Source organism: Bactrocera dorsalis, chromosome 4 (genome assembly GCF_023373825.1).
Source record: "Bactrocera dorsalis isolate Fly_Bdor chromosome 4, ASM2337382v1, whole genome shotgun sequence".
Taxonomy (NCBI): Eukaryota; Metazoa; Arthropoda; class Insecta; order Diptera; family Tephritidae; genus Bactrocera; species Bactrocera dorsalis.
Window position 1 is genome coordinate 40,695,243 of NC_064306.1, and position 283,081 is coordinate 40,978,323.

At 35.5% G+C, this 283,081-nt stretch overlaps 9 protein-coding genes across 30 annotated transcripts; 4 read left to right on the top strand and 5 right to left on the bottom strand.

Moving 5' to 3' along the window:
* Positions 1 to 8,767: 8,767 nt before the first annotated feature.
* On the bottom strand, positions 8,768 to 53,283 carry LOC105233607 (protein retinal degeneration B). Of its 14 annotated transcripts, XM_049455488.1 has the most exons (18): positions 40,416 to 41,253; positions 25,867 to 26,175; positions 25,557 to 25,701; positions 25,237 to 25,428; positions 22,866 to 23,288; positions 22,530 to 22,792; positions 21,295 to 21,324; positions 21,079 to 21,154; positions 20,726 to 21,016; positions 20,001 to 20,657; positions 19,774 to 19,941; positions 19,573 to 19,710; positions 19,251 to 19,399; positions 18,245 to 19,063; positions 18,010 to 18,182; positions 14,853 to 15,022; positions 12,434 to 13,287; positions 8,768 to 8,922 (listed from the first exon to the last, which is right to left on the bottom strand). In XM_049455488.1, the coding sequence occupies exons 2-16, from the start codon at positions 25,942 to 25,944 to the stop codon at positions 14,992 to 14,994; spliced, it is 3,633 nt and encodes a 1,210-aa protein (XP_049311445.1). In that variant the 5' UTR covers positions 25,945 to 26,175; positions 40,416 to 41,253; the 3' UTR covers positions 8,768 to 8,922; positions 12,434 to 13,287; positions 14,853 to 14,991. The 14 variants fall into 14 exon arrangements, with proteins under 14 accessions (XP_049311445.1, XP_049311436.1, XP_049311438.1 ...); XM_049455479.1 differs by lacking the exons at positions 14,853 to 15,022; positions 40,416 to 41,253 and adding an exon at positions 53,047 to 53,283; XM_049455481.1 differs by lacking the exons at positions 14,853 to 15,022; positions 40,416 to 41,253 and adding an exon at positions 53,028 to 53,283.
* Positions 53,284 to 57,187: 3,904 nt separating this feature from the next.
* LOC105233606 (integrin alpha-PS2) lies at positions 57,188 to 145,022 on the bottom strand. 6 transcript variants are annotated; one of them, XM_011215727.4, is made up of 14 exons: positions 144,897 to 145,022; positions 128,533 to 129,041; positions 102,997 to 103,121; positions 91,214 to 91,311; positions 79,122 to 79,248; positions 70,107 to 70,168; positions 69,727 to 69,775; positions 66,601 to 66,675; positions 62,611 to 62,999; positions 61,646 to 62,529; positions 61,244 to 61,487; positions 61,001 to 61,170; positions 58,833 to 60,933; positions 57,188 to 58,735 (listed from the first exon to the last, which is right to left on the bottom strand). In XM_011215727.4, exons 2-14 carry the CDS (start codon positions 128,850 to 128,852, stop codon positions 58,646 to 58,648), a joined length of 4,734 nt encoding a protein of 1,577 aa, XP_011214029.3. In that variant the 5' UTR covers positions 128,853 to 129,041; positions 144,897 to 145,022; the 3' UTR covers positions 57,188 to 58,645. The 6 variants fall into 6 exon arrangements, with proteins under 6 accessions (XP_011214029.3, XP_049311431.1, XP_049311430.1 ...); XM_049455474.1 differs by having other exon boundaries at positions 144,918 to 144,975; XM_049455473.1 differs by having other exon boundaries at positions 144,783 to 144,930.
* On the top strand, positions 122,332 to 123,615 carry LOC125778362 (piggyBac transposable element-derived protein 4-like). The gene is made up of 2 exons (XM_049455515.1): positions 122,332 to 122,726; positions 122,810 to 123,615. The coding sequence occupies exons 1-2, from the start codon at positions 122,348 to 122,350 to the stop codon at positions 123,553 to 123,555; spliced, it is 1,125 nt and encodes a 374-aa protein (XP_049311472.1). The 5' UTR covers positions 122,332 to 122,347; the 3' UTR covers positions 123,556 to 123,615.
* An 8,706-nt stretch (positions 145,023 to 153,728) lies between the features above and the next one.
* On the bottom strand, positions 153,729 to 158,977 carry LOC105233605 (uncharacterized). 2 transcript variants are annotated; one of them, XM_011215725.4, is made up of 9 exons: positions 158,043 to 158,977; positions 157,489 to 157,979; positions 157,299 to 157,396; positions 157,119 to 157,241; positions 156,600 to 157,037; positions 155,958 to 156,540; positions 155,749 to 155,892; positions 155,476 to 155,677; positions 153,729 to 155,412 (listed from the first exon to the last, which is right to left on the bottom strand). In XM_011215725.4, exons 1-9 carry the CDS (start codon positions 158,643 to 158,645, stop codon positions 154,792 to 154,794), a joined length of 3,303 nt encoding a protein of 1,100 aa, XP_011214027.2. In that variant the 5' UTR covers positions 158,646 to 158,977; the 3' UTR covers positions 153,729 to 154,791. The 2 variants fall into 2 exon arrangements, with proteins under 2 accessions (XP_011214027.2, XP_011214028.2); XM_011215726.4 differs by lacking the exon at positions 157,119 to 157,241.
* Positions 158,978 to 159,721: 744 nt separating this feature from the next.
* On the bottom strand, positions 159,722 to 168,855 carry LOC105233604 (uncharacterized). Its single transcript, XM_049455503.1, has 6 exons — positions 167,608 to 168,855; positions 164,255 to 164,564; positions 163,187 to 163,890; positions 162,772 to 163,120; positions 162,488 to 162,708; positions 159,722 to 160,041 (listed from the first exon to the last, which is right to left on the bottom strand). Exons 1-6 carry the CDS (start codon positions 167,731 to 167,733, stop codon positions 159,955 to 159,957), a joined length of 1,797 nt encoding a protein of 598 aa, XP_049311460.1. The 5' UTR covers positions 167,734 to 168,855; the 3' UTR covers positions 159,722 to 159,954.
* An 8,442-nt stretch (positions 168,856 to 177,297) lies between these two features.
* On the top strand, positions 177,298 to 179,801 carry LOC105233603 (uncharacterized). 3 transcript variants are annotated; one of them, XM_049455506.1, is made up of 4 exons: positions 177,298 to 177,435; positions 177,503 to 177,602; positions 177,675 to 178,010; positions 178,125 to 179,801. In XM_049455506.1, the coding sequence occupies exons 1-4, from the start codon at positions 177,388 to 177,390 to the stop codon at positions 179,105 to 179,107; spliced, it is 1,467 nt and encodes a 488-aa protein (XP_049311463.1). In that variant the 5' UTR covers positions 177,298 to 177,387; the 3' UTR covers positions 179,108 to 179,801. The 3 variants fall into 3 exon arrangements, with proteins under 3 accessions (XP_049311463.1, XP_049311461.1, XP_049311462.1); XM_049455504.1 differs by having other exon boundaries at positions 177,675 to 179,801; XM_049455505.1 differs by having other exon boundaries at positions 177,678 to 179,801.
* LOC105233602 (mucin-5AC) lies at positions 179,725 to 186,916 on the top strand. Its single transcript, XM_049455756.1, has 2 exons — positions 179,725 to 182,871; positions 185,256 to 186,916. Exons 1-2 carry the CDS (start codon positions 179,728 to 179,730, stop codon positions 186,792 to 186,794), a joined length of 4,683 nt encoding a protein of 1,560 aa, XP_049311713.1. The 5' UTR covers positions 179,725 to 179,727; the 3' UTR covers positions 186,795 to 186,916.
* Positions 186,917 to 195,847: 8,931 nt separating this feature from the next.
* Positions 195,848 to 244,996, top strand: LOC105233601 (uncharacterized). Its single transcript, XM_011215720.4, has 4 exons — positions 195,848 to 196,509; positions 238,568 to 241,595; positions 243,579 to 243,694; positions 243,933 to 244,996. Exons 1-4 carry the CDS (start codon positions 196,507 to 196,509, stop codon positions 244,065 to 244,067), a joined length of 3,282 nt encoding a protein of 1,093 aa, XP_011214022.2. The 5' UTR covers positions 195,848 to 196,506; the 3' UTR covers positions 244,068 to 244,996.
* Positions 244,997 to 247,666: 2,670 nt separating this feature from the next.
* Positions 247,667 to 274,858, bottom strand: LOC105233600 (uncharacterized). Its single transcript, XM_049455757.1, has 12 exons — positions 274,707 to 274,858; positions 274,512 to 274,638; positions 274,299 to 274,442; positions 272,894 to 274,237; positions 272,693 to 272,834; positions 254,063 to 254,121; positions 253,159 to 253,394; positions 252,414 to 252,540; positions 250,279 to 250,422; positions 249,079 to 250,188; positions 248,684 to 248,905; positions 247,667 to 248,555 (listed from the first exon to the last, which is right to left on the bottom strand). Exons 1-12 carry the CDS (start codon positions 274,812 to 274,814, stop codon positions 248,407 to 248,409), a joined length of 3,912 nt encoding a protein of 1,303 aa, XP_049311714.1. The 5' UTR covers positions 274,815 to 274,858; the 3' UTR covers positions 247,667 to 248,406.
* Positions 274,859 to 283,081: the final 8,223 nt, after the last annotated feature.

Consider the following 283,081-nt stretch of genomic DNA (forward strand, 5'->3'; position numbering starts at 1 on the left):
TTAGAGGTGGAAGACAGCGAATATAATATTTATTTATTTATTCTCATCGGTTATATTAGGAGCGCGCCTAAGTTATCGCTATTTTTCTTATGAAAATGTAATTTTATTGTAGGAAAATTATTAAAAATGAATTATTCGAAGAATAGCTTGGATGCTAGTCTCAACTTTTTTAATATTTATGGTAAAACCACAGTGCCATTACTGTCAAACTGTTCATCTTGTACTGCTTTCCAAGAATTAAGCTTCTGAGCCAGACCATATTCCATCGAACTGTGCCCACACAATAAGGTGACGTTTGAATTTAAACTGCGCGCGTCGAAAGATTTAGATAATTATTTTTTTTTAAGTTGGTAGTACTGTCAGTCACATTTATGTCAAGTTCCATGTCAAAATATTCATTAGTGTTTGAGATACGTGTCGTTTTGTGAGCTGCTAAAAGTGAGTTTTTTGTTTTTTGCGATGTCGAAATTTGTTGAGCAAAGAATTTGCATTAAATTTTGTTTACGAAAACAATTTTCTGCTGCGGATACGTTGAGGATGGTGCAGAAAGCCATGAGGCTATGTCTAAAAAAATTGTTTACAAGTGGTATAGTGAGTTCCAAGCTGGCCGTGAACGTGTCGAAGACGAAAAGCGTCCAGGGCAACCATCAACCTCAACCGACGAAGCTCACGTTCAACAAATCAAAGATTTGGTTCAAAAACAATTAGAGACCTTGCTGATGAAGTGGCATATCGAAAGGCTCAGTCAATACCATTTTGAAGGATGTTTTAAGCTTCAAGCGCGTCAAATCTCGACTGGTACTGAAAACATTGATTTTTTTGGAAAAAAGGCGTCGCGTTGAAGTGTGTGAAACGATGCTTTCCGACTACCAGGGTGTCATGAAATGCATTATAACTGGCGCTGAGACTTGGATCTACGCTTACGACCCCGAAAAAACCGATCAATCGAGCGAATATCGCGCCAAAAGAGAGCCAAGACCAAAAAATCGCGCCAAAGTCGCTCAAAAATCAAGGTCGTATTGACTGTTTTCTTCGATTATCGTGGTGTTGTGCATTATGAATTCCTTCCAACCGGTCAAACAGTCAACAAGGAATATTGTTTGAACGTTATGCGTCGTTTGCGTCACGCTCTCCGCTAAAAAGGCCGAAATTGTGGAAAGACAATTCTTTGTTTTTACACCACGATAATGCACCATCCCATACTGCCCTCGTAATTCGTGATCATTTCGCCAAAAACTCAACCATATTGTTTCGCAACCACCGTGTTCACCTGATCTGGCGCCGTGCGACTTCTGGCTGTTCACCAAGCTCAAAAGACCGCTCCGAGAACACCGTTTTTATACGACAGAGAAGAATCAAGCCGCAGCGAAAACGGAACTGAAGGCCATCCCGGAAAGTGACTACAACCAGTGTTTCGAAGATTGGAAAATCCATTGGCATATCTTATCGAAATTAGGGGATTACTTTGAAGGGGACGAAATTGATTTGGAAGAATAACAAGATATTTCCAATAAATACTAAATTATCTTTTGGCACAGTAGTATATCATATAAATCCAATTTGAGTTATCAAGGTTGATTTTAAAATAAGTATTTGAAAAGCACGAAGTAGCGTATAATAACGAAACTTAGTTAGCCCATGAGCTGTAATATGACATAAGTTAACAAGACACCAAATTTTATTGTAATCCATTAATTTGTTCGAATAATGTATATTGAATTCTTACGCAACATTTTTATACTCTCGCAACATGTTGCTCTAGAATAAATATAATATTGTATAATATATAGCAGAGAACATATGCAGAGAACATATGGCGCATGTTGCGAGAGTATAAAAACGTATCCTCATAATATTTTACATTTTAGTACAGCTAACATTTGCGCCTTCACTGTTTATTAACATTCTCTGATAAAACTATGTTATTGCCCACGTATTTTACGAATTCTGCTATCATACACAATGTAAACAGTTTGAGTGTCAATGTAAACAGGCCGCATTCACAAAAACAGCTGTTAAATTAATTTTGCGTAAAATTTACTTCCGGAATAATTAAAATAAACTACGGCAATGAGTTCAATTAGCTTTGAAATTCATTGAAATAATGAAAATAAAATATATTATATTTATTAAGAAAGGGTTAAGTAATTAAGAAACACAAATATGTGGGTAAAACTATCAAAGTTTTGCGTTAAAACGTTTCAATAGCTACTATAGGGTTGCGTTTGCATTGATTTCTTTACATTATTGTAAAAAAAGCGATTGCGGATTCTCACAAAAAGTTTTGCTTTGACTTTAGAAAACTGCAGTTAAGCCAATTTTGCTATATGTTGTATTCTTCTGATGGTGGACGCTCGGTAAACCCGCCCACACACCTCTCAGAGACATGTGGGTGGCTTTTTCACTGCTGGATGTTTGAAGGGGAAGGTTGTAAAGGTAATCTACTGTAGGGAGCTCACAATCAACTCTTGTTTCAGACATTGATGTGGCAGCAGATGTACAGGGTTTTCCAATAAGAGTGATAAGATTTAAAAAAAAAAGTTAATGTGAATTACTATACAATCTATACAATTATGTTTTGAATATAACATCATCCAAATAGCTTACAGGAGGAACGAATTCGATGTACCCAATTTTCGAGTACTTTTCCACTAAATCATGTCGTATGTCTTGAATAATGTTCAATATTGATTTTTAATGCTTGAAGTGAAACTTTAAAAAACTTATCAAGAAGTAGTCTAATAGTGTTAAATTACGACTTCTCGGAGGTCATTAAATATCACAATTTCTGAAAATAATCGAATCTCCAAAATTTTACTCCCGGCTTGTTGGAACGAGATGTTGTCAAAAACAACTTCTTACAATTGCAGACATAAAAATTGATTAGTAGGGACCGATAACTCCAATTTAATTTAATATTTAATAATTTATGTGAATGTAATGGTTGCTCATAAATAATTTGTGAATTTCCTTCGTATCAGAACTGTTTATTTACTGCATCACTCAGATGAAAGAGAATCTCATCCGAGAAGATGATTTTCTTAAAGAAATCGTTATCGTTTTCAACTTGTTCCAAGCCAAAATCAACAAATTCAATACAATGGTTTCAGTCTTTGAGTGAAAACAATTTTATACGTATGCAAGCCCAAATCCTTTCTTTAAAGCCGTGCCTGTAGTTTTAGATAAATTGTTTTCTTCAGCAACACTTGCCTGAACAGCAGCAATATTTTCATTACTTCGAGCAGTCCTCTCCTATTGGCACTTAAGTTTTGTAAAGAAAACAGCGAAAATTCAAAAGACGATGAAACCAAAATACATTTATGAGTTTAGCGCGGGCTGAGCAAAGCATTGGTCAGCACTTGTGAGGTTGCGAAATCCTTCTGGCTCAGAGTGGAACGTAAAAGGTCCATGGAACAGCTCTTAAGATCGCTGCAATGATAGCCGTCTTAAGCACACATTCGCCCATTGACACTCATGCGATGAAGCTAAAGATTTTGTAGAAAGCAACTAGTCATAGTTGCTATAAGGGAACTGAGGTGGAAACATTTAAACATTGGCCCAACCACTTTAAGTATTTATTGGAGTGATTGACACTCTTTTGATTTCATTTAATAAAACTTACCTTTACCTATAAAAAATTCAAAGAGACCACATTTCTTCACATTTCCTTTTATTTTGATTTATTGTATTCTTTTCACCACAAATATCCGTTTACAATGTAAATTTTACAATACACAATAGATAACAAAAAGATAAACATAGTAGCATTTTTTCAAATTTTACACACAATTACAGCTTTTTTCATCTATGTAGGTATGTGTGTATGTTTGTATATAATAATGGTAATTCTAGTAGCAAATTTACGCGGGACACAGTATGCTTTGTTTTTGGGGTTTCAAACCGAAAGTTGCTCGGGCAGCAATGGCCACAAATTCGAATACAGCTATGTACATACAAATGTAATTAACATATGTAAATTAACAGCTCAGTGTTTGTTTGGAAACTGTAACAGTTAACCGTTTTATGTATTTTGGTAGCTATGCAGCTCATACAAATATTCTAGATTGCATGATTTTTTTTTGGTTTTTACTTGAATTTCATTTAATTTGCTAAATTTTTTTATTTATTGTTGTTTTTGTTTTTTTTTTTGTTTAGCACTTGTATTTTTGGTTTTCTGCAGCCGTTTTTTTTTATTGATTTGAATGTCTATGTGTATACGTTTGCTTGTATGTTTGTGGGTGTGTTTTGTATGCTTCGGCTTATTTCAAAATATGTTTTGAATCTTTCTATTTATACTAGTTGGTTGTTTCTTTTTTTGCTTCTCACTTTGCTTTGAGTATATTTCCATGAAAATATATGTTTGTATGTAAGTTTGCTGGTTATGCTTGTGAATAAATATACAGCTATTTTTCGCACCTTTATCATCCAAATATCATTTATTTTTGTATGTATGTACTTTGTATGCTTGTAAATATTCACTTTTGTATAATTTTTGTAAATATACTTCAACAGCTTTTCTTAAACTTAACAACTCTCTTCTATTTCATATTCACTTGTATGTATATTTGTTCTTGTTTTTGTATTTCCTTGCAAATTCATGTGTACATCGCTGATAGCGCATCTTTAGAAACTGCAAGCTGCACCAGCCTCAGTTAGCTAACAACTGTCAAATGTGCCTTGCAAAATAAGCCATATACATACATACATATAATTATTAATTAAACTTTTTTTGGTTTAATGAAAATAATATATTATGCATTTTTTAATGTTGTTTGCATCTGGCCACGTTGGCTATTTTAATTTTTTTTTATACCCTCGCAACAAAGTTGCTAAAGAGAGTATTATAGTTTTGTTTTTTGCTAAATTTGAGTCAATCTGGCCACTGAAGAATCTGGTTTCGCAACATTTCAATGCTTGACAAAAAATTAACTGTTTCCACTACGTTAGCCTGCCAACTTTCGAAAAAAAATATTTAATTAAATAAATTAAGTATTCATTAAAGTTAACTGCCGATTGCTTCACGTGAACTTTATTGAGATGATAGAAAATTTTAAATAAATATTTTCTTGTGGCCTTATGCTCCTATGTATGATACTGAATTGTTTAGTTGGACATATTTTTGCAGTTTCTGCGAAAATTTACCATAGTAATGTATTTTTTTTTTAACATTAGAAAAATCAAGAGCTTATCTTTTTTGAAATGTTCATAAAAAATTTTCAGGTTTTCCGTTTAACTTCTTACATGAGACTCATATTTCTCCTGGCAATCGAGATTAACTATTTTTAACCCTTAAAATTCAACCGTCCCCTATTTTTCTCAATATCATTTAGATAAATTAGAAAGTTTGTCAAGATGAAATGATTTTGCTCAAAAGATTTCGGCTAGTATCCGAAAACATATATGAGCAACATTGGGAAATCCATGCATTGTCTATACGACGATCTCGACAGAAGCATGGTAAAGAAAAACAAAACCCGATGGAACGAACTACTTGAGTGCAAAACTGCAAAAGTCATGTAAAAAACGGTAGATCAGAAGTGCACAAAATTCCTACTGGCACTCGATAGAAGGGACTGTAGGAATATGATAGGAATACTAACTGGTCACTGTCTGGTGGCGACACACACCCGCAGGATGGGGCTGACAGATCGAGAAAACCGCAGGAAATGTTTAGAGCAGGACACTAGGGAAACAATGGAGCATCTCTTGTGCACTTCTCCCGCATTGACAAGACTACACCGTAAGCATCTGGGGTCCCCACGGTATAATACACTGGAGGAGGTATCGATAGTGAGGCCGCAGAGTCTGTTAAAACTATTAATACTATCATCAAGCGCAAGCACCCTAAATGACGACTACTTCTTTTGGACCTATCAACTGAACTCAATCTGGTATCGCAAAGGACCAAAACCGGTCTATGCATGGCTCACCTAGCCTACCAGATTAACCTAACCTAATATCATAATTTATAAGAAAAATAGAGAATGGAACCAAAAAATAATAATGTTTCGAACGTACTTATATTGTTCTGTTTTGAGCCCTTGCCCTGATTTTCAAAAGGAGTTTGTGATCTTAAGCTTTGGCCGCTAGAGGGCATATAAGGTTAAAAAAATACCTGATTCTTCAAGTTAGATTTTTACATGAAAAATCCTATTTTTATATGATCATTTAACTAGATTTTTATATCAATTAACAGCCATAGCACCCTGCTAAAACCAAATACTTGAATAGAAAAAAAAAACAAATAAAATAGTTAAAACCAATCGAATAAAAGGTTCTATTAAATCGTTGCCTACATTTGCGCGCGCAGAAATCAAATATGAACAAGTAAGGAAGGGCTAAGTTCGGGTGTAACCGAACATTTTATACTCTCGCATGATAAAGTGATAATCGAGAGTTCATTATCCGTCATTTACCTATCATCATTGGTTCCTAATGTATATATTATACAGAGAAGGCATCAGATAGAATTCAAAATAGCGTTATATTGGAAAAAGGCGTGGTTGCAAACCGATTCCGTACATGTTATCAGGGTGTTAAGAAAATATTATATACCGAATTTTATTGAAATCGGTAGAGTAGTTCCTGAGATATGGTTTTTGGTCCATAAGTGGGCGACGCCACGCCCATTTTCAATTGTTAAGAAAAATCTGGGTGCAACTTCCTTCTGCCATTTCTTTCGTAAAATTTAGTGTTTCTAGCGTTTTTTGTTAGTCGGTTAACGCGCTTTTAGTGATTTTCAACATAACCTTTGTATGGGAGGTGGGCGTGGTTATTATCCGATTTCTTCCATTTTTGAACTGTATATGAAAATACCTGAAGGAAACGACTCTGTAGAGTTTGGTTGACATAACTATAGTAGTTTCCGAGATATGTACAAAAAACTTAGTAGGGGGCGGGGCCACGCCCACTTTTCCAAAAAAATTACGTCCAAATATGCCCCTCCGTATCTTTATTAATGGCTTAGTTATGACACTTTATAGGTTTTCGGTTCCTCCATTTTGTGGGCGTGGCAGTGGGCCGATTTTACCCATCTTCGAGCTTAACCTTCTTATGGAGCCAAGAAATACGTGTACCAAGTTTCATCATGATATCTCAATTTTTACTCAAGTTACAGCTTGCACGGACGGACGGACAGACAGACATCCGGATTTCACCTCTACTCGTCACCCTGATCACTTTGGTATATATAACCCTATATCTGACTCTTTTAGTTTTATGACTTACATACAACCGTTATGTGAACAAAACTATAATACTCTCTTTAGCAACTTTGTTGCGAGAGTATAAAAACAAAAGCAAGAAAAATATCCTAAACAAACCAAAACGTATAGTTTCCAAACCTATTGGCTAAAATGTAACGCTCATTGTTTTTTAAACGAAAAGTGTTACCTTTTATATTGATATATAGGAGATGTTACTAGTAACCGTTACAAACTGTCTCCGCACATATTATATAGTATACCTACTTGCTCTCTCATTAAAAACCTTTTATAAGCTCACATAAAGTTTATTAAACTCAAAAGCTGTTAATATGCATATGTATTTGTGGTTGAGTTGAGTGAAATATTTCTGCTCATTTCAATTTGGCATAGTCTACTTTTAGGCAGCTTAAAAATTCACCTGAGAACTTATATCGTAACGATTCAAGAGCGATGCGCATGAAAATAACAAAAGACGCGAGAAAATTTTCGAAATTTTCGCTTTCAAAATGAGTGAAGTTGATTTCTTTAGTATGTCTGACTAACACTTACCGCTAAAAATCTACGTACAACAAATTTGTCACCATATTTCCAATATTTTTTACTTGTTGAAACACACACATAAATGCAAAATGCTTTTCGAACGCTATCACGATGAAAGAGAGATCTAATAGTAACATGCTTTTAAGTCATAAAGAATTTTTTCGCTAAATTTTAATTGAATTATGTATGTTTGTATTGGTTTTTGAAAAAAATATTTTCTTTGTTTTTGTGAGTTTTAAATGTGTACTTTGCTTTAAAGAGCGGCAATTTCACAAATCTAGCAAAACAGCCTGTTTTATTTTTAATTTGCTTTTTATATATTTTTTTCTTTACTTTTTGATTAAATACATATGAGCTGTTAGTTTTCGATAAATGGAAGTTTTCAAAGACATTTCAAGCATTTCTTTGCAGTTTTTTTTGTAATGAAAATATTTAGTTTACATATTTCATTTCATTTTTTAGTTTGCAACAAAGTATATATGTATGTAAGTATGTGTGTATAATAAAATAGCGCTTAGATTGTTTATGCTTTTTTATTTTTTTAGATATTTTTTAGCGTAATTTGTTTCACAGTTTAGTTTTCGCATATAAATTTATATGTTTTTGTATTTGTTCTTAGTTTTTGTTTTATTTTTTCTTTAGAAATATCCAATTAAATTTAGATTTAAGTATGTACTTAGTTAATTTGAGTGACTTTATTTATATATATAGTCTAATAAATACAATTTGAACTTTGTTCTTTGTCATATGTTTATGTGTATGTATGTATACTGCATGAAGGTATGTGAGTATGCACGAGTATGTATGTGTTTTCTTACTAATACTACATTTCAGTTACATATATGTATGAGTTTATGTAAATATGTTCTCTTTTATGCATATTTGTTTTTTTTCTTCTTATTTTTCATTAAAATTAATAACTTTAATTTCTCAAAAATACTTTCTGAAGCATTAAACATACTTATTTAGTTGCTATATTTGTTCTTCTTTTTGTTCTTTATGCTTGAATAATTTGTTCAAAATTTTGTTTATTTTTTTTTTTTTTGTTTAAATCCATTTAACATACATACATTTATTATTTAGGTAGATTGAAACACCATCATACAACAGGAGGAAACAGTCTTTCTAGCCAGGTACCTATAAGATGCAAATACAAAGTAGTCTTTCAATGCATTTTCTGAAATAAAACAATTCAGTTATAATATTGTGTTTGTGGAATAAGATCGCTTAAAATAAATTTTATAGTGTAATGGATATAATTTTTTTTAAAAAACTGGAATATTTTTTCATGAAAATAATGTACTTCAACGACGTTTTGGGATCACTGGTAGCCTTTTCGATGTTCTTAGTTCTCATATAGAAAACACTATCTTAACACTTGCTTTTCATGATATTTCAAAATGGTTGCACACTGCATAAATAACCAATAAGGATAACCAATGGAGACCGAGTTTTTACTAACTCAAAATCAACTAAATATACGCTCGTACTCGCATTTAATTACATATAAGAGTGGGTAAAAAACCGAGTATATTTTTCTCGCTTGGTACTCTGAATGATAAGTTCCTAGACATCTCTACAAAAATCTCTCGAATTATGAGCTCTTAAATGTAGCCGGAAGGTTCTCGGTCTAACAGTTCTATATTTTTGTCTTATTATCCGATAGAAAAATACATATCTCTTCTTTAACTACTTGAAAAAGTATCTCGTTTCCTAATTTTGATAGCAATTGAATGCCGAAAAATGGACGTTCGTAATTTTTGGATTAAGTTAAGCGTTTACGAGATATCCATCGTCAAAAATCAACGAAAAAAATATATATATTTGTAAGAAAAAAAAAAAATAATAAAGCTAAAATTTCTAAAGAGGTCATTAAAACTTCGATTTTTTGGAAATTTCGAATTCTTTTTGTTTTACTCTCAATTGTATGAGTAATATTTCAAATAGTGCCAGGATTTCTCTTTAAAAATATCTTGTGATAAATAGGTACCCCGAAATTGTAATTGAGATTCACAAAATAAAATTTAAGATAAAGTGTATTTGCTAAGTTGGTGGGACTGCCCTTAATTATTATACCAAATATGAGCGCAATCTATCAAACAAGGATAAAAATATCGAAACAAGAATTTGTCCCAAATTTTGTATTTGTAATCAAATTTCGTGGAATCATTGCGAATGTTGGAAAAGGCTTGCGGTAATACAGTTTTATCAAAAATGCAACCCCACGAGTGGTACAAATTCTTCAAACATGGTCGAGAGATCGTTGAAGGCATGCATAATTCTGGATTACCTTCGACCTCTTCAACTGTTGACAATAATAAAAAAAAAGCTGAAGGATATGGTCCTTGAAAATTGTCAGGCCACTATTTTGGAGATGGCAAGAGAGTTTGACATCTCTCATAAATCCGTTCGAATGATTTTTATGGATATTTTGGATATGAAACACGTTTCTTTCAACTCGTCCCAATAAAGCTGAATTTTTTTCAAAAGAAACGGGTCTCTTTGGACATGACTGATCGTACGAATTCCGATCCCAGATTCATAGAGAGCATTATAACCACCGACGAGACATGAGATTATGAGTTTGACATACAAACAAGTCAACAATCATTGGATTTGAGGGGAAAAAACGAGCCGCTCAAAAATCAAGGAAATGCTCATTGTTTTTTTTCAATGTTCGTGGATTAGCGCATCATGAATTTCTTCGGAAACGAAAGACGCTCAATAAGATACTATTAAGTACTATTTGATCGTGTTGAGGCGTTTGCGTGAGAACATCCGTCGAAAACGGCAGGTATTGTGGAAGAACAAATCATAGACTTTACAAGATGATAATGCACCATCGAATCGAGTTTCAGTCAAGCGAAGAGATGAAACAAAATTCGCAGAAAAATGGAAACTGGAAGAATCGTTGGCAAAAGTGTATTACATCTGGTGGGGATTACTTTGAAGGCGTCAAAATAAATTTTGATGAATAATTTAACATTTTGTGTTTTATTTATTATTTCCGGGTACTTTTTTGTCACATTGTAATAAACTTTTTCATCGGGATTGGAATACAAAAGCTTCGATAACTTTTCCATAATCCATAATGTTCCTTATCTACATTCTTTTCAGCAAAAATATATATTTTTTAAGTTTTCTACAGTGATTATTCCTTTAAAGATGATAAAAAATGATCTCAAACGGATATAATAATAAATAATAATTTTTGCCATAGCCAACTGACCTCGCTTACTTATCTTTTAGAGTTCATATTGAAATAAGTAAAATGTTGAAGAACGAAGTTATACAAGTATGTCGAATTTTGAATATATTTCGTTTGTTATCACGAATAAGGGATTATATTATTATAAAAAGAAAAAAGGATGTCTTAAAAATTATTAAATATAAAAAATCCGATTAATTTCGTATCCCATGCTCCACATTTTAAGTTATAATCATATAATTGCATACTACAAAATTATTGAATATTCAAAAATATTACAAAAAAAAAAAATTTTTCAAAATTATTCATAATATTTTTTTTTCTTTTTCAGATTATTCTAAAGGTAAGTGCAGATACTGCAGACACTGTATTTATTCAAAATGTTCTTTAAACCTTTACCTGAATAGACTCGAGAAATACGGTCCTATAATGCTAATCATTTATATTATAATTTTGTTTTTCATATTCAACCATTTAAACAAGGCATACGTCCTGGCTGTTGACGTATACATATGTAGTAGATCGTAGGAACCTTGTATATTGCTATAAGTTCCCTATATTTTCTCTTTTTAGCCAAATCTCTCAGAATATTTATTTATTTCTCGAATGTCTGGTTAAGTTCTTGCAATTTGAATGCTTATCTTAAGTTAAATCGAATAGTCTCGAATATATCTATGAGCCGTGTATATAAACTGGCTGACTACGTACGCTTTGAACTCCAAAATCCTGGAATTGACATAAATGTTTTGAAAAATGGAATACAATTTAGGAAATTTTGAAAATTTTAAGTCGCGATTAAACCAAGCAAGGCTGCTAAGAAGATTTTTCTGTCTAAATTATCACATATCCATAAAAAAATACTATTATAGATGAATACAGGTAATGATGCCGGCTTCCCAGACAAAAATTCGATATTGTAAAAAATTGTACGCCTCTGATCATTATAAAATACATCGAAACAAATTGCATCAAAACTTCAAACATAAAACAAATATTTTCGAAATGGCTAGAAGGAATTATAACTGTTTCAAAAATGTTTTTCTCATCACCTATACAAACAGCCGATCCGATACGACCAAATTAAAAAATCTTTTAAATAAGATCGTATCTCCAAAACTTATATCCGAATCAATTTAAAAATTTTGGAGAAAAATCTCAAACTTATGTATATTCAAACTCACAAGTAGATATAAACACTTAAAACACTTCCAGATCAGGTGTTTCCATGTCTTTAAAATCTCCTGATATTGACAGAAAATAGGTTCCCCAAAGTTTTTATCGTATAAATATTGGTTATATTATCATTCATGATGTTATGATGACTATCTAAGCTAACTCTTCTAATAATCGTCTTCATCGACTTTTCTCACTTTACTTACGTTTTGAAAATAAGATAGCGATCCGAGTTTTAAATTATAAAGTACATATAAAAAGTATTTTTTTTTTTGTAAAATAATAATTTAAAATATAGTCTACTTACCTCGTGACACATTAGGCGTGATTTCCTAAATATTTTCTAAACATTTCTTTGCATTATTTGCATTCGTTACGCTTTTAGTTCTAGTAGCAATGCTCTACTAAGTAATCGCAAATGAGTGGGTGGGTTAGTGTACAGTGCGGTACTCCCTTACGCTTCATCACAATTTAACTCTAAGCTTCTGCACACTAAGTGAAGCCTTTCTTTTCATAATATATACTATATTTTTGGTATATATATAATATATTATATATATGTATGCTGTAGTTGTATAGGTATGAATAGTAGATAGTTAAACTTTATTCTATTTTTGCTGATGATTCTTTCACATCCTTTCGCTCTCCATAAATATATATATATGCATGTATAGTGGTGAGTACTAAATGAGCACTAAACTGGAGCGCTGACTAAGCCTAAGCTCTATGCTCTTCGCGTTTGTGGAGGGGAGGAAATACTCGTACTAGTTTCATTATGTCTAAGCTAAATGCCGCTAAAGCGTTTCTGGTTAGACGTATGACATGCGTGCGGGCGGAAATATAGAGGCGTCCTTATTGGAAAGCACGAGCGCGCGAATTTTCTAACATTTCATTTCTTCTCTTATTGTTATTGTTTTCTTTTGCTTTCACTTGGCAGCCAGGAATGTTGGACGTTATTCTATGCAATTTCGATTATTTTAGTATACAATTTCGCCTTGTACTGCTAGTTGCGTTCGCACATGCGCAATATTGGAAGTCTTTTGAAGCTCGCTTTATTCTTTTTCGTTTTTCTGGTTTCATGCTTTCTTTTAGTGTAGATTCAAATAGGTTTTCCGCTTAAGGTAGCCACTGCGTATGGGTGACGATAGTCCGGTTTCGTTGCTATTGTTGTTGTAATTTGTTATTATTGTTGTTATAGTCGGTAAAAACACAGTGTTGCATTGATTTTGATGATTTATGCAGGCGATGGGGTAGTTACATATTGGTTATGCATATGCAGAGTGATGAATAGGTAGATAGCACGAAAGATAAATTAAAAAAAAAACAAGAATCCATTGAATATAAAAGCTTAAATGGCAGTAAGTGGTGGATTATAGAGCTATAGATGAAATACACATAAGTCTAGATCTTGCCAATTAAACATAAAGTAGTAAAGTTTCGGTTAAGTTAAAAATATGTTTTTTTTTGCACAACAACAATTTTGCTAATTTGAAACTGCTAATTTGTGAATGATTTTCATCATAATTACATTTTGTTTATGTTTAAATTTTTAGTTTTTTTTGTAAAATTAATTTTGTATTTTAGTTAATATTTCGTTTTTTAAATTTATTTATTTTAAATTATATTGGGATTTATATTTTATTTATAGATTTATGAATTTTTTTTTTATATTTTTGTGTTTAATTATTACTTTATTTACTTTTTTAATTTCTGTTAATTAATTTAATTTTTAAAATTAATTGCTTAAGTTTTTATTTTATTCTAAAGTACGAATTTAATACTTTCAAACGAAATGCTTTAATTTTTTTAAATAATTATTATTTTTTTTAATTCTCAAAAATTAAACTATTTTTTATGTAAATTTTTTTTGAAATATGTTTCTTATATTAAATTTTTTTAATAATTTTTATTAAGTATTTTAATTACGTTAATTTTATTTTATATGGTTATAAATTGAATTAATCGATTTTTGATTTATTTCTTGAGTTCGTGCTTTCAAACTAAAAACTTTAATTTTTTAAATAATTATTATTTTTTTTAATGTTTGTTAATTAGTTTAAATTTTGTAGGAATATTTTTTTTTAATTTCTGAATTTAATTTTTAACTAAAATTTTATTTTTAATTAATTATTAATTGTATTTAATTTTTGTTAATTAGCTTAATTTTTTTATATAATTTTTATTAATTTTGTTTTATATTTCTTGAATGTATAGCTTTCGAACTGAAACGTCTAAATTAAAAAAAATATATATTAAATATTTTTAATTGGTTTAATTATCTTTTATATGATTTTTAATTTAATTATTAAAAGTTTGTTTTATGTATTGAATTCGTGCTTTCAAACTAAAAACTTTAATTTTTCATATTAATTTTTGTTAATTAACCTATTTTTTTATGTATACTTTTTTACTTTAATTTATTTTATATATTTCTTGAATACTTGCTTTCGAACTAAAAGCTCCAAATTAAAAAAAAAAAAGTATTAAATATTTTTAATTAGTTTAATTTTCTTTTATATGATTTTTCATTCAATTATTATATTATTTTTATTTTTTGAATACATGCTTTCAAACTAATTTTTTTTAATTATTAATTTCTTTTTAATTATTATTATTTTTTAATTTTTGTTAATTAGTTGGAAATTTTTTTAATTTTGTTTAGTGTTTCTTTTAACCTGCTATCGAACTAAAAACTTTTTTTCAAGCGCAAAAAAGCCAACATTTACCATTTTATTGTGTTTTGATTAATTTGCTTGTTGCTTTGTTTGGTTTTTTTGTTAATTTGTTTTGTTAGTACTTTGGAAATTCCATTTCGCAAACTATTGTTTGTTGGTGAATGCGTGATTGAGGTGTGTCATACGCAGTTTACATTAAAGCATCCGCTTGCTCATGCAGCCTAAATACACAAGAAACAGCACACGCATAGTTTGAGGTTAGGATGGACATGGTGTGGTTTAAGAGGTGATTGTGGGTGAAAGGCAAATAAAAGCGAAGTGAGAAATTGTGTAATTTCAATAAAAAATAAAATTTCATCGTACAAAATTGTAAATTAAATGAATTCCATAATTGTTTTGGTGATAATAATGTTGTTGGTGGTTATTTGTATTCGATTTTTTATCAATTTTTGTTTTTTGATGGAGTTTTGGTGGTAAAAGCGTTTGCAGTGTCCATTTCAAACACATTTGGTATCAGGCAAACGAAAGTCAATGATCAGAAATGAAATCCAAAGAGAAACAATATAAAAAAGAAACATTTCATAAATTCAAATTCGATAATAGTTTTCATTTGCATGGGTTAATTATTAGTAAATACATCATATATATATATACATGTAATTAATTACTACATATATAACAGTAAATCTAGATATGTGTTGGTGTATTATTGATACTAAAGGTTTATATTATTCCATACAATAACTGTGTATTTTTATTAATGAATATTTTTAGTTATAATATTTTTTAAAATAAAGCAAATAAATTCATCAAACTCGCTCGGTTAGTAATTTGTAATATGCGTGTGTATATATAATACAGTTACATCGATATTATCAGCATAGCGCGCAAATTCAGACATCAATGCACTTATATATATGTATGTATGCAGGTTAGTAGCTTAAACGCTTATGTTTTAGTTTCATTCGTCTGCGATTTGCTCATAAGGGATGCTGTTCAACCGAATGTAATCGTTAAAAATAAAAAGAGAAATGAAATTAATTTGTGTTAATTTGTAATTTTGCTCTTTCAAAAAACAACCAAACAAAATCAGTTAAAAACTGAAGTATTAATTAAGTTTGTTTTCAATAATAAAAGACCAAATAAATGAAAAAGTTCAAACGAAAACACAACGCAATGCAACCAACATACAAATTATGCATTTTACATACTTACTCGCATACAAATTTACTAATGCACATCTACATACATACACATATTTTAATGCATACACCTGTGCGCGTATTAACGGTACAACTAGTGATGTGATTTGTGTACGATTCGGCATGGTCACAACGAAATTTAAGCTCTAATGCGTGGAATACAAGTCAAATTAGCGCCACGGTGCGTATGAGTAACATTTAAATTGCCGACTGACTGTAGATACCAGTTACAATTATAAAATAAATTTAATGAATATGTGTTGGAAATGTAATGCTTTGGGCGTCAAGAATAAAAAAAAAAACCGGAATTGTCGAAAATGTCGCAGAAATGTTTTTTTGGGGGGGAAGGTCTTCATTATCACAAATTCAAGTAATTGAGTGCCACAAAACGCTCTGTGAATATCGTTAAGTCATCGAAAACTTGTCTCATTTGAGCCGTCTTGTGCTTGTGGTATTGCCGTCAAAGAAATAGCAGAAAATCTCAACATCTCTTACGTATTTGTTCAATACATTTTTGTTAATGTTTTTGTTATGAAGATTGTCAATGCTCATACCAAACGACCAGAATCTTTCGCAGAAAATTACGTGAAGTAAAAGTTAGGTTAGGTTAGGTTAGTCTGGTAGGCCAATAAGCCACGCATATACAAGCTTATTCCTTTGCCAGTCCAAGAGGGGTAGTCATTGTTTAGAGTGCTTCCGCTTGTCGCGAATTTTAGCAGACTCTGCGGTCTCACTGTCGATATCTCCTGCAGTATATCATACTGTGGGGACCCCAGATGCTTACAGCGTAGTCTTGCCAATACAGTACAAGTGCACAAGAGATGCTCTATTGTTTCTCTGGTGCTCTGCTCTAAGCATTTCCCACAGTCTTCTCGATCTAGACGTGAAGTAAAGGTTGCAAATGAAGTACTTGACAACGAAGCTGAGGACCCTACATGGATCAAACTCATCATTATTCTTGACGAGACGAAGGTTTTGAATATGACGTCATAAATATCGAACACTGTAGCGAATGGCGCTCCAAAAATGAGCCGAAACCGAAAAACCCGAAATTCGCTGAAGGCACGGAAGGCCATCCCACCCTTAAGTGCCACGCTTTTATTAGCGCAGTAGCCTATTTTAAAGTCGATAACGAAGATAACAATACATGAAATTAAATGTTTTTATCAGTCCATGGTAGAATAGGTTAGGTTATGTTAGACGGCTGATCTAAAGAGATCGCTCGTGGACTGCCACATGTAGTCCTTTGTGAAGCCATAGAAAAGTAGAATTAAACTGTGTGAAAATTTCAGAGTTTTCAGAAACGTGTTCTTTTAAAAACCCAGATTCTCTGAGTCTGAAAGCAACTTTCGCAGCCATATTCCTTTCCAAAATATCTATTGGAACCATGCGCAAGATGGCGTTAAGTGCCGCTCTCGAGTGTGAAAGTGAAAGTTTTTCTAGAGCCCTCTACCAGATAAAGACTCCATAGAACATAACGAGCTTGACTATGGTGTCGTAAAGCCAAAGGACCACTTTCGGTGAGAGACCTTTTGCCAATGGCTGCTCTAGAGCAGTATAAGGCAATCAATGCCGCTTTTCATCTCTCATCGATATTCGGCTTCCGTGAAAGCTTCTTATCCAGGATGACCCCTAGATATTTCACTGTATTCGTTTACAGTTGACAGATTCCAGCGAAAGAAAACGTTAGGCAACATAGCGACGAGTAACCTTAGTATTGGGAAAGCTTCAAATACCTTAAATATATAATCTTTAGATCTGCAATAAAACATACATCAATTTTATTTTAATAACCGGAACTTCATCTTTTAAAAATCAAAAACAAGTTCGTTGTGACCACGCGAATGTCCACCATTAATGAAAGCTGAACTGATCCACAATAATTAATCTACCGATATCTTTATGAATATACATACATATATACAACTATTTTGTGTCACAATACGAGTATTCACTATGACAATACGACACATAACACAAACCGATACACATTCACATAAACATACCTTCTACGCCGTGGATTCGAGGCCTGTCCGGGCAAATTGAAGCAACCGCGTGGAATCACCATGCGTGCATTACCTTTGGCGGGACGCGAGCCGCCCACCACTTGCAGACCGGCTAAATGAGCGGCATAACCATCGCTCAAAACCGTGGCGTTCGATTGCAATTTTTTGCTAACCTGCAAATACCCAAACACAATAAAATGATATTCCGCACAAAATGCTCGCCATTTACACATACTTTGCCCACAATGAAAATCTGCTCGGAACGCAAGCCCACATTCGCATACACAGTTATGTCTTTGCTACTACCATAGGCAGCCACAATTGAGATTCCATGATTTTGCACTAAATTATTCAAGTAAGTTGTCTTGTGACCCAGCGGATCGGTTAGTAAACCGTCGGCGAAAGAGATCAGACCATGAGGGAAATTATGCTGGCTCAACCAGGATACGACACGTTGTTGTTGCATGTCTGGGCGGCCCGTAATGTAGATCAGCAAATAGCCCAACTCTTGCCAATGGCGACAGACATCAACTGCGCCAGCGCGTACCTTCGGATCACGCCCCGTCACCGACATGGACGCCGTAAAGGAACCATCAATACTAAAGACCACACATTCGGTCATTGGTGGCACTATGGCGACATAACAATCAACCGATGTGTGATCGCCACGTACGATCATTTTCACCGGATATATACCATAGCCAAGCGATACTTGTTCGGGTATGGTATATGAGATGCGACCATTCTTATCGGTCAACTCGGTGGCAAGGAATGTCCATTCGCCGGCTGGTGGATCTTTCATTAAATGAATATCGACTTTTTCGCCATGCAGCGTGATCATATCCAGCGGTCCATACATGAAACGTGCATTGAGACGTTGTTCGCGACCCTCCAATACAATAACATCGTTGGCACGATGATTGGCCGCTACATTTTTCAGCTTTACCGAAGTACGTTTCTTCATCCATTTCTCTCGTGGCTGACTGGGATGGAAGGTGACTGTGTCTTTGTCGTCTGCAGAGCCGACAAATGGAATGCCATCAAATTTGCCAATCTGTAAAGGATAATAGTGGATTAGGATGTGATGGATATCGTCATCATAGAGCGAGTAAATTTTACGATCAGTATCATTGGCTTGATTAGACGAGGTCAACGATCATTCCAACATATTTTTATAGTAAAAGGTAGAGGTCCACGAAGTTAGGTACTTGTATAATTGTGTACAAAAAATTCAAACTCACCTGACGCAAGACGAACGCTATGACATCTGCGCTCTCCCAATAACTCGCGTGAAATAGATGTGGCAAGGCATGAGCGGGGAAATTACTCAAACCCTCTGGGCAATACAAGGCGTAGTCTAAGCGTTTTGTGCCCCACCATTTCATTTGAACTGCAAATAAATTCGATAATTATGGCCAAATGCGAAGTATGAAACATTTTTCATGTTAAGATACCAAACAAGCCCTTCAGTAAGCAATAAATAAGGAACGCTACTAATATTACAAAATCAAGTTTTAATAGATGTTTTCGAGGTTTCCAAACTGGTTTGCACAAGCAACTTACGTGAGTGGATTGTACTTAGCGATACATTTTCAATGAGACCAGAAATAGTACTTTGCATTGAGGCATCCGACAGTCGTCTGTTGCCCAAAATATTGTTGGCTTCACTGAAATGTTGTGGATGGGATTGGATGACCTCCACTGATTGGGAAAAACGTTAAAAAAGTTAAACTTGAAATGACTAACAATATATTTAAAACTCACATAAGTGATACGGCTGCCCATTTCCTAGGGGATACTTGGCATAACGCGGCACATTCACTGGCGCCAACATGGAAAACCTAGCGCTGAGCAATGGTTCCAAACGGGAAGCAATCGGATCGGTAGGATGGAATAGATTGTACACTTGATTACAGTTCGGCCGTGCCAGTGCTGTGGAAAATAGAACGCTTACAATAGTGTTTCATTTCGTAAGACTTTGCGTCACTTACCCGCCTTGGCATCATGCAGTTTACGCGATGCCAATACAATGGAGAGCGGTGAACCGAACATAAAGAAATCACCAACTTCGAAATCCAATTTGTTGCCACGCGAATCGCTCGAAGAGGAGCGACGACGTCGCGGTGAAGGTGCGACCAACAGCCGCTTAGCATCCAAATCGGAATCGTTGAAACGTTCATCGTCATCGGTACGCGATGAGCGGCTACCACCACCATCCGAACCATTGCTACGGCAAAGCGCCTCATAGGCCAACAGTGAACCCATCGAATCACCCAGCATTACCACTTGACCGGCGAAACCGTGACCCTCCTCGGACTTGATGAACTCATGATAGACTATATTGGCTGCAGTCACTGTCTTATTAACGGTATCCTGAAATTCTGGCGAGGCCACAGAAAGCAATGGTATGGCGCCTATAGGTACATCAGCTATATTTGGTATATCAATAGCCGACGGTGAGGCATCGAACGAGTATGGACTAAGACTAGAAAGTATGCCCAAAGCATCGGTGCAGATGGAAGGACATGGCACCATTTTGATGGTAACATGACTCAGCAGACTAGGATAGTGTTGACGCATAACGCCCTCGAAAGCGCCACGAAATGTGGTAATGTCTGACTTCTTGCCGGTCAGCTCGCTGGTGGCGTCTAAAACCATTAAGTACCACAAATTAATTTACAATTGTGATCATTTGCAAACCGATGAATTTACTCACCCAAAACGCTGCCCGCGTGCACCACAAGTATTAGTATGGTGGTGGAACAGGAAGGTGTGCCTGGCGAACCTGGCGGCGATGCATCATGACTACGATCTATGCTAGCCGAAGAGCGCAGCTGTCGCTTATTGCCACGCTCCGAGGCGACGCGCATTAGGAAGTCTTGATTGAAAATACTGTCTTCTTGACTGTCTTTATATACAATGCCACTACTTGGCGGCGGGCTGTCGTCACCCTCACCGAGTAATTCAAGTGAGCTCCACTTGGCGAGCGAGTTGGTCTCGTTGGTATCTGAAAAACGGAAACAGCTCTTAGATTGGGAAGGAGTTTGTGTAGCTTTTAGTAATACATACCAACACAATCAAAGAACTCTTCATCAGAATTGGACTTGGTGTCCACTTCCAGTCGTTCCATACGCCAATTTGCAACCTGCAAGTGTTGTTTATTGATGAATAAAAGTATATTTAGAGCATTAATCAAATCTAGACTTAGTTTTATTTGGAACTAGAAATTTGAAAGTAAACTTTTAGTGAACACCCTAATCAAATAAATTGTCATACGAAACTTACGTTTTTGTGTAGAATATTCTTAGCATGCGGCTTTAAGAAGATTTGATTTTTGTAAAATATTAAATAAAACAATTAAAATAAATAACTGTAAAGTAAATAGTAAGAAAAAATTGTAAAATGAAAGCAAGCGCGATTTGGTGTTTGAAGATCTTGAAAATGGCTTAGTCGGCAGAAAAAAACGAGCGCTCGTTGACCACTGCGTATCAAACTAACTGATCTTCAACTAAACGATACTGTTATTGTTATTGTAACGGTTACCTAATCCTCGTTAGGGTGGTAAGTATTAGATAAGTTGTCATCGAGGTCCAACGGTAGGTTCACGAAACTAGCTGTTTCGACGTACCATACGGAGAGGGTGTCAGATGTGTAGAGTTAGCAGGGCATGCAGGGAGGTGCTTAGTGTCATGCGGGGACCCGTTGCACGCTAAACATAAGTTTGATAATATCAGGGTCGATTCTGGTTAAGCAGGAGCTTAACCTGCAACAATATCCAGAACGAAACTGCGCAAGTGTCACTCTCAATGCTCGTAGCAACTCGAGCTCTTCTTCAGCAATAAATGGTGGTTTAACTCCAAGTATGCCATTCACTGAGAGGTAGACGATAGAGGTGTTAATGGCTCCACTGTGAATTTCGGTTGTTGCGTCCGAAGTCTGGTTGGTATATTGTTTTATGAAGTCGACGTAGTTGAGAAAGGACCTCTTGATATTCTTAGGAGGCGATTAAGCTAGAAGCAGGTGACTGCTTGGAGTTAGAAGCTAACTGCAGGAAGTTAAAAGCTACTCGCTACCTGGTGCCTCGTGTTTAAAGCAACGGACGAGGGAGAGTATCTAAAAATTGAATTTCTACAGTAGAGATGTCAATTGTCGAGGAGATATCGTCATAAGCCCTAAGAAAAAACGATTAACCTTTTACCTAAAAGTATGATCTTATTGGATGCTGCTCTACCTACTGCTAAGTTTTAAGGGGCTACATTATAGATTTTGAAGACTTTTAATAAGCTCGATTAAATATTTCGTTAATCTAAAATAATAATAAAAAATTTCCTGGAAGAATTTTCAATTTTTGGAAACCGAGTTTCAAAATTTTCAAATCACCATACGCACAGTTAAAAGCACGATATAAAAACTTGATCACATAAAGCACATATAGACAATTAGACATACACATTGCAAATATTGAAGAGCACAGAAAACACAGAAAGAAACCAAAATTTCCAGAAAGAAACACAACACACCTGTAAATCAAAGCTATGTGCCGAACCAACCGGTGAGTGTAGCGCGCCTTTCGAACCGAATTTCGATTTTGTCATTTGTATACTCTGCGAGCGTGAGCGCGCGCTCACTTCCTGAGCCGCCTCCTCTTCATCCTCATCCGAGGTACCTTCAGCGCTTGGCGGCTCTTGGGTAACAATCGGTGGTGGCGCGCCACTAGACTTTCGACGCTCACTGCCCGTGCTGCCCGTAATCGGTCGGCCATGCAAGTCCGCAACGCTGTCAGCTAAAAGTAAACGAGACAAAGTTTAGTACTCTTAATTAGATTAAAAACTTATTCAACTTCTTCACGCGCTTACCATCTTCCACATCACTTTCGCTATCTTCACCACCACCCATTTTCTTCGCCAGCGCCAATTGTGTTTGTCGCTCAATCTCACGTATATCTTCAATTGTCAGGCCGTACCATTCATCCTGCCAGGCCCACGCCTGCCGATGTGCACGCAACATTGTTTTCCGCAATGCCACATCGTGTATGAATTTCTCTAGCTTGGTTTGCATGCCCCAATACCGAAATTCCACGCGGCAAATTTTGTAGGCGCACATAAGCGACATATTGCGTGCGGTGGGTTGCTTTTTGCCCTTAACTTCGCGCCAATACTCCTCTAGCCATTCCTCGCCCAACGGACCACGTCCTGTCTTATCAGATACAAAGAGCTTAGGATCCTCCTCCTTTACATAATCACCGCCATATAGTTGATCCTTCACTATATCGATGACGTCTGTGGAAGTTGAAAAAAAGAATATAAGTATATGTACATATGTAGAGATCTGAGAGCGAGTTAAATTGTTTTTGGTCAAATGTTTCATAGTGAAACTATCTCGAAGCAAGCTTTGTGTAAAGTAATGTAACTAATGAAGATTATTGTTATCATCGCATGGAACTAATCGAGCTTTTACCAAGGAGGTTTGGGAGATACAGAAGGTTAGTGTTATTAGTAGCTGAACTTAGGGTTATTAGGAGCACTAAATGAAATCTATTAATTTGCTGAGCTCCGTAGAGCTATCCATTGCTTTCTTCTTGATCTCATTACATCCAGTTGTAATTGGCTACTAAGCGCCAGTCTGTAAGTCCGAACACATTATTTTCTATGGCTTCACAAAGGACTACTAACCTCACCTAATCTAACATCCAGTTCTCTTAAAATGTATCTGAATAAAAAATGTATCTGTTTGATATTTTTTCAAACCATCTTGCTTACTTAATACGATATAAAGTTTTACAAAGTATTATAGCAGGTGTATTTTTTATAATCATTCAAAACTAAGGTCGATTTTTTTATTGATAGTGATAATAATGTCCGGAACATTTCTCTTGGTTTTAAATAACTTTAGTCAAAGTATTTACGAAATACCATGAAACATTACTTTTTAAGATTTCGAATCTTAGTTCATACAGCATGTAGTTTGAATCCCACTCTAGTCGACCTTTAATACCAAGTATTTCAACGGTAATAAGGGATCTTAAATTGTACTTTAGTTATTTAACTTATTTCTTCAACTGAAAGATGTTAGTCGTAATTTTAAGTCATTCCGAATATTAGAGGTCATAGAGTTGGAATCTATATATCACGAAAAATATGTCCAGAACCGACAGGTATTAAATTTTCCGATATATGGAACCTTTATAGGTTTCTCACAATTTCCAAAATTATTCTTACTAAAAGATCCTGTACATTTATAAATTAGGTTATTCCTCCCCTGAATCTGTACTACTTCAATGCTGCTTTCGTCTTACGTAGGTTGCCTTTTATATTTCTGGATTATGAAAAAAAAAAAAAATTTTATCATCGAAAATCGCTTTATTGTTTTTCAAAATATTCTCCACTAAGATCTATGTACTCTTGTATGTGTTTGAACCAATTTCTGAAGCACTTTTGCTACTCAGAGTGAGATATCTCAAAAAAATGTATTTTGAACGCATCAGACGCATTTTCAGGTGTTGAAAAACATTGGCCTCTTAGTTTCTTACGAACGGAGAAGTCATTTGGTACCATGTCTGCACTATCCGGAGAATGACTCATCAAACCGATATTTAGAGTGCTCAGAAATGCAGTTGTCTCAATCGTTGTTTGAGAGCTCGCATTGTCGTGGTGAAGAGTGATCCGTCTTAGGTGTTTGGGTTTCCTGATTTCTCGACTGAAAAATGAATGATTATGTACCACTAAGAATTTACTGTTCTGTATTGTTCCAGTGGTATGATTGAGATATAGCTAGTGTTAAAAAAAAAAACAGGTAGCCATTTGCTTGAAAATGCTTCGTGCGTGAACAGTTTTTGCTGGATTTGACTCATCTTGAAACACCCATGCAATTGACTGATCTTTGCTTTCGCGCGCATACGAGTAAATCCACGTTTCATCATCTCTCATGATTTCAAAGACGTATTTGGAAGCATAGCTGTTATATTCTTTTAACATTTCACCCGACCAACCGACACGAGTCTTTTTTTTAGCTTTCCAAAAACCAAGGCATCCAATGTGAACCAATTTTTTTACAGTCAGATGTCTATGCAACATTGAAGGAGTAATGCTTCTTGCTGATTTATGTTTGAATAAGCGCTAGTAATCTCTACCAACCCCTCCCCTAACATTAACCACCCAAATACTAACCCTCGATACTTAATTAAGTGCAAATTCGTATATTTCTCTATTTAGTTTTATCATCACTTACCTACAATACGATTTCGCAAATCACTGCCGCTCAGTTTGAACACATTATCCTGATAACCGTTATCCGGAAAATAATACGTTTCAATATCGAGCGAGAATTTCTCCACAAACGGACAGGTGTAGCGCGTGCGTGTATATGGATAGGCATTCCACGCCTCCTCCTCCACCGTCAAAGCGCTCTTCGGCAACAAACCTGCACGACGAAATCAAACGTTCCATAATTCAGCATGAATATAAGAAAAGCGCCCCAGTAAATGGGTAATTAGTGGTGGCACTCATTACATTTAATTGAATAGTTCACTTAATTGCCATTTAACTCACTTTTTATCCAACCGGGTAGATGACTGCCAACATGATAGATTTTCTTCGTATACTGTCCATTGCCGCCGGGACCGTCTTTGTAGGGTTCATTAATGATAATTTCAACACCGCTGCCCTCGCCATGACTCTCCTCGCGACTTTTTTTCTATCGATACAAAGCAAAGTGTACAATAAGAAATATGGCATGGCAGAATGTATAATTGAATGAAATAAAATGATTTATAATCGCTGTTTTAGTGTTTTGATTGGCTTCACCGCTGTTAGCGGTCGTTAAAGTCGCACAACACGCGCACACCACTCGCTCACTTACCGCTATCATATACAGCTGTGCGATGCGATATTCCTCCACCGTTAACGGCAAGGGTATGCGGTATTCTTTTATTAACATTTTGCTTTGCTGCTTCGGCTCGACGCGCCTCAAAGGGTGAACTCATATAACAGGCAATATTTTCGGACGTCCTGTTGGATGTTGGTCTAAATATAGCTTTTAATTGACTTGGTTGGGTTTTATTGCCAATACAGTGTGTTTGCACACATTATTTGCGAGCTGTTGCGCCTAAAAGTAGATCCATGCTTTCCCCTTTCTTTTTGTTGCTTTTCAAAGGGTTGACGTATAACTCTGTAAAAATGGAAAATATTTTGATTAGTATTTTGTTATGTTAGTTATTACCTTGTAAATCAATGAGACATGTGGATAAATGTATAGATGGTTTTTGCTTATATGCTAGAAATATAGATAAAAGGCTGATTTGGATACAAATTAATCTTTATTCGCCTGTATTTACTTCATTAAGAAGATAAAGATAGCAAATCTATATTTTTGTAACTTTCCTTCTAAAGAGTTCTTAGTTTTCAGGCAAAAGTTGAAATTTTGCGATCAAAGCATGACATTATTTTAGAAAATTGTAAATTATGATTGCGGATTTTTTTGAATTTTCCGTGAAAAATGAGTATAGTAAAGTATATAAAGATTGAACCATTTTGAACTTCCTAGTTTTTTTTTAAGAAAAATCACCGATACTTCAAATACAATGGGGATTCTTTGGCATCTATTTATTGATGATTATCCCTTTCAAATGCTGGCCGCAGCTGCATCTCAGATGGTCCATCCGTTGAGTCCAATTTTTGATGACTACGTCGAGCATTTGGCTTGAAAACGTGGGATCTTTTTAGAACTTTTCAAGAGCCCATAGATCGAAGCTATAGCTCTTGAAAAGGTCGGATTCAGTTCTTGCATAAGATTCATTATGTACCTTTTCAAATCTCGACGAAAAATGTGCCAAGTCATCGAATCATGTGACATCGAATCGACTCTCCACGGTCTTCGTGTGTACACTCAGCTACGGCTGCTATGTTTTCTTCACTGCATGCTCGAGTTGTCTTATTCAATAATGGATGCTGGGTCTCAAGATGGTGTTGCGAATAGGTCGATTAAATTGATCATAAGTTAAGCGAAGCGCGTGAAAAACATTCTTTACAAAATGTGAATCATAATAAAGTTGAAATATTTGGAAACGTTGTTCGGGCGTAAGTGTTTTCATGACAAAATGCCAACCAATACTGAACAAAAATAACTCGACAGCTTGACACAACTCACGCGTGATCTGTCAAAAAAATGCTATAGAAAAAAGTACCTCTACTTAAATTATCCGTTAGTTTTTATACGATTAGAAAGTGGATATTTCAAGCATGATTATATTTTGACGTGAGAGTTTTTCTTTCATCATATTTTAAATAAAAAATTAAGGTTTCTTTAGACATAAGAAGAAAATTTTCACAAAATTTCGTGAAACAAATTTTTTATACAACAGAAATTTTAATATTTGAAATTTTCTCATAAATTTTGAGGTCATGTGAAAAAGGTGTGAACATAAAAGTTTTAGATTTTCTCATTATCTACGACTTTGTCGTATGATGATTTTCTGCAAGACTCGTAGCTTTGCCGGAAATCGTGCTAATCCGAGTTAACCTTCAAATTCAACCATACTTCCCTCCTTCCATACCCCGACCTTAGATCGCCCTCAAATTAATTTTCCTTCATTTTCATTATTTTATATTTCATTTTCAATGGGTTTATCGTTCCATGATTTTTTGGGTTTTCAAAAGGTATTCACCATAGGCTAATATTTTTCATTCATAAAATACCTTTCAAAGATATTATAGTATAGATGTAAATTAATATTCGCTTTTCGATTTCAAAATACAAGTTTTCAAACATCTCAAAATTTTGTAAAAGATAAATATGTATGTACATATGTATGTATGTCGTTCTAATATGGAACTTGTTTCAGTAAACACTAAATAAACAATTAAACGCTATTAATTTCGAGAATGCATTTGCATAAGTAAGTGTCAAAATTTCCATTTTCCAAGAAATTTGTTTGTTGCACAAATGCCACACATTAACATAGAAAATATAAACAAGTTTAATGTAAGCAATCACAAAGAAAAATCACCGAAAAGCAAAATGAAATACAATTCAGTACTGATGCCAATGCAAATGTCGTTACCGGAAGCCTTTATTTCCAGAAATATAGAAAAAAAATAATAATAGTGGGTGAAAGATTTAGCTCACAAAAATTTCGAGTAATGATAGCTAATACTTCTGCTTTCAAAACTAAAGTAATGATTTTTTTCTATAAGAAATATGGAAGCTAAAGTCTATGAGATCTTAAACACGTTATCTATATATTTTGAAGGGACTGAAATGTGGAGAAGAAGGGCAAGTATCGGATTATAACAAGTATACTCCGATGATCCAATCAAAGTATATACAACAAGCCAATAGACTCAAGAGATACTCGCCATTTAACTACTAAATAGTCAGGCAGTTTTCCAATATTTATTATTATAAAAACGTTTACGCATCATAGACCAAAGTGAAGGTCTACGCTACATGTTCGGAGCGCAAGGCGAAAAACAAAACCAATCAGTTTGACGAGCATTTAGGAGCACATTTTCAGTTTGTCTATAAATTTGCATTATTTTCTGCAATGGTGTGAAGTAAATATTGGGTGAATTAAAGCAGAAACGTTTCTGAATAATGACTATTTCGTATTTAGTATGATATATATGCATGTGTGTGTGTATGTACGTAACTCAAAGTGAAATATTTGTTTGGATTCACATCACTTTTATTTGAGGAAGTACATATGTATCTATTTTATGGCAGACTACAAATTTTATAGCAATTTATGGCAAATATATACAATTTGGAGGATGCACATAAACCAGAAAAATAGAATTTTTTGATGGCTTAAGAATAAATATTATATGTTGACGCCCTATGTATTTGTGACGCATATAAGTTTTGGCGCATAGTGGGGTCTATATTTTGTGATTTAAAAACATTTTTAAGGTTCTGAAAAAATTCTTTTTAATTTAAAAGAGCTCACTCTTTGCCTCCATCGTAAGCAAAAAAATTAAACGTAATTTCTTCATTAACCGAATGTGTACCTTGGGTCCAGTATACATATAAATAATCAGCGTGACAAACTGAATCGACTTAGCCATGTTCGTCTCTCTGTCGGTTTGCCTGTCCGTCTGTCTATATATACGCCAACTATCGATCTAAAAGTTAGCACACACCTTTTCAATCCTAGAATCTGCTCATCTGTTGGAACCGCCAACATCGTAGCTGTCATACAAAGTGAACTACCAGAATCAACTGCTTGTAAGAAATTCAATCTGACAAAATATCTTCAAAAATTTTGTATGGAATATGACCCTAGTAATATGACCTTGTGTAAAGAGACCGGAATTATGGGCCGACAACTCTTGGTTTTGCACTATGATAATGCATCGTCCAATATTGCATCGGTTCTTCGTAAGCTTTTCACCAAATTTTGAAGCAATATCATGCCGCAACCACCGCATTTACCTGATTTAGCTACATGTGACTTCTGGCAATTCATCAAACTCAAACAATCGCTCCGTGGGAAACTTTTTTGAGTAAATTGAAGCCATTAGACGTGAATCGCTACGCGCATTGAAAGCTATTCCGAAACTGTTTCGATGATTTTAAAACACGTTGGCACAAGTGTATTAAGACCAAGGGGAATTAGTTTGAGGGGGCATAGATTGTGAAGAATAAATTAAGCAATTTAAAATTATGAACTAAGTCTTAGTCTTTCTCATAGCAGTATACCGATTTCTTCCGAACCGATGGTAATTTCAAAATAAAGTAAATATTATTTTCTTAAATAAATGTTGAATGCCACGCTTTTGAGAACGTATAAATCACATTGCAAGTTTTAAACAGTCATTGAACGGGTGCTTGAACACATTTCACTTTTTGTCTATAAGTTGATATTCATTGCTTTTTTTAAGATTTTATTCCTATAACCTCACACACATTACACTAAAAGCATTTGCACAACAAAACAATATTAATAAACAAACAATTAAGTAGTAGTAATAGCGCACATCAAGTAAAAAGCAAAAAGATATTTGTATGAAATATTACTCTCGCTTAAGAGCAGTATTGTGTTGCCAAAATTTGTTGGCAAAACTGTCAATTAATCACCGACGAACACAGAAAAAACGGCAAAACGAAAAAGATTATTACTGTTTTTATAATTTCGCACTCAATGGAGCAAATAATTCAAAATAATCACAGAAAAATCGCATATACATACATATCGTCAACTAAAGTACAAAATAACGCAACATCAATTTTCATAAGTTTTCAAAAGGTGGAAAAAATATTAAAAAAAGACTCATACATATAAAAAGGAAATTTGATTTTTGTATATAAGTTGGTTATATCTGAGAACGTAAGCTTGAAATTGTACGATATTACATATAAAATATGAAGTGGTGAATCGTAATCAAGCAAAACACTCAATTTTGAAATTTTTTTTGATACATTGGTTTGTAGTTTAGGCCTAAAATGCAAAACAACGTATTATCCAAAAAGTTTAAATTGTGGTTTTTATCGCTTGCGATTCACTACATCATATTATATATGTAATATCGGAAAATTTCAAGCTTCCGTTCTCAGATATAACCAATATATAACCACTTAATAACCAAAACCCAAATTGACTTTCAATATGACTGGTTTTATTTTATTTTTCCTTTGCATGTAAACTTATTAAAAGTGAAGTTACGTTATTTTGCATTTTTAGTAACGATATGTATACATACATATACATATGTAAGAAAATACATTTATGAGTATTTGTATATATAAGCAATTCTAATCAATAAAAAACTGTAGAGCACATCTCATAAATTGAAAAAAAATCGGAAAAATAACAAAAGCAGCAACAATATCCATTAAAATATCTTATGTGCAGATATTTCTTTTTTCTACATTTTAATTGCTTCAATTGCGTTCTGTTTGAACGCTGCTGCCTTTCATTGAAGAAATACTATTAAATTTTTCACAATCTAAAAAAATACTGATGTTTATAAAATTAAATGTAGGAAATTTTCTGCTAATTTAAACTGTTTTTACCTTCCTTGAAAATGACCCTTATAACTAAAAAAAGCTTAGATTTCTTTATTTTAGGAATATGTTTTTCACATTTGCATCTGCTCATACTACAAATATACAAACGTATAGGTAAATATGTGCGTTCATAAAAATTCAGTGCCATGCAATTCACAAGAAATCGCTTGTGGTTAGCATTTGAATAATTAATTAATTAGATTAGTGTGTAAAGAGAATACCTTTACGATATTATAAAATCACACGCTACAAGCTAGAGGCCACAAATCGTAATAACAATGACAAAGTGTGATGTAATATACATATATACATACATCTAAGCGTTTTTTATGAGTACGCATATCTAAAAAGTACGATATCATTGAGAAGACTGGTAATTTTTTCACCTAATTGTCCCAATTTGTACGGTACTGTATCTAACTCAACTGGTTCGGCACTAGTTTCGGCAAAATATTGTCTTCATCTTACTTTTCGAATATCGAAAAATATAAATTCTTTATATAATTTCATATTTTGCACTCACGCTAACTAGTACTGTCCCTAACTGAACTGGTTCTTCACTAGTTTCGCGAAAATATAGATTTCATTTAACTTTTCGAATATCGAAAAATGTGAATTTATTGTATATTTTCATATTTTGCACTCACGCTAACTAGTACTGTACCAAAGTGAACTAGTTATACACTAGTTTCGCGAAAATATTGATTTCATTTAACTTTTCGTATATCAAAAAATATCAAATTATTATATATTTTCATATTTTGCACTCAAGCTAACTAGTACTGTCCCTAACTGAACTAGTTCACCACTAGTTACACAACAATTACATTTTTTACAATGTGTGCTACAGCAAAGCAGCAAGAAAGTGGAAAATCAGCAAAGACGGAAGCAAATAAGTGGGTGTTGACATGATACGACATTTATTTACACACAAGAATTTGTATATAATCCACACACATATGTTTTAAATACATAACTGTACATACATATATTTGCCCACCGCCCATATAAATATACCTCGATTCCAAGCTACCGCTATTGACTATTGCCTATGTATTAAGACATTGCCACTTGGAATGTCTTCCTACACATGTCGCCCCATTTAATATTTATGTACCAGCATATTTACATAGACCGAATTACACACGTGCATGTAGGTAATCTTGTGTACTTTGTTTTAAACTCAATATCACATTTCAGTGGGGAGCCCACTCGGCAATGAGCTTATCCACTTTAGCACTCGCTTTGACCATCAAGCGCTTTATGAGATAATTGCTCAGCCTAGTTGTTGTATTAATGTATGTATGTATTAGGCATATTATGCCACACTTGGTTAAGGTAATACTGCAGGGATAAAGTCCATTTAATTTTAATGCATTGTGAGTACAAATATTTATTTTTGCGTCATCGCAAATCTGAACGTTATATAATATAAGAAAAATGCCGCTGTTAATCGCAGATAATAAGCGACTTAAGTTCGAAATAATCGTGTTATTTAGGTAACTGAGCGCTGCTGCACTCTGTGCAGGATTAGTAAGAAGTAATTTTTTAGAGACCATTTTATGGATATTTTACGTCATGCGAATGAGATTTAAGTTGGTTTTATTATCTATAGGTTTTCACATTTTATCACTTATAGTACTTCAGAAAATCAGTGAAAAAATGTTTTTTTTTAGTAGAAATTTTTATGTATAACAATCAGTCCTTCATCCCACTTTGCTATTAAATATTAAATATTATTAAAATATTTACTTTAACATCACTTAGATCTTAATTGAGTTTACAGGAACTTAACTTTTCCTCTAATAAAATGAAAATAGTACTTTGCGTAAAAGTTACCTCATTGTAACTTCGTCAGTGTGCCACGCGGCGTATGAGTAATATTCACAATTCATTTGCGTTTGCTAATAGCTGTAAAACGTCCACACACCTTTGTATGTATGTACATACATATGTCATTAAAACGAATAATATTTGTTTTAAATATTGTTTTAGAAATTAAAATTGAGAGGGTAAATACGAACATTAATCGAATAGCAAATAAGTAGTACAAATTCTCTTCTAATGTCCATAGATCACTTTAAAAGCACTTAATAATATTACACTGGGGTAAAGTCAATTTTTTCTGGATATTAGACTAAAGCATTTTTCCAAAAGCGGGATTGAGTCATAAGTAAAAAGTAATCTTTCAGTTTTTCGAAGTTAACTTCAAAATATTTTTCTTGGAATTTCGAAATTGAGCATATAAGTAAATCGTTAAACAATTTATTACTTAATTTATTGGTCAGATGCTCTAAAAGCTCAAAATCGGATCTTCGAAAAAAAAAATAAAAAGGAAGATTGATTCATAAGGAAAAAGTAATCTTTCAGTTGTTCGATATTAGACCAAACCATTTTTCCAAAAGCGAGACTGAGCTTTTAGGAAAAACGTAATCTCTAAATTTTTCGAAGTTAACTTCGAAAGTCGAAATATTTTACTTCGAATTTCGAAATTGAGCCTATTAATATCATTGTTAAAAAATATATTACTAAGTTCATTGGTCAGATGCTCTAAGAGCTCAAAATCGGATTTCGAAAAAAATTAAAATTTTATATCTCAATATCTCTTGTCCGAATTTGAAAAGGTGTTTGCAAAATTTTATATACAAACTGTCACGGAATTGTAAGTCAAAATGAGTACATTTTCTATGCATTAATATATGAACCAAACTACTCACATTCCACCCAAATACATTCATAATTTGAAACTACAATTTGCACAATATAATGAATAAGTGTCTTCTCCACTGCAAACCATTGAAATCATAGCGAAATCACCGAATAACCACCACGAGGTACTTCTTATGTTACAAACCTTGAAATTCGGTCATGACTTCTCATAGTCACATTACTGGAATTAATTAGTACGCAGGATTTATCAAATTATTAGTAATATATAAGCTCTTCTGAGGCTACAACATGTAGTCGTCTAATGAAACTATACTACTGACTCTGAAAAACGGAATTGGATACATTTATATAAATTTTGGTGTTCTTTATTTCCCAAGCTACTTTATTGATTTTTGTTTGAGTTATTGCTCAAAACAAATTATCCAATGTACATAAAGAAGCTGTTTATTTTTAATTTAAACCTAGGGAGAGAATTGCTGGGTTCCAATCCTTTGGTTGATGGTTTTCAACTTCTCTGACTCTGATTCTTGCAAGTTGTAAGAATATAAAATGTTTGGTTTCACCCGAGCTTAGCCCATTTGTATTCTTGTTTATTCTATTTGTATGCAGTGTCTTCCCACATATTATGATCATTCCAGTATTCTCTTTCACTTATTAACAATAGAAAGGGAACCTAAAGATATCGAATCGCGATTACTGGTTTTCATTAGTGTAAAAAAGCTCAAGTGAGATGTGTTAGCTTCATCTTTTTCCCAAATGTCAACAGTTGGTGACAGAAAGAGAAGTGGTCGTTCTCGTGTGGTTCGAGCAGTTTCAGTCCTAAAAGCTGTTCGCGAACGCATTCGCAGAAATCTTCTAAGCAACCAGAAAATTATGCTAGAGGGAATGAAGATATTGGCCATCATCTAACAACGAGCTTGAAGCAAATTAGACTCAACAGATGCAATCAACTTCTTTAGTTTCGCTTAACGTGCTCAATGGGGTCACTATCCAGTCGCTTTAATAGTTTGATGGTAAACCTCACGTAAAGACGTTACTCCTCTTCACTCCTATGAAAAAGGGATTAAAACTGGATCAAAAGTGTACCAGTAAGATATTTACATAAGAAGATATTATAAAACAGTAAAAAAAAAATTTTTCTTCCATATGATCATTGAATTTTTCAGAAAGATTTCAATCCAGCACACAAAGCAAAAACCGCACAGCAGTTTCTTAAAAGCAATTTTAGTCCATTTTTTCATTTATTGGACTATGGCATGAGGTTAGCACAAGTAATTTTATGAAGAGGACGTATACGCTTGGCTCTTCTTTGTTTCATTAATTCAATCAATATACCACTCCCTCCTTTAAAGTCAAAGTTATAAATAGTTTAATATTTTTCTTTGATAAGTAAAGTACTTTTGTACATACATATGTCCAATAATCACAGAGATTCTAACTATTTTATTAAATTCCTCTCAGCTAGACTATATAAAATAAATGAATAAAAAGTTGGCATAAAAATAAGAGCTAAATTCTGAATGCTGCGCCAAAAATTTACATGAGATTTAGCTAACATACATGTAGCAGGAGAAGGCTAAGCCTATTTACATACGTATAGTACATATAATATATAATTTATGGATTATTGTGTATGTGAAAGCTTGAGTGCGCCTGCAGATATTAGTCACTCATCGCAGGATCAGCAAGATAGCTAGTGTGCTTGTTGACATACGCGTTTACAAACACATACATGCGTTGGAATGTATGTATGCGTAAATTTTCAAATAAGCAAATTGGCATGTACCCTGCTATTGACTAAGAATATGCCACAACTTTTGAGGCATTGTTTTAATCCACTTATAACGGCACTCACTGTATAATCTACGTGTGTGCGCTTAGATACGCATGTGTGTGCATATGTATATATATTTTTATATGTATGTATGTTTGTCTTACTTTCATGGCACTATCCATTTTGGCCGACATGCGAGTGCACAATTACATAAGTTCCGCAAGAAATACATATACGAATATATGTGGCAGTGGCAAGTAGATAGTTAGTGGCGTGAGCTTATGTGACAAGTTGTCGTTGCTGTTGTTAGTTATAATGCACAAGTGTGTCAAATATGCTACAAAATGTCAACCACAAAAACCGCACGTATCACTTTCTTATTGTTGTTGCTTTGTTTTCCATTTAGAGCGAAAGAGGTGAGTGCCACTAAGGGCTGTGTTGCAGGTTTATGCCGTTTTTTCGGAAGTTCGTGCATTTCTGCCATGCACATTGTGTGTCAGCCACTGCATGCATTACTCTATATATACACATTCATATATATAAATATATATGTATGTATGTGTGTGTGGCTCTTGTGGGGGAAATCAATATTTAATGAGGTCGCAAGACCATAAACAAATTAAATGCAATAAGTGCTTAACAGGCTGTTGCCTGACTGACAGAAAAGGTGTGAGCTGCTGCTTGCTTCACTGCCACTGCGCATGTGTGTGTGTGTGTGTGGCAGTGTACTAGTGTGCCCTCAGTGTTTATTTTCCTGTGCGCTAGTGAGGCGCCAACACACACAATGCTCAGCATTAAATGAACGCCTGCAGACAATTGCTCACTTTTGCAGCATGAACTTTCCGGGCAGCGGCGCGGTGTATTGCGGTGCTGTCGTTGCTCTGCTCTACTGCCTTTTGTCTTAGAACAATAAGCGCAAGTAGGCGTGGACGTGAGACGGTGGCGCATTGTTTCATATTTAGTAACATCCCTTCATTAATACTCATTCACAAGTGCACATTATCTATGTTCGTATGCTTGTACATACATATGTATGTATGCGCGTATGTAACTTTTGAGTTCATGTACATCTAAGCGCACTCGTCAGCAAGAACTATAACAATGTGGCTGCCACCTGCTGCCACCAACTTGTCGTATTCTATGGTTTTTTTGTTTATAAGTATGTGTGAACGTAAAACTTAATGAGTATTGTTATGAAATGTAAGTGCATTAGGGTGGTACTCTCCTTCTCACAGTTTAATGACAGAAAGTTATGAGCAATTTTTTAGAGAAATTGTTTTGGACATGTTAAATGTATAACAAGAGTATTAAAACATAAATAGTATATGTAACAAATACTGTTTTTATTAAATGGATATTAATTTTATGATAAACAGTTTTTCTGCCTAGTGTCTCCATGAAAATATCTTGCATAATAAAAAGGTTGTATTTACAATAAATTGTTTTTGATCCATCAGTTAGTATGAGAGCTAAATTCTGAAGTGGTCCGATATCGATGACGGCACAAATAAGCAGCTCCTTTGGAAGAAAAGGACGTGTGCACAATTTCAAATCAATAACTCAACACTATTTCGCGTATACTATACTATATAGACAAACGGACATGGCTAAATCAACTCAGGTCGTCTCGTTGATAATTTAAATGCATGTATTTATTCAGTTTCAAATAATTTCAGTAGAGCTAAACACATATTAATTTTAAAGAAATCAAAAAATTTTGCCTACATTTCGGCGTACTGTTAAGCAATATGCAAGGAAGTGCTATTATTGTACCCTACATTTCGGTGCTTAAAAGTTAAGGATTGCCTTCGAAAGAATAGAGTATTTTCCTTTTTACAATGCCTGTCAAACTGCTTTAAAATCTCTCATCATAGACACCTGAACAACGTTTACAAATCGTTAATCTTTATTACGAAAATTCACTTTCGTAAAGAATGCGTTTCAGGCGATTCGCTCAACTTATGATCATCATACTCGGCATACTGAGAGTACTATTCGCAACACCATCTTGAGATCCCGCATTCATTATTGGATAAATTTGACCGAATAGACCACTTTCAGCACGCAGTGAAGAAAATATAGTAGTAGGATCTGAGAGTGGTGAGTCGAATCGGCGCTGTTTGCAGCAACTCAGATTGAAGTATGGAACAACTTGACGCATTTTACGTTGAGATCTTAAATTAAAAGCATACAAAATACAGCTTGTGCAAGAACTGAATCCGCTCGACCTTCCTAAGCTACATCGCTTCGCTCTATGGGCTTTTGAAAAATTCCAAGAAGGTCCGATGTTTTCGAACCAAATTTTATTCGGCGATGAGGCCCATTTCTGGGTCAATGGGTATGTGAAAAAGCAAAGTTACCGCATTTGGGATGAAGAGCAACATGAAGAGATTCAAGAGCAACCATTTCATTAATAGGGGAGGCTGCTTTAGAAACTTCAAAAAATCGATTTTTTTTGCTTAAATCTTTTTAAAAATTATATGAGAATAAGTCCTGAAAACTCTAGAAGCTAGATGGGAAGCAGTGGCCGATCGTCTACGAGCGCTTGGGAAGAGAGCGAAAACTTTGTATCGCGGTTTGGTTTTTCATTTTGACGATTTTTCTTAATTGGCGGGCAGGATAGAACAAAAACTAAACGTCGTATGGAATTAGGAAAAAGTTTATGATCTTTGGCATTACATTATCTTCTATTTAAACTAAAACAAAAATAAGAAAAGTCAAGTTTGAACATGTTTTTAAACAACATAAAGTAAAAATTTTTTGTTCAAGAACCCCTTTTTTAAATTAAAAAAAAAAATTTTTAGAATTTTACGCTATTTTTGAAATTTTCTTAGCTTAACTAGAAGATAAAATATGAATAATTTTGAATTGTTTTGTTTCCGATAGAAATTGCGACCTGCATCCTGCCCGACGTAAGGCAAATGCACATGTATAGCGCAGTTGCTTCCCAAAGGCAGAATAAAAAAACATTTCGTAAACAAAAAATTTTTTGATGATATTTAAATATACTTATGTATAACTAAAAACCCCAAAATTTATCTCTAACCAATTGCTAAATCCTCAAAAAATCGATCTTCTGAAGCCTCTACAGCAGGGCCCCCTTACAAAAAATACACTGTTTGATGGGGTTTGTAGACTTAGCCGCGGTCGCATTTAAAAGAAACAATCTTCAATTAATAAATCCTAAAGAATGTTCTTTCGAATGTTAATAAACATTTTCCATTAAATTTGAAGTTTCTGTGTTTTTCTTAAAAAAAGTGGAAATGAAAAATATATTAAACATAAAATTGAATGCTGAAAATTTTACATTAACTTTTATGGTTTATATGTGGCAATCAAAATATCGCACTTCGACAATTATAGTGATGTTCTTTTTGATATTATTACAATCAAACAAACGAAGTGAATCGTCATACGGTGAGGAAAGATCTAATGACGTTTTCTTTGAAAGCGACTATTTTCGATACCAGATATTTTCCCTAGAGTCAAGATATTTTAACCACAATCTCGAATAAAACTGCCATTTAAAACGGAAGTAATGAGGTGGTCTCACCTCGCCCTCCACTAAACAACATTCCATCATTTGCAATAGATGAAACCACTTAAGGTGTTCAGCGGACAATTTCCAGTGAGAATCCTTAGTATAACTGGCCTTACATATTACGTTTGTGAGCACCAATACGGGTTCTAACGCACATATGGGATCCCCTAGTTGGGTTCAATGATTTTCAAGAATTCGAAGAGAAGACTGGTATACCAATTGTAGACCACCAACTACTGAAAATTTAACTGTATCGTAAAGCGTAGAGTAATTTGAAGTGATTTACCCTTGGATCAAAATGTTCGCATATTTTCAAACAACCCTAATGCAACGGCACAATTTGTTGGCTCTTGCGTTAATAGTCGCTTATACGCTCCTTCATTTATATTTTTTACGACAGAAATTGTACTTTATGTGCATTTTGTTCTACTTTTACATTCAAGTAGTTCTCGTTTGAATATTATTAGCATAAATTGTAAATTTCGTTTTTATTATTTAAACGTCGGCAGGTTTTTGCTAATAGCAAAAAATTAAAATTAAATTCATTCAGCAAAGTTGGCTTGCCAAAATTCCGACTAGTAAATTAAATGCCTACACACACACGCGCATTTATGGCAGCACACGCAACTAAAATAACTGTAACAGTATCTAAGTGTGTAAGCACATTGTGTGGACTTATGAATACACCTCCGTTATTTGCAGGATCTACGCCTACAAAGGCGCCCTCTCTAACTCGCCATGGCAATGCCACCGCAAATATTTGCCTCGTTTTTATTGTTGTTGTACTTGTTTGTGTTTTTGTTTGTTTAATAAATTTATTTTCATATTTTGCTGCGCTGCAGGATATTTCTACACACGCAACAACTAAAAATAAAATTGTCACAACACAAACGCTAACGGGACTTAAGGGAATACACGTCTCTATTGCTGTATTTGTGTATGGCTGTGTGTGTGTGTGACAGGTATGAATTGCTGCTCAACATAATTTTGTATCGGTATTCCCGATAGGCGCGTAGTAAATCAGAAATTTTCGGCTGTTATGAGCGTGTACGCGTGTGTATTTGTGTATGTAGGTACATATGCACCAGTGCTTTTGCTCATTCTCATTTTTGCAAACATATGTCAACACTCAGCTTTGTTGCTGCTTTTTGTGTTTTCAATGAAAATGAAATTTACTGGATATATTTTGTCTCGATTTTTTTTTCGCTTGGGAATAATTTGACAATATTTAAAAGGAAAAAAATAATTTTTGACGAAATTTTAAAATATTTAAATAAGAAAAAATTATTTTTGATCATCAGCACTCATTTCACATAATATTGCTAGCAAAATAATGACTGCAATTTACAATAAAAAAACACAAATTGCTCAAATTCCAACCCGCAAACATTCTTAACAGTAAAATTGCTCTCGAATTACGTCTTTGAATTCCTTGACTTTCTCGACAGCCACTGCTGCTGTTGCTGTTGCTGCTGCCTTTTTGCTGTTGTGCGTGGGCGCAGGCACCTTTCTTCAGCTCCGCTTTGGCTGCAGAAATCTGAAGGACATTTTGCGTATACACTTTCAGTTTGTTTATTGACAATTTGTACTTGAATAATGTGGCAGCACTCACTTTATATTTTTATCTATTTCATACACTTTTATTACATTTAATATATATTCTTTATTGTATTTATTTTTTCAAATATTTTTCATTTCCACTTTTTATGAAAACACATACTTTATTACACCACTAACTTTTGCGTGCGCTTAGAAGTGTGTATAATTTTAATATCTCTAACTTTTCATATACTATATAAACTCTTTGTAACCACTGGCGTCAATTTTTCCGCTTTTCTTCACCAAATATTATTTCTCCTTATTTGTTTTTACTTTTTAATATAATTTGCTATTTTTTCATATTTCACTGCCACTTCTACTGCAATTTTCGTCTCTATTCCGTTTCACAAAAGTGACACAAATGACCCAAAGCGTTGTCTAACAGCTTGGCATTTGAGTGGATTCATATATGCAGCGCGCACGCACACCTACACACACAGTGTAAGTCACAAACACACACACACTCCTTCAAACGCACGTACGCAACATTTGTTTGTATGCGTGTGCGTACTTTGCAAACGCGCCTCGGCAGCAACCGTTCTATTAGCCACAATAACTGACTTCTATGGCTGCTGCTGTTGCTTTGCCTGTTACTGTTGGTTTCAACGACTGGACACGGACCGTTTCTGCTGGCGACTGCTTGCTTTTGGCCGAGTGTTGTTTGCTTTTAATCTTCACGACATTGGCGGTAAAAGCTTTTCGCAGGCAATGTGGCATGGGTTGCCAAGCGTTTGCAGCGTAGTGTTGTGGGCGAAGGATATTTGTATTTACGATATTTATTGCGGGTATTTCTAAAGATCTCTAATAAAATAAATGCTAACTTTAGATGCATAGAAGCTATAATACAACTTATAAAATATTTTGTATGACAGCTATATGCTATAGTGGTACGATTTAAACAAATTTTTCGAAGATTGGCATTGCCTTGAATAATAATCCATACAAAATTTTTTAGAAGGTAACTTGTCCAATAAAAAAGTTTTCTCAGCAAGGACTTGCGTTTGATCAGTCAGCTTGTAAGGCAGCTATATGCTATAATGTTCCGATGTGAATAATTTCTTCGGCGATTTTACCGTTCTCTTGAATTATAATTCATGCCCAATTTCGTAGAGATATCTTTTCAAATAAAAAAGTTTTCCATAAAAGGACTTAAGTCTGAACAGTCAGTTTGTGTGGCAGCTATATGCTATAATGGTCCGATTTGAAAAGTTTCTTCGCAAATTATAGTGTTACTTTGTATACTAGTCCATGCCAAATTTTGTTAAGATATCTGGCCAAATAAAAAAGTTTTCCTTACAAGGACTTGAGTTTGATTAGTCAGTTTGTATGGCAGCTATGTGCAATTGTGATCAGATTCGAATATTTTGTTCGAAAATGATAGTGTTGCTTTGTATTAGATGTCCATGCCAAATTTCGTGAAGATATCTTGTAAAATAAAAAAATTTTCCGTACAGGAACTTGAGTTTGATCGGACAGTTTGTACGGTAGATATAAGATATACTGGTCCTATAGTGGCAGTTCCAACAAATAAATAACCTTTTGCGATAAATAGTATGTGTGCAAAATTTCAGATTGATAACCCAAAAACTAGGGGTATAGTTCGCGCATATACAAACAGACTAATCCTGACTAAATCGACGCAACGAGACATAAGAGATAAAATTGATTGCAATTCAAAAACTGAAGAGTTTTACGTCTAACGAAAAAATATATTATTATGTCTCCATCTGGCAATCTTAAAATATATATAGTATGCTGAACAATTAAACGAAAATCTAATAATTCGAAAGCCTTTGAGGAAATTTTCCGCTGGAAAATACACAAAACTAATTTAAGTAAAAGTACGAACCTTAAAAAATGGTGAATATTGTTTTATTAAGGCGACATAGGCACGGAAACTCTTACAAGTAAAACCGTACCGTAAAATGGCAACTCTATCCACAACCACGTCAACTGCGCAGGAGCAAACAATTAGCCGAGAGAGTCCATAACTCATGCATATACGCGTATTCAGGAAAGCTTTTCATATTTTTTCAGTCACAGCTGTGTCAGTTCTCTCACACCTCCTCTACAAAACTTTACGTTTTTTCTCATTTCCACTCTCATTGTTGGCGTTCTTTGTAGTTTCCACGCTTTCTGTTTCACTGATAGTAAACATAATTGGCGGCTACGTCACTGATTGTCGTTTCCACTGCTTGCACTCGTTTACTAAATAACAAAGGCGAGAATTGAGCACAGCTATGACGTCACGAACACGAATGAACTAACGAACGTCCTTAGACTTAATCAATGACGTCACGGCATTCGAGTACCTACGTGCGCTCTTGCTGTAATTGTGTTAGCTGCTGTTTTTTGTTGCAGATGATGCTGTTTAACAATTTTAGTATATTTAGTATATACATATATATGTATGAATATGGTAGGAGGAGGAGAAGCTGTGGAGCACTTCAGCCGTTTGCACTCGTTTGGCCGTGAAATGAAAAAGTCAACAAAATGTGCGCCAATTTGCGCTTTCAAGAATCGCAAGCAAGTGTTGAAAGAAAAAGTCAGCAGAAAATGATGACAGGCAGCACGGAAACGTCAACAGTGAACCAAATGTGTGGACAACCTACGTGATAAATATACATACGTATTTTTAAATTTTTATTCAATTTTAAGCCCCTCGGCAGTATGTAGAAAAGTAATTTCGAAATTGTAATTCCGCTAATTGCATTGCAGCTTGGGAGAAAGTGAGTAAGGGAGAAAGATATTTGCGTTTAATTACAAAAACTGAAATGGTGAAATGAATTTCATTTCAGTTGTGAAATTTGAGATGAAATAACATAGCTCTGTATAGAAAGTTCATTAAAAAGAATGAAAAAATATTATCATTGTTGCCCTTTACATATGTATACGTGTACAAAGATTCCTTACAAGAACTTATTTTTGATCGGACAATTTGTATGCTATCATATATGTAGCCATTGTGGTCCGATATAAAATTATTTCTTCCAAAATGTTTGGATGATAAACTATGTCAAGTGCGTGAAGATTTCTCCTTCACTAAAAAAGTTTCCTTAAAAGGACATGATTTTGATCAGTTTATATAGCAGCTTAGTATATAGCTATAGTGGATCAATATGGGTCCTTCCGATAAATAATAACCTTCTGAGGAAGAAAAAAGTGTGTGCAAAATTTCTGTTCGATATCTGAAAAATAGAGGCACTAGTTCACTAGGTCAATTGAAACCATAGCGAAACACATTTTATTGGGAAAATTCGTTTTTTATTATTCAACATAGTTCCCTTCGAGAGTGAATATAGCGACCCTCTAACTTTTCAATACCATTTTGTAGTAAGATTTGTCTTTTGCTTCAAAATAGGCCTCAATTTCGGAGATCACCTCTTTATTCGATGAAAATTTCTTTCCAGCAAGCATTCCTTTGAGATCTGAAAAATAGTCGCTGAAGCCCAGATCTGGAGAATACGGTGGATGCAGTAGCAGTTCGAAGCACATTTCATGGATTTTTTTCATCGTTTTCACTAACTTGTGACATGCTGCATTGTCTTGGTAAAACGGCACATTCTTTTTCTTCAAATGCGACGGTTTTTCGGCGAATTCGTTTTTCAAGCGGTTTAATAAGGCTATTTAATACTAGTTGCATTTGATGATTTTTCCCTTTTCAAGGTAGCCAATATAAAATATTCCATACGCATCCCAATATACAGACGCCATTACCTAGCCAGCTGGCTCTTGCGTTTTTTCATGCTTTGGTGCGGTTCATCGTGAATAGTCCACTCGAATGTCTGTCGATTGGGCTTCGGAGTGAATTGGTGAAGCCATGTTTCATCCAATGTCACATATCGTCACCAAAACTCGGGTTTATTACGTGTGAGCATCTTCAAACGCTGCTCATTGTTTTTGGTCAAAAGTGAGCTCGCGCGGCAGCCACTGTGCACAGAGCTTTCTCACACCCAATTATTTGTGAATGATATCATGTACACGTTGAGTTTATATCTCTAGAGTGCTTACTATCTCGAGCAACTTTAATTAAAAATTATTTTTCCGTCTTCGGTGCTCATTTCACCACGTCTAAAATTAACATAACAATCCTTAATGTTTGATTTTCTTGGAATAGTGTCCGGAAACCCGTCATCAAACAAAATTTATGCTCTAACTGTATTTTTTCCTTCAAAAATCAATATTTTATCAAAGCGGGAAATTCATTAACGGTGATTTTTCAATTGACGGTCTTCGAAGTTTCCTTCTGGATGGCGCAAACTTCGCGGCAAACATCAGCTTTACGAACTTTATATAAAAGGCCTTAAAGCTAAACATTTGAGATATGTATGTACATTGTGTTCCCGAAATTACAAGTATAAAAAAAGCAAAATAATTAGTTATTCCTCAAACTTCATGTTGTCGCCTTCAAAATAATCCCTACGAGATGTAATACGCTTAGGCCAACGATTTTTCCAATCCTCGAAATAACTCTCGTAAGCACTTTTTGGGATGACCTCCACTACCTTCAGCGAATTTGGCTGATCTCTTCGATTGACTGAAAACGGGTTTTCACGGAACGTCAATTTCAGTTTGGGAATATGTAAGAAAAAGTCACATGGAGCCAAATCTGGTCAATACGATGGTTAATCTATGGGTGATTAAACTCAGACACAATAGTGGTCCGATGTGATGGTCTCCCTCGGGAATAAATTCATAATGCACCAAACTACGAGTATTGAAAAAACAATGAGCATCACCTTGATTTTTGAACGGCTGAACGGCACGATCAAGTATGTCCAAAGAATTCTGTTTATGGTACTCTTTTTGAAAAAAAAATCAGTTTTGTCGAGACGAGTCGCGCAAGAACACCTTTCATACCCAAAATATCCACGAAAATTATTCCAACGGACTGGCGAGAGAAGTCGAGCTCTTTTGCCATCTCTCTAACACTTTCCTGACAATTTTTAAGCACCATATCCTTAACTTATTTAATATTTTCAGTTGAAGATGTCGAAGATCGTCCAGAATGGGGCATGTTTTTAACGATCTCTCGACCGTCTCGAGTCGGAGACTTGTGTTTTTGATAAAATTAAATCACCGTAAGCATTTTCCAACATTCACAACTATTCCGTACACGAAATTTGGTTAGAAGTACACAATTTGAGAGAAATTCTTAATTCGATCATTTTACTCATTATAAAAATCGAAACGCACAACTAAAGTTTACCCACTTCAGCAGCTACTGGTTGACCAACTGGTTGACAGATCGCGCTCATATTTGGTATAGCAAGTAAGAACAATTCTACCAACTTAACGAAAAAACTTAGCATTTTTTTAAATATCTCAAACCGTGTGAATTTATTTACAATTTCCGGGTGCTTTTCTAATTTATGAATTTATGAACAGTTCGTTCAAAATATGCAATTACATTCATCAAGTCGTTAGAAATCCCTTACTTTATCTACGCCTTTAAAGACAGAATGAAATATTTTTTAAGATTTTTTAGATTGGTAGAACATATTGGCTTAAACTAAAATCAGTTAACTTTTGTTTTCGTTACAAAACGAAGTCTTGACCCAGCACAATTCTAATATAAATGTCACAAGAAATTCCAATGTAATTTACTGCCCAGTGACTAAAGAAAGAGCTTCTGATTTATTATGGTTGTAAAACAATGAACGAAGTCCATTCAATACCATTGAATGAACGAGCAATTAAACAGTAATCATTATTTATCGGTAAATAATTTCAAATTGTTGGCTACCGTTCGAACTGTAAATAACGTTTAGTGACTCGCTCTCATATACGCTCTTGCCATAGGTAGTATTTTGTACTCACTATCACAAATTTTGATCGCAAAGCGAACACTCCACTTTATTATTATTATTTTATTTGTTGTAGTTTTAGTTTTTGTTTTTGTTTTTTCTTCGTATTGTACATATTATCTGCAAGCAAAAACAAAACATTTAATACTGAACTAAGCTGAGGCCTTGGTCAATCGCAATCGATTTAATGCAACAGGAAATGTGCACACATACAAACATAAAGACAAACAAAAAAAGTCATTTTCATTTTCCGTGCCAGTATGAAAGGCGCCAATGGGAAAATCCAACGGAAAAAGCGCAGAAACAAAAGAGCTTAGCTGGCAGAGACAATCATTTTACAGTTCTATTCAATGGATATAAAGTGCATGCGAACTTTGTTCAGCTAGGAAATGGATTTGAACTTTAACATTTGCAGTGCGCAAGTTTGTATCTTTATGATACAAAAACAATATTGCTGCAATCAAAGCGTTTGTCGTGCGATTAAAGTTGGGGCAAAGTGTTAAAGTCAAATTGAATTGCAAGAATATTTAAAACAGTTTATAAATAAATTATAGATCTATTTTTAATTAGAAAAATGCACTATGCAAATTTCATCCTTGAATACATATAAAAAAATTTTTCTACCTTGGGTTTTAATTTAATTTGTTGAAGGATAGTTTTTAAAGTTTATCAGTATGTCAGTAAGTATAATATTATCCACTAAAACAACTACTGAAGCACTCGCAAAGACATGTTAAGAGCTAAATACTAAAATTCCTACACTAGTAATCAACATCAGTTGCACTAAGTTCTCATCGCCCTGACAATGTCGTCCCGTGAACAACAAACCTTAGGAACTTTCTCCGCGAGAAAGGAGAGATAATAATGATTAACTAAGTAAGGAGTAGCGACCTATAGATGCAGGTTTCACTATTTCACACCGCGGTTTTTTTTTTCAAAAGGACGCAACAAAAGTAGACCGATAGGCACAGCAAACGACGCTTTATTTTTTCCCGCTCTTTTGTCACTTCTCTACAGTAAGGTTTGCCAATTCATAGTGGAAAGATATACAGCCCAACAACTAGTAAAAATTATTAAAATTTAGTACCGAAATTCGGAGTCAGTGGCCTTAATTTTAAGAGCGCTACGTCCAATTTATTTTTCCGCGCCAGTGAGACAAAAAAGTGTACGTAGCCTCGAGAATACTGCTGCCGCTAACGCATCAATTGAGGAAGACCCAAATCAAACTCTCACATGTCGTTCTCAAGCGTTGATCATCTCTGTGACATCGTTGTGGCGAATTTCGCGTAAAGATGGATTTCTTGAATTGGGTTAACCAACAGCTTAAAAATAATCCGGATTTTCATCGAAAAATCATCTTTAGCGATGAGGCTGAATGGCTTCTTCAGTAAGCAAAATATGCTTTATTGGTCAGGCAGCAATCCACACGTACTCACGAGTAATCATTGCATCCCGAAAAAATTGCTGGTTGGTGCGGCGGTATCATTGGGCCCTTTTTCTTCCGTGATGATCAAGACGGGCACGTTACTGTGAATGGGATGGGCTCAATGATAACCCAGTATTTTTGTCCGGAATTGGATGATATGGACTTGAACAATATGTGTTTCCCACAGAAGCCACTCAAAGAATGTCACAATTGATTTTTTAAAAACCAAGTTTGATGAACGTAATATCTCACGAAATGGCCCAGTTAATTGACCGCCTCGGACGTGTCTACGTCAAGTCTATGAATATCGAACGTGAAATTGCATTCTGCAAACGTGATGCAAAAGAAATCGAGCTCCATACATAATGGCATCAAATGTACTTTCAGTAGCGCCCTTATTGGAAACCCCTTTACATTAGTATGTCCACGACACTTTAGTGCTTTGTGTGAAACTGGCGAACGATATGAAACATATTTGCGCTGACAACAGGAAGAGCGTCAACTCAGCTGACGTTTGAAATTTGCAAACAAGTGGATTATCTAAGCAGACTTATAGGGAACTGCATGATAACAAAGAAACATCAAGTGCGGCTACCTTGCAGCAATAATACCCTTCACAGGTGCATTTCTTGTTTGCTTAAAAGGTATGCAAAAGATTTGTTCTGAGAGTCCTTGGCCGGATAAAAATCCGGGTTCCGGTTACATAGACCCGACTGTCGCGGGAACGGAATTTATAGCGATTTTGATCGGTCATTTTGTATGGCAGCTCTATGCTATAGTGTGCCAATTTGACCAGTTTGTTCGAGGATATTAGCGTTACCTTGGAAAATGATCTATACCAAATTTAGTGAAAATATCTTGCCGAAAAAAAAAGTTTTCCATATAAGAACTTGGTTTTAATCGACCAGTTTATATGACAGCTTTGTAGGTACATACATATATGCTATAGGAGTTCCATATAGGCGTTGCCAATTAATAAGTGCTCCCTGAAGAGAAGTAAATACGAGTATGTGGGAAATTTCACATAGATACCTCTAAAACTAGTGGACTAGTTATTGTATGTTTAGGCAGACACACGGACATGGCTAAATTGACTCTGCTCGTCGCGCTGATCATTTATACATATAAATATTTATATAAATATGAATATATTTTTATAGCGTGTCCAACGATTTCCTCGGGGCAAACTCAATGCACTCTGTTCAGGGTATAAATAAATATGTATGCAAATACGATTATGTAAATACATAAGTACATATGTATATGTATATGTGAGAATTAAATTTTTATTTGCTGTGTTCTCACAAAGCAAACAGTTACTTAATCGACTATTTTTTGTTTGTAAAGTAAACATTTTAATTTTTACAAGTTGAGCGCGGTCTTGTTAACGAGTTGCTTTTCTCATAGTTGTTGAGTTGGTCGAAGATCACGGTTGCAACATCGAAATGACCTTGCGCTCCACGCGCAATTCAACAGTGCGATTTGCAGATGATGTGTGTATATTTTGTGCGTTTCTCCCTATATACATATGCATGTACATACATACATATGAACATATATACATATGTATTTATTTATCAGCTCCACTACTGCTCCACTTTATTTGATGTAAGCCATAAATGCAAAAAAATTTGGAACATAAGAGAGCGCCGCTTTGATAGTGCGCCACGCGCCAGCTGTTGAGCGCTTGTGTGCCTCTCCCTCTCTTTCTCTCTTACATTGAAGAATTTGATTTAATTGTGCGCCACAGGTAACCAGACGTCAGCAAACAAAATAAATTTCAATTATAAGCAAACAAAACGAAAGTCGTAAATTGTTAACACAAATATAAATAATAATACCTCTGTGGTTGTATTTACACACATATTTATCCGTATGAACATAAATATATGCTAATAAGTTATTTGTTCCTCTTCTTAATTCATTGAATTTTTGCTATCCTTTGTTTACCTCACACAATTTGTTTAAAGCTATTCATGTTTTTAATTATTTATAACTTTTGTGTTTTCTTTGTTTATACGCCTTTATACATGCACATATCGCACATACACTTAATCTTGGCATGTGACTAATAAAAAAATCAGCGAGATAGCATGGCGAAGAGTTTGCCTAGCTCGCGTTTATCACCCCTTTCCTTCCTTGTCTACAAATAAGTATGTTTTTTGTTTATAAAATTGATTTGATTATCGCAAATTATGGTTGACTTAGAAAAGTTCATTGAGCTTTTAACGTTTCCGAGATAATTACAAAAATTCAGAGCGTCTACAAAGAAATTATTCAAATTGTTTTGCATTGTAAATTATTGATGTTTATCAAAGATTATGGTTTTGTGATAAGAAGCGGCAAATAGCCGATAAGTTTTGATAAACTATTAGAAAGCTTATGAGTCTTCTCTAGACATTGTAATATACTGATATGTATTTGACAATACCACAACTAATTGATTTTGTTTTCTAATACCTGCTGATAAGTTGATAGATAGTAGATCTGTCTGTAGAATAAAGCCAAACAAAATCGAAGCCACGTATAATACCATATATGATAGCGCAGCAAATAATAGTAAAATAGTGGGAAATCTAATTAAACATTTTAGATTTCATCGAATTTTTAACATAAGAAAAATATTTTTTGAATTCCTTAGAGTCTTGCTAAGCATACTGTTCCATAGATAGATAGATAGTAAAATTGAAGCTCTGCACTGCGACCTATGGTCCGTGATGTCCTCCCCTATATCACATATGGCCAAAAAGGTCCAGCGTCCTGAACAATTCCAAGACCCTTCTGGGCAGTTCAGCCTTCCTATACACTTTTACACTAAAAGCGATTTAACCTCATACGCTGAGTGGATAGTGGAACCCTTCCGTAGTATAGCGATACGCTGTTTGCGATAGTTTCGGTGGAGATTGATTTCTGCACGCTAACTTATAGCAAAGACTTCTGCTTGAAAGATGCTCGGAAAACGTCCCATTGGTATGGATAGTTTAGTATACGATCCCACAATGTCTGTTTCAGAGCCTTCCGGTGTTTTCACGGTATAGTATGTCTAACGTGGAATCATTCAATTCCACCTTACTACCGAGAGTAACTCTCAACTTCTTTGTAAAGTTAACCTTCTTCGTAACGGCGTCTCTTGGAAGAAGGACCAGTGGTGTATCTTTCTCTAGGGCCTTCATTTGTTGAAACGGCATTATCTTTCCTTTGCCGAAACCCTCTGCTGTCATTAGCAGTATGGTATGTTTCGCCACCTGTTTGATCACTATATGTAGCGGTGTGAGCTCCAGCATGATTTCGAGTGCTGCGGTTGGGCAAGTGCGCATTGCGCCTGAAGCGCAGACACAGAAGAGTCATTGCAGCTTCGATAGTTGAAGACCTACCGAAGACTGCGTTGCCTTGGATGCCTTAGCAACCGCTCCATAAGTGATAATAGACCTTACGATCATGATGTACAGCCATCTTGTGATAACTGGCTTGCAGCCCCAGGACCATATCATGAGTGCCTTGGTGGCTTTGGACAGTGTTAAATTTACTTGAGTTATTATTAAATAATATTTGATTTTTTTCTCTGCAACGAATTTTTATAACTGTTTATACCCTGATTAGGGTATATTAAGTTTACCTCGAAGTTTGTAACCTTTAGACTTCAAAAACCCCATTAAAAATATTTATAAATGGTCAACGTCATGAGCTGAGTCTATGTAGCCATGTTTGCCTATATTTATGGTATAATTTTCCTCAATTTTAGAGACGTCGATCTTTTTAAGAAGCTACTCATTTATCGGAAACGCGAATATCGAACCACTATAAGATGTAGTTGGCATACCGACTGATCGTTCAAAATCAGGTCTTTGTAAAATTTTTTCATTTGACAAATTTTCGTCTTCATATGGGGTACAGCTTATTTTCTAGGGAAACGCAGCTATCTGTGAACAAGTTCTTCCGACAGAACCATTTTACAGGTAGCATATAGCTGCCAACCGAAACTGAAAATTTGGCTCAGCTTATTGTCGACAGCCACCCCACAATCTGTTCATATCTGATCTCTTCTATACGTTAGCATATATGTAGGTAGCTAGCATACCAAATAACCGACCAAAACAAAGATAAAGATCTTTTTGCCTTGTAACAGTAACATTAATTTGACTTGAAGATCGGTTATATCAAAGAACATGGCTTGAAACAACTACTAAAACTTATTCCGTTGATAACAAACCGTTTTCAGATTTACTTGTAATACATAAAGATGCTATATGAAATGCCCCTCTTACAGCTTCAGTGCAGCCGAAGTTCAATTGTTTCCTTACTTTATATAGTTTAATGTCTTAAAATTTAATAACACTTTTTTAACTTACGAAATCTTTATAAAGTTTTTTCTTTTACAAATATTTAAATTAAATATCGGCTTGTTTTAATATTTTTTTTTTATTTCTTCTTGAATACAAAAGCTTACGTGATCAAACCTTTTTTCAGGCAATATTAAGAAAACATTGGTTAGATCTTTTTTTTAATTTTTATTCACAAAAACTTCGTTTTTATAACCGTTTTTTTCACTTTCAATGCGAACGCATGCATCTGGTCACCTTACTTTAGCACTTACGCACAGCTGAGACACTGCTCTCCATACAACAAAAAGCTACAGAACATAAAAGCATATCCGCGAGTTGGCGGAGCGTAAATTTTATATTATTTGCCTTTTTCGTATTTTTCACTTTTTTCACAAACTTTTACACGCAACTCTGATTTCAGACCTTTTTATAGCGAAAACATGAAACTTTCTTTAATAAATCATCTCAGTTGTTTCACACTTGAGCGCAAAATAATGCAGTACGCCGTTTACATCGTGTGAATAATCGATTCACAGCAGCTTCATACAATTGCACAAACACACAAATACAAATGACAGCAACAGATACACAGTCACCGACACAATGGCAACAACAGCAGCTGCTACAAACTCGGTATGCCCAGGCAAATTTTGCAGGGACAAGTAGGCGCATACGTCGGAAAATTTTCTTCACTAATAAAGCGTCCACTTAAAAAATAAATATTTGCTCGACATAATCACATAACGGTAGTCAAACACTTAGACTTTGCAGAGCAAAGATTGAGATACTAATAAATAATATTAGAATAGCGAAAATTTGCATTGAATAACACAGGCTACACGCAGACCTTCGCACAAACTTAATTAGATTTAAGTACCTTGACTGCTGGTTATTACCGTTGTTGCTGCAACTGCAAAACTAAATGCAACACAGTCGCGATTACACCAACCGCCAGCAATAAACAATTTAATTCTATTTATTTGGCATACACTTGTGTGCATGTATGTATATTATAGTATATTTCCAGCGCTCCCGCTTTTGCAATTATTTAGCGTCGCGCACTTGGGAAGCGTTTCTGCACACAATTTCTATTTCAACCGCCCTTGGCGAGCTCCGCACGCAAACTGTATTTGCTCGGCGCTGCAACAAAAAGCATACGCTCGACTGGCGCTCCAGTGGCGCACGTTTAGCTCATTTTGCATCTCTTGCCGGGAGCATTCGTATTCGTAGCTGATAAAACCATACGAATTCGGGTGGAACCCATTTGGACCGCTTGGATCTCATCACGAATGTAAATAGACAACCAATTTGGTCACTTCTCTAAACAAACGCCAATGGGGAGCACATGTACTCAGCAATAAGAGTGTGAGCACTGGTGAGACCGGAGAGTGACAAGCTGTGTGGATTTGCACAACGTGCCGGTTAGCATTGGACTGTACGTTGGTAGGTTGGTAGGGCTCTCGGTTGGCAAGGTGGTGTGGGGCATTTGTAAACAAATGATTGCAGGAAAGATGTTGCTATTTACAACAAATACAAATACGTACATATATACTTGCATGTATATTGTTGGTTTTTGGGAAGCATAAATATATATAGTACATACTTATAAATGGTATGCATATATGCACAAATTCTTTATATTCTTTTGTTTTTAATTTAAATATTGACTAGAACTCAGTGGGAAGAATTCGATGTCTTATTAACCTGTTGAATGCATTTCTTTCGATATCCTTAGAGGAGTATTATCATTCTGGTATTGAGAGGCCTACATACCCCGAAATAATTCGTACTACTTTTTAAAACCAAATTATCTGAAAAAATTGCGAAAATTTGAGTTTTAGTATGATTTATAATAACAGGTGTTTCAATAGCGTCGGTTTGTGATGTCATTGAAACTTTTTATTCCCCTGAAAGTACTTTCGTCACAATTGCATAACGAAAAAATTACGGTTTGGTGCGGTTTATGGGCAGGCGGGGTCATTAGACCTTACTTCTTCCGCGATGATCAAGACTGGCACATTATTGTGAATGAGAATCGCTTTCCCTCAATGATAACCGAATGTTTTTGACCCGAATTGGATGATTTGGACCTAATATGCACCTTTTGTTTGATATCTTCTTGATATTTTGAAACCAATTTCATAATTTTATTCCATAAAAACTCTCATCCGTATTGGCAAAAACTGGAACAGTCGATTTTCACAAGTTTCTCTTCTCTGCGTAGACAGGAAATGGTAGCAACCATTAGATGCAAGGTCCTGACTAGAAGATGAATGCATTAAAACTTTCTCCGCAAAGCTTCTGTAGAATTACTATGAATATGTGTAGCCTGGCGTTGTCTTCGTGGAATTCAAATATTATCTTAAGTGGTTAGGTGTGTTTCAAAGGTACAAACAAAAGTATTTTTACGATTTTTTTAATATAAAAAATCATTTATTTTAAAAATATAATACATATCAATGGTATATATTTGAACAATGTCTCCTGAAATTTTGATATAAAAAAGTTGAAAATTGAGACGCTGAGACCTCATATCCCTGGGGATCTCGCAAAAAAATGCTTTCGCCGTGGCCAGCATAATTTATTATTGGTTCATCTAAAATTAAAAAAAAGAAACAAAAATATTCCGTTAAAACATATACGAAACTCGTGTTTAAACGAAGAAATAAAAAAATTAAAATTTTCATTTATCATTCATGTATGGCCAAAGATTGCATTTTTCAGAGGTTGCCGACGTCTTTTGCCTCTTGATACTATCGTAGACGGCCCACTTTTCATCATCGGCATACATCCATTTCAGAAATACTTATATCGATTTTGCTGCGATTCAGCAGCTACTCGCAGGTGGAAATCAGATGCATGAAGTTATTTGTGTCAATGCATAAAGCCTCTTTTTATACTGATAGCTATATTTAAAAATTTGTAATTTTCCGATTTATGGGTTCCTAGAAAAATTTGTACAATATTCACAAAAGAATTCCAGGCTACTGATCATTTCGATTTTTTTTAACTTTATCATTTGCCGTATTTGTGGACCTGCAAATATCCCCTCTTCAATTTTTGCTTCGTTGAGTTTGAAAAATTTTTCTTTGACATATACAAAGCCACTGTCATCTCTAGGCATAGCTTTTGAACCATTTTTTATCAGGCCGAGTTGTATGTGCAATGGTGGTAAAAAAAATTGGCCCACCAAAGGATCGTTTTTTAAATTTCTGTGACCTAGAGTGAAGTATTTATGGTTATACCACAATTTCTTTGTATATTCGCAAAGGAAACAGCAAAATTTTGTGTAACCAAGCTGTGGTCCAAGCAAAAGTGTAATGTCTTTAAAATCATCACAAATTTTCCAAGCGTGTTTATTGTATTCAATTTTTTTAAGAAGAAATCGAATATTTTTGAAAGTCTCTTCAAGTCAGAACCGGCACTGAATGAAGTTTATTTCTTTTACGCAACGCCACTCTTTTCAAACTAGTTTTTAAGCAATCGCCAATGATCATATTCAAATATCGAAACAGGAACTTTTTACAATAGACTAGCACATCAGCTTTAGAAATGTAAGGTTTTATTTTTTCGTCAATATGTGAAGTTGACGATTCATAATTTGGGTAAATTCTTCAAATCTAATCGGCAAACTATTAAATTGTTTAAATCATTTTGTGTCAATAATTTTCCTTCTGAAGTTGATTTGGAGGCTTTGGTGCTGCGAGTTTGGATCTATGTAGGATGAGTCTGATGGCTGAAGCCAAGTTTGCAAACTCGTTAGTGTGTTTGGATTTCATTGTAATGTCTTTAGTTTAAGTCAAACCAAAATACCAATCACTTACATGATCCTTTGGTTCGGCCCAAATCATTGTTATAGTAGTCTCACATCCGTTACACAACATTTTTGTTGAACCCAGGACTTATCTTGATTGAATAGTTTAAATAAAATTATTCTATTAATGAATTAATATTAATTAAATTCGGACACAATCGTGGCTCGATACCATGGTGCATTATCATCGTGTGAAATCCATTAATTGTTCATCCACAATTCTGGCCGTTTTCGACGGCTGTTCTCACGCAAACGCCTCAATACAGCCAAATAAAACTCCCTATTGTTCTTCCGGAACAAAGTTATGATACACCAAACTATGAATATCAAAGAAAGCAATGACCGTCACCTTGATTTTTGAGCAGCTTTGGTGTGGTTGTATGGTTTCAGCTCTTTTTTGCCTTCATTCCGATGATTGTTGACTTGTTTGTTTGTTTGTCAAGCCCATAAACCCATGTCTCGTCGGCAGTTATAATGTTTTGTATAAATATTCATTAAAATCATGCGAGTGGACTTGCGAGTGATGTTGAGATCTCTTGCCAACTCTCTAAAACTTGCCTAACTAACTGTATTAACATTTCCTTAAATTGAAGAAGTCGAAAGTCGTTCAGAACGAGGTATGTTTTCAACGACCTTTCGGCCGTCTGTGAATGTTTCGTACTACTCGTATTCGAAAGTTTATGTTTTTGATAAAACTGAATCGCCATTAGCCTCTTTCAATATTCGCAACGATTCCTCACACGAAATTTGGTTATAAATACAAAATTTGTTCGATATTTGTATCCATTGTAAAAATCGCAACGAACTACTGAGGTGTACTGACCTAAGCAGCTGCTGTAAATACACTCGTTTGACAGATCACTCTAATATTTGTCATAATAATTAAGGGCAGTCCTTCCAACACAGTAAAATACATTTTTTTGAAATAGCAATTACCCGGGTAATTCAATTACAATTGCTTTTTTGTTAATGAGGATGGATCGACATAAACTAAAATCATAAAATGTTTGTGTGACAAAAACAGTATTCCCAGTGTTATTAACCACTCCAATTATTTGCAATAAATAGATAATTAGACACATTAACTAAAAGATGTTTCACTGACGTTGTAGCATGAAAACAGCTGACAAGCGCGTCCTCTGGTCGCCATGGATAAATTCAACTAAATATCTAACTTTTTTCTGTGAATATTTGAATATAAAATATTTCAAATGAAAATGCGATTTTTTACACAAAAATATTTTTTTTTTATTAATTTAAATTATTCTTACGCTGCGTTTATTTATAAACTTAAAAAAATATAAATCTGCAATTGATAAGTACAGTTAATAAATTAATTAAGCCAGCTAATAAAAAGAAAACTTAAAATAAAATGTAAGCAAATATATTAGTTTTAAATTATATAAATAATAATGCTTAGTATCAAAATCAGCTTTTTCATTAAATTTCTTAATGCTGCATAATAGTAAACCTGCACTCGTCAGCCGAAGCCGAATCGTTATTTCATCGGCTTATTGGTTGTCGGTGATGCTAAATAAAGCAAGAGATTCGGTAGAACTAACAATATTTAATTTTTTTTTATTATAAATACATTTATTTTATACACTTTTTCAGCTTGTATTGTACATAAATTTCTATTGTTGTTGTGATTTTCTTGTAGAAAAGGCAGTGCTTTCAATTTAAGCCCAATAAAATTATGCTTACAGTTTCACATTGTATTTACAAATAACATTTATGGGTTAGTAGACATTAAAAAATTAATTAAATATTAAAAAATATTAAATATTAAAAAAAAAATATTTAATTATTAACATAATTAGTTAAATTATTTCTTTCAAATTCGCATTTCGTGTTTTCGTTTTTCATATTTTTTTTTTTTACCTTAGCTTTTAACAGTACCATACGCACCCTAACACACTTATAGTTCCACACATACGCACACTCAAACACACTTTTAATTATTATTAATAGTTTTTTTCTTGTTTTTGCTTTAATTATTGGCCTTGGCCCTTATTAAAATTAATATTAGCACTTTTCGCTTTACAACAACATGAAATAACTAGTTTTCGTTTAGTACGCTCTCTGTTTTTTATCATATACAAGGCAACATTAGAGTATTACTTATGTATTAACAGTATTTTCAATTTCTTTGTTTAATTAATATTATATTTTTACAATTTAAACATTAAAATCTCCGATAAAAATGTTAAAAGCACATTTTTGTCGCGCTTGCGCTCTCTTCAACTCGCCTGACCGCAAGCTTAGTCATTAGCTTTCGCTTACGTGCCGGCAAGCGGAAAATGCAACAATAAATTTCGTGACTAGCAAAGATAGTATGGTAGCTTTTTTAAAAAATTATATTTAAAAATTAATTATAAAAAAGGGTTAAATAGCAAATAATTTTACACGGAGCCGAGTAGAAGTGGAAGCCAAATATGTCGCTTTCGTTTGGCTTTGTTTTGGTTAGTTACTGCGAAAGATCGCACACAACGCACACAATGCGGCTGAGCAAGCACCGTCGTTTTCGCCGCAAACAAACGCGTAAGAGTTCACGCGCACAACAACAATTAATCTCAATGCAAAACCGCCTTGAAATGTCGGATAAAGGTCAAAAAGTGATATGCATTTTTAGGTGTTTACTTTTGGTGGGGTTTCGGCCCATTTTATGGACTCGGTAGCGCTCACAGATGCTCGTCACCGTGATAACCGTTACGTAGTGGCTGCCGCTCCATAGAGTGATCACGTGGGCGATTGCGATTGAAGAAGCCGCACTGGAAAAGAGAATTCAAAGAAATTATAATTAAATAAAACTCGTAAAAAGTGGTTTTTGTAAAATAGCAACAAACTAATCATGACACCACTACTAACCTTATACAGTAAATATATCAACAACAACAGAATGAGCGCACCGGCGCACGCCGCCAACACCACCACCCACAGTGGCACCACATCCGGCACTGGTATGGGTTCCGGCTCGGCTTTGTAAAATATTTCATGCGTCTTTATGATCGGCACCTTCGGCTCGCCAATATATGGCAAACGCGTCACATTCGCCGCGGCCATCGTGGAGACATTCAACGGTAAATTACCGGCTAATTTCTCCATTGTCTTTGCCACCGTACGCATGCGTATAGCCACCCATACGCCCTCATCCTTGGCCAGATTCTTGGCGACGCAACGTAGCGTCTGACATTTTGCCGCCTTGCAGGGTGATACCCAATCGATCTGCGTCAGTTCGTCGGCCTCTGCGGCTAGTTGTGAACCCGATGAGAAAGATGATTGCGAAGCTGATGAGGACGACGACGATGATGACGACGAAGATGATTCCTTGTGGCTACCACCGGTGGAGGAGTAAGAGCTCGACGACTGTGACTGTTGATAGGCTGCACTACGCTGTTGTTGTTGTTGTCCCTGCGTTGCGGGAGAATTTCTCACGTTTACTTGGCGTTGACCCGCTGATTGTTGAATAGCTTCTTCATCATAATAGTCTTCGTTCTCCATGCCATAGTAAGGTTTATTGCCAGCTGGCGAACGTACGCGACGTGTGTAGGTTTGTTGATAGCCATAAGAGGTGCCGCCGTTATCACCGAATTGTCCATCGTGTTGACGCAGTTCGTTGTCGACATTATCACGATGCATTGTGCCCAAATCCAAAACACCCGCTTGGAAGCCCTGACCATTTGTGTTGACTTTGTCGTAGTTGCTGCCACCAACGGCGCCTCCAAAGTTATTAAAATTGTTGTTGTTGCTATTATAAGTGGCCGATGATGAGACTGAGCCGCGGCGCGCATCATAAGGCTGATATGCTTTTTGTTGGTACTGCTGCTGCTGTTGTTGTTGCTGTCTCAGTTGATTTGGTCGGTAAGCGCCACCCGATGAGCCTTGGTAGTTGGCGTACATTGATTGCTCTGGTTGACTACTACCACCCGGTCCAGCCATTTGTATGTGACCTTGTGTGCTCTGCGCGCCACCGTAATTGCCATGAATATTATCAGCACCAAAACGACCCGCTTGTTGGTAGTTCGCTGAATGCTGTTGACCTTGTGTGCTCTGCGCGTCCCCATAATTACCATGAATATTATCAGCAGCAAAACCACCCGCTTGCTGGTAGTTTCCTGCATGCTGTTGGTGTCCCTGATTCAAAGGTTGGGCATAGTATTGTCCAGCACGATCCAGACTAGTTGAGTATTCGGTGCTGCTCTCCACAACATACGGACGTCCGCTGGCATCGTAACTTGTGGTCGTGTTCTTTGTGCGTACAATAACAGTGGGACCATGCGCGCCAGCACCACTGCCACCACCAGAGGAAGAAGATGATGTGGACCATTGATATGAGCTACCGGTGCCAGTACCAGCACCACCACCATAACCAGCGCCTGCACCACCGAAACTCGATTGCGAGCTCGACACGGCGGCTTCGTGCGCACGTTGTATATGTGTAGCCGAAGCATCGCCAGTACCCTCTTGTTCGTCCTCCTTCTCAAGACGTCTCCTCTCCTCTGCGCTTAGCTCCTTGGTACCGCGGCCTATAGTTACAGCTGTACCAGCAGCGCTGGCTCCTTCAGCCGTCTCGACACCGCTGTAAATTGTTGAGCCAGAACCAGACGCAGAGCTCGAGGCGCTACTGCTACTCACATCGGTGGAGAAAATAACGCCACGCTCTCGCAGATACGATTTGTACATCAAGTTATTATCCAATTTCAAGCGTAGCGGATTGACACCCAAATGCGGGTCACATACAATATTGCCGTGTGTTTCCGGTTGATTCAACATGTACATCAAGAGATCACCGCCCATAGTTTCATTGGGATAATGTATGAGTATAACAGCTTCCTCGATGTAAGATGGTCCATTATTGCGTATATTATAGAGATGTACAACTTGTGGACCCAAATCCTCCTCTTTGGTAGCATTTTCGATGGCCAAATAGTCGGATGCTTTGTAGAGTTGGAAATCGGGCAGTGAGGCGCTAAAGCAAAGAATAGCAATTACAACTTATTCTCGTGCACTTACCATAGATAGTAATGTAGACTTACCCTTCTATATCCAAATCGGTTTCCACCCAAATGTCAATGTTTTTAATTACAACATTATCGCGTTGATTTCCATCGATTTCGGCATTGGTCGAATTGGCCTCCATGTAGAAGTGATAGCTGGGAGACATGCCGAAAGTCTGCGATGGCAACATGATCACATTGAATTTCGCCTATAATGAAGATAATAATTTAGTTAGAAACTGTACTATATCCTGATTTTATTAAGAAAGCTAAAGAACTCACAAATTTCTTCTCCTGCAACGGATTGCCAAGATCACATTTTAGCGTGTAGTTGTTCGTTTCGGAAGGTGCCGAACACGTTATGGGCGTATCACCCTTCTCGACCAAATTTTCAATCTTGATAAAGTCCAAATCCTTTGGCATGACCATGTAGAAAGCAGACTCGAAAGCATCTTCATTACGATTCGTGACTGTTACTTCAACAATTAGAGGCTTGTGTGAGCCATGTAGGTATTTGTCGACGGTCCTATCATAAATGTAATAAAAAAGATATTCTTATTAAACGGGGTAAGACCGAAGGAAGATATTTCAAATAACATTTCACGACGTCTGCCGATAATTCAACTTCAGACCTATTCATAAGACACTCTCTATATTTTCAAAGTTACGTATGTAAATACTTACACAATATCCAACTGTAGATCGGGTATACAGATATTATCCAAACCGCAATTCTTTTGTATATTGATGGCATCACGCAAAATGATCTCGCGATTCTGATCAATCACGGGTTCGAGCAAATCACGTTTACGCCTAATTACGGGAGCCAAGGGACGTCTGCTGCGCAGATCATAGCGCATCTCAACTTCCAGGGGTGTTAGCTTGTCCTGCACATTATCCACTAGATAAACAGTCTCATTCCGACAATAAGTTCTACCATATTGTAAACTAATCGACAAGTTACGTATATTCTTGCCTTCATCGAGCAGGAAGAACATACGCGGCTTCTTCGGTTTCTTGGCATCCAATACCCAGGACACATCAAAATCTAGGTTACGTGGCAAATATTCGCCCGTATAACTCCAACAGGTCATAATTTCCGTGCATGGCACACGTTTACCGTCACGCACTGTCTGACATTTACGATCATCCAAACTGATCAATTTCGATTGGTTGACAAAAGACGTCATCGCATTGACCGCCGCCACAGGACGTGACTTGAAAATGAATACTTTGTCGGAGGCGTAAGCACCCACCGCCAAATCGGGATATGTATTGCCATCCATATCAAGTCCACCGGAAAGTGAAAAACCAAATGTGTGTGGATATGGTGCGCCCTCAACAATATCCTCCGATTTGATAATCTGCGATGGTTTCAACAATGGACCATTCGGTGAACCATGGAAGATGTAAACGACACCACGACCTTCAGGTCCATCATAGGGTGCACCCACAGCGAAATCACCATAACCATCACGATTGATATCACCGAGCGTGGTGAGCGCCAAGCCGAAACGGCCTTTCGTATTGTAACCTTCGCGTATATGCTCGATTGGCCAACGTGGACCCTGGAAGTGAAGGCAAATTTATGTATACAGTTAGTTTCTACTTCCACTTCATCATCTGCTTTTTCAAATATCACTACTCACACTTTCCATCTGCAAGAAGACATACACACGCCCCACATCGTATTTACCCTCCACATTTCCCGGCTCGCTATACATCGGCGCGCCGATGATTAAATCGTCCAAACCATTGCCATCAACATCGCACGCAGCAAGCGCATAGCCGAAGTATTCGCCAATCTGATGGCCAGTGAAATTGAATATGTTTGTCATATTCCAATGATTCACGACAACTTTGCCGAGCAAACCGGCACCACGTGGCATTCCGATCGCTATGTCCTCAAACCGATCGTCATTGAAATTGCCAGTGGTCATTGAGTAGCCCAAGTAGGAGTCATCGTCTTGTGAGCTACTCTCGGCCGTTGAGTACACTTGATTTTCCGGACGTGTTACGTCATACGAATATGTTTGACCTATTAAATAACGGTTATTTAGTACATTTTTTTCTTGTGTTGCTCGTTTTATATAATCAACTAATTTATTTACAAAGTATCATATATTTCTTTGTAAGTTCTCAAAGCGTTTAGTAAAAGCGTTCAGTTGCTGGTGAAACTTGTGAAGATTAAATATACCGTTATGATGTGCTTCGATGTGTGTGTTTGTAGCTCTGCTACTTTGGTTAGTCGGCCGAAATTGGTAGTTAAGTAGAAAAGTTAGGTCATAGTCACCAAACTAACTGTATTTACGTATAATAATATAACGTTACTAATATATTATAATTATGATAATGTACTATGTTATAAATTATTTGATGAATTTAGTTTATGGGTTCACAAATGTTGATTTTAATTATGCTTAGATGAGTTTTTTTCGCTAGATATGTTATGAATGAATTAGACTAGTATTTATGGTATATTATATTATATTTCTACGTAAAAATATAAAAGTGATTAATTTAATTTAAATTGTGATTATTTTATAAAATGAAAAATATTATTTTATTTTTTATGTTCTCTTCCTTTAAATATGTAAAAATATTTATATAGCCGTCTAATGAATTAATTTTCATAATCAAAAATTAATATTTGAACATATTTAATAATTGGTCGCACAGTAGAAAGGGCGGGAAATGTTAAGGCTCTCGAGCCTAGAATAAAAAACGAGTTGTTCGTCAAGTTTTAATTGTCAATTCTTAATAGTTCTCTCGGCTACGAAAAATGCTTCTGATGACGACGATTTGATGTGTTCTTAAACAATTTATGAACTTCGTTACAGCTTCATTAAAAAAAACGGAGAAGAGAAGAAACCGCTTTTTAAAATGAATTCGCTAAATTTGAGGATCGCTTAAACATAACCCATTAAAATGTCTTTGCGTTTCAATAACTAACCGAGAAAATAGTCATCACCGATTTAAATGGGAGAAAGGCATCTGAATTTTAACTGTTTCTCTCTGCTCTGGTTTTTTGTAATATGATATTTTATTGATATCTCTCAACGATATAACATTGTTCGTTTTGAAACATACTGAGAAATATTCCACTTTGAACCAACAATAATTCAGAGTATATGCTTACGGGGATACATAAGTTTACGGGATTCTGAAAATCGACTTTTTTATTTTAATTCTACAACACCTTTAGAATATTGTCCTGAATTTTCGAGTTGATCCAAGTCATAGTTTCGGAGATATAGCCCTGAGAACTTGTGCGCTGGAGGCTAGCTCTAGTGCGCCTTCTTCACACGCGTTTTTCGCGAAACTCAGATTTCGCAGTCGGTTGGCAAGATTTCTCGAGAACTGTAAAAATGTTTGCCAAAAATCATGTTTTTAGTTTCAAGCAATCAATGTGGGTATTTCGGAAGAACTATAACTCAAGACTAGTTTTATAAATATTGCCATTTACTTTAAGGGGGTATTCTGGTCTAGGATTGTGAAAAAATCTATTAGTTTTGCATATTTTGAAAGTTTAGACTTTCAAAAATATGACCCGGAACGATTTTTTAAAATTCGACTTATTTTCGGAGACGTAGCCGATTTTGTGACGTGGCGTTCGTGTTGACTAGAATTGTCTCCTAAACTTAAACGCGTTTTACTCGAAATTACTTTTTTTCAGGTGGTTGACATGATATCTTAAGTTCTACTAAACCGATTCCTTTGAAATTTGGTATATGTATATCTTCTTTATACAATTCTCTATCGTGTCTGACTTTGATTTCCAAAAAGTTTGATTTGAAGTATTTTTAAAAAAATTCGAAAAGGTCGAAAAAATCGGGTTAAAATTTTTTTTCAAGTCCGGCATTTTGTTATTTTTTTTTTTTTTTGAAAATGGTCAACCCGATAACGACATCCTTACCTAAGGTAGAATCTTCTTGTTTTTTGTGTTTTAGAACTGTACAAGGGTTGAAATCACGTCAACCAGGACGCACGGTTTTTTTTTTATATTTTTAAAAATGTCAATAAACACATATAAAAAATGGATAGTAAAAATGTTTTCATTTTTTTATCTTAGTTTAAAAAATGCCTAAAATTCATGCGTCTAGACCAGAATACCCCCTTAAGAGATCATGTTCATATCGACGATGGAAATACTAGTAAAATTTTTAATTTTTGACAATCGGCGGCTTCCAAACAGAATGTTTGTTTTGTGAAAAAATGTACACTTAAGAGAGGTAATCGAAATTCTTATTATAAATCGTATTCTTTCAAACGATACCTGACAAATATAGCTAAGAAGGTTTTGAAAACAGCGTACAGAGCAAGCAAAAGTTTTGGATAATCGGCTCAACTAAGTTAAAAACTTCGATTAATACGGTCTTAACTCTGAAACCAATTACTGGATCAGTTTTAAATTTTCGGAGAATACTCGTATTCTTCAATATGTAGATTAAATATCTTATCATATATGTATATATAAACGATTTTTTGACGTCACAAGTGGATATAACACTTAACTGAAAACCACTTTAACAAATAGCCCCTTGATAAGTATTTATAATTTAGCACATCAAGTATTTCTTAATGATTGGATGTTTACGTATAGAACCGAGACAAAATATCTATGAATATGAATTGAAAATATAGTCAATCTATAAAATAAATTCAGAAGACTTTTATGCAAAACGACAAAAATAATTAAAAAAAAACATAAAACATAACCATATGAGGTTTCCCCATAATAATCAATAATCCTCAAATGGAAGAAAACAGTGCACACGACGATGATGATCCGCTAACACGTGGTATATGGTAAATGTTCTCAAGCAAGAAACAACGCAAAGATGAAGTGATTAATGATTTATTGCAAGCTTTCTGGCGCAGCGTGCTCAATTGCAACCCTGGTTTTTACACAAAAGTTCTGCCAACTCTTAAATTAAAAACACCAAATGCCAAACTAGTAAATATGTAGAATTTAAGTTAAAAATTTAGCTTAAAAAATTTAAATTATTTTTAAAAATATTTTTTCTAAAGCACTTAAACCGAAATTATATGTGAAGGGAAAGTATGAAATTTAGAATTTTGAGTTAGTATCGATACCGACAACCAACAATAATGCTAATATGGAGCCACAGAACCCTTGCGTTCAAGTCATTAATATGTATACAGGGTGGTTTGTTCTATATATTAGAGATATACATTTGTATGTGTGATTGGTTACAAGGCAGACGAGAAGACAATTACAGCAACAGCAACAGCAACAGCAATGACAACAACAAAAAAGCAGTGAGCAATATTACGCAGCGTTTTTTATTGCAATTACATAAGCCCATTTACATATACAGTTACACTTTTACCGCCTTTATACAGGGTGTCTCATTATGTAATATAATCTGAAGTCTTTTGAGACTATGTATGAAGTTAAATGATGTAAAACTCTTTTGTTTATAAGAAAAGCGATAAAAAGAATTTAGAAGAAGCAAAGGCCACTTAATTAACCAAATATTATTTTTGTTGTTATTGAAAAGTATGAGTTTTTTTGGTTCTTTTTTGCATTTAATTTATTTTAGTGTTTCGATTATGCTTTTCCTTATAGAATTTATTCTGAGTTTTAGCGTTTGCTTTATGCATAGTTTCTTTACCTCCGGTGCCGAAGGGCTGATAAAATGGCGGCTTATATGGAAAGGTTGCATCTGGTGATATTGAGTAGGCTTGTCCTGTTTTTGAGTTGTTTTTGTTTATTTATTTTATTTTTTTTATGGTTTTATTTTTATATTTTTTTTTTTTGTAAGTTTTCGATTTATACATATTTGGTAATTTTAAATTTTATTGTAATAATATTTTAAATTAATTTTTTTATTAAATTTTTTTTTATGTAGTTGGTTGTTTTATTTGTTCGATTGGTTGGTTGAAGCACAACAACGAAACAACAACAATTCGCAAAACACAAGATTGTTATAGAGTTACAGTTATAAGTTGGGTTTGGTTGATATTTTTGTTTTTTTTTTTTGCATAGTTTTGTGTTTTTTATTTCATATTTTTTGTAGGAAAAGGTGCAGAATCGGGCGGTAAACGAGAAGAAAAATAAATAACGGCAATAAAATAAATTAATTAATAGTGTACAAAATTTGATAAAAAGGTAGATACATTTAACAACAAATTATTTAGTAGCAAATATTTGCAAGGAATACTTTGGCAAAGCTTATTTGCGATACTAGGGAGTTGAAATCTGATTTCTAAATGTTGAAGCTAAGCAACTTATTCACTATTTTCTTTTGATAAAATTATTGAGAAATATTTGCTAAAAAGATTTATAGCAGTTTTTGCCATAATTTTATCCTTTGCAAATATTTGTGGCAAAATATTTTTTTAATTTTAGTTTAAATACACATAAATTATTTAAAGTGAAGCCAATATAACATTGAGAATATTTTTAAAATTTCTTTTGTTAAAAAAATTTTTGAGTCGTTAATCATACAAATTATATATGTACATACATCTAAATATATATATATATTATACAATATAATTTTAATTAATAATGTTTTGCAGTTTAAAGAGTCCATATTCGAATAACCCCTAAGTGTTTTAAATATACTCTTAGATAAATACAAATTAGACGTAAGTTTCATAAACTTATTTAAATAATTTATACTAAAAATTACATATTAATATATAGCGTTTCAAAAAGCTTTCACTTTTCATAAAAGCTGATAAAAACTTTCATAGAACTTAAGAAAAAAGAAAAGGCTTTCACTTTACATAAAGGTTCCTATCAGCTTTTATGTAAAATGAATTTATTGTTTCAAGCTCCGTAAAAGCTATCCTATTTCTATCAGCTTTTATCTTAATTTTTTCAAATTTTTTCGAAGCTTTTAAATATGAAAGCTCATACTCATGCACATCTGTACCCAGCACGGAAAATTATCTCTATTTCAATATTTTTCTTTTCCAGAGATTTTGGCATTATTAATATATTTCACGCGTTTTCTGACAAAATGCTTCCAAAGCTTTCACGTAGCTTTTTAATACCTAATCACGCGATAAGTGGATTTTCAATTATATGCTCTTAGTGCATAATATACATAACTCAATCTGCTAATTTTTTACAGTTTCTCTTCTCTTACTTGTGCATAATCAGTTCCAAGCACGCTAAAATATTTTTATGTTAATATTCCTGACATTATACTGTCAAAGCTTTCACGAAGCTTCTTAATACCTAATCACGCGATAAACGAGTTTTCAATCATATGCTCTTAATGCACATTATACATGGCTCAATTTGCTAATTTCTTACAATTCCTTCGGAGCTTTTAATTATGAAAGCTCATACTCGTGCATAATCAGTTCCAAGAACGGTGAAATATTTTTATTTCAATATTTAGCTTTTCTAGAGACTCTGCCATTATTTAGATAAATTGATAAAAATTTCACATGTTTCCGGGTATTATGCTGTCAAAGCATTCACGTAGCTTTTTAATGCCTAATCACGTGACATACGGGTTTCAATTATATGCCCTTAGCACACAATAAACATGACTCAATTCGCTGCTTTCACTTATTCTTACGTTGTAAGTTTAAAAGTGCTTATTTTTCGTGAAAGCTCTCAAAGCTCGCGCCCCGAAACTTTCATTTTAATATTTTTGCTTAGTTTTAAATTTATTTATAACATATAATTAATATAAAATTATACCATAAAATCACTTATGCATGCAAGTTTATGATTTTTAGAAAACTCATATATTTATTTATAAAATCGTTTCCCCCAGTGTATATTTTTACATACTTAGTTACATGGACTTTTGAAACTATGTTTTACTTGTCGAAGTTTTGTCCCTGTTGTTGCACGACGGTACGACGATTATAAGAAGAAAACAACAATAACAACAATAAATACACATGCATTACTAAAACAGCAGGATCACGATAATCGCGTTTTATGCCACAAATTATGCGCTCACGTGATGCGATGCCGCATATAACATATTCGTATAAATGCTCGCACAAATATGGGCAGAAGGAAAAATCGAACTACAACAAAAATAAATTCAATTTCCAGTGTTTTAAGTTTTTCGTTTGTTGCTTTTTACTTCCCCCAGCGGACGCATGCGCACTTAGCTTCTAAGACCGCTTTGAGGCATACAAATACATACATAAATGCATACATTTACAAAGTTTACACCAACAGATACTTAGATACGTAGGAAATACCTGGTTGCGTTTAGTTTTCACAAGCAATCACAAGAAATACTTAAAATCAATTCTAACCACAAATTATTTTTACGAATATTTAAGTAACAACTACTGAACATTTAGTTTTAACAGTAATATTATAGAATATTTATGAGTTTATATATGGTATGTTTAGAATAACCCGTTCTATGGCTTAGACTACGTTTTTACTTTTGGTGTATATGTACTCATCTACTAAATATTTCTATTTGTTTGTCAGTTTAATTTTGTGTGGGTCTGCAGTTTTGGATTTGTATTTAGGTATAATTTTGTTGGAGTTGGTTTTCTAAGGTAAAAATTAAGCTGATACGAAATATATGGTTTCTAAATTATTCGATAAGCTAAACAACTTTTTTATGTGACAAATTTTTTTTTGTAAAATTAATTTTCTTATGGAAAAATTTTTGCGCATTCCACTTTATATTTACTTACTAGTCATACATTAATAATATTCAATACCTTTAAGTATTCAAATTAACTACTTGAAAAACATATAATTAAAATACTGCAGCTACTATTTTTAACAAACTTCTTACCTTGCCAGTACCAACTGCCGGGCGCACCAATGTACAAACGATCACCGCGCTAAAATTGTCAATAAAATGCGGTTATTATTTAAATAGAAATGTTTAAGATTATGCAATATTGTATTATGAAAATAATAATAATTTTGAAAACATTTTCGAAACATAAAATTAAGATCAAATGGTAAAAAGTAAAAGAAATTCATAGAAAAATTAATGATAAAATATCAAAAGTTAAAGAAAAAACTAATTAAAGATCAGAGGTCGGTGAGACGTAGGAGAGGGTCGTAGTTGAATTTTTAAAGATTTAAAACGATTTTATTAATTTTTCACTGCAACTTATAGTCATACAATAGATATAAATATTTATTGAGAAACAATTGAATACTCACAGTGCTTGCTGCCGCACTAAAGCCAGCCTGACAAGAGCCTTGTCGATGGTAACCCCAGTTGTCTGGAAACAAATGACAATAAAATAATTTTAATATTCACAGTATACGCTAATAATATTATATAATGGATTAAATTTTTAAATATGAATATAGGAAGTAAATAATAATTATAATAATCCTCTTTGGAGTTTCAAATGGTCAATCCTGTGGCAATATCTCATCCTAACCCAATGCAAAGCAATGACATTCTTGCACATATCTTCTTTCACGCTGTTAAATGGTCTTAAGATGTATTTGTATGTACACTTGTACATTTGTATGTCCGAGAAATAACAAAAATATTTGTCATGAACCAAAAGCGCAGGAAATGCATAAAAGAGTTGCTTGAAATGCCAAATAACCAAATAAGGATAATTATTCCTGACGGAATTGAAAGCTGACAAGCTGACACAGGCAATAGGAAGACCGAAGACCGACTGCGTTGCAATAAAATGTTTTTGTACAGATATACGTACATACATACAAATATATATGTACATACATATATATACATACTTAAATTTATATATAATTATTCAGTTTGTATTGAGAAGCTTGTACAGAAAACGCCCTGTCGGCAAACTAAATTCTTTTCAATAACATAAGTTGAACAAGACGGCAGAAATGTTACTGGAAGTGAAGAAGACTACTGTCAGTGCTTAGCCCATTCCTTATAACATACTAGTAAATTTTTCAGGACAAAAAAGTGGATGCCGACCATTCTACGTATTCTCATTAGAATATTAGAATAAAAAATATTTTAAATATTAGTGTAACTAAGAGTGGGGTTAGGTTATGGTACAACTGTTAGATTTCAGTCATTTGGACTTACTTTTCTTTCTCAGCAACCTAACCTACCATAATATTAAAAATTGTATTTGGCAGACATTTATTTTATGAAGATCGGTTGAACAGTTCTCGAGAAATCTTGTCAAACGACTTCGAAAACACAGTTTCGAGAAAAACGCATTTAAAGACGGCGCACTTAGCCTAGCTAGCCTCGAGCGCACAAGTTCTCAAAGTTGTATCTCAGAAACTATTAATCGCATCAAATTGAAAACTTAGGACAATATTCTAGAGGTATTGTAGAATTTAAATTTTTTTGAAATCCGAAAACCTATGTAACCCCTTAATTCGGATCAGAAGTAGAAAAACAGAAGAATACACGAAAACCAAACAAAAATTTATATAAAAATAGGTGATATTTTCCGATTCTCACCTTTCTAAATAACTATTTTCGTTTTTATCCGCAAATACCTCGAAGAAGTCAAATCTCAACCGTTCACAACGAGTTACTTCGATAACAAAAGAGGCAATAATAAAAATTATCAGTTTTCGGGGAAATTTATAGAAGAATGTTTCTGATTTCAACTTTTCATAGCATACATTTAGGCTGTCACGTTTCAATTTGTGTCGGGTAATTTCAATGCAGGAAATGCCCTACAGGGCACAAACCTGCGTAGTAAAAATGAGAGAGGCACCTGAGGTGAAGGCGATTACGATTGCAAAAGTTTGCCAACACCTTTGCGCCGATTGCAGCAACATTCAAAGTAAGAAACTCAAACAGAGAAAAAACGAACAACCGAACAGTGGCAAAAGCAACAACGCAACAAAGTTGACAAAATGCTGCAAGCAGCAACAATAGCGGTGTATTGGCACAGCATTTGCAGTCGCGGCGGCAGTGGCAATGATCGTGCGTCGCCTTTTATTTACGCGATTTCACAGTGCGCCTTGTTGTTGCTATTGTTGCACGCGTTGTGTTTGGCCCGTCAGAATGTTTGCACAACATTGTGCTGGCTATTGTGCCACACCGCGTGCGCGCGTCTGCGCGAAAGATCAAATTAAACGATAACAATTTGTCGCCGAAGTGTTTCAATTTAAACGTTCACCAGCCAGAACCAAAGGCACAGAGCGGCACCGAAGACGGCGTGTGTAATAAAAAATCACAAGTTTTTGTTTGAATACAAGGAGTGCCTATTTAAGGAGCAGACCTTCTGTGCGCCTCCCCGCACTCCACCAACTCTGATGCCTCACTCCCGCCTTGTGTTGTTTGTGCTTGACTTTGCTGGCTTTCCTCGCCGCCTTGATGCTTTGTGTTGAGCGACCGCTAAGGTGGCTTGTGGCTACTGCTTTTAAGTGTTTATTGTTATTGTTGTTGCTGTTTTTGCTTTGTGTAGCGCGCTTTGTGTGCATGCAACGCGATCGGACGTTTGTGCACGTGGTACACGATGCGAACTAGCGTAACCTGGACGCGTAAGCATTCTCATTCCCTGTCTTCCAGGCAATGCTACACTGCTTGCCGTATACATATGTCTGTATGTATGGTTATGTGCGTTCTTTGCGCTCACACATTATTTGTGTTATTATAGTTTTACTGTTGTTTGTTGTTCTTATTGCCGTACCTTGTGCTGCAGTCGCATATAACTTTCCACCATTCAAGAAGGTAATTCAAGTAATTCTCATAATAAAATCGCCCCCGTGTAGAATTTCAATTAGCTTTGTTGTCGAGCATTTTCTTTCACTTTTTCCTCCGCACCGTGGCAACATTTCAAGTCACCAAGTTGTTGTCGCTGTTGTTGTTCTTGAGTTGTTGTCACTGTGTTGTAGTACGTTGTTGATTGTTGCCATTGCTGTTGTTTTTGTGATGTTTTTTTCGTGCTGACTTTTTTCGCTAGCCTTGCCTTCAAAGATTCTTTGTAACTATTAGTATGGCATTTGGTGCGTTAAGTTGGTATTTATTGCTCTGAGAAACTTCGGAATGTTCACCAGGTCCATTGCCGTAGTTGGTGGATGTTAAAGATGCACTGCTCTTGGGCTCTTGATGCATGTCATTGTGGCAATACATTTCAGTATTATGTATTAGAAGTGCACGGAGAAATTTTCAGTTTTAAAATTTTACTTCTTAAATAACAACAAATTTTTTTTGTCAAAATTTTCGTAAAACTTCTTCATTTATGGGAACATATTCTGGTGTGCTTAATTTTTATACTAAAACAGGCAAAAAGCTTTCCATCGATCCGATTTTTGCATGGGTTGATATTTTGAAATAGATCTCCAATAGATCTTCAGTATTTAATTTCAAAAATATATGGATATCTTATCTTTTCCATTGGCATGAAAAAGCTAAAGATTGTTCTCTTAAAGGTATCAGTCACAATAGTTGCCTGAATTCGACATGCTTTGGATGGCGAATCGAACAAAGAACTTGTATAAATAAGGAAAAGTGGCATAAGTTATCGGATAACATAACAAACTACTTAATGGAATAGCCGCGTACTTTTCCGTATTTGATTGAAATGTATAATAATATGTTTTCGAAAATAATTTTTTAGTGGAGACCACAACCGAAAAATACCTTAACGAGTAAAAGTGCTGAATCGAAAACACTTCACACTAGAAGACTGTGTTGAAACCTAAGACTGAAAGCAGAAAACAAATACCAGCGGATATTTCTTTATTTATCAAATTTTATTGACCACTGTAAGCTTAATGTTTGAAGTTTGTGCCTAATACCTAGAGGTTCACTGTTTCAAAATCTGGTAGGGAGGAAAATGTAAAATTAAACGTATGCTGTAAACGTCGGCTCTTGGTAACATTTTAACAAAACAATTATTTACAGCATGTTATCTTATGGAAAAAGCTTTTCATGAAATTTATCACGCGTTTTGAAGTGGTATGAACTGCTGGAAGCTTGAATTGTCTGATAAAATTGTAAAAAATATATATTTTTCTGCTTTTTTGCTTACACCAAGATATATACGATTTGATACTATTAAACTCTCAGCTCACAATTAAAAGACCTTACGTTCAAAAAATTGAGGACAGTCTTCATATTTTTCGCAGTGTATCAAATATGTGAAATGCTGTTTGAATTGACTTCTTATTACCATTGAAGTAATTTGGTCTTAAATGTGTTAAATTCCATGCAATTTTCCTAAAGAGAGTCTTATTTAAATGTAAGTCTACTTTAACGTCTGTTTTAAGTCTGTAGCAAATCTATTTTAATGGGTATAATTTTTTTAACCTTTTTCGCATTGTACTCTGAAAAATAGGTTTATAGACACCTCTAATAAAGTCTCTCCAAGTACGAAAAAGTCTCAGTTATAATGGGAATGTGTTCTGCCTTCCAGTTTTCTATTAGTTTCTTATTATCATTACTAGTTCATCGTAAATCTAACCGCTTAGAAAATATTAAATGTTGAAGGGAAGGATATGGTACTTGAAAATTGGTAAACAATTATTAGGGAGATGCCACGAAAGCTGCACATTTCTCGCGAGTCCGTTCGAATGACTTCGATGGATATTTTAGGTATGAAACGTGTTCTTATTCGACTCGTTGAGATAAAACTGAATGTTTTTCATAGAGAGTCCCATAAACAGACCTTTTTTGGACATGTTTGATTGTGTGAATTCCGGTCCCACATTCATAAAATGCATTATAACTGCCGATGAGATATGAGTTTATGAATTTGACATGCAAACAAGACAGAAATCAATGGAATGGAGGAAAAAACAAAGCCGCTGAGAACTCAAGGTGATGCTCATTGTTTTTTTTTTTTTCGATAATCGTAGTTTGGTGCATCATGAATTTGTTCCGTTGAGACAGACGGTTAATAAGGAGTTCTATGTGTTTTATTCTTATGCTTAACTTTAAATTTCTTTGACATAGAATTTGGAAAAACAATTTACATTTGTATTCGTAATTATTTCTATATTGATAAATATTTATATGGAGAAAATTATATCATGCCACCTCCTTTAAATTATACGATATCAAATTACTCCCTTAACCACAAAATTGAAATCAATTTAAAATATGTTAAAGCCACACATTTAACCCGTCAAAAAGTGACAGCAAAAAGGAAATCCTCAAAAGCGGCTCAAAAAAGTCAAATTCCTATAATAAATACTTGAGAAAGTAAATTCGATACACTTGCAGGCTTCTTCCCGCCGAATTCACCACATTTGCTTAACGTCCTTTGTTGAGTAGTACTGATTATAATGTGAACACATTTGGCACTTCATACACATTCTTTTGTATATACCATATATATGTATGTATATATAATCTGGCAAATACTCATGAAGACATACATACATATGTATACATATTCTTCTATACACCCATGAAGGTACAAATTGTTTGGGAATCCCTTCAAATTGCTGGTGAATTCGGGGTGAATATTACCATAATTAAATGCTATAAAAACTGTGTAATCAAATACCTTGTAAGTGTCATGTAACGGCATTCTAAAAATATATAACAAATCGACTGCTACCGAAATACTCGAATCATAGTGTTATGTTGAGTCTGTGTGTATATTTAACCCTATAAGTGCCGCGGAAAGCCGCGTGTCATTGATAAAAAAAAAACTTTGTGGATTAAAGCGCATATTTTTAGAAATCTAGCCAGTGCTCATAAATAAAAGACTAAATTACTGAGACGTGCGTGAAACGGAAATTACAAAAAGAGTTGTTGTTGTTGGTTGTTGCAGACAACGACATTGCACTTGACAGCTGTGGAACGTCTAGCGCGTGAGGGTTTGTGGGATTATTTTAAAAATAGATGCAGATTTACATGCCAAGCACTGAAATATAATGTAGGAGTATGCGAGTTGAGGATAACCATATGAGTATAAAAGTCAAAATATTGTTTCATATTATAAATATTATAAAATAGTATTTATTTTTTTTTTGTTGATAGTCCTAAACTAACATGAATGCTATTGTAGTATTATAATAATATTAATACTACCATAGACTTTCTTTATACAGGGTTCAGCTTCCAAAAATCGAAGCAAAATTTTGAAACTTATTGAAAATCTCGGTTTCCCCGAAAGAATCGAGTAAAAGTTAGACAGGAATATGTATCAATATATAATGTACTTAAATTGTATTTTGTCAAATAGTTTTAAAAAATGTTTAATATTTGTAAAACAGCCTTTCTCTTTTTCCCTCCTAATTGATTTCTTCGAGTACTTGTTCAAACAACTAAATTTCACTGAAAAGGCATTAGCTGGCATATGATTTAGCAAATGCAAAAATCTCAATATAAATATGTACATTCATCTTTTGAATGCTCCTTTCTAAGAAAATTAATTTGTTAGGGCACTTGGTTTGAAGAGTGGCATGCGGAATGTTTGACTTTGGCTTATTTGCTAAAAAAATTTCCACGAATTTTCCGTTGACAAACCACAACGAAATACTAATAGTAATTGCCTGCACTTTTATGGTCTTCTTAAAATGAAGAAAATTACAAAATGTTGTTAGAAAGTAAATATGTTTTGTGCTGGAAAATATTATGTTTCGGTACATATTTACATATGTATATGCTAGTATATATATATAAGTACATATATATGTCTTGATGTTTATATAAATTTGCATGGGAAGCACAAATTTTACATTTTGAATACTTAACAACACGTTCAACATGCGCTACAAAACTCTAGTTTAATGATAATTTCGTTGTTTAGCTGAAATGCTATTCAGTTTATGAAAACAAGGATTTGCTTTTAAATACTCTTAAGTAGGGGGCAATAGATGTGGTGGTTGCCATACAACGGTTGTAAATACATTTACAGAGTTCCAGGTTATAAGGGCATTCCTGGAAATTAAATAGTTGATTGCCAAAAGTGTCATCTAGCTGGCTACCACACCGGTACAGGAAATACGCAATTCGCTAAAAACGATACAGAATACTATTTCTCAAAGGCTGACAGACAGATCAGGGTGAGATGAAATACCTTAGGGACATACAAGATAGCCAAAATCAAATAAGGGCACCGAGGGACACAAGAATGCTTTTTGCTCTTACTGTCTCGAAGAGGCTGCACGACGGTTTTTAGCTTAGCGACAGATGACAAGTTACTGGCTTCACATATTTGCCGAAGTAGCGATGACATATGTATGCAGAAATTTCAGGTAAGTAGACATGAGAGAAACGCTGAAACAATTTCTCTGCTTCTGTTCAGACTTATCTAGAACTCGGCTTAGGAGCCTAGAAGTTGCATAATTCAAGGGATTAGTTGAAATACTCTAAAAACTATTTGTTTTAGTTAATAGAAATACGACCCTATAATTTAGAATTATAATAGTCAATGTCGTACTCACGATAATCAAGACTGTTGAATTTTTGCAGAAATTGAAGTACCGTGAAGTTGATAATAAATAGTTAAAAACGTAAAGGTTTAAATTGAGTGGCATTATAATAGCCCTTGAATCGAAGTGAACTATGTATTCCTCTTTAGAGTATAATCATTTATTCATAATTTTTTATTCAGAATTTAGGCTAAGAGTAAAGTTTTGTACTCAAGTTTCGCCAGAAAGCGCAGCCACTTTTCTGAAATAGTTATTAAGGAGTTACATGGGTTTACGGGTTTCCAAAACTCGATTTTTTTATTATCTTCATTAAATTCTACAGCACCTCTAGAATATTGTCCGAAATTTTCAAGTTGGTCCGAATAATAGTTTCGGAGGCGTCTTCTCGAAACCTGTGTTTTTGAAGTCGGTCGGCAAGATTTCTTAAGAACTCCTCAACCGATCTTCATGAAATTTTTCACTAGTCTTTGGGATGCAAGTATTAAAGACTTGGATGAAGGCTTTTTGCTCGATTACAACTTTTTGAAAAAAAAACTGTTCCGAAATTTTCAGTGAGATTTTAATTTTTTTGTAAAAATGTCTGCCAAAAATTCAGTTTTCAGATTTTTCCTTCCGCCAAGTTCTAAGTTAAGTTTTTAACTAAAACACGTATTTTTCACTTCAGATAATCCTCTAAGGAGTTATTCTGCCAACGCGGGTGCATCTTTTTTCCGAGGTGTCACCGGAAATATTGAGGTTAAACTAATTAAAAAATTTTAGAATTTCTTTGTTAATAACGTATGTTTGTAAGAATAAAAAATTCTAATAAAATATTTATTTTTTTATATGAGAAAAATTGGTGAAAAAAGGCTGTTTTTCCCTAAGGAGCCCATTTAAACACCAAACACTATTTTTTCAGGAAGAACTAGAGTCTTATTCGCTCTTACTATTTTCTAATAAGAGGTAAAATAATATACATATACAAATGCCTGAGGATTTCTGAAAATCCGAAGAGGAAAAATGCTTTGCACAATTGTCGATATTGCTGTTGAAAATCAAGCTCACTGTAAGAGAACATTCTCTTCATTTCTCTTATGTCTTGATTACTTAGTTTTCTGTAAATTATGATTATTATTTTATTAACAGTTTGGGATTTTTCGCTCAGTTTGAGGCTCTTTCACGCCAACATCGTGTTAACTAGTCAAAAAGTACATACATTTCGGTCTTCATAATATTTCTTTGAATTTTCATATATACGAAACCAAAGAGCATAGTAGAAAAATATCAATCAACGTTCAAAATACCTCAAGACCATTTTTCTAATACCTCGTTTCACTTTGGCTTATACGATGCGTGCTCAAAAAGTAACAGGAATTTTCGTTTTTTTGACACTGTTCGATAATAAGGACTTATGCCAGCACTTCTTCCAATCGTCGAAACACTTCTTAAAATCGATTTTTACGATAGTCTTTAGCTCCTTGATTGAGTTTCATCTATCTTGTAAAAAGACTCACTTTTAAAATTCTCTTTACTTTTGAAAATAGGAAAAAGTGACACAGTGTCATGACTGGCAAATTTGGAAGTTGGAAAATCGTTACAGTATTGTTTTCAGCCAAATATTCATGAACAAGCAACAAAGTATAATTGGAACTAATAAACCCGGGCAATTTAAATTTCACCGCGTTCGATTATCCGAATGTGTCACAGTTTTATTTCTCTATTTTGGCTGCCAAATTCTGTCACCTGTGTGCACATAATTCAACTCTTATTCTGCATAACAATAAAATTAAATTATGAGATATGTATGCATATATTTATATATGTATGAAAATCGGATTAAAACAAACTTCCATCCAATATTTATGCCCATATAATAATAATATTTCTCATACTCACTTGTGCGACAGGGTGAGACTTCATTGAAATGCGTCAAATTCCTGGATGTAAAGCACGTACCGACTGGGTCATAACGCAGTGACTTATTCGGTGTCATTGTGTGGAAGACGTAGCGTGGAGCACAAGCCTTCAAGAAAAAAAATAAAAATAACGAGCAGTTAAAAAGTATGCAAGAGAATATAAAATAAAATAAAAAGTAAAAAAATTAATGCGCGAGTTAAATTTAATTTCCATACATAAATAAACGCTGATGCAAATCAAATAAATAACGGTGAAAACAAAGAATAAATGTGGGAAACCTCACTTTAGCCCAGACAGCAACCCCACAGCAGCATCTAACTCACTTGAGACGCTGCTGGTTCGCTTAGAAATGAATTTTTTTGGAATTTTTTTTTAAGATTCTCACTAAAACGTCACTATTTGTTTGCGTCTGCGCATTAAATTGTTTGCGCATTTGTTTACTTATGTGCATATTGGGTGAATGCAATTACTTTTACAAATTTATACAATACGCGTCGGAGTACTTATACCAAAAAGAGTTGAAATGCACAAATGCTTGGCTTACGCGGCGTACGCATCCGCGCCTTATATGGGCCACAGGCGAAAAAATGGGCGAAAATAAAAGCAAAACACTGCAGCATATTTGCACAAAAGGCCCGAGGCAAAGCTTAAGCACTTATGCGTGCACACATGCGCACACTTAAGCATGCAAACATTACTACATACATATATATATGTGGATATGTGCCCAGTGGCGGGGGATTACCTATGCGCCTCATCTGCTGCGGCGCGCATACTCGAGTGGAGCAGGGTTTTCGGCCTCACGGTCGCGGCACACACGTGAGAAGCATTTGCGCTTTTATTGTTTGTCCACTGCTCACTTATGTGCGCGGCGCGGCGTGGCGTGCTAGCACGGGCTGCCGGTGAGCTTGTCTCCTGACTATTACCTTGGCGGCTGGCGGTTGAGTGGTGTCTATCCGCTGCATTTCACCGCCGGCTTTGTGCTGGCTTGTAGCTGAATTTTAAGCACTTCACGTCTGAAAATATTTGGCAAAGCATATATGCATATATTCCATGCTGTGCTATGCCTTGCAGTTGTCTGTCTGAAATTTTGTTGCTGAACATTTTTTTTTCCTTTTTGCTGCTCCTGTTGTTTGTTAGACGCTAAAGTGTTGGTGGACATCGCCGTCGTGTTGCGCGCACACGTTGAATGCATTAAAGCACAAACAGAATTTTTTATTTGCCAAAAAAAAAACAAACGAACAATAACTGAAATAGAACAGTCCGTTCAGTCCATTGAAAAGACTTTGATCGGTGGACAAAAGCGTTGATGGGCAGCGCACGGTGGGGCTGTGGTGAAGATTTTGCAACGAAGAGTGAATAAAGAGGGCAGATTATATGGGGCGGTTAACGAGAGATTATACTAAAGTTTTGCTTGTCAATTCGATTATATAGAGATAATATGTATAGAGTATAAGGTCATATGAAAACGCTAAAAAGTATACTACAATTTTATATACTTTGGCTGCTACAAAGCAAACACAAGCGAACATCAACATATATATGGAATATAGCGTAACATATTTCTTCCCACAATAGATATATATTTCATTCTGCTGTCCTCTAATTTTTTACGATAGGAATACCAAGATCTTTATAAAAGTTTTCATTACGCATGTACCATGGCGAACACACGATTGTTCTAAGTACTTTTGACTGGAACCTTTATACAATATTACCATATGTATATCAATATTAGTTGCACAGGTCGTACCCACAGTTGCATGCCATATATCCAAATCGGTTTTATGACCGCATTGTGTAAAAGCACTTTATTGTCCAGGCTAAGCTTAGAGTTTTTATTTAAAACCCAAATTATATCTGTAGCTCTTATCTTCATGCAAGTTATTTTACTAGAGATATGTTTTCACCACGAAAGCTCTCTATCTAGGTGAATACCAACATGCTTACACGTTTGTTCATTCACATTTATACGCCAGTTGGCTAGCCATTCTTCGAAAGAACTTAAATGCTCCGCTAATATTCTAGGAGCTATAATATCGCGGCTCATTAAAGCTATGTCCTCCGCAAAGTTTGAAGTCAATACATTATAAGCTATTGGAAAATCTGCTGTATATACACACTGCACTGTGGTACACCAGCTCTCATCTGTCGTTCATCAGATATGAAAACTCCTAATTTAACCATAATTTATTTATTATTTAAATAAGACTCCAATGTTTTATACAATCCAAACGTATAATTTTTTTTTAATCTTATGTAAAAGGTCTTCGTGCCACACCTTATCAAACGCCTGAGCAACGTCTGAGGAAAGGTGACATCTTTGACAGTAGCATTTTTTCAAATGTTTTAGAAAGGCTGATTGGTCTGTATGAAGACGGTTGTGTTAGGCCTTTCCGAGGTTTATCTACTAGAACAATCTGCGGCTTTTTCTATGAAATTGGATAGTATCCAAAACTAAGAATTGCATTGAAGAATAAAGACAATACCTCTACAGCATTATTTGGTAATTCCATTAACATTTTTGGGGTAATATTTCATGTCCTGGCGACTTTTTTGGATTGAGTTCTGTTATGAGTCTAATAATTTGTGTTGGGTAAGATTGACAGCTTAAAGTTTTTCTTTTCTGAGTAAAATTTTTCTGTAATTCTCGTCTTGAACCCCTTTTTTGATTTACATACAAGATTTTCTATTTCTCTATTACAGACCAAGCTTACAGTTATTGTCTGGTGTTGCTAAGGCAGCAGCTTTAGTTATTGCATCATTGAGTTCTCTTATTCGTTCATCTTCATTTCTTCCTGTTTTTATTTTGTACTCAGTATTACCCAGTCCGTTTTATAAGATGTTTAGCCCACGAATATGGGTTATAAAAATTACGAATATTTTGCTTAAAACTCAAGTTTTTTTTTTGTTAAAAATAGTAATTTTTTTTAGACTTTAGGTCTTTGGACAGTATCTTCTAAAAGACATTTTTTTAGGTTTCATCGAAGATCTTGTGTAATTGGAAAAAACTTGACTTTTTTCTGCAAAAATTTTAATGTGAATTTTCAAAATGTTCTCTAAAAATTTTGAAACAATAAATGCGGTAGTTTGTTTTCTAACTTCAAAAAATTGCCTTTATCACACTTGGTGCGTCCGTTTTGTTCTAATTCAATCCAACATCAAAAATTCTTAAATTATATATTATTATATTAAATATATTATTAAAAAATTGTTTTTATTTTTATAAATTATTATTCAAAAATCATAAATTTATTCCCATTATTAAATAGCTTTATTTCTTTATCTTCCAGGAAAGTGTTGTCAAAGTGAAGTGTGTTAATGTAAATTAAAGTCTCGGAAAACTATATTCAAATTTGTGTATTTATATAGGTGAGTACATCATTTACAATATCTTCTTAAACTTTCTTTCATTATTCATTCTTCGTTCATAAAATTTCATAAATCTGGGTAATTAGGAGCTATTTCAAAGAAATTTTCGAAGTGAAAAACGAACACTCTTTTTATTAAGATATAAAATAATCATCTTTGAATATATAGTATTTATTTTTTACTAGCCCAAATTGAGAAATGTAGCTACTGATGAAAACCTTCAAAAACATAATTTACGAAAGTGATTTTTAGATCATGGAAGCTCGAGTATGAAGTTAAAAAGGATTCTGAAAGACTTAAATAAAGAAAAAATTTATTGAAATTCAATAATCTGGTAGAAATTATTTAAATTCGTTTTATTATTAAAACTCAATGGAAAATAGTTTATTTATAATTTTTTCTTCAAAGCATATTTCTGAAATTTTTAACATTTTTTTAAGGGGTTACATTGGTTTTCTCTGGTGTAAAACAGGCTTTTTGCAATAAATTTTTCCTCATATAAAAATTTAAATATTTTATTAGAATTTTTTTGCTGTTACAGACACAAACTATTAACAAAGAAATTCTGAAATTTTTGGAAAAAATATTTTTAACTCGGCCAGTGCAACGCCATTTCCGGTGACCACACGAAAAAAATAGATGCAGGAAAACTCCTTACGGGGTCGCCTAAAGTAAAAAACAAACGTGTTTTAGTTAGAACCTTAACTTAGAACTTGGATGAACGAAAAAAATTAAAACTGGACTTTTGGCAAACATTTTGTAAAAAAAAAATTAAAATTTCGGTGAAAATTCGAGGATTTTTTTTTTTTGCAAATAGTTATAATGAAAAAATGAATCTTTCGTCCAAGTCTTTAGGAATTGTATACCAAAAACCTGTGTAAAATTTCATGAAGATCGGTTAGGTAGTTCTCGAGAAATCTTGTCAACCGACTTCAAAACCACAGTTTCGAGAAAATCGGCGTACAAGTTCTCAAGGCTGTATCTCCAAAACTATTACTCGAATCAACTAAAGATGGTATAATTTAATGAGACAATAAAAAAAATCGATTTTTTGTAACATGCAAACACATATAACCCTTTAATTTTCAAAAATAATTGGCTAATGGTATGATTTGATGTTAAAATGGATCAATCAGCTGATGCAATTAATTCTTGTGAATCCGAGCCTGATCCGGCTAATGGGATTTAATAGTGAGGGCTCTGTATTCAATACAGTCCATTAGCAAATTGTTGTGCTAATATACAAAAAATGGTATTTAAATAGCTTAAAGAAAAACTAAAATTACTAGAGCTTGTCTTAAACTAAGGCTTGAAATTTAGCCTAAAAGTATGCAGTGAATTAAAGATAGGAAATTGTGAGTTCTTTCAATATTTACATTATTGCAACAATTTCTACATACTCTTTACAAATTGAAACACTGTGCTCTTGACCCTCAAACATGAGCATATACATACTTGTATGTATGGATATATGTCTGTCTATGTTTATACGCTTTTCATAGAAGTTCGCCAAACTATGAGAATAAGTTGTTTGCCAGACACCACCACACACACTCGCTATGAACAAAAATGCATATGAAAATAAAACAAAAACAACAAAAACTTATGTAAGAGCACAAAAGATAGCTGAAGTTATTTGCGCTTTGCTAAAACCTCTTCTGTCCTTTCGACATCTTTTTTTATAACCAAGAAGCTTAAGTCATATTGACCATTTGTGGCATGAAAAGGTTAAGGCAGTAGGGCATAATTGTGCACACATTCAAGCACACACACTTACATATGCTGTTGCATAAATGCCGCAAACTTTATGCACCGTGATATATACATGTATATATATTTATATATCTGTGCAGTTGTCGCTTGGCAGCTAAGGCTATTGTCAGCGCGCAAAAAACGTCCGCAGTGCTAAAGATGAAGACTTACGAGTCCATAACAATGTGGACAGCCGCGCAGCCGTAAAAGAACACGAGCATGGGTATAATATGTACCTTTTAAATGTGCGCATGCGCGCATAAAAGCACAACAGCGCAGGCGGCCATCAACTGCACAGTCCACAGAAAAGGCAAAGCAAGCCAAAGCAAGTCGAGTGGAAGATATATTGTACCGATTTGACCAATGGATTAAATATGTATATATGTATGGCGCAGATAAAGCAAAATACTGCGAAAGCAAATAAAACAATAAAATAATAACAGCAATAATAATAATAACAGTGGAGACAATCGCAATAAAAAATCAGCATAATTCGTTGGCGATGTCAGCGATTGTGTTGCTGTTGTTGTGCGATCGTTTTTGATTTCGTTCTGAATTATTTATTTATTTAGTTTGCTCGTAATGTGCTTCTTCTTCTTTTTGTGCTTCGCTAAACGATATTAAATACTACGAAACGTCAACAGTGGAAATCGTGATTTTTTGACTATTCAAGGGAACAATGGACAAAATTGAGCGTATTAAAAATAGATGCAGAGAATGAAATGCTTGTTTAGTTGTTGTATTACATTTAGCTTAAGATTTGTCTTCGTACACGGGAGGATAATAATATAATATGTGTTGTCTTAGGTGTTGAAAATGGTATTTTTAATAAGGATTATGAAGATTAAAGTGGTGTCATATGCTCTGGTTTTCATTGAAAAAAGTACCATCTCACAAAATCGTAAAATCTTTACATCGTTTAGTTTTAAAATTTACTTTAAAAGGACTTTACAAATCCCAATCCATCCATTGACTCTAATTGTCGATGACTCGTTTGAGCATTTCGACTGGTAACTGGCAAATGATACACATGATGTTCTGCTCCAAGTCCGGAATCGAAGCGGGATTGTCCGCATAGACTTTAGACTTTACATATCCCCACAGGAAAAAGTCTAACGGTGTGATATCACACGATCTTGGTAGTCAATTGACCGGCTCAAGACGTGAAATTATCTGCTCACCGAAGTGTTCTCTCAATAAATTCATTGATTGATGCGGAAGTGGCGCAGTCGGCATTGACAGTTACGTTTTCACCGGCACCAGCACTCACGCGTGGTCTGTCAAAAAAAGACTATTGAAAAAGTATTTCTACTTGGATCACCCGTTAGTTTTGTTATACCACGCCGTTGATTCCAAAATAATTATGTATTACTTTGAAAAATGCAAATCTCTTTTAGAATTAATATCAAGATCGGATGCAGAAAAAGATCCCAATCATGAGCCTTTAGCTTCAGGTCTCCCCTATTGAGTTGTGTTTTAATTTTTATCGAAGAAATTTTGGCATAAGAACTCACACAAAAACTCTCCACCATAGACTGATATCTATGAGCCAGATTTATGCTAACAAAAAAATATAGTTTTCCGTAAACAACTCGCTCCAATTTATAGTATTTTGCTTGCTTGTTAACTTTTGACCAAATTCAAGCGTAGTGGGTCAATATTAATATAGATTTCTAATTTAACACTGTCCAAAGCCACCAAGTCACTCATGATACGCAGTTTTGCTAAGGTGGCTGTATTTAATGATCAGCTTCTTAGGAATCTAAAGAAACGCAGTCTTCGGGAGGCCTTCAACTATCGAAGCTGCATAGGCTCGTCTGTGTCTGCGCTTCAGTGGCAGTGCGCACTTGCCCAATCGCAGCACTTGAAGTCATGCTGGAGCTCACACTGCTGTATCTAGTAATCAAACAGGTAGCGAAACATACCATGCTGCTCTTGCAAGCAGAGGGTTTTGGCAAAAGGAAGATAATATCGTCTCAACAAATGAAGGCCCTAAAGGAAGACACACCACTGGTTCCTCTTCCAAGGGACGGCGTTACGATGGGGATTAACTTTACAAAGAAGTTCAGAGTCACTCTCCGCAGTAAGGTGGACTGAGACGATTCCACGCTCCACTATCCAGTGGTACACTGAAGGCTCGAAAACCCCGGAAAGTATTAGATATCAGCGTTTGAGGCTAAGTCGCTTTTAGAGGAGGAGTGTGTAGGAAGGCTGAACCGCCTATCAGTGAGCAACCGGGTTCATCTAATATGGTTGCCGAGGCATAAAGGGGTGGCCTTTGTGACTATATGTGATATAGGAGATGGCAAAATAGACCATAGGTCGTAGAGAAAAGCGGCAATTTTCCTATCTATATAACTAGACTTAGTCATTTTCAACTGAATATAACAAAGTTTTATATACTCAAAATTTGTTCTTGTTTAAAAGTTGGAGAATGAAACTGGTTACCAACTTGATCAGTATGATGAGCTCAGACGACTTAATCATATTCGCCTATGTGTATATACGCGCACTAGACCCTGAGTTTTTGAGGTATTGATTCAATTTCGTACACGTCCCTTTCCACAAGAAGCTGCTTATTTTCCGGAATAACCGATATCGGTCAACTATAGCATATAGCTGCCATACAAACTGAATGATCGGAATAAAGTGCTTGTATGAAAAACTTCTTCATTTGACGAATTACGGTATTATTATATCAGCGAAAAAATTGTTCAGACCAGACCACTCGATCATATAGCTACCATACAAACCAAGTTTGGTATAAGAACTTTTTTATTTGTAAAGGGCATTTTTCATGATTTCATTGCCAACGAAGTTAATGTTTTTTCTTGTTTCTTAAACCACTTGGCGAAGGCACGCTCAACTCAGATAAAATTTTCTTCAAGATTTTTAACAACTTAACGCAGATCTAAAATTTGTTTACTAAAAATATTAAAATTTTCAAAAATAATATTCTTCTAGTATTTATGTATAACGCTTTCTGAAATTACGCCGGTTCAAATCTTAAAACCAATGCCTTTAGATTTTCTAATTAACATTTAATTGAACAACATCAAAGCTGTTTACGATACACCGCCTGACTATCTATTTACCTTCAACCATAGTAACAGACACAGAGACACATAAAAGTGGAATATAGTGCGCCTGACCCAAATAAGACATCCACATTGACTTTCAGGCTATAGAATTGCACTAGTGACCCTGCTACAAAAATGTTGCAACTCAGCGAAACTGACCTAGAGCCATCAAAAAACTAAATGAGCAAACATTATTAGGCGTTCCCGTAATGTGAGTGTGTGTGTGAAGGCGCTAATAACCACCCTCACATACATACATCTACCGTACGTATATTGAAATTGACTGCCAACCTATAAACCTTAACGAAATTGAATCGATTTCGCGCTGTCAATAAAATTTTGAAGGCCACGCATCTCGCAACACACCTTTGGCCATTTAAAGCCACCATTAATAGTTAAGCATCGGCGGCAATAAAAGCATGCAACGCGGTAGGTCATCATCATCACCTGACACAGCAAGTTGCTTCCTCCGACCATATAGCGTGTGGCGGAAGCATAAACACGCGTTGCAAGTTCTCGCCATACCTTTAGTGCGGAGGCGATCAACTCGGCCAATGGATATAAAAAAAATGCCACTAAAATCAAAGTTAATTGGTGATTACACAGAGAACAAATAAAAGCAGAATATTCAATAGACAAGCACACACACACACTGTCATCGGTCAAAGCAGGTCAACTCACTACAAGGCGCCAATAAATTTTCGGCTCGCACATAAACTACTCCTTCGTTGATGACTGTACAATTAAAAAGCGTTTAAGCTTTCTGCCATACTGTGAATTGAGTTGAGGGCAAAAATGTTACAAGTGCGAGAGTGTGTGTGTGCGTGTGAGTAGTTGAGAAATCAAGTAATCAAGAAATCAATGCGGCAGTTGGCACACCTTAATCTGACACGAGGCATCTACTAAACGTCAATTGTGTGCCTTAATTTGTGGCTTTTCCGACCGAGGCGGGCATTAAGATTGCGGCAAGCCAAACAAAAAGTCCAACAACAAGAAAAGCAGAAAAACCAACAAAAACATTATCAACTGTGTAGCATGTGGAAAACTGTACTATAGAATTTATAATGCAACGCAGCGAACCGCATTGAGAATATTGAAATCGAATATCAAAACAGTAAGAAGTTGCAACAAGGCGACTGTTGCAACTGTGGTAGGTAAGCGTTGATTGGGCAATCAGTGTCTTGTTGTGGCAATGGCATACACCGAATATTTTTGTTTTCAGTTTTCAAAAGCAAATTCTGAAACTCTTGAGAGATCAGTATACACATAGATATAAGAGAGATGAGAAAATTGGAGATGGTTAAATTGATACGGAGGAGATATAGATCGGGAAAGGCAATTAGAAAGAAATATTGGGTGGAGTATAGACAGTATTCGTAAGAGAAATAGAGGCATAGATAGAACAATAGATGGATAGAGAGAGGAATTTTCTTCTTCCTTACTAGCGTAGACACCGCTTACGAAGTTATAGCCTAGTTAACAATAGCGCGCCAGGTCCTTCTCCAACTGATCTTTCCAAAAAAGTGGAGGTCTGCCTCTTCCTCTGCTTCCATTGGCGGATACTGAAGCGAAACGCTTCAAAGCTGGAGTGTTTTCTTCCATCCGTGCTACATGACCTAACCGTCGCTCTTGATTCGCTGAACTATGTGAAAGTCGTCGTATATCTTGTACAGCGACTGCTGTATTCACCGTTATCAATGCTGAATGGACCATAAACCTTCCGCAAAACTTTTCTGTTGAACACTCTAAAGGTCGACTCATCCGATGATGTTAGTATAGAAAACATTTTTATTTGACGACATATCTTCACAAAACATTGTGAACGGATTGTTCTCCACGACAACGGTATAATCTCTGAAAAAATTGGTCAGATCGGAACACTGTAGCATATAACTGCCATATACACACAGATACAGATCGATCAAAATCCAGTCCTTGTATGAAAAATTATTATTTAACAAGATACAGGGTTTGTTCGGTAAGTCTTTCTAAACTTTCAAAATATACTCCTTTTGCGTCAATTCAGCGCTGCCAGCGCGATTTTCAATTATTAAAGGCGTCACGGGAGCCATTCTCTGGAATAGCCTTAAAAGTCGTGTTTCATGCTGTTTGGATCCCCTATGTCGTCTCAAAATGCTTGCCTTTCATGGGCCTTTTCAGGCAAGGAAACAAAAAAAGTCCGGGGGACCACATCTGGACTGTAGGGCGGCTGCGGAAGCGTTGGGATGCTGGCCTTGGTTAAACTGCTTTTCACAAGAAAGGCGGTGTGAGGCAGACTGATGCCGTGGTTCAACTTCCAATCGGCTGTGATGTCTTGTCGGACCCAATTGACTCTTCGTTTGAGTCTCTTGAGGATTTTCACGTAAAACTTAGCATTGACGGTTTGCCTAGGAGGAACAAATTCATGGTGGACGATGCATTTCGTGTCAAAAAAGACAATAAGCATCGTTTTCACTTGGGATTTGCTATTCTTCCGATCTTCATTAGCGACCTCTCCCGGGCCAAAAATTTAAGTTTTTACTTGTTTTAATGAATTTATTAAAATAATTTTATTTTTTTATATTTTATTTATCTTGATTTTTTTGGTGCCTGTATTCTTATATTAAATTTTATTTTGTTTTTTTTTGTTATTTTGTTAATAATCTCATAATTACACATATTTCTTATGTCAATATTATATTTAAGGCCCACCTTTGCTTGTTCTACTGATTTCTGCTGAATTTTCGGAAACTCACATTTTATTCCAGCACTCGCCCACCCGCGAAGCTTACTAATACTACTTGTAAACAAACATGAAAAGCAATCTATAGATATGTAAATGCAGAGGTAATACCTAGAAACATACATTCATACAAACATACTGACATATCATGTCGCCCGCCCGCGCTAAGTGGCTTCCGCGCTCTACTCACGCTCGCTTACAACACAAAAACTAATATAAATACATAAAAATACTTTCATATGTATGTATATTTATTAGCCGCCCACCCACTTGTTACAGGTTGATTGGCTTTGCGTCGCCCACTTGTGCCCCTACGTTGGCCAACTTCGTACACGACGTGATTTTCGTGCTTCAGCTTCATAGATTTCGCTCAAGCTGTCACCGATGCAGACATAACAGTGTTTTCGGGGTTTATTGACAGCGCTGATAATGGCCAACATTTACGCCAGTCACAAGCGATATATAGACATAGAGTGAGGAACGGTAAATAACTGCATTAGCACACATGTCACATCGCGACCACAATTTGTCGAAACTAGTTCAGCAGTTTTTTGTCGGGCCGGTAGACTGCGGTCGGAGACACACACACACATACATGCACGCATAAGCATATATGAATATATGAATTCGGCTTAGCTCGTTTATGGCATAAAAAAGTAAGTCGGCATGACTAATCTTCGCCCATACACAAGCAGCGGATCTGTCAGCGCTTTTGTCTGCCCCAAAACGCTTACGCTGCTTGCTGCTCGTGTTAAGCAATGCTCCCGCGTTTTAGCCGCATTATTGTTGTTGTATTGAAAATGAAAGTGCTCATTGCAGGTAAAATAAAGTAAACATTGCGGCGTTGTTAAATCTTCGTCGTCGTCGTCGTCGCCGTCGTCTTTATTTGTCAATGTCGTAAACCCAATTTTCGCTTGCGTACAAGGTTTTCATGAAGCGTCGCATGCGAATGACCAACAAAAACAAAATCATTTAAATTAAAGTTAAATCGTGCAATGGCGCTTGGGCTCTAAACTGCCCACAATTTAAACGCACTAAACGGTACTTTCACGCTTCGCATTTTAATTTCACAAATAATTCACTTTTGTAATCCACTTTTTTATTTATATAGTTGCCTTTCGATTTCTACTATTTCCACTACTTACCACAATCAAATCATTGTCACGACTGGTGGAGACCGTGGCACCGAGCCACTGATAAGATTTTCGTTCGATAACGTCGCCGTAAGTGTTGCGATGATTTCCTGCAAGATATGCAAATGCCGTTAGAGATAAAATTTTAACATATTTTTCTTAATTACACTCCAATTTACATTGAAAGCATAAGCGTAATTAAACTTAAAATCTTGTAATTTGCATGGTGAGCGAAAATGATATATAAATCTTTCAAACGGTGCGTATTATGCGTGTTTTATTGCTCGCGAAGTTTGAGCTGCGCTCTCTTGCCAAAAAAAATCGCTTTAGGAAGTAGCTGTAAAGTTATATAGTTTAATTTTTTACAAGAATGCGTTTGGATATGTCACTAAAGTGGTATAACAGTTCACTATTCTTTCTTCTTAATTTCGTTATACCAGTCACTATGACTTATGCCAGTTGCTTGTTCGTTTCGCCACACTCAAAGGTTTGTAGCATCGAAAACGTAAATATAAAAAGCAAAAGTAGAGTAAAAGTAACAAAAATATGATTAACTAGAACACTTTTTCTACTTCAAATATATATACTTAAATACTAAAGCTATACGAATCCGAAAAATTATTTTAAAAATATATATTAAACAAGAAAAAACGTGAACTTCAGATGCATCGAAACGCTTCACTAATACAAAATGTTCCTTCTAAGAATTTATTCAGATCGTTCAGTTTGTATAACAGCTATACGCTCTAGCGTTCCGATCTAAGCCATAAATATATTTGTTGTCTTTGCCAATTTCCTGAAAATATTTTATCAATTAAAAAAAAAGTTTTTCGTTTGCTTAGACAATAATCCATGACAAATATTGTGAAGATATCTCTTCCATTAAAAAGGCTCCTCATGCGAGTACTTGATTTTGAAAGCTCAGTTTGTATGGCAGCTATATGTGCTAGCTGATAGATATAATATTTCATAATATCGATATTTCGAACACTGAATGATTAGTTCACGTATTTAGAGACAATCGGACTTGTACTTTACTAAGTTGATAGGACTGTCCATAATTAATATGCCAAATATTTGTGCGATCTGTCAACCAGTAAATTTACAACAGCAGCTTAAGGCGGTACACCTCGGTAGTACGTTCTGATTTTTACAATAGATAAAATTATCGAAACAAAATTTCTATCAAATTTTAAAATTGTACTGCAAACCAAATTTCGTGTGCGGAATCGTTCCGTATGTCAGAAAAAGGCTTACGATGATTCAGTTTGATCAAAAACTCAAGCCAACTAGTGGTACACAGTGGTCGGGAGATCGATGAAGACATGTCTCGTTCTTGATGATCTTCGACCTCTTCAACTGATGAAAATATTAAAGAAGTGAAGGATATGATGCTTAAAAATCGTCAGGCAAATTTAGAGCTAGTTTTGGTGGATATTTTATATACCAGGTGGTTCAATAAGTTTTGTCATTCGATAAAAAAGGGCGTTGCTACTAGCTATTTTTTTACAATAAAAAAAATTTAGCAGTGATAAAATTCTTATTTTTCGAAAGTGTAGCATCAAAAGAAATTCACGAACGAATGTTAAAAGTGTATAATGATTGTTCAGCTACAATTGGAACAGTAGAAAGATGTGTTAAACGTGGTCGTACAAGCCTTGAAGACGATCCTCATCAAGGACGTCCAAAAAGCGCATCAACACCAGTAATTATAGCTAAAATACAGGATATGTTTTGGAAGATCGTCGATTGACTGAGAGAGATTTAGTAAAGGCTCTACATATCTCATTAGCCAGTGTAAGCCATATTTTATGTGAAATTTTGGGTTTTAGAAAGCTGTGTGCACAATGGGTGCCACATTCGCTAACAATGGCACAAAAACACATCCGAAAGCGACTTTCTCAGCAACATTTGAAGCGTTTTAAAAAGGATAAAGTGGATTTTGTGCGTCGTTTTTTACCTATGGATGAGATTTGGCTCTATCACCATGATTCTGAATCAGAACAAGAGGCTAAAGAGTGGTGTGAACCTGGTGGTACGGCTGCGAAATGAGTTCGTGTCCGGAAATCGCCCAACAAGGATATGGCATCAGTTTTTTGGGATGCGAGAAGAATTTTGTTTGTGGATTACTTGCAAATGGGTAAAATAATCAATTGTGTATATTATTGCGACCTTTGGACCAGTTGAAGGCAAAACTTCATGGAAAAAGACCCGGTTTGCAGAAGAAAAAAGTACTTTTTCATCAGGACAATGCACCGTGTCACAAAAGCATTTTGACAATGGCTAAAATGCATGAATTAAATTTCGAATTGTTGAAGCATCCACCGTATTCACCAGATTTGGTGGTCCGGAGTCTTTCCAAAACTCAAAAAATTTATGCGTGGCAAGTGTTTTTCATCAAATGAAGAGATCATAACGGCTGTTGAAGCGTGTTTTGCAGACCATCCGGATTCTCACTTCTGAGATGGGATCCACAGTTTGAAAGATCGTTGGAGTAATTGTATTGATATTCAGGGAGATTATACTGAATAACAAAGTGTATTTTGAATCATAAAATTGTGTTTTTCTTATCAAACGACCCTTATTGAACAACCTGGTAATGTGGATTGTATTCTTTTTTCCCATATTTTAGATTCTAACACAAAGACATACTCAAACTGTACTGACAGCTCAGGAAATCAATACTATAGTAACTTATTTCAGTAAACATTTCTCAATTTTTTGTAGCAAAAAACAGATTAATAACAACATTTATCAAAAATCTCAAAAAAAGGCTTCGAGTAGCAATTTTGGCGCATTAAATATGAATAGGAGTTCTTGGGACCTTATTTATTCATTTGTGAGGTTTATAGTAAAACCAAAGTGGATTGATAATATCTGTAACAATCACTGAGTTAAAGTCTTAAGTCAACTTAAGTGGTTTTGTCTAAAAATCGCTTAACCCTAGTTTTCTAACTCACGCACATAAAGGAAGAGCTGAATAAATGGACAAAAACGATAAATAAATGGATAGAATTTTTATGGCAATATATCACACTTCAGCTACATTCAGAAATAAAATATTATATGGTGCATACGAACACATAGTTTGCTTATAAATCGGTGCAAATGCATTTCAGGTGCATTGGTGCATATAAATAACCACACAATTTCACAAGAAGCCACAAGTTATCACTAGCGATATTACCTTTCAAGCGTATGAAGCATTTACTTAATCCTTCTATACGAATTATAATCAATTATTATTATATATATGTATGTGTGTTTGTGTAGACAGGAAGGAAGAGAAAAATTTATCAGCCATCATTATGCACAATGAAATCAACGGAACAGAGAAACAAAGAAAAAATATGCATGTAATAAAGTTATTTACGCTTCATTTGATGTTTTTGATCATTTTTTAACACTTAGGGAATATGACTGTGCGCATGCGCTTACGCATTTCCTTTCCGTTTTGGTGACACTGCTAAAATTAAATTGAGAAAAAACAAAAAAAAATTTTGCTGCAAAATAAAACAGTTGCAAGTGCTGCCCAACTGTCATAGTCATCGCTGCCCGCGGCTGCGCGTCGCCACGCTTTGCATTATTTTTGCCTCGCGATCAACAATCCGCCAATTGACGCAGACGATTTGCGATGCGTTGCACGTAGTTTACGTCACCGCTGTCAACACGGTGCGCACACCTAGCGCTCAATTGCATCCCAAGTAGCACTATATCACAGCTTTTTATATTTGGGTGCCGACAGCACTCATACCGGTCTACCGGTCTGTCCGCCAATGACCGCTTGGCGGCGGCAATGCGACGCCCGATCAAATGACGTTAACGCAGGCGCTCGCCCATTCATCAAGCGAAGCGCTGCAACGCGCAAACGCCAAACCTTGGCGTGTCGCCCGATCTTGTCTATAACTTACGTTTGTAGGTGTGTGTGTGTGTTTGCAATGTGGCAAATATTGATGTTGTTGCACATTTGCATAATATTTATAAGTTACGGTAAATATTTATGCTCGTATGCATGTAATTATGCATTAATTCTCGCTGTATATACACAAGTGCTGACATTGGGCGGCCGCATATTGCATATTAAGCACTTAAGTGCAACAACATCAACAACAAAACAAGTATTATATACTGTGCCGCTAATGTAGATGCAACTGAAAGTGAATTAGCGCACAACATTAAGTGCCAATGCAACAACAGCCGCTACTTAAGTCGAAAGCCGCAAGTAATCGGCGGACGCGCGGCAGACCGCCACAGCCAATGCGCACTCAAGAATTTCATTAACACTTCGTCAGCTCAACAGTCTCAGTTCAACTACTGGTGAATATATACTCTGTATATATATGCGGCATCAAACGCGCTAGTTGTGAACATCTGTTGAGACGCTAACTCACATCGTTCGCCTGCCGCGCGCTCAACATTTGCCGCGGGCTCATGCACCAGCCGCGCACTCCACACTTCGCTTGCTTCGCGCTACGCATTGCATTGCACTCGAAGACAGTTCTCCTGCTGACTCTCCATCTGGAAGCTGCGGTGGCTGAAGGTGCGCTTGTAGGGGCCGTCCCGCGCGTGTTAGTTGCTTGGGCGCTGAGTGCGCGCCGCTGCGGGTAATAAACATGAATTTGCATTTTTATGGCGCTTTTAGTTGTACTTTGGCGAATTGACTTGCTGCCTCGCGCCGATTATACGCTGATTGCGGCACAAAGTTATAGTAATGAACCGCAAACTTTGAACAAAACAACAACAATAAATACAAATATCCGCCACAAATAAAAATAGCCAATAATAAAAGAAAGCAGCGAAATAGTAACAACTGCTTGGCGTTCGCTTGCGAGTAGACGCGTTGCAATCCGCAGATGAATGCACTGCACGCCATTCGATGGCGATTAACGATGGGAACGAACATTGTAAATATGCGAGACATTTGCAAACGACTGCGTCTACATTTGCATGCACACGCTGCACAGTGGAGTGATTCCGCTATTTGTAGTGTTGAAGTTGTTCCGCTAACTCTTTTTGACTTTATATGAGGTACTCGGAATGGCGAATTTATGTGATTTGAACCGAGCGAGTGAGAAAAACGGGATTTTGAAAGTTGACAGTTTTTACATGAAAAAGTGTTTAAAGACGTATAGTGTATTAAAATGATGCCTTGAAATTTTCTTATTTGATATTCTAGATTCGTTCTATCAAACAACTTTTATAACAGTTGATAAACCTTATATTCAAGGTTGCAGAATGTATCAGAGAATAGACAATTATGGCTTAAATTTCTGACAAACTTAAACAGGAACTTCGTTTAATATGATCTTTTCAAATATTTTTGCTTGAGAGCTTCTTCTCAACATTGTGATAAAATTATACTCAACACTCAAGAATAACTTTTTATAAGAAGTTATGTGCCTCATACTTCAAATTGTATTCTTCCCTCTTTCAAATTGCAAAAAAAACATCTGAATAATCTCAACACATTCTAATTAGTGTGTTGGATATGATCCATGTCAATGCCAGGGCCTTAACAAAAGTACCGGGTCCTTTGCAAAAACGACTTTAAGTGAACGTCGCAAAAAATATACTCGCCAACGTAGCTAAGGTGCTTAATTCATCTGGTGATCAGACGGTTGTTTCTTCTTCCTCTTCTTAATAGGTATAGACACCACTTACGCTGTTATAGCCGAGTTTACAACAGCGCGCCAGTCACTCTTCCTTTTTGCTGTTTGGCGCCAATTGGAGGTCCTCCACTTCCAATGCTTCCTCCGGTGAGTACTGCGTCGAATATTTTCAGAGCTGGAGCATGTTCTTCCATTCTGACTACATGACTGAACTATGCCAATGCAGCCGCTGTCTCTTATTTCGCTGATACTATATCAATGTCGTTGTATATTTGGTACAGCTCATCGTTCCATCGAATGCGATATGCGATATGACCCGTTGCCAATGCGCAAAGGGCCATAAATTTTCCCCACAACCTTTCTCTCGAAAACTCGTAGCGTCGACTCATCAGATGACGTCTTTTCCATGAATAATGAGTGACTTATAGAGTTTTATTTTTCTTCGTCGAGAGAGGACTTTACTTCTCAATGCCTACTCAGTCCGAAGTAGCATCTGTTGGTAAGGGTTATTCAGCGTTAGATTTCAAGGCTGACATTGTTGTTGGTGTTTGAATTGGTTTCAAGATAGACGAACCTGCGGCTTCGTAGTTATGACTGTCAACAGTGACGTGAGAGCCAAGTCGAGAGTGTGACGACTGTTTGTTTGATGACATGAAATATTTCGTCTTGCCCTCGTTCACTGCCAGACCCGTCTGCTTCCCTTCCTTATCCAATTTGAAGAAATCAGAACTAACGGTGTGGGTGTTGAGGCCAATGATATCAATATCATCGGCATACGCCAGCAGCTGTACACTCTTATAAAAGATTGTACCGGCTCGATTATGTTTTGTAGCTCGAATTATTTTCTCCAGCAGCAGATTGAAGAAGTCGCACGATAGGGTGTCGCCTTGTCTGAAACCTCGCTTGGTATCGAACGGCTCGAAGAGGTCCTTCCCGATCCTGACGGAGCTTTTGGTATTGCTCAACGTCAGTTTACATAGCCTTATTAGTTTTGCGGGGATACCAAATTCAGACATAGCGACTTAAAGGCAACTCTTTTACGTGCTGTCAAAAGTGGTCAACATCTGGTCAGTTGTTGATTTGCTAGGTCTAAAGCCATACCGATAAGGTCCAAACAGTTTGTTGACGGTGGGCTTTAATATTTCACATAATACGCTAGATTATAGAACCTTATATGCGATGTTGAGGAGGCTTATTCCACGATAGTTGTCGCAGATTGTGGGGTCTTCCTTTTGTGTGGTTTAGGCAGAGCACAGTTAAATTGCAATCATCGGGAAGATTTCGTTCGACCATATTCTTCAATGAAGCTGATGCATGCTTCTTATCAGCTCTTTGCCACCGTGTTTAAATAGCTCGTCCGGCAATCCATTGGCCCACCGCCTTATTGTTCTTTTGGCGGGTAATTACTATACAAATCTCTTCATGGTCGGACAATGATCGTCAACGATGGGTGAACCGGACTCACCGTCTCCTGGTCTTAAGCATTCACTGCCACTCAGCAGACTGGAGCAGTCTTCCCTCTATAATTTCAGTATTCTTTGGGTATCAGTCACTAGATCATCTCTGGGGGTTCTACAAAAGTATGATCCGGTCTTGGAACCTTCTGTTTGGCATCGCATCTTTTCTTAGAATTTTCAAGTATTGCCCCTATCGGCCAGTTTGTCAGGCTCTTCGTACTCACACAACAACTAGAGTATTTAAATATCATCGATAATGAAGGATTGTTAAACATACTAACATAATTCCGATAATCGATAGAGTTTCCATTACACCTTATTTCGAACTCTGCTCAGAAATCATTGAAATTTGATTTCTTAAACTTTCTTTAGCCACAAACTAATTGGAAAGTTAAATCTTTAACTCACGACACCAATAAGTGACTGTAATTTTCGTGTATGCGTTGAGTAATGTGCCATTAGATGGAATGAAAGTCGTGCTGTCGCCCACAAATAATCTACTAACATACGAGTATTTCAGAAATCATTTTTTAAACATCTTTAATAAATCCGATAGCAATACACTGTATAACACACATACGCTCCCAATAACTGTCGCTTCCTCCGTCTGTAATGCCGTGATTTGCAATGCAGCCAGACATCTTCCCAACGCGCACGTTCCACTGCAGCCGAAGCTTCCGTCTGTATATTTGCGCGTCTGTCTCGCGTGTCCGTCCGCACGACTACAAAGTGTTGAAATTAAATTCTATTTTGCCTCTTCCGTTGGCATTGTGTCGGCATTGTGGTGCGCCGATGCTTACAGCACTGCACCGCAGCGCGCATCCCCAACGCCCCTAATAAAATATGGCAAGCATCGCGACGTGCCGCGGACGTGTATCGACAAGATGTTCTGCATAAATTTTCCACGCACTTTATGCGAAAACTATGCAAATGCGTGCACACGCTCCACTCAACGCGGCCAGTAACTTAAGCGCGCGAGTGCAATTTTTATTTTTACCATTTTCTATTTATGTGCAGTTTTTTGTTTTTGTTTTTGCACTTATTTTCGATCGTTCGTGGCGGCAACCAACAATTGCCGCATTGCCACAAAGCGTATAATTTTATTTGCGCATCCGCTGTGCAATTTTGACGGCTGTACGCGCGCGATGGCTGCAAACGCGCTTCGACCGCAGCCGCAAATTTGCGGTAGCGCTGCGGTTAGTGGCGGTGAAAGAAGGCGGGCGACAGTGACTGCATTTATGCATTCATAGGGGTGTAGCGCGTGTAGCAATAGCGGCGCAGGCGAAGCGGGCGTTAAGTAGCTACTCCAGCAGACCGAAATCAAGTAGCAAACATTTGCAGCCATTTGTTATTGCGGCGCAGCCTGTCGGCGGCTGTTACTGTTGCCGTGCTGTGCCACCAGCAGGCCATTAATGGTAATGTGCAACAAATCAGCGCGCGCGCACACGGCTATTTCACCGACTACTCCGTCGCGAATTTATTTATGATTTGCAAGTTATTTGCAAGTGAATAATTTATATGCACTCACACACACACATAGGCGCACGCTTGCGCCTCTACATTTACAGTTATCTGCATGCAAGCATTTTGCGAACTGGCCGCTACAAATGGCGTGTGGAAGCTGTTTACTCACAACGCAGCCGCAACCAGTCGCGCTACGCCCAGGCATGAGGGTCGCCGGCCACCAGCCGTCAGCAGCCATGAAATGTGTGAAATGTGTCGATACGCGTTGAGATTGCGGCGATACGTTTTATTGGCATTTTACCTTTCGATATCGGAAAGAAATGTGTAAGTCGATAAGTAAGCAGCTTGTTTGTTGTTTGTGTGGGCAATGAGAGACGTGGGCTTGTGGGCTCTTCGGCTAACGTTGCTGCACACGGCATGCAGCACCAGTGCGCGCCGCTCTAATGCCGTGTGGGCTGTTATGGGTCTCACTTGACGGCTCTCTGATTATTTTTTTATGATTGTAGAAATAACATAAATCTTTGACACCACAGCAGATGGTATGCGCGCACATAGTATAAGTATATGTATATGTATGCGTGTCTATCGCCCTACCAGCAAGCACCTTATTGCCAGTGCAGCGGTCGTGGCCCCAAATGCGCGCCGTGTCAAATGAAGATGAAAGCTTTCAATTTCAGTTTGTAACTTTTAGATTTGACTTTTTTATATTTCCCACTTTGTTACCCAACTGTTACAATTACTTTGTTGCCGTGCATTTATTACGATCGCCCAAAAAGCAAATCAAAAGCATTCATATATCAACGGCAACACACGCTCGCCTACAAATGGTACAAATGGAGTCGCCAGTTTGACATGATGTGGCCTCACTGCCAACAACAACAACAGTTGATGCTGCTGCTGCTGATGATGATGTCTTTGCCGTCGCCGTCACGTAAGGTGGCGTGAAAATATAAATTATATGATTTTATTCTTAGCCAACGCTGACGTTATTGCCGCGCGCAGCTAATGATTCACGTAGAGATTGTAAGCAGATATTTATAATGTGTTTTTTCAAATCTTTATTCTTTGTTTTAGTAAATTATAGCTCAAAGAAAACGCTTTTATGCCAAATTCCATGCTCTTTGCTGTGCCGTTGCGTGTGTGGCATGCAACCAGGTCACTTTGTGGTTGCAGCCAGCTAATTATATGCTTCAACAAAAAGGAATGAGCAAAGAAAACAATATTTAAGGTGGCATGAGAATTTCAAAGGCAACACCTAATGCTCTTCAAGTGTGCCTAGAAGAAATGTGCTAAGTGTGTCTATTAGTTAGATTATATGCCACTCTAGCATCAAATTAAATTTTTATTACATAGGCAGATGAATTGATTATTTTTTCATAGCTAAATTTGTATGTATTTGGGTTATGTCAATTAAGAACTTATTAAAAAACACTTTCTTTTTGAAGAACAGCCAAATGGTGTAGTAATTCGGTAAGTTAGAATAACTGAGTTTTTTGTGTTTTGAAAACTCTTAAAAAATAATATTTTTATTCACTTTGCGGAAGCATCTCTTGAACCGTATCTTGGAGTTTTTCATTTAAAAGCACTGTATTTTCAACTGTCCAAGTGGGTTCCACAAGATCTCCGTTGCGAGGTTCTGTATCGCTTCACTCAACTTAGGGTCAATATAATCGGGCTACAGAGCGCAGTATACGCAACACCATCACCCACCTTGGGATCCAGGATTCATTATTGAATAATATTCGACCGGATGGACCACATCCATCACCCAGTCAAGAAAGAATAGCAGCCGTAGCTGAGAATGTACACGAAGACCATGGAGAGTCGATTCGGTGCCGTTCGCAGCAACTCAGACTAACGTATTTAACAACATGGCCCATTTTATGTCAAGATCTTAAACTGAAAAGCGTAGAAAATACAGATTGTATAAGAGCTGAAGCCGCTCGACCTTCCCCAGCGACATCGCTTCGCTCTATGGACTCATGAAAAATTCCAAGATGATCCAACATTTTCGAGCCAAATTTTGTCCAGCGATGAGACCCATTTCTAGCTCAATGAGTATGTAAACAAGCAAAATTGCCGCATTTAGGACGAAAACACACCTCAAGAGCTGTCATCAATGGCGCCCGTTAGCACGCCTTGATAACCGACCATTTGATGTCTGAAATTGATGCTCGTGATTTCGGCGACATTTGGTTTCAACAAGACGGCGCCACCTCTTACACATCACATCAATCAATGAATTTATAGAGAGAACACTTTAGTGAGCAGACAATTTCACGTTTTGATACATTGGCTACCAAGATAGTATGACCTTTGCACTTTTTCCTGTAGGGATATATAAAGTCTAAAGTCTATGCGGACATTCCCGCTTCGAATCAGGCCTTGGAGCAAAACATCTCACGTGTCTTGTCAAGGATAAGCTAGAGAGCATTTTACTTTTAATAATTCCCAATTTTGGTATTAAAGGCTTTTGTGATAAATAAGGCCAATTTGGTAGTGAATGGAGACTTGTATAATAAAACGCAAACGCCTAATCGATAATACTAATCGTGCTCTACGGTTGGAATATTCGGAAAATTCCGTAAAAGTATTTTAGAAGATCTTATGGTTTTGAGTTTACATTTCATTCCATTTATTCCGTTCCTTAAACTCATTTAAATTTACAAGTAATACCTATACCTTTCGAAGCGTAATAAAATCTTTTTGTCAAAGACGACAAAATATAAGGACATATGCTATGTATTTATCCAGAGATGATACATAAAAATACTAGGTTCTCAGTGAGAGAGTTGTACTGAAATATTGAAATAGTAGTAATGCCGTTCTGAAATGAATACTTAGTGAAATTTTGTCTAGATTGCATTGCTAATGTTTCGATATACAGATAGATTGTTGTAACAAAAAAATAATGACAGTAATATTTTTAAAGAAATTCTTCGAAAAAGTTTTCCATAAATAAATTTTTTGCTTCCTCTGAGTATCGTATGACACTTTCATACTATGACAACTGCTTTTTTTGCCCTGAATTTAAAGTAAAATTTACTATTGCAAGCCCCATAATATTCCAAATTCTTTAATTAATTTGAAATATTACATAAAATATATAAATATTTCCCATATTTTCGAAATTCTACACTTTTCATGTCGGTAGTTCCTTCTCGGTATTTTTTATTTTTGTTTTGTCTTCGCCTTCACCCCTCTTATTTTTTCACTACAAATTGTTTTAAAATAAATTGCCTCTTCTCAACGGTCATTCACTTACCTGAGGAGTCAAATTTCACCAAATTGCAATCACCGTCACTCATGCCACACTTGAAGACGGCACCCGCCTCTACCACACCCTGTTGGTATGAGGAGGTATCGAATTTAGGAGCGCCAACAATTAAACTGTAACGAGAAATTATTAAGAAAGAAGAAATTAAAATTTTGTCGAATTAAATGACACACAAATGTGCAGCAGTCTATGCGATTATATACAGATATAAATAAATATGTATTATGGCACCTACATTCATTTAGGCTTGGCCAAGTTTAAAGTATTCTCATTACTTCTAGCTGATTACAGCCGTAGCCGTGGCCTCAAAGTTATTGACCTTAGCTAATAATAAATCGATAGTTATTGTTGTACATATATTCTGTAAAGACTTTGGGCGTACTTGGCATAGATCTGAGTGGGATTGAAATAAAAATATATTCATAATCATTGGTTTAAAAAAAATAAGAGTAATCTCTAATGGCACAGATGCATTTGTTTTCTTTTGTAGTGAAGATATGTATGTATGTATATAATTTTTTCGGCATAGTATTAAATTACAAAAATTATAAATTAGTCTGATTAAAAGAACTACTTGAAAATTTAATATTATGCAATAAATTTAGAAAAAATTTTTTGAAGAGGGTTGCCACTTTTTTAAAAAATAAGTAAATAACAAAATAATACAAACGTATTATTAAAATAAAAATATCAATTTCAAGCTTTTCTAACAAGGTTAACAATATTAATAAATCTGGGTTGCCACCTTTTTAAAAAAATAATTTAAAAAAAATTAATACAAACGTAATATTAAAATAAATTTATTAAATGGAAGTTTTTTAAGAAGGTTAACAATTGAATTGAAATAATTCAGGGTTGCCACCTTTTAAAAATTTAATTCAATGATATTAATAAAATAAACTTATCATTTTTACAATGTGGATATCAAAAAAAAGAAGCTCTCGTTTGAACTATTTTTTTGGGTATGGTTGCCACCCGTTCAAAAAAAAATTCAATGTAATTTTTGGAGCAAAAGATTTATTAAAACATGAATCTTACATTTTAAAATTTATTTTTTGAGAGTTGCCACTTTTCTATTGTATTAAATTAAATTTTTAAGGTAAATAATTTATATACATATATGAGTATGAAACTTAAGAATTTCAAGCGGACTTTCTGTTTAAAATTTTTTAAAAAGAGTTGCCACTTATTTCGACTTTTTTATAGTATTATCATTTATATTATTTAAAATAAATGAAATTTAGAGCAAATCAAAAATATCCATCGGTATATACTATAAAAATCGTAATAACTCATAAAACCAATATCTAAGATGAGTCGTTGACTACTCATCTCAACACTTACTCCTCTCCTGTTTAAATTTAGTGTGTCACCCATTGAAACCTCTCTTCTCTCGCCTCTAGTACCAGACACACATTTTCTTTCAATTTCCATTTGATAGCAGAAAATTAATTGTCGATTGAAAATCATTTATCAGAATTAAGTTATGACAACTTAATTTTCGCACACACTGCATGAATGATGAAAAATGCATATGCACACACACACAAATAAAATATGCAAAAATAGAGCTCTGATCGAAAGCAAATTTTGCTTTCAATGCGCTAAAGTGCAGTCAATGTTGGTTCTAGGGGGTTTTTGCAATTTTCGCCTTGCCACGCTGGACACCCCGGACAGCCACGCACAAACAATTGGCGTTGACGTTTTCAATTGGACGGGAGTAATTCATCAGACGCACTTAAATGCTTCCTCAGCTGTCACAAACAGTTGCCGCCGACAAACACAAAGCCCTCGGCGGGGCAGAAAGCTCAAGATGACAGGGGCTGACAAAGTCGGCGGAAGCCAAAAAGGGCAGAATTCCGAGATTAACACAAGGCGCGTGTTTATGCATGTGTGTCTGTATGTATACTCGTATATATCTGTATAGATAAGTGTGTGATTGCATGAAATCGCATTTAGAGTTGCAAACGCCCTCATCTTGGTACTTTATTACAGCAACAAAAAGTATGTTATTGTATTGTTTTCACAGCACAGCATGCTGCTCGCTGCCGATATCCACTTCCGCATTCACTTGACTGCCAGGCGCAGGCACACACTCACACTCACTCTCTCTCCTGGGCGCTGTCAATAGATGAGTGAGTGACTGCTGCGAGTGAATGACTGGCTGATTAAGCGAAGTGAATGAAAGCATAGTGTAGCATAAATCCCTTTCAATTAAAAATGTGAAATGTTTGGTTTGCAGCATCCCATGGGAAGGCAGAGGGGCAACATGAACAATTGCTTTATCTCAAACACAAGAGTATGTATGTGTGCCGCTGAAATTCGTAAGGGCTGATTGCACTGACTTTTAAGTATTTATTTACCCATAAGTCAATACACCATATATAAATATAATGTTAATCCGGCATAAAATTATTTGAAATGAAAACCAGCCGGCAATCGCTCCGTTGCAATGTCAAGGGCATTGACTAACTGACCCCTCACAATGTAATCGAAATGCAGTGTAGTTGGCTTGCAGACTGGCGTCTGTTGATGACCGCACCTCTTTTCGTAATGAGACAAAAATTTCGGGGTTTTTTGAATTGGTTAGTTATGGCAGCGCGCACGCGTTGGCGCTGCTTCGTTTTCTTTTTCATTTTTGTGATTCGCTTCAGTCGGCCTCAATGCGCTGGTTGAATTCGTGTGTGATGCGCTTTAGCTGTTGAAAGCTACAGCTGTTATTGTTGATTTGTTGACTAATTTTGCAGAGTCAGACAATTAAATATTACTTAAAGAGATTATGTTATTTTATATTGTGTAATAGATTCTAATTTTCATATGTGCTTGATTTTATTACTATTTCTCCGTGCAAACTGTAAAGGTTTATTGAAATAAAATTGTCCCATGCTATAAGACAATATAATTTTTGCTTTTCCATACAAATAAAAATTTGTAACAACTGCGCCTCGATTGATTTTAGTTTGTTATGCATTTTAACACTACGATTTCTTCCCATATTCCATGAGCCATTGACACAATTACCTCAAAGAGGAAAAACTATTCTTCTAAGAGATTGAATTTGAGATAATTTTTAGTAGAATAAGTAAGGAAGAGTTAAGTTCAGGTATAACCAAACATTTCATAATCTTGCAAGGATTAAAGCCAGGGAAGAACCTTCAGGTACATAAGGCTAATTAGATATATAGGGTCTAACAAGTTTTCACCCGATTTTATTCACTCTAAGTACAAATAAGCACTGTTATAAGAAAATTATGCTCTCTCAATTTTATTAAGACAACTCACATATTGGCTGATGTACTCGTATGTGGTATAAAGTCACCCAGAAGTTCGAAAATCTAAGGGAAGTATTGATCTGATTCAACCCACGCACAGACATATTAATATCAGGAAAGAATTCTCTCTAAATTTTAATTATATTTCTTACACATTGACCGATACTTTCGGTGAAAAGTCAACTATAAGTACTGGGTTCACGTATTGAGTATCTAGGGGCTTGCATTCCATTTATGCTATTTTTAGTCATAAGATGGCAAATCTCAAACGTTCTATTCGTGCAAAATTGTATCCTGATATATTAATTTATTCTTGATTTGTGTGCTGAAAAGTGAAAGCTTCAAATGTAGTTTACAATTGTCTTATATGGGAAGTAGGCGTGCCAGTTTCCCGATTTTCCCTATTTTCACACTGTGTTATAGGAATGTCAGAGGAATTTCACGTACTAAATTTGGTTGAATTCGGTCGGGGCGTGTGATTTCACCTAAAAGTGAGCGGTGCCCCGCCTATCGTGCAATTTTGACCCTGACTACTACAAAATCAGTCTCAATTTTTACTCAAGTTCAATCACGAACAGGCGGACGGCCGGACGAACAGGCAAACAATCACCGGTACTATTTTGCAAAATGTTGCAAGAGTATAAAAATCTTCACCACGACTACTTTTTTAGGATCGTCTTCCAGAAAAACTGCTACGGAATCAAGGAAATCCAAAATGTTTGAGAGCGAATTGCCAATTATTATGAAGTAGTATTTTTTGTAAAAATGCATTATTTTTTGTTAGTTATTAAATAAATTTCATCTCTAAAGAAATAAATTCAAAAAAAAAACTTTGTCTAATTTTCAAGAGGGTATGACCCCTTAAAACTTTACAATCGATAATAGTCGTCAAAACCCTAAATGTAGGCAATGTCTTATGAACTTATATATGAAAAAATTTTCTTTGTTCAAGGAAATATTTCTCTGTACTAATCTTCAACTTGGTCAAAGGAAAAGAAGGAATAATCAGCTCTCATAATTTGATATATCCAGATAGGCCTGCGGCAGCTTAGTTTGCCCTCGGTAATTTAGTTAAAGTACTACAAGTATCGTATTATTCTATAAATAATGTTTTCTAAGTTGGAAAATACATTTTTTATTGCAAAAAAGATCTTTTTTTTTCGAAAATTTCACTCTGAGGCAATTCCTTAATAGAAACATATAATTTGAATAGTTTTAGAACTGAGTCAAAATTTTTTTGTCAGTTTACACTTCTTAGCACTGTCTGATGTCTATTATAATTTATATTTTTATTCACTTGGTGGTTTCACATTATTCTACATTCTCCATTCTCCGAAAATTTAATTTTTGTCTATGTTAAATTTGTTAAATAAAAAAATTTAATTGATTGATCATTTTTCGTTGTTTATCATCGTAGCATGAGTTCACACATCATGATGCCATCTAATGAGTCATCAATTGCTGTTTTTTGTGTGCAAGAAATAGAAACAAAAAATTTATTTGGCAACGACAATATTTTGCTTGGGTTTCAGTTTGTTTTATTAACGTATAATTTATAGATCATTCGGACATTTGGCAACAAGTGCTTGGGAAATACTACACAGCATTTTATACAGAGATTCTAAATCTCTTTGCTTTCTTCTAAGTATACATACATAATATGTATTACATATGTATATATAATATATAAGTACGTGAAGAAAACTTTGACACAATTTTTGACACAGTGCCAATTTCATGGCTTCTTTTCCGTTTTTTTTCTAAAGACTACTTTTCTGCAGTAAAAATTCATGGTTAATACATTTTTCTTTTTGATTTGTTTTTTCCTTTTATTATATTTTTTTATTTATTTTATTTACTTAAACAATATATTGGTTACTTATGATTCATGTTGTCCTGCTTAAAGTAGCTTAAGGGCTTCAAATGGATAGATCGCAAACACGAAGCAAGTTTGAAACGCCATTTAGTCACCGTAGTTTTATGTTATAATAACAGCTGTTTAAACAATTATACTTTCATATACAAAAATTTGCATATTAGTCATGGCCAGATGGTGTCGGATAGCAAAATCATTTAATTTATCAGCCATTTATTTGTGCATCGAATTTGACGTAATTTTTTGAAACTCTCATTCGGTTTTCTTGGTAGTCAGTAATGATTTGTTTATGATCTCATATGCATATATGGTATGAAGTCATTATTACAACTGCCCACCAGCAAACAAAATGTGAATAATATGCAAATAAAAAATAAAGTTATAAAAAAGACAGCGTTGAAAGTGGAATAAGTCAAAATGAAGTGGTAACTATAAATCGCTAGCTAACAGCGGTAAATTGCTTACAATGTTTTGTTTTTGTAATGCCAATTATCTTTATAATATAAAAGGTATGTCAAGTTAATTGCTTTTGTATAAAATTATTTTTGGAGAACTCTTTTTTTAGCAATTAACTTCATTGCGCTTTCAGTAGCTATAATTTGAGTTATAAACATTTTGAATGGTCTTTCAAGTGCTCTTACATAAAGTTGTATAAATCCCAGTCAACTAAGGCACGCTACTCGCTTGATTTAAGTTAGGCACTCTTATAAAAAAATCCTTTTAAAAGCAATAAGGCATGTTTCGAGTAGAATTTAATGCCAGAAAATAATTTGAAATTGGTTTAAACTAACATAATGCCACTTACTAATATATATTTCTACTTGATTTTGCCAGTCTGTGAAATTTATGCAAGTTGATTGTTCGATTTGCCACTATTCAGTTGTTCGAAAAATTGAGAAAAGGGAACAACTTTCTTTATTAGCAATTGCTTTATCAATTCGGAACAAATTTGGCAGAATTCACGTGCAATATTTTCGAAATGGACTTATGCTGTTTAAAAAAGCATCATCAATCATCTCTTAGCATAAATCAATACCAAGTTTTTTAGCGAGTCCACTTTAAACACCCATTCGACATAGCATATTTTGTATGTTCAGCATTTCTTTGCAAAATTTAATTATTCGAAATAATCATATAGCCTTTATCTAGAGAAAAAGCTAATTTTTGTTGTCATAGAATTTTTGAACAATTCCTTTTTTGGTCATATGTTTGCAGTTTGCTGATAAATCAGTGCAAAAATTTCTTTACAAACTTATTGAATAGTTATTAATATTTTGCACCTCATTATTTGCTTACTTTTGTTGTAAAATTATCTCCCCTACTTGAATGCGTAAAAAGTAAATTTAATATTTGTTTAAACTACTAACACCACAATTATTTGCATAGAGCGGTCTTTGAAGCTGTCAACGCTCGCAGAGCATAATGAAAACGTTATATAGTAGACGACGGAATTTTTATTATGTCTCTGTCTCTAAAAGGTGTTAAAATTGTAAGTAAATATGACATTTTAATATACTTGAAAACATTTGTAATGGGTGATCCAAGTAGAGAGAGGACTGAGGTATGGAACGACTTAGCGCATTTTACTTCGAGATTTTAAATTAAAAGCGTACAAACTACTCGCTTCGTTCTATGGGCTCTTCAAAAGTTCCAAGAAGATCTGATTTTTTCGAGTCAAATTATGTTCAGTGATTAGGCCCATTTCTGGCTCAATAGGTATGTTAACCAGCAAAATTACACCATTAGGGACGAAGAGCAACCTAAAGAGATTCAAGAGCTGTAAATTTATCCAGAAAAAACAATGACTTGGTGTGATGTGTGGGCCGGTGGAATCATCAGTCTATATTTCTTCAAAAATGATGTCTGAAATTGAAGCTCGTTATTTTGCTGACATTTAATTTCTACAACACGACATCCCTTTAGACTTGGTCCTGTGGGAATATGTAAAGTCTAAAATCTATTCGGACAATCTCGCTCCGATTCAGCCCTTGGGGCAAATCAACACGCGTGTCAATAATTGCCAGTTATCAGTAGAAATGCTCGAACGAGTCATTGAAAATTGGACTGAATTGATAGACGAGACTCTCGAAATGATCACTCTTTATATAAAAATGTATGTGTATAAATTTTTTCTTGGTAGGTAAATAATTCGCTTTCTACCATTGGTCACACTTGTTAACTAAATTAGGCTCTAATGTTGTTCTTTAAGAAGTAAAAAAATTAGATACTACTACATACATAGGCTGCTATATATATTTCTGGACTAGGCAACACTAACTGTTGCCAGGTGCAATCTGACATTTCCAATCACTCAAAACGTTTTGTCATTTAATCGCGAATTGGTTTTATTTACAGGAAATTAAAAAATTCATCTCGGCCAAAAAATGGAATTAACTCGTGAACATTTTCGTGCGATCATTTTTCACAACTTTCGACGTGGATTACCACGACAAGAGTGCATCGATGTATGGCTATGAAGCACCATCCTATAGCACTGTGAAAAACTGTTACAACGAATTCAATCGTGGCCGACGTTCGCTCAAAGACGAATTCCGTGAATGTCGTCCAAAAACAGCCGTTGTGCCAGAAAACAAACAAAAAACATTTTCGTTGATAAATATGCCTATTTTCATTATTAGGCCAGAAATATATATAGCAGCCCTCGTATTTCCAAAAATATAAGGAAGCCTATGTAAATATGGTACTTTCGAAAACGAAGATATTTTGCGATAATTTTTTGTCATAACACCCTAAAAAATGTGTCTCTCTCTAACCCTTTTTCACTATTACCCTACTTCAATATTCGAGATAATTTTTTGAATTGGAAGACTTTTGTCTTTCACTCCATTTCGCTCTCTATCCCTGACTAAAAACATTACTGTCAATCACTCAATCCTCTTTTTTCTCTCAGAAATTTCAAATTTGAATCACCTTAAGTAAAAAGCCTTAGTTCTGACAATAAAAAGTTGTTTTTAGGTCTTTTTGAAAAAACACTGTATCAGCTATTTTTGTTTTCAAAATATTAACTAAAAAGTATACACATGTTCCAAAACCTTTAATTAACACATTTTTTTAACGTTCTTAACACATTTAATTGTAATTTTTTATGGTAAAAGCTAGTTCTGCCCACCAAAAATAATTAAAAGGAACACGCGTGCTTTTGTATTCCATTCATTTCATTTTCATTATTCTCATCAATACCAGCTAAATGAAAACATTTAATTTGTTGTCTTTGTTTGATTTAAAAATAATTAAGTTGTAAAATTCAACGCCTACCAGTGACCACCTACTTTATTATGCAACAAATGTGGCGCTATTATTTTCCTACACAGACGCAATTCAAAATTGATCAAAACCGTTCAATAAAATGAACAATAGTAAACAAATCTATAGAGCTGATCAGGTAGAGCGTACTCAATGTTTGGAATACTCGTATATGGCAAACCCAATAGGAAATTTTGATGGTATGAAGTTTGATTCCAAATTTAAATGAAAGGTTAGAGACAGGGATAGGCCTGAACCTCAGTATTAAAGAATTGCAGTGGATTTTGGCATTAAAAATAACAGTTCCGCAAAAGATATGGTAAAAAAATAAATCCGAGGAGTTAAAAATTTTTATTTCGAACAGAAATTTCTAATTTAAATAATCAATACTTATGTGTGTAAGTTTAATTCAAACTATTTTATGTGCCTTCCTTCAAATATTCCTGCAAGGTCATTTTCCATACACAGTATCCATTTTTATGCTATTTTCCCATCACAGCTACTTTAGAATGCAACACATGCTCGCACATATGTACCCCATGAAATGTATGAAAACATAGGTACATACATATGTACATATGTAAGAATAAAAGTAATATCATTGCCACCGTCAACTCTGGCACCACCATCCGCGCACCGCTCCGGTAGTTATGGGTATTTTATTGTGGTGTTCTTGTGATATCGCTTGTTCAGCAAGCGGAACGAGGGGGACGCACCGAACATTAAAAATATTAAATGTACCCAACGGTCTCAGACACGGACAGACACACACAAACAGACAGACAGATAGAACGACAGACACACAAACAGACAGACAGCTAGTCCGGCAGACACAAGTTGTTCCAGTGTAGTGATCCCTTACATGTGCTCGACATCCGTTCGTAGTACATAAATGTGCCATGAATGGAACAGCACAGCGCCGAAAAGAAAACACCATACAAAAACAAAAATAACAAAAATTTTAAAACTAAAAACTAATAGAAGAAAGAGGAACTTCACAAAATAGAAATGACTATGAATAAATTTTGACTAAATTTTGAGAATATTTACGAGGAAAAGGACATAAAACATAAAAGTAGGAGCATCTGTGTGAAAGAAACTACATTGTTGGAACGTATATAAGCAAATTAAAGTGTTTATTTGTGGCTCTTTGGCTTCATTGGTTTCATTTCTTAAACATCCGCACTTATTTGGTCGAGTTATCGCTTTGTACCACGCATATTAATTATATATGTATAATGAAAATAGTGGTAGTGAGTAAGCCTTCCAAATTTTGGTTCAATAAAATTTTTAATAACAGCTTTAAGGCTTGTTTTCTTATAAGGATAATCGCTAAGTTGGTGAAGTACTAGCAAAGCTACAATAGAAACCCAATAAACACCAGTACCACCAGTTTTGGTCAAAAAACTGGTAAATTGTTGAATGGAGGCCTAACGGGGGTTTCAATAGGGACGCTACAAAAGTAGACCATAGAGACGCCATATTTTCCCAGCTCTTTTGACATTTCTCTTCTGTAAGGTTTGCCATTTCATCACGAAAATTTATACGATTCAACAACGAATCGAAATTATTAAAATTTAGTACCGAAATTCGGAGTCAGTAGACTCAACTTTAAGAACGCTACATCTGATTTATGGTCGTCATAATTATCCTGTCAGATCAACATTTAAGCGTCTTCGTCGCTACCACTTTGTTATAACCGAATATTTTTGGCCCGGAGGGATGACTTGGACTTGGAGGATATGTCGTTAAAACAGGACGACGCCACAAGCCACATAGACAATGTCACAACCAATATATTGAAAACAAAGTTTGGTGACCGCGTTATCTCACGAAATGACCTGGTCAATTGGTTGTGCGCTTTGACTTCGTTAGACTATTTCCTGAATGGCTACGTCAAGTGTATGGTCTATGCCAACAAGCCAGTGACGATTGCTGATTTTCGTAAGAATATCGAAAAAGAATTTGCGGCAGTATCGGCCGATTTATACTTAAAAACCATTGAAAACCCTGTTTTATAAAACAAGCAGAAAGAAATTGATAGCGATCAATCTATTTCAAGAAAATTACTTTTAAATATTTTAGCAATAAAGTGTTATATTTTGGGGTAAAGAATGAAGCCATATACATAAATATAAATTGTTTTTCGAATGTTTCCGTCTTTTGCTTAAATATACAGGTGGCAACCCCAAATGGTCTTCAATTAAAAAATATTCTTTTCTTTTTCATAAGCGTATACATTTGAAATAATGTCTATAGAAGCATACAAAAATATTTTTATTATTTTTTTCAAATATGGCAACTCTGTTACTTCTAAAATATTTAAAATATTAAATAAAATATTCAACAACATACTTCGAATTCTTATGTCGTATTCTAGAAAATTATTGTTCCTGCCAGTTCTTATAATATTTTGAACATTAGGGTGACACTTGATTAAAAAAGTTTAATTATAAATAATGTTTCATTCGATTTTATGGGAACTACGGTACATTTTATTTGGCTGTGACAATTAATTTAATTATTTAAGAACAACCCTAATGTGTATACCAATTGAAATTTTGTACACAGTACTCCCCATAAAAATTAAATTTAAAATAAAAATTGGTATGAAACATCGAAGTATTATTAATATATATTATTCCAAAAAATCAAAAAAAACAACAAAAATGAACTCACTTACATATGTATGTATCTACATATGATTGTGACCAATCAGCAAAACTCTTGTACTCTCAACTGATTGACTTATACATACTTACAGCGAGTAAATGAATACTGTATCGTCTCTAAGTCGGCCTTGTGCTGGCGCTGAAACTCACACATAGCATGTGGATTATTTAAGCATACGATTGCATTTAACTATGCACACCACGTGCGCCTCCCTCTGAAATCGAACAGCCTGTCATGGTTAATAGTTGGAAATAAACCACTAAGAAATTGAGGCACATATGTGTATGTGCGCCTACAAGCGCCGAAAAGTGAAACATAATTAAATTTTACGACTTGTACGAGAGCACAATCGGCTAGAGCGCATGTGTGCGCCGCGCATGCGCTAAAGGCACCTAGGTAGCTGCATTTACATATGCATGCGCATTCGGTGCATTCATTCACAACTCACGCCCATATGTTTGACAGGCGTTTTAGACGACGCGCAACAATTTCCTAAAGAAAAGGCACGCACATACACACACACAAAATTGAAATGCAATTTTTCACTACACATTAACTCTTAAAGGGCATATATGCATATGTGGACATTGAGAGGCGTGTGTGTATGTGCTAAAAAGTGCCACTGGAAAATGTTGACTTAGGCTGCGGGTGTTTCTGACTGGAAGCCTAAAACATTACTTACATTAACACATACATTGACATATGTTTGTATGTGCTGACATATGTTTGTGTGTATGTAAGTATGCACTTTTATGCATTTCCTTGACATTCAATGTCACTTTCTTGTATTCACTCCACCAACAACAACAACAAAAACCCTTGAGTTGACTCGCCGACAGCGGCAATTCACAGCTCTCGGTTCTCGGCTTGGTTACGCCGACTGACTGTCTGTCTGGCGCTGCTTTTTCCAGCTTTGCATTTCCCCTCTAACACCTTTTCACCTTCTATGCCGTTGCCTTGCTCGTCAGTCTTAGTCACTTCCGCATGCGCCTCTAGCACAATAATGGCTACGAATTATTCCAGAAAAGTATAAAAGTGCTATAACTGCGTACACTAAATGGGTATTTTTAGAATGCGGCGGGTATAATGTGACGTGCTGGCTATTGCGTGTGCGTGTTGACAATGCTGCCTCATGGCGCGCTGCTGTGGCCCCGGTCAGCGCCATGCGTGAGTGCGCCCCTAAATAAGGTTTAAGTACGCGCATGCGCATAGTTTTCACAAATGTGTGTGTGTGTGTGTGTCGCTCAAAGGTATCTTTTAATGGCATGCACGTCCCATTGACTTTGTCTATCGCCTTTCAAGCTGATAGCATCTATCGGTATACAAAATTAATATTTGATTGTGTTGCGGTTGCGGTGAGGCGAGATGTTTTCTAATTTCATACACACAAGCATGCACTTATAACAGTATATACATATGTATGCACATAGAGCACATCCGAATTTCGGTAATTGTCGATAAAGATCAGACGTAGTTTTTGCCCGCTTGCGGTTATTGCGTTTACACCTTTGTTTTGCTAGTAGAAAAATATAAAAAAATACAAAAACAAAAGCAACAAAAAAAATAGAAAATAGAAAAAGAATATAAAAACAAAAACAACAAAAAATTATAAAAAACGTTAAATTTTGTTGCACCGGTGCTATGATACCCTTCACAAATAAAAATGTGTCAATCAGTTTGTACGATAGCTATATGATATTGTGGTCCGATTCAAAGAATTTCTCCAGATAGTAATGATTCGAGCCAAATTTCGTGAAAATAGCTCGTCAAAAAAATGTTTTCCTTTCAAAAACTTAATATTGATCATTCGGTTTGTATGGCCGCTATAGACTATAGTGGTCCGATCTGAATAATTTCTTCGATGATTTTAATATTGGCTTGGAGAATAATCGCTGCCAAATTTCGTGAAGATCTCTCGTCAAATAAAAACAGTTTTCCCTACAAGGGCAGTCAGTTTGTAAGACAGTTATATGCTATAGTAGTCGGTTCCCGCAAATAAACAGCTATTTGGGAAAAATAATGTGAGCAAAATTGCAGATAGTATCTCGAAATCTAAGAGACTAGCTCGCTTATATACAGACAGGCAGATGGACAGACGAATATGGCTAAATCAACACTGCGTCACGTTGATCAGTTTCATGTATTTTTTTTATTTTTGATAGGGTCTCCTATGTTTCTTTCTTGTTGTTGCAAATTTCATATCAAACTAAATCTGTTTAGGGTATAAAACAACATCAATATATCTGTGGCACATTAAGCCGATCGCTCATTGACAATTCAGTAGAATGAACGTAGATAAGCGAAATAGTAGATTTAGTTGTACAAATTTATGTACAAATGCATTTTATTGTTTCTGCCAGCGTATTTTTCACAAACACAAACACACACACATAAACATATATACACACACCAAAACATATATGTATATGGTTTTGGTGCATTTATTACTGGCTGTCACTTCAACAATTGCCTCGCCACAAATGGTTCGCATCCGTTACATCTACTCTTTTTGCCAATGGTGTTGCTGTTGTTGTTGCCACTGCCGCCGGCCGTCTTGAGCGCAGTCCTCATATTTGTATGTTTGTAACTGACACAGAAATGTTAAATGGCAAAACTGCCTCAAAACCCATATTACATATATGTGTGTGTGTGTATGTTTGGGTTTGCAATCGCCAACCACCGTTTTTGCTATGCAGCGTGTAGTCAACAAGTCTGTCGGCGATAATTTGCTAGTCGCTGACAAAAAAGGCAAACGCATCAGCGGCAAACAGAAACATTATCGCCAGCGCATCAAGTCAGGAAAGTGTCAGTTGTTGTGTGTCTGCAACAAGCTCATACAATATTTATGCCGCCAACAATGCGATTAGCAGCAGCAACATGTTGCAAGCGAATGAAAGCAACAGTGGAGCTGAGTGGTTTAAGAAGGTCAACAATTTTTGTATAGTAAATATTTGGCTTCTGAAAGTACTATATTGAAAAAAATATTTGCGAATCTGAAGTAAAGGTCTGAGGTAGAAAATTCGCAATACTTTGAAAATTTTGTATAAAAAAGGGAAGAATTTCACGTAAGCCACCATTGAAATTTGTGACGTTTACGGAGACGATGCTGTATCAGTTCGCGTAGCACAACAATGATTCGCTCGCTTCCGTTCTGGAAATTTCTAATGTGAAAGATGCACCTTGCTCTGGTCGGCCGTTCGTTGAAAAAGTCGATGAAATTATGAAAAATACTGACCAGGACCGTCACAAAAGCACCCCTGACATTGCCAAGGAACTTAACATTCATCATCAAACGGTTTTGAACCGTTTTTAAAAAGATGTAAAAAAGGCTGGTCTCAAAAAGAAGCTCGATGTTTGGGTACCACATGAATTGTTTGTAAAAAATTTAATGAACCGAATTAACATCTGCGATTCTTTACTGAAATGAAATGAAATCGAACCAATTCTGAAGCGAATGGTAACAGGAGATGAAAAGTGGATCAAATACGACAATAATGTGCGAAAAAAATCATGGTTCAAGGGTGTTAAGGCTAATCAAATGGTCGCAAAGCCAGGATTGACGCCTCGAAAGGTTACGCTGAGTGTTTGGTGGGATGGAAAAGGAATCATTCACTATGAGCTGCTCCAGCCTGGTCGAATTATATATCCTACATTTTACTGTCAACAACTGATGAGATTGAAACAAGAAATCGAAAAAAACGGCCAGAACTGATCAACAGAAAGAGCTTCGTCTTCCATCAGAACAACGCTAGACCACACATATCTTTGATCACTCGGCAAAAACTGGGAAAGCTTGGCTGGGAACTTTAGTTGCATCCAACATACACCCCTGACCTTGTACGATCGGACTACCATTTGTTTCGGCCAATGCAGAACTCCCTTCTTGGAGTAAAATTGGCTTCAAGAAAAGCTTGTGAAAATTACTTATCGTAGTTTTTCGTCGAGAAACCAGAAAAGTTTAACACTGATGGGATAATGTCCTGGCGGAAAAATGGCAAAAAGTGGTCGACTAAAATGGTACATATTCGTTTATTAGTATAAAGTTGAAGTTTGATTAGAAATACAAAAAGACGTTTGCGGCTACCCAATATTCTGAAAAATCCTATTCCAGCGATCATTAGCTGATAAATACATATATCCAAGAAGGTCGTGTGGAAACTTCATCCCGTTGTCGATCTAGCCGTTTTGGGAAAAATCTTCCTCACCGACTCTGAAAACAGCTTTGAGAACCAATTTTGAGAACCAAAGTTAATAAATTCTTACTAATACACCCATGTCTCCAAAACCTCATATCTGCCGGATCAGAATAATTTCAAATCTTTTTTTTAGAAATTTACAAGTGGATAGAAATTCTTAGATGATCGATTGTAAACATTAAGCTTCAAGCTAGTCTTTTTGTCAGTTTTACAGTTGACAAGGATAGTGGGATACCTAAAGGTATGCGCTCCCAAGCGTTTAAGTTTTGTGATTGTTTCCACCTCATCTTCTTCCATCGAGCTTCTGCGAATGGCATCTGGAAAGATACCCAACCCTACATTATGGACGTCAATAGGGCATTGGCCTGTTAAAAGCCCCACAACTAGGGAGAGGCGAGCCTTACTGAGGACAAAGAGATCACTAGATCTCCTGCGAACAATCTTGGACCAAAAGCTTTTGAGACAGCGCATGTAACGATGGTGGCCCAGCGCTGGACAAGCTTCCGCGAAGGAACGCACTGGAAATTAGCTCTTAAGTAGTAAAGGAACATGATTAAGCCATCTGTTCAGAATAATGAATGAGTAGTATTGCGAAAACCAATTTCCAAAATCTGTTATTTCGCGACATTTTGAAGATTCGGGGTAAAAAAGTTTCGAACTTGTATCAGACTTCAACTTATCAACTACAAATCATTAAAAATAAATATGCTTTTAAGTTGAAAATTCTTTATTTGACGATAAGATTCTGAGACTCATTGTATTTTAACTTGAAAATCAAGTTTTGTGGTTTAGCTGAAAATTAGCGGGGTTTTTGTTATTGAGTTCACGGTGGCGCGTCATTGTTGCGCGCACCAAACCAAAAACCAGCTACAACAACAGTAACATAGCCAACCAGTCAACTAGTGGTTTAGCCATTCTGGCATTACACAACACACAGCAATTGAGTGTATTTATTGATTCTTGCAATATTTGCAAACAAAGCCATGAAAGCCAATGATTACGGATCGCAGATCGATCGAAAGATTTGTCAAAGAAGAGACGAACAAGTAAAAAACACGGCATGAAAAAGCAGGGCTTGAATGGTGTCATCAACAAGCTAAGCAATAATATATAAGCTATGCCGCTCATAACACGGCGCAGCTGTTGCCGCTGCTGCTTGGAGGATCGCCTGCCATAAATGAGTGTGTGTGTATGTGTGTGATTGCGAACAACTTGCGCTCCGGCCGCTAAATGCATGACTGCTTAAGGAAACTTGGGCACGCGAGACCAGAATGGGCAACAATGCGGATTTCAGAGTGCCGCAGAGAATGTCAAATGGCCGCAAAACGCCCGCAAAAGGCAGCTACCAGACGGCGACGACACCAAATGCCAATAAATTTTAAGGAGCAACAAGTGCCATGCCGCGCTGCCATACATATGTTTGTTTGTTTGTGTTTATCTGTAGATATGGCTTAATCGCCGTCGACTGGTTGTGAAAGCCGAAAATAAGAATTATAGAGTGCCACCATAAAGCCAAGAGTCGCTTGTGCCCCACAAGCGGGCACTACATGCGCATTTTTATGGTCACAAACAACTGCGAATTGGGTGAATTACTATTGTGCTCTTGACCAACACTTCGGCCGCGTGTATGCCCCAAATTCGCTGGAATCGTCGCTGCCTTACACCGAACTCAACTTAAGCTTCACCGCTTTACGCTGAACTGTTTAACCTTAAAAGTAGTGGCTGCTCGTGTTTATTTCGCTATTTTACTGATCTCATTTAATTTTATTTTTTTCTATTTATCTATTTTCAGTGTTGTATGTATGTTGCGTTTGTGCTATGTGCCATAAATTTGCCGTTATTTATGCATATATTCCTGAGTGAGTTTTATTTTCACTCGCAATTGGCAAGGTAAGCGAAATTCTATTATTCCATTGCATTTTTCTATTGTTTTACTGTTGATTGAGTAACATCACGTCGTCTCATTGCCGCAACTCATCCTCCTTAACGATTGTTTACGAAATTTGAGATGCCATCACTATGGCATTCCGTACATTCAACTTGCGATAAGAGCGCCACTTCGTAAAGTCACACAATAGCTATTATTATCAGTTAAATAGTTACTTAAATGACAATGATGGCATTGTACATTAGGGTGGGTCATTCGAGAGGTTAGCAAATTTGGTCGATCTCATTTCATTTCAGCAAAGAATCGCCTATCTTAATTCGGTCCATTAATTTTTTCATAGACAATTCATGTGGTTCCCAAACATCGAACTTCTTTTTGTAGCCAACCTTTTTTAAATAGTTCAACTTGTGTGGCATTCTTCTCTTTTTTATATAAAATTTCAAAATATAGCGACTTTCTTCTTCATTTTCACTCATTTTTGAAGAGCTGTAAATTTTTTTCAACATCCAGGAAATTATATGGTATGACACAATGTGATTGGCAGCACTGAAGATGTACGACTGCAACGACATCTATTGACAAAATACGAAAGGACTTTTTCGACTACCCAATATTATTGAAATTTAGTTAGAATCTTTTCACGATTATATTGTGAACCTGAGTCGAAAATGTATATAATCTGGTCAATACTTCCCCTAGCACCCATATACTTTATATAAAAGTTTTTTTCCGAGAATTCTAAAAAATATAAAAAGTTCTCGTGAAGTTTTTTTTTAAATTTTTTTTCAATCCTTTCTTCCAAAATTCATGGTATTAGTCCAATACATCCTGCATGTCTGTATATTTTTTCTTTCCCCCCAGAAACGTGCTCACCCTAATATTCGCCTGCATGCTCGAGCCTTTACAGGCACTCCTCGACGGGGCAATTATTTGTTTGCGCACTCATTCTCATCTGTTGTCAACGAAATGAAATTAGAATGCGTCAAACGCTGATTGCTGCACAAAAAGATAGCACTTCAACGAAACAATTAAAATCACTTTAGAACATTGAGAAGATAACATACACGCTTAAAGGCACAACACAACCTAAGCGCACAAGTCTATCAGTGTAGTTATTCTAATCTGCCTCCTCTTCATTATTACTTTTGTTGCTTTAGCTTTGCACAGATAAATTAGGTATTTACAGCTCAGCAGCTGATAAATTTCGCTGCGCTGAAACTGCCAGATTCGGAATGTGTGAATATTTGCGCGCTGTGTAATCAGTAACCCTTCTGCTATGTTTGGGTCAATTTGACCCAATTTTCAGTAAAACTCGTCGAAATTCGCGTGTTACTCTAGTCGTATTGTATTGATTCTTCTTCTATTTGTTAACTGCAGTAAAAGGAATAGATAAATATGAAATTTAAAATAATATCTGTTTTTTATGTTGCTGGAGGATGCCAAATGTAATTTCATTACACTTATTACGTTGTTGGGTCAATTTGACCCACCTAGTATTTTGAAACATTTTGCCGTTTTTTATCACATCACTCGATCAAAAACGCCGTCAAAGAAAGCTAGTTATCGGAAATCGAATTATATTTTGCACAGCTTTATGTTTATATATTCTCGATAAATTTATAGCCTTTTCGAAAAAGGGGAACTCCCGTTTTATGCACCTGTGCAAAGAGTAAGTGTAGATTGTTTGCTTAGTTAGCAATTTTTTGTCGCGCAGTAAGGAGCTTATCAAAATTTTTATAAAGAAAGTGATTGCTAAATATATATTTATACAATGTCCCAAAGGAAGAGAGTAAGTCAAGTTATTTAATTTACTAAGTTTATATTGCTGTTACACATTTTTATATTTTTATTTTTGAAAAGAAACTAAGTATTGAAGAAATACACTAAATTATTAATTCTGATGCTGAGGATATTTTCGACGAAAGTGATAGCGATGAAGACTTCATCCAGTGAAAGTGAAGTAGATGTCGGTTTTTGAAGGTAGCAATGCGGCAGAAGAAGTCCATTTGCCCAAATATTTCATCGAAAGATAAGAGCATAATATGGCATGATCAGCCACTTCCAAATTCAAGAGGCAAAATTCCTCGAAATCAAATTTATGTCGAAGTCCTGGCCCATCAAAGTGTGCTATTCTATGGTCACAGATATAAAATCCTCTTTTGATATTTTCATGCCCTCAAGTATAAAAAACATAGTGGTAGAAATGAGCAACATCAAAGGATTGCAGCTTTATCACGATGCTTTCGTTTTTGACTCCGCTGCAGACAGGGATGAGAGAAGACAGCGTGATAAATTAGCACCTATAAGAAACATTTGCGATCAATGGAATCGGCAGCTCAGGTCATATTATCACTTACATGAAAATGTAACAATAGATGAGCAGTTAGTACCTTTTCGTGGTCGTTGTAGCTTCAGGCAGTACATTCCATCGAAGCCCGCAAAATACGGCTTAAAAATATGGGATCTATGTGATTCAAAAAGCAAGTATGCCTGGAACATGGAAGTTTATTTAGGACGGGCAAGAAATACGCAACCGGAAAGGAACCAAGGTAATGCATTTATAAATTGGCTTTTTGTATGTCTCAAACCTATGTACAGTATAAATAAACCGTCTCTATACAAATATTTTTAGGTGAACGTGTTGTTCTATCCCTATCAGAACCCCTTCCCAGAGGTCACACTATTACTTGCGATAACTTTTTTACGACGTACAATCTCGCCGTTCAGCTACTTCGCAGCAACATTACTTTAGTCGGTACAGTGAGGAAAAATAAGCTTTTTTTGCCACGAGAAATTGTCGACATGAAGGAAAAGAACATTTTAGAAAACAAATTTTTATTTACGGAGAATGTAACTATTGTATCGTACGTCCCAAAAAAATATAAATTTGTTGTCGCATTGAGCTCCCTTCACCATTCTCCATTTGTTGATGAGGGTGACAGAAAAAAACCTGAAATAATACTTCACTATAATAAAACAAAAGCTGGTGTGGATGCGCTTGATTGGCTGGTTGTTAATTATACATGTAAACGTCAGACCAAACGTTGGCCAGTTGCCCTCTTTTCGAATATGTTAGATATATCGGCATATAACGCATACGTAATATGGACAGAGATAAATCCCTCATGGAACACCAACAAGCTTTATAAGCGAAGACTTTTTCTTGAAGAGCTGGGAAAGCAAATGGTCGAACCAAATATTTTCCGCAGAGAGAGACTGCCGCGAGGAATCGCTGCTAAGAATATAGTAAAAAATATTCAAGAAAACTCCAAAGCGTCTATTTCTAACATTTCTGCCAGAAATGAATCCACCAAAAAAACGACAGCGATGTTTCTTCTGTCATACAAAAAATTTGAACAAATATTCAGCTGTTTGTAGTACGTGCCAAAAATTTGTTTGCAAGGAACACAGTAGCTTAGTTTGTGAAAATTTCCGTTAAAACATACATATCTAAACTATGTTCTACAATTAACATAAACTTAACTTGATTCAAATAAAAAAATATGAACCCTTTCAATAAAATAGTGTTATTAGTGGAGTTTTTATAAGTGGGTCAAATTGACCCAAAACACTATATGTGTAATTTTTAACATAGCTGTGTAATCAGTTAAACAATCATGTGATTCATAGACACACACATACACACAAATGCACACTTCTATAAGAAATTCCGTCACTTTTAAACTTTTACCAGCGGCAAGCTTGCCCCTGCCACCCGCTGCATGCAACACCTCATTTATTGTGCATAGTTGATGCTATTTTCGGCTAAATTACCCTAACGCCGCACACACACACACACACAGACGCATGCGCATGAGTAAACTTGCAGCTTCTCAGCGCTAATATAAACAAATTAGTTGTGTACTTTTTGGCCCAAATGTGGTAATAAGAAAATGTGTTTTTCACTCAGCCTTTGTTTTCACATTGTGTTTACTCTGTATGCCATTGTTGTTGTTGGTGTTCCTGCAAGTCGACTGCAAATTGCTTTTATTTAGTGGGTAAAATGCACTCAACGCGCCTGTTGCAGTGAGGCAAAGGGCAGAATTGTGATGCTTTTATTTACTTTTCTCAAAGGGAAAATATGCAGTTAAAAGCTTTTAGTGAATGTAAATTTATCTATGTTGCTATTACTTGTATTCTTTGGGTAATTTGTGCTTAAATATGTTTGGTGCATGTGTGTTGGGTGCTGATGGAAAGCTATGTAATTTACCTACTTACCAAGAATTATAAACAAAAATATTTTTATAACAAAAATCTGGTGCATAATTTTCTGGGAAATACATGAATATAAACAATTATATACCTATATACATATATATATACGTATGCCTTTAAAATGTAACACAAGAGCCTGAAATTGTCTCTTACTACGAGAGGAACAGTTCCCTTAGAGTGGTCTACTGGCAATTATGTAATTTGTAATACATTTTTTATAGATTATTTAAAATATAGTATACTCTAAAGTATGGTTGAACTTTTTTTTTTTTGATTTCTAGATTTTTTATAGATATTTTTTTTAAATATTTCTTCTCTCTGCATCGTTCGATAGCCACCCTACCTATCTACCTTGTCTTTATGGTAGAGAGACGTTTACACATAGAAGCCAATCGACTAATTAGAACTTGAGAACGGCAAGAGCTTTGAAAATAATTTGATTTTTGAAAAATTCTTTTATTTCGATATTTTTTAATATCTAAACCAAAAGAATTTCGATTTTTTTTAATTTCTAGACTAAAATACCCTTTAAGGTGACTAGTGCAATGAGCGAACAATTTTACGCCTAATCGTGGTCATATTCCAACTTTCAAACACTCCGTATTTACATTGAAATTTTAAATTATTACAATCTGAACAGAGTATACCATTAAATGTGTCACGAAGTTTGTAACACGCTAAATTAAACGTCGAAGACCTTATAAAATATGTATCGAAATGATCAGTGTGACGAGCTGAGGTGAGGTTAGCCATGACCGTCTCCCCATCTTGTATGTATATACGCAAGCTAACCCGTCAAGTTTTGAGATACCGATCTGAAATTTTGGAAAGGTTTTATTTTCTCTCCAAGAAGCTGCGTATTGCGACATGGAACCGGTAACTCCAGAACTCCTAATTCTAGATTGCCCAGCAATTTGTAGAAGCAGGCTTAAGGCCCTTGGATCAATCCACGTGGACAGGAATCACATTACCTCCATCATGCCCAGCAAGCTCCTGGAATTGTTCAGAGTGCTGGACTTTTGGAACCATATGTGATATAGGAGAGATCACATTAGACCATAGGCTGCAATGAAAAACCTTAATAAATTTCTATCTATCTAGCTTCTCATTTGTCGGAACCGCCGATATCAGATCACTATAGCATATAGCTGTCTTAAAAACTAAACAATCGGAATCAAGTCTTTATAGGAAAAACTTTTTCATTTGAAGAGATATATTCCCGAAATATGGTATTGATTATTATTTAAGGCAATGACAGCCTCCTAAGAGTAAAAGTCTTCCAAACCATAACTGCTGTTCATAAAAAAAAACAAACATAGTCACATGAGCTTCCCAAGCGATTGTCTTGAAAATACCTATCTTGTTTCCATTACTGAGTTAACAAACTCAGAGACAGTAGAAGCCTAATTATTTAACAATTTTTCTTCCAAAATCCAGTTCCAGCTTGATGGACATAGTTCCAGGTCTTAACATTTACTTATATTGAGCTGTTTTCTTTAATTTTTCAAATTTCATTTTATTTCGAAGATTTCAGTTTTTTTCTGAATATCTGATATTTTCTCTATTCATTGATGCTTCAGGTATGATTTCATGCATGAATTCAGGTCCCACGACAGAGGGCTCTTTCGACTGTTTTCTGGTTCACAGAAACATATGTACATAGATGTAGTCAAGATGGACAGATCTATGTGCACTCTCTCATATTTACAACTAAAACTAAGTTCATGTTTCAGTTAATTTATTTCAATGGATTGTCAACTGCTTTATACAGTCTTATTTTAAGAGTATACTACTACAAACCAATAAATTCTGTCAACACAATCTTTTGGTTCCTAACATTATATTAAACTTTTCGATTGATCCGAAAATTGAACAGATAATTTGAGTGAGAGTATAGTCTTCTCACAGAAATACAACCTAAGACCAAACAGTATAACCAAAAAAGTTCAGACAGCATTTGAAACATTTGATGCCATTTGAGCTCCCTTTATAGGACAGAACTTAAACTGTCGCCTAAACAAGCCTAAACACTATATAAAACAACAAGGTATATTAAAAAAACAGTTTTTTGTTGGTATTTTTATTTCTCGTTTCTTTTAAACTACAATCAAACATTTAACCACATCAATGGCGCTTGGTAACCATGCCACTTCCACTCAATTGAAGAGAATATTCTCTAACCTCGAGCTTTCATCTGTAGCACATACTTCAATCACCAATTTCATTTACAAATAGAGTTCAATTCAAAAACTCGTAAATCATTATTTCGAAATTGATTTCAACACTATAACGTTATAGCTCAAAGCTCAATAGGAAGCTGTGGCAGCAGAAGAAGAACGAAGGTCATATAAAGGCCTACAAAGTGGCGTTACTGTGCCAAATCGTAAATTTTCCCATCAAAACTATATCAGAGTGTAAATCGAATGCCATGTGGGGTGTGAGAAAAATAAATAAAAAATGAAATAAAGTAAAAAATCAATGTTGGAGCTAGTCTCAAACGAGGCATAAATACAAGATGTGGCGTGGCTCATAAAACTGCAATAAATCGCGAATTTAAAGCAATTTGCTCGAGAGGCAGCTGGTTTTGTATGCATAGATGTTTGTATAAAAGGCATCAAGTATTCTAATTTTCAACTCTTTTTTCATTCAACTTATTTTTTTTCTTTTCCAAACAACACTAAAAAATAATCAACGGCGAAGGCATCGGGTACTCCTCACTCAAACACATGCACAAAAGCAAATGCAAGGTTTAAGCATTTAAACAACAGTCAATTTACAATATCTCGGGAATATTTGATGGATGTGTTTATGCCAATCTCAAACTGCAAGATCACATTGAATGGCTTGTGTTCTCTACATCATCGAGTTGAACTTATCAACGCTTAAGCTGACACACAGACATAGCTTACATACATGTGTACTTCGGATGATAGCGTTGCTGTGAGATTATTCTCTTGAAGCGGCGAGGCGTCTGCGATATCTTTGATGCAGCTCAAAGGTTATCGGTGCCTATTCTATGAACATTGTGCGCTAAGCTGTTGATACCATATATAAATGTGGGAGTGTGTGTCTGCCGGTTTATCTCTCGAATGTGAGAAGCGTACCCAGCACAGTGAGATAATCTAAAGCGGTATTTATTATTTATTTATTGTCTAAGTGATTTGCTTTTCGAAGACAAACTTATTCAAAATCTTTATAGCTTTTAGGAAATTAGTTTTTGAGATGCTCTCACTAATTCGTTTAGACTATCTTTAAGAATGAAATGTATGAGCTAAACTTGGGTAAAGTTGTTGAATATACCTATATAGTTTATCCCTCTCATGACATCTATTTATATTATTGTCGATTAGGTTATCTGTTTTGGGAGTATGTAGATTGACTACTTGGGTCCTTAGCGATATTAGATGGAGTTTACTTGCTAAGTCCAAGAGGAGTAGTCATCGTTTAGAATACCTGCGCTTGAAGCGAATTTTAACAGACTCTGCGGCCTCACTGTCGATACCTCCTCCAGTGTATCATAATGTAGGGACCCCAGATGCTTACAGCGTAGTCTTGCAAATGTGAGACAAGTACACAAGAGATGCTCCATTGTTTCCCTGATGCCCTGCTCTAAGCACTAAACACTACTAACTATAACAGTAAAAATAGCTTGGAGTTCACACTAAAAACAAAACACATCAACAAAACTATAAATTTGAAACTCTGAAAATCGTATCCAAATGTAGTGGGTCTTTTAAATTTTTCCCCGTGTTTTTGCTCCTCCATTGTTCAAAAGAAGCACGAGGCTTTAGGGATTATATCACCGAATGCAAAATATTTACGTCGAATTAACGGTACTGTCAAATCAAATAAGAGCTCATAAAAACGAAATGAGTATCATAAATGCTGCATATTTCAAAGTTATACTGTCGCTGGGGCTTTACAAATACAACAAATACATTTCATTCACTGCATACATACGATAAATGAATTATGGGCGATAAAATATGCAGCCGCTGCAGTTGCAGCAAACGACACATACATATCTACATATAATTTTAGCTGCATATAATTTTGACTTTAGTATCTCGTTACTTAAACAAAAAGTATGTTTTTTTCCACTTCATCGCCACACTTCCGCACTTCATTCCAAATACTTACGAATTCGATTGTGCATATCCGCTAGCGCCCTTATGCAGCGCGATGCTGAAGCCGAACATTGTATTCGGTTCGCGCACGTGCGTCACATAGCTGGGCAGATCGATGTTGTAGCCGTGACTGCTGCACGCCAGCAGGAGCACCAGCAGCAGCAGCAACGGCACTCGACTGCTGTAAAGCTTTGTGATGCTGCTGACACTGCTGTTGTTGTTGTTGCTATAGCTGCATGCGTGGGCGCTGCTGTTGGAGGTTGTTGTGTTGTTTTTGCTGTTGCTGGGCGGCAAGTGCCGCTCTCTTTGCCGTTTCGTTGTACTCAGTTGCATTTTGTGTACTGTTGATTGTATTGTTGCTGTTGTTTTCCCGTTATTTTCTTAATTTGGTTTAGGATTTTTATCTTTCAGTACTTGTAACACCTTTAAGGCAGTGTATTTTTGGGGGAAACTTTTAGATTATTTGCTTTGGTGTCATTAGCGTCGATTTTAATCAGATTAATTGTCGTTGAAGAAGCTGCACTGTTAGAAAATTGAAAGAGAAAATTAGTTAGGGTTTTTTATAATTTTTTTTGCGTATTTTTTGTTAAACTCTTTTAAAGCACTTTAATTCTTAGTAAATTTTATTTGATTTTATGTTTTCAAGCGCTGTTTTCTAATTCTTATGAAATATATTCACTTTTTGTTGTCTGAATTAATATATTTATAACACAATATTTCATTTTAACACCAGTGTATTTTGTTTTTGTATTTTTTGATTATAAGTTTAAAATTGTTTCATTTCAATTATTTGTGTTTCTTAGTTTAAGAACATGTCCAATGCCGTTTACATATGATAATTTTAAGCTTAGTTGGAGTTTTCTCTTTTTATTATTTCCTTATTTTTTTTATAGCCAACTTTATTTTTTCAATAAAAAAAAATACATCATACAATTTTTCATATTTCTAAATTTATGAAATATTTTTTCGTTTATTTTTTTATTTTACTATTACTACTCCCTACTTAAGTAGAGACCACTTATCGCCATTTTTTTTTTCAAATATATTAGTACAAGCATTTTTACGAAGAATTGTAGGCTTTATACGAAGAACAAAGTATCTCATTTTGTGATGTATAAGCAGTGATGGCCCTCTTTTATCTCCTTAATATAGACAATTAGCAATTTTACCCCATAACTACATGTGTAGACAATTACTTTAAAAAAATCGTTCGTCCAAGTCTTTAAGCATTGTATCCCAAAGATCTGTGTAAAATTTTTTGAAGATCGGTTGAGTACTTCTTGAGAAATCTTGCCAACCGACTTCAAAAACACAATTTCGAGAAAAACGCTTTTTAAAACGGCGCACGGCGCACGAACTTAAAAATTAAGGGAAATATTTTAGGGGTGTTGTAGAATTTAATAAGATAGTAAAATAAAGTTAAATTTTTTGAAACCCGTAAACCCAAGTAACTTCTTGAGGGGGGAGTCTGCTTTAGAAGCTTCAAAAAATCGATTTTTTTGCTCAAATCTCTTTAAAAATAATCTAAGAATATGTCTCCAAAGTTATAGATGGGAATTCAAACTATTTTCGAAGCTAGAAGGTGTTTTTCTTTTTTTTTGATATTTCTAATTGTTGTTTTCATCTTGTAAAAATAAAAAAAGCAGGTTTGTAGCTCCAATAGACATATCAGATTAAGAATAATAAAAAAAAAACAAATTTTCTAGAAACGATCTTCCCACATATTGAGAATATTTTAGTGTTTTTTTGCATAAAGTTTGTGGTAAAAATTATGGATTTACATTTTTTTACATTTTCATACTTTTTAAATGAAGTTCGGAATTTAAAACAAAAGCTAACACTAGCTTTTTTTTAATACAGTGAGTAGAATATGCCTGGACATCACAGAAGTTGTAAAGTAAACAAAGGTACATCTGTAAAAGTCTAATTAGAATCTCTGAAACTGCAGCCAAATGACATAGTGTTGTGTGTGATATCTGAGATTTATTTATATTTTTCCTTCAATTTAAGTAATATTGTTTATTCGTAAATATATAATATAAGTACTGTTTTAATTTTTGTTATATTTTGTATCCACGCACACAAGTTGCTACACAATTATAAACAAATTTACAATTATTTTTGTTATTTTTTAATATTTATACAACTCAAAAATAACTCTAAAACCGCAAAGCCTACACAACAAGCCCAATTTATTGGCGGTGGCGCTAAAATGTCGCGATTATAATCTTGACGAGTAATGCGTTCAGCCAAAAAAAAAAAACAAAAAAACATTTAAAAACGTAAAAAATTATAAATCAAACAACAAAAAAAATCTAGAAATACACAATGAGTTCGCGCAAAAACGGCAAGTTGAAATTGTCATTACAATTTCCAGTTTATCTGCTAGTGGACCTGTCACCGTTGTTTTCTGCAATTGTCTCAGAGATACGCAAGCGCTAAAAACCATAAAAAGCAAATATCGCTGACGTAACACGCGCTGACAGAAGGCAATGAAGCTCATACATATGTATGTACATTATTTATTTTATGTGTAGAATGTGAAGAATAGCGAATGGCAGAAAACAAGATCAAGAAACCAATTTATAGAACAGCCAAAATATATACTTACATATGTATGTATATAAATAAGTATGAGCATATGTTTGTGTACGAAATAGAGGCGCCCACTGACGAAAATATAAAATTTCACGATCTTTTGTGGACGCATACACATGCACACACACATTTACTTATGACTTAATGATTTTCGTTACAATTTTGGAAAACAATGCTGCGTGCTGACTTAACAAAAAACGTTGAAACGTATGTAGACATGTATTTATGACTACAAATACAAGGAAAATAGAAAAAGACGTACTATAAGCTGCAAATACAGGCAATAACAATCAATTAATGCTGCTGTGAAGAGCAACTACAAAACTGCATATACATATATATATGTATAATATATGTAAGTATGTATAATTTTATGTTTGTATATGTGTACGTCTGTTGCTCGGTGGCGCAAATGTTGAGGAGCATTGCGAGAAATGAGCAGAATTGATTTTCAATGCCAAGCCATAAAGATACACGACACAGAGTTGTATGCATACACCCAGATACAAACTTATATTTTATTTATATACATCATATATATAAACATATAAAATAATGATTGAGTTTAGAAGCACTTCTAATAAGTACGAATGTATAATTAACATAAATGTTGTGCAGTACCATCCGATCAAATTTGACCCGGACTGACAAAAAAAAAACTACATGTTCATGTATTTTATTGCAAATCTGTATCATCGCTTTCAAAATAGGCTCTTCAGTCCATATAAACAACTATTTATCCAAATTGCCATTCAGCTGTTATAAGCCAGAAATGGTCGTCAGTGCCTCTCTCGAATTTGATTTTTTTACAATTTCGTCTCATTTTTGGGACACCATTCGCTAGATTGTCGAAAAGTTTCGACGTCACATTCATAAAACCACGTCTTAACAGCAGTAATAATGTGCTTCATTTATTTTGTAGACACTACTCGCAGTCGCTTTTGCTGAAGATTCAGGTCTTTTGGTACGAGTCTAGCATTTGACACGTTTTATACCCAAAACATTAACCAAAATGTGTTGAGTGGAATCATAAAAGTTGTTGAGACCATCTGATATCTTTCAGATACCAACAAGATGATTTCCAAGCACTATATCTTTAACTTGTTGGATTTTATCGTCATTGACGACTCGCGTGAAGCAAGAAAGTCGAAGGTCGGATTTTACGAGCCACACTGAATGTTTTGCGGCACTCAAATACTTTTATTTGTGATAAAGTAGACACTCTAAAATAATTTAGCAAAAATTTCAAGTATTTCGTAGCCGTTACTAATCTAGGAAAAATAACTATCGATCATATGGTCCAGTCCGGGTCAAATTTGATCATGCGCTAAATGTTAGAAAACAATTAAAACAACAACACAAACAAACACTATGAAGATCAAATTTTACACGAACGTAAAACAAGAAAAAAAATTTCGAGGAAAAAATTGTATCGATTTTAAGTATCAGTCCGGGTCAAATTTGATCATACGCTAAATGTTGCCAAAAAATTAAGACAACAATTCAAACTCGCACAACTAATTGTTTGTCTCCTTTGCTTTATTATTATTCTTCTGTTATTGCTGTTGTTGTCGCTAATGCGGAAGTTTTCAATAAAATAAAACTTAACACATTTCTCTTGAGCGCTTTTTTGAGCTACTGTTGTTGCGCACAGTAGTAACTACAAAAATTTATACATATTTACACACGTACATTTATATATATACGTATATGTATATGAAGTCATAAAATGTATACATAAAGCCATACAAATATATCGGCTTGCTGCCGCTTAAATTTAAATTTCATTTTTCTTTAAGCTACAGCTACCAATTGAGCTGAAGTGGGGTTTCAATTGCCGTTTACCACTTTATTTGTATATGATATACATATAAACACATATGTACATATAGAGATACCTATGCTTGAGTATATGCAGACATATCAGCATTTGCCCATAAAAACACCGCAGCTCCACACGTAACACAGAGTCTAGCTCGCATTGTCTTGAATTTCACTCGCCGCTTTTGGAGGCTCACTTGTTGCCACAAGTGGCACAATGTCACTAATTGCATGCACCTACGAAGTTCGAATCTTCAAACTGATAACTCAAAGGCAGATACACCGAAATGCATGAAATTAAGAAATAAAGCGCTGAGCGAGAGGTGGCAAACCATAGTTAGCTGCATATGAGCCGCCTAATTGATAGTCCGTAAGGCGGTGAAAATGAGGTGCTAAATGTGTGGCGTGAACAAAGCGGGAATTGTGCTAAGGAATTGACTGCCTAATTTGGCTTGGCGCACAAGTGCATATTTACGAAGGAAAAATAGTATAAATTTTTGTTTGTAGTGAAACTTTTTTGTAGGTTAGGAAGAGCTAAGGCTTTTTGGGTGGGTTAAAAAGCTATTTGGTGATATTTTTTTCTGTGGTTTTTGGTACTATGAAAGCGAAGGTTTTGGAGTTAAAGAGTTAAAAAGCAGATGGCAACCCCGTTTTTGGAAATTATCAATCTTCTGGACAGGGCCTAAATTAGTAAAGTAGTAAATAAAACCAACAGTTCCAAAGAGTTTTAATAAATTTAAAGCAATATTGATAACAAAATAATAATATTTATGAAAAATTTAAAATAAAAGCTTTTTCCAGGGTTGCCACATTTAAATAATTTAATCTTTAAATTTAAATTTTTTACCAACCGAGTTGCCATCCAAATTTTACTTATGAAAATTGTATAATAAAAGTTTTTGCCAGGTTGCCACATGATTTTAAATAACTTAATCTTTAAAATTAAATTTTTAACCAACAGAGTTGCCTTTGAGCGGTTAGTGTTTTTCATACTCTGAATAGTGTATTAATATACATCCGCATAACGACCTGAACCGATTTAGCCATGTCCGTCAGTCTGTACAAACGCGACTAGTGTCTCAATTTTTGAGATATCATTTTGCGCACGCTCTTTTCTCTAATAGAAACTGCTAATCTGCCGGAGTCACCGATATCGGGCCACTTAAGTATATAGCTGCTATACTAACGGAATTGGAATCGAGCGCTTTTATGAAAACTTTTTTCATTTGACGAGGCATGTTCCTAAAACTTGGCACGGCTTATTATCTATAGCAATAATGTAATTTCCGAAGAAATGATTCGTTTCACTTTCAGAGAAAAAAAAATTAAGTTACTGTACTCAAATTTTTATAAATTTTTTTGTATCTTTTATGTATTAGTATAAAAAAATTTAACCCACTCAGCTTACTCCCACGCTTCTAGCTTTCCAAAAAGGCTTCCAAGCCAATATTTTATAAATATGTACTCGCATGCACTATTGACCCCAAAAACGTGTGCTTTCTACAACGAATGCACTGAACTTTCATTTTCGCTCATTTTGGGTGTTGGCAATTCGTCTTGAACCAAAAATATCGAAACTATGTATAGGTACTTTCAACAAATTTGTACAAAAGTTTAAAAATTCTTCTAGCTAAAAAAGATAAAAGCCAGTCTGCCGCCCTACAGCAGCTACATATGGCACTTGCATATCTATACACACATTTATATATACATACATATGTGTATGTTGGGGTATTTAAATGGCAATATGAAAGCAATAACTTCAACGAGATCTGCCTGCCACACGCGAAACTCGGCGAGTTGTCATGTGTTACGTTCATTGCTCATTGAGGTGGAGGTTGAGTAGTTCACTTTGTTGTTATTGCTACTACTGCTGCTGGCTATACGAACGTTTGCGACTGTGATTATTGGCACACAAATAGTTGCCAACTAGTCAACTGAGAAAAACATTAACTCATTTTATTATGTTTTGCATATTTTTTTACCTTTTTCTCCACTGAGACAACAGTAAACTAAAGAAAATTAAGCAAAAGCAAAATGCTCTTAAAGGAAGGTCAACATAACATTCTACAACGAAGTTACAGATTGTACAAAACATATAAGCGACAAGCAAATGAGCATGATTGCACAACAGACTTTAAGCATGTACTGTAGAACTATAAATATATATACATACTTATCATTTATATACTTTTCTTATACATATTTACTTCACCAACTTGCTGTTACTAATTGCTGATGCTATTCTGCTAAATTCTCAAAATTTTTTACTAACTAAATATTTGATTCGTGCCCTTCTTTTCTTCTAATAAATAACAAGATAAGATATGCTTCGCGTGTATCTTTGGCGAAATACAAGAGAAGACACTTTTATAAAATGAGAAATCTTCGTAAACACCTTGAAAATTATGTAATTGTTGTGCTGGCGCTTAAAAAGTTGAGAATTCCTATTAAATTGTTACAGAGTTTCTCAAATTTATACAAAATTTACAAAACTATAATTGGCTAGTTTCATGAGTCAACACCACTGGTCCTGTCAGCTGTCAAGCCTTTTCATAAAACTCAAAAATTGAATTTAGACAGGTGCTTGAGAACTGTTTCAGATTCAAATGTTTTGCCAAACATTTAGCAGAAACAGAAAGCAGTGGAAACTGTCAAAAATACTCTGGAACTCAGAAGTTCAAAATTTTATTGATTAAGAATATTTTGTAGAAGGAAAATCGTGTTCGAATATCATGTTGGGATATTGTTTCTTCATAAACTGCAACTAGATCGATAACTTCATTACTTGAGAGTATAACCATCAAAAGCAAGGAGGCCCTATGCACGAGTGAGATATATAGGAAATTGTGATCATGCCATTAAGGGGGCTACATTGATTTACGGGTTTCAAAAAATCTAACTTTTTTATTATCTTATTATATTCTATAATATCTCAAGAATATTGAACTAGACTTTCAAGTTGATCCGAATAATAGTTTTGGAGATATAGTCTTGAGAACTTGTGCGCTCGAGGCCAGCTAGGCTAAGTGCGCCGTCTTTGAACGCGTTTCTCTCAGTTACCTCACATCTCCAAGTAGATTTAACTTACAACTTATATACTTGTACGTAACTCATAGAAAACCCTTGTTACTGTTAACTTATACCTATATTTAAAATTGTATTTTTGCATCCATATATTATAGGTATGCTGTCATAAATCTGTCAAAATCCTTACATGATAAGTAAAAAGCAATAATGTCTTTATAATTAATCGACACTTTTTTATGAAGTTAAGCAAAAATGTATGAATGGCGGACAAACCTTTGTATTTGCCTTTCTAGAATTTTGCATTTCTAGAATTTGTTTAAACCTGTATTTTGCATCAATACCAGTTCCCATTGCCTGAGGCGAGAAATGTTAATTGTGTTTTCAGCATTGTGATCGTCATAATTATTGTTAGCGTTTTATTATCTGTCATCCATCTACTAGTTTCGGAGACTATTGCGTTTAAAACGAATGGAAATAAATTTTACGTAAAAACATGAGATTTAAATTTATATTGACGCGATAATATTATATCATGATACAATAATACCATGATGCCATTCAAAAATATACGACGCTTATTGAACTCATAAAGAAGATGTCGAAACCGTGCTTGATTGCTTTAACGTGAGGGTGTGAAAGCGGTGAATCCACTGGCATATAATTAGCCTCTACGACGAAATGGTTAAGAGCTGCAGCAGCTTCCATAAAGCATTAAAATTATACAAACTTTATTCAGCCCATTTCTGATTGCAAAGCCCAGAATGGAATTTATAATGTTGAGATAGATGAAGAGTATGCCTATACATCTGTACGCATAACCCGAGAACGCAAATGAATTCGAACTACTATGCTATCGAGGTTGCAAGGAATAACGAGTTAAATCAAAATAATGTTTGACTATTGCTCAGCATGTGCTCCTTCGTACCGCTACAAGGAAAATTTTTCGAGTTCAGTACCAGTAAGTCTGAAAATAGCAACTGATCGAGCCAGATATAGTAAGAGAGGATGACATATCGAGATCAAAAGGACTCGCCAACGGAAAGAGCGTACTAAATTCATACGATATTTCACAATATGTTTCCTTACAGGAGCCAAAGGCTGAAATGAGATACATATGGTGACTAACGTCCAGAGCATATTTCAATTATTAAGGTAAAACTTGTTGGCTATAGTGAATAGAGGTGGCTTCAAATTGTTATAGGGAATGATGAAAACCATCACTAATCGAAAACGATTTGAATCTCCATTCCCTTACTCGGCCATAGGATGTCATAGCAAAGTCTTAAGAAAATGAATAGCAATGATTTATCGGCAAAGCTATTCACTTATGACAATGACGAGCTGATAAAAAATAGTTTTCGGCTTTATGCAGAGTACGATCGATTGGTTTACGACGATTGAAACCGACATGTGGCGAAAAGAGTTAACGACAGACGTGATATTATGGACTCAATCGAAATCGCTTACCGTATAAGTCCAAGAGAAATGAACCGTATCCACGACAGTCGGGCCTACGTAACCGGAACAGTCCGGAATTTTTATCCGGTAAAAGACTGTCAACTCTTCCACTACAACAACAACAAAAACAGGAGAAAATAATTGCCTACGGTCTGGGTCCTAAGAGCTTATATACAAATCTACAAAGCATAAGGGTATACCATTTCCAAACGGGTAGCTAGCTACATCGTCTAATATTTTGCATTTGAATCGAGTTCAATGCGAGATTGTGCTTGCCCTTCCTTCGTGCGGCAATTGATTGCAATCAACGCGAAGGTGCGAAGGTGTTGAGGCATTTCAATTATGCATACGCTTAGCCAGTTACATAAGCGAGCATTTGCATATGCGTTAATGCTTCTACAATTGCACTCAAGCAATATTGCACCGACATACTTACACACACACATGCATGTATATGTGTATATAAATTTAGTACGTTGGTAAAAATGTTTGCTTATGTGCCACGCAGTCAATGGAAATATGTCCATATGTGTGTGTGTGTATAAACAAGCAGTGCGTTTGCACTGATCGCTTTATTTACGAACATGCTCCTCCGACTAAAATACTTGTGTATGAGTGTATGTGTGTGTTTGCGTTTGCGTGTTTGCTGAGTGTCACGCGTAGGTGTTGGATTTGTTTATTTGGTTAAAAAAGGCGGAATACGACCTTCAATTGAGTGTTGTGAATGAAAATAAATTCTCAAACCGAAGCTGTTGCAGATACAAATTCACATGAGTGTGTGTGTATATGTATATGTTTGTTCTTACATAAACGTCGAAGAGTTGTGGCAGTAGTGTGGCTGCAATTGTCAATATATTTATTTATTTACAAGCACTGTTTGTAGGAGTATGCCTACATGTGTCATGCACTTGACAACGCTAAAGGTGTCAGTTATTAATTATTGATGAGAGGAAGGTGATCTACTATATTAAATTTACGTAACGAGAAACGAAATCAGAATTGAAGAGCTCATATGAGAAATATTTGTGAATAATACAATATTAAAGAGAAAATTAGCAAATATTTTTGTTATGATTTTTTTTAAGGAAAAAAAATGTACTAAAACATGATTAAATTAAAATGTATATTTTTTTATATCCTTAATTAAAAACAAAATCATTTTCTAATTCTTAAAAAAAAATTAATTTAATTATTTTTTTTTTATTTATTGTTTTTCGCAACTTTTGAAGATTTTTATTTACTATATTACAATTACGAAATGCGATACGAAGGCATAATGAGAAATACTTGGATATTATTATATTATTGACAATAAAATAATATTTTAAAACCAACTTTTATCTGTAATGTAACGAATTTATTTATTTTTATTTAAAAAAATTAATTTTCTATTTTTTTTTTTATTTTTTTAATCTTTTAAATTTTTATATTGGATATACATATTTTTCAAATATTTTTTTTATATTTTTTCATATTTTAAAAATTTAATTTTCTAAATACTTTTATTATTTTTAATCTCATAGATTTTTATATTGGATATGTCAAAAAAAAAATTTTTTTAATATTTTTTTTTTCATATTTTAAAAATTTAAAATTTCATTATATATACATATATAAATTTCATATATTTAATTTTATATATGTATATATGTACATATATATTTTTTATTTGTTTTTAATTTTTTATAGGAAGAAAAATAAATGGTAAAACAAATTTAATTGCAAAAATTTAATTTGATATACTAAAAAATATTTTTAATTTTCTTAATACTTTTTGATTTTTTTCTTAATATTTTAAATATTTTTTATATAGTTTATAAAATGGATTTCTTTTAATAAAATATTATTTTTTTATATTATTTCTTTTATTAAAAATGTATTTATAAATAATTTTTCATTTTATTTTTATAGTTTTTATATAAATATTTTAATTAATTTATTTGTTTCTAACTTTATTTTACCATTTTTAATAACCTTTACTTTCTTCTCACACTCCCATAAAATTTTATGAGTTTCGCAACATTCGTTATGTACTAGAAAAGCTTCCACATGACCCATTTGCCAACTCTCGGCTGCACTAAATAAAAAACTTATTAAAAACACAAACACAATTTATTTAGCAATTGAAATTTCCACATTATGAGAATTGCACCATTTTTATTGCGTGTGCACTTTCACCACACCAAACACTACACGAGTGGCCATAATACCCGCGAACACACATATAGCGCATACAACAACTCAAGCGCGCGTCGATCGATTGCCACATAAAATACACGGAAATTTTTTCATTGGTAATTTAAGTTTAATTATTCAATTCAGCGAACGCTGGGAGAAGAACTAATCATAAAAAGAAAAACAACTAAATTGAACAATTTAGAAATAATAAAAAATAGATTCTTTACACATACATATGTATGAATGTGTGTGTGTGTGTAGTGATCTGCAAGAAGCCGCACAGTATGGAACGTACGTGCAGAACAACAAAAATATGCTTACAGACATTTATATGTGTTTTTGTGTGGCAAGGTAGTCACTTAGAAGCGTATTTGCAGGCTAGCTAACTGACTGGCTGGCTGGCAGTCACAGGCGCACACCATATGGCCAACAAAGCGCCTACTTTTGAGCACAACACATACGAGCACAAACACGAAACATTCATTAATTTATACACAAACAATAATAAAGTCAAAAACTATATATGAAATAAATTAATATGCTGGGCATGAAGGCGCGCAACACACACTCACAAATAAATTCGCCCGCGCTCGCAAGCAAACTATCGCACATGTACATGTACTATACATAGTATTTGTAAAAAAAAATTATATGCATACATATACATGTATGTTATAATACATACATATCAATGAAATCATAAGAATTTTTAAGAGTTCTTATACAAATGTATGTATGTATGTTTGTTTGTTTGTTTTTATGTATCTTCATAGAAATTTTTGCAGTCATGCTATCGTTTTATGCCCAAACATGCGATTTATTGCATATATAGTTCGTTGTACACACGTACATATGTATATACATAATATGTATGTACATATTGTAATGAATATATATTTGCGCATACTTAGCTGTCTTATTATCACTTTTTATTGAATGTATGATCGCACGCGATCAGCACAAAACCGTTAGATTCAATTGAATTCGAATTTGATGACATAAAATTTATTTATTTGTAGCAGGAAATATAAAATATGTACATATGTATATGCAAATATGAATACCCCCCAAGCTATGCCAATATCTTTACATTTTTTAATATTTTTTATTAATTTTTTTGGTGTTTTTGATAAGCAAAATTTTTAATATTTCTTTTCCTTATTAATTTTATGTATAATTTTTTTTTTTATTTTTTTGTTGTATTTTAATTTTTTTTTATTTCGTTTCATTTATTTATTTTTTTTTTTTTTTGTTTTTATTATGTTTTGCTTACATCTTTCACTCAATATTTATTATTTGAGTGGAAATATATATTTTTTTCTAAATTTTAATTAATAATTATTAATATTGGAATTAACTAATTTAAAATTCTTTTAATTAATTCTTGTCTTCATGTCAATTTTTATTATTAGATTTTTTTTTTAATTTTTAGCAATTAAAAAAAAGTATATTATTAATTAAACAATTCATTTTTAAATATTTATCATTTATGATTTGCACTAAAATCTGCCCATAAAAATTTCGAAATTTTTTTAGTTCTTATGATTTTTAATTAATAAAATGTTTTAACACCATTCATCACTTTCTGTTTATTTATTACTATTATTTTGTTATTATTATTTTTTTAATTATAAAAAGTAGAATATATTTCTTCAAATTAAAAATCGTAAGTCCTTTTCTTTTAAATTATTTATGTTTTTCAAAACCTAAAATGAATAAAAAAGATATTTGCAAAATAAAAGTTTTAATTGCTTCAAAAATATATATATTTTTTTTATATATAAAAGTAAATCTGTTTCTTATTTATTTCAAAAACTGAAATAAAAAAAAGCTTATTGGAAAATAAATTTTTTAATTACTTTAAAATATTTTTTTTTTATCATTTGAACCAGCATAAGGCCTAAAATTTTTTTAGAGCTCTAATGAATATAATTTTAAAATTAATAATGGCCACCATTCGCACATTTTTCTATATTTATTATTTTGTTATTATGTATTGTTTTCATTATGACTCACGTATATTTATTGAAAATAGAAGATATTTACTCTCTATTTAAAATCGTGTTTCCAGTTTTTTTTAGTTTTCATTTTTTTTAGCTAACCCAAACGTAAAAAAAAACTAATTGAAAAATTTAAATAAAATAAAAATTTGAAAATTATCTTAAAATATTTTTCTTTAGAGTTTTAGACTGGCTATAACCAATAAATTTTTGAAAATTATATTAATTAATAAAATTTGCATTTAAAAATGATTTTTATCACCAATCGCACATTTTTTTTATTTTATTTAATTTTATTACTATTTTGTGTTCATTCTTCAAATGCCATTATGGCTTTCTTATATTAAAAGTAAAAGATATTTATTGAAATTTAAGGAAATTTACGTCTTTCAATGAAATGAAAAAAATTAAAATGTTATAAAATACTTGTTTCAATAATTTGTTCAAAATGACAATTATAATTTATAATTTCTCTATTATTTTTTATTTATTATTATGTTAATGTATTTATTTTTATTTTTTTATTTTTTATTATTATTGTAATGAACTTATTTTTATTTTTTATTTTTTTTTTAATCAAAATTAAATCAAATTATTTATTTATTAGAAAAAAACCGAAAAGTTCAGTTTTAGTTGATTTCAAATTAAGTTTTAAATTTTTTTTAACTTTAATTTTTTTGTCATCATTTTCCACACTTTTTTTTAATTAAATCATATTTTTTTTAGAAATTTTACACAGAACACATTTTTCATACATTTATCAACCCATTAAAGCAAAACAAAATCAATTTTAAAATTTATTAAATTAAAGTCTAAAAATTATAATTTTTTTTTGAAGTCACTTGAAATAATTACTTTACTTACTTATTACAAAAATTAAAAGTGAGGTTAAGTCAAATGTAAATTTAATGCATTAGTCGCTAACATATTATAGCATAACTGCTTTTCCCAATTTACGCAAATCTCTAACATCACCAGCGTGTACTGAGCTCTATCAAAGTTTTTTTTCGAAATAGTGTATGATAAAAGTGGTTTTTGCCCACCGTAACTGTGGTAAACACACGACAGCAACCCACATAGACCCACAGCGGATATGACTCCATGTAAAGCAATAATGCGATAAATTATCAATGATAGTCTAACAAGAGACTGAATCACTTTAGAGTAAAAAATTGAAAATTTGCAATGAAAATCATGTCTTGTCAATGTCTTTCCTCTAAATATTATCCGCCTTGTTTTTTTTTTGACACAAAAATATTATGGCAATATTAATTGCTAATTTTAGAATGAAAATTATCAAAATATAAGAACCAAAAAATTTATGTGTTGAAGATTTTTAATATGACAAAAATTGTGATTGGCGTAGTTGACCTCTGAAAGAAGTAAATTTAGTTTCGTTTGTGGAGTATTTGATTCTTGATTTTCTAAAACATATTCTTTGACTCTAATGAAGACCAAAGGATGTACTTATTAATTGGAAAAAATGTCTTTGCTTTCAAAAAATTAATTGTAAAAATTAAAATTTTTTAAACAGAGTGGTTTTTCATATAAATAGACAATTCAATGAAAAATAGAAAATTGTGTAAAAATTAAAATATTTCAAAAAAGCATAGCTTGTTTTAAATTGAGTTATCTATTTATATGAAAAACCATTCTATTTAAAAAATTTTAATTTTGACAATTAATTTTTGGAATGCAAAGAAATTCTTTTTTTCCAATTCATTGATCCGTTTGTTTTCATTGGAACCAAAAAGTATCAATTTTTTTGAAATATTGCAATTTTTGCAAAATTTCCGATTTTACAGTTTTTTCACTTTTAACTGTTTTACATCAAAAGTAGTATTTTTGAAATCAATTTTAATATTTTTTTCCAACATTATAAAAATTATGTTAAAAGTTCAAAAATGTTCTCTGATTTCGTGCGATTTTCCTCAAAAAATATATTCATATGCATTCGACTAAATTCATTGTATTCAACTAAATGATTCAAAACTATTATATAAATGCTTTTCTTGCCAAAAACCCATTGAAAACACAGAGAAAATAGAAAATAAAACACTACCAACAACAGGAATCGGCGTTTTCAAGCACAAACACACGCATATATGACGCCAAGGAAACAAGCAGCACGATTTCAAAAACAAAAATTTTTGGTTGATTTCGAAGTCAATCTTTTCGCTTTACACAAAAACAATTTAAACAAGCCGCTAAAAATAGACGCATTCGTACGTAGGCAAATGAGAATTAGTCAGCGACGCGCTAGCTGAAGGCGAAAAACAGATAGCAGCCGATCGTACAGATAGAGCCAAAGCTATATATTATATATGTGTGTATAAACATATGTATGTGTGGATATGTAGCGAGCGATCTCAACGAAATATGCAACAGTATAGACGCCTTGTTTGTGTGTAGCTTGCCGAACACCACCGATCTAGCGCTGACACCTAAAAGGCGAGATGAGGTCAGACGTGCTCGATTGGCTAAATTATTTGCACTTTTCAGTGAAATTTTGAAAGAAACAAAAATTTAATAAATATTTTTTTTTGTATTCAATACAGATTTTTGCACTTTTATTTGCACTGTATTTTCTTAACTTTTATTGTATTTGAGCGTTATGCTCATGGCTATTTTTAAAGTTGTGATATTTGTCACTTTTTAGTGCTTTAATTTTTATTATATTTATTGTTTATATGTATACATATGTATGTTAAACTTATATGTGAACTCATATGGTTTTTTTTTGATTTTTTTATATATCTTTTCCTTTGTTTTTATTTTTGGGAATTTTTCGTTCTTTGATTTTATTTTATTTTTTATTTCAACACATCTATTTTGGGCTAAAGCACTGCATTCAACGGTGTTTTATACACATTATTTACACATCTGTGCCGCAGCATGCCATGCACATACATATCTACATACATGCGTGCAGCATATAACACATTAAAAGGGAAAAAATTACGGTTTAAAAATAAATTTTCGAATCGACACTACACGAAATGCTCCAGCACTGCACAGTGATATTTTAAAATATTTTCGAAAACGGCCTCGTTCCAAACAGATATTCTACCTTTGGCAGCATACGAGTGTGCCACTGATTTATATTTATATATAAGTATTTTTGTATAAAAAAATTTTTATATATGTATATATATTTTTTTTCAATTCACATAAGTACCATTTTCGTAGTATAAATTTATAATTTTTTTTAATCTTCGCTCATCTAAAGCATTTCACACATCACAATTTTTGTCTAATATTAAAATATTATTCGAAAAGTATGGTAACTAACTCAATATGCGCGCTTTCGTACGTTTCTTGCTCAGCTTTACTAAATCGACCGACCACCATGAGACTTCAACACCAACTAAATATTCTCCGTGCACAAACTTGGAAGCAACAGCTATCGTTCGCCGTTTACGCTTACGTTGACGTTAACGTAGCCGTTGACTTGTCTCACATACGCGCACACACATGCGCACACGAATTGGATACTCTGCAGCGCAGCGACTATCACTATGATTGTTGTTTAGGTTGCTGCTGCCACTGCCCTCGCTGCCGACGCGCTGTTGGCGCTGGCAGAAGTTGCTCACTTTGTCCCTTAGTAAAGCGTATGTGCTGACGGCAGCTAGCCGCTAGTGTTTGGTGGTTGCTGACTGCTTGGCTAGCGTTGGTGGCAATCTTATAATGTTGTTACTATTCTCTATTGGCGATGATTGGCGGTGATTGTTGGCGCTTATGGAAATAATATGTGTTATAAATTTAAATAGATCACCTAAAAATTCTATTTTAGTTTGTATGGCCAATACGATAATTACATTCGATCAAATTTTGGTTATTCATTAATACTTTAGTATTCCCATCTATCCGTTCAATTAGAAGTATTGAAAGTACTCCTATACTCGTATGCCTATTTCCGATCGGTATATCCAAAAATTTTAATCTTGTTTCCGCTGTGTTGAACTTTGCTCAGCTTTCAGATAACCTTCTCGATTGATTAAGATAATTCCTTCTGAAACTTACAAACAGGTTACCAAAGTTTTACAAGTCTTCCGTCTATCACAACATGATTAATCTGGTTGGTGGCTTTTCGCTCAGGAGACAACCAGGTAAAGTTTTCTTGTGCTGGAATCTAGTACTAAAGTTAAGTATATTTCGGGCCACGAAATCGGCGAAGTCGACCAGCCTCAACCCATTTGTGGATGTTTCATCGTGAAGGCTGAATTTACCGACCGTTGTGCCAAAGATATCTTCTTTTCCCTCCCTGGCGTTAACGTCGCCAAGCACGATTTTGACATCGTGGTGGGGGCAGCTCTAATAGGTGCCCTCCAAACACTCATAGAAGGCATCTTTGGATACATCGTTCTACTCTTCTATCGGGGTGTGGGCGCAAATAAGCGACATGTTGAAGAACTTCGCTTCGATGCGGATCCGGGCTAGACGTTCATCCTCCGGGGTGAATGCGATGGAGTCTCTCTTCCACCATTTATACCACACCGAATTTGCGCTCCTTTATATGGCCACTGTAGTAAATGCCACTCGGACCTACTCGCCTCAGTCATTGTCCCGTCCATCGCTTTTCTTGGAAGGCGGTGATGTCAGCCCTCACTCTAACGAGGACATCAACTAGCTGAGCAGCGGCACCTTCCAAATTAAGGGACCGGATATTTCAGATACATGCTCTTAAATCGTTATTCTTAATGCGTTTGCCATGGTCGTCATCAAAAGGGGGTTTTTTCTTCCGAGGAAATAACTGCTTACTGTATGGAATGACTCAGAAACTGTATTCTTTGCGTGGGATTATGAGAATTCAGAACTCCACTTTAGCTTACATAATTCGTCATTTTGGACAAAATTTTATACCGCAAGTCCGTTGAATAAGATTTTTCACCGTACTCTCATTATTACCTCTAAGAGCAAACCGCCTTCGTGACTTCCCACTTTCTTTAGAATTGAATTATATTGCTCAAAAAGAGTATTGTCGAATATTTGGTGATTCGAAAAGATGCTTTGCACATAATTTTAATACTAGATGATTCACCAATGTACAGAAATTTTGTAATAAAAAACTAATTATTGAACATTTTATACACAAAATATAACGAATTTTTCAATAAGAACGGTACAAAAGGTAGCGATATGGACAGCAAACGACGACATATTTTTCCGCTTTTTTGGCATTTCTCTTCAGTAAGGTTTGTCATTCCATCATGGAAAGATATACGATCCAACAACGAGTCGAAATTATTAAAATTTACTACCGAAATTCGGACTCAGTGGCCTCAACTTTAAGAGCGCTACGTCAAATTTATGGTCGTCATAATCGTCCTGTCAGATCAACAATTAACGTCTAGTGGAATAATTTGAATCCACAGGTCCAGTACAAAATGTTCCCGTGCCGTTGAGACAAAGAAGTGCCCGTAGTGTCGAGAATATTGCTGCCGCTAACGCATCAATTGAGGAAGACCCAAAACATTCTCTCACACGTCATTCCCAAGCGTTGGGCATCTCCGTGACGTCGTTGTGGCGAATTTTACGAAAAGATCTTGGCACACATCTTTACAAGATCAAATTGACGCAAGAACTGAAGCCGCTTTAGCACCAGAAACGTCGAATGTTTGTGAATTGGGCTGAGCAACAACTTGAAAATGATTCGGATTTTCATCGAAAAATCATCTTCAGCGATGAGGCTCATTTCTGGCTGAATGGCTTCGTCAATAAGCAAAATATGCGTTATTGGTCAGGCAGCAATCCACACGTACTCCATGAGTCACCATTGCATCCCGAAAAAATTACGGTTTGGTGCGGTTTATGGGCCGGCGGCGTCATTGAGCCATATTTCTACCGTCATGATCAAGACCGGCACATTACTGTGAATGGGAAGCGCTACCGCTCAATGATGACTAAATATTTTTGGACCGAATTGGATGATATGGTATGGTTGGAACCACAACAGGACGGCGCCACAAGCCACACAGCGAATGTCACAATCAGTTTATCGAAAATCAAGTTTGGCCGCCTCGGTCATGCGATTTGACGTGGTTAGTCTATTTCCTGTTAGGCTACGGCAAGTCTATGGTCTACACCAACAAGCCAGTGACGACTAATGAACTTCGTACGAATAACGATAGTGAAATTGCAGCCGTATCGGGCGATTTATGCTTGAAAACCGTCGAGAATTGAGTTCAGCGTCTGGACTTCTGCAATTTTCATTATCTATATTTATTCAATATTCGAATTTTAACTAAAAAACCTTAGCTCTCTCGGATTATACATGAAATCAGTGCATCGTCCCACAACATAATCAGAAATACATACATACATATGCATTTTGTATTATAAATATGTGTGCAAACTTAATTCTGCGCAGATGTTGCAAGACCATATGGGCACAATTACACTTCGATGTGGCAAGCAGCAATAAAACGCGAATTGGAAGCGCAACAACACGATCAGCAACAACATAATTATGTATGTATATATTGCAATTGTCTATAAGTTCTACGAGGCGAATATTCTGCCACTCACCTTACGAACAAACAAACTCTTCGAACACATGATGATGCTGAGCTCATTTAATACACATATAGTACAAGATAATTACAAACAAACGCCCATAATACATACATGCATACATGTTATAAGCGCATACATCCCACTGCAAATCTGCAAGACACCGCTCGTTTCATTTATTCATTCATTATAAATTGATCAGCTCTGTGTGATCAGCGAGACGATGGCGATTTAAGTGGCTGAGCGAATGGGCGCTGAGCAAAACACCGAAACAAAAACAATTTTCAAGCGTATGAGTGATCTCGTCGGCGATTATAGTTGAGCAAAATAAAGACGCTAATACTTGTTAGTATATATGTATGTATGTATTCGAGATCAAAGATATATCTTTAATATTGATGAAGAGAGAACAATCAAACCGCGCTAGTTGTTCTCTGCCGTCGATCAATGGAGCTTTTTAAACTAGAGCAAATACTTACACATGCACACAGTTAAAGACTTACAAGCAGCAAAATTGCAAGTAATTTTAGGAACAAGAAAAAAGGTGAACTTCGGTTGCACCGAAACAAAATAATATTCTTCACATATAAAAAATTTCTTTGCAAAAAGTTGATTTTGATTGACCAAATCGTATGAGATCCGATTTTTCAAGCATAAATCGGCCGATTCAGCTGCAATTTCACATTCAATATTCGTACGAAGTTCACCAATCGTCGCTGGCTTGTTGGCATATACCATAGACTTGACGTAGCCCCACAGGAAATAGTCTAACGGCGTCAAATCGCACGACCGAGGAGGCTAGTTGACTAGGCCATTTCGTAATATAACACAATCACCGAACTAGGTTTTCAATAAATCGATTGTGACATATGTTGTGTGGCTTTTGACGCCGTCCGGTTGGAACCACATATTGTCCAAGACCATATCGTCCAATTCGGGCCAAAAATATGTATGCCGTAGCGGTTCCCATTCGTAGGAACGTGCCAGACTCATGGAGTACATGTGGATTGCTGCCTGACCAATAACGCATGTTATGCTCATTCACGAAGCAATTGAGCCAGAAATGAACCTCATGGCTGAAGATGATTTTTCAATGAAAATTCGGATCATTTTCAAGTTGTTGCTCAGCCCAATTCGCGGACATACGACATTCTGGTGGTCAAGCGGCTTTAGTTCTTGTGTCAATTTGATCTTGTAAGGATGTAGGCCAAGATCTTTTCGCAAAATTCGCCTAAGATCAATATCTCATAAGCTGAGAGACTAGTTTGCTTATATTATATACAAACAGACAGAGGCTCAGAGATAAGGACATAACCAAAGCGACTTAGCTCGTCTCGCTGATCATTTATATACATATATATATGTATATTATTAGGATGTCTGACGTTTCCTTCTGAGCGTTATAACCTTCTGACAGACTTAATATACTCTGTTAAGGGTATAATACACACCCATACATTTCCAGATAGCATGAATGGAAATATTTTATTCTAGTTCTAATTTACGTGTAGGAGCGTTCACTCGTCCGCCTACAATTTTTAGAGCGAAAAGATCGATCACAATTTTGACGAACAAATACATACAAATGAACTTCTCTCGACGAATATACATACATTTGTATGTGTGTGTGTATTGTGAATTTTACTTTCGTTTAGTCGGTCATAAAGACGCTTTTTATATTGTGTTTAAGTAAATCAAGGCGAGCAGTAAGGCACACAAACGCTTGTCAGCAAGTGTGTCTGTATGTACAGTATTCATAAGGTAATACACTCTGTTCCAAAACTATCAACTAAATTGAGATGCGAATACACACATTTTCACAAACACGCATATGCATACATATACATATATTTATGTACATACATATATAGTATTATACTATATGAGTAGTATTATACAAAATAAACAAGCACCGTTGTCTCTTAACGCTTTTGACTCTTGTTTCGCAAGATTTACCGCCAAATGTACGAGAAATACTGCGAAGGCAGACAATGATGCCGTCATTAGTCAGGCATTTGCTCAGTGTTGTCTTTTCGCAATTAACAAGCTTCTAAGCAGAAATTCTCCAATACATTTATATACACTTTTGTATATTTGCATATGTGTGTATGTACTACATGACAACAAAAACACCGCAGTATATAATCAAACTAACATTTTTCATGTTTGGATTAGAACTTGTTTGCCTGTGCATTTCATTCGTTTTTTGATGTAGGAAGCAGGTACAAAACTTATACCAACAATTTAAAAAAAAACACACACATATTTTTGTTTGAAAGCTCAACGCCAGCAAATATATTGGGTCATTCAGCGAGCCACAGCGGGTATTTTGGGTACGACTGATCAAATAAATCGGCTTTTTAGAACATATGGTCTAAAAGAAAGTGTTCTCCGTTGAAGTATTTAAGAAAATGAGGGTAGAAGCTTGATTAGGCAGTTGTAACCAAGGTCAATCAACCAGCGTATCTTCAAGGATAGCTGAAAACCATAAACTAAGTATATCAAGGAGGGCAGAGTTATTATATCGATATCGATTCAAAATTTAAAACGCATCCTTCTCTTCCCAAAAATCTGCTCATTTGCTAAAATGTCCGATAGCGGACCATTATAACATATATCTGCCAAACTGATCGATCAAAATCCGGTCTTTGTATGGAAAATTTTTTTACTTCACAAGATATCTTCACTAAATTTGGCAGAGACTTTTTCCCTAAAGAGAGAATTGATCTTCGAAAAAGTTATTCAGATCATATCACTAAAGCATATAGCTGTTATAAATACAAACTATCCAATCCAAATAAAGATTGTTTTGCAAACTTTTTTAACAGGTTGTTTTCATTTGGGACGCTACAAAAAGACAACGATAATTACAGCAAACGACACCAGATTTTTTCCCACTCTTTTGATATTTTTTGCAGTAAAATTTGCCATTTCATCATGGAAAGATATATGATCCATTTTTGGCCCAAATTGGATGATGTGGACTTGGACAATATATGGTTCCAATAGGACGGCGCCACAAGCCACTCAGCGAATGTCACAATCGATTTAATGAAAAACAAGTTTGGTAAACGTGTCATCTCACGAAATGGCCCGGTCAAATGGCTCGGTCGTGCAATTTAACGCCGTTAGATTATTTCTTGTGGGGCTACGTCAAGTCCACGATCTATGCCAACAAGCCTGCGACGTTTGATAAACTTCGTACGAATATCCAACGTGAAAGTGCAATAGTATCGGACGATTTATGCTTGAAACCCGACAAAAATTGGATTCAGCTTTTTATATTTTTTCTCTTTTGTTTCATTTAATAGAATATACCTTTTTAAAGCAGAACTCGGTTCTTCATTAGGAGCTGTTCAATTGCTACACCGATGTTTTGAGCACATTCCTTGTAGTACAATTGGTACTTTGCTTTCAAATAGGCGGTTTCAACGAAATTTTCTTTAACGATATGTCCACAAGTTCCTTTTTTGTTTTTAGAGTGTCCACTATCTTGATCAACATCATGGTTCATCGTCTTCAATGCGCGTTTGGCCTTTAACAAATTTTGTAAACCATTGACGAATGTTTGTTTCGCTTAGTTAAAGTACCTTTTATGAACCTTTATTAATTTTTTTTTAAATCTCAAAACTAGTGTCCTTCAAATTGCTTTATCTCGGGGACAATTGTTTAAAAGCTGTTAAGCGGGTCATGAATACATGTATCTATCTAGAAAGCCTTCAAACTCTAGTGGCTTCAGCACATAAACACGATATGACCTGGTAACTAAGTACAATCTGGTTTCTTAAGCTGATCCTATCCATAAAATCGACTGCTCGAGCAAATTTAAATTAATAATTGCTTTTTATCATATTGGCCTTCTATATATTATTATTTAATTGTTTATGCTATGACTATGTTACTTGCTGAATTTTATATATTTATTTGTACTAATTTAATTTTAAATGTTTTTCTTTCAGAACTCGAACTATTTGGGTAAGTTTTATTTTGCCAAATATTTTGATCAAAATTGTTAAACGTTTCATAAGGCTACCTTTAAATTACGTATGCAGTTAAACTTCCATAAGTCGAACTTCTTTAACAAAGTTCTCCATACCTCGAACTGTTGAATTTGCAATAGAAGTCAATTTTTATACAACTTTCCTTCCAAAACTCGAAGTCTTTCTAACTAGAAGTTTTTTGTGGGTTATGGTGACTCGGATAAGGGTAGTTTAACTGTATTATATGATATTGTTCTTCTTAAAACCTCTCCCTGCGAAGTTCATTCATCCTCTTTACTTCTTTTACATATTCTTATTGTTGGAGGTATTCAGTTTCCGTATGTTGTATTTGTCGTGAGGTATTGTATTTAAGGCTTGATTCACAGATTTCTAAAAGTTTATGCAAAGCTAATGTCCATGAAGCTTTCGAATAATGTGACGTATTTTCGGCAGTTTCTTTCGGGAACGTCTATCCTTAACATTTCTTTAGAACACATCTTCTCAAAATTTTATAGAGTAATATTCTATTTTAGAGCATCCAAACCCTGAAATTTGTATCTCTTTGGTATATAGAGTTCTTCAGTCGTTCCTAGAAAGATTTCTTCTCTATTCTGACAGAATTGCTAATGTTTTTGTCTTTTTTTTTACACTTTCCCCAACGAAATTCGAAACTCAGCAGATTTATGGAACTTCGAAGTAGTTTTCTCTCCATCTATCTCTCTCGCTCTCGCTTCTTTTTTTTATTCATGAGAATCTTTGTTGAACGACTGAGCTTACATAGTAGCGAATATTTTAATTTAGAAATAGAAAAATATCAATCTGAAGGATGAGATGTCTAAGTGACAACTTCGGATTTTGTTTACGAGACACCAAAGGTTTAATTATATTAGTTATATAACTCACTCGATTATGAAAACATGAACAAACACATCTTATGTGGATCACTAAACATTTTGAATGCTTTTGTTGTTGTTTACAGTGGCTTATTGGAGGTTTTCAGCAGTCTGACGACCCTCACTAACTTGTTCATTGATATGTGGAATACCTCCTTGACAAATTGGACTCCTAAACTCATTTTAATAAGTCCGTAGCATAATTTTAAAACAAAAGATTCCAAGGAAATGTTTCTCGTTCTATCGTAAGAATCTTCGGGTCAAATTGCGTCAGAAATAATTAACTTTTTCTGTCAATTTGTTCTTCGTGTGACTAAGAAGATTTTGTTCCAAATTATCAATATTATATCATCAATTGATCAATCATGCCTTTCGCATGACAGTCATGTCAGACTAACCGGAACAGTCCCAAATTTTATCCACTCTAGGACTGCCAACTCAAAAGTATTTTTTCAAAAAAATCTGCTGGTTACTTTTTGTCACTACAAAAACAATAACATACCATCTAGCATACAACAATAGGCGCATTATCGAGTACCCACTGCACTCTCAAACATGCTGTTGTCAAACACGTTGCGTCCAACCTGCCAATAAGCACTGTTTCAAACCAAATACTCGAACAAGTTGCAGCGTAAACATTTTGCTAACGAAACAGCAAACGCCGTTGCAAGTAGAGAAACACGATTAATATCGATTTTTTACGCAAAAACGATTGCAGAAAATCAACAAAATGTTATCTTTTTCTATAGTATTTATTCTTTAAATCAGTGACATACAAATTATTCTTTAAAACTATACGTATGTATGTAAGTAATTCAGAAATGCTACCTTATAACTGTAGACGGCTTATATTAGACAGATAAATTAATAATTATGTAGTAGGTTGCTTGCCATTTGAAATTATAACTATTCCGCTGCTTTTTTGTTTCTTTTTAATTTTTTTTTTTTGTTTTTAAAGAACCCAAGTGTTGTTTGCTCTCTGCTTTATAATGAAATATTTTAAGAAATTAAAAGCGTTTGTGCTTTCTCTGCACACTTCTTGCGTTTTCTGAATTTTGCGACGCAACCGAAGACTTGCATGTTTTTTATAGCAAATTTACATGACGATTGCGTTTATAGCAAACCAGAAATTGCATACGCAATACATAAATAACATATTCCAATATTAAAAAATACACGTGTTACCACAGAAACTTAAATAGAACATTACATTATATATTTATATCGTATTTTGTATTTGCAAAATCTTTTTTTTTTTTTGTTTTTTGTAATTAAGATACTAATAGCATTAATAGTAGAGTAAGTAGGTGCAATTATTGCGCGAAATTATCAATTTAATGTAAACTGCATTATTGAATCTTTGTTTAAACTGAAAGAAAAGAAAGAAACACCAAAAACCGACAGCAATTGATGCATAGTAGCAATAAATTAGTAGTAGTTTTGTTGTATGTAGTCGAACGCGCTTTATAACGTTTGTTGTTGTTGTCTCAAATGAAAATTTATTTATGTATATGCGCCAATGCGTTCACTTCAACTAATTTTTTTTTTATATATACTGCATATGTAGGTGTTGCCAACAGCCAGCATGAATTTGTTGTTGCTTGCAAGTTGCCTTGACATATGCATTCGTTGCAAATTGCACGCGTGAAGTTTTAAAATATCTTTTATGGAAACGTGTTATGCCTTTTGCCTTCCTTCACGTGTCACCAACATACACACACACCTCATTATGTTGTGTTTTTTTTTGTTAAACTAATTCTCAGCTGATATAATTTTTTGACGTGCCGGCTTTATTGTCGCGTTACTGCAACAATTCGCCACTGACAATTTCCAATATCATTTTGTGACGGAAATATTGCATATGCTGTTGCGAGAAGGTTATCTCCCGATTTCGTGTTATATACTCGGCAAACATGCAACTGAATACACCACAATCGCTGCCGTTCATTTGACGCGGCACATCACGCACCGATTCAATTTCAAATTGGCTCGTGTCGAACGGTTGCTTTCGCTTATCCAACGATTCATCCTTCAGATATTGTTCGAGTGCTTTTAACACGCTCGGATTTGGTGTGCCCATGGAGTCGTAGTATTTAATGGTGCGATTCTTCAGGTGAATAATGGCCATACACCAATGCACACCGCCGACATGCACCGGCACCGGTATTACATCTTTGGAAAATATATCCACTTTCCGCGTCCAACGCTTTACGCCACTGTGACCGGCTGAAAGTAGGCGCGGCACAAAGAATGTATTCATGGCATAGACCGTGGGTAAACCGTGCGAATCATGCTTGGTTTCACCGCGTTCGGTGAGCAGGTTCATGTAGAAGTTGATAACCTCGTCGTTTAGCCAGTTTTGGCCCATCAATGTGTGTATATCGCGACGGCAAATATTCAAGTTGAATTTGGAGACCAGAAGCTACGAAAAATAAAATATTAATTTCAACGATATTGCTACGCTATAGTAGTTTATACTATATACCTGATCAGATGAACCTATAACAGCCGCTTTTATGCGGGCTTGGTGTTCTGGCGTTAATTCGATAAATTCAGGTTCCTCCTCAACCTCTGGTTCTGGGAAGTCATCGATCACTAGCAAATCAGGATCGACTATTTGTATTTTGCGTAGACGTTCATGCATTTCCAACTCGGCTGCGCGCCGCTCAGCTGTTAACTTCTCCACACTAATTTAAGAAAGCGAAACAAAAACATAAACATAAGCATTTGAAAAGCTATATGTGCGCTTAGCACTTACACATTGACAGTTTCGTTGACCTCTTGCAGGCGACTCTTCTTCTTTTCAGTCCATTTTGTATGCAGCGCCTCCAACCAATTGGCTTTCAAATGCGGTGAAGTGTTGAAACGTTCTTGCAACGTATTTACCGGTTCAACGTAGGGACTATGCATTAGAAAAAATATATTTAATTGATTTTTGCTACGAACATATGCAGTTAGTTTACTTACAGCCGCAATGCACTTTTTTTCTTATCCTTTGTGCCACTCGCATTTTGGTTATTTAGTTTTGTGCATGCCGACACCACTTGCTGCTCATCATCATCCAAGTCGATTATTTCACTGATCTCATCGTCATCGTCGATAATTACTGTTGACAGACCATTACGCACAGGACGGCGTTGCTGCACACCTACAAAGGTAACATCCGCATTGTTCTCCTCATCTTCGTCATCATCATCATCATCCAGGTTAATGGTGGACGAGAGTGGTGGCCGTTTCAAAGCGCGCGCATAACTATCTTGCAGTGTAAGTGACTGTCGCTGATTAGTTATTGGCTTCTGGTTGTTGCTATTCTCTTGCAATGTACTGCGTCGTCTTTGTGGCGCATCGAAACTGAATGCTGGCTTTTCTAATGTACGCACATTTGCAGTCTCGGAAGCGCCATATATACAGGGCACAACCTGCTCTAATAGTTGCTGATACTTGACGTGCTCTTCGGTTTCTTTTTCTTGCGTGAGTATGGAACGCGCATTGGTCGACCACATATTGGAGCGCATGTTACCCAAAATATTCAGTCCACCATTGGATGCAGCTTTAGTAATTAACAAAAATTTCATTCAACAAATATTCATACAAATTTGTGACACTTACATGTGGCGCCAGAGGAGGATACCGAACTAGCGGAGCGTCTGCCCAGCACATGACCACCGCTGCCGGGCATTTGAAGGTTCTGTCGCAAAACATCCGAGTAAGACATGGTTTTGCGCTTTGTCAAATCGATCTCCGGCATCAGTGACGTCGCTAGGATACTACCCGTGCGCGGCTCAATGAGTGGTGGTGGCGGTTTTGACACCGTGGTTCGAGCGCCATCACTTTCGCACAGAATCGGCACATTGTACGTATGTGGTACTTTTTTACGTGCGCGCATATCGCTTGAGTTCGACCCGCTTACCATACCGATGCCAAAACCTTTTATCAATTGCGGTTCATCATCATCGGAAAACTCCACATCGGCGTATGACGTATTCTTAATCAAACGGTGCGTAACTGTAGGCGCGGTAAACATAGATTTGCGGTATTTGGGTTTTTCTGCAATATATAATTGAAAATATTATTTTTATAAGCAAGGCTCTCCCGTGCGAGTTTGCATGCCGATCAAGATTAACTAACCAATGGAGTGTAATGATTTGCGTTGGGTCATCTCTACTGTATTTTTGGAAGCACTGCTCGGCAATTTGCATGACAACATTTGCTTCTCGTGTTGAGGAAAAGTAGAAATCACTTCAAAATCGGCTGCAAACGACAGGAGATTCAAGATTGAGCGTGATGAGAAATCATTTTAACACTTACCATCATCCAATCTGTGAGTGATAATTTTAGGAAAACGATTATGTACTTTTTTATATTTTATTGGGTGTGGATTGGCATCAGCTGAATAGTTCCCAGATCTAAAACAAAAATTTGAATATCAAAAAATAAATAAGACAGTTCCGAATTTATTTATTATGCATACTCCAAAAGTATTTTGTGTCATGTATACCTTTTTCGTGATTGCTCCTCTTGGGTGTTGCCTGTAGAATTGGTGTTTAAGTTCAACAAACGTCGTAGTCTGTTGAATATATCGATACCCATCTGTGAGTTGTTGTGCTGTCCCGGTGTTAGTTCCGGCCGCGTGTAGTGTTCCTCGTAGTCTTCTGCTGTCTCTGCTAATATATCCTCAGCCTCTTCTTCGGCTTGCGATCGCTCACGATAACCGTTTGCGTAACTTCCTCCGGCGTATTCGACGTCGTCCTCAGTCAAATAATAGCTACTAGTAAACCTGTCGGTGTTATCACTGCGCTGTGGTTGAATTGGTGGTAAATTACCATTCAAAACTCGCTGACGGCGCGGTTGCGGTGGTATGAGTTCTAATGGCGGTAATTCTAACTCGTGTTGCCAAGTTGTGATTGGAATTGCTGCCGGTACGGGACGTAAAGGTCGCTTACGAGCTTGCGATGGTTCGCAAGGTGGCTGTCTGCGTTGACCAAAAACCTGTCATTATAAACAAAATTGATATTTAAAATCGATATTTAATATATAGCACCAAGGACTTACTTTATTATTTGGTTGTTTAGTTTCACTATATTTGCGCTGTTTGGCTACAGGCTGTACACAGTATTCGTAGTTATCTTCTTCGTCTTCTATTTGTATAATAATTTCATCTGTCGCAGGTGTGTGCTCCGTTTCAGCGTCTCTCACTTCAGATTCCAGACTTTGTTGTTTATTATGTTTTTTTGTATCGACCGTTTCTTCTTGTTCATCAACAATATCAATTAATTCATATTTTTCATTCTCTTCCCCCTCCTCTTCTTCGTATGCTGTCTTACCAATGCCGTTAAGTTTTGGTGATACAGTGTTACGGTTGGTGACACCTGGCGGTGACACTTTATTTCTAGCTAAATAAATATTTTGCTCGTGTTGTCCTGCAATGTTTAGAACTTTGCTTCTTGGAGCTTCACTAATTTTGAGCACGTTCAAGCGTCCGGTATAACCGGAGTAGGCAACGTTAGCTTGCGTCTGCGTTTGCAGTTGTGTTGCAGTAGTTTCGTCAACGTCGCGTACATGCGCCAGTATTGAGTTGGCGTCACTGGCGGGAATGTGATTCTTCACAAAAAATTGCAGATTATCCTCCAAAGGTGTATGTTCAATGTACATCATCAATGTGAACGCGAATGGAATGCGCCGTATTGGAACTCGGAATCTCTCTAGCCATTTACAGTGGTTCACCCCGACAAGACAATTTTTTTTCTCGTTTTCGATGCTCACGCTTTTAGTATTGATGCATACATAGTATTATAAGCGTTCAAGCGACTGCTGCACAAATTATTTGCTCGCTAGTAATTAAATGCAATACAAAGACTTTTTCTACTTTAATAGCACACACACTAGTTTAATTAATATAGAATTTTCTGCGTTTCAATACGAAAATTTCTCTTTACGCTTGAGAAAAAAAGCCGCTGCTGTTCGCAAAAATTGTGAAAAGTGACACATGGAATTCGGCTTTTTACGATTGGCAGTACTGCTTGTTTCGCGTTTGTTGCCACTTGGGTAATTTTTGTTTCCCTATTTAGCAATTGCATATTTGTAAAATTTTACATATTATGTTCAATTTAATTATTTCCCAGCTTTGTTATATTTTTTAAATTATTTTTGTGTAAGTCAACCACTTATTGCTCAATTTGAATTATAAAAATTATTAATTTTTCGGGGTTATTTATTTGTGGGTTGCCACATGTAAAATTTTTCTTAACTAAATAAGCAACCCTGGGAATCGCTTCTCATAGGATATTTTCAGGTAAATATTTGTTGTCAACTTTAATGATGATGAAGTTTTTTGTTCTATGTTATGTTTTTAAGAAAATAATTTAAAACGTTTTAAATAAGATGAATACAATTTAAATTATTTTCTTTGTGAATATACATAATTGAACAATCCTAAAAAAAATAAATTTAAAGAGGAAGAGAAATGTTTTTTTGAAAGTTCCTCAAATCAGTATTAATCTTGATATTTAATTATTTTTCCTACGTATTAAAAATTTAAACATTCAACTTTATATAGTCTTTGATGTACTTTATAAAATTTATTAAAAAAACAACAACAAAATTAATTTTTTTTTAGATTATTAAATAACTACAAAATTACATAATTGTGAGAATATACATGTGTACATAGATATGTACTTAATTAAAGAAATTTAAATTTGATTTAATTGCACAATAAAAAAATCTTAAACTCAGAATTTTTAAATTTTTATTCGTTATTTGATTTTAAAACTTTAACATAATTACAATATTTGAAAAATTTCACTTTTGTGAGGAACAATTTAAAATAAGTCTAACCTCAAATATACCTATGACAAGTTACAAAGAATTTCATAAATTTCTATTTAAGTGCGCAGGAGTACTTGAGGGCTAACACTTTTATAAGATCCAGTTGGCTTAAAATCGTAAATACTGTCGAATTTTTTCAATCTCTCGTGTTGCAGCAGACAAAAATCATATTCCAAGTGATCATGCTTATAACGTAAACCATGCCCGCCAAACCCACAGAGGCCTGAAAAGTACAAAACATGCAAATTTTATAAAATACAGTAAGCTCCAAATTTCTGTATGTATTAGATACGTTCAAGGATCAAAAAATTTGTGGTCCCCCAATTTGGTAATTTAGACTTCACAGAACTACAACCCCCTGATAAGTTTATCTAGTTAATACGCGATATTTGTTGAAGTTCGTAGGCTCTTGTGGGATTTTAGGATCCATGTTTGTACTCGTATAAGCATGGATACAATCTCACTAGAGCTTCTCGACATTTAGGCACTACTTCTATTGTGCCAATTTCACGTTTATCGTCCTTCGATTAATCAATATTTTTATGTTTTTCTTTTAAAGAACTGTCTACCTACATAGATGTACACAATTTCTAGATGGCCTTGGACAAGATTTTTTCATCCTGTGAGGCGGTATAATAAAGTTTTCACACCCACGAATTTCGGTCTACCTCAACATGTGCCGAAAAAACCGATTTTTTTTAATTTAACGTTCAGCGTTCAGATTTTCACGTGGAACTAAACTGGTACCAAAAATTGTCTTAATAAATATTGCACCAATAACGTGGTCGTCCTACATCGAACAAGTTATAAGGTTATGAGTGTCAATCCCAATACCGAAGGTCAGAAGTGAATCGGAGTATTTTTTGATCAATTAATCTAAAACTGTGTTATTTTCAACTACACCTAATCGGAATTAGACACAGAGAATGGTAATTCAAGGTCGAATCTAACCTGTCAAATCTACAATATAAACTCTCAAGCCCCTGCTTATTCAATTCTTATTTACATACGTAGTTAATTTTTCGGATTTTATAAGTCCTCGGATCAAGGATCTCTTGGTAAATTAGATTATCCATATATTTCGCTGACTAACCTAGGTGGAGGTTCAGTTTAACTTTAAAAGCGACTTGAGATCTACGTTTGACACTTCGTCTGGTCTCATAAACTCCCAAGCTTCTAGATACTTAAGACGATTTCTAGATAGTGCTGGACACAGGCATATAGGTGTTCCAGCGTCTCTCTTATGTCTACTTCTCTGCACTTCTTGGATGCATTGTCAACTCTTATGGACATCCGGCTTCCATGTGATGCGAGTAAATTGTGACCTTTCAAGAGGCCAACGGCCGTTCGGCAGTCCTTTCGAGACCGTATGAGTATAAATTAAGTGAGTTTTCCAAAGGGGATCTTTCACATAATCTTGATAATCCTTAATGGACTTGAGGAATTCCATCACGCCCTGATCCGACTATCAGCCTTTTTGGAAACTTCTTTGTATAACGTTTTTAGTGACTTTCATTTTCCAGTACTTGTCGGCAGCCCCCCGGCAATCTCATCACCATCCCTTGTGGCCTGGAACCCAGTATATATGCAGCCGTTTTCAGGCAGCCGCTACATCTACTGCTTCCCTGCTTTTAAGGACATTTTGTGGCATAATGCGATGTGAGATTATTGCCTTAATTGTTGTCTGACAATCGGCGTATATATGTATGTATATATCCTGTTTACGTTATTTCCTGCGTTGTTAGCTATCTCGGCCATTTTCCCAACTGCAAAGCTTCTGGAAGCTTGAAGATAGCCTGAGATCCAGCTCCAAACAATAGATTCCGGCTCCCTCTCTATTAGCCATTTTGGATCCATCTGTTCCATTAGTGTGTCGCAGGCTTCTGAGTTATCCAACCTCCTTTAGTATGACAGTGTGTTTTTTCCCAAATAAAGCGTGTGGTTTAATTTGTCTACCATCCCCTATTTATTGAGCTATGCCCGAAGGTCCTTGTAGAGAATTCACCCAATGCAGCCAATTTCGCCGCAGAGTTTTCCACTGCAATGTCGATTGGTGGTACGTTGAGTAACCTTTCTAGTGCCCTCTGTTAGAGTGGTTCTTAGCGCTCCTGTTTTGCAGAGAACAAAGAGACGCTGTATTCGTTTCATTGGTTTTCTAAATGAAATTTTGTTCATAGCGGTCGTCCACTACTCCAGAGCACCATAAAGTAAGATTGGCTTGACTACCGCTGTGTAACACCAATGCATGAGGCCAGGGGATAAGCTCCAAGTGGACCAAGGCATTTTCTTATATGTGTTTAGGGCCTTTCTCGCTCTCTCCTCCACATTAATTTTACCCATCAGCTTACTGTTTAAAATTACTCTCAGGTACTTGGTATGCTGCTTAATTGTTAATTCAACTCCATTGAGCCACGGAAGTTTCCATAGTGGGATTTTTTACCTTCTTGTATGGTGTACCATATCCGTCTATCCGTTTGTAAGTCTATGTATGTATACGCGAACTAGGTCCCAAAATTTTGAGACATCGATCTGGAATTTTGCACACGTTCTTTTCTTACCAATAACCTCATAACTTGTCAGAACCGCCGATAGAATATATAATATAGCTGCCGTATAAACTGAAAGTTTCGACGTAGACTTGTTACCTCCATTTAAAGATGTACACTCACCTGAAAAGAAAAGGTCACAACAACCCAATGAGCCAAGGCGCCCCACACAAACATAAGTAGACCATTGGTGAAATGTACTGGATAACGTATGGCATTCCATTGAGCACGTGGCATGCTGCGCTGAAAGACGACATCCTGAAGGAAGAGCGTTACCGCTTGACCGAAACCCAACAGGACGGAGGATACACTCAGTTGCAGTTTCGACGTGGAGAAACTAATGACTGACAAATGAGAAATGTTAATAAACAATATTAATTATGTTTAAAATTTGTGATTTTACTCACGAATTAGGGCCAAAGCCTTACAAACGCTGCCTAAGGTATGCCACTCGATTTTGCGTTTATACAAACTACTGCCGAAGCGTGGGGTCATCAACGAGAAGCACATCCATGGGAAGGCCAAAAGCGAAAAGAGAAATGGTATTTCTGCATTTTTGATAGCATGATGAGTCACCGCCAATCCCGGCAGTACCGTTAGGCACATTACATACGAGAATATGTCCGCGGACATTAGTAGTGTGGTTGAGTAGAGGCGTGGCACCAAGAGCGCACGCTGCAGTGGCAGAAAAGTTTTTTCTTTCAAAGTCTTCCAAATATTCGTGGTTATGTAACGGGATATGCGTTGAAATTTATACTACGGACATATGAAAGTAAAATTCAGTTATGGTATATCGTATACCTTTTACAATATACTACTTACGAAATTTCCGACTTCTGTAACATCGGTCTCTGTCTTGTCGGCGCCTGCCGTCTCATCCATTTGCTGTAATCCATTCGACGAAGCATTAGGATGGATTTTTTGTGATGCAGCCACACTGTTATGACTCTTTCCTATAGTCGCTGAACTGCCACGAATCATAGACACAGTCTCATCTTCCTCGGGTATGATTTCCATAATCTCTACACCATTTGGATTGACAAAGGTCACGTAGGCCTCGTCCGCTGCCAACATGTAGTTGTTACGTGCTTCAGCCGAAAACAGTGCAGCGGTCGCAGTCCCCGGATGCTGTTCGCGCAGCGGACTCTTCCAAATTCGCGGCATTTGTACATCAATACCATCGATTTGATCGGCAATGCTGGGCGGGAATGCGCCCAATTGATGATGCAGTGGCGGGAAGGAACTCTCCGCGGTAATCATCGAAATGCGCTTTGTGATGGAACCTTCACGATGACGTGTAATAATTAAACTGATCGGTATTAGGTTAACTAATAATGCGGACATCAGTACTATCGACTGCGCTGTACCGTAAAGTGTACGTAGACTGGTGAAGACGAATGAGAGAAAGAGCTGACAGAATGCCTCGCCGCAGAGATGTATAGTTTTGCGTACGAACTTATCTTCGCGCGGGCGTACCGCTTCCAAAATGACATGGGTCTTCCAAATGAAGAGACTAGAACCAATGCCTGAAAGTTGAGGAACATAAAATTAACAAACTTTTGAGAATTATAATTAATTTAAATTAATTTTTAGATTTGTAATAGTAAATATTAGAATGGAAAAGAAATTTGTACAAAAAAGTATCTCGTTTTGAGATTTTTCAGCCTGGACTCAACTGAGAGTTATAAGTTGGACGTTATTATTGAGTCAGCGTTCCCGTTTGAAAGGGGTTAGACTGATTTTTCATTCGTTGAAGCAAATGTCACTTGTTAGTTTCAGGAACTTTTGCACAAATTGTTCGAAGTAATTCTAACAGCTTCAAAATCATCGCTGGTAATCTTTAGAATACCACTGTCGGATGTCTAGAGTTTTATTGTTTTCAAGTCTTACCCGCAAATAATCCATAAAACACTATTGCTACAGCTTGCGTTGTTGTTGAAACAATAAACCAAGCCGATGAAAAGAATATACCGCTAATCATTAGCGAGAGGCATGTGGTGAGCGTGGCACAAAGAAAGAAGCGCCGATATTGTGTGGTCTCACGTTCACGACCCCGATACTCTGTATCCAGATGTTCAAGAATGGAGCGACAAATCTGACCCGTGGCTTGATAAACGATTGCCGGCCAGATGCGCAGCACTAAATCCTTATCCGATTCCACGACATTGCCATAGAGATAGGCAGGTGTGGCGAGGAAAGCCTGAAAGCGTTACGAAGAAAAGTGTGAAATTAGAATAGAAATAATACCAAAGTTGACACAAATATGTTAGTAACTAATAATACAAAGTGAGGTAATGGCTACAAACTGACGTGTCACTGAATCTCTTAGCTGCTATAGGCGAGCAGCGAGTAAGTTTGTAAACAAAGTCTCGAAGAAGATAGGCTAGATTGTGTGAGCTATTTTGTTTTTTGTGATCAGTGAGATTTTGTTAGTGTATTTTTGATATGAACGTATGGGTCTACGAAATAGTCTTCATTTATAATTCATACGATTTGTATGAAAATAATAAAGTAGGAAACAACTTTCGGCCAAGTTTTGAGAACAAAGTTGACAGTTTTTACCGTCCGATTTTTTCTTCATGAAACAATCTACTCTTTCTGATCTGCGAAATGCCTAGTAATGTCATTCACTTGTGAATCAAAGCTCTGTCTATTACGAAGAAAAATCTCAAACAGTTTGTGAAAAGCATCATATTCGTGTCCAACCGCATTTTGGTGGTTACATTTCTACAGTAGACCTTATCTCTAAATGCGCTCAAGATTTCTTTTTATATACCATGAAATCTGTGCCCTAATATCTCTATTTATATGTAAGTTATATTCTTTTCAAAACGCCTGGTTATCTGAATCTATGCTTAGATAACTCCGAGGATTCTTCAAACCCACCGCATCAACGTTGTCTAAACTCGAATGAATTGAGTAAAAACACAATCAGATGAGCCGACTAATATTGGGAAAGTACTATGTTTATACAATTTGAGGACGATATTCCGTTTCCGATTATAGCGTTCTTTCAACATTTCAATAGTGTGATTAGTTGTTTGCTTCAAAATTGGCCTCAGTCTCGGCATTCTCTTGAGATCTAAGAAGAGGACAAGATCGCGGCAATAGACTCATAGAATACAGCGTATACGTGACCAATTTCGAGCCAAATTCATACAATTTTCATCCACTCAGATGACTTCGATTTTCGAGTCTTTCTCTCCTTCTACGGATGCCAAATCTTAGGGTTATTCAGTTTCAAAATCTCCAAACACTCCTTAGAAACATCAATTCTTTGATTATTTTGGTCCTTTGCAAGCTCACGAGGCACAGAACTTCCTTCATACATTCCCTTAACATCACAATATGTCAATGGTCAATCAATCAATTTCATGTCATGGTTATTTGAAATAATTATTTGGGTTTTTTTATGTTTTTGTCCGTAAAAATGATTCGCTTTTAATGCACGTAGGATCTGTATCGAATTCAGCAAATCAATTACTTATTTGGTTTTGGTGCAGAGCCCAGATAAACCATCATCACTTCTACTTTTTGCTAACAGTAGCATTTTTTATCCAAAAATGTAGCTTCTCACTTTCATAAGATGGATATAAACTTTTCAGCCTGTCTGGTATAACATATTTGATCCGGACTGAAAAAGGTACAGTTGCCGTATTTTAATATAAATCATTATTATCGCCTTCAAAAAAGGCTCCTGATCTACTTCAGATATGCCAACATTTAATCCAATTTGCCATACCATTTTTGTAAGTTAAGAAGGCCTATGAGCTTCATCCGAGACAAATTCCGTTCTATACAGGGCATTGAAGGCTCGGGAAGCACTTGTCCAACATGAGCATAGTATCTTTTCTGCTACATGGAACAGGATTCTGGATTGCACAGCAATTTGTAGAAGCAGACTAAAGACCCTAGGTTCCATTTATGTGGACAGGTATCACATCATCTCAGTCGCACCTAGCAGATTATTGAAATTGTTCAGGATGCTGGACCGTAGTGACCATATGTGATATAGGGGAGGGCACACTAGAAGTTATGTATCTATGACCTTCAATTGCTTCAACAAATTTTTATTTTCTTATTTTTTTGGCTCATATTTGAAGCGCAATTCGCTAGATTGACCCACGTTTCGCCAGCAGATATGATGAGGGTCCTCAGCTAAGTTGTCAGCATCTTTTTTGCGACCTTTAATCGACGTCGGTTTTCTAAAGATTCTTTTGGTACGAACCTAGCATAGACATGCTTCACTATCAAAATATTAACTTAAATATCAGTCTTGAGTCAATCCATCTTGAGATCCTCTGCTATGTATCTCTCTGATACCAACTGGACGATTTCAAGCTCTTTTTCTTTAACTTTTTCGAAGTAATTGTCATGAACAGATGTGGATTGACGATTCGCATGACGATTCGTTTTTATGACTTCACAATTTTCACGACCTGCTTTGTACCCGATATGTTAGTATTCGTGATAAAGTAAGTCAAAAGTCTTCTGAAACATTTTACCCGACTTCGCTGACTAGAAACACAAAATTTGAAGAAAACTGGTTGTTAAATTTGTTTTTCTTTCCACGGTAAAAATCGCCAGATAAACTCTTCACTAAACACACACTAATTTTATATTTGGTCTTCGAACTTCACATGAACATAAAAGAGATTATACCGATCTAGGAAAGAAATATTCATCGATTCGGTTTGTGTGTGGACTGCACCAGTCCGACTTAATTCAAATTTAGTGGAATGTGAGACGCTTTGTTTTAAACTTACAATATAATCCCAGCCACTAACTACCATATTTCAGCAATTCTTCTAAAACCTCACTTATTGAACTTTTTAGAATGTGAGTCATTGGGAAAATGTATGGCTACCGGCATTCAATACCCAAATCTCACATATTATCCCTCTGATAGACCCTCTCAAATCTCTCAGCTTATCATACAAGATCAATAGCCCCCGACAGCCGCTTTATTTGTTATATGAAAAAAATTTCGCTTTTGGCTGCGCAAGTACACAGCGTGTGAAGACGTCATATCAAGCGTTTGCAGTTATTGCTTTCCGGTTTTCGTTTGACGATTTGTCGATAAACATGTGTCATTTAAATTTCAATATAAAAACAAACAAACATACATATGTGTGTATATATGCATGTAGCTACATAGGCATTTACTTAATTACTTAATAATTACAAGTTTGTTTATAGAATGATATATTGTATGTATTATAATATATGTAGTTTATATGTACATGTATGGCAAACCCACATAACAGATACTTCTGTTGAATGTGTTTGTTGATTACACGCCTGCGCTGTACGCCCGCCGTCGCCACCGCAGTCGCTGAAGTCCATTTGCCGCGCGCCGGTATACTCATTGCTGCCGCCACCGAGCGCGATACATTCAATTGAATGCGTGGAACGCGAGCAAACAGCAATAATAATACAAAAACAAAAAAAAAATTTAAATGCACAATAATAACAACAAGAGCGGCTTGTATTTAAAATTAACTTGTAACGTGTAATTTGTAACTTGTGCAGCTGAAACGTTGCGCGAGACAAAGAGGATTTTTTAAAAATTTATTGCAATTTTTTTGGTTTTGTTGAGCGTTTTTGTGTTTTTTATGTTTTTTTCGTTTGTATTGTATTTTTAAGATTTTTTGTGTTTTTTAAGATTTTTTCTGATTTTTTTTTCGTTCAACTTTTTCGCTTGCTGCTTTTCGTTTGCACTTTTTGTTACTCTCTTCGCGCACTTGTCTTTTTGTGTGTGTTATGCCCAATTTATGCGCTTATTATTCATTAAAATTTCTGCATTTATATATGTATATACATATGTATATATGTGTGTGTGACTCCACCAAGAACTGCTACTTCATAAAAGTTGTGTGCAGTCGCTTTCACAGCAGTAGCAGCAGCAGCGACGGCAGCAGCTCACATCGTAAATAATGTCAACATCGCAAATTTCATTGCACATACGCACGCACGAGCCTTAACCGTTGTTTGAGCTGATAAAAGACTCGTCGCTTATCACTAGAAAGTATCTAGCGGAGATTAGCAGATGCGACGCGATAGACGAAGTTAGCATAGCACTTGTCACTGTTCTTGCATCAGCAAGCGAATTTTATACAATTATAATACATGTATGTATATATGTATGTATTTTTGTATTATATGTATATTTATTTTTATATTATATACTATATATATATATATATATTATAATGTATGTATTTGTAACGCTGCTATTTCCATGCACTTTCTTTGCCCGTGAACTCGCACTTAATCACTTTAATTAGACAAGTAGTATTTAAATTAAAATTTGAGCTCCAACAACAACAACATGTAAATTTATATACACATATAATATATATTTTAGTATATATGTTTATGTGTGTGTGTGTTAAGCGCGTTGCCCGCTGATCAACTGCCTTAACGAGTGCCTTAAATAATTGTTGCTTCTTTATCCACTACTGCAGCTGATCATGTCACTTATCGTACTGAAAATATAAAACGTTCACTCACCGCCAGTTTGCTCCACAATTATCATCATAATCATCAAGCATTCTTGCCGCTACGCACACACCGACACAAACACATATCACACACACAAATATATACACAAAAAAAATTGTATACATACTTATATTTAGATCCATATATGACTACGTAGCAAGTGGATATTACCATCATACCCGCTGCAGATAGCAATCCACCGGCGCGCTGATCTGTTGGCCGCCCGCATAATTGTGCAGCCAGCCAGCAGTCAGCAGCAGCCCTTCGTAATCCGATGACGCCGACGACGACAACGACGCTGTGACATTGTTGACGTCGTCAGACCAGAGAAAGCGCGAAAAGCTGTCTGTGTATTTGTAATGAGCGCTGAGTTTGTTCGTATTTTAGGAAAGAAGGGACTGCTGGCATTTATCTTAAGCTGATACGCGCTTTATCTTCTACATGTGGTACCTACGTACGGGGGGAGCTGTGAGGCGCGCATCCACCGCATTTTGTGCTGCTGTTCTTCAATTGTGTTTGTTTACATGTCACACATAGTTAATTATATGTACATATGCATGTATATAGTAATTTGTTGTATACAATATTTTTCTTGTTGTCAGCGCTACAGCTGTAACGTTTCCACTCAACACACGCTCGTTGCGCGCGTACGCACAAATGTATGCAACAGTTTTCGCCAAGTGACGCAATGACGTCTGAACTACTGCTGAAACTGATAAAAAAATATATATAATTTTCAATCACGTCAATCAAAATGCGATAAAATGCATTAGAATTAAGAAAAATAGGCACTGGCTAAGATAAGCGACAGGCAATAGTTAACAATAGCTGGATTTACATGTACATATACTTTACACATATACAAATATTTAACAAATGGACCTTCAAATGTGCGGGTGTTTGGTAGTGATGTGTGTGTGTTTTTGCGAGTGATGTTTGTATTTGTTGTGCTTAATCCCGTTAGCTTTTATCTTTTGTCTCAACACTGACAAAATCGCTTTTGGTAAGCTTTCTCAGCTTTCTTTTTTGCCTTCAAGAGTAACAGTGATGACTATAGGAGCACGCATTTGATGGCTTAAGCGGTTTTATCCACTTACAAGTCGGAAAAAACGTATTTCTTGTCAATTTCTGTTTAAAAAAGCGTTTTATTTAGTAATTAAATAAAAAGAATGCGCATTTAAAGAGTTTAATGTGTTATAATATAATATATAATAATGGTGTCTGGCAGTGAGCAAGAATTTTCCGTTTAAAATGATAAAAGTCCAAAGACGTTAACTTCGGTGGCACCGAACCTATAATACACTTTACAAATAAAAAAAATTCCGTACAAAAACTAAACTTGATTCTTATGGGTCAGTTTGTATGGCAGCTATATGTTATAGCAATCCGATCTGAAATTTTTCTTCGGAGATTATATCGTTGTCTTGGTTGATATTCCTTGCCGGATTTTGGAAACATATATTTTCAATTAAAAAAGCTTTTTTCACAAAAACTTGATTCCGACCGTTCAGTTTGTATGACAACTATATGTTATACATAGTGGTTCGATATCGAAAATTCCCAGCTTGTGGGGAAGAAAAGGACGAGTGCGAAATTTCAAATTATTATCCCAAAAACTGAGGGACAAGTTCGCGTATATACAGACGTACATGGCTAAATCGACTCAGTTCATCAGGCTGATGTCTTCTTTGGAGTGTTACAAACTTTATGGTAAATATAATATATCTACTCTGTTCAACAACAGTATATGAATACTAGTAATGATTGAAGGATTAGTCAAATTGTTGACTTTTATTAAAATTATTATTAAAAATTTTCTAAAAAAAAAGCCGTTTAAACTTTTTAGTAGAGCACTCCAGTTATTTCCGAGAAATATTTGTCACCGGCTCTCAAAACAGCATTTCGAGAAAAAAAATGTTGATTTCATACAAATACTCTCACATATCCACAGCTTTTTTTTCATATTTATACATTTGTTATTTATTATACTATTTTTAAGGGGATACATGGGCTTACGGGATACAAACATTCGAATTTTTTATTATATTATTAAGATGTACAACACCTGTAGAATACTGTTCTGAATTTTTAAGTGGATCCGAGTAATAGTTTCGGAGATACAGCCTTGAGAACTTGTGCTCTCGAGGCTAGCTAGGCTAAGTGCGCCGTCTTTAAAAGAGCTTTTCTCGAAAAATCGGTAGGTAAGTTTACTCGAGAACTACTCAACCGATCTTCGTGAAATTGTAGCGAAATTTTTACTGCAGTTTTAATTTTTTTTGTGCCAAAAATCCAATTTTCAGTTTTTTTCCTTCGTCCAAGTTCTAAGTTAAGGTTTTAACTAAAATAAGTATTTTTTCACTTAAGATGATTTAAGGAGTTATCCTGCCAACGCGGGCGCATCTTTTTCTAAGGGATCACCGAAAATGGCGTCACAATGGCGTATTTTAAAATATTTCATTTTTTTATATGAGAAATACTTGTTGAAAAAGGCTGTTTTTTACCCAAGAAATCCCGATTTGTTAAAAAAAAACACAATTTGGGAAACTCGATTTTATTACTCTACAAAGCTGTTTTTGGTGTAACTATAGTCATCAATCCAATTTTTATAAACCATTTATAACAAGTCGAAGGTATTCACTTTTGTAGCTGACTATTTTTTCTTTGTGCGCTTCGAATTTAGTTTATGGCGTGAAGTCCACTCGCATGAATGTTATTTGACCTTCAGAGTCAAATGACGAAGTAATATTCTATACAGTGCTTCAAATCCACATAAGCATTTAAAATTATTGTGATTGAATATTTTCTTTCTCTGTTCAGATTTTGATCAATTGCGAATTGCCACTTTGCCCGAGGCTGAGGTGTTAAAGTGCAATATTTCTATTTGGTTATTAAGGATTAACTCAAAAGAAGACAAAGAAGAAGAAGATTTTTCCTTGAGGTGGACTCATGATCTGTCTTTTAAACTTCGGAAAGTTGTATGTATTGTTTAAAGATACAATATGCATAAGCTGTACATACATGGTATATGGTATGCTTACCCGAGATCAATGAAACCAAAAAGGAACTTTTGTGTAGTAGTATGAAGAAGAAAGTTCTAGTAAAACCAACTGGCATGAGTTACTAATCCTTCATAAGAAAAAATTCCAAATCACATTGTTAGACAGAGCCCGCTCTGTCTGTGCAGCTTATATTTTGTATGTAAGTACATCAGTTCCCTGTTGCTGTTGCTTAGGATTCTAACTTAATTAGATTCAATCTATATGAACCCAAATGATGTTCTTGAATCCAAATCTTCGGTATGTTTCGGGAATACTTTATTAATTTTATTTATAAAATACAGTTACCAGGCAAGAAGTCTAACGAGTTTTATCTAATGAACTTCGATGTATTCAATCAAACACCTTAACATACCTCCAAATGCTATAAAATTAAATTGAAACTAAAAGATTAAGAAACTTTCATATTAGTTCTTTTTAAGTCAAATACTCTATCAGTAGGTGTTTATCTAAACTCTATTGCATTGTTATAATAATATTATGACATTTCAGTTAATTGTACCTTAATGACATTGTCTTTTAGCTGAGTAATGCCGCTAACGATTAATAAGAGTAGAGGCAATGGGGGTTCCCTTTTTTAATCAAAATTTCATAAAAATTAAAAAATTGCGTAAAATGACTTTTGATGCATATGGAAAACTTTTAGGTTTCATTTTGGATAATTGTGTTATATATGTAAGTGCTTAGATGGATTTTTAAATGAGAGCATACAACTTCGTGATAAGATGATGAATGGTCAAACCTGACCAGTAATATTTGACAAATGTTTCACCAGTTCACAGCGCCAGATCTTGGTATCCACAGTTATTAGACAACCGATATTGAAGTCGAAAATACCATTTACGACATTGCTGGCTTTAATTTCAGTTTTAAAAATGCATGGATTTATAGTGCTTTTAGCATGTCGGCAGTAACTTTTATATGCACGATTGCCTGAGGAGTCTCGTTATGGTTGTCTGCAACGCCAAACTTAGTCATGAAGTCATTATTATTACTGAGAACGGAATACTAACTTTTCTATTCAGAACCCGATTTGGCAAATATAAATAAAAATTTCGAAAATTTTAAAGACTGTTTCAATGTAAGATCTTCTATGGTCACTTGTCGAGAATCTGAATGCCATATAAAACTGAAACTCTTGCGCTAACTTTGACAGCTATCCTTATAGGAAATTCTAAACATAAAAAATTAAGGAATATTATAAACAAAATATAAACTTCCTTGCTGGCATTGTTTGTCATTTTCGTGCAATTAAATATATCTAAAAATAAATTGTAAAATATATCACCGGTGTTCCACATGTCGAGTGAATGCTGTACACAAATACTCGTATTAGCATGTTACTCAAGGCGTGATACGCCTTTTTGATAAGATTAGCCAAAATTTGTCTTTATACTATAAACATGGTGTGAATATATTCTTTTATACTATTTTTGGCAAACCTGAAGTCTGACGGAAATGTACTTACGCACTTTCCTGCCCCTCAGAACATAGCCAAATTTACGAAATTGTTTTACATTAAATATTTCCTTCGTCTCTTTTATCTTAGCTAAGTGAGTTATGAGTTTAAATGGATTAAGATACCATATGAAGATAACTGACGTGAGAGACATCGCATACTATATCCCTATACAACAATTACAACATAAGTGGTAGCGATGGTGTAAGAATGTGAGAAAATATAATTCTTTAGTTTTGCTCTTTAAAGAGAGCAGATATATCAAATATATAACTATTTCAAGCGGTTGTTATTTGTTACCCAATAGTAGCTTAATTGAATTTAAATTTAACTCTTAAACAATTAATAGTTTCTGCATAAGATTGCGGCAAGTAACTTTCATCGGCTTCTCTTAAAGTTAACTTTACTCCTTTAAGGGAGTTGTGCATTGGCCGAAACAAATGGTAGTCCGATGGTGAGGAAGGTTAGAACTATATGGTGGATGCATCAAAACTTCCCAGCCAAGCTCTCCCAGTTTTTGACGAGTCATCTATCATGTGAATGGTTTAGCGTTGCCCTGATGGAAGACGAAGTCCTTTCTGTTGATCAGTTCTGGCCATTTTTTCGATTCCTTGCTTAAAACTCATCAGTTGTTGACAGTAAAATGTAGGATGAATCATTCGACCAGGTTAGAGTAATCCCTTTCAATCTTCGTAAACTTCACAAATTTTCAACTTTTTTCAATTTTCCCGAATTTAATTTTTTTCCTTAAATGAAGCTTAGAATCTCTCCTTTTCAACACTATATGGAATGATACAATGTGATTGGTAGCACTGGAGATATTCGACTGCAACGACATCTATTGACGGAAGCGACGGAAAGACTTTTTCGACTACCCAATATTTTGACTTTTTGCCGATATCGTGCAGGCTCTGAAGGAGAAACTTTTTAACATCATTGCCTAGATAAAAATGAGCCTTGTCAGAAGCGATTTTGTTCTGAGCTATTGAAATCTTCCTATTACTCAGATTATTACTTCCAATTGGTTGCTGTACTTTTCTAAAAATCTTGATTTTCAAAGTTTCTTAAGCGAAGTGTCATAAAATAAGTGAGTTCACTGATCACGCTTTGCGTTGTTTTATGATTAAGACCCGCTGGTCTCAATCATATTCTTAATTGTTTGAAATAAATACTTGTGGAGAAATTAAAAACAAATTTCGTGCAAAAATACTTATCTAACTGTTCCAGGAAAGATAACCAATTCTTTGATTGGCATGTTATTGGCTATTATACTCGTATATAGTAGTTATATGAATGTATATGTATGTATATATAGATAGCAAATTTAGTTATACTCGTATATGTGTGGGCCTCTCCCAAAATTTGCGAATTGTTCACGTGCATAACATATATAATTTCAAAGTATATATTTTTTGCTTATCAGTTTCACTTGATTTAAATGATAATGCATATTTTGAGCACTATATTTTTGATTTATAATTGTAAAAGATTTGAAAGCGGAAATTATAATCAGCAGGGGAAGTGTTACTAGGAACTGTTATTCTACGAATATTTTTGAAATTTGACGATATCTTTAATCTTTTGAACAGGAAGCAAAAGATTACATAAATTTTAATAAGTCGGTGCGCTTCATACATACATACATAGCGTGTTATATAGGGTCTTCAGAGTTAAGTAAACAAATATGCATTTGTGATGAAATCTATATGCCTGTTATTGTTTGCGTTCGAGTGATTCATCTGCAAATTATTTATGCACCTTCATAAATATTAAACAAAGTAAATACTTTAAAAATACGCACGTAAATAGATTGTAAACATACTACCGAGCAACTAACTAACTGCTTAAGTCACAAATAGCAAGTTCAAAGCGAGCAAATGAAAATTTCAACTAGTAAAAACGTTAACTTCTGCTGCTTACATATAATACCCTTCACAGGTTCCTTTCTTTATCTTGATTTTGAGCGATCAGCTGTTATGGCAGCGATATAAGCTTTAGCTGTTCGATATGAACCATATGTTCAGAGATTATAGCGTTGCCTTCGACAATATTGTGTGCCAATTTTCATGAGGATATCCTGCTAATTAAAAAAAGGGTTTTTGTACAAAGATTTAAGTTTGAACGGTCAGTTTTTATGCCAGCGCTGTCACATAGTAATCCGATATCGGTTGTTCCAACCAATCAGCAGCTTCTTGGAAAGAAAAGGTCGAGTGCAAACTTCCAGAATGTTATATCAAAAATTGAGGGGCAAATCGACTCTGGCCCGTGCATCCTGATAACCCATATACAATATATACTTTGTATAATATTTTCTTTCCGTGAGTTACTAACTTCCTGGCAAACGTAAAATATCCTGTTCAAGGTATAGAGACGTTCCTACAACCAATGCAAATTATTATCAAAACTCCCGCAAATACTCGACGTAAAACGGCAGTTATTTATACCTTGAGAATATACATACAAATATGCTATTTATGTACTTATACATATGTATGTAGGTATTATGTCAATATGTGGGGATAAACACTACGAATTCCATTCGAGTGCAGCAAAGGAAGCTCCATTCACAAATATAAATGAGTTGACACTTGAGGTGACATAGTTTTCATATTTGCGAAAGATAAGAAGATTAATTTGTATGAAATTCATATATTTATAGTAATATATGTAAATATGCGTAAATAAAGCTAGTCGGTCTGTTTGTGATTCTCCACGTGGTATGCAATTTTGATTTTTTATGCCCAACGTAATTTTTCTCGATAAGTTTCCGAGTTGTCGTCAAAACTAGAATAAAAAGAGTTGTCACATTATTGTAATTTTTTCAATTAGTTTAAGTTAGCATGATCTGGTAGGACACTAAGCCACGCATAGACCAGTTTCGGTCCTTTGCGATATCAGATGGAGTTCAGTTTCTTGGTCTAAGAGGAGTAGTTATTCTTTAGGATGCATGCGCTTGAACCGAATTTTAACAGACTCTGCGGCCTCACAATCGATACTTTCTACAGTGTATCATACCGTGGGGACCGCAGATGCATTACATTGCAGTGTAGTCTTGCCAATGAAAACAAGTGTACAAGAGATGATCCTTTGTTTCCCTAGTGCCTTGTGGCATTCATACAGCCTTCTCTATCTGTCAGTCTCATGTGCCAAATGTGAACTTATATTTCAGAAAAACATGTATAATAGTATTGTTCAAAGTATTGTCCATCTAAAGCTATAATTTTCCCACTTTTTTGGCAATTTGTGAATCCCATCCCAAAAGAATAATGCCGGATTGACAGCCAAAAATTATCAAGTCAATTTCTGACACCCTGTTTTAATGTGAACCGTATTTCAGCGACGAGTTTTCAATCGACCAGAACATATGGTGGAACAAGGTCTACGCTACAAATCTCTGAGTGAGGCAAATCTTCCCAGCCGCTGTTTTTCAAATAATTTTTAACCGGTCTTGTAACATGAGGTCAAAAAGATCTTGATTGAGAATTATTGGCTATTGACTAGTCGCTAATTCCATTTTCCGTTGGCGTTTTTCAGCAATCGCTCGCTCCAATTTGATGAGTTGTTATCGGTAGCATTCCTTATTAGTGGTTTCACCCAGTTTCGGAACCCAACCATGACCCAAATACATAGAGAGTAGTTTAGTCCTGAAAGCAGTGGCCCATCATTCGGCCGATAAAGAACGAAAAGTATCGGATTGAATCGGAGAATTCGTAGAGGCAATTGTTGTGTATGCAGTGATGAACGATATATGTTCTAAAGAAACAAGGAATCTTTGAAAGCTGAAAAATAATACCTTCACAACCTATAACTTGAGGATCTGCAGCGAAATATAAATGGTTAAAAACTTCATCATACCGCAAAATCCTGCACAAAGCCATGTGGCACCTTACCCTGTTAACTGTAGCTATAAATTGCATTACAATGCCAGCATCTCTAACAGTAACTAACGAACTGCCTGGCAGAATTGCAACATTTCTCAAATAATTCATCCAAGTATATATAAAATGAAGCGAGTGATAACGGTGTGCTTAGTACTTTGCAGCTTCTTACTGGTCTGTTTAAGATTGCTGACACTACTTTAAAGTTTGGAATTTTTAAAATATTGAGTTTACATTGCAGTTGCAAACACAAAGGACATTGGCACAAGAAGTTTTGCCGGTTGGCGACGAGTATGGCAAGGATACGGAGTCAGCGGTTTATGTGAAAAAAGATGTGGAAGGTAATTTTAAAAATCTATTTCTTACTGTTACCTTATTATGGATTAATGTCAAAACCGTTCAAAATATATTAGAAGATCCACTAACTGAAGGCCAGCCAACAAATAGCACTGCCAATAACCTCATCGACCTTGAAAAACTAAGATTGAAGGAACACGGCACGATCAAAGCTGAAATAGAAGATCAAAGCTCAATTTCAGCCACACTGCAATCCAAAGAATCGCTAAGCGAAGAGTCGTCACAATCTCAAGGATCTTCTTCTTCCGAAGGTCAACTTGAAGAATCCATTGACGCTGACATTTCTCACTCAAATGATACCGACAGTAAATCAGAGCTTGAAGGTGCAATTAGTACAGATATTTCTCAGTCAAATGACTCCGAAACCGAAGCTGAACTTAAAGATAAAATTGGTGAAGCTGCAGCAAAAGTCCCTGCAACTGAAATGGAAACTGTGATAAAAGAAAATTTGGAATCTTCTCAGCCCGTAGCTGAAGCAATTGAAAGTGGAATAATAACTACAACAGTGGCAGAGAATCAATTAGAAGACTTAGTTTCAACGGAGACCCAACCAGAGCTTACGACATTAGCGGATGAAGATACCTCAACTACGCTTCCAACGGCTTCAAATGAAGTAGAGGACTTGGAAATCAGCACGGCAGAGAACGAAAGCGATGTTACAGATGAACCGCTAGAAAATAATACGGAACAAAAAACTACAGAAGCGGTGACCGAAATTGCGGACACCACAACTACCACACCGGTTGCTGCGACGGAATCGCCTTGTACAGAACCAGGTACATATGCGGTAGAGGATAATTGTCGCGCTTTTATCAGCTGCAAACCCACCGCCAACAACCAGCTGATTAAAGCACAAACGGCTTGCCCTACCGGCCAGGCTTACAACTCGGCACTGCTGCGTTGCTCGCGCGATCTGTCGCCATGCGCCGATGCATTGCGCTGCATACAGGAAGGCACATTTGCTGATCCACAAGACAACTCATCCTACTATTGGTGTGTGGCATCTCGACTGACTGACGCTTATCACATTTATCACATTCAATGTGGTAATGGTCAAATCTATACACACGAACTGGGTAAATGCTTCGTAGATATGACAAATCTGCAGGACCTGCCGCTCAATTACGAACTCTATATGAGTAAATCACCCGACGAGGAGTGCGTGCGTGAGGAGGTGAAAGTGTTGAGAGCCGAAGAAAAAGCCAAACTGAAAGAAGCGAAGTTGCGTGAGAAAATACGTAAAAAGTATGAAAAAGAGCTACTAAAGAAGGCGGCCAAAGCAGCAAAGGAACAGGCTAAATTGCTAGGCATTTCGCTGGAGGACGAGACACCGTTCAATTGTGTAGAGGAGGGAAGCTTTGCGGCAGCGGCTGACAGTTTTTTCGATTACTTCATTTGCGTGAACAAGAAGGATAAATACAAGGCTGTCGGTATGAAGTGCGTAGATGGTCAAAGTTTTTCAACGACACAAAATGTTTGTACGCCTTAGAACACGAAGTTAACAAAATTTAAGTAAATATTGTTGTAGTTAAAAAGTATAAAAATAAATTTATATTTCTAATCAAAAGCGTCAAATAATATCCCAGACGAAATGCCCGTTGTTAGGAAGCATTTCAAAGCTCTGCTATCTTCTTTTGTGGCGCTGTCCAGATAGCGAATGTGTTGTGCTGAGAGCCAAAGATAAATACGGAAAGAGAGAGCATACTGTTGCTGAACTAGCGCAATTAAAAAGCAATAACTTCAGTTTCATATTTTATATTATTTTTCCTCACCAACACTTGGCAAATTTCCAGGTGCTTTAAAAATTTTGCCTGATAAAAGAATACCTATACTCGTATATGTGGGAGAATACCAGTACAGAGACGCAGCGCATATATTGTATATGAGTTTATCGTGAAATCGCTTTATCAGTTAATGAGTTGTAATCACAAATTTTGATTTCTTTAATGTTCATACATTTTATATAAAAGCTACTAGTAAGTTTCAAGCGTCAGTTACTTACTTCTTAACGACTAAACGAGACGGATCTAAAATCCTTAGTTAAATTAAAGAATTTACGAATAAAAATTATAAAAATATAAAAAGTAATAAACGAAATATATTTACGAGATGCAATTGCAAATATTTGCAATACTTGCGGCGGTTGCGGCAGTTGCCGCCGCTAATGGTGGGATTCTTCAGAATCCATGCACGCAATCCGGGTACTTTGCGTTCATCGATAATATGCCAACGTTTTATAGTTGCTCTTTGAATGATGACGGTTCGTACGCGATTCAATATTTATCCTGCTCAAATGGATACGTTTTCAGTCAAAGCGCTGGTAATTGTGTTTTAAAAGATCAAGCAAACGCTGATGATACTACAGTTTCCTCAACCAGCACTACTGAAGTGCCCTCAACAAGTACTACCGCAGCTACAAGTACTACACGTGGAGAGCCAGTTACAACTGGAGAACCTTCACCTTCGGTGGTACCCATTATCTCGAGCACACAAGATGTACCAGTATCTACAACACTAAACACAACTGAAAAACCGATTACCACCACTGTACAACTCAGCACTAGTGAAGTAATAAGTACCACAATTGAAGAACCGCGAAGTACTTATGAGTCGACAAGTACGGATAAACCCGACACTACTGTGAATTCAAACATTACTGATGGACCTACTGTGGTTACAGAAGAAACAACATTAGCAACAGAAACTACACAGCCAACAAGAACTACTGGAGGATCAATCGTTACCGAAGGTCCAACAGAAAGTACTTCACCGGAGGTAACTGCAACATCAGAAGTTCCAGAATCACCAAGTACTACTGAAGCAACAACTGTTACTGAAATTGCTACCACAACAGAAGGATCAGGTAGCACAGAAATACCCGAAGAAATTGAAACAACTGTAGCTACAGAATCTACTGCAGTTCCAGATGCACCAAGTACTACTGTAGAACCTGAAGACAATACCACAACAGAAGGATCAGGTAGCACAGAAACAACCGAGGAAATTGAAACAACTGTAGCTACAGAATCTACTGCAGTTCCAGATGCACCAAGTACTACTGAAGAACCTGAAGATAATACCACAACAGAAGAACCCACTGATGTTCCAGAGGAACCAAGTACTACTACAGAATCTAATGAACTTCCAGGAGAACCAAGTACTACTGAAGAACCTGAAGATAGTACCACAACAGAAGAACCCACTGATGTTCCAGAGGAACCAAGTACTACTACAGAATCTAATGAACTTCCAGGAGAACCAAGTACTACTGAAGAATCTGAAGATAGTACCACAACAGAAGGATCCACTGATGTTCCAGAGGAACCAAGTACTACTACAGAATCTAACGAACTTCCAGGAGAACCAAGTACTACTGAAGAACCTGAAGATAGTACCACAACAGAAGGATCCACTGATGTTCCAGAGGAACCAAGTACTACTGAAGAACCTGAAGATAGTACCACAACAGAAGAACCCACTGATGTTCCAGAGGAACCAAGTACTACTACAGAATCTAATGAACTTCCAGGAGAACCAAGTACTACTGAAGAACCTGAAGATAGTACCACAACAGAAGGACCCACTGATGTTCCAGAGGAACCAAGTACTACTGAAGAACCTGAAGATAGTACCACAACAGAAGAACCCACTGATGTTCCAGAGGAACCAAGTACTACTGAAGAACCTGAAGATAGTACCACAACAGAAGAACCCACTGATGTTCCAGAGGAACCCAGTACTACTACAGAATCTAATGAACTTCCAGGAGAACCAAGTACTACTGAAGAACCTGAAGATAGTACCACAACAGAAGAACCCACTGATGTTCCAGAGGAACCAAGTACTACTGAAGAACCTGAAAATAGTACCATAACAGAAGAACCCACTGATGTTCCAGAGGAACCAAGTACTACTACAGAATCTAATGAACTTCCAGGAGAACCAAGTACTACTGAAGAACCTGAAGATAGTACCACAACAGAAGAACCCACTGATGCTCCAGAGGAACCAAGTACTACTGAAGAACCTGAAGATAGTACCACAATTGAAGAACCCACTGATGTTCCAGAGGAACCAAGTACTACTACAGAATCTAATGAACTTCCAGGAGAACCAAGTACTACTGAAGAACCTGAAGATAGTACCACAACAGAAGAACCCACTGATGTTCCAGAGGAACCAAGTACTACTGAAGAACCTGAAGATAGTACCACAACAGAAGAACCCACTGATGTACCAGAGGAATCAAGTACTACTACAGAATCTAATGAACTTCCAGGAGAACCAAGTACTACTAAAGAACCTGAAGATAGTACCACAACAGAAGAACCCACTGATGTTCCAGAGGTATCAAGTACTACTATAGAATCTACAGAACTTCCAGAGGCACCAAGTACTACTGAAGAGCCTGAATATACCACTAGACCAACGGTTGATACCACTAATGAAAGTGAAATTACAAAAGCGCCAGAAATTCCAGAGCAGCCCGAAAGCACAAGCTCGCCTAGCAGCACTGCTGCACCAACTACTCCAAAAGAACCAGAGATAACAGAGGGATCACCAAGTACTGAAGCCAGCACCACAGAAGTATCGCAAACCACTACTACTCAAGGTCCACCTACAACAAAGGAGCCACAAACCAGTGAAGTACCACCACCAGCCAGTGATAAACCCAGCCCACCTGATGTGCCATCTACCACACCAGCACCAGTTGCACCTAACTCACCTAGTACCACAGTAAAACATCCACCTAAACATACAAGCGCGTTTCCTACGAAAGCGCCCACAACACCTAGAACACCACCACCAGAACACTTAAAATGCCCCTATGAAGGCTTCTTCCCACGTGAAGACAGTTGCAATAAGTTTGCCTACTGTGCCAAATATTTCGGTAAAATGAAGCAATATAATTTGAAGTGTCCCCGCGGACAAAAATTCAATAAGAGCACACTCTATTGTGATCCAGAAATCGATTGTGAAAACAGTGATGAAAGCAGCAGTGAAGTAGCTTCTATTGAGCACCACAAACCGTTCACCTGCTTAGTGGAGGGTACCTTCGCCCATAAGAATGATTGTACCAAATACTATACCTGCGAGTGGAGTAGGAAATATAGTAATTTCATTCAATTCCCCAGCGCTTGTCCCAGCGGCGAAGTCTTCCGTCTAGAGTCTGGCTCATGCGGTCGTGAGCGCCGAATGACTTGTTTCTTACGACCGAACGGTTCCAAATACTACGACCACGAATCGTCTAATTGAGTCTAGTGCGAGAGACTGCACTTCGTGCACTCGTATTTATGTATAAGTAATGCTTATGCTATAATTGTAAAATAAAGAAAATTTGCATTAATTTAAGGTTTTTGTTTAATCAAATATAATACTAAACGAATTATTTCTAAGTAATTTATTACTAACATATTGACTTTTATTTTGACAAGGGATAGATAGCATAATGCGGACCGAACTCAAGTGTTGAATATTTTATCAGATCGGCGAGCGATGAGTCATTGCCCCACACAAAAGTTTCAAGTACAAAAGTAATCTTGAAAGTAGTTGAGATTACAATTTTATCACGCAATTTGCTTACCACTTGTGATTGGTTATTCCCACATGAAAGTGAATCGCTAATTTCTTACATGCTAGATCACAAACAAGCTCTAGTATCTAGAACGTATTTTTTTGTTTAGAACGAGACATTTTTTTATTGCTGCTTTTATTGCGATTGCTCTAATTATAGTAGCATACGCAAATTTGCACGCTTCCGTTGAAAGCTCAAATATTTACTTTTGCGTTTGAGTGATAAAATGACATATAATATAAAAATACAAAACTACTGGTTGCGCAAAAAGCATAATTGAACTGAAGAGGAGCCAAAGCCTACTATTATCTTTCTAATATTTGTTTGGATATTTGTCTTTTAATTGCGCTAAAATGAAGAATAAATAATCTAATCTCTCAATGCGTTCGTTCACTCGTGCGTTAGCATTCCTCAAGTTTTAACGAAGTTAGATATATATTTTGTTGATTTGTTTTTTTTTTCTGTGACTGCATTGATATTCGATATTATATTACACTATATACCATCAACTAAAATGCCAAACAACGCATCGTCGACTAATTCGTAATTGAGTTTTTCATTGATTATGATTCATTTAATCATATACTACAGTGCGTACAAAAAATAAAGCTTTTGTATTCAAAAGTTGTATGTAGCGTTTATTGAGTAAAAGTGTTGAAATTATAGAAAATACTTCTATTCTATTCTATTATACTTTTATAGTTGAAGTATATTCAACAATAACTCCAATCCTCCGCATTATCTATTATAGCTTGACAGCTTTGATGGAAACTTGCAGCTAAATTTTCCTTATATCCGACAGGAAGCGACCTCTAGCTATATTGTATATAGTAACCGAATTAAATCGTTTGTTCACATTAAAATTTTTTTTCGATATTTGTGCTTTCATTAAAGTCCAAACATTTCCCTATTTGTTTGGCGTCTGGTGAGTGTGCTGGCCAATCTAAAGTAACAATATGGTTTTTTGTTGCAATTGAGTACAGTGTAGAGAGTTACAGTCTGTCAGTAAAGCATTTGAGCTTACTTTATTAAAATTATTTATTAAAATTTCATATTTATATTCTAACAGCATTCAGGTTTTCTCCCAAGCCATGAGCAGAGAAGCAAACATACACATGTACCTTTTGAATACAACTTTTCTGGTTTCTCGGCGAAAAATTGTGACAAGTAATTTTCAAAGGTTTCTCTTAAAGCCAACTTTACTCCAATAAAGGAGTTATGCATTGACCAAATCCGATGGTGAGTGGACGCATGAAAACTTCCCAGCCTCAAGCTCTCTCATTTCTGCCAAGTCTTCAAAGATGTGTGTGGTCAAGCGTTGTGCTGATGGAAGACAATTTTTCTGTTGATCAGTTTTGTGGCTTGCTGATTCTTCACTTTTTTATTAAATATTTTATGGTTTTATTATTCTAACAGCATTCAGGTTTTGTCTCCACATCCATGAGCAGAGAAGCAAACATACACATGTACCTTTTGAATAAAACTTTTCTGGTTTCTCGGCGAAAAATTGTGACAAGTAATTTTCAAAGGCTTCTCTTAAAGCCAACTTTACCAACACTATATGGTATGACACAATGTGATTGGTAGCACTTGAGATATACGACATCTATTGACAAAATACGAAAAACCTTTTTCGACTACCCATTATATAACTCCATACCTATATAAACAACCCTTAGGTGAAGAGAACTACATATTATACTCTGTAACAACTAAACTATTTGTTGTTTCCGAGCTTAGATGGAAAAATTCTAATAAATATGTATTGTGAGCCAATGTAGAGCAAACAAAAATCCACATTGATAATTCTTTGGAATTAACACTACTTTGTTTTTGTATTGAGATAGGTGCGTTTAAAATATGTTTCTTTAGGTATCCAAAGATAGTATTATACGTCAAGAAGATAAAACCGCTTCCTATTTATCTATATGGATTTTTCTTTTATCATTTAATTAAAAAATATTTGAATGAAATAATATTTCAACCAATTAATTAAATTGTCTATAAAAGAATACATCAAAGGTGCTCAACAGTTATTTGCAGTTTAAAGAAGTGAACGAAAAGAACGAGTGGTGAAAAAATTGACTTAAACGCAATGAAATTATTTTTTCTTGGATTATGTTTGGCAATAGCCATTGCCGATGCCGGAGTTTTGTTGAATCCTTGCAAACGCGTAGGATTATTTGCATTCGTCGATAACTCTCCAGTATTTTATGCATGTGATCTCAACGAGGACGGCACATTCGATATCAAATACTTCAATTGTGAAAGTGGATACGTTTTTGACCGTTACGATGGAGTTTGTGTGCCAAAAATTGCGTATTTTAGTGAAACTGAAGACAGTTCTGATGGCGATGAGGATGTACAAAGTCCGACAGTACCCACAACTACTACGACAGACGGAGACCTCATCAAACCAACTATACCCACTAGTGCTCCTACTGGTAGTATTGACAATCAGACACCAGCAGATGAAGAGGATGATACAACTACAGCTGAGCCCGAATCTACTGAGGCACCGGCAACGACTGATGATCCTGTGACTACTGAAGAGCCGTCAACAACTGAGGCCCCCGTAACTACTGAAGAGCCATCAACAACTGATGCTCCTGGAACTACTGAAGAGCCGACAACAACTGATGAACCTGTAACTACTGAAGAGTCGACAACAACAGAGGCTCCTGTAACTACTGAAGAGCCATCAACAACTGATGAACCTGTAACTACTGAAGAGCCGACAACAACAGAGGCTCCTGTAACTACTGAAGAGCCATCAACAACTGATGAACCTGTAACTACTGAAGAGCCGACAACAACTGATGAACCTGTAACTACTGAAGAACCGACGACAACTGATGCTCCTGTAACTACTGAAGAGCCGACAACAACTGATGAACCTGTAACTACTGAAGAGCCGACAACAACAGAGGCTCCTGTAACTACTGAAGAACCGACGACAACAGATGCTCCTGTAACTACTGAAGAGCCATCAACAACCGACGCGCCTGTAACTACTGAAGAGCCGACAACAACAGATGCTCCTGTAACCACTGAAGAGCCGACAACAACTGATGCTCCAGAAACCACTGACGTAACCGTAACCACCGAGGAAACCGCATCAACTGATGCCACCGAAACCACTGATGTGACAGTAACCACCGATGAGACTGCAACAACTGATGCCCCCGAGACCACTGAAGTGACCGTAACCACCGATGAACCCGCAACAACTGGTGCCCCCGAGACCACTGAAGTGACCGTAACCACCGATGAACCTGCAACGACTGGTGCCCCCGAAACCACTGATTCAACAACAAGCACGGACGAGCCGGAATCTACTACACTACCGGCATTTGATTGCCCCGATGTCGGCTTCTATCCACAGAATGGCTCTTGTGAGAAATTCGCTTTATGTGCCGAAGTAAATGGCGAAATTGTCTATTACTTACAAAGTTGCCCCAAAGGGCAGCAATTTAACTACAACACGAATTTTTGTGATAACAATTTCGATTGTAATGCCGACGTCAGCAAAACTAAAAAGGTCCTCAAAGAGAAACGCTCTTCGGTATTCAACCTTTTTCATTTTCTTAAATTGTTTTAAATTACTATTACATTACACCGGGTTTGTGCCCTAAGAAACGAGAGTTTTGTGCTTCATAAAACTAATCACGTGTAATAAAAGCATTTGAATAAACTTAATTTTTTATATACATATCTACAGTAGCACAACTTGCTTTTAAATGCGAAATTAACTATAATGCACGACTAATATCAGCACGAAATGAACAGGAGTTTATTTTTTCTTCTTGAGGCATTACCATGAATAGAGCTTATCTTTGGTCGAAACGGTTTTTGATAAGAGAATTTCCAAGAATTGAAATTATAAAAAGATACTTAGCAACCTGCGTGATTTTTGGTTTTTGCAGATAAAGCTTTTATCTGCTCATTTGCAAGCTTATTGCTTTGCCGAGGTGATAACTCATTTCATATTCGCGTTCTGAAAGTTCAAAAATAAAAAGTAAAATAATTTGTCGTTGTACACTTGAATCTAATCTCATCCTAATTCATAAAACCATTCACTCTTATCAATAAATCATAATTAAAACTTGTGTTTGGCATAAATTGGTTGAAATTCAATAATAAATTAATCTACGTAATGCAAGTATAATAATCTATAGAGTAAATAAGTTATTAATTGAAATTGGTATTCGCAGGAAATATTGATATAGATGCTTTCGAAATTATGATTATATTTTGAAGTCAACAAATATAAAAAATTTATTAATTAATTTTAAAATTTTTGCATTTTTGTGTATAATATTCTATTAAATTGGCTATACTTTATGTATTGATTTGATAAGAGTATTAACAGGAAGCATGACGTATGCGGAACTGCCACTTCATGGGCTGGTGATTACATCTCATTACAATCAATTAAATGATTGAGAGTTTTTTATGGTTTGAGTAATTCTCTGGTCAAAAATTATCAAGCAGTTGGCGATCTTGAGCTTCTAAAATCCTCAAAATGTAGCTAGATACACCACTCGTTGTTTTCACAAGAATCTTTAGTAAAAGCATTTCGATTTATTGGACAACTGCAAAGAAGTCAAGGTTATCATCATCGTGTTCATGCAATCATTGCCACTTCATTGCCACAAAATCAGAAATTTCTTAGAACTCTCTGATTTCCATTTAACAGCAAAAATACTTCGATATTGTTGTCATAAATCGTTATTTATATAAGGATTAGAAATGAAAAGAAAACAATTCTAGATAAAGGGGTAATTTCATGACTTGACAAAATTAGTTTTGTTCTTATTTTTTAAATTTAGCCAGCTATAATTTGGGTTATATATATATATATATATAATTCATGTGATACCCAAACATCGAGCTTCTTAATGAATGTTAAGCTTCATGGCTGCTTATGTGAAGGTCCTGGTCAATCTTTTCTATAATTTCATCGACTTTTTCAACGATATGTCGACCAGAGCGATATGCATCTTACTTCTTTTTAGATTTAATATCTAATTTTGTTTTCTTATTATCTGATACCTACACTATTCATACACAAGCTTTAATTAGTTCCGATCTCGTATAATTTCATATACATTCAACAGTACTAATATTTTATTAACCTCATATTAGACTGAGTACTAGTGACATCATAGCTTACTGTTGTTTTAACTAACATTATTAATAAAAAATCACAGCGACTAACAGTCTTATCTAGTAGTAAGTAAAGATAAATATTAATATTTAAAACTTTGTTTTAGCAAATTTACACACTTTGTTTCGCCGTCACATGTTTTGAATGCATTGTTTGAATAATCAAGTTTTGTTATATTTGTAATGTAAACATTTCAAAGAAGTCATAATCATAAAATCGTTTTACAATAAGTAAACTTTGTATCCATATACATATTTTAGAAATTATCAGGAAAGCACAATAGAGTCTGGTAGATTCATATGCATGTATTCTTCATTATTTGTTAATTAACTGTTTACCCTTTTTTATGTCCCATAAAATCTCTCTTCAGAAATAATTCAAACGAGGAATTAGAATAGAATCGTTATGACTACGTACTTGTATATCTCCGAAACATGTGAGTTAAATTCGCGTTTGCCACATGGCGTGGGTGGAGTCCTCTATACAGTTAATTTTCATTATAAGATTCATCGATCGTTAGAATCTTCTTAAACGACCAGTTTCATCTAAGAATTTATATAACAGCCTAGATAAGCTCTTATGTCATATTATTTTTTGGTGATATTTCGGTAGAACACTTGAATTTTGATTGGAGTTTTTCAAGTAAAAAATATTCATTTAAAAATTGACTCTTGAATGCATTTTTCTTGCTTCAGATTGCATCTTTTGAGTATTGCCAAACTTAAACTCATGACTCTCCAAATGGGCGGCACTAATTTATAGTAAATGTTCACCGTGGTCTTTCGTTGGATATTTTATAACTATTTTGCCATCAAAATCATTATAAGAAAGAGACGTGGTTATTTTGGCTTTAAGAACCCTTTTAGTTGTAATAATTTCGATATTTTATATTATATAACTAGATTCACACAGACAGGTTTTAAAAGCGGCGTCAGAATGGGTACTTGTAAGTCAGTGGCGCAATTACTTCGAACCATAACTCCAAGATTTTACCTTGGCCAATCGATTTTGGTATTTTACTATACTTTTGTCATGCAGACAAAGATACATTTACTCTATTGAGAGGTGAGAGTTGGTCTATCGGATTCTTCTCCAATATGGTCTATCGGATTCTTCTCCCGAAAAGTACGCTTTGTCAATCTGGAGCTCCCCATAAAGATTAGTGGACACATTTATCTGAACTCTCTGTTATATACTTTTCCCCTACGAAACAAACATACCCAATCCGACTCCGTCTTTATTCGGAAGAGTAGTTCGTAATTCAAATGACGGCTTCGAAGTAAAAACAAAACAGACTTGGAGCAAACTTCTCACTCAAATTTGTCGAACTTTTTATCTAAAAACGGATTTTGCGATGAGTCATTCTTTACTACTTTAATATGAAGGAAATCTCAGCAGAAAGTCATCTTACTATGTTGAAAGTTTATGATGAACTTGCTCCAGCTGAATGAACGTACCAAAAGTGGCTTGCATAATTTAAAAGTGTTGGTTTTGGCTTGGAAGACGAAGAAAGTCTTCGATGGACAAAAAGGTTTGAAAATGAGTTAGTGGAACTATTACTTGACGAATATTGTTGGCAGACACAAAAAGAGTTCGCACAAATTTTGGACGTTACCCAAGCAGCCATTTGAAAATGTTTGAAGGCAGTTGAATACATTCAAAAGCAAGGAAATTGGGTGTCATATCAATTGAAGCAAGAGATGGAAAAGTGAACCATTGCGAGAACCCTAAACATAAAAAATCAAATATGAAACCTTGCCAACCAGCCAAATCAATAACAAAGCGGTATATTCATAACACCAAGGTAATGCTCTATGTTTGTTGAGGTGGAATACTATCGACAACAACTCATAAAATTGAAGCGAGTGATTACAAAAAAAATACCGAAATTTGCTACTAGACACGAGGAAATAATTTTCCATCATGATAACGCTCGGCCTCATGTTACAAGAACGATTATAAAACATTTTGAAAATAGAGAATGGGAAGTTTGCTTCACTGGCTTTATAGCCCAGTCTTGCTCTTTCTGACTACTACTCGTATTTGTTCTGGGCGAAGCACAAGGCCCTCAGACAATATAGTTCACATCAGAACAGCTTATTAAAATTGGTTTGATTAATTTTTGGCCTCCAAGCGGACTCAGTTTTTATTTGATATGAAATCCACAAACTGCCAGAAAGATGATAAAATGTTATAGCTCATCTGAAGTTTTGACATTTTTTTACATAAATGTTCAAATTATGGAAAAAAACTCACTCAAATTAAATAAACGACTAAAACCGAAAGAAAATCAGAAACCAATCGGTTTAAAAAAGTTTGGATTTATTTAACTGGAACTGTCTAACTTGATGCACGGAACTGCAATTAAAACTATTTGACTACAAACTCAACCGGTAATATCCAAACGTCCTTTCACAACAACTCAACAACTGTACTGCCAGAGTATCAACTAAGCTCTGAGGCAAGTCAGCGCTTTTAACCGTGACGTATTTACATGAAAAAAAAATATGTCTTTTGTTTGAGACTTCCGCAAAAATAATGGCTGACAAAAGTGTAACGGTCAAACGCGTAACAATTACATGCAAATTGCTCACATTAAGATCGAGATCTGCCCAAAAACAATTAACGGCAAATTTTCGAATTCCGCGAGCTTCGACGTTATGCAAGAGTGGTTCATAGGGAAAATTCGGCGGCAACAAGACGAAGTGGGAATTATAATGTGGGACAGGCGGCGTGCGTAGAATACCGCGTTTAAGTCAAGTCGCGGTGGGGCAGATGAGCAGTCAGGTGGGCCGACAATGCGCTAACAAGTCAAGACTCATAATTGTTCAACATTTTGCGTTTTTAGTTTGGTTTCAGCATTACAACTACCGGCTGCCGAATATTTATATCCAGTTTTTGCCTGTGTGTGTGTGTGTGTATACGCGCATAATGATTACTTTACTTACAAACACATTACGAATGCTCTATTTTCAGTTATTTTATTTATTTATATACGTATTTATGCGCGGCTGACTGCTCGTCTATAAATTTTTATCTGCGTATGCATGTGTATGTGTGTGTGTGTGTGAGTTTAGTATTTATGCGGATTCACCTGCTGGGCGGTTGAAACGACCATTTCAAATTGCTCTCACGTAAGGCAAATAAAAAGCGCTTAACACTGCGTAACCGCGCGTAATTGTTGCAGCAGGAATGGTAATAACAGTAACAACAACAACAACGCACAGTGGCTGCAACAAACAGGCCGATTGTACAATTTGACAGTTTCGTTTTCATTTCGCAGCCGTCTTTTGACCACTAACCCGTAATGAGGTGGAATAGGCGATCGAGGCACACACACACACATTTACATACATACATGCACACCATAATTTAGCAACTTTAGTTTATATTTACAATAGTATTTACGACGAAATGACTGCGTCGCCGATCTGCCGCGCTGTCAGCGGGTCAATTGTCCATATATCCAAGGCAGTTTGAGCGGTGGCCCACGGCAGCGACACGTAATACTCGGCAACAATTATGGACGTGTCTTGACTGCGTTGCAGTTCCGTGCCGCGTCATGAGCCGACCAAGTTGCTAGCGTTTACGGCCGCAATACACGCGCCACAAAATATGCATGCATTTACTATATGTTTACTATGTATTTTCTATGTTTATGTTATGTATGTGCTATGTATGCTTTTGTGTCGCCGTGTGTGTTTGAATTTTTAAATAGAATTCGTTGTACTTTGATAAATTCATCAAACTTAACTGTTAAAATTTTAATAACATTATTATTCGCCTCGCCTGAGCTCAGCGCAGGCGCACAAACACGCACAAATTTGCACTTCGTCAAAGTGAATTTTCGGGTTTTTATGCAATTGTTTAAATAATTGCAACTTTCACTAATTTGTGTTTGAAGGTTTGCAATTGAATTTTTGAGCGAAGTAAAATTTTGTAAACGAACTCATTTTAGCGGATATTAACATTAATTTTTATTTATTTTTGCCCCTTTTTGGTGTCATAAACACTTACCTGAACTATGTCGACCTTCTAATATGAAATCCTACTAAATTGAGAAAACACATTATAAGTCGTAGACGTTCGTGTATTGAATAGAAAAGTTTCACAAAACAAAACGACGTGGGCCAAGTTTTGAGAATCTTTCTAGATTTTCTCCTGCAGTGACTTCAATGTCGTGATGCGTGTGCAGCAATGCCAGGCATGTTCGTCCTCAGCCACGTTTTCTTCATTGTTTCCAATACAATAGTCTTTAACTTGGTGTCAACAGAGGAATGCACACTTAGACTCTCAGTATTCTTCGCAAGTCCTCTTACGTTTTGTTTGTCGCCCGCAGATTCTTAGTTCTTCTTCGTCAAATTTCAGTTCTGCCGCTATTTTTTCGTGTCTGAATAAATGTATCTAAAATGTTCTTCAGGTTTTCATCTTCGATTTTTGAACGTTACAAGCAGCGCATCTATCATATATGTATGATACCTTTTTCAGATAGACCGATTCTTTTTGAAGAATAAGGCTGAGTGAATGAGTTAAAGATACAATATCACATAAGCAAAAAATGTCAATTATAAACTGAAATTTCCACACGGCTGAGTATCGTTGCTTTTCAGATCAGAATGTCAGAATGCTCGATGCCCAATGGTTTTAGCTGTCAGCTGTTGGCTTATGTTGGAAAACGTAGAGGATAAACCGCGGAGAATGTATCAATCGAAAAGATGACAGATGGAGCTGAATGCAGCATCTATTTCAAGTTCTTTATTTAGCACTTTAATCCAGATCCGTCATTGGATTTAATCTCCATACTTTGCTACACTTTATAACTTCTTAGCCTTATTTGTTATACTCAAAAATATAGACAGTCTTATATTTTCTTTCTGAAATAAAATGGCAAATTTCTGGATTATATTTCTGTTACTTTATATTTTTCAGAGCAGTAAAGTTATTAATAAGACATTTATCCCTTCGAAATGTCCCCCATTTCAACCCTCCACATCACTCTGAAGCTGCTGACACCGTCACTGTCAGTATATATCGATGGTAAGCAAATTTTTATGGCCGCAATTGGAAGAAGTTGATCTGGTTCCAATAAAACAGAGCTATGAGCCATACAGCACGTTTAACAATATAAAAAATATTTGAATTTCCTTAACATTTAATGTGTTCTTTTTTTTTAAAGAAATCATATCACTTTTATTGGAAAATCCTGTATAATTGCCCACTACTACTGTCTCTTCATTTAACTTCTTTATAATATATAATAAGTACTTAGCTGCATAGTCCGATGTGAACTTCCCTATTACGCACCTATCCTTACAACCAGGCACCTCCCATACATAATAGCATAAATTTTATGAAGACAATGATTGTGTTAATAATTTCATACAAAACCAAATCCTATAACCGGCCATGATTTTCTTTCAATGACCGGACAATGTCGGCTGGCCTTATGATCACGGCCTCTGTTTCTTTCTGTGGTGAGCCAGTTTCTGCGGTTACTTCTGATTACGTCGAAGAGTTTCGTTTGGGACTATCTTTTCTCCAGTTTTCTCAGATCGTTTAGAAGTGATGGTGGGTGTAGGGAAACTAAGTATTCTACTACTTCCACGGAACATGGTTCCGTATTTCTCGTCTTGGCCATCTTTGTTTTGTTGTTCCTTCTATTGAGGTTTTTGTTGTTGTTGTGGTGTATTCATTTTTGTTCTAATGGGTCTCGGCTTCAAGCCATTATCTCCGCACGTACTGCCCTCGCCAGCCCTTTGTCAAACTAATGCGTTCCGAGTTTCCAGTACTCCATAATCAGAATCTTACTGCCCTCGATTCTGTTGGACGCTTGTCCATGGTCTTCGTCGTCTGCGCACATTTGGCGCTGATCGCTGTATTGTTCCCTCGTCGCTTTATTGCCTCCTTCCGTGCAACACCAATGGGGGTTGTGGACGCTTATTTAAAGGCGGCCAAGCCCTCCACTCCTGCAGCGGAGGCTGCGAATTACTTTTCGCAGCTAACGTACTTAGCGTTGAGCAACACGAAAAGCTCCGTCAGGATCGGGAAGGACCTCTCCGAGCCGTTCGATACCAAACGAGGTTTCAGACAAGGTGATTCCCTATCGTGCGACTTTTTCAACCTGCTTCTGGAGAAAATAGTTCGAGCTGCAGAACTCAACAGAGAAGGTACCATCTTCTATAAGAGTGTACAACTGCTGGCTTATGCCGATGATATTGATATCATAGGCCTCAACACCCGCGCCGTTAGTTCTGCTTTCTCCAGACTGGACAAGGAAGCAAAAGAAATGGGTCTGGCAGTGAACGAGGGCAAGACGAAATATCTCCTGTCATCAAACAAACAGTCGTCGCACTCGCGACTTGGCACTCACGTCACTGTTGACAGTCATAACTTTGAAGTTGTAGATAATTTCGTCTATCTTGGAACCAGCGTAAACACCACCAACAACGTCAGCCTAGAAATCCAACGCAGGATAACTCTTGCCAACAGGTGCTACTTCGGACTAAGTAGGCAATTGAGAAGCAAAGTCCTCTCTCGACAAACAAAAACCAAACTCTATAAGTCACTCATAATTCCCGTCCTGCTATATGGTGCAGAGGCCTGGACGATGTCAACAACAGATGAGTCGACGTTGCGAGTTTTCGAGAGAAAAGTTCTGCGAAAGATTTATGGTCCTTTGCGCGTTGGCCACGGCGAATATCGCATTCGATGGAACGATGAGCTGTACGAGATATACGACGACATTGACATAGTTCAGCGAATTAAAAGACAGCGGCTACGCTGGCTAGGTCATGTTGTCCGGATTAATGAAAACACTCCAGCTCTGAAAGTATTCGACGCAATACCCGCCGCGGGAAGCAGAGGAAGAGGAAGACCTCCACTCCGGTGGAAGGACCAAGTGGAGAAGGACCTGGCCTCGCTTGGAATATCCAATTGGCGCCACGTAGCGAAAAGAAGAAACGACTGGCGCGCTGTTGTTGACTCGGCTATAATCGCATAAGCGGTGTCTACGCCAATTAAGAAGAAGAACCTACTTAGCGTAGGCCGTCCACTATACACCAGTTATTACTCCGGTAGTAACCTGAGCTCAGCCTTGCCCATAATATGTATATGTACATAAAGTCGTATAGTATAGTCTTATTGGAAAATCTCATTTCAAATCATTTTACAAAATACTCAATATGTAAGTACTACGTATTGAATTTTTGTCGAAAATTTATTTGCTATATTATTTTCAACTAGATTTTTATTATGTTAAATAATTGTTATGAAATTATAAAAATACCGAAGAAGGTGCAACAAATATTCATTCTTTAAGGATGCTCGAAGATTCCACAAAAATTCAAGTATTCATACATATGTATATTGTATGTTGGCACAGCTCCTGCTCTCTCATCATTTCCACTTTGTCAATGCATCGCATGACTATTGATTTATTATTATGCGAGACGACGGCTGCATTTACCTGTTATCATTGCCTTGCTTTTCTCATTTTTCACTGGAGAGCAACGAGTAAACACACACCAACATACGCGTTGTACCAGGTAAACAACACAGTAATGTTTTTGTCATCATCTCTCCAGCGCGATGTTGCCACCACAGCAGCTGGTGTGTTTGCTCTTACCTGCCGCAAAGCAAACGCGTCCACTTAGTACGAGTGCGCATGCGCGCAGTGACGGTTCAGTTTTTCGTTTAACGTGTTCGTGTGGTGAAATGTATGCGCAACAACACATTTTTGAAAGTTCATATTGTGGTACAAAGAGTAGCAACAACACGGTGATTTTCGTGTGAATTGTGGTTTGTGATTTCAGAAAACAAAAGGAAAGGAAATTGGCGAAATATAAAAGTGATGTTTACTGAAGAAATTTTCTTCGCTGTAAAAGAATGAGAAAAAAGTTACACTGGATAAACGGATTACTTTAAGGTTAAATCACATATAATTGAGTACATGCAGTGATCGTTGAGCTACCTGCTCGCAGGATCTTCCAAATCAATCAAGAACTGATCAAGGAAAGAAAAAAAAACAAGTGCATTGGTGTAAAAAAGTGCAGTGTAGAACTGGCGAAAAAATAATTTTCATTCGCTCGCTTAGAATTGAAAGGATTACTTTACTTAGTGGATCATTTTATAAAAAAATCGGAAAATGGTGAGTGCGGTTGATTTTGTCTTAAAGCAAAGGTTGATCTTAGTGGTATTTTTTTGTGAAATAAAAAAAATTGTATTTTGATTTATTAATATTTTTTTATAGTTAAAGATATTGTTTTTTATTTTGGTAAAATTACAATACAAGCAAATTAATTATTTGTGGCATTTATGGTAAATTCTTTGCTTTTATTTTTGATTTTTGTACAAAAATAAATATGTACTTATATATTATAAAATTTGAGAATATGAAAGTTCAATCCTTTTAGACCTTCAATGATTTTTTTTTTCATTTTAGATATACATATATTTTTAATTGTTAACTAATTTCAAAAATTTTGGAATAATAATAATAAATTCTCAAACTCTCGAAAATCAGTAAAGAATTCTAATCAATTCCTTTTAAACCTCGTTTAAGTATGTATTTATATATGTGTATTCTTTTTCAACGCTCTTATACCTTATATGCTTTTTGACCCAATCCCAAATTATGTTACTCAGCTTTGAGTTCTGTAGAGTGCCTATTATGGAACGAGTCTACAGAAAGTATTAACCTCAATTATTATTTTGAGCATATTACAATATAAATGAATACCCGTTGGGGACAATTATAGTACGATTCTCAAACTTTCATTTCACAATTAACAATTTCTCTACAGCAGAAGAGATTACCTAATATTCAATTTATTAGTGTATTTTTTTCGAATTTATATTTTGAAAATAATGAATACCTTATTGAAGATAATTATGGTGGCAGATACCACTCCATTCTCAAACTTGCTTGCTTCTGAAAGCACAAATTTCTCTTAATATCAGAAGGGATTTTCTAAAATGCAATTTATAAATGTAGTTTGGTTTTTGCATCTAGAATTATCATTCCAATATGCCACTTAAACATTGTTGTTACAAGAAACACAGAAATTCCTTAATGTTTTTCAGTTTCAGTGCAATGAATTGTGATTGACAATTAGGCCAGAAAGTTAGACGAAACGTTTTATATTGTGTCTCTGGTTTATGTCAGAAAGACACCCGATTATTTTGACAATTAATACTGAGGGGTGAGAGCTACTGAAAGAACCATGTTCTTCAACGACGGCAAGGTCAAAATAAATTATATCTCTGTTTACATAAACAAGGACCTCTTTTCTATTATAGTATACTATGAACTTTTGACAATACATATTTAATTTAGATGGGTTTTGAGGTTAGTTCTGTTATCACCTGCTTTTGCTACGAATTTCTTATTTTTATGCCGTCATAAGCTTGTTATGTGATTCACATTTTCTTGTCCAGATACATTCGATAGTAATCAAAGAGAGTTAAGATAGATACTATACGAAAGCAGAAACTCCAATTTGTTTTACTTCCAAGGAGCAACACTGCAGTACTAACCCCCAAAAATTTTAGATAATGGTGTTGAAATTAGTAATTCGGGAGAGCGTATACGATTATGATACATACATTTAGTTTAAGAATGCTTATGAAGGAATATATTTGTGATATTAGTTTTCGTCGATTTAGTTCAAAATGAATTAATAAAATGATCAGTTTGTGGGTTCTACGAAAACTTATAAAGGCTTTTTACCTTAGATGGGGATCGTTTTTGGATTTTCAAAATTGATTTAAAGTAATTAAAAGTTTTTTTTGTCGTACCTGTGTATTGAGTTATAGTTTCAACATATTAAGACTGCTCTTGTTAGACCTTAAACAGTGTTTTCTTGAGTCTTGTATATATTTAAAGGGTGATTTTTTAAGAGCTTGATAACTTTTTTTTAAAAAAAAACGCATAAAATTTGCAAAATCTCATCGGTTCTTTATTTGAAACGTTAGATTGGTTCATGACATTTACTTTTTGAAGATAATTTCATTTAAATGTTGACCGCGGCTGCGTCTTAGGTGGTCCATTCGGAAAGTCCAATTTTGGGCAACTTTTTCGAGCATTTCGGCCGGAATAGCCCGAATTTCTTCGGAAATGTTGTCTTCCAAAGCTGGAATAGTTGCTGGCTTATTTCTGTAGACTTTAGACTTGACGTAGCCCCACAAAAAATAGTCTAAAGGCGTTAAATCGCATGATCTTGGTGGCCAACTTACGGGTCCATTTCTTGAGATGAATTGTTGTCCGAAGTTTTCCCTCAAAATGGCCATAGAATCGCGAGCTGTGTGGCATGTAGCGCCATCTTGTTGAAACCACATGTCAACCAAGTTCAGTTCTTCCATTTTTGGCAACAAAAAGTTTGTTAGCATCGAACGATAGCGATCGCCATTCACCGTAACGTTGCGTCCAACAGCATCTTTGAAAAAATACGGTCCAATGATTCCACCAGCGTACAAACCACACCAAACAGTGCATTTTTCGGGATGCATGGGCAGTTCTTGAACGGCTTCTGGTTGCTCTTCACCCCAAATGCGGCAATTTTGCTTATTTACGTAGCCATTCAACCAGAAATGAGCCTCATCGCTGAACAAAATTTGTCGATAAACACATTTCGAACCGAACACTGATTTTGGTAATAAAATTCAATGATTTGCAAGCGTTGCTCGTTAGTAAGTCTATTCATGATGAAATGTCAAAGCATACTGAGCATCTTTCTCTTTGACACCATGTCTGAAATCCCACGTGATCTGTCAAATACTAATGCATGAAAATCCTAACCTCAAAAAAATCACCCGTTAGTAAGGCTACGTATAAGAATTAAGCAAATGATGTGAATAATTTTTGATAAGGAATATGGAAAAAGATAAGGCAAAGGTGAAATATGGAATTTTCTACTCCTAAACTCACTATAATACCAATATATACTACTATGAGGAAAACATGGTAAGACTTTGTTCATTATTTTAAACGTCTTAATTATTATATCCTCGACAACAAATTATTTCCTCTCGGCCCCAATATATTGTTCCAACGTTTTTCCATTCCTCGAAACATATTCAGGCATTTGATTGTCTGTTTTCGGGTCGAAAGTATGGATGCAAGACCCATCACCAGTAATAATACGTTTCATGCCATCCTAGTAGTCAGAAGGCATTGTTTCACAGATGTTAACGTGACGCTGTTTTTCGAAAAAAATAAGTGATCTTGGAACTAATCTTGCTTTCACTTTTTTTTGGCCCGTCTCTTATCGAAGTGTTGATCAACAGTTGATGCTAATGGCTGTCCTGGACGTGGTTCGTCGTCAAATAGTTCTCGACCCTCTTTGTACCAATAAAACATAATTGTTCGCAACAAACAATTATCACCGAAGGACTTTTCCAACATTCTAAAAGTTTCGGCATCAGAAATTTGTTTCCGCACGGAAAATATAAGGGAGCTCCTTCGCTGAAAAATTACTCTCATCGTTAAATACGTCAAATTCATTTTATGTTATGTACTTCAGAAAAACAAGCGTATAATAAGGTAGTAAGGCTTTATGGAATTTTCATAGATTTTCTAGCTAATACACAGCGTGTACAGCCTTACTTAAAAAGCCGAATATCTCGAGAAATATTCATGATAGCGATTTTGCGCCCGGACCCATTTTGTAGCAAATAAAATTTCCTACAAGTTTGCCCTTTTACATTTTTTCTAAAGCTCTTTTCATTTACAAGATAAATACAAAAAAAAAATCGAACTTCGTGATAAAATCAGGTTTAGAGGCGTACTACCTCGCCGGTGTGAGTTTCGACTTCATCGCAATGGGCACTTTTGTATAGTGTTCAATTCGAGGAATATGTGCCTAAAATCAATCCCGGACTAATTCTTTCCATATGCTGTGATTTTCGTAGCATTTACTTGCTGGAGCCATCGTTTTTGGGCAAGTTATAAGCGCTGTAATATTTTTTTTTTATCAGTACCGTGTTAGTTTTACCTATATTTCGTTATAATTAGTTTAAATGCTCGAGATATAAAACTCAATGCATATAAATAGTTCTAAATATAAAGTAGCAAAAAGATTTATAATCAGCCTGATATACATATGTACTTGTATATATACATACATACATATGTATGAACCAATCTGCAGTTAAAAATTCTGTTCATCAATTCGTAACGCCCTTCAAAAAATATTTCACAAATACAAATACATATATTGTGTAATTACCAGCGTAATAAGATTACTTAATACAGCGTGCTGCCGTATAATGCGTGTCAAAGTAGTAAATCCAATTTCTTTGCAGTCCAATGATAAAACCTACTAAAATTCGGTCATAGCCAAGACAAAGTAGTTTAATTCATAATGAACGATGCGTAAACGCAACAGTTTAAAGGTGCTATAAAAAAGTTTACATATGAACGCCCATAATGCAAAGACATACATATGTATCTAATAATGTATGTTGCATCAAACCGTGCAGTTGAATACCATGAACTCTGTGGTTCACTGCCTCAAGGCGTTGCAAATGCTTAACTAGCCGATAACTGACCGAAAAAAGCAAATAAAAAAGCGCGTTAAAGCATTACGATTACAATAATGATTACGTTTACAATTGGTTTGAAGTTGGTATGCATGCAGAAAGTCGATTGTGGGTGCGAGTCGCTTGCTGAGATGATTAAAAGAAAGCAGATATAGTGCGTGTGTGTCGGTCAATTTTTTATTATTCACACTTATTTCTCTATACATACATATGTATGTATGTTTGTATTTGTAGTATGTCTATATATGTATCTAATATATTCGACTGTCTGCTTGACATTACTTGACGTTGCGGACATCTCATTACCATGTCCAAAGCGAAATTTCACGCGCGAAATCTCTCAAGCGTTCACTTGTCCACATGTGGGTGACCACAAATGCCTTGAAGTGTTGCACAAAAACAAAAATATACATACATATATATTTAAATATTTGTGTATATAAAACAAGGTCAAGCTGGTATTACAAAAGCGTGTGTGGCAATCTATAAAGCCACAGCAACGATTTGTAAACAAAAGCGACCGATTTTCAACGAAGTGTTTTATTGTTCTTGTTACTTTCTTTTTGAAATTCCTGATAACCACCCGAAACACCAGAAATTTCACTTTTTATATAATAAACCAAACCAAAAGTGAGCACTTATTAGCTATAATTACTGTGCAGGTGCCGGTGTTATGGCGACAATTATGCGCATGCCCAACACGTAATGCTTCTAAATTATGCAATTTTTGCATTTCTTTTCCTCACTTTTTCAATTTCGAACTTTAATTTCCCTCTAATTTTCAATTATTTACTTTCCTACAATTTTTTAAATTTAATTTTTATTTAATTTTTTTCTTCACTCTTGCTGCCACTCGCCAAAACTCGTTGCGTTGTGTCGCCAAATTTCCACAAAAGTGATAGTGATAGTGTGTGCGCTCAATTAAATACTCATATATTTGATGTGGTGTGTAGAAAAATTCCAGCAAACCAAGTTTGGCCGGCAGCCAGCTGCCAGCTGCGTCAGCGCCCCAGTCCATCCGTTTGTCGACATCGTGGTCGCTTTGTGGCGCGCTTTCTGCGGCTCATCCCGTGTCGTTGACTGTTTAATGCGCACAATTATGCAACGTCACACATATGTGCCATAAGTATTACATTCGTATAAATTTATACTTTTATATTTCCATACATACATATTTATATATATACATATATACGCATATGTGCATTTGTATGCGTGTCTTCCTGGGTGCCTATGCGCATTAGGTTCAGCAGTCGTTTTAATTGTCTTGAATTATGAAAAAGTGTCCAAGTGTATATAGGCGACAATGAGTAACTAACTTGGTTGTAATGCCTGGCTAGTCTAATATCAAGCGTGCTTAAACGCACATAGTTGTAATTAATAAGCAAAAGGTGGTCCAAACGTCACACGTTATTTTAAAAGTATCTAAGATTTCCTAGAAAATTAGTCAGCAAACCCGACTGGTATAAGCATTCTAGGGCTACAACATTCTGTGGCTTGTTATTAAGCACTTGTGACTTCTAAAAACGAAGTCTAGAACAGTTGAACAGAGACCCGAATGTTGTAGCTTGATTCAGCTTGTATCTAACAGTCGTATAAAATATTTATCAGAAGACGCATATGACTACGAAGAAGTAGTTCGCCCATTTAATGTGAAAATTAGAAGACCTCAACTGTTATACTTCTGAATTTGTTAGGTCCGTAGTTTTGGAAATCATATATCCTATAACATTTGTAACATAGTATAAATGGTGCAGCTTATACTTTTAATTGTTATTGTCTATGAGGAACTTTTCCTATATAAGAATAATTCCCCAAAGGTTTGAATTTCTATAAATTTTATGATAACAAATCGTAAACTGCATATTTTATGTGTCAACCAAAGCAAGACTATTTCCGAGATGTTTGCTCAATAACCAACCACCCTTTACATGCTTATGTAAACTTACTGTGAATATTCTCCAGCAATTTGTCGTCGTAAAAAATGGAGAAATAATAAAGCGCATTGTATACATATATCCGCATGCGAACCCGCACTTGAAGCAATTGTCTGCCGCAACCATAAGCACCCGAAGACATTAGACAAAAGTGGCAAATATGAATGTTGTCTCTGTTGGTGAGCTTATAAATGGTAATACTGGTTAATCGTAGCCTACCATAATTACACTGAACACATTCAGATTCACACATTTTGACTATGATATTCGTCACTCTTCGTCTTAGCTGCTTAATTGCTCGGTGTTAATGCTGTTAAGGAGCAGAGGTGATACCCAATTATCCCTATTAGATAAATAATGCATGGGATACCAGTTTCGGAAATTGGACATTCCATACCAAATTATGAGTTTAGTTTACAATAAAACAACTAATAACAGCAATTAGTTAGTCTGACCTAATGAGATAGAGGCAAGCTTATCATGCATATTTGTAGGTATGTACAGCACGGGGTTAATGGTTATACATTTCAATACAGTATCTGAGCTTAAACTTTATAGAATTTCTAAAAATATATTGTATTCAATTTAATATTAATAATTAAAAGTGCATCTCCATATCAAAGTTATCAAGTAAAGAGTCATCAGATCCGTTCATATTTACGTATACATCTCGTAAGTAGTCCTAATCAGTCCTCTCGTGATGATCGAAGTATATTTAATCTTTTAAGTAAGACACGTAAGGAAAATATTCTAGTGGACGGTCACTTTCCTGTATAAATTCTCACTTGTGTCTGTACGAGTATATACAATCCCTCCAAATTTTTATGAAAACATAGTGTTGCTCTCATGTTACTGGTTGACAAATTTTTCCCTCAAAACAGTGTTTTTCGTGAAGTTTTTGCTCACCCTCTTTCTTCCTCTTTCTCATATACACACCATGAAATGCGTCGTCCGTTCGATGAATCGGTCAAAACGAGATGGCTATCGATTTCGATTTTCAGAAGGAAACTTTGTTCAGTAATGAAGCTCAGTTTTGGTTGAATGGGTATGTCTACAAACAAAATTGCTACTTAATCCAATAGCCATTGTTGACACGCTGTGCTCCATGGGCAGAGGGAATCACTAAAAAGGTATAAAGGTTATTTCATTCTTCTCTGGAACGATTTTGAAAAGACAGATAGACAATTCCGATTGGGACTGACGGGTGTTGACAGACAAGATTGGAGGGGTTCGTAAAGGGCACTACACCTCGCGCATCTGGACTTATATCGATCGCCATATATGTACGTATTCGATCGCTAATAGTTTTCAATTAAAAAGAGAAATACTTTAAAACTTATAGAAAATCTTCCTTTTACAGTGATGAGAAGTGAATAAATATTTGACGCTGGAAAAATAATTTTAGTTGAAATTGATAAAAAAAAATTTTGAACGACATTATTTTTGAAATATTTCATAAATGCATAAGATACAAATGTGTCAGTCTTTTGAAATTGGAAGTGCGAATGACCCCAAAAGAGTGTTACATTAACATATGTATGTATGTATGCATTTTGTGTATGAGGTTATAAAATTGCATTACCGTTGTTTATTACGAATTTTGCGGTATTCAAACGAAAGTAAATATTTCGCGAGTTTGTAAGCAACGCCCAAAAAGAAAGGCTAATTTGTAGCAGAAAAAGCGGAAAGAGAATAACAATGGACATGTTAGCAAATATGCTGTAACAAAAAAAAAAAACAAACCAAGCTGTTATATTTGCATAGTATGTACTACCGCGTCATATTTTGAGTTGGTCGTCGTGCCGTTTTTCTAATTCCTCTGAAATAGCAATAAAAGTGGGATGGAAAGATAATAGTGTTAAAGAAATAACTAAGTGGATATGTAGTGGTATTTTAGTTATACATATAATGAAGATGCTAAGCATCAGAATTAAATTGCGTAAAGTAGAGAAATTTTATTACAATTATTTTTATATTTAATTAGTTGTGTTATTTTCGAATTTTGCTTTACAATATGTTACAGAGTATAATATTACTGTTCTCCTAACGATTGTACGTACCACCTAAAGCTAATCGAGATTATAATCATTTTTTGGTGAAGTCACAATTTCGGGATCTAACAGAACGGCTTCGACAAAATTTAGTCCGTAGTCTTCTTCTTATATTCTATAGGCAATGTGACCCCAGTATCTATATTTGACTTCTCACCGAAAATATTGGTCAAGTTCGAGGATATATAAATGGAATTTAGACAGAATTCTTTTCTGACAATAGTATTCCTGTGTATCAAAAATTACTTGAAACGGGTCAATACTTCCCTGAGCCCCCATATACTTAATATAAAGGTTTTCGATGTTCCATGTAATTTTATGATTGATATATCGGCCAATATTTGATTTTAATGAAAATTACAGAGTAAAAAAACTCATAACTAACGGGTGATTTTTTTGAGGTTAGGATTTTCATGCATTAGTATTTGACAGATCACGTGGGATTTCAGACATGTTGTCAAAGAGAAAGATGCTCAGTATGCTTTGACATTTCATCATGAATAGACTTACTAACGAGCAACGCTTGCAAATCATTGAATTTTATTACCAAAATCAGTGTTCGGTTCGAAATGTGTTTTCCGCTTTTTTATCGACAAATTTTGTTCAGCGATGAGGCTCATTTCTGGTTGAATGGCTACGTAAATAAGCAAAATTGCCGCATTTGGGGTGAAGAGCAACCAGAAGCCGTTCAAGAACTGCCCATGCATCCCGAAAAATGCACTGTTTGGTGTGGTTTGTACGCTGGTGGAATCATTGGACCGTATTTTTTCAAAGATGCTGTTGGACGCAACGTTTCGGTGAATGGCGATCGCTATCGTTCGATGCTAACAAACTTTTTGTTGCCAAAAATGGAAGAACTGAACTTGGTTGACATGTGGTTTCAACAAGATGGCGCTACATGCCACACAGCTCGCGATTCTATGGCCATTTTGAGGGAAAACTTCGGACAACAATTCATCTCAAGAAATGGACCCGTAAGTTGGCCACCAAGATCATGCGATTTAACGCCTTTAGACTATTTTTTGTGGGGCTACGTCAAGTCTAAAGTCTACAGAAATAAGCCAGCAACTATTCCAGCTTTGGAAGACAACATTTCCGAAGAAATTCGGGCTATTCCGGCCGAATTGCTCGAAAAAGTTGCCCAAAATTGGACTTTCCGAATGGACCACCTAAGACGCAGCCGCGGTCAACATTTAAATGAAATTATCTTCAAAAAGTAAATGTCATGAACCAATCTAACGTTTCAAATAAAGAACCGATGAGATTTTGCAAATTTTATGCGTTTTTTTTTTTTTTTAAAAGTTATCAAGCTCTTAAAAAATCACCCTTTATATGTCGTTAAATTGAAAAATGAAGAAAAAAGAGATAAAAACTTGATCTAGGCTCTATATAACTATTACCAGGATTTTCGAACATGACTTTGCTCCATATGATTGGTGACTGTATGTGAGGTATCTCAATGAAACTAAAGGAACATTATTTTAGTATGTGATAATATTGATACTACCCCAACTATACTAATAAATATTATGCCGAATTTGCCGGTCAGTGTACATAGAGTTATACAGTGTATATGTTCTCTTGTTGACGTTTTACATCTTAAGGTATTCCCCTGGCTTTGATTCTTTCAAGAATACTCGTATGAAATTCGGTTATACCCTTCCTTACTTCTTTTTTATATATACATACATACATATATATATTTTTTTAATTTTTTAAGATTTTACTTTTGAGCCGCGAGGTCGTCAGGAGCTAAGTTCAGTCTAGTTATGTAAGTTGTCGTTGGCTTCTGCTCTTGTTTTTTTGTCTGCGATTGTCAGATTTATATTTCACTCCACTCTGCGATATGCACTAACCAATTAAAGCAACAATGTATAAAAACGACAATGAAATGAAATAGCATAATAGTAATTATAATTTCAATTTTAATAAGTTCATTTTGAATTTATCGCCGACTGATCTTAATTACGATCGCTGACTTTGAAGAGGCGGGTTATATTAGGCTTAATTTGTGACCATATTACGTTTTGGGGGTACATAAACTATGTAATATACTACTCCCTACCCATTGTCATGTCATTACGTCTACAATGCTTGACGGTGTCCACTTGACCATTAGCCTCAAATAAAAAAACAATGTGACCTAACACAGTAAAACTTTTACTTTTATTTGCGCTGTGCGAACGAACAACGAGATTCGCTTCTTTCTTTATTTTCTTCCACTTGACACTCAAGTTCAACATCGAAGCGTACGCGTAATTACATTTGCATACAAACATACTTAAAATACAACAATAACAGAAGTGTATGAAGAAACAGCAATAACAAAATGTTCCCAGTGACAAGTTTACGCGCTCGCCAGTCGCGGGTCTGAAAACAATCTCAACAATAAAACGAAAAAAACGCAAATTGAAGGAAAATAAAATTCAGCAACAAAGGAACGAATCATGCGGCTTGACTGTGGCTTAGAGATGAGCATGATGTGCTGAAAGTCGTCAAATATCCAGTTATCAGGTTTGACAACGATTGTTTGGCAACAACATTTTTTGTCTTTTGCTTATTTTTACTAATCTTTATTATTGTCTTCAAAGATGGTCATTCTAAGTTAAGACCAATACACTTTGTACTAGTTTAGACCGGGATTGCTTGCAATATGTTCCACGAAACTCCTTTCATAATCTTTAACGCTTCGTGTTTCGATATCAATTCGCCGATCTATTTGCAAAAAAAAATCAGTTATTCCCATGCAAGTTCAAAGACTGTGTGTCGTCTTCAAAAATCTCATGAGGCTGCTTGAGTTACTTCTAAGGCATGTTTAAAGCCTCTTTGTTCAGTGAAAATCTCATATTGATGCTTTTCCAATGCTAGGTTCAGCTCGAATTGTGTAAACCTTCAAGAGCCATACTCGACGGTAAGAAGGACATATAATACCGAACCCATTACACTCGTTAAGTCAGTTACTTCCACTATCTTGAAATGGAAACCCATGTTAGACAACTTACCATGACACTGAACGCAACATTGCCACAAAATTCCTTACGGAGCGAATCCAGATTTAAGTCCGGCCAAAGTCTGACGGATCAGTACTTCTTCTTCTTTATTGACATAGATAACGCTTATGCGATTATAGCAGAGTTTACAACAACCAGTCCAACGCTAGACGTTCTTACTTTTTGCTGATAGGCGCCAATTGGAGATTTAAAGTGCAACCAGGTCCTTCCCCATCTGGTCTTTCCAACGGAGGGGAGGTCTTCCTGTTCCTTCTACTTCTCCCGGCGGGTACTGCGTCGAATACTTTACGAGCTGGAGTTTTTTCATCTATTCGGACAAAAAGATCTATCCAGCGTAGCCACTGTCTCTTAATTCCCTGGACTATGTCAATGTCGCCGTATATCTCGTACAGCTCATCGTTCCATCGAATGGGGTATTTGCCGTTGATAATGCACAGAAGACCATACATCTTCTACAGAACCTTTTCACCGAATACTCATAACGTCAACTCATCAGATGTTGTCATAGTCCATGCCTCTGTACCATATAGAAATAATATGACGGGATTTATGTGCTACTTATAGAGTTTGGTCTTTGCTCGTCGAGAGAGTTTCAAGATAGACGAAATTATGTACGACTTCGATGTTATGACTGTAAACAGTAACGTGGGAGTCAAGTCGCGAGTGCGACGACTGTTTGTTTGATGACAAGAGATATTTAGTCTTGCACTCGCTCACTACTAGAGCCACTTACTTCGTTTCCTTAGCCAGTCTGGGGAAAGCAGAACTAACGGCGCGGATGTTGTGGCAATGATACGCCAGCAGCTGTACACTCTTATAGAAAATTGTGCCTGCTCGATTAAGCTCTGCAGCTTGATTTTTTTTGTCCAGCAGTAGATTAAAAAAGTCGCTCGATAGGGAGACGGATCATAACTATATTTCAAAGTAAGTTTTTTTCGGTACATTCGATGTCTATTTGTGGAAGACGAACAAATTTAGGGAGTGTTTACAACAAGATCTTTACGCACACAGCAATTACTTTGGTGCCCTCAGAACCATTCCTACAATGAATGCATAAAATATTTTGAGTAATGGTGGATAGATAATCGAATATAGAAAACGGAACAGCATTATAACTAAAGCGCATTTATCTATCCTCAATCTTATCGGGAAATTTAGTACCAGAAAACAAATGAAACGTCTATCGTAAAATCAAAGCGCTTCCCGACACACCCATCCCTAATGGAAGAGCGATAGAAGCTCGAATACAAGTGTGTATAATTGAGTTAACCAACAATAATTTGCAAATAACTGTAATAAAAGTCACAAATGAGTAAAAAAGACTGGGCGTAAAAAATCAACACATTAATGCCTCCAGCTGTTGGGCAGCGAATCCGGCCCGAACGGAACGCCACAGAGATGCACGCAACCGCTTGAGCAACAACAAAGTGTGGCCGGCCGTAAACAAAACGCCGCTGTGGCTGCTGCATATGCTTGACATTATGCCATGGAACAAACGACATTAAGAAGCAGTGAGTAGGGAGGGTGGCAGCAACAACAACAACAACGCGTGTGAAAAGCGCATAATTTTTGGATGCGCCGACGAATTTTCACTTTTTCAGCAGCACAATTTTCAAAGTCGAACACTAACGGTGCTCCGCCATTGTGAGCGTGCAAATGCAGAGCAGCGTGTGACAATGTTTTCCTTCGGCTTTTTTGTGACTTTTCGGCTTCGTCTCATTTTGCAATGCTGCTGACTCCACAGACAGACAATATTTAATTTGGTGTCTGTCCGGACGACGAGGTGGTGGCAACCAGTGGCGCGCGGTAATTACTGTCAGGCCAACAATACACTTGGATGGACCAAAAAAGCTTAAGCGGCAGCGAGTAGACTGGTTTACATACCAGTGTACACATATACATATGTACAGTTGTATATGCATACAATTAAAAGCATGTAAAAGCTATGTAAACAATTGAAATTGTGTTGTGGGCGAAGAGGGGGCGCGGCAATTATTTCGTTATTATAGCTGTGCAACAACAAAAACAAATAAAGTTAACGGTGAAGGCGAAAATCATGTTTCAGCTACTTTAATAAAACATTACTGTCAACAACAACTACAACAACAGTGCAACAACAACAATGTGAACTGCAATTAAAACAGTAACACTCATTCCATACAAGCAGCAGCAACATTTTAGCTGCAACTAACAACAACAATAGTACAACAACAACAAACAACGACCGCAATGCGATTAGGTTACCAATGTTGGGATTATTTCACGCCACGCTACCAAACCCACCGCCTGCCTCCATACTCACCCACACACATTTACTTGCGGCCATGCAAAAATATCTGCTGCCACACATTTGGACTTTTCGTCGGCTGTGAAGTCTAAAGTTTAAGACGCTCGTGCAATAAAGTGTGGGAAGAGTGTCAATCGCGCACGACCAGCGATCGACGCTGTCAGGCGCCTCAGCGCAGTTGAAGGCAGCAGCGGCAGTGGTGGAACGCCGGTTTTTGGCGTGCTGAAACTGCTGCTCCACTACACCATTTACTCATAACACACACACACATACTTACGCTTGTGTTTGTTTTTGTATTATGCGCTTTTTGCCGGTAAATTTTTCGCTGGAGCCGAGTGCACGGCTCATTGTCACTTAACAAATGGGCGCACGAAACAAGCCGAGTTGAAAAGCAAACAGACAAAGGTGAACAGAAAATTTTTGCAAGAAAAAAATATCAAAAAAATGGAAAAATTTTAATAGTGCTTGCTGATGTTAGGTCGCAGTTGTGCGAGCGCCAGCAGCTAGCTGCTGTCATTGACAGAGAGAAACACCTTAATGGGTGGAGGTGGTAAATACAGTTGAGTTTCTATAGCTCGAAGTTCTCAATAACTCGAACTCTCGAATTGGCAATAGAAGCCAAATTTCATACAAATTTTTTTCCATAACTCGAAGTCTCTCTAACTCGAAGTTTTTTTGTTGATCATGGTGATTCGAGTTATGGAAGTTCAACTTCAATTATTTGTGCCAAAAAGAATACATTTGGAGGTCAAAATATTGCATTCATAACTTACAACAAAGAAAGCGTTAATTTGTATACAAAGATCTTTTTATGGATTTTGATCCTCCAAGAGATTATAGGGATTACGGCCTTGTCTTGGAAAATACTTCATGGCAATATCTTCGCATATAATTATTTTTATGCCAACGCTTAATATAGACTGATCAATTTGCATAACCACCATAGTCCCGTATAAGCGGTTCCGACATTATCGGATTCTTAGGTAGAGAAAGGATCGAAATCTCAATAACTGAGCGACTAGTTCGCGTAGATACAGATATGGGCCAAAATCGACTACCACTGCTTCGCTGTGAAAACTATCATATGAAGTCATAATACTACTACTTACTTTTATTGTATTGTTATATTATCGTGAATACGGCTTGAGAGAAACAGATCGTCAATTCGATGCTCTCTGAAGCGTTAGAGTTACTCTGTCTCACGATCGTTCGATCTGTCCATGCCAACAGAATTTCGTATGTTTAATATGATTATTATTTGGTTAAAACCTTTCACTGCCTCAAAGTTATTTATTTATTCGAACTCATCTTCAATGAGAATTATTTGCAAGATATTTTATGAATTACAAACCCGAAAAATAGTGATGAATTTGAAATAATAATTAGGTTTTATCCATTTCCACTAAGTTTATTGGAAGGGGGCACATTGTTTGCTCTTGTTTAAATCCATTAATGAGCTATATTTGAATGCAAATATACTCGTACTGAACGAAACTAAGTAATTCAACTATAACTAGCTGAGCTAAGCAAGAGTTATATAGTAGTACGTTAAAAGGGAGACAACTAACCGATTGTTCCTGTCCTATAAGCTGGATAGGAAATGTTGTCGAAAGAAGAATTAGAAAAGGAACAGTACACATTTAAATAGCTTTCTCATTTCGCGGCCAAGTACTATTAGCCAAGGCCACCAAATTGTACTATTTGATGCATCTTTGTTTTGTATGTTGACATCAGTGCACAATACAAAGGGGTGTTTAGTTTTTCCTGAATTAAATTCGACATGAGATTTATATGATTTTATATATTGTCACTTCATTAAAATCAGATTATTTCTATTGGATAAAGTTATCATAAAACCGATTTATAGTCTTCAGTTATTCGATTTTGACATTTATAATAGTTAAAGGCTGATCTATAATATCTAGACATTAATTTGAAGAAAGCTATCTCTTAAGACTTTTACACGTCCAAAGAAATCTTGGTCGCACATCGTTTCTCCAAAGCTTTACCTTTCAGTTGTGATTAACACTAGATTGTCTAAGCAAGTCAACTTCAATTAAAAAAATAGTGATTTAAATAATGACATAGCTTCTACAATTTTTGTGACTTTTTCTACAACATATAAATGGATTAATTAATCAGTGTTTTTGCCCCATCCTCCACTTCCAATATATACTTCAATACATATGTGTTATACCTACATTGTCGAAAGGTAGTCATTTTGACTGCTTTCAGGCAATAGAGGTATAACTAAGCTCCCGTCTTTTTAGTGCTAAAGACTCCACAATAATTGCACTCGGCATAACTCTCAAACTTAATACAAGTTTTTCAGTACCTCTTTAGATATATACTATATAAATTATATCAAAATCCAAGCCATATCGGATTAAAATATTAAAATTTATTTTGAGTTCATAACTATAACCTCAACTAATTAGAAAACTAGTGTTATTCGAGCTATCTACCATTAAAATTTTGTGGATATTTTCTTCAGAATACTGCGGGCGTGAGATCCTTGCAATATTTCCGTAAATACTCGTACACTCATAACAGGTGTGTTTTCGATATCAATCCACAGTCTCAAAATATACATTTCTTCCTCTTCTCACTGCAATTTCTTTCTCTGGTTGACATGAAATATACGTTTCTTTATTATACATATTAAATGCAACGAATGTACATATACTTATCTATTTATCTCAAGAATATTTGTATGTAGGTACCATATATAAATATACACACTTACAAAAAGTGTTGCAAGCACTCTCGATTTCTTAGAACTTTACTTATCATTAGTTACTAGTCAATTGTACAAGTTATTTTTATTATCTACTAATTGATTAAATGTTTCTGCGCTATAATAAGACTTCTAAGAATAACAAAAATCACAAAAAGTTACCGCATTCCTTTCTAAGTGTGCTCAAAATAGTTGAAAAAAATTCAATTGCTTTCGACCTTTTTATAAAAATTAATTGGACTCTTTCCACTTTTAAGAGAAAACCGTGGCCTGCGTTCATAGCATACTCTAAATGAAAGCATGAATAATTTTTAACTAGATAACATATACATAAGTACATATAATGAATACGTTATACATATGCGGATATATTGTCCTACATATTTACAAATATTTATATGAGCGATTTTTTTGCGGTTTCCAATCGCCGTTCATTCACTTTCCGCTTATAAAGCTGCTTTGGCATCTAATATGAAGTAGTGTAAAAAATGGATATACAAATGTACACAATGTTTTTTGTTGAAATTTACGCAGAGCTGTGAAATATTGTATGGGAAGTAGTAGTAGTTTGCTTGTCGAAATAGCTAGAGGTTGAGAAGACTCTGTCTAAGAGGTTAAAAACGTAATTGAACTACTTACAATGTATGATATACCTACATACATATGTATATTCATATGTTGATGTTATATCTAAAATCGACTATAATACTGACGCTTTTAAAAATATTTCTAAAGGCTTACATGCTCTCTATTCACACTGCTTCAATTGCTAGTTCAACACTCACTAAATCGCTCTTGCTTTCATAAACAGAACTTCTTTTCAAACCCGAATACACCATACCATTAGCCTCTAGCCAATATTTTTACTTATTTCACATTCATATAAACTTCTGGTAACTATTTGATCTATCATTCCCATTATCAGTATCCTTCTAAAATTGAAAATAAAATGAATTTTTTCTTTAGCAACTCTTCTTCTTTTCTCCACAGCTGTTGTATTCTTTATTTATTTCTATATACTATATGTAATCACCAACAACGTCACACCTGGTGTGCATAGAATTACGATTGAAAATTAAATGATTTTTGAGAAAATAGTGACTTGAATGATTGAATGATTTTTCAATTAAGTGAGATTGCCGATCAGCCATAGTAAGCTAAGTTCGGTAATTTTGCTCTCAGCGATGATAATTGACTACACGTTGGTTGCGATTTGACACTATTACCGTGAAGGCAAAAATTAATCCTTTTCTTGAGAGGAAATCGTTCAAATTAATCGTAAGATAGAATCGAACACCCTTATCCAAAGTCCGATATTAAAAGAATCCCATACTTTAAAGCTAGCCGAAGTATTTATATTCTATAAGTATTCAGATGTCTTTACACTTTCGAATAAACTAAAAACTTAATTGTTTTTATTCTTCTTAAACCTTCAACAGGGTATATTAAGTTTATTACGAAGTTTATATGTCTCAGAAATAAACGTAGGAGACCCTATAAAATATATACATAAATGATCAGCGTGACGAGCTGAGTTGATTTAGATTAGACTATCTGTCTGTCCGTCCATTTTTCTGCATATATTATAGTCTTCAGGTTAAAAAAAAGTCTTCAAGGTAAAATCTTTGAATGTGTTTTAGGATTGGCTCAACCGAGAATCAGTTATATTGTATCTATAAAATGTTTGTCGATTAAATATTTACAAATAGCCAGTGGCATAGACTTCTATTCTCTCTTTATTGTAGGGAGATGCCTGTTCCGTCTAGCTTATCTGCTTCACTGTTGCCAGGGATATCACTATGTATGTTCTGGAACCCATTGCATGTTTATCGTGATAAAGGATGTTATATCCACCAAGATATCGTAGCATTCTTTCACTAGCTGTGATGAAGGCCTAAAAGACTTCAGTGACTTCAAAGCCGCTTTATATTTATTTATATATGGATATATTTGTTGTTTTGAGCACACTTTTTGTCAGAGAAAAGTTTTCTTTAATTGCTGTGATCTCCGCTTGTTAAAACTTTAGTGGTCTAGTAGTCGGAAGGCGATTCTGATATCTAATTTTGCTGAATAGACACCATAGTTTGGATTCGTCGTTGTAGATACTTATTCCTGTATCATTGTCCCATTCTTCTCTGGAAGGGAAGGTAATATTTAAGTTTAACTCTATAGGATTTCTTACTAAGAAGCTGCGAAACTGCTCATTGGTCGGAACCACCGATATTAAACCATCACCGCATATATCATACAAAGCTGTTATACCAACTAACCTATCGAAAGCAAGTTCTTGTATGGAAGCTGAACTTTTTCTATTATTATTAAGAAAAAGGACCTTCTCTCACGTCGAGTATTCCTCAAATCGTCTACGCTATCAAAAATCTCGCTGAAAATCTACAGGCAATGCACGTTCGCATTTAAATGTCTAAGGCAAAACCGCTAAAAGCTAAGAGCAGCTTGGGAAGTGTGCAACTCATAAATGACTTTAAATGTATCATATTGCAGCATGCAACAAATACTGGTTTGATAATCGCACATTAGTGATATTGCACGTTTTTATTGTTGTTGCTGTTTTTTCTAAAATACCGCACATATTTTCTATGCTATGCTGAGCTATGCTATGTTGGCATATTTTTCAATAACTGTTAACGCCTTTGTACACTTATTTGCGTTTATGGACAGACAGACATACGTGCATATGAAGAAACGAATACCTGTGCATATAAATCTCCATATATGTACATTTATACATACATACATACAAGTATGTCCACATAAGCCATTAACCTACTCTGTAGGAATTCCATGCGGTTCGAAATGGAGCGTTGTTAATGAAATGTGTAATTAAGATGTAATCGCAATGCACGCCGATGCAATCCTATTGCGGCGCCAGAATTAGTTAGTATTATTCCTAGAACGACTTGCCTACAATATCAGAGTGTTTGAAAGTTGCAACTAAATAAAAAGTGAGAAGTTGTTATCTTTCCTACGCGGCAGTCGCTTGACAATGCAGGTCGGTTTACACACATATGTACTTATACTTATGTATATGCAGATCTATGGCGTCTAATTACTTCACTTTTCCGCATCACCTTTTTGCTTTCATCATATGCATTTACGCATGGAAACAAGTTTAACAAAATACATAATACTCATAACTTATAAATTAGCAATGAAAAAGGTGAATTTATGTAATAGGTTACAAATGAGTTCGAAATGTCATTTACATATTTTTTTGCAAATTCTGTTAACCGTTACGAATCGAAGAAAGGGGTAAAATATTTGTGAAATTCGAGTTGGCGAACCTAACCCGAGAGTATAGTGTCAAAATTATAGTCTATGGAATCCACTAACCTTCAGCTTATATGCGCTTGTGCGTAAATAGGAAATCGAATAACTAATAATCGACTATCTTTCACTGTTTGGTATACTTAAATAAAAGCGTTGGACGGCGCGTTTCCTCATAAGGGTTTTTTTCACCAGTGAAATCATTCGCCCTTGTCCTGTCTATCTCACTTTTTGGACGACGGTGATGTCAGCTTTTATTTTTACGAGGACATTAAACAGCTGGGCAGATACACCTCCCAATTAAGGGAGGACCGGACATTCGAGGTCCATGCTCTTAAATCGTAAACCTTAATGCGTTTTTCATGGTCGTCATTAAAAGGGGGGTCCCAAACCCAGCGCACAACCCTGGGGAGGGGTGTTTAGCCTTCTCACTTAAGCTCGCCTTCAAACGGATGTTCATTGAGTACCCAGAAGGTACTTGGTCTAAGCCCGGAAGACGTGAACTGCTTGAGCCATTTGTCAAAGAATCGTTTCTAGCCACTCCCAAGTGAATGGTACTCAAAGAACTTTCCTCACTTGCAAGAATTTCTACACATGACGCCAAAAAATAAGGAATAACCGCGAAAACAGTGTCTACTCCGATAAAGAAATTATTCGTCATCGTCAGAAACAGATAGTAGTCACTTTCCGTCAGGTACAGATTAAAAGGTTCCCGTTTCTGAGTAATTTTATTCAGACGGTCTAATAGATGACAGTAAACGGGCATCAGCTCATGGTAAATTTTTCGTTAGGGATCTCACCAAACACAAATGTAGCAAAACCGGCTTACTGTCAATCCTGGCTTGCCCACCGTTTGCGACAGCTCGTTAGGATTCAACCACAGCTGTTTCAATTGTCATTAAAGTAAATCTTCAGTAGTAACCATCGGCTTCAAGATTTTCACATGGAAAGTCAGTCCATGGGTTTTTGTTTTGGTTAACTCTTGTGACAGCGATTCATTGAGGTTCTTTTTGTATCCAGCTTTATTTAATGACAAATCGAAACAGTTGAACGATATTTTCGATCAATGTCCTTCTAAAGCGTGGACCTTTGATATCGCAATTGCCGGAACAGACTCATAGAAACATAAATTGCGCTTGATTGGCTCTTGCAGTATCAGAACCATAAGCAGTTTTCAGAATATTAGCCGACTTGCCTGAGCTTTCGCCTTAATCGAAGGAAAACTTGAAAATATGACGTTTCTCTTCACTGGTACTTATTTTGGACACGTGCTTAAACATTACTGAGTCAAGTGGTCGTGAAACTATCTGATGAGTTTAGCCCGAAATTTTATCTTTCTAATGTCTTGTAGGGTATCCCGAATCGTATGGATAACTAAAGCCATCTATTTGAAAAATAATGGATTTTTTTATACTAGATCTCTTATAAGATTGTTGTTTAGTGGATTCGCCAAAAACATACAAAGATGATAATTCAAATATTAATGAGTACTGTTATGCCACAGACAGTATTTTGACTCATATGGCATTGTTACGGACATCGTTCTCTTAATCGAAGTTATAAAAATCAAGCTTCGTTTGGTGTTACCAAGTAAACTACTCTAGTGAACCCGATCAAAATCACTTAAGCTCTCGTAATAGCCTCTATTCAAACGCAGCAGACACCGATACCGTTTTATTTCATAACTGCCTTGTTCTTTATCTTCATGAAACCTACGAGTGCCAAGAGTGTGTGAAAGAATATTGAACTTGAGACGAAAGTGAGTGGTAGAAATGGAAAATATTTCTGTATTACCACTTTCGCTTTTCAAAAATCTGCAATGACGATTGCAAACGAAAGGAAATGTACTAATTAAGACATGACGAATGTAATGAAATGCGTAGCGCTGTGATATGGCCGTGGCGCTGGTGGCGAGCCAAGCAGAATGTGAGACTAGTGGCACTTGAACGAAAAAAGTGAAAAAGCGATGAAGAGATATTGAAATGCGCATAATTCACTAACAAATGGGCGACGACTGCGGCCACAAAACTATTTACTATGGAAATATTTATCACTGCATGTGTGTGTGTGTATTTATGAATGATAATATGATTGGCTTCGCGACCGCAACGGCAATTCGTAGTGCCAACCACCCCAACAAAAGCTTGGGAGGCGTTTTCGCAATAAATATCACTGCTTGTGTGCTTGTGTGTGTCTTCTGGAGCCACATGTGGTTGTATGTAAGTACATATGTGTATGTTTGTCGCTGTAGTGTATCATCTTCATGGCAATTGCTTTAAAATAATCCAAACAATATTAGATGGAATTGCTGCTGCCAGGCAATGGCGCTGCCCTTTTCACTGTGGCCAACAAATCGCTGTGCGGTTGGCATTGCAACGCAATCAATTGTTATGCTGCCTTGTTATTGTTGTTGTGCAGCTTCTGCTTTTTCACAATTTTATTCCCACAATCAAAATTGCACATTAATTTCGCTGCCGTGGCTGCTACTGCTACTGCTTTGTTGTTGGTTTGCTGTTGTTGCGGCTAAAGAAAATGCCCGCAAATTCCTTCTCCCGCCACAAGGTGCCATGTGAGAAAGGCACTGGCAGCAACCATAAATGCAGCTATGATAAAGTATGCACACACACACACACATTTGCATAGATTTTGCAAAAAACATCGCAGCAATATTACCAACTATTTGGTGGATGCGCTCATAAATGCAGAAAATGCATGCGGCCAACTGCGCTCAGCTGAACTAGTTCGCGCGTTGGCATTTCGCAGAAAAATGGAAAATCGTCCGCAAGGAAATCAAAAAACTCGCAAACCATAAAAGTGGTAGCTCCAATTTGCTGCAACAAAAACAACAACAATCACGCTGTGGCATTGTGCGCGCTGTGACAGTTCCAGTGACCGGCCGTTCGGGTCGTATCGACAGTCGGCGCGTCTGTCAGTCAGCGAAGCAAGCAGCTAACTGCCTACAACCAACGAGTTTTCCACTTTCCCAGCGCAGCACTTTAGCGCGGCATGCCGTGACTCGCTGGCAGATGCAACACTGGGTGAGCTGTAATCCACTTGGGGCACTGCAGAAGCGCCACAAAGGCATTGGCACAGCGTTGACTATTTCAAGCAAGCGCAGATATTTGTTTTTGGTTCACTTTTAATGTTGTTGCTGTTGTTGTTGTTGCGCACATGCGCTCTATCAGCACGGTGGTGGCGCGGGCGGTGTGCTGGTTAATTTCATTAATGACATTTTGTTGTTGTTGCGTTTGCTGGAGCTGCCGGTTTTTCTGCAGCAATTGCCACATGTTGTAGATGCCGCTGATAGGTTTCTTCGGCAATTTTTTATTTGTTATTGTATTGTTTGCATTGTCGGCACATTTCACTTTCTTTGCTGCAGCAGCAGAAGAAGCAGTTTCGTCTAAAGACTTGTTTGCCGACCGTCAACAATCCAGTTAGTTGGTGTTTTGGGGAACTGCTTCTGTACGTGTAGGCATGTTGGTGTTCCCAGTGAGCAAACGAGGTACTGAATGGATAAATCATTTGCTGTTCTGATTTGATTTTTGGGAAATTTGTTTATAGACACGTGATATTTTCACAGTGAAAAGAAAATAATCGCAATAACTAATAAAATAAGATAAAACGTTAACTTCAGTTGCTCCGAGGCTGTAATGCCTGAAAATCATGTCATATTTTCTGCCAGCAGATCTGCACAATCATCCGCAGCTAACGGGTGATTTTTTTGAGGTTAGGATTTTCATGCATTAGTATTTGACAGATCACGTGGGATTTCAGACATGGTGTCAAAGAGAAAGATGCTCAGTATGCTTTGACATTTCATCATGAATAGACTTACTAACGAGCAACGCTTGCAAAATCAGTGTTCGGTTCGAAATGTGTTTCGCGCTTTTTTATCGACAAATTTTGTTCAGCGATGAGGCTCATTTCTGGTTGAATGGCTACGTAAATAAGCAAAATTGCCGCATTTGGGGTGAAGAGCAACCAGAAGCCGTTCAAGAACTGCCCATGCATCCCGAAAAATGCACTGTTTGGTGTGGTTTGTACGCTGGTGGAATCATTGGACCGTATTTTTTCAAAGATGCTGTTGGACGCAACGTTACGGTGAATGGCGATCGCTATCGTTCGATGCTAACAAACTTTTTGTTGCCAAAAATGGAAGAACTGAACTTGGTTGACATGTGGTTTCAACAAGATGGCGCTACATGCCACACAGCTCGCGATTCTATGGCCATTTTGAGGGAAAACTTCGGACAACAATTCATCTCAAGAAATGGACCCGTAAGTTGGCCACCAAGATCATGCGATTTAACGCCTTTAGACTATTTTTTGTGGGGCTACGTCAAGTCTAAAGTCTACAGAAATAAGCCAGCAACTATTCCAGCTTTGGAAGACAACATTTCCGAAGAAATTCGGGCTATTCCGGCCGAAATGCTCGAAAAAGTTGCCCAAAATTGGACTTTCCGAATGGACCACCTAAGACGCAGCCGCGGTCAACATTTAAATGAAATTATCTTCAAAAAGTAAATGTCATGAACCAATCTAACGTTTCAAATAAAGAACCGATGAGATTTTGCAAATTTTATGCGTTTTTTTTTTTAAAAAGTTATCAAGCTCTTAAAAAATCACCCTTTAGAACGCATGTTCAGTAATATTTGACAAACAGATGATGACTAACGGTATACAATTCAAAAATTGTTTTAAAATTAGATAAAATTTTTGGTCACGTAAATAACTATTTTTATAATTTTTGATGAAATGTATTGTTTTTTTTATTTTTGAACAGCTTAAGGGTGATGCCAGACCTAGCCCTCAAAATTAATGTTTTTCTGTTATCAGCGTTGGTTCTGCACAGAAAAAATCCAATTTCACATCATTCCTTTCAGATCTGCATTGAGGTCCAGAACATTAATTTTCAAATCAATACACATTTTTCTGATGCAAGCAAAGCTCTGAGCATGTATTCAGCATAATAGCCATCACATGGAGACGCATTTCTTATAGTATAAAAGCGTATGGAACGATCTCCATCTTGATTTTGGTTGGTCAAAAACTGAGGGACTAATATGCATATAACTATACAGACAGACTGATAGAAAAAGATAACTAAAGCGTCTCAGTCTGTTATACAGATTATTTCCTTCTGCATATTACAAATTTATTGAAAACTTAAAACAATACTACCTCCATTTCGTGGTTCCCTACTTAAAATACAAAAAATACAGAAACTTCAAACCTAATCAGGAATGTTTATTATCATTCGATAAAACATTCTTTGTCATTTATTTTTTTCAAGATTATCTCTTTCAAATGTTGGCTGCGGCTATGTCTTAGATAGTTAATCCGTTGAGGCCATTTTTCGATGACTTGTTCGAGCATTTTGACTTGTAACAGGCGAATGGAAAACGTGATGTTTTGCTCCAAGGCCTGAATCGTCTAATGGTGTGATATCACACGACCGTGGCGACCAATCGACCGGCCCAAAACGTAAAATTATGTGCTCACCGAAGCGTCTTGTTGAAAACAAATGTCGCCGAGATCGCCAGCCTTAATTTCAGGCAACAAAAGGTCGGTTATTATGGCGTGATAATGGTCGCCAGTGATGGCTACGTTCTCTCCGGCATCTTTTTGAAGAAATATGAACCGATGCTTCCACCAGATCACAAGCTACACCAAACCGTCACAAAAGAGGCAATTTTGTTTCTTTACATACTCATTGTGCCAGAAATGGGCCTCTTCGGTGAACAAAATTTGGGTCAAAACGTCGGATCTTCTTGGAAGCTAATAGAGCGAAGCGATGTCGCTTTGGAACATCGAGCGGTTTCAGTTCTTGTACAAGCGACATACATAAATCCGCCAAGTCGTTCCATATGTCAGTCTGAGTTGCTGCGATGAGCGATGTGTTTCTTTGCAGAACGTAAATTTTTGTGAAATAAACGATGTCCATGATTGCGGCCGCAATTGATCTAAAACAAAAGTTACAAAAAGGTTATTAATCTGTAGGTAACTTGCTATCCATAACGCGATAGAGAATGACGTTAAAAATCTTAACTCCAAATTTGAATTAGATATCTTGGAAACGTTTCCTTTAAAAGGGGAAACCGTTTTGAAAAACACCATTTTGAGAAAAACGCGTTTAAAAGTTGTCTCGCTCCGTTCCCCACTCTGTTCCCTTTCTAAAAGAAAAGCGACCGTAAAAATTTGAATTTCGATTTAAAAATTTGAAAGAACGTTTATTACAATGTATACTATCCGATAATGCAACACACTGACACGATCCCTAAAATGCAAATATCCAGCAATTCCGAAACATAAGTTAGAAAAATATTGAAAAACTGGGTTAAGGAGAAGTTTTACTGAGAAGGCAACCGCGGCAAGTAAATTTTTCTTTAGAAAAAAATATGGTCCTTAAGTAAACTTCTTAAAGTTCATGTTACTGATGAATTCGTAAAGAACTAATCATTTTTAAATAACTCCAAACCACAAGAAAGTTGCATTGTTGCAGCAAGATCTTGACATTCGAGAGGCAATCAATGTATCTATATATTTATTTGCTGTATATTTATGTATCCGTATTTTTATTTGGTTTTATATTTATATTTTTATATTTACAAGTATGTATCTGTATTTATGTGTCTGTATATTGTTTGTTTTTACGTATAATATGGAAGCAATGGTTTGTGTTCAGAGTCATTAAATACTCTCGATATCAAAATATTATAACTGCTTAGGCAATTTCGGATATTCGGGATATACTATCGTGTTCATTTTTTTAAAGCGTCTTCGAAAAGATAATTGCTTTTTTTTAATAATAATTTCGAAATGAATTTTATATACAAGTATATTCCAATGAATATCCAGTTATGTATAATTCAACTAAAAAGTTGAGTCTTTATTGAAAATCCCCTTTCTTTAATCTGAGGCAATGATGGGGAAAGAACGCGGTTAAAAAAAGGTTTGGCCCTATCAAAAATTTTTCAAAATATAAGATCGACATTTATCGCCAAATTAAATATTCACAAAATTATCAGATATATTTTCGAATCATTAAACGATAGTAACAGACAGTTTTTACTCGCTTTTTTTACAAAATTTTAAGTTATCGCCGCAAAACAAAATATTATTATTCAACGTTAATCAAATTGCAAAAGTGTTTTGTGTCTTTGACAATTATGTAGCTTCATCAGTTCGAAAGAAATTTTCGCAAGACCCTGTTTAGCTATTCGTTTTGAACTCAGATGATCTGCTGGCGGCGCTCATTCATACTCACTGCATGCAGTTGCCTTTCCGTTTCCTCGATAAGGTATTTCTTACGAAATCAATTTCTTTTGAAAATTCGTTTTCTTATCATGATTTGCACATATTTGATAAAATTGCAGACCCCTTGTGACTGCACTAGATTATTTTAATTTTTTTATTTTTGACGGACCACTTGCAAGTCTCATATCAATTGATAACGCATGGGAATTTTTTATACTGTTGTGACTGAAGTCGGTAATACTGATTCATAATTAATACTTTTTTTATTCTGTTTTATTTCATTCATAGGAGTGGGTGCATTTATTTATGTCAACAAGTGTTTTACAACCCACTCCAATAAATGTGCAAAATGTGATGACTCGCAGGTTGCCAACAATGCGCCATCTAATGTCAATCACAACTCACGAAATTGAAAGCCAAAACAACAAACACAAAAATTGAAAATCGTACAAAAAACCGCTTTTATCAAACACGTCAATCATTCAAATTTCGCCGACTACGAAAACACCTACAGTGGCGATAGCGCATGCGTAAAACGAAACATATTTATATGTGCGTCTAAATGTATGTATGTGTTTTTTGTTGGCAGCGTAACAGGTCCTGATGGCAATAACCTTGCTCGCCAATTGTTCGGCCGCGAAGTTGCAACCGTCTGGCATATGGTCTGGCTAAGTTGACTATTGGTTGTTGGCGGTTAGCTAAATCTTCCATAATCGTGGCCAATGTTAATTTGAAATTAATTGCAGAAAACAATGCACGCTCATAAATCCAGAGATAAGCGTCATTAAATATAAGCAATTATATTTACTTGGCGGTATTTCTTTCGAGCTGTTTTCGACTGACTATTTTATATCATAGAATCTCTCACTTTAAGGCATGTGGCTGGTTAAGAGCCATTTGTCAGTCAAGTTCTGGTTAATTTAACCAAAAGTCTGTCTCTCGGTAAAGAAGTTCTTTTTCGTTCTATATTTTCAACGGCCTTTTAGAAATCATCAGTTTTATAAAACAAATCCGCAGCTTTCATACCATAGCATTTAAGTGTGGTTGTCACTCTATTCCACTTCTTGCAGAGATATTAGGGAAGAAAGGCTCTTATGCATATATAAAAATGTCTCATACTATAACTACCAGTATTTTTTATAAATTATTATAATGTCACAATTTATGTGATATCACAGTCAGTGACTCCCTCAAAGGTGCAAATTTTATTGTCTTATTTCAAAATATAAAAAAAATGTCATTCAAGTCATAAATAACCGCAATTACCTATTTGATTACTCGTTATTTGTTTTGTGGTACTTTTCCTTCCGACCACTTCACTGCCGGTTATCGGTGTGCACACAACAACGGTTCCCATATCAAACATCCGACCGCAGTGGTATATATACTAGCGGAAGTTCGTTGAGCTTATCAAACTTAAAAGTTTATACCTGCATTAAGCGATATCAAGCGAACAATAAGTAGAGTAATAATTCACGGCGGATTTCAATTATACAATATGTACTTGTAGATATTTCTTGGTCTACATATATAATAACTATAATTGTATACAAGGACAAATGAAGAAAATTGTTTACGATTCCGTTTATGTTATTGATTTCGTGTAAGCCGCATTGATTTTCACATTTACCAATTACTCATAACTTTTCAAGTCCATTTGGTTGTATTTTGGTAAATTGTTTTGAAGGTAAGTTTAGATAGCAATTTGGAATTAATTTAGTTTATTACTTCGAACGAGTTATCAAATTTTTGGGCGCTTGTCGAAACCGTTTTGCTTACTGACACATTTGAAGTGTTATCTGTAGTTTTCTAAATCAATAAATAATTTGGAAAATCCAAACAAGTAAGTGTAAACACATTTCACATTCCTTTGGCATATATCATTATTTTGAAATAAGATAGTAGATGCATTAAGAACAGCACAGCCTGAATGAATTTCTATAGTTTTGTGGGAGACTGCATAATTTTGGGTATTGAATAACCATCCATTATGAATATTATCAGTTCTTTGGTAGGCGATTTTCATATGATTGAGATTTTCGTCAGACCTTCCACTAAATTCTTTTGTAAGATTTTATAAACTACTGACAACTGAATTTTTCTTAGGATTTATGTTTTTGATATTTCAGTGAGAATACAAAATAAGATAAAATATTAAGCAACATTACTTACAATCCTTAGTTTAGCATTAATTCGAGACACTTTACGTCAATGAGTAGGGAAAAGTTTTACTTACTTTTGCGTATCCAATGTAGACTCTTCCAGACGAGAGGAATTTGTTTGACAAAAAATTGTTTTGTCGATGTATTTATTGAAACTTAAAAAAACGATTTTTCCAGTCCTCGAAGCACTTTTTTTTCAAGCACCATGTGGTTCACTTTTTATTTAATATTTTCATTAGTTGAAGATGTTAAAGTTCATCCCATTCGAGCCAATCGCGCTCAGGACTTAACAAAATATATTTTTTGATGGTTTACCCGAAAAATTTTATAACAAATTCCGGGTGCTTTTTGTTCACAATGTATATGTAAGAAATGGTTTATTTAATAATTTCTAGCTGTTTTTTCAATATTAACTAACCTCTCTATCATTTTAATGTTTACCTATCGCTCGAAGTAACCTTGGCGATAAAAAATATTTAACATTGAAACTCATAGGGTGTTGATCCTAAATGTCGTTCTTCAAGAGTTAGAAAAGCTTTCTAGCTAACTACTTAAATAAGTAATTGTCGTAAGTGTATTGAGATTGAAAATGATAAACTATACATTTGTGATAGTTTTTGTTGAAAACAAGTCAAAATTTCAATCTGATTGACGGCGGCACTTAAAATTTTGCTAAATTTCAGCAAGCCAAAAATACACTAAAAAGTAAAACTTAGATCAGGCGATGGTTTTGCACGTGTTTTGACAGTGCCCATGCTGTATGGTATATATATGTACATTAAACATAGTCGGTGGAGGAAGATAATTATTTCTTTACTTATATTTTGTTACTTTTTAAGGTTCGGCATTATGTACGCTATGGGAACTTAGTGTAAAGTTTTTTAAGACAATTAGAAACAATAATTCGAATACTAGTTGAGGCAGATTGAGAATTGATGAGATAAGAAACAATTATTTCACATGTTCAAGTTTATTTTTATTTTGACCTAAAAACTAACTAACGAAATGTGAACTCACTTTTATTACATACATAATATTTTAATCTAAAAGGTCAATTTGCCTCGAAAGAAAAAACTTATTGGCCTAGCAATTCTTTCATATTTATAATTTAAAAACGAGTAAGACTACATACACATATAAAACTTCAATTTTGCAATATTCATATACTCGTAGTTAAATATAATATATGTACTTGTAATAATATATCTGTATTACATAACTGCATAGGAATGTATACAAGAAATGTGGTAAAAATGGTACCATCATTTATTATAGTTGTCATCAACTGACCTATAATCTGTATAAACGTATCTGCAACATGGTATTAACAATTATGTCGAAACAACCAACAAAGCTATACATACATATGTATGGTAGCAACCGCCTATAGCGCTTAAGCAAATTTATGGCAATTACCAAGTTTTTATAAAATTTGCAGTTACATATGTCTGCATATATGTATGTATGTACATATTTTTGTTGCTTGCATACTTTATATGCTACGATTAATATTAGAGTAACACACTGGTTATACTATAAGTGAATTGGTAACTATAACTAGTCCATGTTCATTATACGAGTACATTTCATCAATAAGAACGCTAATACGACTTTGGTGTGGTATTTTTAAGTGTCAGAAGTAGCACTTGCTCAAGAAAAAATCATGATCAAATGCAAAGTAGTTTATCAGTTTCAGGGATATCTGACGGAATTAATTTTCGGAAGATTTAGACATGGCTGCCTGTCTGTCTGTAATACTATGAGCAAAAAATAGTAAGACTTTAACCATAATTTTAAAATCTATTTCATCCTCTCTAAGTTATCCTCGAAACAGTTGTTAGAGTCAACTTCAATGCGTGTAGCGATTCACGTTTAGTATTTTCAATTGACGGTAAACGATTTCCCCGGAGCGGTCGTATGAGTTTGCTGAATAGCCAAAAGTCACATAGAACCTACTCAGGCGAATGCGGTAAATTGGCGAAAAATTCACGAAGAATCAATCCAGTATGCGTCGGTGCATTATCGTGGTGTAAAAACATAAATCCGGCCTCTTTTCACGAATAATTTCGGCCAAACGACACATAACACACAAATGGTATTATTCCTTGTTGACCGTTTTTCCGGTCAGAAAAAATCTGGAGTGCACCACACCTCGATAATTGAAGTAAACTGTCAATATAACCTTTATTTTTGATCTGCTTTCTCGTGGTCTTTCGGCCTCGGGTTATCTCTGTCACCATATTCGGCCGAATGATCGCCTGTTTCCATGTAGTAAGCATAGATTCAAGATTCGTCGCTAGTAATAATACGCTTCATGACGTCCTGGTGGACGGAAATTACCGTTTCACAGACGTTAACGCGAAAATGTTTTTTTTTTAAATTGAGTGATTTTGTAACCAATCGTGCTTTCAGTGTTTTTTTTGGGCCAAATATAAATCCAAAGGGCTTTCACTGATGCGTCCGACATTCTAACATTCGTAAGAACTCTGACTATTAATAGTCGATTTTCAAGCACCAATTTCTTTATTTTATTGACGTGTTGACTTAAACCTAAAAAAAAAATATTTTGACGCATGGGTTTTTGAGCGAATTTTTTATTAAAAAGTTTTACTATTTTTTCCTTACAGTAGTATACGCCCAGTTCTTGAGACATCGATCGGAAATTTTACACATTTTTCTTTTATCAATAAGAAGCTGCTCATTTGTCGGAACCGCCTATATTGGACCATTATAAGATATAGTTGCCCAAAAAACTGAATGATCGGAATAAAGTCCTTATATGAAAAACCTTTGACCTGATATAATATCTTCAAATTTTGACATGGATTGTTGTTCAAAGGGAAACTACAATCTATGAGTATGTTGTTTAGATCAGATCAAGTTCAACTATGGACATTTTTTTTATTTGCGATGGGTATTATAGTTTTTTCGCTTACTCCAATTAGATACATACATATCTAGGCTTTTTTATATGCTCCAACAATTACTTTAAACCAAAACTTCAAAAATACCATGTTGGGTCATTCCGACCGCGTTGCCAACCATAAGCAAATCAAGGCGTAAAAATTAAACACATACTCACTCACACACATGTACACAAAGTGTTGACATGCCCAACATAATAATTGCATTATAAAAACTTACAACGGCAAAATCAACATCAAACGAGAGGATTTATGCGAAATACTCGCAATGTAGCGGAATATTTATTCAGCATTTGCACCTCCACTCTGTGCCCTGAATTGTTATTATATTATTTGAACATGTTGTTGTTTTTTCCATCGTCAACTGCAATGCCCAAGTGTTGCCACATCTGCGAGTGTTGACCGCATTTGTGGCGTTAAAAATGCAAAATGCGTACGAAACATTAACGGCATTTTATTTACAGCAACACTTTCACTTATACACATACATAAACAACAAAAACCAAAAAAAAACAATAATACTTGCTGTGTGATGTGTGATTCTTCAATTGCACGTGCGTGTGTGTGTAAGTCGCGTGAGACATATAAATTGTTTACATTTTGTTAACACTTCAATTGGCTACTTAACATAACAGTACTTGGTATTCAAATCAATTACCGATAATTACGTAACCAACAAATGTAATCTGCCAAACAATGTTACCTATGTAAATGCATATGTACATATGTACCTATGTATGTATGTTTGGCACACCTACTAGTTTTGGTAATACTCATAAAGATTTTAGTTCAAAATATGTTTACAAGTAGTTTATTTTTCGTTTGTCTAGAGATAAGTATGTACATGCATACTTATACATGCTTCTATGTATACATATATGTATGTATACAGGAGCAAGAGGTAAACAAGATTAACTTTGGCAAATAAGAAAGATATTTATTATTGTTTACGTCTACTGAGAATTCTCACGCCATTCTAATAAAACGTCGTTTTAGTACTATCTCCAGAGTCTACCTTTACCTACCACACAAAACGGCTTAAATGCGCATAATTGTGAAGAACAATGAAGAACAGCAGTATAAGAACGTTTTTTTTTGACAAATCTAGTTATAAACGTTATTTTGTAGCACTTGATTCTGATCGTTTAGTTTGTATTGCAACAATATTCTCTTGTGTCTCCATATCGGCGACAAACGATCAGTTTCTTGGGAGGAAAACGTCGATATCCTAAAAGCTGAAGCACTGGTTCGTGTATAAACGGACGGACAGACAGACGAATGTATGTAGCTTAATCGACCCAACTCGTCATGCTGATCATTTATATATACTATATACTAGTGGATCCGGCCACACGTTGCTGTGGTATACATTTCATACTATTACTCATATATTAACTATTAAATACAGTGAAAATTTTATTTACGAATAAAGGCGAAAACGTTTTGTCGGTATAAGAGTCCAAGGTTTAATTTTGAATATGTTCAGACAGACACATTTTATTGGAAAAAATAACGAATTTAAGGCTGCTTTCTCAATGTCTGGTTACCAGCCTTTCTGTCCAGTTAATAGAGTTGTCCGCTTAATAGATTGAACTTAATAAACATCAGCAATCATCTGAGACCGGCCAATGTGCATGATTAATGGATATGTCCTCGAACTTGACACAGTGTGCTAAATTTTGCTGAAATCGGTTCAGTAGTTTAGGAGTCCATCACGGACAAACAACGTGACACGTATTTTTTATATATGTAACTGATCCGACGTTCCTTCTGGGTGTTAGCTACGCACAAAACAGTGTGGCCGAGCGGGTGCCTTCTGGGTGTTATATACTTCGGAACAAACTTAATATACTGTTTTAAGGGTATAAAAATCCGCTTGAGTTAGATTTCAAAGGAAACTTTATGCTCTACAAAAGTCCGAAAAGTAAAAATTTATATCTTGGACTGTTCAAAAGTTATGATACTTTTATTGAAAACAGATTTTTTAGTCACCGGCATCTTACAATACCAAATTTTTTCCTTGCAACGATATTTTTTCTCTGTATACATCTAAAAATTGTTAGGTTAATTCTTTAGTTCTGTCTTTGGTCCACACGAATGAACTTTGTTCTACCAAAAAGAACCAACGACTTTTTGAGACTTCCCAAATTTTTCTAGGATAGTGTAATGGATTCAAATCTGGACTTACAGAGAGACTAACCATTTGCAACTATGAAACAGGGAATATTGCTTTCAAGTCACTGCTAGGTTCAAATTCAAAGCTCTCCATCGTAGAGAGTATTGCTTAACTGTTTAACCACGCCCTCTAAAACATTTTGTGCTTCAGTATTAACCACTATTTCACAAAACTGAAGAGATGTAACGCCTTTACAGAAGATTCTCTACCGAAGCATTACAGCAGCATGATCACGTTGAATTTTCGATTGTTTCAAGAGCAAACAAGTTTAATGTTTCAGGTTTTTATTCATATTATTATTTTTTTTTATTTTCTTGTTAATTTAATCTTTAAGCTTTCTCAGTTTAACGTCATGCTCAAAAATTAAAAATATTTTTACTTTTTTTTTAACAAAAATTATAATTTATCATTTTACCGTCTTGCATCACTGTCCGCCTAATAATGTTACGTATACGACATGGACACATACTACGTAATAAAGAGCGTAGTTCGTAATCTAACATATTCCTTAGAAACACTTCAAAATGAACTTTAAAATAAATTTACCAAAATTCTAAGAATACTTAACATACCGTCGTACAAAAATAAATTTGGCACTTTTCTTGCGATAAGTGCTTTGAAGATTAGATATATTGTTCATGAATATTTACGTGTATTGTATGAACGAGCGTAAGAAGTGGAAATATACCACGGACATGACAACAAAAGATTTCAAGGGCCCACAGCTGCTTATCTTCTTATTAAATACATTGATATATATAAATATATACTCGAATATTTAATATTATGTACAAATCGAAAATATTCATTCATTTGATTTTATTTTATAGTAAACTTTTTAGAATTTTTTGGCACATTTCAGTTAAATATCTGCCTTTGATTCTTATATCTATTGCTTTGGACTATGTACTATTTGTTAAGAAGTTTTCTTTTTTGTTTATTTAAGAATTTGCTTTATTGTTGACAAGTGTTGTTAAGTGCGTCACTGGTGTGCGTTCGTGTTGGTTCTCTGAGTATTTTTCTAAAATGCAAAAGCTTTCATAATAAGCTCCTTCGAAGATCACTCTGCTATAAATGATATCGTCACTGAAAATGCAAAACAGCGCATCGTCAAAAAAAAATCGAACTTTAGTTTTCTATTTCATAGAATTTGCGATAATATATTACATACAAATATCTACAAAATTTTCAATCTCTGACCTCATATACATATAACCAAGTTATAATCAATTTTCATTTTTTTTCAATAGGAAGACTCCTTTTTATACCATCTTTTTCTATTTCTGTAAACTTATGAAAAGTCATGTTAAGTTATTTCACATTTTAAATGACGATATAGGAATATCTGAGGAAATAAAATATTTTTTATTCTATTTTACTCCAATTATCAAATAGCAACAATAATACCTTTGTACTCTATTCTACTTAATAGTATACCAAATTTCGGATGCAGAGCTCATATCATATATATTGGAAAAATATTTCAAAATAATTTTCAAAAATGCATATATTTATATATATAAGAAAAATTACTTTAATTCAATTTATATAGAAAAAAAATTAATTTTGCAAAATTTTTTCTGTAACCAAAATTAAAAAAACTGCTATAAGCTCGTTTTTTAGATTTATATACTCATTTGAGGTTTTTAAAATTATTACTAAAACAATGCATGCAAAATTATATAATATACTTAGTACAATACTCAACTCGAAAGCAACTATTTTTGTCCAAATAATAATTGAATACACTAACCATTTTTGAATAACTACATTGACATTTGATAACAAACTGTCGTGCATGAAAGTTTTGATTGACATCCTTATGTATATTGATGTTTTTAAAGCATTGCGCTTACTCATTCAATTAAAATACCACGGCGTAGTTATCGAATGTAAAATAAATACTATTCCTCTGGATGTTAGCAATGCTCATTGAATGTAGTAAACAATATTGATTAATAAACTTACCAAAAAAATATAATAAGACGAGTAAGGAAGGGCTAAGTTCAGGTGCAACCGAACATGTTATACCCTTGCAATTTGCAGGAATTAAAGTCAGGGTAATACCTCAAAGTGTAAAATGTCAACCAGAGGATCGAAATAAGCAATTTTATATATATGTACATATACTTTATATAACTCATCATATGTTAGAAAAACGAAAATCATTATATGTAGTATATGGGAGTTGGGGTATTATCGACCCGATTACATCTATTAACTATTATCATCCGACATATGTACTTACAAAATGTTCCCTGGCTTTCATTAAGGTACTTCACATACAAACACCAATCACATGGGGTAAAGTCAGCCGGATGTTCGTTAGTTATAGGTATATAGGGGCTAGGTCAAGTTTTCACGCTCTGTAATTTTCGTTGACATAGCACAAATATTGGCCTATATATGAAGTGTAAAGTCACCCGGAAGCTTGCAAATATTTATATTCGGTATGTGGGGGCTCAGGGAAGTATTGACCTGATTCAACCCATTTCTAATACACAAAGTTATATTTTCGGTCAAAAGTCAACTATAGATACGGGGACTACATATTCGGTACCTAGGGGCTTGAATAGTTTTGGTGGGATTTGGGAAATTTTTGGTCATAAAAGCCTTTATAGGAATTGTTAGTGCAAACTTTTATCTCGTTATATTAATTGCTTCTTGATTTGTGTACTGGAAAGTAAAAGATTCAAATTGAATTTAAAATTGTGGTATTTAAATTTTTACTGAAGTTACAGCTTGAACGGATGGGCGGACAATCACTCGGATTTCATTTTGTTTCGTTATTCCGATAATTTATATATACAGGGTAGGCCATTTAAAGTTGACCCATTTGTTTCTAAAAAAAAGAACAAAAGAAAACAATGTTTTTTGTTCATTTCAAAAATAATTTATTTTGGTCCAAGGGGATTTGTTTCAGCTAATATTTAAAAATTAGATCGCGTAAATGGGCACCTTTAGCTTTGACAGCTAAATGCACTCTTTTTTCGACATTTTCCATGACTTTGGCCAATGTTTCGGATGATATGGCGGCTGTTTCACGTCGAATGTTGGCTTTCAGTTGAGCTAAGGTCTTTGGCTTATTAGCGTATACCTTGGATTTCAAATAACCCCACAAATAAAAGTCTGGTGGCGTCAAATCTGGTGATCTCGGTGGCCAGTCAACATCACCATTTTTCGATATCAATCGCCCGGGGAAAAATGGTCGCAATAAATTGATTGTTGGTCGAGCTGTATGGCATGTAGCCCAGTCCTGTTGAATCCAGAAGTTATCCTTGTCATTTTCGCGAATAATGGGTATCACAAAATCCGTTATCATGGCTCGATAACGCTCACCATTGACTGTTGTCGTGGCTCCATCATCGTCTTCGAAAAAATACGGTCCGATGATCATATTCGCGCAAACACCGCACCAAACTGTTACTTTTTGGTCGTAAAGAGGCTGTTCTTCAATTAATTGAGGATTTTCGGTGGCGTAAAATCGGCAATTTTGCTTGTTTACGCCTCCATTCAACGAGAAATGTGCCTCGTCTGACATGATGAGTTTTCGCCAAAAGTCAAGTTCGTTTTCAGCCATTTCGATGGCCCATTTGCCAAAATTAAGGCGTCGCGGATAATGAGCTGGGTTTAGTTTTTGTGCCATTTGAATTTTATATGGAAACATCTTCAAATCTTTATGAATTATGCGTCGGAGAGTGGTGCGAGAGATGTCTAATTCCTGAGAGCGGCGATAACTCGATGTCGATGGAGTCTCCTCAATACTGGCTCGTACAGCTTCGATATTTTCATCAGAACGTCTTGTGCGTTGTCTGGATGCATGACTGGCATTACTGAGATTACCGGTGTTCACAAATTTTGCGTATAAAGACTTAATTGTGTTCTTAACTGGAGCACTTTTCACTTTATTTTTTTTGCGAAACGCACGTTGAGTTAACACAATTGAAAAGTTATTTTGAATATAAAGCTGAACAATTTCAGCGCGTTCTTTTGGAGTGTACTGTTCCATGGTATAAATTGTCTTCGAATGACGCTTCTAACGCGGTATGACATTAGCCGATTTGTCAGCGCTGTTAAAAGTTACAGCGTTGCCAGATGGGTCAACTTTAAATGGCCTACCCTGTATGTACTTAGCCATATATCTCTCTCGCTTAGTTTTATATGTATAACAGTTAGGTAAACTAAACAATTATACTCTGTAGCAACAGGTTGCAAGAGTATAAAAATAGCATAGAGCGTCTGGCATAATATTGTGTTTTATTATCGTGTTTTACTAAACATTTTTGTTTTGTTTTTGTAATGGTAATTTGTTTACTGATAAATGGTTGGCTATATTTATACAAAATTCATGCTGATTCACGAGTTTTTACGCAAAACATTTATCATTTTGTACTCTATAAATAAATAAAAAAGTACAATATATTCCGCAAATAAGTGTTCCGAGGGCCTTTAAACAAAGTTAGGTATACCATAATATAAAGTTCTCTTTCTCCAAAAAAAAAACACAAAGAGAAAAAATATTAACTTTTATTCAATAGCCATTACCTGGAGTTGATTTAAATCTATACTAATTTCATAGCATTTGATAATTATATAACTATTTAAGCTTTCTGCTAAATACTAACTATAAACACATGAATATCACATCAGACTTTTTACTATTCTTTGAAATTTTGTTTCAAGACATAAACTATTGACAATGAAAGGTGTTTTCTATAAAATTTCTGTGTATAAATAATTTTTATAAAGTTTCTTCATTTCAACAAACTGCCTTAGTTAATAGTTATAGGATTTTAATTAGTCCAATGCTACATCATGAATAAATAAGCTTTGATCTGTTGATTAAACAGGACCATTTACATTTACTGCGGTTTGACAAAATCTAAAAAAAAAAAATAATCTAGGAAAAAGGCCGCAATCCAAAAAGTTGTGAAAAAATTTCAGTAAAATGGTGGACTGGAGGGCGCGCTAATAGCAGGCCACCCCAAGTGAAACCACTGTTCGCGAAGAGACTAAAGTAGGTTAATCAGTGAAGACTAAGTTATTCCGTGAACACCCGACAGTTTCAGCCTGATGTATTCATCAGTGTCTTCGGATCAGTATTTTTTAGCGAATAATTTAGCGGCTAATCGGAGAATACGATTATTCCAGCCGCTACAAGTACAAAAACCCTATCGGCAGCAAAAATAACTTAAAGGCACGATTGGAATTTGCCAAAAAGGATTATCAAATGCCTTCAAATTGTTGGAAAAAAGTAACTTGGAGTACGAAGAGGAAATTTGAATTTAAAAATAAGAAAGGCAGAGAAAAGGCTGCCCGAAAAAAGTCCAGAGAATATCCAAAGTAGTAAGTACATCCAATGTGCTATAAAGTTCGGAGTTGGAAATGTTTTAATTTCAGGTTTTTTTTAGTTACATTGGTCTATAAAATCCGGTAATGGTCGAAAGCAAAATGACTGTAGATTCCCACATGCAGACGATAAGTACTTATTAGGGTCTGCAGCGCAAATAATGGGCTTACAAAATAACTACAACATACAAGCCGGGTTGAAAATTTCGAACAAAAGCCTATAGAGTTCCAAGCATGGCCTCCCAAAGCACTGACTGAAATTCTATTGAGCATTTCTAATAATAATTGTATGGCGAGCTCAGCACCGGCCCGACGAGAGACTAATTAACTATGTATTATATATTGCAATGGGCTTGAACGGTGGACACTTACGCTCAGCGAAATGTAAAGCACTTAAATGAACGCATTTTATCGGTGCGAAGCAACTCATAGTGAAAACATTGATCATTCGGTTTATATGGAAGCTCTATGCTTTAATAGTTCTATACCGGTGTTTCGGATAAATGAACAACTCTTGGATAAGATGTGTGTTAAATTTCGGATCGATTTCTACAGATGTATGCATTAGAGTGGGTCGATAGTTTTTTTTTTCCGTTTTATAATTTGTAATGATTTTTGTCATTGAGCTATAATTCATAAGAAAAAAATTCGCTTTGAAATAAACCAATTTCAACCATTAATATCTTTCTTATGAAAAAATCGTAAGAGATCATTTTGTAGGGTATTTCATTTCCTACAAACTTCTATGAAACAATGTATATTTTTTTAAGTAGTTGGCAACGAGATATGAAATTTTGTATCTGATAGTAAGAAAAAAATTGAGAACTGTAAGCCAGAGGACCTTCCCATTATAATTAAGAGCGCATACTTGGAGAGATTTTCGTAGGGGTGTCTAAGAACCTATTTTATTTTTATTTTATTAGCAAACGAAAAAACACCATTTTCGTTTTTCACTCAACCTTTGCGTATCCTTCTAAGAATTCACTAAATCTTTCTTTCTTAGTATTTCCGCCGTCCCCATGCAATAAGCCCGACATTTAGTATTGTCTAATTTCACTTTATTCTTTCATTAAATCGTTTTTATAAAATGTGTCCGGCAATAAAAAGATTATAAACCAACCAAAGCCGGTCAATAAAAAGCATTTGAAAATAAATAATCAAATATTTAATCAAAATATGAGCGAGCCACTGACGGCACGCCACAAATTGAAAAACGAAAACAGGAAAAACTGACCTAGACACCAGCAATATTTCGTAGATTAACTGTAAACAGCGTATATATCATATATGTAACAATAAAATATAAAGCCGACAAAAAGTGACCACGCGACATAGTAATCGCGCAGCGGAAACCGGATCACATCACACGCGCTTTACTACATTCCGCACACACACATACACATTAGCGCCAATTTCAAGCTTGAATGCTGGTTCAACTGCACGTTTTTATTGTAACCATCGGCCGGCTCGATACGCTTCACTTACGCTTCAATGAGCGGCAATACGAGTCGAATGAGCCGTATAAATGACGCTTGTTCGTTATACTGATTATTATTATTGGCTGTGTTGTTGTAGCATTTTTTCACGGTCGCCTGAGTGTAAGAAAATTTGCTCTAAAATGTCCAAATCACTTAATTTATGACATAGCTGCCGCATAGCTGTGCGCTGACCGACCGGCACTTGACCAAGCCAGCAAGTAATCCAGTAGTTTACTGGGCGATTGTACGAGCTCCTTACGCGTTGGCGCATCGCAGTTTTTGTGATGGTGGGGGGTTGGAGGACGGCGATTGTTTGCAGAAAGTTGATTCGCATTTTGGAAAGTGAAACTCGTTGATGATATTTACATTTTGATTGTTATTTTCATTGGTTGCGGATTCCGGTTTATCATTCGTACTTCCACTCCTTTGCTCCATATAAGTTTCATACATATGTACGTGGTAAAGACAGAGGTACAAAATTTTTAAAATGAATTTTATTTCATTTCGCAAAAGACTGCTTGACAAGTTCGCTTTTATTGGTGGCGAAGATTGAGTAAAGCCAATTTTTAAACCACTTTTTGATTTGAACCGTATTCCAGTAAGGGAATTCTACAACGACCGAAGAAATGGTAGTGGCATCTAATCGTAAATTTTAGTTGTTTTTCGACAACTCACACACTTCACTTTGATGAGTTGTTATCGGTTGCGTTCTTTGACCCCACCAAATATAGATCCCTTGGTGTCATGGATATTCGGCTGGCCAGGTTTCATATATGATTTTTCTAGAGCTGAATAGATTCATTTTTCCTCAACTGTCACAATTCGATACTAAAATTACTTCTCTTTCATTTCTGAAATGTAAGATCGACTTACAACGAAGGTTTTGTGTTGATCTTTCACTAGCATTCTTCCCTCGCACAAGTTGACAAAAAAATATTGCTAAATTTTGATATTTTTAGTTTTTCATTTAATATTATAATAATGAATATTTGAAATTGTTTTTCCATTTGCAGACGCGAATTCAGCATCGACTTGCCTCTTCTGCCTGCCAGTTTACACTCCTTGCCATTAGTATAATAGCTCTATTGCCACAACACACCTGGGGCATACAGCAGCAACAGAATTTCCCTGCAGATTATCTAGTGCCACCACCATTACCCACACCACAACATCTGAAACATCAAAATGCACCCGCTCATCAAGCAGCCGAAACAGTGGCGGCACCTAGTCACATATCCTCCACCAATGCCGTCGAACCGCCCGGCTTTATGTCACGCATAGCGCGCTGGTTCGGTCTCGGAGCAGCGGAACAAAATCAAATCGCCAACGGTTTCTCATCGGATGGTAAACAAGCATACAATTATGAAGCACCCTTAGGACCAGATGGTAAACCATGTAACCTTTGCAATAAATATCCTTGGGTGCCAATGTTCCCGCAAGGTTTACAATACCAGGCGAATAATCAACACGCCGCAGCAGCGCCACAACAGCACTCACAACAACACTATGAAGCGCAAGCATCACAGAAATATACACAACAACAGCCATTGCCATTTGGCAACACTGGAAAGCAACAGTTGCCCGTCAGACAACGCGCTGTACAGTTCAATTTTCCCACAGTATATCAACCACTGCCTGGATCATACAAAGCACCACCAGCACCGGGAAAAGCTCCTGTAGCACCACCTTTTCTGCCAGTGCCCATACCAAATCTTAGCTTGAACGCTTTGCCACCAATTTATAATGCACAACCCTTCCGGTTGCCTTATTTGACGCCTGCAGCTTCCACAACAACCACAGAATCTACGGTCGGCAGTGCACAGCAATTGCCCACTACGAAACCAGCACACTTCGCGGAAAATGTTGGTGCACCTTCGGAGTTGCAACCGGATCGTGTGCGACCAGAGCAGACATACTCAACGCCAACACGAGTTCATGATCCCAGCTTTGAGATTGTTAAGAGCCATCAGATCACCGATTTCGTCTCATCAGTCGAATATCCAGTCACGTTCGAGCAATCGCCTTCTATTGACTTAGGACAACAGCAAGCCCCAGTTAATCCACAACCGGTCAAGCAGACGGTTGCGACGGTGCCATATCAGCATGAGACGTTCAGTCCAAATCTACACAAGCACTTGCCTGCGTCGCAAATACTCACCGAATTGGGTAGTTTTGCGGGAATACCACAAACCCAACAGCCGCAACAGAGTCAGTCATATCTTAATACACAGTCGCAGGGTTCAACACCTCCCCAGCCACAAACACAACAACCACAACAGTCACAAATCTATCAACAAACGGATACTTCCTACCAGACGGCAACACAACAGCAACAGGTGCAATATTCGCCAGCCACCACAACACAGTCCCAAACGGGGTATACACAATTTCAACAAAACTACGAGCCATCTACAAATTTCTACACAACACCATATCAACAGCAAACGCAATATCAGCAGCACAATTATGAGCCACAGAAAGCTGCCTATGAGCCACAAGGTGAAGACAACTTTCCATCCGCTTCGTCGCACAATCTCACCGAGGTGCAACATCAGCAACAGAACCTGGACAACAGACCTTGGTTGCCGCTGACACAAACCTTCCCCTACACAACTACGGAGCCGCCACGCGAGTTCGAGTTCTCGACCCAATTGTCGCAGCTTGGTGAGGTGGACTACATAACGGAACGCGTGCAGGGAAATACACAAGTGCAATTTTTAGCTTCACTACAAACACAAAAACCACCTCGACCAGAACAAGTAAGGCATGATCAACGTGAAACACCAAAACGCTTATTGGATTCTCCCATACAACATGCGCCGGGTTTTCTTAACCAACCACGCCCCTTTACGCGTGATCCCAGCGAACTGAATTTGCGCAGACCGCCTGCGCCGTTTGTGACACCACAACATTATTCAAATCACAAGCCAAATTCCGTCGATCTACCCTTCTCCACAGCACCATGGTTAGTGACGCCTTTGCCACCCTTGCCTACATTTACTGGTGCACCTGCGGCGCCCACACCAACCTCCACCTACAGTGCCATAGATGCGAGCGGTCAATATGCTGGCATGTCACCACCAACACCGCCACCGCCGGCGCGCCACAAGGACGTTCATCAAATAATCATTCCTTATACGACGAAAAACAAACCACGGCCCTTTGAGCCTACACGTCCACAGCCGACAGCTAATCAAATCGATCAACAGAATGCCGCTTTCCAGAAATGGTCCGCCCAACAGAATAGCGTGGATATACACGAACAACAAGAGTCCAAATTGGTGACTGCGAAATTGGCTACGGAGACGCCTCCTCCCGAGTTACCGCGTCGCACCACGAAATATGTCACTAAAATACTTGCCTCAAATTTACGCGATCTACTGCGTCGCGAACATGAAATCAGACAGCAGAAAACGAATTCTTCGAGCTTTGATCTCTCCAAGCTGCAGAAGAATATCGACGACTGGACGGAGCAAGAGTATACCTCCCTGTCACATCGTCCAAGTACGCCAACAATACGTGGTCGTTCCAAGCACATACCTACAGAATATCTTACCACAACAACTCCAGCATCACGGCGACCAAAAACAACAATTAGTCTATTTGAACCGCCTTCGGAGTTGCCAGCATCCGTTAATGATTTGCAATCGCTGCTGTTGGAACGTGGTTCGAAGCGTTTTGAATTGAATCAAATAGACGATGATGTGGATAACCATTTATTGGACACACTAGAAAGCGAAACAGCGACAGTCTCTTCAACAACGAGTCAAACAACCACGCAGCAACCGCCGAATAGTAATGGACATGCGGCGCCAAATTTCATGCATCTCAGTTCCGAATCCCATCAGCCCGAGCCGGCAGAACTTTGGCGCAAAGCCAAGGTTACCATTTCGCCACAAACACACGAGAAGGTGTATGTGGTGACACCACAGCCACGATTCTTCCCACAACGTACGCTTACCACAACCAGTACGAGCACTGAAGTGCCGCTCAGTTTTAGGAAGTCGCCACGTTTCATAGTGAGGCCAACGCCCGGTAATGGTAAGTACTTTTTTGCGACCTCATACTACTTTGTTTTAAATTTCTTTCAAAAGCTTCGTGAAAATTAATAGGTGGGTACTAATTCACTATATTGTGATGACTGTAATCTCTTCAGGTTTACCAGCTTAACTTAGTCAGACTAGCTATTATTTTATTCTTATAATTTTTCGGTCCAAATTGATATTTTTCTAACATTTACCCCAACTAGATTCACATATCGAAGGCATGTATATTTTATTTGACTTCAGGATATATTTTATTCAGGAGCATCCTTCACTTTTTGTCCATTCATTATCGGGCAAACAACAGATCAATTGAAAATTCTCGGGCCTACCATAGTAAAAAAAATTTTTTGGAAAAATTCGTTATTCAAAATATTTCCCTTCAAGGGTGATACGCTGATTTTTGTAATACTATTTGTCTTTTCCCGCAAAAAGGCCTCAGTTTCGGCGATCACCCTTTCATTCGACGAAAATTTCTTCCCAGCGAGCATTCTTTTGAGGTCTGAGAATAGGAAATGTTTGCTGAGGGCCTGATCTGGAGAATACAGTGTATGTGGACATATTTTGCAGGCCAATTCATGGACTTTTGTCATCGTTTTCACCGTCTTGTGACGCGGTGCATTGTTTGGGAAAACAGCACTTTCTTTTTCTTCAAATGCGGTGATTTTTCGATGAGTTCGTCCTTCAAGCTGTTCAATAACGCTAAATAATAGTCACTGTTAATGGTCCTTTCTTTTTAAAGGTAGTCAGTAAAAGTTATTCCATGTGCTACCAAGGCACCCATTTTGCACAGAGCTTACCTATATATTCGTGAAGTACAGGGTTTGTACGAAAAGTAATAGGACTGATTTTCTTCCACCGCGACTTTACTTTTGACCGTACGCGCACCGACTGGATTCGGTAGAGGGCGTTCCTAGCTAACGAACGAGTTGCCGGTCAGTTGTCTCCGAGCACCTGGAGAGTGAGGACAAACATTTTCGCGGGACGTGTTTCTGTGAGTGGTGCAAATCAAAAAATGCATCATACGTTAGAGTTTCTTCTGAACAAACCACCTACGCCAAGTTTTACGTGGAAGTCCGCAAGAGACTCAAACGAAGGGTCAATCGGGTCCGACAAGACATTGTTGTACCACGAAAACGCCCTAGCTCACACCACCTTTCATGTGAATAGATGCTTTCGCAGCCGCTTTATAGCCCAGGTGCGGCCGAAGGCCGATGAAATGCAAGCATTTTGAAACGACAGAGGGGATCCAAGCAGCATGCACCTCGGCTCTCAAGGCTATTCCGGATAATGCTTTCCTTGACGCCGTTTTTAAGCTTAGTATACCAACCTTTGATGGTTGCTTTTCCCGAAACAGTGTCCGGAAAGCCGTCATCAAGCCAAGTTTTTTTCTTCAACTGTATTTTGCCCCTTCAAAAATCAATATTTTATCAACACGCGATATTCCTTTTTATCCAGTTTTCACAATGACAAAAGTTGCTCCCTTAAAATGATATAATTGACAAACTGAAAGATCCGACAGTTGTCAAATTTATAGGCGCGTCTTTTGAAGGTTAGGGCAAACTAAAAATCATATGGATTTAACATCAATGCGTTAGGCTTGCTAAAGTGTAACTTAAGCAGCGAGCAGTTGGTGATTAAACCTGAACAGGAACTAAGTTATGTCGTCTTTAAGGGCTTGCATACTTCTTCTTTTAGTTTAAAACTGAACTTTCTTCAAACCATTATCCGTTAATGCCGTCGTTATCATTTTCGCTGAGGTCTGTCTTCGGATCGGACTTCAGACGATCCCTCCATAAGAAAAATGTCCTATTTTCCCATTTATACCTGTTACTTCTCCCTCGACAATTATAACCGATCCTGAAGACTCGGATCTAACTTCAGATCAGTGCCTGAATTATATACAACCGATTAAATAGCCACCAACCAAACTTCTCTCAGCTGATTTGGAATTCATACTAAGAATATTATTGCTTTTCAGGCACTCACTCATCCGCGCCAGCATCCAGTCTTTATAGCCCCGAGCTCTTCGGTCTGATGGGTCTGTCGGCTTATGTGCCGGCCAAGCCAGTGGAGATTATCGATGGCAATTCAAAAGTAAATCGTGTGAAAATCAAATAACTAGAATACATTTGAAAATCGTGAAGCCATACCCAACTCAATCGTATTTTTTCTTCTTCTTCCTCACTTCATTGCGAAACAAACAACGAAAATTCACACACAACAATTACACAACATGTTATTTATTATGTTCATTATTTATCAATATGCATCATATTTCTACAAAAAAACACCCTTCACATATACACACAAACAAATTCATGTAAACAAATAGGTCTTCAATATCATAACGGCACCACCAAACACTCATGCGGATGAGTCCAACAAGCAGCTCTCGACCAAGGATCAGTTGTCGCAGGTGAAGAAAGGCAGAAGACTGAGATCGACAATGTCACCATCGCCGAGATAAAGTTGCACCTATGTTGACGTGGAACTTGTTACTGTATTGACGAGGAAGACGAGGAAGACAACGCAGTGTATGCAGTTATCAATTAGCCGAGCGTTCATCTGTTCTACTTACTTTACTTTTGTATTATACATTTCAAACGATATTTTTTTTTATATACGCGATCGTTATTCTTTAGCCCTAATTCTCTAGTTCTAGGTTTGATGTAAATTGTTACGGAAGTTCACTTAGCGTTAAATGTCATGGAAATATTTGTAAGAGTAATCTGCGCGTGGAAATAGTTTTAAGATTTATTTAATTGTAATTGCATGCATCATATGTTATATATACCGTATATGAATGTATGCATATATACTATATAATTGCTGATTCGACCAGAAAACTCGAGAAATAGCATCCAGAAGATTTTTCAGCAGCAGCGCAAACACATAAACTCTTCGAAACTCTACATGAGGCCCTAGTGGATCTTTAATATTAGCTTTAAAAAATATATAATATAAATATATACTATATATACTATACATATATATAGAAAAGTATTTTTTAGTAAATTAATATCTAGCAGCTAATGTATAAAGAAATTTAAATAAATATGTAATTAAGCTAATTTTTTACTTCTTCGAACATTTATACTTTTCTCCCAAACCCATAAGCAGTATAGTCAGGCAAAAGCATTTCTAGCAGGTCCCAGTAGTGGAGAGCAATTAGCGGCGGATTCGCTTTTATTGAGTAACTCGACAACCGCTGGCAGATATTTTTTGCTTTGATAGTTTCTAGGCAGCGCCGTTGCTTTTGCAAAAAAACTGGATTAAACACCTCAACTTCACTCTAAAAGGATGCTTAATAAAATTAAGTTTTGGAAATTTGAGGGATGCTGTTGAAGTGCCACAATAGCCGCTGACAAACTAGGCGTTCAATCGTTGAGTATTACGAGTAGATCTGCCATTATTTACTAATCCATTTGTTTCTAATGAAAGCATGTCTACTTTGCAGTTAGCAGTACAAGGGCTTCGTCAAGGATAAAGGATGATACGTGAAGGATGCCGACTCCAAGCATGGCATTAGACATGCATCGCTACGCCTACTACGAGTGTGTGTGCCGCAAGTCCCAGAAGGTCGTTTATGATGGTGAGGAGCGTTGTGCTGTCGAAGTTGGCGAGAAATATGAATCACAACTGTGAGCCAAGCATAAAACCGGGTTTTAGTAATCGCACTACTGTTCCTCTGTAGACGGTATTTCGGCGCACACGCTATCCAACAGCTGCTACGATGATTGGCAACGTCTTAAGAAAAATTAGTCACCAAAACATATGCCAGATCAGCTAAACCACCAAAAGCTAAACGACGAAAAGTGTCCATGGAACATTATACTACATCCACCAATGGAAAAATTTTAATAAAAATGAATTAAAAATAAAATTGTTTACCAAAAATATGAAAATTAAACTGAAATTGATATTTAAATATATTTACTTGCATATTAAGACACGCTAAATGTAAAAAGAAAGCATTAAACATTTATCTAATTATTCATTTAAAATTAGCGCTATGTTACATACCCCAAACTCTAAATAGAACATACCAATTAAGTATTATAAATATAAAATAATAAACATTTAATAAATTTAATTTTTATATTTAATAAAAACCATACACTAAATAAATATAATAAAAAATATTTACAAAAAAAATCCAAAAACGTCTACACTAATTTTTCCATAAATTCATATAATCCTTTATTATTGTAATTTTTTAAAAATTTCATTCAAAAAAATTGCCAGCATTTGTAAAAGATTAAAAAAGAGCTGCAAAAAAAATTTCGCACCTGCCAGCGTCGTGGCATTTTTCCCAAAATTAAAATTGTCCCCATAACAGCCCAGCAGGTGTCTGCTACATTTTGCGCACTCACACATAAGGCGGCATGTACTGCCCGCCAGCCGAAAATTTAGCATGCTTTCAGGCAAACGGATGTCGGCAAACTGCTATGCCAACCTGCTATGCCGACCAAAGGTAAGCAGTTCGCCTCATCCGGGGCCTAGAAGTATGCAGCAGTGTGGCAGCACTGCGTGATCGATTTTGTGTCGGTGCGGCAGTGCAACTTTTTTCTGCGGCCACCTGCTGCATTTCTGAGCATTCTGGGCGCCTAGTACTTTGGGGCCAAAATGCGATTTGTAATTTTGCGGCGCGCCACTAGGGTCGGCTGTAATTTAATGAAAACGACTTTTTGGGCTTATTTGGGTTGTTTTTGATTATTTTTGGTAATTTTCGGTTGTTTTTGATTATTTTTGGTAATTTTCAAGTGTGTTGCATAATTTTTAACATATTTTAAATTTTAATAAAAAAAATTTACAAAATTTAAAAAAAAAATGTAAAAATTCAAAACAAATTGTAAAAATTAAAAATAAAATTAGAACTAAAAAAATTAAAAACAATGGAAAAAATTAAAAAAAAAAATGAAACAATTTTAAAAAAATTGTAAAAATTAAAATGAATGAAAAAAAAATTAAAAATAAAACTAAAACTACAAAAATTTGAAAAACAAAACGAAAAAATTAAAAAAAGGGAAAAATTAAAAAAAAAATTGAAAAAGTTAAAAAAAAATTGAAAAAGTTAAAAATATTTAAAAAAATTAAAAAAAAAAATGGAAAAAAATTAAAAACTTAAAGCAACATTTTTACAAATTGAAAAAGTTAAAAAAATATTTAAAAAAATGAAAAAAGTAAAAAAATGGAAAAAATGGAAAAAATTTAAAAAAATTTGAAAAAATATAAAAAAATTAAAAACTTAAAACAAAATTTCATTATTTTTATTACAAATGGAATAAAATTTAAAAAAAAATTGAAAAAATTAAAAAAATGGAAAAAATTTGAAAAAAAAAAAAAAAATGGAAAAGTTTTAAAAAAATTTGAAAAAAATAAAAAAAATGGAAAAAATTTAAAAAAATTTGAAAAAATTAAAAAATGGAAAAAATAAAAAATTAGAAAAAATTTAAATCTTAAAACAGAATTTTTAAAAATTAAAAATATTTGAAAAAATTTATACAAAAATGGAAAAAAATTAAAAAAATTTGAAAAAATTTAAAAAAAATTTAAAAAATTTAAAAAAAAAAATAAAAATTAAAAAAAAATTTAAAAAATTAAAAAAAAATTAAAAATTTTAAAAAATTAACAAAAAAATTAATAACTAAAAACATTAAAAAAAAAATTAAAATTTTAAAAAAATTTAAAACAATATTTTTAAAGCATTAAAAAAAATGGAAAAAATTAAAAAAGTAAAAAAAATTGAAAATATTTTTAAAATCTTGACCAAAAATGGAAATTTAAAAAAAGTTTGAAAACTTAAAACAAAATTTTTAAAAATTATTAAAAATGGAAAAGGTTTAAAAAAATTTAAAAAAATTAAAAAAAATTGGAAAAAATTTTAATAACTAAACAAATTAAAAAAAAAATAAAATTAAAAAAAAAACATTACAACAAAATTTTTAAAAACTAAATTAAAATTAAAAAAATATAAAAAATTAAAAAAATATTTTTTAAATTATAAAAGTTATATGTCGTGCTATTTTATTGGAAACGGCAAATAATGCTAGTAATTAAAACACATTGTTTCGTTTTGTTTTATTTTTAAGTTCAGTAGTTTCATGTGTATTGATTTATTAAAATAGTTTTCACATTCTGTAAATTGATGTAACACAATTAAGTTTTACACATACAAATTGAATTATATTCTAAAATCATATAATGTCGATATTTGATGATTTGATATTGGATCCGCTGGAGAAATATTATTATTTTTTATTTTGATAAAATTTTTGAATTTTATAGCCATTGTAACATTTCTGCATCAATGGTTTTGAAATGGCTAAAAATTAAGTTTTGTTAGCGATTCGGTGGTTTTTGATCAGATTAACAAAGGCTTTGATCAAATATCTTGGCAACCGTTGACGAAATATTTCTTTGGATAATTTATAAGTAAAATTAAGTTTTGTTGACAACTAGAGGTTTTCTACCTTAAATGTAGTTCTTATGGCTTAATTATGCTGATATGAAGATAAGTTGATATATATATATGGTATTTACATACGAATATATCTATGTACATATGTTAATTGTTATATTACATATTATAGGAAATATATGAAAATTAATAGACTTATAAATTAATTATATATATAGTAGTTCTCTCCCACATTTCCAATTTATGTATGTCCATATATACATATGTATGTACAAGCATGATGACAGCTCTTTTGTGTTGGAAAAGTATCTGGTTTGCGTCTGCGATACAGGAGCGGCATCTAGCGTAGACTTAAGCAAACTTACATCACGTTAACGGCATATAGTCATGTGACGCAAGTTCGTTTGCGATCGCGACAACGACGGCGATAACGGCGCACCAGCGCCTCAAGCGACCATGAGATGGCAGCAATAAATGACATCATGTTGAGGAAATGCAGGGTGATCGAATAGTTGAAGCGATCGCGTATAAGGCCTAAAAAAGAAAAAAGAACAGAAACAGATTAAGGCGGCTGTAGATTAATTAAAATGAAACGAGAGATATAATATAATCTGAATAATATTATTTGTTTTATAAAAAGCATAAGATAGAGCGACACTTACCCACAAAAGGTCCACAGGCAAACGTAAACAGACCGGAAATGAGCAATTGCAAGCCGGAAGCAGCTGGCAAACGTTTCAGTGGAACACAACCGGGTATGATCAGTGGCCAGAAAATAGTGCGCACACCTTTGCACATTCCAATCCAAACGAAGGTGCAAAGTATGACCGTGTAGGAGCGAGTGCAGGCGACGACAGTGCGACCTAGTGCAATGCCAACGACGCCTGCGAAATAGAAATACATATTAGAAAGTGAATGTATCAGTAGTTAAAGCTTTTCAAAACGATTTCTGCTTTCAAATCAAATAGACAAAGATCTCCGAAAAGTACGCAAAATATCAAGATACAAATAAGAAGGAAGTACTGATGATGTAATTTAAACCCACCTTAGACCTTACCTATTAGGAAGAAGACACGATTATCCCACGGTATTTTCTCTGTGACGAAAGGCACGATGAATCGCACAATAATATCCAAACCACCAAGCACAGACATGGCCGACGTGATTTGCGAGGTGGTAAATCCGAAATCATTTAGTATAAATGGTGTTAGTATGGAAAAATTCAATTCACCAAAATTGATAATCGTTAAACCCGCGACCAAATTGACGAACGTGAAATCACGCAACAAATCCAAATCAAAGAAAGCCACCACTTTCTGTAAGAAGGTAAAACTCTTCACAGACATTGCGGCATCTTCGTCTTCCTCCGCCGTTGTTTCCAGCCTTTTGTTGGTAAGACTTGAACGAAGCTGCGCCTTTTCGAGCAGCATACGCTCCTCGGCACAAGTACAATATAATGGAGCCGTCGTACCATGTAAGCCACCATGATGTGGTGGCGCACGAAAGTTGCCATTGCTCGCCGATTGCTTCATAAGCACTTCGTCGCGTTCACGTTTGAAGTTGTTCGGTTTGTAAACCTCGGCCGTCTTCAGTTCTTCCTCAGATATCACACGATTGAGTCGTGTTATGCCCTCGATATCTTTCGAACTGGAGACGGTACGAAAGCGTGGTGTACCCGCTCTATGCATTGAGGCCAACGACAACTTCGAACCGAACCAACCGTCATTGGCGCGTGACAACATCGGCGTGCCCGGCTCGATTATTTCATACCCAGGCATAGCTTCGTCATCGTCCTGATACAGGTATTGGCTGGAGAAGATACCGTTGCGTTTGCATTGTATCTGACAGTATTCACAGAGATATTCCGCTTCGCCGGCCGCGATGCCCGAATCTCCGGCCGCTTCGGGCGCATCGGGTGGCGGTGCATGATGGCGCACCGGCTGATAGATAAGTGCACAAACCATAGAATGCAAAGAGAGTGCGGCGAATATGATGACGGTGCCTTGCACGCCATAATACGCGACAAATAGTGTGACTACGTGTGGCAAGAAAATCGGCCCTAGGCCAGTGAGTGTCCACGAAAAGCCTGCTGCGCGACGTCTTTTATTCTTGAAGTAAGTGTTTATGGCAAGTGACGAGGCGGACACGCTAATGCCGACACCAAAGCCTGGTGTGTTAAGTTAGAGAAATACAAAACGGAAATAAATAGACGTGTATTTCTAAAAAAAAATAGGTGAGTTAAAAGTAAGAGACTTACCAAAGAGCAGCGCATAAGTTATCATGTAGCCGATAAAGGATTCGCAAAAGGCTGTTAACATTAGACCCGCGAAGATGAAAAATGAACCTGCTAAGGCAACCTGGCGAAAGGTGAAGCGTCGAAACATTGGTCCATTTAAGAGTCCTAAAGAGTAAAAATATACAAAACCGAAAATTCAAGAATTTATATAAGCAAGCTACATAAATATTAGGAAAATTAATAGTAAAAAGTCAAATCATCCATTTACTATAATTTAAAAATATGTTAGGAGCATAAAAAGTGAGAAATTTTCTGAGAAGTGTATTTAAGCTGGAAGTTCTAATCTTCTATGGTATCTGCGTCTGATGTAGGACGCTCGAAAAATCTACACTTTTAAAAAGCTTCAACGTGTACAAAAAGCGGATCTCCAAGGTATCCCTGAAAACTTGGATCACTGCGTTGCAGAGGTTCGAGACTTATCTCTGCTCATATACCGACGAGAGATATGTGGATAGTGAGGAGTTGCTGGAGAAGTGGCGCAGTGAGCTTTTTCATGGATAGATCGAAGCTAGGATGGAAAGTTAGGGAAAGTTTTCTGTAAGTAGCTCTCCGTCAGTCTTAGCTTTAGGCTTCCGGACCACTACTGTACTGTTTTTTATGCAGAAGTGGCTACTATTAAGGTGGCGTTAGACGCACTGTTACAAAATGCTGCCACTTTCAGGAAGGTGAGCATACATTACGACAGCTGGGCGACAAAACTAGCACTGAACTCGTTAACTGTGTGCTTAAGTTAGTCAAGAAGTGTCTGTCCCCACTTGAAATAGCATCAAGCTACTTCATCATCATACTAGTGTGGGTGCTCGGTCGTAGTGAAACCGCTGGCATCTGCAAAGCAGACGAACTAGTCAGAGGGGCTAGTTGGATCTGTATTGACATCTTGCGTTCCAGCTATGAACCAATGGACCCCGCATGCGCTTAGCAGCTACTGGTCGACGACACGCTCCTGTGCGACTACTACATGCTTGCTTAAAGTAGAACGCAGAAGATCTTTTGAATTACTTTCTATTGACAAAGTTTATCTTGAGGCAATCGAGGAGGTACTTGTTGTATGGAGGAAAGTGAGATGGAAACATCCAGGCACTTTCTTCCCCATTGCCCAGCCTTTGCAATACAGAGGTTGAAATATAGTGGCAGTTTTACCTTCGGCGACCCAAGAGACATACATAGCAGAAAGTGACTTAAGTGCTGACTTAAAAAATTTGCGAAATGTCCAGAGCGCTTTGTCGATCTATAATAAATCTTTGTATAGCAGTTTTAGGTAACATAACGGACTGGAGCTCTAAACTGCCCAAGTGAGACCGCCTCTTAACCTAGCCTAAACTGTACTCTGGTGGTTCGTTTCTACTAAAAAGTTTAAAAAGCTTTCACTGATATTCTGATAGCAAAAATGACATCAATCTCTGCCTGATATTTCTAAAGATAGTTGTATTTTCCTTATTCTGCAAATTATTTCCCTAGAGGACTGACAATTTTCTCCCTTCACTCGTTTATGAAATTACAGGTCTCTACCGGAATGTAGTATAAATATGAAAATGTGTTCTCATAGTCCATTGTGAAAGAACATTCGAAGGATTTTTGGAAAATAATCCTTTTGGGTCAGACAAACTATTCGAAAATGGTTTTCTAAATTCGGTAAAGGCCGAAGGAAGACGATGAATTCCATAATTTCTCCTAAAAGTAACAACCTCTTAGTCAAAAATAAAAACAAATGCACGAATAGATTTTGAATAACAGTAAACTGAGATATATAGATCGAACTGGCTGACACTCTAAAAATATTAGAGAGGCGTATTTGACATATCGTTCATGAAGAATTGGTTAGGCGAAAGCTCTGTGTAATATCGGTGACATCATTAATCCACCGATATCCACCGTTATTCTCTGAATGTGCCTCCAGCATATTCATCCTGTTCTAAAACCTCAACAGAAAGGTTACTGAGAAGCAATATCCAAGATTAAAATCTATTTTGAAGGGCTCTAAAAAGTACCAGGTTGTTAAAAGGCTTTTTAGGCACCAAAGGCTCGCTTATGAAGTGTCGTAATTGATCTTTTGTATAAAACTGATATAATAGATATAACCTAATATGTCCACATACCTGTACACGCCGACACAGCCGGATTCGTATTAATAATTGTTGTTATTTGTGAACTGCTTAGACCTAGAACGCCTAAACGTTCGCGGAATATAAAACCGAACTGCTGCAGACATGGATAGATAGACAGCTAAAAAATAAAAAGAAAAAATAAATTAATTATACCCTGAACAGGGTACGAGTATATTAAGTTTGTCACGAAGTTTGTAACACCCAGAAGGAAGCGTCGGAGACCCTATAAAGTATATATATAAATGATCAGTATGTTGAGCTGAGTCGATTTAACCACGTCCGTCTGTCTGTCTGTCCGTCCGTCCATCTGTCTGTCTGTCTGTATATATATGAACTCAGTTTTTAAGATATCGTTTTGAAATTTTGTAAACGTCATTTTCTCTTCAAGAAGCTGCTCATTTGTCGAAACTGCCGATATCGGACCACTATAACATATAGCTGACATACAAACTGAACGATCGGATTCAAGTTCTTGTATGAAAAACTTTCACATTTGACAATGTATGTGACACAAGTTGCTACAGTTATTTTCTTAGGTAACAATATAATCTCCGAAAAAAATTGTTCAGATCGGATTACTATAGCATATAGCTTCCATACAAACTGGACACATAGCTAATACAAGAAATGCACCTGTGAGGGGTACATTAGCTTCGGTGCAGCCGAAGTTAACGTTTTTTCTTGACACAAAATGTCAAATACCGACAAATAATATACAATTTATGGTATAACTCACGTTCGAACAACCGGCAGCGATGCACACCAACCACGCCCAGCCGCCATCTGGCGCTTTGAAATTCTCGCCCAAATCACTTTTGTCGCGACGCACTTTCTTTGGCTTCGCCTGTGGCTGTGACGTTGCTGCTGCCGGCTTCTTGCTATTATCTAAGCCATCGTTGTTGTTGCTGGTGGGTAATGTTGTCGCGCGATAGACTTGACCGCTGTTGTCGCATGCCGTTGCCTTTTCCATCACTCATTGATATTTATAGACCGAAAGCTAAAATTAGAAATGAAAAATAAATAATTAGTTTTATGTTACTATCTCCACCGAATGCAGTGATTGAAGGACGGCCAGCAATTAAGGAAATTGATAAATGAGCTTCGTGAATGAAGCCATGTTCTGAAGAGTTTTTGTAGTGGGTGGTAAGAAACATATTGTAAATATCAATGTAACATATCAACTACTTATAATAATCAGAATAGTGCTCGTTCCAAGAATTACACGAATTACAGTTTGTATGTTGTTACATACTCGTATGTAAGTCAAAGTCATTACACGGGGCTATATAACTTGAGTTTTTTATTACCCATTATTACTACGATTAGATCATCAATTTAACAGCCGAAGTTCTGGAAAATTAAGTTTGGTCGTGGAAAAAGAAAATAAAGTGTTGCATAAATAAAATTGTGAAAAATCTAAGTCTCGAAAAGTTGGAAGTGATGAACGTGACTAGAATTGTTTACTTTTCCCAAATGTCGATCAAAAAAAGTGGAAAACCTCTACTATATACCTGTGGAGGCAATTGTCTTTCTTTGCCGATTTTACTCTCATTATAATGTTATCGTTACGGCACGAAAAGGGTTTCTTTGATTTCATAAAGTAGCATTAGTAAAGAATTCTCTCTAAGTAAAAGGTCTACCAACAAGAAGGAAATGAGTCCATGAGTCCATGTTTAGACGTGAATCATGAGCCGGCTCACTGTATCGTTGGAAATAGAGAAAAAAATAAGGCTTCATGACGCCGCCATACCACGATCCGCACCAACCGCTAAATTTATGGATGCAATTTTGTTTCCTGAACCATTCAACAACAATTTTGTTTGTTAATGAAGCTATTAAGTCAAAAATGGTCTTCATCATGTTTAAGGAGAAGGTTTCTTACAGCAGCCACCGGAAAACGTCATAATAATAATTTTTGACAATTTCCAAGCGTTATACCAAAGTGAAAGGTGGCAAACCTTACCGAACGCGCTAACAAAATTTGACACAAATCCGTAAGCAAACATGGCCGCCACCAGCCGTCAAAACTATGTTAACCTTATTGGTAGACGCTGTATAGTAGAATCCTCAAAACAGTTTGCAACAAATGTTGAAATAAGCAACTGGAGCATACAAAAAATAAAGCAAGAGACTTTTCTACGGTAAAAACCAGAAAACCAACTTTTAGCATCGGAAATAATTACGAAGGCTTATTTTCATATCCTCTGAAGTTTTGCAGGAATAACGAAAAATTTTTCAAGCTTTAAAAAAAATATATCTCTCCGGTTTACCTATTCAGCTGAAAATTACTAATAAGACGGAATTCTATATGAAGATGTGGTTTTAGGTAACCACTGACTTTTATTCGCCAAGCTTTAGAGATTAGCGAATCGAAAAAGTGTTGACAGTTGTTCAATCAGATTGGCAGCACTTGTAATGTAATCTTGCGCTAATGTGTTCTCTGATGCCTAAGGCAAATATCAATACTTTTTTGTTAGTTTTTCCACGACAACATCACGTAGGAATAAATATGAGAATGTTAAAATTTTGTTTATGGGTGATTTAAATATTGGCTCGTGGTTGATTTAGTGGCAGTTGAAGATAATTATTTTAGAAGTTCGACTTGAATTGGCAAAAATTTGGCTATAAGTGTGGGGAAATTTATGACCGAGGACGCGTGTGGCGCTGGTCGGTTCTCTCTTTATGAAAATTACATTTTTTTCCTAAAGAAATTCAAAAATATATGAAAACATATCGCTCATTTGCTGCAAGACCGGCATAAGTCAAAAAAATCGATTCTCCAGAAAACGCGTTTAAAGTTTTCAACTGACTACAACCTTACACGGTGACTCCAACCTTACACCTCTTCTCAAGCGGAGCATATAAGAGGTATTCATATGAATTTTTCACTCAGCATGAAGTATGATATAACGAACAATTCTGCAGCATTAACTCAAAAATCACGTTTTTTGATTTATGCCGGTATTGCAGCAAATGAGCGATATATTGTGCTACATATACATTTGGTACGTATACAAATGTTTGAATTTAAAATCCGAGTTCAATGGCCTTAATTTTAAAGATGTGCGTCTGATTCATTGTGCGGTAGATTGATAGACTAATAGATTGACCTTTGCAATGACAGCAATTTTTGATTTTACATTTTTTGCTATCAACAAATGGTTGGAAGAATTCGATTTAAGTCGGAATTCTCATTACACCGGTATATTCATACAAACGTACGTATGTATATATTTGAAACTGATAATAAGGGAACATTGATACAAACATTAATAACAAAAATAAAATAAAAAAAAAACATTAACATTGGTTGCACCGGAGCTAGAACTTGATTTTCAGTTTGTATTGTAGTCCAATCTGGAAAATATTGTGGCGTGGCTTTGGGCAATAATTTATATTAAAAGGTTTTCATATAAAAACTTAATTTTGATCGTAAGGTTCTTATGACAGCTATAAGCTATAGTATGTTAGATTAGGTTAAGAGGTCCTTACATATCATATCGATCTGAAAAATCTCTTCGAAAATTATAGCGCTGCCTTGGGCTCTTTGGAAATAAAAAAAAAGTTTTTCATACAAAAACTTAATATTGATCGTTTTGTTAGTATGACAGTTACACTATATGCTATAATATATTAGCTCATTATTGGCGGTTCGGATAAATGAGCAGCTTCTTGGAAAAAAATTGACGCCATCAAATTGATTACACAGCTAAAAAAACGATTTTATTTGTTGCCCTTTGATGGTTTCAAGTGTCCAGATTACGAATTTATTCATGCAATTTATCAGTATGTCCTTATAATTTTTTATAATTGAATATCTATCTGTATTTTGCTCAATTATCGGCTTCTTAGTACTAAAATTTAATTCAAGCGCATATATTTCTTGGGAATACATAATAGAGCGTAATATTGAAAAAAAAATTTTCAAGCACTCTTTATAGATTTGTTTATTTAGGAGCTTTCAGTTTTCGCAAGATGGCGAAATAAATGTAGAAATAAATGTAAATAGCACACATAGTTGTGCGGTTAGACCTTATCACTAATATAAAGTAAATATGTATGTTACATGCAAACATAATTTGTAATCAGTTTCAATCACGAAATCTCAATTTATAATTCTACTTTATACTAATCAAGTAAACTAAGTCATTTAGTCTTTTTCAGATAAAAATAATTAAGTAATATAAAATTAAATAAATTTCGATGCTTTTCAGAATTCCAGAATCTTGTTTTGTTTCTAATAAGGCGAGATAATAAACGTTAATATATAAAAAATAAAGTGTAAAAGCTGGATTGATTTCTTACTAAGATTTTTAACATAGTTCAAGTATAGAACTCAATTATCTTATTATGGATGAAGAACTGAACTGGGAAGGAATGACAGACCTGCGTCTGCAAAGAGAAAATGAATCCGATTTTTATTTTGTCAAAGTAACATTCAACAAAAATATTTGGAAAGTATTCTCTGATGTTTCAAAGAAGTATAATCCTTCAAGAAATTTAGGCAGGTAGGTAGGTTGACATAGTTTAGCGAATTAAAAGACAGCAGCTACGCTGGCTAGGTCATGTCGAATGAATGGATGGAAACATTCCAGCTCGGAAAGCATTCGACTCAGTACAAGCCGGGCGAAGCAGAGGAAGACGAAATGCTTATGTTATGGTGTTCCTAGTCTACTGGCATGTCTGCTTATTAGGTAATGACCTGTGATTATTCCTATTAATACAAGTAGCCAAAGGCATATAACGGGCCTCTTTTCCGAAGTCTAATTGTAGGGTGGTGCCTGTTCTGACTAATTTAAGCGCGTCGTAATTCTTCCATAGGATATAAGAACTCTGGTGAGAGTTCCTTTTGGCCTATATATTGCTTGAGAGTTGCGAGTTCTTTTACAACCTTCATGGCAATTGTTCTTAAATTACGTGCCCATAAAAATATCTAAAACAAATATTTTTATCAAAAATATCAATCTCTAACGGCATAAGCATAACGTGCTTCTTATTCAGCATTTGTGTTTATACACAATAATCGTTCATTAAACAAATAAAATAAATGAGTAGCAATAAATTGCAATATATTGGAAAGCGTTGGAACAAAATTATTGCGCAAAAACCAGGAATTGTTACTCTCTTCTGTTAATTAGTCTAAATGCATCGATATGCCACACTATGTATGTACATACTTTCCCTACATTAGTGTGTATCAATATAAACCGATAAGTAAGCTTGCGATTGTATGGTGCAAATGACCCTGCTGGAAATTAAACGTATAAATCGACTCCTAAATTTTATAACATTTAGTGTTGGAAAAAAAAAATTTATACAGGGGTTACTTAAGGCACCTTGGGTAGCATTTGAGTCAGTCAATTTTTTTAAGTGCAAATGTGCTGAGAAGAAGTTTTTTTTTTCGTTTCTTCATACGCTGTGGAAATGGGAAAAAATAAAACAATTACCACGTAAGGAATACTAAAAGTTTGATAGCTCTTTCAGTAATTGGACCAAAAGCATTAAATTTTAGAAGGGAAGGGTTGAATCCTTTATCTTAGGGACCATTTGAACAATATAAATAAAATTTTGTATGTAAGGTCTGACTCTTTCACTTCCAATTTTTAAATTAAACATCAAAGAATATAACGGTATAAAAATTTACACTATAGCGCCCTTCAAAGTATCTAATCTTATGTCCAACAGTTTAAAAATGGAATGAAATAGGGCTGTAACTGTTCATGACCCCAGACACCAAATATCTGGACACCAATCCATTTGGCTGGTTTTAGAACTGATTTGGGGTGAATAAAATGTTCTGTTATTCTCGAACTTAGCACTTCCTTACTTATCTATATTGCTAATAATATCATCCTGGGTGAACCGAGCACCTCGCTTGAATGGTGCTCTATAAAATTGTAGTAACAAGTAAAATTTTACAAAAAGAATCAGCGATTTTCAAACATCATTGCAGCTTAAAATAGATTTTGCCATACAGAACATAAGTGTGAAGCACATGTGTTTACTTGAATAGTAAATTTCACAGTTACGCTAATAGAATATTTTATACCTCTAAATAAACACCCTTTTTGTGAATTTTCTTTGTCAATTAAGATCATTTCACTATGAACATTTCTACAAGTATATTTAATTGAGTATTCATAGCGACACGTACGAAGAGATAAATGTTTGAATTAATGGAAATATTAAGTGACGCCCAACAGTTGTGTTTTACTGCTTATTTTATGACGGTTGGAAAATTTCCGCAAGTTTGATTTGCCGTTATATTGGCACATGTTTTGCTTGCGCTCGGTGAATATAATAGGTATAGAAAAAAATATTTTCTTAACAGCAAACATACATAATAATAAGTTGGAAACAAATGTAGGCATGGCCATGCGCACATTTAATTATTATTATTTTTATTTTATTGAATGAATGTTTCTTGAAGAAAATTGTGCTTTATTTATTTTAAACGGTCTCATATACAAATTTGTCATTTTTGTTATTGAAATTGAAAGCATCTGGATACACTAAATGGGTACTTTAGTTTCTTTTTATATTTTCAATGTTTTGAACTTTAAAAAACGAAAAAGTAATATATTCTTGAATATCCAGAGGCCTGTTATGACTAAACTGAATGACCTTGCGGAATGATTAAGAAGTTGTATCCACTTGTGATTTCGAAATGAAAGCTTTTTTGCAAATTATATATATCGTTACCTAAAATTCAAAAAAACATTTCGTCAAAGAAATCGAAATTTCGGAGATATGAACGTATTTGTAGGAATTCTTTAAGTTTTGGCTGAGATTCGAGATTTTCACCGGATCTTCTTAGTTATACTTGTCAGGTAATAATCACAGATTTTTTTTTACAAATATTTCGACTTTTTAACCACTCTGAATACTAATTTTTGTGCAGGAAGCACTTTGGTGAAAAGCAAAGCCTATTCAGTGCATTGTATACAAGTGGAGAAAACAATAGTTATGAAAACTTTTTTTAAATGCATCACTTCTGTCAAAAATGGTAGAAAGATTCTTATTGTAGCAATAATCGAAACCTAAAAACTTAATAAAAAAATCACTGTGATCAAATTGAATTTTGAATTTTTTCCATTTCATCTTCTTAAAAGTAATGCCCTCCCGCTACAATACACTTTTGCCAACGAATTTTCCCGTCATCATAGCACTTGGAAAAATCCTCCGTTGTGATGACCATCGGAGCCTTCTTCGATTCACCTTTTATATCCTCAATTGAGTCAAAACGGTGTCCTTGGAGTGGTTAGCTTGCTGAATAGCCAAAAGTTACACTAAGATAAATCAGGCGAATGCGCTGGTTGAGGCACGATATTAATTAAAAATGTGGCGAAATTATCGCGAATAACCAATGCAGTATGAGATGGCGCGTTATCGTCACTTTTTTGTTCAATAAATTAAGACATATGTAGTAAAAATCGAAGAATTCCCTTTTAGAGCGTCACAAAACGACGCGTATCTTAAATACTAATGCTTATTTTGACGTGAAATTTACCGTTTCGAAAAACACGCGAAGTATACATTTTTTCAATTCGATCACAGTAGTATACATGGAAGAAATCGGGCACAAACCATGAAAGTGTAATTTTAAAGGGTAAATGAGTCGTTTGCTCAAAGCATTATTTTTGAACGTTATGCTGTTAAAACGAAGAAAACGCTAACAGAACCGATCACATGCTGCAAAAAACGTCAATCCTTGGAAAGAATTTCAATAATATTGATTTTTTGTTGAGAAATTAAGATTGAACAGCAACAGCTAATTAGACTAAAAAAATTAACAGAAAGTATTTTCGAATTAATACATATTATCATTTGATCGATACTAGAGGCTTTCTCAAGGCAAACTACAAAACACAATCGTCGATTGCAGTCGTTCGAATTCTTTAAACAGTCGATCGGACAGTATGCTAGTACTTCAAGCAAATAATACATATATATTTTATTACACACTAATCAAATACTAGAATATGTCATTATCTTCAGTTCGCTGTTGCGAATCCTCAACAACCGACAAGTATCGCAAATTTATATATCAGATAAATTGTAATACTCTATAAGAGTTTGCAACGAAAGTAGACAGCATTAAGACCAGTTAATGATAGGTATAATGGCGCTGCTAATCTTATCAATTTCATCAATAACTCTGTTGTCTACTGAACGATAAGTGGATCGAATAAATAAGCAACAGCTGTAATATCACTATAAGTGCGGGCAATTCAGGGATGCGTGTAGGAAAGTGACAGCAATTTTCACATAGTCATAAGAAGAACTCTTTCATCACACTTTTGTCACTTTTTAATTAAGACTTACATTTTTCAATGAATTCATCGTTTTTTGATGTTATGCTGTTATCGTATCTACGAAGTATTCAATATACATACATATGTATGTATGTGATGAAATTATCGTAATTTTTGAGAATAATCACGGCTTGGCATAATAACATAATTAACATGATTATTATTGTTTGATTTACTTTATTAAAAAGACTATTTGACTTACTATATTTTGTTATTATAAAACTGCAGAATATAATTTTTATAAGTATAAGTATAAAAGGCTTAAATATCTAAGAAGACTATAAAATTTTAATGTTTTAGAATCAATGGGATTGTTTTGATAGTTTTCAAATACGAATTTAAAAATTAATACCATGAAATTAGTTAGAAATATATTTTTAAATTCTAATCTTAAGTACTTTTATAAAATTCCGGATTACACAGATGATATTAACAAAAGTGCTTTAAACATGTAAACATGGAAAAATGTATTCTTGAAAATATTTAAGTCGTATTAACTGATTAGTATGGTTGTACAATATTCGAGAAAGTTGTTTAGTAATATTTCCTTTACTAAAATATACAGTACAAGAATATGGCAGTTCAAAACGTTTGTTAATCAGCTAATTTAAAATTTATTTATTTTTTATTTATTATATCCTGAACAGCGTACATTAAGTTTGTTACGAAGTTTTTAACACCAAACTGTAAGCCTTGACTCTATAAAGTAACTGGTTAATACGGACGCTACAAAAATAGACCAATAGGGACAGCAAAGAACGCCATATTTTTTCCGCTCTTTTGACTTTTCTCTTCAGTAAGGTTTGACATTTCATCATGGAAAGATATACGATCCAGAAACGAGTCAAAATTATTAAAATTTGCTACCGAAATTTGTAATCAGTGACCTCTACTTTAAGAGCGCTACGTCCAATTTATGATCCTCGTAATCTTCCTGTCAGATCAACAATTGAACGTATAGAGTAAAAATTTTAATCCACAGGCACAGTACAATAAATATGTTGTCATACAACTGAGACAAAGAAGTACCCGTAGTGTAGAGAATATTGCTCAATTTAGGAAGATCCAAATCAATCTCTCACACGTCGTTCATAAGCGTTGAGCATCTCTGTGACGTCGTTGTTGGCAATTTCGCGAAAAGATCTTGGCCTACATCCTTAGAAGATCAAATGGACGCAAGAACTGTAGCCGTTTGATCACCAGAATCGTTGTATGTTCGTGAATTGGGCTAAGCAGCAACTGGAAAATTATCCAGATTTTCATCGAAGAATCATCTTCAGCGATGAGGCTAATTCCTGACTGAATGGTTTCGTCACATACTCCATGAGTGACCATTGCACCATTCAATTCTATGGTCTATGCCAACAAGACAGCGACGACTTACGAATATCAAACGAGAAATTGCAACATTATCGGCCAATTTATGCGTCTGAACTTCTGCAAGCGTGGCCATGCGAAAGAAATCGTGCTCCATACATAATGAAATCGAGTGTATTTTCACAGAATTAAATAATTTCATTAATATCTTAAACCAATTTTAGTAGCGCTCTCATTGGAAGACCCGTTATAAACACAAATGACCAGCGGTGAGTCAAGGTGAGTCGATTTAGCCATGTCCCTCTGTCTGTCTGTCCATCTATTTTTTGTTTTGTCTGAGTCTGGGTTTTCCGCTTACGGGGCATGGGCCTCTGAATGCATTTTTGTGGAGTTGCATTGCAACCGGGTGCCGGACCCAAAGCACGGCAGAGGTTTTAGATGGGCCTCGAACTGGACCAAAGTGGTTAGTGTATCCATTCCACACTGCCAGTTGGTACTGAAAATGCTTAGCATTCTCAGGGCGCTGATCAACGCATTGATTTGATCCGCTGTGCTTTTGAGCGCCGTGGAGTAAGGTTGTCTTCAGTAGGTACCCACGTAAAACACACCGGACGTTGTCCATCTATTTGTAGTATATATGCAAACCAGTCCCTCTGTTTTTGAATATCAGCCTGCTTATTTGTCGGAACCGCCGATATCGGACGAGGATAGTATATAACTGTCATACAGTTGCCCGATCAAAATCGAGCCTTTGTATAGACAACATTTTTATTTAACAAGAAATTTTCCGCAGATTGGATTGTTACAACGCTACAACCTAAACAAAATATTTTTTTTTAGAACGGAATATTAAAGCATATAACTTCCATTTCAACTGACTTATCAAAAACGATAAAAATACTTTACAAAATCTTTTGAAGGTTGTAGATAATGGTTAGAAGGAACCGGCAAACAGTTGGTACGTTACGTTTTCAAATTTAGTTATATATAAAACGTTGCTAAAAAATGCACTTATAAAGGGTATTCGCTGCAACCGAAGTTAATTATTTTTGTTTTAATAATTTAATTTCGTTTGCTAAGGGTATTTTCTCCAAAGCATATAACTTTTAATCATTTTTAGCCCATTAAATATTTTAATTTGTATACATAAAATTCACTATAAAAATAACGAGTCGTTTTAAAAATTTATATAATATTATATTATATGTTATGTGTAAATAGTTGTTTTCCGTATTACTCATAGCACTAAGAATTGACCTTTTGATAATAAATAATTTAAAAAGCCAAATGTCCAAATATTTTGTTTGTTTGTTTAATCAAACTTTGGTTATTCATGACTTTGAATATTTAAGCATTCCAGTTAATCAAATAATAGAGCAATTAAACTTTGATTAATAGAAATTTTTATTAATACTTAATCGCACAGCCCTACTGAGTAACAGAATGGAAAAAGAGCATCAATAATTTTGACCGCCTATAAATTTGGACGATTCACGATTTTAAATTGGAACAAGATTTAGCAACGAGTTTGGCTTGAATTTTTGTGTTCTGTGGTGTCACAAACATAATATGTATTTGAGTGTAAAACTTGCCTGGTAAACAACTTCTATCCCCCTCTGTTACTGGAGTTAAAGAAACAGTGCTAGAAAATCGTCACCTTGGAAACACAGAGTTAGCAGAGGGTCTTAACATTTCTTATGGATCGACTCAACACAATTTGGTTAATGTTTTGGGTAAGAAGTGTGTCAATGCTAGATCCGTAGGAAAACCCCTAAATCCTTTGCGAAAACGACATAGCTGAGACGAACATATCTGACGAGACATATATTTGTGAATATGTAGTCGTGCAGCTGTCTACATAACTGTTCTTAAGAATGTGTGTATTTTAATATTTGACAGATATTGCTTGACGTCTGTCGCTCTCTATGTGTTCAGCACGTGACGTCTAAACAATCTGGCGAATAACCAAATGAGCCGAAACCAAAATATGAGGCTTATAATAAATTTATGGAGAATGGGATTAAGCGTTAAAATGGTTGTATTGGCTCAAAAGGAGTCTATTTTGAAGGCGTTAATGGGTATTTGTCTTTGTACACGTAAAATGTATTTTTTTGTTAGTCCAGGTAAAAAATTATCAGGTGGTATATAGAATTACTGAGTTATCAAAATGGTGCAATGATTACATACATATGTGTATACAATTATTATTGTGGTTGAAAATTATTAGTTGCAAATTTTTAATTTTTTTTTGTTGAATTAATTTTATATTTAATGATTTTAATAAGGTTTAAATGGACCGTCTCATTGAAAATCGCGAAGTATGCTTTTTTTTATCTCTTTTTCGAATATTTTTTTCGCACATCGGACCGAAGAGGACTTTCAGTAGTTTATTTTTAAGCATTATTTATCATTTTGCTAGTTGCAAATTTATGTTACTTCACTCTTATTTAAATCAAAAAATTTTCACTTCACTACTAACTAAAAATTTAGAAATATAAGAATTGCTTACCCTTTCAAAGATGTGTGAAATTGTTGAAATAATTTTGTTTGAAAAACAACGCAATTATCATTCGCCTAGTTTAAGTGCTGTTGAAAGTAAAGAAATTAGTGTCACTAAATTTTATTTTATTGCATTCAATTCCACACCAATTGCATACTATAATCATATAATATTTTTTATACATATATAAATTATTTTTATGTACATATGTACATAAGTATATCACATATAATAAAGCGCTTGCCACTACGGGTTGTTAAAAACGCCAATGCACTTTTTATTGCTAAACACAAATCAAAATTTCATATTTGCACTACAAAACATATTTGCTTTGTTGCTGTTATTTTTTTTTTTTTTTGTAATTAACTTTACTACCGGTAATCTATGACGACGACACTAAGAATACGATGTACGAACAAGTGCTTTGTTGTAACAAGAATTTGGCGAATGCGTTGACAGTCACGAATGCAACTCGCGCTGTGACTGAATATCTGTGAGAAAATATTTCAAAGTTGGCACTAAGTTTTGTTTTTATATTTAGTATAAACGTTTAGTATTAGCGGCAATGAATTGCTTTTGCAAACACACAAGCACACGCACACACACCCCCGCGTACATGCAAGTGCTGAAATTTGGTTGCACTCGTGTACATATGTATGTAGTACGTATTTATGACGACTGCTGCATTCGGCTGCAGCAATAGTTTCACGTTCAAGTTTTTTCACGTTCTTTCAGGTTCAAGTTCAGCAAGGTCAAAGCAGCATTTATCTGCATGTACATACTTATGTATCATATATGTATATTCATGTATTTATGTATAAACATAGCTATTTACACTTTGTCGCTCACTGAGAATTTTCATTCAGCAAGCCAATGTGTACATATCACCAAAAGTTCAATATTTGAATGAAAATTTCATTACGCAAACATTTTGCCAGCATACAGATGCACACTCTTATCGCACTTGTGACAGTTGTTGCTTATTTTTTTCGATTATTTAAATATTCACTAATTTTATTGCCACGCGCCAAGTTGTGTGCCATAAACTAGCTCATAAATTAAACACTGCTAATCGGCACTTCGTTGTTTCTAAATTTTTGCACTGCTTTTGGTTAAAAAATAAGTTATGCACTTCTGCAAACATATGTATACATAAGTACATATGTATGTATGTACATTTATATATTTCTCAACCTCACAATAGATTTAATACCTATCGTTTGTGCAAATATTACACGTCACTCAGACCCAACGGCTACTTTGGCTTATCACCATTCCCCACATTTAGAATAGTGCCTAACCACTAACGGTAATTTGCTACACTTTTTCCTTTGTACTTTATTGTTTGAACTGATTGTGACCGTATCGGCGGAATTCTGCTGGCGAACTGTGCATTGGCCATTTCGAATTCTAACATTTTGCTCTTACTTATTAACAGCGAGACACGAATTTGTGAGAATTTCACAATGAAGCAAGAGAGTTGCTAACGGATGTGGCTTTCCGGACGCTGTTGTATTGTGGAAATAAATATGTATGTATGTATGTCGGCCGTAGACCAAACGAATTCACAATCGTGCCGTCGCTCAGCAGACTTTCGAAAAGCATTTAAAACAGCGCATCGAAAGCTTTCGCTGTCCACATACGAATATACATGTACACATGTAGGTTTGTAGGTACATACATATGTATAATTTATATTGAAGAATTAATTTTATTTATTTTGAATTTGGCAGACGAATTTCGAATGTCTCGTATAGAATTGTTTTTTTTTTTTCAAATGAAAATGAATATTGTGGTCCAGCAGTTTTGCAAATACTATATTCCTTATATTTTATAAAATCTTAATTAATAATTTACAAATTTCTAATCTCTAATATTGTTGAAAACTAAAAAATATGATTTTCAAATTTAATTAAAAAAATATAAGTAATTCGCGCTTGCGTATTTCATATTCTATCACTTTGAACTACAATTTTCACAGTATCATATTCAAAAAGCTAGATCAGTGGTCGAACCTACACACTCAAACAATTTTTATCTATTTAAAATTGAATTAAAAACTGAAAATCTAATTTAAAATACAATTTTTTTTTAATAAAAAAATGCATATCTTCATATGAACATGTATCTACCCATATTATAAAATTAATCACTAAATAAATTTAAAAGTGGGCCCATGAGTATTTAATTTAACCAATTTTTTTTGGTAAATTAAGTTTTAAGTAAAAAAGAGCCATTCCTATGTTTTTAAAAGCTAACCTAAAAAATATGGCCAATCATCCATTTACTCTCTCAGTTCAATAGTGTAAAAACAAGTTTAGTCTCCTCTTCGAAGACACTGCATTGGTCTGGTAGACGAAATGTGAACGACGAAATTTTGGTATCTAATTTTGCTTAAAAGCATCCGTATTAGGGTGATTTCCCCCAAAAAAAAAAAAATTTGTTTTTTTTATTGGTACTCGGAAAAATGGGTTCCTAGACACTCTAAGAAATCCTCTCCAAATATGAGTTTTTAATTGTAACGGGAAGGTCCTCCGCCTAACGGTTTTTTCTATTTTTTCTTATTATCAGATAGAAAAAATTTATATCTTCGCTTCCAAAACTACTTGAAAAAATATCTTGTTAATTAGGTTTGTAGGAAATTGAATGCTCTAAAATATGGTCTCTTATGATTTTTCGTAAACCCAACCGTTCTTTTAAAAGGTATTAACGGTTGAAATATTGACTATTTTTGGAAAAATTCTTTATTTCTTATTAATTTATAACTCAATAAAAAAAATTATTATGAATAGGTTTTGAAGAGGATTTCTTAGAGGTGTCTAGGAACCTGTTTTTTCACAGAACCAAAACGAAAAAAAAATTTTTTTTTTTTTGATCCACCCTAAATATGCATTGATGTTTGACGATGAATATACTCGTAAAAACGCTTAACTTAATCGCAAAAATCATAGTAGACCATTTTTATAGAGCAGTAAATTTCTACAAAACTATGTGTGTTTAATCATTCATAATAATTTTTTTTTCATTGAGTTATAAAATTAATAAGAAATAAAGAATTTTTTTCCAAAAATAGTCAAATTTCAACCGTTAATATATCTTTTAAACGGTTGGGTTTACGAAAAAAATCATAAGAGACATATTTTTAGAGCATTCAATTTCCTACAAAACGCTAATTAACAAGATATTTTTTTTTCAAGTAGTTGGAAGCGAGATATAAATTTTTCTATCTGATAATACGAAAAAAATAGAAAAACCGTTAGGCGGAGGACCTTCCCGTTACAATTAAAAACTCATATTTGAGGGAGAGGATTTCTTAGAGGTGTCTAGGAACCCATTTTTCCGTAGTACCAATAAAAAAAAAACAAAAAATTTTTTTTTGAATCACCCTAATCCGTATAGATGCTGATCCCTGCGTCCCTGGAAGAAAAGGTAATTTTGGCGATCGCATTTAAATTCAATTCTGTTATATTACTAAATCCTCGATTTGCGTAGATTGAGGAACTTACTAAGTACCTTAGAATGCCCCTTATTAAGGGCAACTAAAATGGAGGGTTCCTTCAGTCTAAGTGCTGACTTAGCTGCCAGTTGCTTACAGAACAAGTCTGTTGACAGAGAAGTGGAGATAACACGCCTCCTTGAGGCTGCCAGCGTTGAAATTATTGTTCTGCCCATGAGCATCTGTTCAAGAAATTTCCCGAGAGGTTCAGAGATGCCCAAATCACTAAGCACTCTGTAAGGATTTGGGCTGCATGTTTTACAAAGAACATACTACGTCTTGGAAAGCTTCGACGCGTTTTTTTTTACCTCCTGAGATTTTTCACTCTTTGTTACCACTGAGCTTAATAATGTTTCTTTGGATTTTCCTTTAGGATAAGGATACTGCGAAACTGCCAGTTTTTCTGGGCTTAATTTGTTTCTTACGTGTATTTCAATTAGTCTTTCCAACGTTTTTAAGACTTATGAATAAAGCTTATCGCTCAATATATATTAAGTGGTCCTGCAAGAACGCTTCAAAGATCTCCCATGAATTGTTTCTCAACACTTATTATATCTCTGATCGATTCCTAAAGAGAATTGCAGTAATTGGCTTGGTTTTCAAAATTTATAGTCAACGCAATCGGCAAGTAAATATCGCAGTTATAGAAATGATTCTATATTTACCGAATTAAGAGAAGACACACACTGATTCAAAATGACAGAACAAATTTTAAAATTTCATCAGAATTTTCTAAATTAACCAAATCATTGTTAATTAAACGAAATAGATGATTGATTTATTTAATTGTACCAAAAAGTGTGCAATTTCTGAAATGCAATTGAACATATTGTCACCTAAAATGCAAAAAAACGTATCATCAAAAAAATTGAAAGTAAGTTTTTATTTTTTTTTATTTATCTAGCATAAAATTTTAAGCTTCCGCTGTCAGATGTAACTAACATATAACCATTTTATAACCAAATCTGAAATATTGTTTCAATATGAGTGGTTTCTATAATATCGATTTTCCTGCGCCTGTAAACTTATGAAAAGTGGTGTTACGTTATTTTGCATTTTAGATGACGTGTCTTTTGTGGACAATGTTGATGATAAATTTAATATTGAGTAGATCACTGGCGGTAATTAATGAATTAAAGCGAGTTAAAATGGCAGTGTCAATAAAGATTCTGATTTATATGAAACTGAATACTATGTGAAATGCGTCAAAATTTTTCGCTAACCACAGGAAACAAAATTTTACAAGTAAGTCAAGTGCAAATCTAGTTAAAATACAAATATATCTTTATGTTAACCCTGTTACTCGAAGACAAAATAGAGCCGAGAGAACGAAAACTCATTTGAGCGTAATTTCAGAAGAATTCAAAAATTGACGCATGCGCACTAGCAGCATTTATTGCCGGTAAAAAATATATAAAACAACATGCTGTTTGAACTTATGGTTTAAATGAGCTTTTCCATCGGACTTGTTGAATACACATTTCAATATATATGTATGTAAGTATATACATATATACTTAGAAGAAGCTCGGAATGTCCCTCTAGAGCACAAATGAATGTGAACAGATTGAAGATAATATCTCAGTCTAGTATTACACCTACTTCAATATACCCTATACGTTATAAAGTCAACCATACGGACAAAATTCCCTTATAAATATTGGATATATGACTATAATTGGATCCAGTAACTAATTTCAATTAAATTTCAAGTACCATATCGCATTACGTCTAAGATAATATGTCAAGCAGCGGTGTATAATTTTTTAAGTTAGGTGTAGGAATCTAGAATAAGGTCTAATCCAGTTCCAAACATTTTTAACGTTAAATCCCATTGTGGTAAGGAAAACATGCTTATTTAAGAAAGGCACACATTGCTCCTTATGAGTAATTACTCGGATCCGAATGATACAATCAATATTATAACGGGTGATTTTTTTTGAGGTTAGGATTTTCATGCATTAGTATTTTGACAGATCACGTGGGATTTCAGACATATGGTGTCAAGAGCAAAGAGACAAGATGCTCAGTATGCTTTTGACATTTCATCATGAAATAGACTTACTAACGAGCACGCTTGCAAATGCATTGAATTTTATTAACCAAAATCAGTGTTCGGTTCGAAATGTGTTTCGCTCGCGTGTTTTGTTTCAGCGATGAGGCTCATTTCTGGTTGAATGCTACGTGGTAAATAAGCAAAATTGCCGCATTTGGTGGGTTGAAAGAGCAACCAGAAAGCCGTCAAGAAACTGCCCATGCATCCCGAAAAAAGCACTGTTTGGTGTGGTTTGTACGCTGGTGGAATCATTGGACCGTATTTTTCAAAGATGCTGTTGGACGCCAACGTTACGGTGAATGGCGATCGCTATCGTTCGATGCTAAACAAACTTTTTGTTGCCAAAAATGGAATCCCTCGAACTGATCTTGGTTGACATGTGGTTTCAACAAGAATGGCGCTACATGCCACACAGCTCGCGCGATTTGTCTATGGCCATTTTGAGGGAAACTTCGGACAACAATTCATCTCAAGAAAAATGCGACCCGTAAGTTTGGCCCCCAACGATCATGCTGATTTAACGCCTTTAGACTATTTTTTTGTGGGGCTACGTCAAGTCTAAAGTCCTACAGAAATAAGCCAGCAACTATTCCACGCTTTGGAAGACAACATTCCGAAGAAATTCGGGCTTATCCGGCCGAAATGCTCGAAAAAGTTGCCCAAAATTGGACATTTTTTCCGAATGGACACCTAAGACGCAGCCGCGGTCCAACATTTAAATGAAATTATCTTACCAAAAGTAATGTGGTAATGAACCAATCTAACGTTTCAAATAAAGAACCGATGAGATTTTGCAAATTTTATGCGTTTTTTTTTTTAAAAAAAAAGTTATCAAGCTCTTAAAAAATCACCCTATGTATTATATATGTTTTTGTCAGCACTCTGTTCTGTATTTAATGACGTACCAATTTTTTGATCTGACAAAAATCGAATTTGAATTTTTTTTATCATAAATGTCGGCGATTTTGTCCAATTATGATTTTCTTTCTTCTAGTGAGAATTTTTTTCAGTTTTCATCCATGGAGAACCGTTAGAATCGCTGCAGCAGTAGACAACGCTTTTAATTTTTTTGTTTAAATTTTATTATTTACCATATTCATTCATATACGGATATATCTTATTCTTATTCACATAGACAACGGTTTATAGCCGAGTTGACAACATCGCCCCAGTCGTTCTTCCTTTTAGCTCCTTGCGCCAATGCGGAGATTCCAAGTGTAGTCGGTCCTTCTCCACCTGGTGTTTCCAATAGAGTGGAGGTGGCAAGAGTTAATGTTGGTTCCACGAAAAACCAAAATTAGTCTACTACATCGACTGTCACAGTGGACGTGGGAGCTTAATCGCGAGTACGACGACTGTTTGTTTGATGACCAGAAAATATTTCGTTTTGCCCTCGTAAGCAGTTGTACGCTCTTGTAGAAAATTGTACCTGCTCGATTAAACACTGCAGCTCGAATTATTTTCTCCAGGAGTAGATTAAAGAAGTCGCACTATAGGGGAGTCGCCTGTCCTGAAACCTCGTTTGGTATCGAACTGCTACTGCTCGGAGAGTTCCTTCCAGATCTTTACGGAGCTCATGGTACTGCTTAACTTCAGTTTACACACCAAATTCAGACACACCGGCATAAAGGCAGCTCTTTTTCGTTCTTTCAAAAGCAACTTTAAATCGGCGAAAAGGTTGTGTGTAACTGCTTTTCACGGGTCTTTTCCCAATATTTGGGGCATGGTGGATATGTGGCCAGTTGTTGATTTTCCAGGCCTGAAGCCACACCTATCCCACGGTAGTTGGCACAGATTGTGAGGTCTCCCTTCTTGTGGATTGGGCTGAGCACACTTAAATTCCAATCGTTGGATATGCTGTCGTCCGACCATATTCTACAAAGAAGCTGATGCATGCTCCTTATCAGTTCTTCGCCGCCGTGTTTGAATAGCTCGGCTGGCAATCCATCCGCCCCCGCCGCTTTGTTGTTCTTCAGAGGGGAATTGCTATTCGAACTTCTTCATTGTCGGGCTATGGTCTGTCTACTCCATCGTCATCGATTGAAGAATTTGGTTCACCTTCTGAGGAGTTATATTTTCACAGCCATTCAGCAAGCTGGAAAAGTGTTCCGCCCATAATTTCAGTATGGTCTGGACATCAGTCACTAGATGACCTCTGGCGGTTATATGTAAATGTCTATATATACAATTAAATTTTTAAAGCCATTGATATAGTATTTTTTTTATTCCGAAAATTCGCCTTTTTAGACTGTCTCACTAGGTCTTCCCCTGAACTTTATCAAAATGTATCACATATTGACCAATATAAACAGCATAAACTTAACGGGAATATCGAAATCCACTATGTTGTGGTACTAGAGATCGAGGAAGTTTAGGCCGATTTCATATAATTGAACAGTATAGTTCACCCCACCCCTCATTGTTAGAAAAACGGGTTAATGTGAGTATATGCAGTTTATAGACCCAAAAAACAAATAAACAAACAAAAGAAGCAAGAAATTGTAGTGAGCTTTACTGAATACTAATTTTAAAAACTATTTACATTTATTTACAGCCACAATAATTTTCTTCTTAAGATTAAACTGCTAGCTTTCTGTTTGAGTTTTCGCCTTTTTCCCTAACATGCGACGCACCAGATACTCCAATAGCCAGAAGAGCAACGCAAGCGAGGTTAGTAAATTAAGGAAATGAATTGTCATTGTGTAACTGCTGGCATCGGTGATGACACCTAAAAATATAAAATTTAATGAAATAAACAAAACTAGTTACCGCAAAACTTGCACTCACCTAAAATTGGCCCAACAGCAAGTGTAAATAAAGTATTACAGACCAGCTGTAGACCAGATGCTGCTGGCAAACGATTCAAAGGCACATATGAGGGTATAATAAGAGATGAAAATATCGTACGGAAACCTCTACCGAAGCCAATGAGCACAAAGAGTGCCAATGTAATACGATAGGAGTCGGTTAACGTAATCAATAGGCGTCCAAGAGAGATGGCAATAATGCCAAACGCAAATAATACTTGATTACTTAGATTTTTAGCTCTTTCCAGCACAATTGGTGCCAGGAAGCGCACACAGATATCCATGCCACCCTGCATGGACATAGCGGTGGAGATTTGTTCATTACTATAACCGTATTGATCTAAAATGAAGGGTATCAAAATAGAGAAGTTTATCTCGGCAAACATCATCACTGTCATGCCCATAACTAGATTGACAAAAGTGAAATCTTTCAACAGATCCAAGTCAAAGAATTTCACCAACTTCTGTTTGAAAGTCAATTTGTGTTCCGTGTGAGTGTCTAATTTCGGGTTTAAAAGCTTGATCTTCTCTTGGTTTGCAGCTAATATTATTGGTGGACTTTTCAGTTCAGCGCTGTTGTGGTCTCCTAATAATGCTCTCTCTTCAGCGCAGGTGCAGCGGAATTCTGTTGGAAAGTTCTCTTTTAGGGAATGATTTACTTCAGCACTGCTATTTTCTTTCGCTTCCTGATCTTTAATGTCTTCATCATTATCCTCTTCCGCCTTAGCAATTGGTGCTTTTTGAGTTGACTGTTTCTCAAGCTTAGTATCTGGCAAGTGCACTCTTTCGCGCTCATCGTTTGCACGTGAGATCAATGGCTTCTCGGGTTCACCAAGCTCACGGCTCGATTTAGCCAAGTCATGGTCGTCAAAATCGAATTGTGTTGCGACCACACTGGGGCTAGTACGTTTCATGTATTGACAATACTTGCATTCGGGCTCTAGTTCCAGCTGTGTTGTAGATTTCTTGTATTCCGACTTGACTTGAAGCTGCGTTGTGGCTGAGGGTATCGTAGTATCCTCAATATTAGCTAAGACAGGCTCTTGTAACTTCAACTCACGTTCGACCGGCGCTTTGGAAGTATGCCATAATACTGGTTGCAGTGTCAAAGCACAGAGAAACACATTTAGAGAAATTCCAGCATAAATTAGAATGGTACCCGGACTCCCATAGTAGATTAGTATTAGTGAGGTGAAGTGTGGAAATATAATGGGTCCTAAGCCGGTAATGGTCCACATAAAGCCGAATGCACGACGTCGCCGGTTTTTGAAGTACGTATTCACGGCCAACGATAAAGCGGCCACGTTGAGACCCTGACCGATGCCTATTTCGAGGTAACGGAAGAAAATAAAGTCAGTAACGAAAACTTGCTCCCAAGTACTTACCATATATGACCGATACGCAAAGCACATATTGCCAAAATGTGGTACAAGCAGCTGATAATAAAATACCACTAAATATCAAAATGCTGCCGACAATGGCAACCTGCCGGAATGTAAATCGTCGAAACATGGCACCATTTACAATGCCTAAGCAACATAAAAAATAATAAGGTGTTTAATAGATTATGGTATACTACCTTGGTATTTTATATTTACCAACTAAGGATGCTAAACTCAACATGATGTTCGCGATGGTAGTGGTCTCTTTGGCAGAGAATCCCAAGTTAAACATCCGTTGTCGATAAATCATGCCGTATTGTTGTAGTGGTGGATACATGGCCAGCTAGAGAGAAAATCTTTCATTTAATTTTAGGTAAACAGATACCGAGCATATCAATTACAGTGATTTACATTACTTAGACCAGCAGCTATGCAGACGACCCAACCCCAGCCGCCATCGGGCGCCACAAAATCGGGACCCAAATCACTTTTATCACGTCGCTTGTGTTTTTTTGGCATTGTGGATGGTTATGTCTCTTTAATATCTAACTAAATTCCTGGAACTAGAAAAATATATTTTGCAAACAAAAAAAATTTTAGAGCTTTCAGGAAACCTCATTTTCTCAACACAAGCTTGTTGTCCAGATTTTTTTATGATTACACTGATTAAACATAGATAATGGCTTTTATATAATTGTAGATGATTTTCGCTGATAACAAAGCTATAATGAGCGTGGAAATTTGCAAATAAACTCGGTTGATAAACAGAAAAATTCTGCTCACCGCCAGGCATATTTTTTCTATGGTCTTTCTGAACATCACTTACCGAAGCAAGGGATTCCAAATTTTTTTTTAATATACATGGCCAAGTATGAAAGTACCTCCGGGAGTTAAGTGGGTGGGGTGCAGTTTCCGGGGAAGTGGATATTCACGGGGGCTCAAAACTAAAGCGGAAAGTTGGAGAGAGAATCTGTTGTCTAGAGCTCTCAATCAACTCTTGTTTCAGACCTCCAAACAACTATAGTTCATTCAAACATAAGTGGCAGTCATCAAGGTGGCAGTCACCATGGTGGCAGCAGATGCACAGGCATCTACTCAGAAAGCAGCGATGCTATATAGCCCTTGAATTCACTAACAGTGAGTTTAAAGCTATTCAAGGAATACATTACTCCCTTTAGCTGTGAATTTGCGAAAGCCTACTGACCCAGAGTGTTACGTAAAAGGTTCATTGAATTGCTAGCTTTCATTAAGGCTTTTATCGCCGCAATGAAAGGTGTCCTAAAGGACACTGTCACACTGGTACTCATGCCGTGAGGTTGAAGAGGACGCAACTTTTGAAAATTTCAATAGAGAAGTTGAGGTGGAAACATTTAGACACTTTCTCCTCAACTGACCGATAAGGAAGGAATGAAGCAACCTGGTTGCCATACTTTCTACAAACCCGTCGAATAAGTTTGCTGTGATGCTATCCAAGAATCGGTCCTTTTTTCGATATCGCCTTTTAAGTGGAACTGCTTTCGAGCCAGACCATATGCCATCAAACGGAATTAATAATAAATTGACGATACGATATCTGCGGAATATAGCGGCTGAGGTAGGACTTCCCATTTAAGCGTTTCCAGGTAGGTCCGGATTTGGTAACGTGAGGTCGGGCATTGTCAAGCAGCAGAATCACTTTTTCGTGTCTCATCTGAGGTACTAAATCATTCCTAAGAATGAAGTTGCTTTTAAATGCCTTCGCGGTTGGCGTTTGACACTCATTTTTATCGAGCAACGTCTCCAATTTACAATCCTCGAAGGTGTTTGGCCTTACTTCGCACGGACGGCCATTAATTTCGAAATCGCCGTCTTTGAAGCGATGAAACCAACCACTGCACGTTTTTTCACATGGGGCGGCACCTCCGTAAACTTTTTTGAGCTCCGGATGTGCTTTAGCCACCGATTGCTTTGGCTGAAAGAAGCAACTCAACACTTCCCGCAAATCACGATTATTTGGCAAAAAATCGGACATATTCGCACAACCAAAGGTAGTTTCTTTTTAAAATTTCTTGGTTGAGTTTATCGCGTTTTGGATATATCAAAATCGATCACCACAAACTGCTGGAGCCATCTATTGACAAACAGCGGGAACTTAGTTGCGCACCTCATCGTTCTGCGCATCGCAACGAACAGGCATTTCTAGCTGTTCAAGTAGTATTATTCGTGTCCTCACGAGAAATCCGTCTATTAAAAAAATGTCAAAAAAAGTGATTTTTTCTGATTTGTAAAATCTAAAAAAAATAAATCTCAATAATTAATGGTCTTGTTTTTGTTTCCCAAATAAGGGAGTCAACTTTCAATTAACCATGTTCGAAACAAAACATTTTTATATGATATCGAGACGTCGATAAAGTAAACGAATATATATACTCATAAATATTTCATATTATTTTATAAGTAATTAAACATCTTTATCTACTCTTATCATGTCATTTGTTGTATGTTGTACATATCTACAAGCTTAGATGTTTATATGCTTTGCTATCAGCGCTGAAATCTTCGATATTATTTGGCACACAAAGGTGCAGACACAAAGTCATATATATACATACATTTAATTACATACATATGTACCATAAGTATTTCAATATGTAACTGTTAATTGCAAATTTGTAATTATAGAGATTACATTGCATTAGCTTTAAAATACCTACTGTCTTGTGAGTTCATATTGTCTCCTTCTACTTTGAATCGCACCATGGAAAGGATACAGGAAACATGTAATGACATTGAAGTTATTCTTTGGAATCGTTTTTTTTTGTTTGTTTTTTGGTCATTATAAAGAATAAAAAGTTGTTTTTCATTATTATTTCATTTTCCATGCAAAGAGATGCAATGACTTTTCGTGAGTATGTGGAAGAAATCAAAGTGGTAAGTTTTACGATTATTATATTACTATTTTGGTATTATAATTATTGTCATTATCACTATAACTATCATTATTACGCTGCTCTTCAGCAAATTAATTTACTACTATGTACCATACATACGTTACTTACATATGTGTGTATATCCTTTCCATGTTGGAATTCAAAGCAGATGAAGTCAATATGAACTCACCATACAATAAACTGTTGTACTGTGGTGTCCGTGGAATGCGTTTGAATTGTAGCAGGAAAAGAGAAGAACAAATGTCCGATATATTAATATCACATGTGAAGTAATCGTATTTGAAATTGTAAGCAAAGTAATTGAAATGTTATTATGTCAAAATGCACACCTCTGTCAATACCGACATCTCTTGCATATACCTCCACTACCTCCACCGTTGTATTTCCGACATGCACTTACGTATGTTGAGTCGACTAGTTAGATGTTTATGTAGTGAAAATATAAAAATATTGAACCGAAATTTTTTTTTTATAAATTTCAGTAAAGTACGTACTTATGCACAAAGTAAAAGAGAAATGTTTGAAGAGAATGCGTTTAATGCGAGCAACGATCAGCGCACAACTGGCAATAGATAAGTCATCTATAATGTAAAATAGCTAATTCGAAATTATTGAACAGCTTTTAAACTATTCAACAATTTTTCTTTTTTAAATTTTCTAAAATTTATTTTTAATTATATATATTGTATGGTCAAAAGGTCGTTGGAAAATGCGATATAATATTATGGGAATAAGTGAAGAGAAAGTTTAGTTTATAAAAAAATTGATTATTGAAAAAAATGAAGAGTTTACGTGGGGTTATGGTTTTTTAAAAAAATATTTTTTTTATTATTTGATTTTCTGCAAAAATTCTAGAGTATTGTCCTAAATTTTCAAGTTGATCCGAGTAATAGTTTCGGAGATACAATTTTGAGAACTTGTATGCTGGAGGCTAGCTAAGCTAAACCGTTTTTTTAAAGCCGTTTTTCTCGAAACTGTCTATTTGAAGTCCGTTGGTAAGATTTCTCAAGATCTACTCAACCGATGTTCATGGACGAAGGATTGTTTTTTAATTATAATTTTTTGAGAAAAAATTTCGCGAAATTTTCACTGAAATTTAAATTTTTTTGTAAAACCATCTGCCAAAAATGTAATTTTCATTTTTTTCTTTCGTTCAAGTTCTAAGTTAAGATTTTAACTAAAACACGTATTTTTCACTTTAGATGATTTTGTAAGGAGTTATCCTGCCAACGCAGACCCATCTTTTTTCCGAGAGGTCACCGGAAATGGTGTCACAATGGCCGAGTTTAAAATTTTTTTTTTCCAAAAATTCCAGAATTTCTTTGTTTTGTGTTTGTATCAAAAAAAATTAATTAAATGTTTCATTTTTTATATGAGAAACAAATTATTGAAAAAACATTGTTTTTTACGCGAGGACGCCCATGTAAACCCTTAAAGCAAGTGGTACGAGTATATTAAATATTTACAAATTTCAAATACATACTAAGCAATGCTTAGCTCTATGGCAAATTCGCAAATAAAATACAAAATTCTGTTAGCAAATGACGTAATATTGTGTTACAAAGTGTAGTGGGAGAAGTGTAAATATATGTGATTCTAAAATCATACTCTCGTTAGAGTTGCCAGACTTTTTATTACTTCACCCACTTATACTAATGATTGCAAAACTTTTGTAAATAAGAAAATAAGTAAAATCTTGTCAAATAAAAAAGTTTTCCTTAAAAGGACTCGTGTTTCGACAAATCAGCAGCTTCTTAAAGAAAAAATTAGGGGTGCGAAATTTCAAATCGATATCTTCAAAACTGAGGGACTGCTTCGCGTTTATGTGTGTACAAACAGAGAGACGAACATGGCTAAATTGGCTCAGCTTGGTCCTATCCTGTACTGGTCTTTTTCTCGCTGTTATAAACTTCATAGCAAACCTTAAACCCCGTTCGGGATGTAAAAATTAGCAACAAAATAGTTAGTTTTTATATTTGAAAGTGGAAATAGAATGAAACGGTACGAAACTTACTTACTTGTGTGAATGACAAAATTCTATTTTATTTAAAAATTATTAAAAAAAGTGTCAACTTTCATCGTTCATAAAAAATTTATGTCAGCACAAATAATAAATGAGTATCCTCTGAAAATTTAGTTGGAAATGAATTCTATCTTCCCACATATCAAAATAGGAACTTAAAAAAAGTGTTCCGAAATACATGAAAATATTTTTCTTGGTTACAATCTGGCAACGTCGAAAAAGCCCAATGAAAGAGAGCTTTTTGCGGTCACGTTTGTTTACACTGCTCTTTAAGAGCAAACATAGAAACAAATGCTTCAGAAATAAGTAAGAAAGCGTCAAGTTCGAGTGAGACCGACGTGTCAGAACGAAATAAGTAGAAAAATTCTGATAAGCTAGCAAAAATTTATACCAAAAATGCACGAAAGACAACAACTTTTGAAACGAAACGATTGTCTGCAGGCAGAAGAACGAAAATAATCATGCGGCTGGACAGAGGTTAGGGAAACGTATTGACCAATTTCCACAATTTTTCATTAAAGTAAATTATATCCGAGCTAAAATCTGTTGTATGCTGCTAATTCAATGCTAAGATATGGGATTTTTACTTAATATGATGAAATGCTATAAAGGAATGAAGATTTGTCGATATAGCTTTTCCATAGTTTTAAAAGACAACTGTTCCACTTTATTGTAGTCTTCAGTACCAAATTCAAGATCTTTAGCTTCCAAGTCCAACTTCGCTGGCATGAGCAGACGGACAGACGTACATACTATATGTGTATCTGTAATTAATTCCCCACGTATATCCGGAATCAAATATTTACGTCTCCCTGATTGCTTTGATATATGTACTATATAACTCCATAGCTATCCATCTCAACTTTCGTTGTTCAGACATCCATTAGGTGAACAAAGCAATTTTACTCTGGACAGCAGTTTTGTGTTGTGTTTTCCATCGCTCTCCCACTGAATAACGCACCAATATATTTTTATCTTGTATTTTTCAATGCACTTGACTTTAATCATTTGCCAATACTAACACGTTCGAAAGCACCGTTCCGCTTGTCACTCGTAATAATGCTGAGGTTCCAGCTTGCAATTTGCGACTATGCGGCCGAAAGGCGAGAACATTGCATTTATGCGGTCGCAATCACATTGTTTACTGACACAAGAACATATGAGTGATGACGTAGTTTAGCAAAGCTCCCGGACAGAGTTGCCATGTGAGTGTTTTAACGAAACAATTTCACACTATTAATGTATATTTTTGTTTTTGTAGAGACTTTTTCTATTCAACTTAGACATACAATGGCCATTGTTTCGGGGAGGATAAGCTGTCAAGTGCTCAGAGGCGATTATAAGCATTCGCGAGAGATAAGAGACTTTTTGAATATACAACTACTACCATTTAATTATAATAATTGGTAAAAGTATTTTATAACCGATAACCAAACAGAACATCATGATGACTCATACATACCCAATTGTTGACTGCTGATCGATGATTGTAATGATGAAATTTTAGTGTATTGTTAGGAAAGCCTGAAGAGATGGTAATAAGATTTGAAGTTCTTATGAGTGGGAAGGTTAGTGCAATGTTATATGTATTTAAAATTCTAAGAACTGATTTTTTGATGTTACGATAGGTAAAGATGGAAAGTGGAAAGCGAAAGAAGATAGTTTAAGCAAATTAGAATGGATTTTACTAAAAACAAAATAACCTATTTTTTCGAATATGTTCACAAATATGGTTTCACTTGGTTTAAGATAGTATTAGAAGGTTAAGTCTTCCCCCTACAAAATATCGGCTGAAGGAGATATAATTTTTTTTTGCTTTCTCGATAGCCTATATTTCCGAAAATATCCTGTAAAATCGACAAGGTCGTATCTTGAATAGTTTTTGAATGGCAGCGTTCTAAAGAGCGACCGCTCGCAGGTACAAACATATTTAAGGGAATCTTTAAACGCGTTTTTCTCGAAACGACATTTGTCGAAATTGCTGACATCATATCTCAGCGAGAAATTGACCGATCGACTTAAAATTAAAACTGAGTAATGTTGGTAAAATTTACTATACAATGACCTACGATCTTTTTGCTGGGTTAAAAATTGTAAATTTGGTATTAAAAATCGAACATTTTTTTACGTAAATAAACGAAATTCAAAAATAGTAGGTCATTGTATAGGAAATATCTTTAAGTTTAATAAACTTTTTGAATTTTTTTGTTTTATTCGGCCGTAATCATGTCAGCAGTGGGGGTACTTTTTTTGGCACTTCCGAAGGCTGCAAATAACTCCGTTATTTTTCAATATTTTTGTAAAAAAAAAAGAAAGCTGAAACTATAACTTATTACGTTAAAAGAAGTTCGAAACATTTAATCAAGTACTTTCTTCAAAAAAAAAAAAAACGAAGACTGCCTAATTTTTCATGCGTTCCACTGGTATAGCCCCTTAACCCTTTCAGCCCCAAAGGACTTTTTAAACGCTGTCAAACATATATAGAAGTTGCTTATAAGCAACTTCGGGGCTGAAAGGGTTAAGGAAATTATTGAAAAACAAATACTTCGTCAATCGTTTTAAATGTTAATTTTTGAAGAAAAGGATTTAATATTTTTCGAACCCGTTAAATAATGCCTACACTGCTGCAGTTATTCCGGCTCACTCCATATATAAAACCTAAAAAAATTCTCACTAGATACATATCGTCCATACAATTAAAAAAAAAAACAAGAAATGTCGCAATTGAGACGTTTTCCAAAAAAATTAAATTAAATTATTTTAATTTAAATAACATATTAACCGATATATACCGCGTATATTCGAAAGTTCGAAAATATTTATATTGGGTTGTCAAAAAAGTCTTGCGGTATTTTAATTGAATTTTATTTATTTTTATTTTATTTTTTATTTTTTTTTTTATTTTTTTTTTTTACTATGCCGGTCTCTTTCGACCAATTCAGCGATTTTATCGCAATTTTCGACGACAGGCCTTCCGGAGCGTGGCGCATCTTCGACCACCTCTACACCAGAACGAAAACGTTGAAACCATCGTTGTGCGGTGGAAATGGAAACTGTTTCGGGTCCATAAACTGCCAAATTTTATTTGCGGCTTGAGATGCATTTTTGCCCTTATCGTAGTAGTACTATAAAATATGCCGTATTTTCTCTTTATTTTGCTCCATGTTTGCGACGCTATAACTCACGAACGACTTAAAAGAAACGATAATCAATCAAACACGTGGTAGCGCGTAAAATGAGCTTTCCAAAAAGGTATAGCATGCCCCGATGCGACGAATAAAACTAGAACTACGCGCTTTCAGCGCCAACTAGCGAAAATACCGCAAGACTTTTTTGACAACCCAATATTAGGTAAATAGGGAGCATGGACCTGATTCAATAAATTTTTCATATTCAGACATACTCTTATCAGGAAAAAATTCTCTCTAAATTTCAATTACATATCTCACACATTAACCCATATTTTCACTGTGGTCCACATAATCGGTACCTGAGGACATGAATAGTTTCGGTTCGATTTGGAAAAGTTTTGGTCGCAAGATGACACACTTGAAAGACATTATTCAAGAAAAACTTCATCTCGTTATATTAATTGCTACTTTATTTGTATACCGAATGTGAAAGAATCAGACAGAATTTGATATTGTGTTATATCGGAATTAGGCGTGTTTGTAATCCGATTTACCTAATTTTACACTTTGACATAAGAATATCAAAAGAATGTTTTGCGCCGAATTTGGTTTATGTCGGTCGAATAGCTCCCGAGATAAGGATTTTAACCTAAATGTGAAACGACAACGTTCAAATTTGATAACGGCTCTTATAGAGTCTTT

What these genes read in the sequence shown, in the direction of transcription:
- LOC105233607 (XM_049455479.1), bottom strand. Translation starts at nt 25,944, where the DNA reads ATGTTAATAAAAGAATACCGCATACCCTTGCCGTTAACGGTGGAGGAA. An exon ending in TCTACCCGGTTGGATAAAAA is followed by an intron (nt 25,429 to 25,556) that starts GTGAGTTAAATG and finishes TTCGTCGTGCAG; the next exon opens with GTTTGTTGCCGAAGAGCGCT. An exon ending in TTTGCGAAATCGTATTGTAG is followed by an intron (nt 23,289 to 25,236) that starts GTAAGTGATGAT and finishes CAACTTCCACAG; the next exon opens with ACGTCATCGATATAGTGAAG.
- LOC105233601 (XM_011215720.4), top strand. An exon ending in GAGGCCAACGCCCGGTAATG is followed by an intron (nt 241,596 to 243,578) that starts GTAAGTACTTTT and finishes ATTGCTTTTCAG; the next exon opens with GCACTCACTCATCCGCGCCA. An exon ending in TTATCGATGGCAATTCAAAA is followed by an intron (nt 243,695 to 243,932) that starts GTAAATCGTGTG and finishes GTAAACAAATAG; the next exon opens with GTCTTCAATATCATAACGGC.
- LOC105233606 (XM_011215727.4), bottom strand. Translation starts at nt 128,852, where the DNA reads ATGCAACTGAGTACAACGAAACGGCAAAGAGAGCGGCACTTGCCGCCC. An exon ending in GGTGAAATTTGACTCCTCAG is followed by an intron (nt 91,312 to 102,996) that starts GTAAGTGAATGA and finishes CATATCTTGCAG; the next exon opens with GAAATCATCGCAACACTTAC. An exon ending in GTGACAATGATTTGATTGTG is followed by an intron (nt 79,249 to 91,213) that starts GTAAGTAGTGGA and finishes TTTTTCTTGAAG; the next exon opens with GCTTGTGCTCCACGCTACGT.
- LOC105233603 (XM_049455504.1), top strand. Translation starts at nt 177,388, where the DNA reads ATGAAGCGAGTGATAACGGTGTGCTTAGTACTTTGCAGCTTCTTACTG. An exon ending in TACTTTGCAGCTTCTTACTG is followed by an intron (nt 177,436 to 177,502) that starts GTCTGTTTAAGA and finishes TTTACATTGCAG; the next exon opens with TTGCAAACACAAAGGACATT. An exon ending in TGTGAAAAAAGATGTGGAAG is followed by an intron (nt 177,603 to 177,674) that starts GTAATTTTAAAA and finishes AAAATATATTAG; the next exon opens with AAGATCCACTAACTGAAGGC.
- LOC105233604 (XM_049455503.1), bottom strand. Translation starts at nt 167,733, where the DNA reads ATGAGTATACCGGCGCGCGGCAAATGGACTTCAGCGACTGCGGTGGCG. An exon ending in TATGTGGGTTTGCCATACAT is followed by an intron (nt 164,565 to 167,607) that starts GTACATATAAAC and finishes TAACGCTTTCAG; the next exon opens with GCTTTCCTCGCCACACCTGC. An exon ending in GTTTTATGGATTATTTGCGG is followed by an intron (nt 163,891 to 164,254) that starts GTAAGACTTGAA and finishes CTCAACTTTCAG; the next exon opens with GCATTGGTTCTAGTCTCTTC.
- LOC105233602 (XM_049455756.1), top strand. Translation starts at nt 179,728, where the DNA reads ATGCAATTGCAAATATTTGCAATACTTGCGGCGGTTGCGGCAGTTGCC. An exon ending in ACGACCACGAATCGTCTAAT is followed by an intron (nt 182,872 to 185,255) that starts TGAGTCTAGTGC and finishes AAGTGAACGAAA; the next exon opens with AGAACGAGTGGTGAAAAAAT.
- LOC105233600 (XM_049455757.1), bottom strand. Translation starts at nt 274,814, where the DNA reads ATGCCAAAAAAACACAAGCGACGTGATAAAAGTGATTTGGGTCCCGAT. An exon ending in TAGCTGCTGGTCTAAGTAAT is followed by an intron (nt 274,639 to 274,706) that starts GTAAATCACTGT and finishes TTTTCTCTCTAG; the next exon opens with CTGGCCATGTATCCACCACT. An exon ending in GAGTTTAGCATCCTTAGTTG is followed by an intron (nt 274,443 to 274,511) that starts GTAAATATAAAA and finishes TATGTTGCTTAG; the next exon opens with GCATTGTAAATGGTGCCATG.
- LOC125778362 (XM_049455515.1), top strand. Translation starts at nt 122,348, where the DNA reads ATGCCCTCAAGTATAAAAAACATAGTGGTAGAAATGAGCAACATCAAA. An exon ending in GCAACCGGAAAGGAACCAAG is followed by an intron (nt 122,727 to 122,809) that starts GTAATGCATTTA and finishes AAATATTTTTAG; the next exon opens with GTGAACGTGTTGTTCTATCC.
- LOC105233605 (XM_011215725.4), bottom strand. Translation starts at nt 158,645, where the DNA reads ATGATGTACATTGAACATACACCTTTGGAGGATAATCTGCAATTTTTT. An exon ending in CTAAACAACCAAATAATAAA is followed by an intron (nt 157,980 to 158,042) that starts GTAAGTCCTTGG and finishes TTATAATGACAG; the next exon opens with GTTTTTGGTCAACGCAGACA. An exon ending in CACTCACAGATTGGATGATG is followed by an intron (nt 157,242 to 157,298) that starts GTAAGTGTTAAA and finishes TGTCGTTTGCAG; the next exon opens with CCGATTTTGAAGTGATTTCT.